Source organism: Chelonia mydas, chromosome 13 (genome assembly GCF_015237465.2).
Source record: "Chelonia mydas isolate rCheMyd1 chromosome 13, rCheMyd1.pri.v2, whole genome shotgun sequence".
Taxonomy (NCBI): Eukaryota; Metazoa; Chordata; order Testudines; family Cheloniidae; genus Chelonia; species Chelonia mydas.
This window is the reverse complement of record NC_051253.2, coordinates 29344751-29614762: the sequence shown is the minus strand read 5'-3', so window position 1 is coordinate 29614762 and position 270012 is coordinate 29344751. Positions and strand designations below refer to the sequence as shown.

Sequence of the window (270012 nt, the reverse complement as noted above, 5' to 3'; positions counted from 1 at the left end):
TTGCAAAAGGCGTATTTAACAGAAATGGCTCAATGCTCTGCGTGAATTTAACAATCCCACTTCTGTGCATTGTCTCCTGTGCTTCACCAGATGTGGCCTTCAGGAACACCCCACACACCCCGGCCGAGCGTCTCCGCCAGGTAAGAAACGCCCAAGACGCAGCAAAGAAGACATATTCCGGGAGGTCCTGCAGTGGTCTAATGCAGAAAAAAGGGAACGAAAGGAGTGCTGGGAAGCCGAATGGCAGGACAGAAAAGAGAATCAGGCATTTGTTAAGGATGCTACTGAGCGGATGATTAAAGTAATGGAGGAGCAAACGCAGGTGCTGAAGTCCTTAATAATGATGCAGACAGAGCATATTGGTGCTCGACCGCCACTGCTTGAAGGGTCAGTCATGTCCCCTTTACTCATGTGGTAAGTGCCCCTGAAGTCAGTGGGTTGTCTTGTTTTAGGTGTGGATTCCCCTTGTGTGCACTGAATGCAAGAACTGGAAACTTGTACATTTTTTGTGAAATTTGTTTTTTCCATTTCTCCACCAGCTCTGCCAGCGGGTGTCAATGGCAGTTTGCTCAGAGATCAAGGGGATCCAGCATTTATGGAGTATGTACACAGGTGCCAACTCCTCTGCTTTCCCCTGGGTGCTCGGCGCCCCCCCTGCCCCTGCCCCCGCCCCACCCCTTCCGTGAGGCCCTGCCCCTTCCCTGCCCCCTTCCCCGCCCCCATTCCAACCCCTTCCCCAAAGTCCCCGCCCCAACTCTGACCCCTCCCTGCCCCTATTCCAACTCCTTCCCCAAATCCCCGCCCCAGCCCTGCCTCTTCCCTGCCTCGTCCCCTGAGCGCACCACGTTCCTGCGCCTCCCGCCCCCCGGAGCGTGCTGACCCCGCGGCAGCTGGGGGAAGTGCTGGGAGGCAGGCAGAGAAGCGGGGACACGGTGCGCTCAGGGCGGGAGGAGGAGGTGGGGCAGGGGGTGAGGGGAGCTTGGCTGCCAGTGGGCGCAGAGCACCCACTAATTTTTCCCCCTGGGTGCTCCAGCCCTGAAGCACCCACGGAGTCGGTGCCTATGAGTACATAAACGCTTGGGTATTTATTGTTTGTTCAATGCCTCATTGTTACATTCATCACTCAGTGGGCTCTCTCTGTGGGCCACCGCTAATCCTTCCCCTCTCACTTCCTCTGTCTCCCTCCCACTGCTCTGTCTGTGTGAGTCTTCTCTAGTCTTCCCTCTGCATTTTCTTTGCTGTAGCAACTCCCAGTTCTCATCTCCCCAAATCCCTGCCCCTTCATCAGCCAGAAATGATCAGCAATGAAGCAGTTAATGATGACACTGAAGTGTCATCACTGGGCTTCAGAGCTGACACTCCAATCAACTAACAGAGGCGTGAACTCCCCCCCCCGCCCCGCCCCACTCCCAAGTCACTGTTCCAGGCTGGCTGCAGGCTGAGGCAGCCCCCCCTGCACACTGATCAGGTTTGAAGATGATACAAAGCTGGGGGGGTTGCCAACACTTTGGAGGATGGAACTAAGAGTCAGAGGGATCTTGATAAATTGGAGAACTGGGCTACTGACAACGAAATGGAATTCAACAAGGACAGATGTCAGGTGCTACACGTAGGGAAGACAAACCAAACGCACAAATACAGACTGTGGGGGTAACTGGCTTGGCAGCAGCACTGCTGAGAAGGAGCTGGGCGTTGTGGTGGATCACAGCCTCAACGTGAGTCAGCAATGTGCTGCTGTTGCAAAAAAATGCAATTTAATGTTGCAGTAAGAGAGGCATAGCATGCCAGTCATGGGAGGTGATAGTACCGCTTTACTGGTTAGGCCTCAGCTGGAGTCCTGGGTCCAGTTTTGCTCACCACTGTATAGAAAGGATGTAGCGAAACTGGAAAGGATCCAGAGGCGATCAAAGGGATGGAATGCAAGGCATGTGAACAAAGGCTGAAGGAACTGGGTCTGTTTAGTTTGGAAACGAGGAGATTAAGAGGGTACATGCTAGCGGTCTTCAGATACTTGAAAGGCTGCCATAAAACGGATGGAGAAAAGTTGTTCTCTCTTGCCACAGAGGGCGGGACAAGAGGCAACAGGCTCAAACCACAGCAGAGCCGATTTCGATTAAATCTCAGGGAAAATTTCCTACCTGGAAGAGCAGTGGAACAATGGAACAAACTGTCTAGGGAGGTTGTGGAAGCTCCTTCACTGGAGATTTTCAAAAAGGAGGCTGGAGAGCACAGGCACCGACTTTCATTTTTCCGGGTTGGTGCCGCACCCCGCACTTCGCCCTGAGACGCCACCCCCACTCTGCCCCTTCCCCCAAGGCCCCACCCTTGCTCCACCTCTTCCCACCCTGCTCCGCCCCTTCCCCGAGGCCCCGCCTTTATTCCACCTCTTCCCACCGTCGCTCCAACCCCTCTCCCTGCCTCCCTCCAGGCGCCGAACCGCTCATCAGCAGGGCCAGCTGCACAGCTGATTGGCAGGGCTGGCCCAACAGCTGTGGCTGGTGGGTGCTGAGCACCCACTATTTTTTTTCCATGGGTGCTCCAGCCCAGTAGCCCCCACGGAGTCAGTGCCTATGCCGCATACTCATCTGTCTCGGATGGTTTAGACACAATAAATCCTGCACCGTGGCAGGGTTAGACAAGGTGACCTTTACAGTCCCTTTTAACCCTACGGCTCTATGATTCTAGGGTTACACTCACTCCACTTTTGGAAAGATGTCTGCAGCCATGAGGGTCAGAAACTTTTATTTAAATCAATCAATAAATAGCAAGCTGAGATTGTGCACAACCAGGATATGTCACGTGGGCCACATGAATACATCTTGTGGGCTGGCTCTGGCCTGCGGGCTGTTTGCTTGACACCCCAGCTCTACAGCGATATTCAGTGGATCCCAGGGCAATTGGAAATCCATCAGCATCAGAAATAATGAGGCTGCTACAGAACTGGAAAGAGCATTAGGAAACAGCTTTGACTCAAACATGGCCCCACTCACAGAAATATTCTCAGTCACTTGGTTCAAGTCCAATCTGAGGGGCCCCAGAACAGCTGGGGTCCCTGATGGGCTTAAGGCCCCACATCGCTCCCCACACTGCTGAGGTAAAAGCTGAAAGCAAAGAAACAGGACCAGGCAGTCCCTGCAGTACACGTGCTCAGATAAGTGGGGAGAGATGCGAATTTATCATCATGTGCGCTGTGATATGAGGCCAAGCAGAGCCGGCTGGCTGCACTGCAGGCACACAAGCAGGCAGGCCTTTGGCTCCGAAATGGAGAAGGCTGCTTCTGAAGCAGGTGTTTGCAAACAAACCCACATTGATCTCTCAGCTTCCCACAGTGAGGCTGGCAAAAGAGAACAAGGGAGACATGGCGAGTATCCATCCCTGCGGACTTGACCCCTGGGGCTGTCTGCACTGGGAAAATGCATCATGTTAGGAAATAAATTCACTAATGTGTTTAATTAACACAGATTAGCACTCAGTGCAGACAAGGACTGATCATGTTTTAAAAGGTAGGTAAATGGGTCACTCCAGGGTCAGTCCCCACCAGCTACCATTTTTTTTTAAATACAATCTGCCCTGTCTACGTAAAATGCCAAGTCGTGTTCAACATGTTAACCCATCTTCTAACATTATCATTTCCCCAGGACAGACTGTAGGGGAAGTGAACTCCACTGGACTTAGGTTCCTGGGGGCCCAGACACAAATCTGTAAGACCTCCTTCAGGGACACTGCCTGGGAGTTCCCTGCCTTTTAGGTGGGTGCATCCAGGGGCCTGAGCAGGTGGCAGTGTCCCATGACCCAGATATCCCTCCTCACTCCCATATCAATCCCAAACAAATCAACATCAGCATCAAACACACCCTGTCTACTGAGGGCCGTTGCACCAGCCAGAGTAACCACGTGGATGGCGTCGCACCAGGCATCGTACAGTGAAGTTCCCAGATCTGGCTCAATCCTGCACATCCATGTATGTGGATCTGGTACGTCCCTACAGGTGGCACCAGGTAGGATGAGGACTGAGAGGTCTGCTATGGAGTGATAGTTTTGTGAAAACTGTTCGCCCCTGGGTGATAGGGCGTTTTTGTCTTTTATCATTTTCCTGCATGAGATCACTTGAGAGTGTTGTGATTATCTGGTTTCACCCGCACAGTTGTTGCTGGGGCATTTAGTGCACTGGATGCGGTATACCTCATGTTGTGGTAGGCATGTGTAGGACCATGGATCTTGAAAGGTGAATTGTGGGGGTATTGATCATCATACCAGTGGAGAATGTCATGTAGAGAGTACCTGCTTCAATAGTAGGGTGACCAGACAGCAAGTGTGAAAAATCGGGACAGGGTGGGGGGTAATAGGAGCCTATATAAAAAAAAGACCCAAAAATTGGGACTGTCCCTATATAATTGGAACATCTGGTCACCCTATTCAATAGGGACAAAAAAAAAAACCTCGATCACAAACCCCTAGTTGTCACCTACCACCCCACACTGGAACCCATACAGGCTATCAAATAATTACAACACATATTTGACAGGGACCACATCCAGAAAGAAATCTTTCCTGAACCCCCTCTTCTTGCCGTCAAACAACCCTCCAGCCTCTCCAAGCTTGTCAGAAGCAAGATACCCACAGAACAGGACACAACTCAAAGCAGCTATCATAGACCAGACCCTATCATAACATCAGATGCAAAACCTGCAGACATGTTTCCACTGCTACAATGATCAGCATCCCCACAACACATCTTTCAAGATCCATGGTCCTACACATGCCTATTACAACATATGGCGTACCTCATCCAGGGCACTAAATGCCCCAATAACAGCTATGTAGGTTAAACCAGATAATCACTACGCTCTGGAATGAACTCACAGCTCTGGTATGAACTCACACACAGGAGTAACAAAAGACAAAATCACCCATCAGTGAACACTTTTCACAAAATGATCACTCCATATCTGACCTCTCCGTCCTCATTCTCAAAGGACAACTGCACAACACCTTCAGAAGACAAGCCTGGGAGCTTAAATTCATAACTCTGCTAGACACTAATAATCATGGACTTAATAAAGACACTGTATTTATGGCGTATTACAACCATCTTTAACCCACTAACCTCCCTTTTTTGGGCTATGATTGTTGCAGGGGTGTTAACTGACCACTTCACTGAATCATTGAATCTCAGGGTTGGAAGGGACTTCAGGAGGTCATCTAGTCCAACCCCCTGCTCAAAGCAGGACCAATCCCCAATTTTTGCCCCAGATCCCTAAATGGCCCCCTCAAGGATTGAACTCACAACCCCCTGGGTTTAGCAGGCCAATGCTCAAACCACTGATCTCTCCCTCCCTCCTCTTGAATGGTCTCTCACAATATGTGTGAACTACTGATGCTAAACCATCTGTTCCACCTTATATTTAGCTGTGCTACCTTTCCCAGACCCGAAGAAGAAAGCTCTGTGTAATCTCGAAAGCTTGTCTCTCTTCCCAACAGAAGTTGCTCCAATAAAAGACATTACCTCACCCATCTTCTCTCTCTAGTACCTTAAACTGTCACTAGATGGTGGTGTAGCTAGTCATTTTATACCATTGCATTCTTACAGAATAGGAATGTCTCCAGCCAAAAGGTTACTCTCAAAAAGGGAAACAATACATACACAGAGATGCTATTTGTGTGTTAAATTACAGAGCAGTGTGATCAGTAATTGTACCCTTCACCTTTGACCATTTCCTCTGCCATCTACTCACTAACTGTCCACTTGGGACTTAATCTAACCAGACCCCCTAAGCAGCTTCCAACAGCTGCCTAAAAACAAAAAACCAGCCATCTAGGAAAATACTCCCCTGCCTCCAAATCACGCCTGCCCAAGTCAAGAGTCAGTCCTGGAGCAGGGTTTGCTCTTCTGTATAAACATGTCCTGATCTCTCATGCACCTACAGAGCTAGAAACAGGAGTTTTATCTCATTGGAATGGGAAGCTTCCCAAATTCCCAGCACTCCCTTCTAGCCCCGGAAGTGACAGAGATAACACACTGGAAAATCTCATGTGTAGAAAAGCTCTTTTAGGATCCTTTCTGAAGTTGTGCACGGCTCCCTGGCTGTTTACAGGCAGTGGGATGTGAGGAATAGTCCCAAGGCATTTTTCTTAAACTTTCTAAAACTTTCATAAACCATTTCTCTGTAACACAAGCGGAGCCCGCAGAGTACATAATGGTGGCCGTGTGCCCTATGGATCCATAGGACACCGTTTTATCTGCACTCAGGTGAGAAGAGATGGCTTAGAATGGTGGATCTGCCACCCAGCAGTAATGGGGGTATCCTAAAACCTCTATACCACAACCACCATATATATGTGCTCTCGGTACTGCAGTGATGAGATCCCAGTGTGAACATCTGGCTAGATAGACAGATGTGTTCTGGATTTTGCGTAACTGAAACAAACTTCAGTTAAGGCTTAAATCCAGGCCAACTCTTTCACCGGACACTGTTGTTCAATAACTGAAGCCCAGTGCATGAGCCGTGGCCAGAACATATAAATGTGCATCCTCTTTGTGATGTTTAACAGCCTTCAGGAGCCAGGATGGTCAGGAGGGAATGCACAATGGCATTTTTATGAACTGCATGAACAGCCAGCTCAGACTGAGACTTCTGGAGTGCATCGCGTTCACACTGACTGTGCTGAGGGACCTAACGGTGATCTGCAAGGGGCAAGAGGCATTGAGCCTCAGAATGAGTCTGTGCTCTTGTGGCTTCTTTCTAATGCCCAATGAAGAGACCGTTTTTTTATTTCTTTGTTTGTCAAAAAGGTTTTTATTTTTTTCGGCTCATTTTTCACATTTAAAATGTAGGTTTCAATAATTCAGTAATAATCCCTGGCATTTCTAGAGCATCTAGATCCAAATACATATGGAGTCTCCAGGTAGTATATTTTCTATACACAAAGAACAATCATTGTTAATCAGTCAAAAGATACTTTTATTTTAGATTCAGGAAAACAGCAAAAAGAATAAACAAGAATCCAGTCTGCAGGAGAGAACACAGTGTGTAAGTCTCCTCTGCAACAGGCTGCAGCCATTCTGAGAACAAAATGGCTGCTGTCAGTGCAAAGACAGAATTCTTAGATGTGTATAAAGAGTTTTAGGATACAGGAAATCAAAGTGTAACAGCTTCAAGCTACATACCCCACATGCAATTTCTCTATATGTGTGAAATGAATAATCATTTCTCCACCACTGAGTGAGGAGGGAATGCAGCCAATCAGAATGGAATTATTTGAATAGGAATTGAGCTAGGACTGCAGGGTTAACATCCCAACAAATTCTTGCACATACTGCCCTGGGATTTATCATGATCACAGGTGCTTAAAACTTCAATATTCTTTGTCTGCCTGCAACTCAAAAAATCAGTTTCTCAAACTAGTGAGCAAAGACACTTGTGTCAGCAGGCGGCCTTGAATGTGCAGCTTTCACTCAGAGGAGGATATTTATTGCTGATGATGTGTAATCCCTGAAAATTGGGGTTCCTGTGGGGAGCCCTGATGGACTCTTCTCCACAGCGATGGGTGCAGGGCTGCTAAGGTAGCCCAGCAACATGGAAATGAGCGTCACTGAAGTACTGTGTTGGCTGAAATACACAGCTGGATTTAAAAAATGCAAGCTTGCAACTGCTCTTGGCTAAAAGCCCCGAATTTGAAAATAATGTTTTGCATATAAATAAATGACAGTAAAAAGTGACCGGATTCCTAATTGTTCGTCATGACAGAGCTACAAAGAGGGGAGGATGGTTGGTAGGCAGGGAAATTATAGAGACAGTAGAAATCAAGCCTTGATCGGAAAGCACACAGACTGCTCAGGGCCGGAGGGCAGCCACAGCTGGTGACTCACGGTGGCAGACTCCAGCTGGTGCACAACACAGGCAGTACCCATCTTGCCAAAGGAAAAAGTGAGAACAGGGTCAGACAAGGGCTGCGCGTGAAGGGTAAAAACAGACTGAGGTTTGCAAAGCAGCCTAGGGGATTCAGACACCTTAAAATCAAAGGCAGATATATGTTTAAACCCCTCAAAGTGCTTTGAGAAGCTCCACCACAGTGTCATATTCGGAGGGATTCTGGTTGTTGGGTCTCTAGCTGGTTCATTCTACATCTAGACACTACGGTAATATAAATAATAACAACAGGACTCAGTGTTGGGCACTATGTAAATCATACCGTCTGTGGTGCAGACACAGGACAGCAACTCAAGAGTATCTGGGCTCATTTCCCACCTCTGCCATAGACTTCCTATGTGACCTTGGGCAAGGCAAGTGACCTCTGCTTTTGGGTTCCCAATTTAGGGCATACAAGGCCTGGTTTTCAGAGGTGTTATGTACCCACAACTCCAGCTGAAATCACTGGGATCTGCAGGTTCTCAGCACTTCTGAAATATCAGGCTCACGGTATGTCAAGTTGGGCATCAAAAACCAGAGGTTTTGAATTATGTGGCTTGTCCAAACTCCAACCTCAGGGGCGTGTCCTACTCCAGATCTTTCACAGAGTTCCCCAGAATCCTCAAGGGCGTGGGACAAATCCAGTGTTTTGATCTGTCAGATACCAACTATCTATCATCAGGTCTTCCACGTCATTGGCTGTGCGATCTGCCTGTTGCATGGACTGTTCGTGCAAATGCATCACCACTAGGGGAGTGTGCTGAGCAGCTTACACTGCTGCATGCAGAGAACATCTAATGCACGCTGCTAGCATTAATGATTTTATTTATTTTTAATTTGCAGGATGAACCCAGTGCACTGGTCTTCTGGGCTGCCATTTCCAGGGGCATCACCTCAGAACTGAGCTAGGACCAGGTGTATGTGTGTGTGTGGGAGGGGTGTGTGTGTGTTTGTTTTCCATAACCGATTTGTGATAAATTATTATTTATTATAACAGGATTAGGCACCCGGACAACTTAGCTCTTTCCTGCTACCTATGACTCCCAGGGTGAGAAATTGAGACTTTAACCTAAACGCAAAACTAAGCTATAGCTTTGAGCGATGGGAGAAGATAGATCTTAAGAGACTCTACCAACTTCTTGATAAAAAACACATGCTGTGATGAGTTACATGGGGATTAAAAATAAACTGAACAATCCTCTGCCAGCCTTTCCCCAGTATTTGCAGATCAGACATAACCTAACTCCCAGTTCTAAAAAGGAGCACACAAAAGCTCAGCTCTAAGACACGGCAATGACAGGAAACAGAAAGCTGATTTCAAATGTATCTCCAGTTTAGTATACAATAGGCCCTGCACACACACGTTCTTTCATGAAAAAATGGCCAAGTGATGCACAAAGTGAGAGAACACATGAGGACTGGCAGACAACACAGCTACAAGCCTTGACACTTCCATTTGTCTTGTACAAGAAAATGACATGGGACTCAGGGGGGCGGGGCCTCTTGCTCCAAAAGATCTATGTAGTACACTGCTCTATCCTGCAGAGGGGTGGCAGAGAGGCAGCTTGCTTTGTATTTGGTTTAGTGATATTAGCTTAACACTAGGGAAGAGATTCCGCAGATAACAGAATGCATGCCACTCGGTGCTCTGGTATTGCACAGCTGGGTTCACCCAGCACCCTTGGTGCAGCCAGAATGCTGGGAACAAACAACCAGCAAAAAATACCTCTCCCCACTTGTTTCAGAGTAGCAGCCATGTTAGTCTGTATCCGCAAAAAGAACAGGAGGACTTGTGGCACCTTAGAGACTAACAAATTTATTTGAGCATAGGCTTTCATGAGCTACAGCTCACTTCATCGGATGCATCGGATTCCACTTGGGGAATAGTGGAAAACCTGACTCACCTAATATAAAGTGGACAAGAGGGGCTGATGGCAAACACCCCCCTACCCCGCACCGCCAGACCCTTTCCCCACCCACCATGAGACCCCCACCACCACCTGCTCTGCAGCTGGCTTGCCACTCACCTCCTCACATAAGAACATAACATAAGAACATAAGAGTGGCCATACTGGGTCAGACCAAAGGTCCATCTAGCCCAGTATCCTGTCTTCCGACAGTGGCCAATGCCAGGTGCCCCAGAGGGAATGAACACAATAGGTAATCATCTAGTGATCCATCCCCTGTCACCCAATCCCAGCTTCTGGCAAACAGAGGCTAGGGACACCATTCCTGCCCATCCTGCTAATAGCTGTTGATGGACCTGTCCTCCGTGAATTTATCTAGTTCTTTTTTGAACCCTGTTAGAGTCACTCACCCTGCTGCTGCCTCCCCCCCCGCCCCATGACACCCTCTCCCCTTTTCACCTTAAAGCACTAATAACATTCCCCAAGGAAACTAAACAGGCAACAGGGGTAGCTGAATTGCCAGATAGATTCTCCTCTGCGTGGCAGGGAGTTCGGCATCCGCTGTACAGAGAGAGGCGAAAAGCCAGGCTACCTGCGCCAACCTGAAGCCTCATCTCTGCTTTTGCAAAAGTGCTTGTCATTGACAGCCTGCATTAAGGCAGTAGTTTAATCACCTTTCTTACACAGAATTCCCTGCCAGACTGGTTTACTGAAACTGGGTTTGAATAAAACGACTCGACCAACAAATAAAATCACTGGCTATGTCAGCTCCTCCTTGAGCCAGGTCAGCAGTTACTTCTTCTGGGTACAGAGACTAACTGAAGGGTCATCATTTGGAAACTGTTTTTAACCCCAATAACACATTTTCCTACAATAGAAAAGTCAGCAAAGGTTTCCTGGGCGTTGGCAAATGCCTGTTAAATGGCTTTGTTACCACTTTAATGGCTCTTTAACAGTTCCAGTGATCTCTGCTACTAGGTCTCTGGAAGGCTTTTTCATTGCGTGAAAAGTACAGGAGTCCTTGTGGCACCTTAGAGACTAGTCTCTAAGGTGCCACAAGGACTCCGGTTCTTTTTTGCGGATTCAGACTAACACAGCTGCTACTCTGAAACCTGTCATTGTGTGAAGTTACTCAGGGATCCCCTCCTTTTGCCTCCTCACTGCCCCCCCCCCCACACCCATCTGACACTGACTCCCCACTCGCTCGCATTCTCACACACACACCCCACACCCCGTGGGGGGCGGGGGTGAGGAGAGATGTGGCCAGCAGCTGCAGGGACCTCCAAGGGGAGAAGAGGGTGGAGTGGAGGAGAGGAGAGGAGAGGAGAGGAGAGGAGAGGAGGAAGACTCCAGGCAGCAGCAACAGGCCATGGGAGCCTCGGGGGAGGGTCAGAGCAGGGAGAGGAAGAGGCGAGGCGGGGAGGCACCATGGCCTAGGTGTGGTGTGGCAGGGATGGCTGTGCTAGGGGAGACAACGCCTCCCCTTGCTTTTATCCCCGCTGCCCATGTGCGGGATCCTTTTGGGGCCAGAAATGAGGGGTTCAGGGTATGGGAGAGGGCTCCGGGCTGGGGCAGAGGGTTGGGGTGTGGGAGGGAGGTGAGGACTCTGGCTGGGGGTGCAGGTTCTGGGGTGGGGCCAGGGATGAGGGCTTGGGGTACAATAGGGGGCTCAGGGCTGGGATAGGATGTTGCAGTGGTGGTGGTGGGTGTTTGGGTGCAGGAGGGGACTCCGGGCTGGGGTAGGGGGTTGGGGTGATGCGGGGGCAGGGTCCCATCAGCCCTTACTGTGGCTCCCAGGAAGTGGCCACTAGGTCTCTGCAGCCCTTAGGTGCATGGATGGCCAGGGGGGCTCTGGCGCACTGCCCTCGTGTCTACAGGCTCCACCCCATAGCTCCCATTGGTCGCGGTTCCTGGCCAATGGGAGCTGCGGGGCTGGCACTCAAGGCTGGGGCAGCGCACGGAGCCTCCCTGGCCGCCCATACGTCTAGGGGCTTCAGGGACCTGGCGGCTGCTTTCAGGAGCCGCATGGAGCTAGGATAGTCAGGGAGCCTGCCTTAGCCCTGGGCCCCAGCTGCACCACCGATCGGACTTTTAACAGTCAGAAACGGGACACCTGGCAACTCTAGCGCTAAACAGAGACTAATATCCTCAGAGCAATATCCCAATTAGACTTGGACTTTCTAGCAAACAGATGGAGACATCCTTGGACTGAATGTGACCAACCCACGCTGCAAACACAACCCCTAGGATGCGTCACCAGCAGGAGTGGACACTTTCTGTACCTCTCCTTGGTTGTGGTTGTTCAGCTATATCGAAGGCCAGTCAATAACCAAGGGAGTCTCTTCTCCCTCTGATACAGCCAGTGGAAGCATCTCACTATGCACTGACTGATACACAGCCCCACCCATCCCCTGCCACCACCCTCAGCACCTGCCAACCTGGGGATTGTTTCCACGGCACAGCGAATGCAGAGGGCCATCTGTGGCTGCTCAGCCTGTGCCTCCACCCCGAGGGCCTTGTGCTGTCACCACTGGGGGCGGGTGCAGGGGAGCATGACAATGGCTGAGCCACCCCAGGACATGTCTACTGGGGCTCCTTCACTGCAGTGAGAAAGCTCAGCATCCCAGACAAGCTGGGAAGCAGCTGCTCCGTTAGGAGAGGCCCCACGAGCAAACACGGAACCTGCAATCAAGGGCGGATTTTAAAAGGGAAAAGGAAAAGGATGTCACAGCCCTTCTGGACTGGCGCTTCAGCCCTTGCACACAGGCACCGTCACACCCTTGTTGGGAAAGCAGGCGGCTTCGTACCCCGACACTGATTAGGATCTCTGGCCTGGGTCCTCTGTGCAAGCAGTAGGCTCTGGGCCAGGGGAAGGATATTTGCACTGCCCTGCTTAATTATTGAGCACGGTCATCCTCTGGGAGAGGCCTGCTCTCTGGAGTGTTTCATGGAGCTAATATCTCAGGGGACTATGAGGCTGGACTCTGGAGCAACCTTTAATCATCACTGTTTGGAATGAGGGCTCTTAATTTACCCTCTGCTGAATACAAGCTGACCTGGTACAGGATTTCCCAACAGCCTGGAGGACAAAGATTGGCATGGCCCCCAAGAACTCAAAGGGGAGGGACAGGAGCCAAGGCAATTGGTCTCCTCTAGCTTTCCTCTCCCCTGTTCTCCCCTGCCCTCTCTGAATGAGAGCCCCCCTCCCTCACTGGATCCCTTCCACCAGACTTCAACACTCAGACCTGGTGCGATGTGATACCAGAAATCAAAATGTGTGACAAATGGCTGCCATGTGACACACTTCGACTTTGCTGCGTGTCACACCATAACTGGCAAATTAGAACAGATTTTAACTGTTAAACCTCATTTGAAGGCTATTCTCTCCCTGGGTGAATGAAATAAACCTATTTAGTAATAATAATTAAAAAACCTGGACAAATTCCGGTACATACAGCCATAATGTCACACCCCTCCCCCACTTGTTAGATTAGGAACTTGGATTCTGTTCCCAACTCTGCCTGAAGTGCCTTTTCCTAATCTCTCTAACTAATGGAGGTGGGGGGCTAATGCTGGATGGCCTTTTAGGGTGGGGTTTGAGGACTTAGTGAAGTGTACAGAAATATTAACATAAATGAAAAAAGAGGTGGCTGTCTGGGCATTCTCTGTGGGGGCTCCCGGGCTCTGGACTTTGCTCCCACGCTTGGTCTGAAATAGCCAGCATGGGGTGACCTTTGCAGGCACACAGTCTGAGGGGGAGGGGATGGAGAGGGCTGGAGGCATGCTCCCTGTAATGGTAAGGGGCAGAAATGAGTCTCTAGGTGCATGGCTGGCCAAGTTCCAGGTGAACTGATACTTTATTGCTGCTGAAGTCAGTGCCTTCTTGGTTACTACTGAAATAGAAATAAATCAATACATGGCAGGCAGGCGAGGTGAGGCTGGAACTCCTGGCTCCCAGCTCAGCCCAGGTGACAGGGGATTGGATGGTGCGCTCACCTGCCATGGAATATGCCCCGACCTGGCAATGCAGCAGAATGGGCTGATTCAGCTCCAGTGCAGACTGTTACCCTGGAGTATTTGTACAAAGTATGCCTCGTGAGGTATCATTAGAAAACTCATAATGTGCTCATCATCATTGTCCTGGTAAAATATGTGTGGCAACACTCTATGCAGAGTTATGGGATTCCACTGTGTGGAGTTACTAACACATGTTCCAAGTCTGGGGAGTGGCCAGACCAGTTCCTCAGAGACAAAGGGTAAGCTGGTGCCACAACCAGGTGTTAACAAGGTCAATAGGCCATCACCTGCTAAATGGCTATTCATTGGCAGGAAAAGGAGTGTGGGCAGAAATAATAATTTTATTAAGATAATGTTGAAATAAAAAGAAAACGGTACAGAGTTTAGGCATAGAAGTTTCTGGTTATCAGGGAATAAGTTACAGATTATCAAGGGGTGCGAAAATCGGTTTAGGAACAGGTGGCGTAAGGAATACATAATCTGCAATCTCCCCGATTGGGGGTAAAAGTTTAACCGATCAAAGTACAGATATTGAGATATGGGGGTATGTTGTCCATATAATGGCTATGTTCAGGTGTGGAGTATAATGAGTGGATACGATGATGGGGATGGATCTACCCTTATTTGGTGGGATTTAATGTTCAGTGAGTTTATGGTTCCAGTTCATATGGTCCAATGGAAAAAGTCTCTCAGTCCCTTTCCCATAGTGGATGCACGATGTCGTACCGGCTCACACCTCCTGGTACTATCGGTGGCCGGTGATGTGTTCGATATAGATGTCCCTGGACCATCGGATGGTGTCCGAGACCATGAGGCGCCGCATGAGCCATGCGTAGCGTCGACCGATCCCACAGGTCCGCACACATGCTTGTTGCAGGGGTCCCAAGCGCCCAGGGCTCCGACGATCAGGGCATCCATCTGCACCTCATAGCCCTTCGCTCTCAGGTTGTAGGCCAGGGGGCATATTTTTCCAGCTTTTGAGCTCGGGCTTCGCGGAAGGCCGGGGTCCTGTTCTCGAAGGAGACCGTGATGTTGATGAGGATGATCTTTTTCTGGGCCTTGTCGGTGAGTACCACGTCAGGTCGCAACTGGCTGTCAGTACCGGGGATGGCGCAGTTCACGGCGACCTCTCCCAGGCGCGGTGCGATGGCTTTCACTAGGCGTTTCTGGATGGCATTGTGGCGCAGCTGCCAGGCTCTGGAGTCAGGCTTGCAGCTGCACAGGACATGGGGCAGGGTCTCATTGGAGCAGCCGCACTTCCTGCAATGCTTGTCTCGGTTCCCGTGGTGGACAGCTCCGTTGAGCATGACGCAGTTGAGCTGGGCGCGGTGGATGAACCGCCAGTCGGCGAAACGGGTGCAGCCGCCCCCGGTGAGGAAGTGGTTGCTGGCGTCCCACTTGCTGGTCAGTTCGAAGGCTTTACCCTGGTCCGGTTTACGCTTCAGGGCTTCCATGTACAGAGAATGGATGGCTGCCTTCAGGGTCCTCTCCAGCATGCCCCTGGCGCTCGGGGTGATGATGGTGTTGTCCTCAGACCTGATCTGCGGCACCAGGACTCCCAGCTCCTGGCGCTCCTCGCACCACTCCCAGCGGCAGCCGATGCGCTTCCCCAGGCGACGAGTGGCATTGCGAGCGCGGGACCACAGTGAAGCGATGTCGCGCCCATCCCATCCGAATTCGCCATCCAGGGAACCGCTCAGGAAGCTGGCAGTGTCTTGGTTGGAGGGGGCTCTGCCGATCCACTTCTTTGTTGAGTCATGGAGGGCGTTTGCTGCGATGTTCCTTACCATGGCGTCGGGACACGTCAGCAGGCGGAAGGCGGGGGTGATCACCGCGATGTCACACAGGTCACCCATGCGGGGGACATTGGCACTGCCATGCCTGTTGGCGATATAGACCAGCTCGTTGCTGGCTCTCTGGGAAAGGAACAGCCACTTCTTCACGAGCTGCCGGACGATCTTGTCTGCCTTGTTGAGGGGTACCTTCGCCACGGCGGATCCCCTTAGGACGAACGAGATGCGGGGGATCAGGAAGGTGTTCAGGGCGTTTATCTTCTGCCATGGTGCTAGCAGGGAGGCGTCGATTTTGGCGGCATCCTGCAAGATCTCCTGGATGGTATCCTCAGGTGTCTGCCGGACACGGAAACCCATCAGCGTGCCGAGGTGCTGGTAGGCCTGCCCCTCTGCCAGGGGGATGACGGGCTCGCCCTGGATCTGGAACCCTGTCGTCTGCACCGAGTCCCTTTTGCTGCCGTCGATGTGGAAAGATGCGCACTTCTTTGCATTGAAGCGGAGCCCCATCCAATCGGCAGCTCGACTGGTGACATCTAGCATACGTTGGAGGTTCTCTGGGTTGTCCACGGTCAGGACCAGGTCATCCGCGTAAGCCAGGATGCTCACCCTCTCACCGTGGAGGTTGAAGCCATCTGCGCCATTGGAGATCGCTCGCAGCAACGGCTCCATGGCGAGGTTAAAGATGATGGGGCTGAGAGGACAGCCCTGCTTAACTCCGCTCCGGATCGGGATCTCGGCGGTCTCCCCTTCGACCGAGCGAATGGTGGTGCTGCATCCCTTGTACATCTCTTGGATCACACGGAGGAAGTTCTCTGGCAACCCAAACTCCTGGAGCGTGGAAAAGATGTGGTGGTGGGGCACGGACCCAAAGGTGTTAGCCACATCGAGCCATGCTACAGTGCACTGCCTCCACACCCTTTTGGCCATTTCGATGGTGGTTTGGAGGACAAAGTTGTGTTCATAGCAGCCCTTGCAGGAAATGAAGCCTTTCTGGGTGGAGCTGATGGCTCCCCCGCTCACCGACCACTCCGTGATCCTTGACGCCAGGCAACTGGCATAGAGCTTGTACATCGTGGAGCAGAGGGAGATGGGCCTCCAGTTGCTGGGGTCATCCTGCTCACCCTTCTTGTACACCAGTACCGTCATGGCCTTCTTCCAGGAGCTGGGAGTCCGGTAGAATCACTTGCACTGTTTGAAGAGCGTGGCAAGGACCAGGCAGCCGGGATCTCGCTTTTTCAGTAGGCTGTAGGGGATGCCGTCTTTCCCAGGAGCTGTGTTTTTTGTTTTTGAGAGTCTGGCCATCACTTCCTTGGGCGTAAAGTCAGTTTCCAGGACACCTGCGTCATCGACACGGGGCAGGGGGCGGAGGCACTCTGGGAGCAGCACGCCATCCTGAGCTGTGTGGTCGAATATGTCCTTGAAGTAGCTGTAGAGATGCTCAGATGGGATCGTGCAGTAGGACGAGGGCCCATAGAGGATCTCCCTCATGGCTTTGGAGCGGTTTGCCCAGTACAGCTTTTGGATCCTTGAAGCCGCTGCTGGATCGTAGTGGCGGCTGGCATCTCTACTTCTGGCTCCCCTGGTGGTGGTGTTGAGGTTTGGAGCAGGCGTTCTGTGGGCAGGCGGGGCGTTCTCCTGGTTGGAACTTCTCCTTCGAGTGGTTTCCGCAGACAGTTCTTGGGTGAGCCTGTCTACGAGGAGGTTGAAGTCGTCAAAGGAAGCTGTCGCTTGTAGCTCCTTGGTCCAGGCAGTCTGCCACGGAGTGGCAGCCCTCACCATCGGCTGCTGGCCCTCATGGTCCTCGACCTCGTCTGGTGCAGGCTCAAAGCCTGCATGGTCGGCCTGCCATCTATCTCGTGAGTCAGGATTCCCTTCGGTTGGGTGCTAGGGCGGGATCTCTGGCGGGATGCTGGTGTTGCTAGTGGTCGGAGAGACGTGGTCCGGCTCGGGGGTTGCTGGGACACCGCTGGTCCTTCTATGCGTGGCTGCTGCCTGGGCAGTTGCTGCTGGAGCGTGGGATCTGCCATAGGCAGTGTCCCATAGAATGGACTCGGGGGCCGTGCTGGACCATCTGGCGATGAGGGCCCGGTGCTTTCCTGTGGCTGCGGGGCTGGTTCCTCCAGTAACGTCTGGAGCTCGCGGGGCAGTCTGAGGCTTGGCACTGGCTCCCCCGGCTGCTGGAGTTTGCAGGGCGGTCTGAGGTGTGGCTCTGGCTCCTCCGGCGGTTGGGGTTCGCAGGGCGGTCTGAGGTGTGGCTCTGGCTCCTCCGGTGGTTGGAGTTCGCGGGGCGGTCTGAGGGGTGGCGCTGGCTCTTCTGGCGACAGGATCTCGAGCAGCTATGCGCGATGGAGTGCTGATCCTTCTGGGGACTGGGACGTGCTGGGCAGGGGGCAGGTAGTACTGAGTTGTCTCAGTATGGAGATTTGCTTGGCAACGTGAGAGGGTGAGATGGGCCTCCTGCTGTCAAGGACCTGGGTGGTGTTCCCCGCGGCAGCAGGTATCTTCTCGATCGCAGCACCCCGTTGTGCTGGTCTGGCGATGGGGGCAGGCTTCTTGATGGCAGCTTGCACAATTGCTTTTCTTTGTTGAGGCTCAGGAGCAGCGGGCCAGGGTGCAGCAGGAGGGCTGGGAGCCGGGGCAGGAGACTGTGTTGTTCCCTTGAGGTGTTTCCTGCAGGTGACTTGGTGCGTCTTGCATTGCTTCTGCGTCTTGAAGGGCAGGCTGCAGAGGGCTGAAGACTCTTGCTGTGGCATCTCTTCAGGTGTCTGGTGACACCACCGAGGAGGTGGAAGCTTCGGGGCGGAGAGCAGATGGGGCAGGTGAGCACGTCTGCAGCGAGGGGGTACTGCAGGTAGATGGTTTCCTCATTACCTTGCAGCGGGGGGGTTAGAAGCAGCATGGGGTTCTCGTCCACAGACTTCCTGGCACCAGTATCCAATGCTTCTCTAAGAGAGGACAGGACTATAAAAATAAGGGACAGACACTCCAATGGACCATACCTCCTCCTCCTCCCCCTCCCCTCTCTCTCTCTGTCCATTGATTCACTGCACCAGAAGGAACAAAGGAAGCAGCCATCACACAGAAGAAGGGGTCCTAAGAAGTCTGGCCGGTAAGGCTGTTAAGAGCTTGTGGGTGAGAACAACTTTGCTTTGAAATTAACATAGTTTGTTAAGTTAGGCACTAGTTGAGTTTTATCTTTATTGTTCTTGTAACCACTTCTGACTTTTATGCCTCATTACTTGTACTCACTTCAAATCTATCTTCTTATAGTTAATAAACTTGTTTTATTGTTGTATCTAATCCAGAGTATTTGAATTAAAATGTCTGGGAAACTCCATTTGGGGCAACAAGATTTGTGCATATCGTTTTTATTAATAAAATGTCGGACTTTATATGAGCTTCTATGGTCCAGGAGAGGGCTGAGCAGTATGAAACATATATTTCTGGGGAAAGTCTGGGGCCGGGAGTGTGCTGGAGTCACCCTGTAGTATAATCCAGGCTGGTGAAAGCTTGGGTGTGACCGGCAGGCTGCAAGGGCACACAGACATAGCTGGGAATGATTTACACGCTGGAGGCTGTTTGTGAGCAGTACAGGAGCAGAGGCAACAAAGCAAAGTGATGTAAAGAGCACCTCAGGTTAGAGTGCAGGTGTGATCCAGTGCCTCACTAGTCTAGATTGAACCCTATGTATGTCACACTGCTTTAGCTCAACAGAAGTCATGGGCTTGATGCAGGAATTTACTGTGTGACATGGGAGATCAAGCTGCAGGATTATAGTAGTCCCTTCCAATCCTAATAGCTAGGAATCTGTTAGTGAGCTGTGACTTGCCTTTGCAGAAGCCAGACTCTTTAGACTGGTTTCAGAGTAATAGCCATGTTAGTCTGTATTCGCAAAAAGAAAAGGAGGACTTGTGGCACCTTAGAGACTAACCAATTTATCTGAGCATGAGCTTTCGTGAGCTACAGCTCACTTCATCGGATGCATACTGTGGAAATTGCAGAAGACATTATTATATACACAGACACCGAACCTGGATTTCTGCAGGAAATGGCCCACCTTGATTATCATACACCTTGTGAAGAGAGTGGTCACTTTGGATGGGCTATTACCAGCAAGAGAGTGAGTTTGTCTGTGGGGGGGCGGAGGGTGAGAAAACCTGGATTTGTGCTGGAAATGGCCCATCCTGATGATCACTTTAGATAAGCTATTACCAGCAGGAGAGTGGGGTGGGAGGAGGTATTGTTTCATGGTGTCTGTGTATATAATAATGTCTTCTGCAATTTCCACAGTATGCATCCAATGAAGTGAGCTGTAGCTCACGAAAGCTCATGCTCAAATAAATTGGTTAGTCTCTAAGGTGCCACAAGTACTCCTTTTCTTTTTACTCTTTAGACTCTGTCATGTCATGGCCTTCTAGAGGTTTCTATTTTTAATTGGTCATCAGTTTACCAGGTACCGGAATAAGTCTCACAGGTCTGCAGTTCTACAGATCCCCACAGAGCCTTTTCTCAAAATAGACAGAACATTTGCTACCCTCCAGCCTATCCACTGGAGCGGGGCAACAGCAGATTTTCATGTAAGACTGATAGTTTTGTGAGCACCACAGCCACTTCATTCATAAGATGTTTGAATACATCCCACCTGAGCCGGGTGACTTGCTGTTCAGTTTATCCAGGACCCTGGAGCTAACACCTCTATCATTGTGGAGGACACAAGGGAACTTAAATCTAATTGGAAGGCAGAACCATGTCTCTCAACACCATCAATTCAGTACTGACTCAGAGGAAGAGTGGCACGTGCTCACTCACCGACACCACTTCTTGGACCATCATAGGCTGTGACAGGTATCTCTCATCCATGTTGTCACCCAGCCTAAAATTGTTTAGCAAGCAAGAGCTGATAGGGTGGCTGGAGGAGGAATGGCTGTAAGCCAGGCTGTGTTGGTGAAAACCACTCCCAAGAAAGCAGTAAATTCTGCCCTGTCACCCCCAAACGTTCTGCGTGCAGATGTTTAGTGAGTTATAGTGACAGCTGCTTTCATCCTATTCCATTTCCATGCCTGTGTAAATTTACCTCTCATGATTTTGGACACGGACAGAATACTTTCAATCCAACTTCCTTATTTAAAGCAAGAGGCATACTTGGTTTTGATCTGGAGTCTCCAGAAAGCTAAATCTACATGCCTCACTCATAGACAGAGCCTCAGATCTGGTTGCTCATTGATCTAAGTGCCATTTTCCCTTCTGTTGTAGAAGTGCAATCACTTGCAGGCTGGTTTGCTCTGCTGTCTGCCTCTCCCATAGGCAAGGCAGAGAGGTCTGTGCGCTCTGCAGCACATGTTGTACACTGGCCTTGTGCAGGCGAGCCTGCAGGGAGAGACCTGCTAGCATTACCTGCCGTGGGAGCACCCCTTTAGTGCAAGGGGAAGCTGTGGTTTTGGAGGGGTAAGATCCTACTCTCGGTACCCCTAGCATGTGGCAATTACCTAGTGCCCACAGTCCATGGTCAGTGCACTGGGCAAGGCACCCAGTGAGAGTCTGAAGTGGTGCAAAATGGAAAAACCATTCAAAGTCTCGCCCCAGTGCCAGAGCCACTGAGAAACCAGAGAGATCTCGGAGAACAGCAACTATAATGATGGGGGCTGGCAGGAGCAACTTACGCAGGTCTGCCTGCTCCAGGTGTAACACCCCCCACTCCTTCCCCCATCGCCTGTGGGGCCCATCATCACCTGTCCTGGCAGCACCAGTGGAAGACATCCCAGGGAAGAGGAAGCCAAGACAGCACATCCTCCTCCCCACCCCCATCCTCCTCATGCCCAGAACTGAGGGAGGGGAAGAGGACAGAGAACCGGGGGGAGGGGTGGGGCGGAAGGACCTAGGTCTGAGAGCCAGGGGGAGGGGGCAAAGGACTCAGGGCTCAGGGAGGAGGCGATACAGGGATTGAGGTAAGGATAGAGGCCTCTGCAGTGGGATGAGGATGGGAGGCTGGTGTCCCTGGACCAGGGCAATGGGGGAAGCCTGGCAGGTGAGAAGGCCCACAAGTGGTATGGGGCTGTGTGACACCTGGAGTAAGGGGCAAGGGCCTGTGGGGCAGGAGGAGTGAGAGACCAAAGCATGGCTGTGGGAAACAGGCAAGGTGACACTACTGACTGAACAAAGGCACCAGGGCCCGTGGGCCAGGGAGAACAGAGGCAGAGGGATGCAGAGAAGAGCAAGGGCTGGTGCTTGGGGCAGGGGAGAGGAGACAACATAGGGTGCTGGGACCTGGAGGTGAGGTCTGAAGAGGGGTGTGTGGGGAGCCAGATGAGACAGAAAGGAGCATGTGCTGTGGGTAGAATCATCCAGGGGACACAGGGATGCTATGGCAAACTTTCCTTGTCGCTTGCACATAGGGGTCATCAGTAAATCACCAACACCTGGCAATCAAAAATCATGAGTCAGGCCTCAACCATCATGAGCTGGGCTTGAAAATTGAGAAGGTTTGCTAAAAATAATAAATGTGGCGTTCATTTTGTTTTCCTTGTTTTCTGAGCTCTTGGTTCTGTCCTTGGGTCATGTTTTCAAGATTTGCTCGACAATCATGAAGTCTAGAAATTTACTGTTTGTTCTCAACGGAAGCTGAGAGACTTATGTGATCACAGGACTCCAGGAGCTGGGGCCTCAAGAAAAACACCAGAGACCATGAGACTTGTGAGAGTTGGCAACACAGAGTCATTGATGGCCAACACTCAGGGTGAAATGTCACACAGGCACAGCGACTGACCCCAGCGAGTAGCCGCAGCCAGGAAAGGGGGATGAGTGACTTAAAATGCTCCTCTTTCTCTAGCAGGCAAAGCTCTGAGGTTGCTTTGCCCAACAGAGCAGCTGCACAAAGGGAGTGGGATACGCAGGCCGCCTTTCCAAGCCAGGCAGCCGCGTGAGCAGCCTTGGACTCGGCATTTCCCAAGCGAATGCAGGGGCTGAGGAAGGAAGAAGCAAGACAGGGCTGAGGCCCTGGAGAGGGACAGAGGTGCCAGACGCTGAGCAGCAATGCCTGGGCTGGGGCTCTGCAAGGGGGTTTGCTGTGATGCATGGAAATCCTCCCCTGGCAGTCGTTACCAGCAGCTCAGGAGCTAAATAATCGGACTGGTGGTCTCCATTTCGGAAGTCTGTGATTGGGAAGCACTGGATTGGCTCAGAGGCTTGCTGCGGTTCGTCCCTGCACATGAGGGAGTACGCAGCCTTGTTGCTATGCACAGATGTTGCCAAGGGGAGAGAGGAATGGAGTGTAGCCGTGGTAACCTGCTATCCATCGGAAGATAGCCCAGTGGCCCTGGTGGTGTAAAACAGTTTAGGAACGGGGTAAGAGAAGTTCAGCTCAGGTATTTTAGGTTTACTCAGCTAGACACTCGTTAAGGCATTATTTCCAAGGCCACGGAATCCTACTGCTACATGGCACAGAACCTTTTGTCTCAGCAATCCGTGCTGCCACGGCTTCCTTCTTACGCATCTTTACGTCAAGGTATGTAGCAGGGCAATCTTACCTTCAGCCAGGGCATAACAGGTGCACCCAGCCTCGGATTCCCTTTTTTCCCACACGTGAAAGGGGCATGGTCTCTCAGGATCAATACAAAACCTGCCTCTGGGCATAATTTATTCATGTGCACCAGTGTAGTAGTTCCCCGAAGGCTTGTAGGAAAACTATTCTCCAGTTCCCACAGTCAACATCTAAAAGTACAGCAGTTTTCCACTTCCCTCTTATGGGACACCACCAGCAAGTCATCCACTCAAGAGTCAACAGCAACACTGTATTCTCATTTCCTTTGGCCCCTGGTCCAGGGCCCCATTGACTAGTCCTCCCGCTGCCCTTCACACGGCCCTTCGCCCCAAGCACTCCCCATGCTGCAGTGCTCCACTCCCCAGGCTGCCCAGCCAGCGAGTCGTACCCCTGCTCAGGAGAGCCACCCTCTCACCACAACCCTCTTGTTTCTAGCTCAGCTTCCCCTGACCAAGCTAGATCTTCTGCTTTTCCTAGGCCTGTCTGCTCCGTGGGGTCCCCAGCTCTGGTCAGGGCTCACCACCACATCTGTCCCAGCTCTCTTCCAAGCTCAGCTATCCCTGCTGGGTCTCCTGAAGCTTTCACCCAAGCAACTCCAGCCAGTTCTTCCTTCTAGCCCTTACCCACACCCTCACCCACACCTCCTGTACCCAAATCTCCCAGTCTCCTACTCTGTGGGGCCCACGTGCCCTCCCTTAAACCCATTGATGGGGGTTGTCTGACCAGTCACAGGGAAGCTGGCCTCTTCTCTCTTAAAGAGCCAGTGTCTCCCTGTGACGGTATCTTTCAAATTCTCAAGGAACAAGTCACTGTCATTGTCCCCCCAGCATCTGAGAACACTCACACACTTGTACTCAGCACTCGCCAAGCACGACTGACCTGCACAGCGCTGCGCTGCTGGTAACGAACTGACCCACCCATGGACGGGATATGCAGGTTCATTTCTTTCCCCTCCATCCAGCATTTGGATGGGAGCTGAAATCCATTGACCAGAGACTTTCAGATGATGGGATTTTCCCTGTGTTATCATCATCATTCCCAGCTGGGGCAGTGGAAACAGAGGGTTGAAGGGTCAGAGCTCACCCTCAGCAATCCCCTGGCTGCCTATCCTGTGTTCAAACCACTCAACACAACCCCACTTTATCTCCCACCACGGTCCCTACTCCCCTGCCCCGACTGCCGACTCCTAGTCTGGTTTTTACGCTCTGGCCGGAAGAGCAATTCCACAGCCAATGCAGGGAGAGTGTTTGTCGTTCCCCTCCTTCCCCTCCCCAGAAGGCTTACACCCCAAGGACAGGTCTGGCCTCCCAGGCGCCCGAGAGCCACTGGACGCTGTGGTGCTTCGAGGCCTCCTCTCCAGCCCAGCAGGCTGTGCAGAGCTGCCAGCATGCCGCAGCTCCAGCCATCCCGGCTGCTCTGATGCGCCGTTGGCCCAAATGCAGCGCCCATCATCTTTGCCTTTCCTTTCAAGAGCCTCCTGGTCCAAACTGGGAAGTGACTGGCAATCAACCCGCAGGGAGCAGCCTGGGCAGCGGGGAGTGTCTCTGCCCAGGAGCCTTGTGCATGGCAGCAAATGTGGCAGCAGCGAACGTGCTCACCTGAATGGAAATGGGAAGCACAAGAGCAGCCTGGTTGCTATGGCTACAGCGGCGCCATTCTAGACATGAGGCTCGCTGAACATCTCCGCAGAGAGCGTCCCCCCAGGGTGCCGCAACACGCCAGCCAGAGCCTCGCCCGCTTCCCAAGTGCGACAGCTCCCTCGGTTTTTCTCTGCGGGTCTTTATGTGGAAACTAGGACTTTGTTGTCGGCGTTCAGCTCCTGGGTCCCTCACCTGGCTGCAGAGCCAGGGCTGGGGGATGACAGAGCAGTCAGGCTTTAGATGGGGGCCTAAGCCAGGGGAGCAGGGCGAACTCTCCATAAATGAATGGGAGCATAGCGATTGCCATACGGAGCAAAGCAATGGCCCATCTAGCCTGGCGCCCTGCCTCCGGCAGTGGCCAGTGCCCCGTGCTTCAGAAGATGGCCACGTTCATCACAGAGTGACGGAAGCCAGCGTGGGGAACGACCTGTCAGGGTGTATTTTCAGACCCAAACTCTGCATGCCTTTGCTGTGATTTCAGACCTGCACCTGCTTTGCATGCACACCTCAGCATGTGCACACGAGCAGTCGTGCCTGGCTGGACAGATTCCTTTCTAGCCCTGTGCATGGAGCACCACTGCATTAGAGGATGATAAATAGGACTTATGCTGGGGCCTGGGAATGGGATATGGAGTTTTTCCCTCGTCAAATTCAGACTAAGTCAGGTGTCAGGTGTGACTGAAGATTGTTACACTCTAGCTGTCCAGGGAAATGAGCTGGCAGTCTCAGTCTATTTCCCAAAGGGGCAGGTATCCCTGTTGATACAGTCCTCTCCCAACCAGCCCCTCTTTGGCCTGCCCAGCCCCTGCCTGTGCTGTGCCTGCTCTGGGGAGGAGCACCGGATTTTCATTTTCCAGGGCTCTCTGCCTGGCGTGAAATGTGCTTAAAAATGTAAATACAGAATGTGGCAATCCTGAGCTGAAGCAGCAATGTGTCTCCACAATGCTCACCATGGCTGAGGGGGCTCTGCTCAGACCAGGGATAATCTTTTCTAATCAAAACCTGCCTCACGCCTTCTTGCAGGATCCCAGGGAAACCACTGGGGGATGTCTTCACTAGGAACAGAACAGATCAAGGATAATTAATGTCCACATGCCGAAGCACTAATCTGGTTTGTGTGTGAGGGTCTGGGGGTTTTAACCCACCACCATTTGAAATCCCACAGGTGCTAAATATCTGAGCAGCACAGGGGGGTGTCTGGTGCAAATCCCTTGGGTGGAAAAAGATTGTGAAATTCTATTAACAATGTCCTCAGGCCATGGCAATTCATCAGCACTTCCCTTCGTGAAGAATTGATTTTCTGAAAGTTCCTGTACATGATGGACTGGCTGCTAAAAAGCTGCCAGCAGCTTCCTGCAGCAACCAGGAGCAGCTCTTGGATTTGCCAACTGGTGACTAGAGTCTCGACTGGACTGAACCAGTTAGCAGGAGAGCAGCTGGGCTTGCCGAGTGTGTGCAGCCTGCAGCCGGCACCTGACTGAAACAGCAGCTCTAGGTGAGCTCAAGGGAAGGCTTCTTGCCTCTGCCAGGCGGGCTGGGGTCATGCCAATCTCATCTCTCTTTGTGTGCTGCCAACCTGAACGCTAACCCCTCCGCCTGAAAAGGGCCCTGCCACACTCAGTGACTAACAGGGTGAACTGCAGCCCAAAGGAAAAATGGGGGCCAGCCATCCGCACACTCATTTTCTTGCACTTGGCTACAAGGAACTTGAAATCCTATGAAAGGGGTTCCTATGGCCCAGGGAGGGGGACACCTCACTCTAGAGTGGAGCAGGCTAACGAGCTCTTGTGGGCTACCCAGCACTAACCAGGCACACCGGGAACGCTTGCTCTGCCTGCAGGGAGGAAGCTTAGAAAGGGAAAGCTTGTCACAGGGATGTGGCTGCCCCAGGCAGGGCTGCCATGCCTTGGTGACAGCTGGCTGCGGGGACAGAGCAGCAAAGAGGAGACAGTTGCAGACCCTGCCATCCCAGACACTGTATGGGCCTGGTATAAAGCAGGGTCCACCAAAAGGAGAGGGCCTAGTGGGAGGCCCTGACCACAGACACTAGACCCTGCAGATCTGGTGAACCCCAAAGGGTGACCACGCCTGCCTCAGAGACTGACCACCTTTGGTTCTTGGCTTTGATTTTCCCAGAGGTGGGAGCGGGTGTGTTGGGTCTGGAGCCCCCGTTGTGTGCCACAGGCAGGGCAGGGACTTTGTAAGCAGGGACTCGGGGGGGCGGGAGGAGGGGAGGAGGGGGAGAACTGTGGTGAGGACTCGGGGGAGGGGGTGAGGCTGCCTGCCACAGGCCCCCATTACCACAGCATCAGGATACCTCACAATCCCTGATGTCTTGGTCCTCACAACAGGGCAGGGCTGTCACCCCATGTACAGATGGGGAGCAGATGCCCAGAGAGGATGAGGGACTTGGCCACCATCACACAGGAAGCCTGTAGTAGACCAGGTTGCTGATTCTTTTAAATCCCAAGCTAACATTTTAGCCACTGGTCCATCTTCTAACCCCAGGCCAGCCAGGCCAGGCCACAGAGTCCAGCAGAGGGCAACAAAAATGATTAGGGGGCTGAGGCACGTGACTTATGAGGAAAAGCTGAGGGAACTGGGGATGTTTAGTCTGCAGAAGAGAAGAGTGAGGGGGGATTTGATAGCAGCTTTCAACTACCTGAAGGGGGGTTCCAAAGAAGACGGAACTAGGCTGTTCTCAGTGGTGGCAGATGACAGAACAAGGAGCAATGGTCTCAAGTTGCAGTGGGGGAGGTCTAGGTTGGATATTAGGAAAAACTATTTCACTAGGAGGGTGGTGAAGCACTGTGAAGCTCAGGGCTGTGTGAGCCAGTCACCGTGCAGTTGGGAGGGGTTCACATTTTGGTTTGATTTCTTTAAATTGGTAAAACCTCGCAAAACAGGTGCAGCAAAATGTTGATGTTTCCCCTGAAAATGGGCCTGTTTCTTAGTGAAAAACTACAAACTGTGACGTGTTGATCCTACCACCCTCTGTTCAAAAAGAATCCTAGGTCGCCGGGCACTCTGATTTCTAGGGCCTGGGCCCACGCACCATGCCCCTCATCCAGCAGCGCCCTGTCACTTGGCTCCTGCCAGGGTGCAGTGCTCTGAAAAACTTGTCTTATGAAAGGAGACTCAAGGAGCTTGGCTTGTTTAGCCTAACCAAAAGAAGGTTGAGGGGAGATATGATTGCTCTCTATAAATATATGAGAGGGATAAATACCGGAGAGGGAGAGGAATTATTTAAGCTCAGTACCAATGTGAACACAAGAACAAATGGATATAAACTGGTCATTAGGAAGTTTAGACTTGAAATTAGACGAAGGTTTCTAACCAACAGAGGAGTGAAGTTTTGGAATAGCCTTCCAAGGGAAGCAGTGGGGGCAAAAGATCTATCTGGCTTTAAGATTAAACTCGATAAGTTTATGGAGGAGATGGTATGATGGGGTAACATGATTTTGGTAATTAATTGATCTTTAAATATTCATGGTAAATAGGCCTAATGGCCTGTGATGGGATGTTAGATGGGGTGGGATCTGAGTTACCCAGGAAAGAATTTTCTGTAGTATCTGGCTGGTGAATCTTGCCCATATGCTCAGGGTTTAGCTGATCGCCATATTTGGGGTCAGGAAGGAATTTTCCTCCAGGGCAGATTGGAAGGGGCCCTGGAGGTTTTTCGCCTTCCGCTGTAGCATGGGGCACGGGTCACTTGCTGGAGGATTCTCTGCTCCGTGAAGTCTTTAAACCATGATTTGAGGACTTCAATAGCTCAGACATAGGTGAGAGGTTTTTCGCAGGAGTGGGTAGGTGAGATTCGGTGACCTGCGTTGTGCAGGAGGTCAGACTAGATGATCATAATGGTCCCTTCTGACCTTAGTATCTATGAATCTATGTCGCAGGTGAGAGTCGGCCCCGGCCAGCAGCTCCATACATGGGGGAGCAAAGCTTTGGGGCCGGCAGGTGGCTATGTGTGTGACACAGGGGAAAATAGCAGGTACTCCATCCCCAAGCACCTCCATCGCTGCCATTTCGCCAGCTGGAAGAACTGCAGGGCTGCTCTTTGCTGCAGGGACACGACTCTGCATGGTGGGGGAGTCCGATTGTTTATACCATACATACAATGCAGCGTGGCCCTGGGCCTGCAGCGACAACAGCGTTGTGCAGATCGTATCTTGGGATGCAGGTGCAGAGGGACCCCTGTGAACAGGCCTTCCCCTGCCCACAGAAAAGGGCCCAGCGTTTGCTCTTCTAGCTGTTTGTAGGTGCCCGGGGTGTAACCTGGGGCCAATGGTGGGCGACCTCAGCTGGTGCTGCTCAGCGGAGCTCCACTGATGGCAAGGAGGGACTGGCCACTCTGGCCAGGCTTTTATTTCTCTGCCACTTGGGTTAAGTGTCAGGCAGAACAACAGCAAATGTGGGGCTTCGTGGTGGCAAATGGACCCTCAGAGCTAAACGCAGAGATCTTTAGCCAGGCTGGTGACACTGCAGGGCCAGGCTTGGTGATGCTTCCGTGTGTGCACAAAGCCAGTGGCGTATCATCTGAGGGTTCGCACTGCTCTGGTCCTGCCCCTCCCGGGCCACGATCAGCAAACTGGAGCAGCCCCTGGAGCGCTGGCATACCATGGGCTAGCTCATCCCCGAGACTCTGGGCAGGAGGCAGGGCTGTTCCATGCGAGGACCAAGGTGGAACGTGGTGCCAGCCCAGGGGACACACCCCTGGCCCCCCGATCCCCAGAATAGTGAACACTCATCCAGCTAATTGGATTGAAAGCCCCATTTGGGAGCTGCTTTCACATGGGAGACAGGGCTTTCGTGACAACACACTTCTGGAAATGAACGTGACTGAATGGCCCTATGTCACCGAATCACCGGGTGATGCTCTGGAACTACTCCATATGAAGCCAGTCAGGACTCTGGGGGAGCGTGCCTCTTCTCTCTGAGCATACTGTCACCAGGGCAAGAAGCTTCAACCTTCCTGGGTCTGACCTCGGAGCATTCAGCATCCCCTACCTCACCGTGCGCTTCCAGCAGCAAGTCTGCCCGGGTGGGGCTCCTGGAGAAGCCAGAGGACCCTGCACCCCAACTCCGCAGTCAGCCGTGACTCTCAACCAGCATTATAAAACGGAAGTTTATTGGTCGACAGGAACAGAGCATAGAACAGAACTCGTTAGCACAGAAATCAGTGACTTTCTACCAAGTCAATCTTGGGGAGTACTGGGCCAGACGCCCTGGACTCCCCCCTTGCAGTCCCCCCAGGCAGACTGCCTAGCTTCCAGCAACCTGACCTCAGACACCCCCGATGCCCCTCATCCTTGTCTTTGTCATGTTTCCCAGGTAAAGAGTCACCTGCTTGTCACCTGGTTGCATCCCCCTCCTGGGTCTCAGCTTATGAAGGGCACCGGCCATAGCATACGTGCAGGCAGCTGGAGCAGCCTCACTTGCCCCAGAGAGTCTCAGCCACAGTCACACATCCTTAGTCCCACCAGCGAGGCATTGATGCAGCACACAGGGAAACTGAGGCACACACAGTATTCATGCAAAACAGTAAAACTCACGTAGGCTCACATACAACATAACAAGGGAAAATCCCCACTTCTTCACACCCTAATGTCAGGTTATAATGACACTGGCTAATCCCCGCTTTGACTCTTAGGGGATGATGGGGATGGAGCAGGTTTGTATAATTGCTGTCCCCATCACGGTAATAGGGAAATGCTAACGCTGTGAGCAGGAGATCACACTGAACTGAAGCTGAGTACAGTCATTCTCCCTTTGTCCAGTCTAAAGGCTCTGTCTTGGGACTGTGTTTAGTTCATTAACACGGGAACTGCTGCACATACAAGATAATGAGATTGATACACATCACACTGCTAGGAAAGCCACCCGGCTCAGAGGCAAACCATATGGGACCAACGCACACCGTCGGTAGCTGAGAGCGATTCCATGTAAGACGAAGCAGAAGAAGAGTTAGGTCACATGTCCGTGATCCACGGGGGCCGCATGACAGCTCTGATCTACAAGAGGTTGCTCATATAGTTCAAGTTTGTGCTTTGAGCTCTGCAGACCGCAGCACTGGCTGGCACAGAAAGCAGGGTGTGTCTGGGATTTGGATGTTGTGGGCCCCAGATACTCAGGACAAGCTTCCTCTCTGCGGGACGGCTCGGTTCTGTGATAGCTGATGCTAGGGATTGAACTGGAGATGGCTGATGCTAGAAGCATGCAGTGTCCCATCCCCCTCGCCTCCCTGAGGCAGGGCAGCAGCCCCAGGCTGAAGAACTGTAGCTCGGTGTGTGTCAAGTCACCAGCCCTGGCCCCTGCTCTGGCCAAGAAGCTTAAAAACATTAGAATGGTGATACTGGGTCAGACCATTGGTCCATCCAGCCCAGTGTCCTGGGGAAGGGTTTGGAATGGGGACAGGGGAGAGGTGGGGCAGGAGCGGGGCCTCATGGAAGGGGTGGAGTGGGGGCAGGGCCGGGGCAGTGGGGCTGGGGGGGTCAGTGGTGCGGCCACCTGGCCAATGTACTAGTCCTCATGTGGCCCTCATGGTCATTTGAGTTTGAGACCCTTGAAGCATACCATGGATTTATATAGTGGCATTATGATATTTTCTGTCTTATTATTTATCCCTTTCCTAATGGTTCCTGACATTCTGTTAGCATTTTTGACTTCTGCTGCACACTGAATGGATGATTTCAGAGAACTATCCACAATGACTCCAAGATCTTTCTTGAGTGGTAACAGCTAATTTAGACCCCATCATTTGTATGTATAGTTGTTATTATGTTTTCCAATGTGAATTACTTTGCATTTATCAACACTGAATTTCATCTGCCATGTTGCCCAGTCACTCAGATTAGTGAGATCTTTTTGTAACTCTTTGCAGTCTGCTTTGGACTTAACTATCTTGAAATATTTTGTATCATCTGCAAACTTACCATCTCACTGTTTACCCCTTTTTCCAGATCATTTATGAATATGCTGAACAGCACTGGTCCCAGTACAGTTCCTTGGGAGACCCTGCTATCTGCCTCTCTCCATTCTAAAACCCGACCATTTAGTCCACCCTTTGTTTCCTGTCTTTTAACCAGTTATTGATCCATGTGAGGACCTTCTCTCTTGTCGCATGACTGCTTACTTTGCTTAAGAGTCTTTGGTAAGGGACTTTGTCAAAAGTCCAAGTACACTATATCCACTGGATCACACTTGTCCACATGCTTGTTGACCCCCTCAGAGAATTCTAGTAGATCAATGAGGCATGATTTCTCTTCACAGCAGCCATATTGACTCTTCCCCAACAAATAGTGTTCATTTATGTCTGATAATTCTGTACTTTACTATAGTTTCAACCAATTTACCTGGTACTGAAGTTAGGCTTACTGGTCTGTAATTACCAAGATTGCTTTTGGTTTCTTTTTTCAAAATTGGTGTCATATTACCTATTCTCCCGTCATCTGGTATAGATGTTGATTTAAATGATAGGTTACATACCACAGTTAGTACAGAAGAGTACCCAAAAGTTACCTACTACAGGATAGGCCCAACAAAAAAAATAACAGAATGCCACTAGCCAACACCTTCAGCTCCCAACTATAACCTCTCCAACGCATCATCAAGGATCTACAACCTATCCTGAAGGACGACCCATCAATCTCACAGATCTTGGGAGATAGGCCAGTCCTTGCTTACAGACAGCCCCCCAACCTGAAGCAAATACTCACCAGCAACCACACACCACACAACAAAAACACTAACCCAGGAACCTACCCTTGCAACAAAGCCCGTTGCCAACTGTGTCCACATATCTATTCAGGGGACACCATCGTAGGGCCTAATCACATCAGCCACACTATCAGAGGCTCTTTCACCTGCACATCTACCAATGTGATATATGCCATCATGGGCCAGCAATGCCCCTCTGCCATGTACATTGGCCAAACCGGACAGTCTCTACGTAAAAGAATAAATGGACACAAATCAGACGTCAAGAATTATAACATTCAAAAACCAGTTGGAGAACACTTCAATCTCTCTGGTCACTCGATTACAGACCTAAAAGTCGCAATTCTTCAACAAAAAAACTTCAGAAACAGACTCCAACGAGAGACTGCTGAATTGGAATTAAATTACAAACTGGACACCATTACATTAGGCTTGAATAAAGACTGGGAGTGGATGTGTCATGACACAAAGTAAAACTATTTCCCCATGTTTATTCCTCCCCCCCCGCCCCCATTCCTCACACATTCTTGTCAACTGCTGGAAATGGCCCATCTTGATTATCACTACAAAAGGTTTTTTTTCTCTCCTGCTGGTAATAGCTCACCTTTCCTGATCACTCTTGTTACAGTGTGTATGGTAACACCCATTGTTTCATGTTCTCTGTGTATATAGAATCTCCCCACTGTATTTTCCACTGAGTGCATCCGATGAAGTGAGCTGTAGCTCACGAAAGCTTATGCTCAAATAAAATTGTTAGTATCTAAGGTGCCACAAGTACTCCTTTTATTTATACCACAGTTAGTAGTTTTGCAATTTTGCATTTGAGTTCCTTCAGAACACTTGAGTGAATACCATTTGGTCCTGGTGACTTCTTACTGCTTAATTTATCTATTTGTTCCAAAACCTCCTTTAGTGACAGCGCAAGCTGGGACAGTTCCTCAGATTTTTCACCTCAAAGAATGGCTCAGGTGTTGGAATTTTCTTCACATCCTCTGCACCCAAGACTGATGGGAAGAATTCATTTAGTTTCTCTGCAATGGCCTTGTCTTCCTTGAGTGTTCCTTTATCACCTCGATCATCCAGTAGCCACACAGATTGTTTGCTAGACTTCCTGCTTCTGATGTACTTAAAAAAAATTTTTTTTTGCTGTTAGTTTGAGTCTTTTGCTAGTTGCTCTTCAAATTCTTTTTTGGCCTGTCTAATTATACTCTTACACTTGACTTGCCAGAGTTTATGATGCTTTTTATTTTCCTCAGTAGAATTTGACTTCCACTTGTTAAAGGATGCCTTTTTGCTGCTAGCCACTTCATTTACTCTGTTTAGCCATGGTGGCATTTTTTTGGTCTTCTTACTATTCTTTTTAATTTGGGGCATACTTGTCATTTGAGCCTCTATTATGGTGTTTATAAAAAGTCTCCCTGCAGCTTGCAGGCATTTCACTCTTGTGATTGTTCCTTTTAATTTCTGTTTAGCTAGATTCCTCATGTGTGTGTAGTTCCCGTTTTGAAAGTTAAATATGACTGTGGTGGGCTTCCTTGGTATTCTCCCCACCACAACGATGCACCCCATGCTAGGGCTGTTGTGTGCTGGGCTGCACCCATGGCCTGGTCTCTCTAATTACACCAGGTGACCATGGCCCAAACCAAGGCTATCATTGGCAGCCCCGAGGTCATGAAAGAGCTGCTATGCCAATGGAACATTCCCTTGTGCTGAGTCTGACTATGCCAGCTGTAGGGCTGCTTTGGAGTTCCGGATGGCGCCGTGCCGCCCTCGCGCCGGTTTCTGTAGCGTTCACATTGCACCCTCGCGTCCTGATGAAGTCAGTGGTATCAAATCCTTCACAGGATTGGGCCCTGCACCACCGGGGACCTGCCTTGCACTGGTGTGTAAAGGAGTAACTCCATGGAAGTCAGTGATGGCACTAGTGTCAAACTGGTGCCAGTGGGGTGGAAACTGGGCCTTTGCTGTTCAGCTTTCTGTGGCCCTCCTAAATCAGAGAGGCTGGGAGTGTTGGGGGCATGCTGGCCAAGCCCCCCAGCCTCTTCTAATCCCCGGCAGTGGGAGGAATCCATCTCTCTCTACAGTCTGTCATCTTGCAACTTACCCAGCAGGGAGACTGGCTCGTGTAAATTTGCAGCCTCTGGCTCTGTGGCTTCACAGGGGCTGGCTGGATTTGCTGCTGGAGAAGGCTCTGCTCTTGTTGTTCTGCTGCTCACCCTGCAATCTGTGTTAGGAGCTTGTTATTTTCTGAATCCAAAGTGCATCTGACAGCCTTAGATGAGGAACAGACACCTGCTGCAGCCTTAGCTCTCTCCCACTGAGAACCTGCAACAGAGGGCCACCATGGCTCTGTAAAACAACAGCTGGACAGAACCTAGTGCTGAGCCAGTGTCCCATGCCCATGCCCTTCCCAGGTCTGGGTCAGGCTCTCCTCTGTCCCTGTGTGGCAAATTCAGAGCAACACCCCTGTTCATCACAATGGAGTGTTGACGCTGGTACCTAATGATGACTATTTAAAGCCCAACATGGTTAACTCTTTCACACCTGATCATTCTAGTAGCACTTTTCAGCTGTTTTGGGGCAGTACATGGGAGTCAACTGCAGACGTGTAAAAACTGAATCGGGTACCAAAAATCATGAGGCTGGCTTAAAAAAATCCTGTTTTGTTTTGGTTTTTTTAAATCACAGATGTTGGACTCTGTTTCTTTGCCTTCTGGTCTCTGAGCCTGCTTTATAGTATCTCTGCAGTGGCTGGGATCTTCTGTGAGTTCTCCTTCCCCCCGCACCTCCTCCCACAGTTGACAGCAGTAGGAGTCGGGACCATCTCCTCTTAGCACCTGTGGCTGAAGGTACAGCGTGCCCCCCACCAGGCTTGTCTCTGCCAAGCTGCAGCCAGGGTTGCTGGCAGGAGGCTGAGGGGGCAGCCCCAGGCCATTCTGTTACCAGGGGCTTTATAATAAGCAAGGTCCCAAGTCCAGTCTCTTCAGCCCTCCCCCTGCTGCTGGCACCACTGTCTCGTGTGCCCAAGGGGCTCTCCTCAGGCCTTGGTGTGGAGCCCTGGCAGGGCCCACCTCTCTGTATGCCAGCCTGGAAGTCAGCTGCCCTCCTGTGGTGAGATGGGGACAGGGTTCCCCCCACCCTCCCCTGTTGTTGGTTTGCTTTTGGATCCTCGCTCTGCCTGAGCAGCAGCTAATCTGGTTAGACGTAATCCTGTTTACTGGAGCTAGCCCCGGAGCCAGAGCCATGCTGGACTATCGAGGGCTGGGCAGTAGATTAGCTTTGATCCCCCTCCTTAATTGGGTCCACGTTGCATGTGAATATAAATAGTGCATTGGCTCCTCGCTGCCAGGCAGAGGGCTCACTGCAGAGCCCCCCGACCCCCATGCCCCATCTGGCTTGTCTCATCAAGCAGCAGGGCCAGAAGGCATCTTGTGGGACCCCCTTAAATGCTGGATCCCTCAGCTCGGCTCAGCTTTTCCTGGGGTAGCTACAGTGTCACAATGTTACAGCTTCAAACCAGCAAGAGCCCCCAGAGACGGGGTGAGGGGCAGGGACCCTGTAGGTTACCAGGTGGTTCAAGTGACTCCAGCTGCACCCACTGTAAAACATGCACCCAAAGGGATTCCAGCCCCTTCCCTGTCTCTGGGTAAAGTGGGCAGTGGCCTTTCAGTGAAGTTGCTGCACCCTTGAGAGCTGAGAACGTGCCTGCCAGCCGTGGAGGCCTTGCTCTGCATATGGGCCCAGACACCCCAACAGCTGGGCTGCTCTGCCCCACAGGAGGCCTAAGCCATCAAGGTTTGACGTCGCCACGCATTTGGGGGTGTTCAGATCTGTGGGTGGGCGTGGCCCGTTGCAGAGTATGGAGCTGCCTATCAAAGCTGGGGGACGTTGTGTCCAGGATTTCGATTCAAGTCTGTCTGGAAATTAACAGGAATTGGCCAAGCATGAACCCAGGCCCGGCCTGTCTGCTCTGCTCTGGTCCAAACCAGTGAGGATAATCCCCACATTCCCCAGCTGGGGCTCATCACTAACCCTGCAACTCAGCAGCTCTGGCTCAGCCCAGGAGCACTTAAGGAGGACTGCAGTGTCCACGTTTGATGGAGGAAGGAACGATTCAGTGAAGATTTCTGCTAAGGCTGCAGAGTACCAATAACACCACAAAGCAATTCTCTGGCAATTCCCATCCTCGCCAATGGGCACCAGCTTTGTCACCCCCACATTACACATGGGGAAACTGAGGCACCAGGAGGGGAAAGGACTTGTCCAAGATATCACAATGCCAGCAACAGCAGGTGCCTGAGCAGGGACACAAGCAGCCACCGTTCGGTCTAATGGGATGGAAAACCAGCCTACAAATTACCTGAACCTCCCTCCGGCCCTCAGACCAAATGGCACACATTTGTCTAAGGACCCTAATGCTCCCTGCTGCTGCGGGAAGCCCCTTGCTCCAGCCCTCCTCTGCCAGCCCCCAGATGGCTGCACTGGGCCACATGATACCATTTGGGCCAAAGAGTGCACACCAAGTGGGAGTGCCGCGGTTGGGGCCCAGCAGGGCATGTGGAGATGGCCTGCTGGTGGTGTGAGCGCACAGCCCCCCTCCACCCCCCGCATGAAGAAGGGGCTGCCACATGTGGGCACACACAACGCTGTGGCAGGCATACTGCTGTGCCCCGCGCCCCCAGAACCAGGTGCAATGAAAACACAGCCCTTGCTTACCAGTGAGGCAAGGACTCTGAGTACATGGTGTGTGCCCACATGGCAACCCCAGCTCCAGTAACACGGCACGGGACACAGAGATCCCTGGCTCCAGCCCGGGTACTGTGTCAGGTGCGCTGTGGCGAGAGCTGGAGGCAGGCTGACGGCGGCACAGCCCTTGAGCCCGGAGCCACGGCACACGGTGCGGAGCTGCTGGCTCCGTCACAGCTGCCTGGTTCGCTTCTGCCGAGCGCTGGTGGATGCAGTGTCCGGGGGAGGCTCAATGTAGTGAGGGGGCTGAGGGAGGCTTCGGGGAGGCAGGCGCCCCAATGGCATTCCCTGCAGTAGTGCCAGCAGCCCCACAATGTGCTGCACCCCTGTGCCAAAGGGCTTCCTGCTACAGTCAGGCCCTGTTGAGCCTCTGGTGGTTTCCATGGCAATGGCGGCCTGCCCAGGAGTAAGGAGGCGAGCAGGGATTCAGTGCCCCGGTTTGTGTCCCAGGCAATGGGATTCGGGCAGCCTGCTGCATCGCCCAGTGGAGGGGGGAGGCGATCAGATAACACTGGCCACCCCGCAAGTGATTAGAGGCAGCAGCGGAGAAAGGCAATTGTCTGGAGCCTGACGCTGTGGCCAGCTGGAAAGGCCTCCAGCATGACACACAATGGTGAGGGGAAGGGGCTGACAGGAACTGGCGGCACTGGAGAGCACAGCTGGGGGGCATGGGGAGTGAGACAGACTTCCCCATGCTGCTGGCACCTGGTCTGGTGCCCCAGTGCCAAGCACCCATTGCAGTCACCAGCCAGAGCCCCAAGGGATGCGGCTGGGTCAGAGACAGCCCAGAATCTACCAGGAGGAGAGGTTCGTAGGAAATGCATATTCCTAACGCACACAGAGACAGCCTTTGCAAACCCTGGGGTAGCTGGCATTGCAGCATGAGGCCGGGGCATGAGGCCCTGCCCGTGACAGTGTCCAAGTTGAGAGCAACGCCCCCAAAGGCAGTGTTTAAAGTGCTGCCAGAGGGATTTAGCTCAGGGTCAATAGTGGTACAGCGAAGAGGATTTGTGAGCTTGATCCCGACACCCTCCCTTTGAGTCTGGACAGGGAGGGAGGCAACGGCCCTAATTAATGGACACACCCAGGGGAAGCTGTTCAAGTGTCTCCTGATACTGCCGTGACCTTTGCCCCTCGCCTGTGATCTGAAAGCCATGGGCAGCCATTCCCTGATTATCTCCAACCCTCCCTCTGTTCCCACATTATGATCCCCATTCTACAGGCAGGCATAAGTGACTTGTCCAAGTCATTGACAAAGTCCAGCATAGAACCCAGGAGTCCTGGTGCCCGCACCCTGCTCTAATGACTAAATCACACAATCTCTTACTCGGACAGTGACATGAAGTGCAACAGGTCCCAAGAAGTTGCTTTTGTTTCACAAGGCCATTGGGTTGGTTCCACAAGGGTGTGTATGGTGTGTGTACACATTTTGGGGGAGGGGAGGGTCACAGTTCTCCCCAGACCAGCCATTGGTCCAGGCCCATTCACTCTCACCCCGGAATGTCCCTGGGACAAGGGGACGGAGGAAAGAGGATGACAGGGCACCAGCATTCTTGACCCTTTGGCAAAGGCTCTTCTGAGTGTCTGATGTGGGACAAAGATTCCCTTTGCAGCAGTGCCCCTTCCTGACACTCCACCTCTTTCCCCTGCCCCCTGGGACCCCTGACAGGCTCCCTTAATGACCCTGTGTGATGCCCTCTCTGGCCCTGAGCCTGCGGTTGGGAAGCACAGGCTCTTTATGGCAGTGCTGGGCCAGCGGTGATCTGGCCAGCCCTTGGGCAGCAGGGACAGCGGGATGGGTGTTCTGCAGCCGATTTGTCCATGGCAGAGCAGCTACTGAGCCTGGCCTCTCACTCTGCACTGGGAAGCTCAAGCGGCCACCCACAACCAGACGTGTCTAACTCAGGCTCTAGGCTGGCTGTTTTCCAGGCCTGCTGAAGGCCCAGGGGGCTGGTTAAGCTCATTGCTTTTCATTTTGAGCCTTCAGAAAGTCGGCTGCCCGCGGTTAATTCAGATTTATTGAATAATTCTCCTGGGACCAGCTAGTTCAAGGCCAGCCATGAAAATAGACAATCAATGAACCAGGCTGACATGGCCCCAGCGCTGCCTGCTGCAGAGGGCCCCTCTGTGTCTCGCATTTGCCGGGCTCTCCAGGCTGCCTTGCCACAGCAAATCACCTGCACTGTGGCGACCGTGGGGAGGAATATAAAGCTCCCTGCTGCTGTGGCGGAGGCAACCCCTTCCCAGGCCCACAATCCTGGTGCTGGCTGAGTGCTCCCAAGGGGAATGTTGAACCTGTCTCTCACTGTGGCACACTAGGGTTTTCCCCAGCTTAGGTGGATTCTTGGCAGCTCAGAAATGGTTCATGCAGGAACCTGGCTCTGTCCCTTTCTCTCTTCCAGCGGCCATGAATGCAGCCACCAGCCCCAGCCTGGGAGCAAGGTTTGCTGGCATGCCTCCCAGCAGGCATTTAAGTGAGACTCAGCAAGACGGTGATTGCCTTGCTCTTAAACAAGCGCTGCACCCCACTGACAGAGGGTGGAACGCACCCTGCAGGGTATTTGGGGGATGCCAGCTACTTGGTACTGAAAAACGGGCTCAGCTCTCGCAGCATGGCCTGACCCTTCCCCTCCACCGGCACTGGTCCAGTCACCTGCCATAGCTCCCTATGTCCCTATGACAGCCACACTGCAACCTATAGCAGCAGCATCCCTACCCTAAGCACACAGTACTGGGGAGTATTTCTACACAATTCCTAAACTCCCTCTGCAAGCCCAGCTCCCCCCCCCACGCCCTCCATCCTCCTTGCCTGGGAGAGCGTTCGCTAGGCTCGCTGAGAGGGGGCTGCAGCTTCCGGCAGAGTTTTTCTGCCTCACTTGCCCCTTTTCGTTGTGGCTATTGGAGCAATGACTGATTATTCAAGTTTGTTGGGCAGCCAATTAGTTGTGTTGGGAACTGATGCTGAACCCTGTGAATGTTAGGAACCACGAGGAAAGGAACAGATAATAAGACAGAAAATATCATAATGCCACTATATAAATCCATGGCCGCCTTGGAATGCTGCCTGCCGTTCCGGTCACCCCAGCTCAAAAAAGATACATTAGAATTGGAAAAAGTACCGAGAAGCGCAACAAAACTGACTAGGGGGATGGAACAGCTTCCATGTGAGGAGAGATTAAAAAGACTGGGACTGTTCAGCTGGGAAGAGGGACGACTAAGGGGGGATACGATAGAGGTCTATAAAATCGTGACGGGTGCGGAGACAGTGAACAGGGGAGTGTTATTTACCCCTTCACACAACACAAGAACCAGGGGTCACCTGGTGAAATGAATAGGCAGCACATTTAAAACAAACAAAAGGAAGTTCTTCTTTACACAACGAACAGTCAACCTGTGGAACTCCTTGCCAGGGGACGTTGTGAAGGCCAAAAGCATAACTGGGTTCAAAAAAGAATAGAGACAAGTTCATGGAGGACAGGTCTGTCAGTGGCTATTAGCCAGGATGGTCAGGGACCCACCCCATGCTCCCAGTGTCCCTAGACCTCTGAGCGTGAGAAGCTGGAACTGGATGACCAGGGATAGGTCACTCCATAATTGCCCTGTTCTGTTCATTGCCTCTGAAGCATCTGGCACCAGACTCTGTCAGAAGACAGGATACTGGGCTAGATGGACCACTGGTCTGACCCAGCATGGCCAGTCTTACATTCTTAAACTGTCAGAGCTGCTGGTGCCAGTCTCCACCATTTGGGAGGTCACACTCCTCGCCCTCTGCCCTGGGCATCTCCCCTGGCCGCCACGTGTCCAGATGAAGCGAAAGCTTGTGACCGGGTGGGTGACCTGGAGAGCCAGCAGAGCACTGGGTTCCACCTGGCTGCCAGATGACAAACACTCCCAGTTTGAGAGCCCGAAGGGGGGCATGACCTTATCTTACTTGGCGCTCCAGGCCACCCCAGAGGTTTATGGATTGAGCCATAACCAGGAACTTTGCTGCACGACACCTGTTGCAATGCTGTTACCTGTGGTCATTCTGGCGGGTGCAATGTCCTTCAACACCCCAGCGCTGACACTTCGGGGGTCTGTGGTGGATTTTTTAGGCTCCCCTCTCGGCTTTACAGGCCCGCTGTGCTGCTGCTGTCACAGCCTGCTCCCTACCAGCCTTCTGCATCGCAGCCTGCAACCGAGCGTGAGTGACTGTTAGACTGGGGATTGGAGCAGGGCAAACTCCCTAGTGGGTTAGAACAAACACAACTGACCGAGAGCTGGGTATGAGTGTGGTGGGAAGGGGAGGGGCTGGTACAGCTGAGGTCTTCATTTATCAGATTGGTACCATTCCCAAGGCAGGCTGGGCCGTGCCTGCCAAACAGAGAGAATCTCAGAGCCTGTAATTCTCACTAGCAAACGAGGGTGAATTTGTTTGCACTAAGGAAAAAGTCTCTTTAAGTTTTTAAGAAAGGATGATGCTAGCGGGCCCAATTCTTCTTCCTCTTACACCAGTGTGAACTGGGAGTAAGTTTGCTGAAGTAATTGGTGTGCCTGAGTGTAAAGTTAGGGTGAGAGGAGAATCAGGCTGGTTGCATTAATTTCCTGCATGATTTATAACCTTTATCCCTGGAGCTTTCATTTATTGTCCATCAGTTTGTCAGGCTCCGCTGCAAGAACAACCGTTGTCCCCAGGGTACTAAAGGGTGCTGCTGGCCCTTCTCTAAACTCCTGCAGGAAAGTCATAAGCACCAGGACTGGGCCCAGGTCCCTGCCATGATTCTCCACAGCATCTTGGAAAGGAGGCTTCCTCTCTGAACACTGATCCGGGCCCCACACAGGGAGGGAGAGTTACAGGGAAATGCTGGGTTGGCTCACAGAAATTTGATTCCTCTTTGTACCTTACGTATTTTCCCTCAGCACTGGCTGAGTCAGATAAGGGCCAGAGACGTAGGATGCCAGTGTGGTGCAATTAACTGCTGCTTGAGTGAGAAATAATTATCTTCATTAACGAAGGAGGGAGCCATGGGTCAGGGGCCTGCTTAGGGACATGTGCAGTCATGCAGGCATATTGAATCAAAGCTCCTTTAGTGGATTCTGTAAATCTCTGAGCTTGGGAATCCAGCACATAGTGGCCGGACACTCCTTTGTTCTCTCCTCCATCCTCCAAACTCTTCACTGGATTCCTACCTGCCTCTGAACCCAGCTCCATACTGCCTTGCTGCTTCTCAAAGCATTCTGCAGACTCTGCCCCACCCCTGACTGTGCCTCTCGGAACCCTGTCCATTCATCCCACCTCGTCCAACCCAGCCTGCCTCTCTGGCCTTGTGGGATTGACTCTCTGTGGTGCTCTAACTGTGCTTTGTAAGGGAAGGTCTTTGTTGCTGATAAGGTCACAGCGCATCACACACAGACCATGCCTAGGACGCTGGGCTTAGCTCCCTCCACTCAGCACACACTGAGTGCTCAGCAGCAGCCCTTGTGGGATGCAAGGCAGCCTCCAGCTACAGAGATACACAGAGAGCCATGCATTATACCAACAACTCCCTATGAGATGAAACTCACTGGTAAACTGAACACCATCCTCATGAGTGACCCCTGCTGCAGTGTGACAGTCTGTATCCCGAGTTCACTCTTTTTACAAGACTAGGATAAATTTTGTACAAAGTACGCCTTGTGAGGTATCATCTGAAAACTCATAATTTGTTGATCATTATTGTCCTGATAAAATACATGTGGCAACATCGTATGTAAAGTTATAAAATTCTACTGTATGACCTTGCTGAGACATCTTCCAAGTTTAGAAAAGCAGGCACAAACCAGTTCCCCAGAGACAAAAGGCAAACTGATGCCTCAGCCAGATGTCAAGAAAATCAAATGGACTGTCACCTGGTTAAGCAGCCATTTTTTGGCAGGAAAAAGGCTATGAGGTAGAAAAATCTACATTTTGGCAAAGAAACAGCTGGCTCCCCACAGACTTGCTGTCTCCTGAATCTTAGCTGGAGATGATTTTCAAAGAAAAAGAGAATTTATAAATAAGGGAAACAGATGACCCAAAATACTTCTCCCTTTCTCTCTGCCCATGGCATCAACAACACCTGAAGAACAAGGGAATTAACACTGAACTGGGGGAGGCATCCTAGCAAAAAGGAAACCAGCCAGTAAGACTGCTAAAGCATGTGGTGAGAGAAACCTTTGCTTTGAATTCATGTAGCTTGTTAAATTGGATATTAATTGCATTTTACCTTTTATTTTCTTGTAACCAATTCTGACTTTTATGCCTCATTAGTTGTAATCACTTAAAATCTACCTTTCTGTATTTAATAAACTTGTTTTATTGCAATGGTTGAAAAAGCTAATAGAATGTTATAAACTGTTAGGAAAGACATAAAAAATAAGACACAATATCATAATCATAGAATCATAGAATATCAAGGTTGGAAGGGACCTCAGGAGGTCATCTAGTCCATCCCCCTGCTCAAAGCAGGACCAATCCCTAACTAAATCATCCGAGCCAGGGCTTTGTCAAGCCTGACCTTAAAAACCTCAAAGGAAGGAGATTCCACCACCTCCCTAGGTAATGCATTCCAGTGCTTCATCACCCTCCTAGTGAAAAAGTTTTTCCTAATATCCAACCTAAACCTCCCCCACTGCAACTTGAGACCATTACTCCTTGTTCTGTCATCAGCTACCACTGAGAACAGTCTAGATCCATCCTCTTTGGAACCCCCTTTCAGGTAGTTGAAAGCAGCTATCAAATCCCACCTCATTCTTCTCTTCTGAAGACTAAACAATCCCAGTTCCCTTAGCCTCTCCTCATAAGTCATGTGTTCCAGTCCCCTAATCATTTTTGTTGCCCTCCACTGGATGCTTTCCAATTTTTCCACATCCTTCTTGTAGTGTGGGGCCCAAAACTGGACACTGTACTCCAGATGAGGCCTCACCAGTGTCGAATAGAGGGGAACGATCACGTCCCTCCATCTGCTGGCAATGCCCCTTCTTATACATCCCAAAATGCCATTGGCCTTCTTGGTAACAAGGGCACACTGTTGACTCATATCCAGCTTCTCGTCCACTGTAACCCCTAGGTCCTTTTCTGCAGAACTGCTGCCGAGCCATTCGGTCCCTAGTCTGTAGCGGTGCATGGGACTCTTCCATCCTAAGTGCCGGACTCTGCACTTGTCCTTGTTGAACCTCATCAGATTTCTTTTGGCCCAATCCTCTAATTTGTCTAGGTCCCTCTGTATCCTATCCCTACCCTCCAGCATATCTACCAGTCCTCCCAGTTTAGTGTCATCTGCAAACTTGCTGAGGGTGCAGTCCATGCCACCCTCCAGATCATTAATGAAGATATTGAACAAAACCGGCCCCAGGACTGACCCTTGAGGCACTCTGCTTGATACCAGCTGCCAACTAGACATGGAGCCATTGATCACTATCGGTTGAGCCCGATGACCTAGCCGGCTTTCTATCCACCTTATAGTCCATTCATCCAGCCCATACTTCTTTAACTTGCTGGCAAGAATACTGTGGGAGACCGTATCAAAAGCTTTGCTAAAGTCAAGGAATAACATGTCCACTGCTTTCCCCTCATCCACAGAGCCAATTATCTCATCATAGAAGGCAATTAGATGAGTCAGGCATGACTTGCCCTTGGTGAATCCATGGTGACTGTTCCTGATCACTTTCCTCTCCTCTAAGTGCTTCAGAATTGATTCCTTGAGGGCCTGCTCCATGATTTTTCCAGGGACTGAGGTGAGGCTGACTGGCCTGTAGTTCCCCAGATCCTTCTTCTTCCCGTTTTCAAAGATGGGCACTATATTAGCCTTTTTCCAGTTGTCCAGGACCTCCCCTGTTTGCCATGAGTTTTCAAAGATAATGGCCAATGTTTCTGCAATCACATCCACCAACTCCTTTAGCACTCTCGGATGCAGCACATCCGGCCCCATGGACTTGTGCTCGTCCAGCTTTTCTAAATAGTCCCAAACCACTTCTTTCTCCACAGAGGGCTGGTCACCTCCTCCCCTTGCTGTGCTGCCCAGTGCAGTAGTCTGGGAGCTGACCTTGTTCGTGAAGACAGAGGCAAAAAAAGCATTGAGTACATTAACTTTTTCCACATCTTCTGTCACTAGGTTGCCTCCCTCAATCAGCAAGGGGCCCACACTTTCCTTGACTTTCTTCTTGTTGCTAACATACCTGAGGAAACCCTTCTTGTTACTCTTAACATTTCTTGCGAGCTGCAACTCCCAGTGTGATCTGGCCTTCCTGATTTCACTCCTGCATGCCCGAGCAATATTTTTGTACTCTTCCCTGGTCATTTGTCCAATCCTCCACTTCTTATAAGTCTTCTTTTTTGTGTTTAAGATCAGCAAGCATTTCACTGTTAAGCCAAGCTGGTCGCCTGCCATATTTACTATTCTTTCTACACGTCGGGATGGTTTGTCCCTGTAACCTCAATAAGGATTCTTTAAAATACAGCCAGCTCTCCTGGACATCTTTCCCCCTCATGTTATTCTCCCAGGGGATCCTGCCCATCAGTTCCCTGCAGGAGTCAAAGTCTGCTTTTCTGAAGTCCAGGGTCCGTATTCTGCTGCTCTCCTTTTTTCCTTGTGTCAGGATCCTGAATTCGACCATCTCATGGTCACTGCCTCCCAGGTTCCCATCCACTTTTGCTTCCCCTTCTAATTCTTCCCAGTTTGTGAGCAGCAGGTCAAGAAGAACTCTGCTCCTAGTTGGTTCGTCCAGCACTTGCACCAGGAAATTGTCCCCTACACTTTCCAAAAACTTCCTGGATTGTCTGTGCACCACTGTATTGCTCTCCCAGCAGATATCAGGGTGATTGAAGTCTCCCATGAGAACCAGGGCCTGTGATCTAGTAACTTACGTTAGTTGCCGGAAAAAAGTCTCGTCCACCTCATCCCCCTTGTCCGGTGGTCTACAGCAGACTCCCATGACATCACCCTTGTTGCTCATACTTCTAAACTTAATCCAGAGTCACTCAGATTTTTCTGCAGTTTCATACCAGAGTTCTGAGCAGTCATACTGCTCTCTTACATACAATGCAACTCCCCCACCTTTTCTGCCCTGCCTGTCCTTCCTGAACAGTTTATATCCATCCATGACAGGACTGCAGTCATGTGAGTTATCCCACCAAGTCTCTGTTATTCCAATCACATCATAATTCCTTGACTGTGCCAGGACTTCCAGTTCTCCCTGCTTGTTTCCCAAGCTTCTTGCATTTGTGTATAGGCACGTAAGATAACTCGCTGATCGTTCCGCTTTCTCAGTATGAGGCAGGAGCCCTCCTCTCTCACGCTCTCCTGCTTGTACTTCCTTCTGGTATCCCACTTCCCCACTTACCTCAGGGCTTTGGTCTATAAAACCATGATTTTTCATTTATTTTTTTTTATTATTATTATTTTTTAGCAACAAATAAAAGCACTATAAAATACATGGTGCATCCACACCTTGACTACAGTATCCAGTTCTGGTCACCCCAGCTCAAAAAAGATATAGTGGAACTGGAAAAGGTTCAGAGAAGGGTAACAAAGATGACCAAGGGTATGGAACAGCTTCTATACAAGGAGAGACTAAAAAGATTAGGGCTGTTTGCTTAGAAAAGAGACAACTATGGGAGGATATGACAGAGGTCTATAAAATCATGAATGCTGTGGAAAAAGTGAATAGAAAAGTGCCATTTATCCTTAACAAAAAACAGGGGTCACCCTGTGATGGTGCACCCCATAAGGCTTCATGGAAATATGCTTATGAATGTATATATGACATAACTGGAATATGTTTTATGCTACATATGCCATGTAACATATCTCTGTAAAGGTTATGATCTACTGAATCTATTCATCCTATTTGTATGCATGTGTCATTTTTGTATTCAAAGTTATGAATATCGGCTGTGTACTTGCTTGATTTATAAGTAGCCTTAGTAAAGCATTTGGTCAGCTTCTTGAGAAAGGAATGTGCAAATTTAAGTGCCCAATCAAGAAGCACTTAATGAACAATGGATCTTGGAAAGCTCCAATCCACATAATAAGTCTTCCTGGAGACATTCAAGATAATATGTGGGCAATGGCTGCTGCCTGTGAAAACTAAGTCATGCATGGACATGTGACTTGCCCAGGTGACTCCAAAACTCCATTTTGTAGCTGGATCCAACACTGGAGGAGGGAGGGGTGTCCACCCACAAGAGAAAGTCTATTTAAAACCCTGGGAGATCCGTCCATTTTGTCTTCAGCTGGCTCAAGAGATAGCCTCTCCACCCCAAGGATACCTGAAAGAAACTGGAACAAAGGACAGTGACTACAGGGGTTGTGAGTGATTGCTGGACCCAGACTAGAAGTCTGTAAAAGGAATCTTACTAGAACACCTCTGAGGGTGAGGTTTTATCTGTATTCAGTTTTCTTACTGTATTAGACATAGAATTGCGGGTTCTATTTTATTTTGCTTGGTAATTCACTTTGTTCTGTCTGTTACTACTTGGAACCACTTAAATCCTACTTTCTGTATTTAATCAAATATCTTTTTACTTATTAATTAACTCAGAGTATGTATTAATACTTGCAGGGGGGGAAGCAGCTGTGCATACCTCTCTAACAGTATTATAGAGGGTGAACAATTTATGAGTTTACCCTGTATAAGCTTTATAGGTAAAATGGATTTATTTGGGGTTTGGACCCCATTGGGAGCTGGGCATCTGAGTGTTAAAGACAGGAACACTTCTTAAGCTGCTTCCAATTAAGTCTACAGCTGTTAGGGGATGTGGTTCAGACCTGGGTCTGGGTTTGCAGCAGGCTAGCGGGTCTGGCTCAAACCAGGCAGGGCACTGGAGTCCCAAGCTGCCAGGGAAGGAAAGCAGGGGCAGAAGTAGTCTTGGCACATCAGTTGGCAGTCCCCAGGGGGTTTCTGTGGTCCAACCCATCAAACACCCAATTAAATTAATAGGCAGCAGGTTTAATCCAAATGAGGAAACACTTTTTCACACAACACATAATTAACCTATGGAACTAATTGCCGTGGGATGTTGTGATGGCCAGAAGTATAACTGGGTTCAAAAAAGAATTAGATAAGCTCATGGAGGACAGGTCCATCAATGGCCAAGATGGTCAGGGATGCAACTTCATGCTCTGGAAAACCCTAAGTCTCTGACGGCCAAAAGCCAGGAGATATGCAGTGTAGTGGTAGCCTCGTTGGTCACAGGATATTAGAGAGACGAGGTAGGGGAGGTAATATCTTCTATTGGACCAGCTTCTGTTGGGGAGAGAGACAAGCTTTCATGTTTACACAGAGCCCTTCTTCATGTCTGGGAAAGATACTCGGAGATACAAGCTGGAACAGACAGTTTAGCATAAGTAGTTAGCACACAATCTAGGGACTATTCAAGGTGAAGTAGCCCGTTAACACCTCTACAGGCACAGGACAAAAAGGGGGGTAATGGGTTACAAATTGTTGTAATGAGCCATAAATCCAGTGCCTTTTTAGTGTCTAGCAGAGTTATGCATTTAAGCTCCCAGGCTCGTCTTTTGAAAGGGTTGTGCAGGTTTCCTTTGAGGATGAGGACTGAGAGGTCAGACACAGAGTGAAGCCTGGAGGGGAAGACAGGGGTGGATCACTCTGTTCTACATGCTCCCCTGAAGCGCTGGTACTGGCTACTGTCAGAGACAGGATACTGGGCTAGATGGACCACTGGTCTGACCCTGTATGGCCTTACACATTAGCTTGTGGGTATCTTGGATGTGAAAAGATGGGTTCAAACCTACACTAACCAGCAAATCTTGCAAATCAGTTCCAGTGACTTCAGGGCACTCTGCAGTCTGTCTGGATTTGGATTGCATGCTCCAGCGTCATCTAACTTCCCATAAAACATTCCTTGTTTCTTTTCTCAATGTTTCATCTCTAGTAAATAATTCCCCAACAACTCCAGGGCTGCATGACTGGGTTTTGTTCTTCAGATCAATTACAAACCTTCCTGGTGCTCCCACTGGGGTGCCATTCACATGCTGACAGTGCAGGGCTGGCCCACGACATTTTGGCACCTGCGGAGGGGAGCTCAAATGACGCCCCCATGTCCCCTCGTTTGGGCCAAAACTTTGAAAGGTCTCAGTTCTGCCTTCTTCCTGTTCTACTCCACTCATGGTACTGCTCTGCTACCTACCCCAATAAAGGAGAACTAACAACTTAAAATGACTTGTTCAAAAATTTTAAGTAATACTTAACTTTCAAATGCCTGAAGAGCAAATGTAACTTTTCTTGTCTGCATAGTAAACACTGGCATTTTTTTCCATTTGAATAATCACCGTGGTGCTTTCCGTGCCTTCTCGGTTGCAAAGATTTGAACTGCTTCCTGAAGGTCCACAGTCTGGGCCAGCTCATGCTCTATTGAGATGGTTGCAAGGCCGACCAGCCTCTCCTGTGTCATTGTGGAGCGTAGATGTGTTTTTATTAACTTCAGCTTGGAGAAGCTGTGTTCTCCACTGGCAACTGTTACAGGAAGTGTTAGAAGTATGCGAAGACCAACAAAAGCATTTGGAAAGAGGGTGGTCATCTTATTTGTGCACATACATTCCAGAACAGCCTTTGGAGTTGATCCTGCTGAAATGTATCTTGAAAGGGCTTTCATTTCATCACCTAAACCACTCGCATCAATATCGCTCATGTCATCATGGGTCAACACTGTCTCTAGTGCCCTGCATTGCTGGTGTAGGTCTTCTTCAGGTACAGTGAGGAGTTTTGGAATATCATACAACATCCCAAATATACTGCTGTGTTCTTTGAGCTGCATGAAATGTTCTTCAACTGACTGGATTGCACAATCTAGCACCTGGTTAAAGAATTCAACTTTGAATTGTTGTTTGTGGTCTCTTATGGGATTATCCCGTGCCTCGTAATCAAAATGTCTTCTTCTTCGGTGACTCTTGTATTCTTGAATTGGTGGGAAAATAGCTTCAGTGTGAAGTTCCTCTGCCAACTTCTGTGCACTCTTCAGAACATTTTGAAATCGCTCATCTGACCAGTAAGACTTTGCTTTGTCCAGTTGTTCCATTGCTCCAGATACGTCAAGGTCAACACCTTGGAGTCTCTTGCTTACAACATTTATTTCAAACAGCATGTCATGCCACAACACTAAACCACACAGAAATTTGAAGTTATGTATGTTTCTGGTGATTCCATTTCCCTCTGCTACTGTTCTCCCATGAACAGTTCCTGTCATAGCATTATCCTCCATAATGGCAACTATGGCATCATCTATCTTCCCAATTTGGTGTTTGATAGGCTTTATCGCCTCCATTTGACTTTCCCATCGTGTGGCACTCAGTGATTTCAGTGTCAGAGAGGATGTTCCCAGATGTTGCTTAAAAATTTGCCATCGATGAGTTGATGCAGAGAAAAATACATGTTGGCACCATTATCGTAGCCCTGACCCCTCATGTCAGCTATCGTAATTCCTGTATCTTCCAGCTTTTTAAGAAGCATTTTGTCATACCAGCTCTTGTAGTCATCAATGTCAATACATTCTAGAAAATGGTCTCTGACAGTCACCAATGCAGGGACGTTTTCACTAGGTTCTGTTGTTGTTACAAAACACACCATTGAAGTCATTTGTTCCGTATGGCTGATGTCAGGTTTGCAGAATAACTTCAGATCTGCCACAATCTTCTGTTTGACTTTTGTTGCCAGTGACTGTATGATCTCATTTTGAATGGTTTTTCCAAGGTAGTGGTATGTGTACATTTCTTGGGTGGTGACTGTTCTTAGATGCTCCTGGAGTACAGTATCAAACTCAACCATCAGCTCCACAATTTTAAGGAAGTTTCCATTGTTTGGCACATATAGCTGATCTGAAGTGCCACACAGTGCTAGGTTTTGGGTAGCAAGCATTCTCACAATGGCAATGAGCCTTTTCAGAACATTTTGCCAGTAAAGAAACTCTGATGCAATCTTCTCTTGATGCTGATCATCTATGGCGGCCTTTAACCTTAGTCTCATCTCAAGCTCTTTCCACCTATGGAATGCTCTCTGGTGATTTGCTGCCTTCTCATGGCATACCAGATTTCTAGCCAGATTTTTCCAGTCCTTTCTTCCTGTAGAACCCAATGTGGCTGGAACATTAGACTGGAAGAGTTTGCAACAAAAACAGTGTGCAGCATTCTAGGTTTTTGAGTACTTAAACCATGGTCTCTCCACTTTGTCACCTTTGGGGATTTCACACCAGTAATGTGTTGGATGGACACTTCTATTTTCATTGTCTTTGGAGAACATGAAGTTTTTCACTTCCTGTGGCCCATGCAGTACAAGGAAGTCCCTCAGGCTACTGCTCAAGTGGGTCCACAGTCCTGGATCATCTAGACTTAAGGAACTAAACTCAGCAGCAGCTGTTTCTTGCACCTCCACCACACTCTTCTCTGATCTACACTTTGCTTCAAGAATGTGCATGGTTACATCCATTTGAGATGGAGATACGGATGCTGCAGTAGCTGCCAGGTCACCTGCACTCTGACTAACTAGAAGATCAGGCATCTCCTTGCCACTCACATCCTCATTGGGGCCGGAAGGCTCACCGTGAACATTTGTGTCTATGTATCTCAGGAGAGCTCCTTCCTGCTTAGATAGAAAAGCTTCCTTTGCTTTCTTTCTTTTTCTGAATACTGTCCCAGAGGGGCATTCTCTTCTTTCATTCATGACTGCTGTTCTGTGCCAGCTATAGTGGCTCTCAACACTCAATTGAAGGGGACAAATAAGCAGGCTGGTAGCAGGGCCTGAGTGATGGAAGATATCAGCGTCTTAAGGGCCTAACTGGCTCCTACTCCTTCAGCTGACGGCCTGTTCTCCTCAAGTGGGTTCAGGGAAACAGCAGGACACAGGAAGCTCCCTGAGAAGCTGGTGTTAATCAGTCCAGACTCCTAGGGGTGCTAGAGAGGTACATAAGAGGCTCCTTCTCCTCTCTCTCCCTGCAGCTCCTGCTGCTTTCTGTTATTCCCTCTCACCTTTTCTCCTGCCTGCCTGCCTCCTGCCTGCCTGCCTGCTCTTGTGCCCTCCTTCCTCCAGCGCAACACTCCACCATCTCTGTGCATCTAGAGCAGAGAGAATACATACGCACCAGCAGCAGACACAACTTTCTACACTCTGGGTCCTAGTGGTGCCCCCCCACAGTCTGGCACCTGAGGCGGCCACCTCAGTTCGCCTCAAGGTAAGGCCAGCCCTGGGACAGCACGGCTTCGAGAAGGCACACGGTTTCTGGGCACACAGCACACATCCAAATCCAAAGGTTCCTCTTTATTTGTCTGTAGTTGAAAAAACGTCTGTAGTTCAAGTGCTTCCTTGGTGCGACTGCAAGAAATAAAGCTGTCCCCTGATCGCGTGGCTTCATCGTGGCTCCAGCAGCTTTCACGTTAGCCATGAATCCCTCTATGCCTCTTCTCAGCTGTCTATGATCTTTGGCTCTAGCAGAGGTTTCAGTGGGTTTCAGTCCCTAAGAAGATGATGCCAGCAATATCCCACCTCTTGGGATTTCTCTGCCATTCTTCCTTTTGACCTTCACACTGTTCAGATTGAGAGCAATAAAATGCCCTGTGTCTTTGCTTCGGAGTTTCTGGGCTGGAATTCAAGTGCTGTCCAGGAATGACAGGAACTGATCAGAGCATGGCGGCTACCAGCTTGTGCCTATCTCTTAAAGGGGGTCGGGGGTGGGGGTGAAGAGAGGCTCTTCATTATTGGCCGTTCGGAACACATCCCCAGCAGGCCTCCACTCTAAGTGATGCTTTTTGCTCAGTGCACTTAGCACACATTGGCTCTGTCTACAGCTGCAAGCAGGCCAGGGGACCCAGCTGCAACACCAGTGCCTCCTGATTCAGTCACCCCCTGGCAATAAGCTGTGGTGTAGATTGGCTCTAACCATTCCTCGTAAGTTGTTAAAACCCTGGGCAGTTTGGTGTTTCAACTTGCCCACACAGAGATGGTTAGGTTCCCTTTAAAGGACAATTTTAACCCATGTTTTAATCGGGTCAGGAGACAACCAAGTCCCTTGGCTCAATGACAACAGCAGTGTAGATGGGGCCATTGATTACTTAGCATCCTTTGCCTGCAGCTGCTGTGTGTTTCACGGGACTTCCTGAGTACAGTCAAATACGTCTTTTAATTTACAGTCTGGTAATGTAACATTTCACAAGGCATCCGCATACAAATGATGCAGATGCAGAGCAGGCTGATCTACGATCTATTTTCCCCAAACGTCAATTTGAATTTGTGGATGAATTTGGTTTGGTTGCATTTATGTTCCTTTCTCTTTCTGGGAATATGTGGTTGCCTGGCAGAGATTTTGCAGGAAGAGGGACACTGGTGAATATTTGCAGAAACCAAATGAGCATTCACCTTGGAAACCTGGTTCTGTGAGTTACACTGCCATGGCAGGGAATTGACACAGACGATGTCACCTCTGTCCAGTCAGGATTGGACAAGAGAGAGGAAACAAAATGTACAAATAGCCAATTTGCAGGAGTGGGGTGTCCCAAAACATCCATGCTAGGAACAGGGGTATTTAATATATTTCTTCAAGATCTGGAAGATGGGGTGAACAAGGAGTTGACAAAATATATGGATAGCACAAAATGATTTAGACTGCTCACATCTAGGGAGTACTCTGAGGAACTTCAGAACGACTTTACAATGCTAGGCAACTAGGCAATACAATGGCCAATGAAAGTCAATATGGATGAGTGCACAGTAGTGTCCATTGGAGGAAACAGTATGAACAGCTCATAGACAGTGATAGGCTCTAAACTAACAGCAACCATGCAGGGAAGGACCAAGCCATTATTGTGTACAGCTCAATGAAAATACCTGCTCAGTGGTCAGCAGTGGTCAAACACACAAACAAGACACAAAGCTGGCTGGAGAGATACTGGACATGGCTTACACCACTATATACACAACCTCAGCTTGAATACTGTGGTTCAGTTTTCACCCCCCATCACCAAAATTATTAGATGCATGGAAATAACTCCAGCCCAGGAGAGAAGGAGTAGGACTGGTTAGTGTAGGGAAGAGGTGAAAGAGAGGAGACAGGACAGAGGTATAAAATAAAGAATGCTAGAAACCTTCATGCTTTAGCACGTGAACCAGTTGCTCAGGCCTGATCCAAAGCCCACTGAAGTCAGGTTAGGAAGAAACCATAGTCCATAGTCATGTTTATTGCATGTCCCTCATGAGAGGTTTGTATCTGCCTTTGAAGCATCTGGTCCTGGTCACTGTTGGAGATGAGGATTCCAGCCTAACTGGATCTCTAGACCAGCAATTCCTGCCTTCCTATTCTATTCCTGTTCCTTTCCCAGACCTGCAGAAGAGCTCTGTGTCTCTCTCATCAACAGAAGTTAGTCCAATAAAAGATATTACCTCACCCACCTCGTCTTCCTATTCTTCTGTGAGAAAAAATAATATTCTTGAAACCAGGCACTATCAATGACTGAAATTCATCCTAGGAAGGAAAAGAGGATGCACACAGCACAGCAAATCTAATGTGGTGAGATGAGCCCACATCACCACTAAATGGTTCTTACACCTCCCTTTGATACTGCCCACTGTCAGAGACAGGACACTAGGGTACCATAGACCTTGGGTCTGATCCATGCTGGTAATTCCCACAGTCCTGTGTACAAAGAGATTAGACTCCAGAAAGCAAGTGTTGAGGAATTCAATGTAGTGAGTGTGGGTCTGTTAAAGGTGACACTCACGAGTTATGAATTAGGTTTGTTAATTCTTGTATAGAAAGTTCATGCGTGTTAATGACGAAATAAAATGGGTTTTAAAAAATCTGGCGAGTGAAGTCTGAAGGGAAGGCGTGCTAAGGTCCAGAGGTTGTTTTTCTGTCTAGGTTAGGATTGTCACCTGCTGCTATCAATTCATAAAGTCCTCACACACCCTGCTCTGGCCACACATTGGTGGAGCAATAGTAAAAGAAACCACAATGAAAGCACAACAGTTGGCAACTCCTGTGACAAGGGACAGTGCTAGGAACAAGAAATGGCTCAGTAAAGGGCTGCTCCAAGGCCAGAGGGTAAGGAATTCTGTCCTGGCAAGGGAGAAGGCAGAGGCACCAAAAAAAAGTGCCCAGTTCTGTTAAGAATTCCAGGACACGGTTAAGGCAGCAACAAAGCAGAATGTGGTAACAGGGGAGCCAGAAATGCTTCTATAAACAAATTGAGGGAAAGCAGGTCCATGAAACCAGGCTGCTCACAATTCATTTTAATCTGCTAGGGTATAAACACTGCCACATGGACTAAACATTGGCAGCAGGGCCTAGGCAAAGAGTGATGAGAAAGTAGTGAGTTGTGAGAAGGCATCTGGCCTCTGGTACCTGAGGGATCTCTATTAGGCCTGGTCTTGTTTAACAGCTTTGCTAACAGTCTGGAAGAGGGAGTAAGCAGTATGTTCATGGCATTCACAGCTGATCCTAAATTGGAATGAGAACACCAAGCAGGACAGTGCAATAGCAGTAAGGGGTCTGGAGAAATCAGAGACAGGGGCAGGAAATAATAGTCATCTCCAAGAAAAGCAGATCATCCATCTGAAGAAAAACTCAAAGCACAGATCACTAGTGAGAGGAGGAGACATGGGAATCGGTGCAGGGTCTCTGGGATGAGAGTGAATTTAAACTGGAACAGGTGCAGAGAAAGCTACTAGGATGATCAGAGGAATAGAGAGCCTCTCTTACCAGAGGAGACTAAAAGAGTGTGGCTCGTTTAGCCTAGCAAAAAGAAGGCTGAGAGAGGATCTGATTGCTCTCTATAAATACAAACTGCTCTCTATAAAGGTTGAACAGCTATTGAAGCTAAAGGACAGCATTGGCACAAGAACAAATAGGTATAAACTGGCCATGAATAAACATAGGCTGGAAAACAGAAGATGGTTTCTAAATAGCAGAAGAGTGAAGTTCTGGAACAGGTTCCCAATAGGAAGTGTGGGGGGCAAAAGAAACCTGGCTAGGCTTAGAATGGAGTTTGGAAATGGATTAATGGGATGATATGATGGCATTGCCTGTAATAGCAGGGGACTGGATTTGACGACCCAGGAGGTTCCTTCCAGTCCTATGGTCATATGGTTGCAAACTCAGGTTTCATTTGCTATCTGAGTCGGTAAAATGCTGGGGTGCACTGGCCCGTCTGGCCCAGAGAATCCATCCAGGCTGAAAACACCACATCCCTCGCTCTGGGGAGAGAAAAGGTCTTGGTGGTAACATCAGCTTTACAAAGGGGGAAAAATGACTTCATCCTTATGTGCTTAGTGCACCTCTGTAATGGAGGGTTTGTGACTAGTAATGAGGCTTCAGGGAGGTGGCCTCAAATTATCCATTGGTGTGTTAACAGCTTTGCCATAGGCCTGCAGTGGGCTCTGTGGCTCTCTGAAGGTATTATTGAAGGCTTTGAACTCATCCTCGAACGAGGGTCTCTTGGACTTGTCATGAAATGATGGTTTTTCTTGGGCTCAGCTTGATGCAAAGCTGTTTTATGAAGACCAGGAGGCACACTCATGTTGACCTAGTCACCCATGGCAGCTTCCTAGGTGGAGTCCTATCACCTGAGGCTGCAGGGGAGGCTTTCATGGCCTTCCCTCTCATTCTGCATATGACCAAGGATGGTCCAGAGTGATTGCTCTAGTCATGGGATTCTTAGCAGCAGCCTTTAGCACTAAAGAAAGCAGAGGAGTGTGGAGATGGCTTTTTTTTGTACTTGTGGGTGATAATAAAGTCTGGGGTACTGTAAAGTAGGGTTCCCCAAACATTATGTCCATGAGGAGGCCACACAGGTGACTTGCCATGTATCTAGGAACCAACTCTATTGTGCATAGACTTCTATTTAAAATTAAAGATGAATGCAGCTTGCTAGAGTATTTGGCTGGATTTGTATTTTCCTCCAGAGAGGAAAAGAAATAGCTTGGGTGCTGTGTTCTCTGGCATTACAAACCTGAAGCGAAACAGTGCTTAAAGGCTATGGTGCAAAGTGCTGTATAAATGCCACTAGCTAGACAGCATTGCCTTCACCCTGCAGTTAGACGGGCCACATATCGTGGCTTCCCTCGCTCCACATTGCTGAGCTCCAGCCACAGGAACCTTTGGAACAAGGCATTTTCCAAAGCAGACTCTGAGCGTTTTTCTGCACGCTGAAAGCATGGATTTGTGTATGTAAAGCTGTGTCTGTGCATGCACTCTGGACACTTAGAGGCCTACTAACTGCATGCATGCAAATGTAGTTTGCACATCCAAATCTGAGTTTCTGTACACACACTGCTTTGCAAGAGCAATTTTAGAGGCTGCGTTCAAAAACATGGCTGCAAGTACAGTGCGTGTATGAACCATGTGAGACAAAGTTTATGGTCCCATAGTACGCTTCCCTTTTTGGATTAATCTGAACATTTTAAATGACAATTTGGGATTTATGATGGGGTATAAGAGCAGGGCCTGAGGCTCTGAAATCATACCCCTCCCCCAGGCTTTCCCCTAGTTACCAACAAATTGCCTTTTTTCCTAAGGACAATTCTCCCACTGAGCCAAAGACCCACCAGGGCCCAGCCACCAGAGGGCTGTGTATGCATTTTGTTGGGTTCATATTAAGGTAAAGGGCTCAAAATGGATTTCCCCATCATCCCAGTGAACAGATTTCCATGATGATTAGCAGGATGGGGGGATGGGGGGGAGGGGGGCTCCAAGCATGGGGAAAGGCTTAAGTGAGGGCTCAGAGAGTTGTTCATGCAAATGCTTTGGAGGCTTTATAGGAGGGGCCTTTACTTCTTTGTGTCTTCTTTGCTGTATTTCTGCAGGCCCCTCACATGCTCCGAGTCCTACCATGTTTACAACATTTTGTAAATGTTTGCTATGTGGGTATAACTTGTATAGCAGCAGCTACAGCAAAGACAGTGTTTCTCTTAGAGAGACTGAAGAACAGACTTTAGTGGTGATATGGTCAGTATCGAAAAAAGAATTGCACCACAGCTGACAATAAGCATTTCACAAAGCACTTACATGGGGTGAGAGGTTAGGGCACCTACTGAAGATCTGGGGAAGCGTGAGCGCAAGCCCATCCTCCTGGTAAAGACCCCTCCCAAGCCTAAGGGGAGGAGGCACTGAACCCAGTTCTCAGCTGAAGTCAGGGGACAACTAATGACAAACAGGGGACAGGAGTGAAGGTCTTAGAGACAAAAGCAGAGAGCCAGAAGGGGACACCAAGCAGAGAACCCTGGACAGCGCCCACTGCTCCTCGAAGGCTTCCAGGGACCAGTGGACCAGCCCAGAGGAACTCTGCCTGGATACGTGATCTGAGGGAGGAGCGGAAATAGGCCCCACAGTCACAGAACACCTTCCTCTTCCTGGTATGATGGATGGCCACGTTGGCCAGTGCCAGGAGGAGGTTGATGAGGAGGTCTCGTGACATTGTGGGGCCACAGATGGGGTGAGCGTAGATCAGGAGGTGCGGGGGAAAGTTCTGAGGAGGAGCCGGAAAAGAGGAGGAGGAGAGGGTTCTGGAGGAGCCGGAAAAGGGGCTGCAGTCTGGTAAACTCCAGGTAGATGTGCACCAGGGTCCCCCTCACACCGCAGAAGAAGCAGGTGTTAGGGAGGGCGGTGAACTGTGCCAGGTACATGCCCCTGCTCTCGGCTCCATGAAGGAGCTGCAAGCTGATATCCTGGGCAGACTGTGGCACCAAGGTAGAATACAGACTGGCCCAGCCCATCGGGGGAGGTTGGGGCAGCTGAGCAGGAAGGATAGGGTGGTGGCGCCACAAGACAGATGGGGCTGGAAGATGCTTTTCCTTGGGGTGTCTGAAAGGTCCTAACCAATATGGTACCTTGCAGGGCGCAATAATTTTCTTCCTGGCTGCTGCTGAGGCCAGTAGAGGGAGGCTGCTCCCCAGCCCCCGAGCTACCGTCCTGCCAGCCAGCTCAGTGCCCGCACAGCGCGGCGCGCGGCTCTGACTGTGCCGGGGGGAAATTCCCCCTCGCAGCCCAGCCAGAGAAGGGGTCGCTGTTGCCTTGAGGATCCCACCGCCCCTCTGGCGCCCCTCTCCGCCTTTTGTTCCCAGACCGTGCGCGTCACCGTCTCGGCGGCTGCTGGGCGGAGACACCCAGACGGAGCAGCGCTGCTGCCGGCGCAGGAGGCATCCCCGTGGCGTGGCAGAGGGACGCGCTTAGGGCCACCGGGCGCTGATTAGAGCCCAGCACCCAGCCAGCTCCCGGGCGTAGCAGGGACCAGCGCGCCGATCCCGAGCTCCCGGCCAGCGGGGCGCGCCGCAGCCCCCGGGGCGAGCCGCCGAGCTCCCGGGCCGGCGCTGCGATCCCCGGCGCGCCCAGAGGGATGCGCGCCTTCGGCCCGAGCCTCCGGGGCCAGTGAGCAGCGCGCAGCCGGCATGGAAGCGGCCGAGGCGGAGCCGAGCCAGCCCCTCAGCCCGGCCCCAGCGCCGCCGCCCGAGAAGAAGAAGCTGCAGCGGGCGCCGTCCCCGGCCAGACCCAAGGATGTGCCCGGCTGGTCCCTGGCCAAGAGCCGGCGCGGCAGCCACCCCGGCTCGCCGGCCTCGCTCTGCGGGAAGCAGGGCGCGGGGCCCGGGCACTCGCGGCGGCCGGGCGGGGGCAAAGACGGGCGGCCCGAGAAGAAGGGGAAGCAGCCGCAGCCAGCTGGCGGCCGGGGCTCCGGGAAGGGGGCTCCGGGCCGGGCCGGGGCCAAGGCGAAGGGGCGGTGCCGGGGGCCAGCCGGGGAGGAGCCGCCGCCCCCCCTGAGCCTGACGGACAGCAGCTCGGAGGGCTCGGACTGCAGCGGCTCGGAGGAGGCCAAGCTGCTCTCGCTGGAGCTCAGCGGCAGCGACCCCGAGTCCCCGGGCAGCGCCCCGGCCCTGCCCGCCGGCCAGGGCATCTCGCCACCGCCCGACGAGCCCTCCGCCGCCTCCATGGCCAGCAGCCGCCTGCAGCTCAGCACCTCGCTGGCCTTCTCCGACCTCACCGAGGAGCTGCTGGACGCGGGGCAGGAGGGCCTGGCGCGGGAGCTGGAGGAGCTGCGCTCCGAGAACGACTATCTCAAGGTGCGGGGCTGGCGGGGCGCGGGGCGTGGCAGGGCACGGAGGGGACCTGGCGCAGGGGGGAGCGGGAGCGGGGCCGGGCGGGGGTTGTGGGTCACGGGCCGGGGCAGACGTCGGGGTCTGTTAGGGGGCGGGGGTGTCACTCGGGTCCCAGCTGTGTTGTGCCCCGGGCTCTCGCTGCTCCCGCCCCCATAGGCCAGCTGTGTGCCGGGGCGGGGCCGGGCCCTGGGCGGGGAGCGGCGGCGGAGCCGTTAGGTTTGTGTTTGGGTGATGTCAGGTTCATCGCTTGTCATCCGGGTTGTCAGCCGCGGCCCTGGCTCGGAGCAGCGGGCACGGCTCGGTGGCTGAGGAAGCCCGGCTCAGGGGCTGCCTGGAGCTCGGTGCTGTAGGAAAATCCATCAGGAGGCTGCCGGGTGCAGCTGCTGGAGGGAGCCGCAGGCTCTGTGCAGATCGCAGTGGGGTGCGCTGCACTTGGGTGCACCTGGCCTGGGGGACAGGCTGCGGGTCTGGTTCACTAGCCCCTTACTGTCCCCCTGCCTTACTGCTCACTGTGAGCATTGCCACTGGCGTTGCCCCATTTACGGAGGTGCAGTCGTCCCCCCCCCCCCCCCCCCCCCGCCCGGTTTAAAAGCTGTGGATTACTGGTTTAGACTCAGTTCATGCAAAGCCAAATAAAGTAGTCGGGTGTTTTGGTTTTTTTTGAAAGCACATTGGCAGGAAGTCAGGCTTTCACGCAGACAGGCCCCTTTCAGTATTCTGATACAGAACTGCTGCAGATATTCAAAGTTGTCATGGCAATGTAACAACATTTCCTAGACCTTAGAAACAAATAATGACATGTTAAAAACTCTGCTCAAAGCTCATTAGACCTGTGACTTGGGAGATTTCTCAGCTCCGGAAAAGGATCACCATCCTTAAGCAGGTTTCAGAGTAACAGCCATGTTAGTCTGTATTCGCAAAAAGAAAAGGAGTACTTGTGGCATCTTAGAGATTAACACATTTATTTGAGCATAAGCTTTCATGAGCTACAGCTCACTTCATCGGATGCATACTGTGGAAAGTATGCATCCTTAAGCAGACATGGCTCTGCCCCCTTGCCTGTGTGGTGGAGGTGTAACCCTTAACAACTGATGTAGAAACGGGGTTGGGGCTGGTCAGTATGGAATAAGGTCTGCCAGGTGTTGTGGCTCATACTGCCGCTCTGCCATGCTTGTCTGCTTGCAAGAGCAGAGCAAAGCAAGTGTGATGCTCTTGCAGTACTTGCATGCACCCATTGCCATCGGGAAGCACAATGACAGGTTCACCCAGCATGTGCTGACGCGGTTGGCCTCATTTTGGGGAACAGATTTTCCAAATCATTTACTTTTCCATTGGGTCTTTCTCATGTGTGCTGTCAGCATGGTGCCTGCATGCGCCTCTGGGCCATTTTCCAGGCCTGTGGCTTTGCTATCTAATTCATTAACACATGAAACAGGACGGAGGGCTTGGTGATTGGGAATGGAATAAAGGGGCTTTTACCTGTAGGGAGGTGGTCTGAATCCATGCTGGGACAATGAGCAAAGTTCTCTGTGATGCAGAGGTTGAATATTGCTGGAGACTACAGGAAAATCTGTAGCTGTGACTGTACTTTAAAGAAAAGTACAGGAAAATGGGGCTAGGTGGGCTGCAGGTACCTTCCGCCCCCCGAATGTGCCTAAGCGATGTGATGTTGGATGAGGTAGTCACCTCTGTAATCTGAAGAGCCATGTCACAGCAGGAGTGGGTTCAGAAAGGTGATTTTTATGCCTTTGCACCTGCTGTTGCTGAGGACTCAGGTTGGAAGACAGGGCAGTTCTCCGATGCGGAGGCCAGAAGATTGCAAGTGTGTTGGGATTTCAGCTCTGAGATGAGCACTGTGCAGAAGTAAAACCCTTGGGGATGCTTCCCAAGGCCTTTTGTCCGTTAGCAAAGCTCTTGTTCACAGCTGGAGTCCAAACTCCTGCCAGGATTAGTAGGAGGAGCTTTAGGGCTTTGATTTACTGTCAGTTGGAAAATACAGATGAGAATCCTCCAGTTTCCCAGGAATGTATTTGAAATCTATTCTGTATATCCAGCTTAAATAATTACACATCCCTGTGATCCCTTTCTGGTGACAATGTGCATATATAGCAGGGTTACACATCTTACTAGATGCGGGCAGAAGGATTCAATCCTACTGGTTATAAAATGAGAGACTGGGGTTCAACTGTGAGGCCCACGGCAATGCCAGAGTGACAATTGCAGCACCCTATCCCCTTTGCCACCCCTGCTGCTGGGAAGGAAGAGGGATTGGGTTTCTACTGGGGTGGATTTCTCCCTACTGGAGACTTCATTTTTCATATTCATACTCTGAGCAGCAGCATAGCTGGGCTCTATACCTTTCCAAACTGCAGTAGAGTGAGACTGATCTGGTTGTGCAGAGGCATTGCTGTCTGCAGACTCAGGAAGTCAGCACCATGTTGATTTCAGGTGGGTCACGTTTGGAAGGTTTGCTTTGCAACCATGGGGGCGAGACACTTTTTTTGTTTAAAATGGGAGAATTTTGAAGAAGTTGTTAAGTTAGGCACTCATCAAGCAGGACTTCTATGTTGGGACTGGTGGGTGGATTTTTTTTCAAGCCCTCATGTATAGTACGATTCCTGCATTTCTGTAGCTGAATATATAATTGGCTGTATAATAGTACAGCAATATTTCCTGACGTTGGGGAAGAGCTCCCAAGTGGATGAGTGATGCGCTGATACAGCGGTACATGTGGAGTGTGGCAGAGTGTCAGTAGTTCTGATCACACCTTTCTGACTTGTGTATTCAGTTATAAGCAGCTTATTTCAGGTTCCTTTCCTGAACCCTCAAGCTCGGCCTGTGGAGTAATACACTGTGCTCCTGCTGGTTCGAAACCACAGACAGACATGCCCTCCTGTGCACTGCAAAAGAAAGCAAGTTGCTGCATGAATTCTGCCCAGCTTTTCCCACAGGGGTATGGGAATAACAATATGGTAGAGCGTGACCTAGGGAGCCACTTGATAAAATTGGCTCCACATTGAAATCAGTGTTCATAGACGGCTAGGTTTTAAGGCCAGAAAGGATCATTATGATCATTGAGTGCGTCTGAGCTTCTGTATAAGACAGTCCAAAGAATCTCCCCCAGTGGTTCTTGCAGCTAGCCTACAATGTCTGGCTGAGCTAGAGCTTAGGGTTGGAGGTTCTCCTGACTCAAGTTCATCCTTCTTGGTTATTGATAAATCACTTATTTTCTAGACCTCATGAAAATACTGACGTCCAAATGTTTTGTCTTCGTCATGGTGTGAGTTTCCACCAAAAGCAGGTATTAAAGAAAGAGATTCCTGAGGAGGAGGCCCTCCCTTGCCCCATTTCTGACTGCCCAAGTAGAGCAGGACTATGCTAGCATTATGCACAGTATGTTTATGAGCATCAAAGTATAAACACTTCCAGCAAAGTGCTGCTTCATATAAGTTAGCGTTGCCTCTCTCTTTGGATATGATTATAAAAAAGTGCTTTTTAAATGGAAAACAAATAAACCAATTCCACCCTCACTCTTTCCTTTCTGCTGCACGTGCATCCTTGGGACACAGGGTTTTTCAAAGACTAAGAGGGCAAATTTTTGTGGGAGTCCCTTGCTAAAATATTGGCAGCACTGGAAGGGATCTCTGTGCTGCGCCAAAGTTGTAGGCTCTTGGGGTCTGGGATGTTGTCTAATCTTTAGTAAGATGAGCTAAAACCAGAATCATTTAGATTCCTGACCACCTCCAAATGTTCAGGGTTTGTATAAAGTGAGATCAAGAAGCAAAATGCCTCTAAGGTTTGGTTTTGCACAGACACCTCAGTTTTGCTCAGCTCTGTGCTTGTGACTGGATAGATAATAATTTGTATCTTGTATGGGGGAGGAGCAGAAACATGCACAAGGTCTTTAAAATGACCCTGTTTGAAGGCGCGTGCGTCCCGGCCTGTGCTGTATTATCCCAGAAGTGCAGTGCGATTTGTATAGTTGGACAGAAGCTAGTCACTGAAACCTCTAAACCCGACTGCTGATACCTCTTCCTCTCTCTGATCAGGAGTGTTGGAGGGAGAGGACTGCTCCCCTCTGGCTTCTACTGTAGATATGTGTGGGAGCTCTGTTGTGTGCACCTGCCCTGACCCTCCTCAGCCATCCGGATTCTACTGAAAGCATTTCCCCTAAGAGACAGCAGAATTCATGCTCAGATTGTGAGCTCTTCAACTGGAGGAGCTGTGCCTTTAAGAGCCTCACCAGCTGCCTTGTTGTCACCCAGCAGTGTGGTGAGCAGGACCCCTGAATCCCTGCTCAGCAAAACGGAAAATGTGAGATGTGATATGGCAGCAGCTGCGGAGAGATGTGAAGACAAAGAATGGGGACTGGAGATCTAGTTTGGAATGAGGGGAGGGCAAAGCCTTCAGACCAATCCCTGTTCAGACAGAAAAGGGTCATGCTACAAACATTAACAGATGGACTGAGACCTGCTACAGCCCAGGGCTCTAAAACTGACTCTGCTCATCCCAGAATTAGGCTTGTTAGCACCCCCTCCCCCCACCAATAACCTTCCCCAGTTGATCTGTATTGTCTTGCGACATGTGAACGGTTTGTGCTGGGCTCTGGTTGATGTTGTTTTGTTTTCTCACCTAATGGAAGAAGGGGGAAGCAGGATATGCCAACAAAATGTGTTGATGAGCTCCTGCCAATATGCCCCTCTCCTGCAGAGGTGCCCAGTCTTTGTTGGCAATATGACAAGACCCCCAAGGCTGCTGCTAGTTTTCGTTAATGGGATCAGGTTGCTACCGCTCCCATCTTAGAACATGGCCTTGTGGCCCCAGGAGGCTATAGGTCCCAGCATGTCTCTGCTCGCATCAAGGTGGAGGGTTGCATTCTGGGACCTGTCACCTCTGCGGGCCACTCGCTTGCCCTCCTGCAGAGGAGCGTGCCTGCGGCTCTGCTGTAGAACGCTGGGTGCATGTGGCCACCCAAGTCATCAGTGCTCTCTGTAGCCAGTGCTTTGTGGAATATCCTGCTAGTTGTGTGTGATCTGAATGCACAGTGAGAGGAAAGAGACTTTGCGGCCCCTTTTTACTTTTGAAATGTTGCATGTTTGAGTTAGCATTGATAGAAGCTCTCAGCTGTTAGTTTGGCTGTTAATTTATGGGGGCAGCATAAAGCTGTGAATTGTTTGTTTTTTTCCCTCCTTAACACATTTTAATCTCTGCTGAGCTGTGTGCTATCTGCTGGCAAGATGCAGTGGGGTGTTGCAGCACTTGAGAATCTCTTCCAGGTTGCCGTGTGCAGACGGCACAGTCCAGCCTTTCATTATTGCACATCAGTGTAAAACAGATGTGCTGTATCTGGTTATTTGCCTAGCACAATGGAGGAGGAGCCTGGGTTTACAGACTGTCTCTGGTTTCCAGAGCTAGATCAGAATAGCTACAGCTTTTCAAGAATACTTATTGTGTTTTCACAGCACAGGAATACATACCGCATCTGAACAACAATCCCAGCAGAGATGTGGCTAGGTTACATCATACCATTTCCCTCCCCCCGGCCCCAACCTGCCCCATCTTGTATTACAGGGCTGAAATAAATTATGCCAACCTGGCACCAGTCTATTGCTTTTATATTGCGAAAACCAATATGTTGCCATCGCTATTTGGGGGCAGAAAAGGGGAACACTCTGGAGGATCTGGCGAAGATTTTCGAGAGCAATTAGTGATTTTGAGGTCCCAACTTGAGCAGGTTTAAAGGGGCCTGATTTTCGGAGGTTGGGTGCTCAGCACTTTGAGACTCAGGACCCTTTGAGGCCCTTATCTCTTCTGAAAATCTTGGCCTAAGATCCCTGGGTGAAATCCTGCCCCATTGAAGTCAATGGCAAATTGTGCCTTGACTTCTCTGGAGCCAGGATTTGGCCCCAGACTTGTGAGGAGCCCAGAGCTGATCAGTCTGGGGAGGAGCCAGGGAGAGAATGAGAGCAGGGAGAGGAGAGGGCAGGGATAGGGGCTGATCTCCCTTATCATCGTTCTTCCAGGTATGTCTCAGAACTACCAGTATAAATAACAGCCATTCTCCTGCAGCACATTGCTGTGCCCCACCATGTGCTCTGTGGGCAGGTGGCTACAGGTCCTTCCTGGAGCAATGGCAGTTGGCTAGCAGCCTGGCTTGTGTTGGCGTTGAAAGCTTGTGCTCTCTGCGGTGTGCCAGGCTTTATTCGCCCACTCAGGCAGCCTCTGGGATTCTGGGGCACAATCTCTGGGTGGATGCTCTTGGCTCACCTGTCTGTGCAGCCCCCAGGTGACAGACAGCTTCACTCACTGCTGCTGGTTGACCGCCACTCAGACTGACTTGTTGGAATACATCAATCGTTGCACCCGTTGGGTGGGGCTGAGGATTCTGAGTTTTCGTTTGAGCCGGTGCTTTGTAGCCAATCTTATCCCAGCCTCTGGCTGGGGGAGGTGACCTGCTGTCCCCTTGTGCTGTGCAGCAACCCAGAGCTCAGGCCTGTCACAGCAGAGGCCAGCTGTGTCTTTTGGGGTCAGGGGCCCCAGGAGTTTGGGATACAGCATGGCATGGGGTCTGGAAGCCTCGGCAGCTTCCTTCTTACTAATTCCCAGTGGAAATCCCCATCTCATTTTCTCTGGTAAGTTATAGCATGATCCCCTCCTCTGGCACTAATTGAAAGCTGCTGCTTTTGTTCTTTAATCTCAGAGGAAATGTCGCCTTGTCATTCCTGGCTAGTAATCCCCATTTTACAAGGAGAGATCACAACCACACTGCACTGCCATCCTGCATCAGATCCGTGGGGCTTCTAGCCTATGACCCAGCTCTGACTGGGTCTGGTACCAGAAGCTTTGGGGGAAAGTGTGAATGGACATAGTGCACACTTAGCTAAACATATACACAAGCTTCTGTTCCTATTATTGTGGCCATCTCTTGTTTTCTGTTCCTTCTCCCCTCCCCATTGTGTGTTGTCCTTATTTAGACTGCAAGCTCCTTAGTGCAAGGACTGTCTTCTATTGTATATTGTCTAGCATCCAGTGAGGCTGGGCCTCAGTCCTGACTGGAGGCTCTGCATCCTACTGTAATCATTAGTAATAAATTATATCGTAACAGGCTCATGAGATAAGTTTTTCCCTAATTCCAGGCATGTAATAGTTAGCTTGTGCCTTGAAGCAGGAGGGTTGATATCCTTCACATATTTTCATCCTAACTAACATAACAGCAGGTGATATTCTTATTATCCATACAACTGTATGATGTCTTTTGACTCCTACTAAGCTCTCTGTCTCAATATTTTGTGCCAGCAAGTCTCACACATTAATTATGCATTGTATAAAAAAAATTCCTTTTACCAGTTTTAAATTTTCTCCATACTTGCAAATACCTAAGCATGTGTATCACCACTTGTGTGAGTAGTTCCATTAAATTCAATGGTCAAAATCCTGTTGACTTCCGCAGAGCCAGGATTTCATGCGGTGGGTCTACTCACAAAAGTAAAGTCATGCACATGCATAAAGGTTTGCAGGGTCTTTCTGTGCCTGTCATCAGTTTTGTTGCTGTTGTTTGGACCTTTGCCACTTGTGCTCCGTCCTGAAACAGAACTGGAATGCCATAGATACAGCAAGGCTGCAGCATTGCTTTTATATAGGGATACAGTGTGTCCAGTAACAAGAAAAGGAGGACTTGTGGCACCTTAGAGACTAACAAATTTATTTGAGTATAAGCTTTTGTGAAGTGAGCTGTAGCTCACGAAAGTTTATGCTCAAATAAATTTGTTAGTCTCTAAGGTGCCACAAGTACTCCTTTTCTTTTTGCGGATACAGACGAACATGGCTGCTACTCTGAAGTGTGTCCAGTGTGATTTCTAGCCCTTTCTCAGATACCTCGTTTGTTCATTGAGCTGCCCAAGGTGATGCCAAGGGACTTTTCCTGAGTGGTAACAATTAATGTGCAGCCCATCCCTGGATACGATCATGCAGCTCTCCCTGCTATCACCTTGCACCTTGAGTTTCATCTGCTGTTGTACTTTTAAGTTGTTAGGGCTTTCTGAATTTCCTCCCAATCTCTTCTCTACTCTTGACACAAAATTATTTTTGTCACCTGCAAATTTTGCCATCTCACCATTCAACTTTTTTTGCACATAATCAATACATCGATTAGAGAAAAGATTGTGGGGACCACTGTTAACCTCCTTCCAGTCTAAAAATGAACAGTTGGTTTCTGTTTTTTCTCTTAACCAATTTCTAATTCATGACCGAACTTTAGCTTCATCCCATGGCTACTCTGCGCTTGTCTACACTATAGCAGCACAGCTGCGCCTCTGTAGTGTTTCATTGTGGCCACGGCCTGTGCTGACAGGAGAGGTTCTCCCATCGGGGTAGGTAATCCACCTCCCCAAGAGGGGGTAGCTAGGTCGACCTCGCACTTTCTACACCTGGGGTTAGGCTGGCTTATCTACGTCGCTCAGGGGTGTGGATTTTTCACACCTCTGAACGATGTATCTGAATCGACCTAACTTTTCAGGCAAAGGTATCTGCTGGGTCAGCTGTGCTCTCTGGTAGGGTAGCCTGAATAAGAAGGGCTTGGGACTCCATGGCTGGGTCTCATCCAGGCAGCTCTTTAGAGCTCTCATGAGGAGATGGCCACGTTTTCTTGGTACAGTGGATGCCATCCTGGCAGTAAACATGAGTATTTTTTAAAGCACAGAGTTTCTGCCAGTTTCTGCTGAATTAAAAAACCCACAAAGATTTGAGCCTTTGATTTGGTGTGAACCTTCCAGAGGTGAAGCCGATGCTGCCTACCTGAGTCAGCAGAAAGCCTGACACGCTAGTTCTGAGAGGTGGGAACTGTGCAGCGGTCACCTGTTCGCTGGTACCGGGGCTGAGCTGGAGGGCGTGGCGGGGAGGGTGTTGAAGGGAAGTTAGGTGGAGTAAAATCAGTCCTTTTCCTAAATTCGCTGATTTTTCTGCACTTCGCCTCCAGAGGCCATTGTGTGCGTGGGGAGGAGGAGCTCCCCATGTCAGCAGCTGCATGGGATGCAGACAGCCTCTCTGGCTTGTCGCAGTGAGGCATACAATGAAGTCTAGCTGCTGTGATGCGATGGAAGTTGTTTTACATTGTTAACATTCAGTAAACCAGCATTACCCTGCTTCAGCCCCCGATTCACTCGCCGTCCATCTGGATTTTATATGCTCATAGTCTCAGTAGCCCCTGGAGTTACAGATCGGTGCTTACCCGTGGCTGGAAACTGGATGAGTTCGTAGCGCACAGAGTGAGAGCCAACCTGATGCACTAACAGTGCTCAGTGGCCCCTAAAATCAGGTCAGAATTGAAGTAGGTGGCGCGTGGGAAAGTCAGGCTGGAGATCCGAATGATTGTGGCTGAGGCTGTAATACGCCATGACTTACTGGGCTTATAAATGAACAGTAGGCACCACTGGGAATCTGAGAGCTTTCCTTTCTAGCCCTGGACTGCACAAGACTCTGGTCCTTAAATGGTCCCTCAGGCTAGCGTGGTTCTCTGTTGGCGCTGATCCAGGACTTTCTCTGTTAAGTCCAGGCTCTTGGATCAATGTAATTTTCTCTCCCGGGACGCCTCTCACGAATTCGATGTATCACCCTTTGCTCGGAGTCCCTGAGCCAGTCTGCGTGGCAGTGCTCGTTCATAGTGAAATCAGTTTCAGTTAATTTGGTGATAAAAGGTTCATGAGATGCTAGATTGAATGCTCCACTGAAATCCAGGTGGAATATGCCTGCTTTCCTCACGGCTCCCAAGCAGTTTGTCATTTTTATTTTTAAACCAATCAAATTTTCTGGGAAAGATCTGTCCTTTATAAGCTCGGGGTTGGCTGCACATGGCTGTATTATGCCCTGGAGGTGAAACCTTGCCTCCATTGGGTCTGTCTACGCTGCAATTAAAAACCCGCCTGTGCCAGCTGACTTGGGCTCGTGGGGCTCTGGCTAAGGGGCTGTTTAATTGCAGAGTAAATGTTTGGGGTCAGGCTGGAGCCTGGGTTGTAGGACCCTGCAAGGTGGGAGAGTCCTAGGGCTCAGGCTCCAGCCTGAGCCTGTTCTGCTACACTGCAGTTAAACAGCCCCTTAGTCCGAGTCAGCTGGCACGGCGTTTTAATTGCAGTGTAGACATACCCATTGAGGCCAGTGGCAAAACTCCCACTGACTTTGGTCATTCTAAAGATATTTAGTGGGTATCATTAATCTAGGATTTCATTCTAGATATTTAATGTTTTCTAGTATTTTGTCTTCGCACGTTTAAAAAAAAAAAAAAAAAGACAATACCAATAATTCCACCAAAACCTGGCGAGATGGTTTCCACTGGAAGGTTTTGATCACGGTAGTTCAAAAAGAAGTTGTGGGCTGGATGCAGGAATTGCTGGGCGAGGTTTCCATCTCCTGTGTTATGCAGGAGGTCAATCCCAATGGTCCCTTCTGGCCTTGGAAACTCTGACTCTGTGAGCAGGGGGAAGGAGGCTGCTCTGTACAGAAGTCATTCTCCAGACCGCTGGCACTGGTGATGCAGCAGTTTGCTCAGAGGAAAGGACTCTGTTATAGTTTCAAATGTGTGTTTTGTGCCCTTCTCATGTATGTGCAAAGCTCAGCTGTGTAGTCACAAATCCCCAGCCTGCATAAGGCGTGAGCGCTGTGGGCACACGTGTCAGGTTCACTTGTTCACTCACACTTCCAAAAGCTGGGCTGCCGAGGAAGCAGATGGCTTTATTTACCATTTTGTACCTTTTCTCATTCAAACCATTCCAGTGAGGATTTGGGGACACTGCAAGCCAAGTTGGCCCAGAGGTGGGCCACGCAATTTCCTGCTCTGAGCTGCTGCACTCTTCCCTTCAGTCAGGGCATGGCTACACTCGCAGATGTAGAGCGCTTTGAGTTAAACCAGCCTTCGGAGAGCGCAGTAGGGAAAGCGCAGCAGTCTGTCCACACTGACAGCTTCAAGCGCACTGGCATGGCCACATTTGCGGCACTTGCAGTAGCATTGGGAGCGGTGCATGCTGGGATAGCTGCCCATAATGCAAGTGGCTGCAACGTGCTTTTCAAATAGGGGTGGGGTGGGATGAAGTGTGACAGGGAGTGTGTTGTGTGTATGTGGGGGGAGAGAGAGTGGGTTTTTGGGGGGCTGAGAGCATGTCAGCGTGCTGTCTTGTAAGTTCAGACAGCAGCAGACCCGCCCCCGCCTCTCTCTCTCTCACCCAGCATTCCACACTAAGGGTTGCTTTGTCTCGGAGCAGATAAGCAGCTGACTGTCAGAAACGGAGCTTTCAACGGGCATTTCCGCATTCCTACCGCCGATTCCAAACAATGATAAGAGTGGCCACTTGACCTAAGGGGATTATGGGACGTTTCCGGAGGCTGATCAGAGCGCAGTAAAGCAACACCTCGTTCACACTGGCGCCATGGTGCTCCAGCGAGGGGCGCAGCAAAAGTTATTCCACTCACCAAGATGGATTACCAGCAGCCCTGTAGCCGCGGAGTCAGAGCACTCTGTGCCTTGCCAGTGTGGACAGGTAGTGAGCTAGTGCGCCCGGGGCTCCTTTATTGCATTGTAACTCGCAAGTGTAGCCAAGCCCTCAGAGAAGCAATCATGTTTGGGTGAATTTGGGGCACCTCTGTCTTAAAGGGGCAGTGCAGACTTAGGCAAGGCTCTAGCTTAGACCCGGCTGCTTCCCTGGTTGGTCTGCTGAGTTGTCCCTCCTCCAGCCCATCATGTTTGTTCTTGAGACCTGAGGACTCCCATCTCCTGCCTGCCCTCAAGAGTGGAGCAGCAGGACAGAGCGATGCTTGCACCACTCGCGATGATGCAGGTGGGCGAGAAAGAGACTCTTCTGCAGTATGCATCCGATGAAGTGAGCTGTAGCTCACGAAAGCTTATGCTCAAATAAATTGGTTAGTCTCTAAGGTGCCACAAGTACTCCTTTTCTTTTGCATCCAGGCCATCTGGAGAGCTAGTGGTTACATTTTAGGCCGGTGTTCTCTAATTTGACATGTCTGAGACTTGTTTCGTTTCTGAAGCTGATCATGTGTGTACATGGAGTTCTTGGGAGTAACAATTTCCTTCCCTTGGTTTTATGTTGGAGGAATTTTCATAGAGAAATACTTGCGTGCTGTACTTGGATGCTGGGAGGGGGTTGTGGGTTGGACTGCTGTACTCTGTACTGCATGGTTCCAGCCCCTGCCCTTTATTATACTCATAACAATAATAGCTATATAGGGCTTTCCAAAGGTGGGTAAGCATCCCTGTGATACAGCCTTTCATTACATGATTGCATACGGCTGCTCAATCTGCACCGCTCCCCAGGGCTGTTTGCTGAGTTTAATTGGATGCAGTCACAGCCCCAGCGACTCTTAACAATGCAGGTCTCTTGCTAAAAGGCAGCTTCATTTCTAAGGATCCTTTCTCCAAACACGTCTCCCACGAGGCCGCTCTGCCCCCTGGAACTTGCTGTTCCAGAGAGCTCGCTGTGTGTTCTTCCTTTCCAAACAGCTATGGCATATCTGCCCTGGTGCTCTGATCCAGAATAGTCCCTGGGAACAGTCAAAGCCCAGTGAGTGGGAGCCAGTCATATGGGGCGTGTTGGCACAAAGACTTTCTTTTCAGCGTTTAATGCCAGTGTGTGCTTGTAGAGGTATGTGTCCGGCCCCGATGGCCTGGCCCGGTGCTTCCTCCAATTGCTGCCTCCCACAAGTGGCAATGGGTAATTACCTGGCACGAAACGGCACCTGGAATCGTGAGCTGGGTTGGATTTCTCCCCTTTGGCATTTCAGGAGTTCACACTCATCTGTTTGTTTGTTCTCCCTGCACTCTGTGGAGTGGCTGGGTTAGCCTCGCTGGAAGGTAATCCTGGACTGCCTGGCTGACTGTCTCTATTTGCCAGCAACAGTGACTGGCCCCCACAGCCGCCCAGCCTCATGCTCTGTCTGAGTCTCAGCCTTCTGGGTGTTCCTGGGCCAGGCTTTTGGCAGGCTGGGTGCCCCAGGCGCCAGGCTTGTCGATGCGGGAGGAAGGTGGGTCCTGACTGAGCAGCTCACAAAGAAGGCTCTTGGGGAGTCTTCCTCTTGGCCAGATTCATGCCATGTTTCACTGGCAATGAGCATGAAATGGAGCAAATTGTGGCTGGCCTCATTTTTAATATGCACGTTGGACACCACAAGTCTCAGGAATGCCAGTAGCCTCTGTGCAGGGGGATGGAGCATGGCATGCTAGGACCTGTAGTCTGCAGAGCACACCTGTATCATCATGTCTGTACTTAACACCAGCAATGTGCTGCCCAGCACATAGACATCCCTTGCCCCAGGGCTCTCCCCATCAGGGCAGCCATGGGATGTGGAGCAGGACTCAGTGGGCTACGTTCATTCACCCAGTGCCCTGTTCTGTTGTTACTGTGGTGAAGTTCCCTGCATGAAGGAGGTGGTGTGGCCAGGGCCATGCGCTGAGAGGCAGGAGGTGGGCTCTGTTCCTGGCTGTGCTAGTCACCAAGGGTAAATCGTGTGCCTTGGTGACCCTGTCTTGCCCTTTGTATTGTCCTTACACCTTTGTAAAATGCCACCAGAGCAGGAGTTTCCACTCGCCCCCTTTGCCAAGGTGAAAATGGCTTCAGATGGTGGGAGGCAGGGGAGACTTGGGACCCAGGGCCTCTGTTCCCCATCTGTGAATGGGGTTCCGAGCCAGCTTTGGGATGCCTGGTGGAAGGGCTGTGTACATGCTATGGGCCTCTGGGGTGGCGGCTGAGGGGTTTGCATTGCGTCCCGTAGCACATTCAGCAACTGAAGTGAGGGGGAGAGTGCTGTGCGAGTGCTTCCTGACGGCAGATCGAGCTGGAGCCTTGGGTGCCCTGGGAGATGATGCCTCGTTTTATCATCTGAGTTGACATGCTGGCTGAGACAGGCCTGCTAAGCCATTGTTCGTGTCCCCTTTTCACGCTGGCTCAATCAAAAGGCTTTCTAATGGGTGCTGTCCCGTGACTGGCTTTCTGCGGCTGTTCACAGCAAGTGACTCATTGGGCTGGAAAAACAAGGGACTTTATATCCCTGCTCCCACCCCCAAAATCCACTCAGTAAAAGCCCGAGGGTTTCGGGGAAGGCAGCAAAGAGTGTGACCTCCAGAGGAACCGGCAGGGACCTGCTGTTTGCGGTGGAGTCCTGCAGCTGGGGCAGCCAGGAGTGCCAGCTGGTGCGAGCGCTCTGTAGAGTGGGCGATGGGTAACGACTGGAGGAAGCCCGAAGGAAGGAGTTCCCCTATCCTCTAGGGTTGTGTGCTGCCATCTGGATGGGAATTGTGGAACCCGTGGGGGGAGGGACGCTGCATTGCCACCTCTCTGCCCTCGGACCTGTCAGTCTGGGGAGGGACTTCGCCCCTCCCAGCTGGCCCAGGCTTTCCTGCCACATCCCGCATTGGAGCCCTTGCCTGCTTGGTTGTTCCCATGGCACCAGGCAGTGATGTCCCCAGTGCAGGGTTCTGAGCTTCCAGTGGGAGGAGGCAGGAGAAGCTGGGCTGGGGACCCAGGGCACTGCAGAATAGGGATGGGAAAAGCTGCTGTATTAGCCTTCTCTCTCCCTCCCTTTGCTCCCATGTGGGAATCCTGCTCGGAGCAAACCCGTGCTGGGGATGGCTGGTGTCTGTGCTCTATGCACAATAAGGCCTTTTCTCTCACCCGGCCGTGTGGGACTCACTAGCACTGTACACGTTGAAAGCACTTCTTACACATGTGGAAGGGAGGGAGCTGACTAAGGACTAGCCCAGTCCTGGGAAGGAAGGAGCTCAGGCAGAGCAGTGGCTGGGCTTGCCCCAGGCTATGCAGTCAGCCAGGTTCCTAAGGAATCTAAGCGTGTAATTGCGCACCCCTGCAGTGCCCTATGCTTGTGTCAAGTCAGCCATTTGCAGATGCAGTCACTCGCCTGGTGTGCAGCCCTGGACTCTGCATGCGTCAGGAGTTCCATGGATATCTGAGCCAGTGAACCAGGACCGCCTCTTGGGAGCTCCTGGCTCCCTGTCCTGAGCTCAGCCTGCTAGGTAGTACTGCCCCAGAGCTTTTCCTTAGCAAAGGAGGCCCCAGTGCTTGAGGGCTCCGAAGGAGATGCTCGATGCTGCCTTGCCAGGGGCAGAGTGGAGCTGCGGGGGCACCCCTGAGACATACGGGAGTCAGAAGCACTGTACTGGCCACTAGAGGATTAGCCGAGGTCTTTGCTTAGCAGAGATCCCTCCCTGGGACACGCACACAATCTGCTCTTTAACTTTTCACTTTGGCGTTAATGTTACTTGATGTGTTAGCTCCTTTGCCGTAGGGCGCCAGGCCTCCTCCTGCAAAGCTAGTGCCTCCTGGAGGGCGGCAGGGCCGTGAGTTCACCTGAGGTTGACTGGCTGGCCTGTCACCCTAGCAGGCCATGGCCTGATTTGTTTTCCAGCTTGGGGGAAGTGTGGGGGTTGCAGCTGGGGGAGAAGAGCTGGTAAATGTCCCGCTATCCCCCCCCAAGTGCGGGTGTGCGCCTCTGCATGGCAATGAAACCCCAGAAACTGAATGGGGCTGCAGGCCCAGACAGGTCCTGCTGTGCAGAGGGAAGGGAGAGCAGAGCATCCCCTTTGTGCTGGGGTGTGTCTCAAGGACAGTTATAGGCAGCAGGGCTGGGATAAGAGCCCTTCGCCGGCCCGGGTCAGAGGTTGGAGTGCAGTGCAGTCTCTCTGTGAATCGCTCCAGCGCGAGTGGCTCCTAGGGCAGCCTGCTGCATTGCCGAAAGATCTTTTCCTTGTCAACCTGCATTGCTCTTGTTTTAGCTGCTGCTTCTGTCTGTGCTTTGCCTGTCCACACCCCCTCCTTCCTCTTTATTTCACTGTAAATGTTTTTGGCCCCTTGCTGCGCCTCCCCCACTGTCGCCCTTGCTGGAGTCTCTCAGGTTTGATTTGTTTCTGCGGGATGTCAGGGTTACTCAGCTGCTGTCATTGCAGGGGGAGTTGGGTGTTCTGGAATTACCTCCAGCTCTCTGTCTGTGAGCAAGGGCCTGCTGTTTGTGCGGTGGCGTTGCGTATGTGGGGAGGAGTGTCGGTACCCAGAGAGTCCGTGCCGTGTTCTTTCACAGGCTCTCTACGTGGGCAGCGGTGCACCGCTGGTACAGTGGGGTGAGTTGGGTATGCAAAAGAAAAAGCAGGAGCCCTTTATTATTCACACGTTTCTCTTGGGTAGCCCGAAGGAGACCGTGGCTAATTCAGCATGTGCCTGAGGCAGGGAAGGTTTTATTAGCTCCATTTTAAAGAAAGGGAAACTGAGGCACTTGGCAGTTATGTGAATTGTCCAGGGTAACACAGTGAGGCAGCGGGAGAGCCCACAATAGAACCCAGGTGTCCTGGCTCACAGCAGCTAACCGTGCCCTCTGCTAACAGCTGGCGAGGGCCTGAGCACTGAACAGAAGCCTGTGGTTAGCAGGCTGCAGGCTGCCTTAGCGAGCCCTGTGTTCTCAGTGAGTCTGTTTGGGGCAGACTCCAGGGCCCAGGGACTGGGAGCACGTGTACCGGGAGGACATCTGAGATCTCCCAGGCTGATGGCACAGGGCTGTGCTGTCCTTGTCGCTAGCCCAGGCTGCCTGCCTGCCCCTTCCATAGCCCGGGCACAGCAACACATACGCTCAGCGCTGGAACTGGCAGGAGATGCCCCACAGCTTGCCGAACCCTAAGCAATTCGTGCCGCTGCTTTGGGGCTGACAGCCCCCTTGATAGACAGCGTGGGGACCAAGCCCCACCCCCACGTAGGAGGTGTTCTCTCCTGGGCTCTTCTCATGGCAGTGGCGTAGAAGGGCTTCTGTCCTCCGCCGGAGCACAGCTGAAGGAGTGGCCCATCCAGTACTGCTGGGGCCTAGGTGGGGATGTGCTTAGGGAATGAATCGCACAGAATTAGCCTCCTGGCCCCTCAGCTTGGGCTGGGTAGGCCTGGTGCCTGCTGCACTCCTGCGCTGTGTGCAGGTCAGCCGGGGATGGTAGGGAGAGGAGCAGGAGTTTGCACGTGGCCAGCCATTGTCTAGTGCATCGTGGACCGTGGCAGAGAACTGGCATGTCCTTTCGCCCTTGGCACCTAATGAGCTGTGCAAAGCGATGATGAGATTCTGAGCCCAGGGCGTGGATCCCTGGGTGGTGGGAGCACTTCAGGGCAGGGCACCCAGGCTGAGCCCCAGAGCGGGAGGCTGGAGCTATCCCTGGGGGGTGCGCTTGCTCCCAACATGTGAGATCGTCTCTTCTACTCCCTGTGGTGACAGCAGCCTCCTGGGGGCTTGGGCTGCGATCCTCGCCTACCCCTTCGGGAAGCACATGTGCCCTGACCTGCTGGCATGGGGCAGGCAGCCGCGTAGCCAGGTGGAGGGAACAGGGGGAGCGATCCAAAACAAAGGCACCACCCGCTGCAGCGCTGTTACTCACCCGGTGGCGCCCCGGCGGCCGGCCCTCACTCGCGCCGGGTGTCTCTGGCGGCACTGAGGGTCCCGCCGCCGGGTGAGTAAAAGCGCCGCAGCGGGTGGCGTCTTTGTTTTGGATCGCTCCCCCTGTTCCCTCCACAGGGGAAAATTTAAAAGGCGCCAAGACATTGACATGGCGCCACTTGTGCTCAGTGGGGGAGCGGCTGCTGCCCCGCTCCCCCGCAGCTACGCCACTGGGGGCAGGAGCCAGACTGGCTCTGTTGCGGGGCTGGGCAATTTAACGTCCCTTTGGGGAGGGATCTGTGTAAATGGGATAACACTGATTTTGCCAGCAGGGGAGGCTGAGCCCAGGGCCTCGGTAATGCTCCTGTGTGGATCTTTCCCTCCTGCATAGGAACCCTTGCCCTCTTTTATCTCCGCATTGCACATGGTATGTGGGACACGGTGGGTCATAATCACCCAGGTCTAATTAGCCGTGTCAGCGTAGGGAGGCAGCTCGGTGATGGGAGTCACAGCGGGAGGTGGTCAAGCGGCTGCCTGGACTCACGTAGCTGCGATTCTCTTCCATCCCTTGGCCTGTGTGGAGCTGCCCGTGCTAGGAGAGAACGGAGCCAGCGTGCTGGGGCAGGGCTGGGGCTGCGTGTTACACGAGTCCATGTGGCTGCTGCAAGGGATGAGCATGAAACGAAGCAAACGGGTCCTCATCTTTCATGTGGATGGGCGAGTGGTAAATGCACAGCAGTAGGTGGGAGGAGACCTGGGTTTTATTCTAGCTCTGACTCTGGCCTTAGACAAGTCATGGCATGACTCCGTACCCCGGTTTCCCCATCTCTAAAATGGGATAATATTGCTCTACCTCAAAGGGGGATCCTGAGGCTCAGTGGTGACCTGGGAGGAAGGTTTGTGTCTTCGTGGGGGGGTCCAGAAGGGCTGGGAGGTTTGCTGTTTTGTTTGTTGTGGGCTTGGTTTCTTTACCTCAGAAAGCTGAGGGAAAGGGGAGCTGCGGTTCTCTTTGGAGAACTCCTGTGAGTTGGGAGCTATCTCAGCCCTATTCGAAAGGGGCCACCAGGGAAATGAATCTTTAACAAGGAGAGATTCTTTCTCTCCTGTTTCCCAAGAGTTTGAGTCAAACACAAACAGAAAGAGCGTTCCCTGCCGTGTGATCAAACCCACTCCCCTGTCACTGGTGGGTTGAAGGTTTCCCTTGGTATGGCCCTGCCAGTTCTCTAGGCTCTGCTGGCGCAGAGGAGATGCAACCTGGATTTCAGATGCAAAAAACGAGCAGGAAACACAAAGCCGCCTTAAAACCTTGAATCCTCCAGCCCTGTATCCAGTCTAGGGAAAGCAAATGGGGGAGGGGCCTGCCTGCATTCCTCACCTTTGATTGCTTGCCAAGGGGTTTGGAAGAAAGAGTGTGGGTGGGCAGAGCTAGCAGAGGGCAAGTCCTATTCTCACTGGTGGTGGCCAGTGAAGACTGCGGGTGTGGCTTGCAATAGGCTCCGTGGTCTCTGCAAACCCCTCTAGGCTCCTAGGCAGCCTTGCAGAACTACCTGGGCTGCAGGTGTCACCCTTTCAGCAGCTCCCCTAACTTGTCTTTAAGCCATCCCGAGGGCCTGTACGGTTTGGCCCAAGTCCCCTGGGGGTCAGCAGCCACCACCCTAGTGGCTTCAGGGGAAGGGCTTTGCTCCCCTCCTGTGTCTGGCTGGCACAGAGCTCTCTCTCTGTGGCATTGTTATGATCCGATCCCAACAGCAAAGCCTTTGCCTCTTCCAGTGCCACACAGCTGGGTGCCCCAAGCCCATTAGCTTAGCTGGTTAAAGCCTGGTGCTGATGATAGAAAGGGTATGGGTTCGATTGCAGTATGGGGCCAAGGGGTCAAGAGGCAATGTGGGCTAGTGGGTTGCCTTTGCTGTTAAGAGCCAGGTGATCATGAGGTCTAATCCTGGCTCTTCCTCTGCATGTGGTAAATCACGTCATTATCATGTGCACCCCAGACAATGGGGTAGGTAAGCTCTGCCCGAGGCTGCTTTGCTCATGGGGGGGCTTGCTGTCAGCAATGGCTTGCTTGCTTATGAATCTGTAGACACATTCAGACTGGGAATAGGGCATACATTTTGAACAGTGGGGGTAATTCACCATTGAAACAATTTACTGAGGGTTCTGATGGGTTCTCCATCCATGGCCATTTTGCCATCAAGATGGGCAGTTTCTCTAACAGATCTGCCCTAGGAATGATTGTGGGGCTGGTCTCTGGCCTGTGTTGGATATCACAGTGGGCCCTTCTGGCCTGGGAAGCTGTGGATCTATGAATAAATTCATTCATGGGCCCGGAGAGGCAGGTGGGGCCATAGCTCCTTCTTCCTGGAGCTGCAGGCTGCCCCTGGGGACTGTGAGGACACTGTACCCGCCATGGGATCACAATGGCACCAGTGTTTGTGGTCTGGTGCTAGCTGGAGTTGTGGCAAACTCTGTTCCTGTTTCCAAGCTGCTCCTCACAACCATGCCGGCTAGACAGTGTTATGGCTTGGAAGGGAACACTGAGATTCAGCAACAAGGAGCAAATCCCAGAGCATGCTCTGGAGCTCCGGATTTGCAGAATGCACGATCCTGCCAACAGCGGCCAGAGCACTCTCTGTGCCTCACCACGAAGTGCTCACGTGTAGTATCTCTGGGGTGGTGACGCTCTGCGTGGGGCACTACTAGTTAATGCAGCCTGCGGGGGGAGCATAAGCACCCCAGAACTGCTTCATCTCATTGAGGGGCTGTGGCACCCCTCAAATCCTCTGTGGGCTTGGTACAAAGGAAGCGAGAGGTTCATGGAGAGGGAAAGTCTTGGTAGTTGTGGGGTGTGTTTGCAGGTAGGGAGTGAAACAGTCATTGCTGCTCCCCAGAGACCCCCAGGGAACCCTGGGCCTGGCGATTTCTGATGGTGGCTCTGGGCGCTGCCCCCCTCCTTGTGGCTGGTGAACCTGGTGCATGGCATGGACAGTCCTGGGGGGAAAGGAGCTTCTTTCTGTGGGACGTCTGCCCTGTAGGCTGAGGCCTGGTGTTCTCGGGGGGCAGCTCAGGGCAGCAAGTGAGAAGGACTGGGTGGGTGATCTGTGGTGGGGGCTTTTCCTGTCAAGAGTGGGCCCCCCTGATGCCCGTGTTCCCCTCTCTCTCAGGATGAGATTGAGGAGCTGCGTGCGGAGATGCTGGAGATGAGAGACGTCTACATGGAGGAGGATGTCTACCAGCTGCAAGAGCTCCGGCAGCAACTGGACCAGGCCAGCAAGACCTGTCGCATCCTGCAGTACCGGCTGCGCAAAGCAGAGCGCCGCAGCCTCCGCGTGGCACAGACTGGGCAGGTGGACGGCGAGCTCATCCACAGCCTGGAGCAGGATGTCAAGGTAAGGCGGGCCCAAGCCACATCTGCTCTGGCTTCTGCTCTCCGGGCACAGAAAGCTGTTAGTCGTGGGAGCTCAGAGGCTGCAGGGATGGGGACCTTGCCAGAGAGATCTCGGGGGTCCCGCTGCCCAGTGGGCTGGTGGTGTGTGCAGGACCCCGGGGCTGCACAGGACTGATGTGTGGTCCTGTCTGAATGGTTATTATTTCTTATTAACCACTTTTATTGTGGCAGTGCCTAAGGGCCGGCCGACGGGGGCCCCGTTGTGCCAGGGACTTTGTACTGCAGATGCACCCACAGGCTCCAGCCAGGCCCAGGCCCTGCTGCGCTAGGCGCTGCCCAGACACACAGGGAGAGACAGCCCCTGCTCCAGGCATTTCCAATCCCAGTTAATAGGGGCAAGACCCAACAAGTGGGTGAGACAAACCAGTGTGGGGAGGGTGGGTGACAGTACTAGGAGCCCAGGCCAGCCATGGATGGCCCAGGGCTGGAGGAGTGGCTCAGGTGCTGTAATCTCGGCCCCCCAGTCATCACCAGGCCCTGGGGTCAGAGCTCTGTTTCCTGCAGCCAGGAGCGTTCCCGGGAGTCTGGGAAGGGTTCTGGCTCCTCCCTGGCCCCTTTTGACTCGGGTGTGCGGACCCTGCGCCAGGCGGCGTGATCCCAGCACACGGCGTGGTGCCCCGGCGTGCTTGGAGTGAGCTGGATCCGCGCTAGCTCGTGTGCCTGCCCGCGCTACGTCACTCCTCCTGACCGCAGCATAGGCATAACCATAGTGACCATAACGGTGCAAGTGCGGCTGAATGCCCTGGGCTGCGTCAGCCACCAGGCACCATAGGCCCATGTGTGGGGTCTGGCTCTGGGGCGGGTGGTACCACATGCAGCCAGAGGTGTACACTAGGGCAGGCTGCCCCAGGCGAGGGCCCGCTGCTGCTCTTTGGGTGGCTGGGGGAGGGGACCCTGCTGCTGTGGCTCTGAAGGCAGCTGGGTGTGGAGGTCCCCCACCTTCTCCCCCCCACCCCCCACACTGCCGGGGTGACAGGAAGGCCCTGTGGCAGTTGCTGGTCTGTGGAAGCTGCTGTCCTGCTTTTCCTGGGGCTGTGCAGAGGAGTGGGCCCTTTGGAGCGGTGGGCTTCTCTCTGGCTCAAGCAATGTGAGGGGAGGGGCAGTGGATGGGCGGGGGGGGTTGGCTGTGCCCCCTCCGTGCTGGCTGGCTGTGAGGGGTTGAACTGGCCAGTCCCAGGGGCCGCTGGGGTCATCTCACATTGCAGGTAGTCTGTAAGGTCCTGCCCCTCCCCCTTATCAGAAGGGGACCAATACTGTGACCCCATAACCCTGCGTCCCCCTTCCCTCCTCTGCACGGTGGAGCCTTGGGTAGAGATTTCTGGGCTCCCCTCTCCCTTGGCAGCCTCTTTCTCTGTGGAAAGGAGGGGCACGGGAGGGCACAGCTGCAGCAGGAGCCACGCTTCCCTCTGTTGTTCCCCTCGAATGCCCCTTTGCTTGTGCCGCCCCAGCCTGATGTGTGGGTCCGGGGCTCCTGGCCTCCCGGGCAGGGATTTGCTCTCCCACCAGTGCTGCTTCGAATCCCAGAGGGGAACAGCTGAAGGGACCTGGAAGGGCGAGCTGTACCCAGGAGCTGGCTGAGGGTCTGGGCTAGCTAATGACTGTCCCAGGCAGCTGGGAAAGGGGGCTGCGTGTCTCCACTGCTTCCCGGGGATGGTGCGGGCTCGGCTCAGCAGCACCCACGGTGCCGGATGGACGGCTGTGTCATCTTGTGCTCTCTGTGGCATGGTCCCCGCCTCAGGACCTCTGCTAGAGCTTCCCTAGCTGAAGGGATAGGAGTTGGATGGGGCCATAGTGACATTGGGAATAGCACAAGCCGCAAGGGGGCAAGGGACAGAAGTGGGGAAGAGGTAAGGGAAAGGAGCTGGGGGGAGGGAGAAAGGACAACAGGATGGAGGGGGTGGAGAGAGGATGGGATGGAGAGGGAGGAGAGAGGGCTGGCTTGGTACAGCTGGGCAGGCCATGAAGCTGCAGCTTTTCCTGACCTTTGCTGAGTGTGTGGGAATTGTTCCAGCTGCAGAGCTGTAGCCTGCAGGTCTCCCAGGGGAGTGTCACTCCCAGATGCAGCTCGCCCCATTGTGGTGGGGCTGGCTATGCTCAGTGACCTGGAGCCTGGCTAGGACAGAGGCCTCAGCCTTCCTGACAAGAGGCTCCCCCTTTTCCTCAGCCCCAGGTGAAGCCCTTGTGGAGCCAAAGCTGGGGGATCCTGGCTCCCACCACATGTCTCAGCCACGCTGGCAGAGCTGAGCCCTTGTTGATTGTAGCTGGCGTCGCTGAAGACTCGTTTACAGAGCTGGGTAGACAGAAGTGATCTGAATTTTGTGGAGCTTTAATTCCTAGCACCCCTCAGCTGGTTGCTCTCCACTCCTCAGTAACTATCACTGCATCCAAGACCAACAGACAGGCACATTTACCAGGTGTTCCTGCTGAAGTGGTCAGCAGTGAAACAGAGAAGTGTTGACACTTCAGCTGCCATCCTTAGGGTTCACTGTTAACATCCATTGAACTGAATGGAGCAGTTCACAGCTCTTTAAGAGTTTCAGGACCACTGGGAAGGTGACCATGGATTAGCCAAACGCTGTTGGCCATTGGAAGGTGACCTTTACAACCATCACACGTAGAAACTTTTAAACCCTAAGGCCTGCTCTAAAGGTAAATATTACATTGGCCTGGCTATATCGCTCAGGGATGGGGGGAAATTCTGCACCCTGTGCTATGTAGCTAGGTCGCCCGGTGTAGAGGCAGCTAGGTCAACAGATGGATTCTTGCCGACCTAGCTACCTCCTCTCAGGGGGTGGGGGTGCATTAACTACAGCGATGGAAAAAGCCCTTTGATGTAGGCAACAGCAGTGCCATAGCGATGCAGCTGGAGGCGCTGGAGTGTAGCTGTACCCTTAGGTTCTACAGCAGGAGCATGGGGGTCTCTACAGCCACTGGGTTGCAGATAACGAGGGGAGCAGGCAGCTGCTGAGGTGCAGGAAGCGCCGGATTGTTAACAGTCTTTACTGACTCTCACCCGACAGTCTGCGCCCCTGTTCCCAGCTTCAGATCCCCTGCAAACCAAGTCGCCCAGAGAACCCAGGCCTCCAAATCAGCAACCCTGCGAAGAGTTGGAGCTGGAACCAGGCACCTCCCCCCAGCTTGGCCCTGAACCCTTCCTTTCTGCAGCATCTGCTGATCCCCAAAGGGCTGTATCACTCCCCTCTCTGGAGTCAGAGATGCTGTGGTCCCCCTGCTGTCTTTGTGCTGTTCAGTGCAGCTTGGCAGGGTTAGTGGGCAAGGCCCTGGCCTGCCTTTGCCAGCGTGTAGTCTTCAGTGCTGACGGTGACAGTAGGGATCCTGCTCCTAGCAGCTAGCTGGACACCGTCGCCCCTCCCTTTCTCTTCTCTGGGCCCTTTCCAATGCTGTTCGCTCCGCAGGCAGAGGGCCTGGCCTGGCCTTGCTCCCTCCCGGGGCCAATCAGTAGATGTAGGACTAAGGCAGGGGGGCCTGGGTTGTGTCTCTCCCAGTTGGCTCCTAGAGTTCACACTGCAGAGTCACTGAGGGGCAGAAGAGGAAAGTCGCTGCAGCAGCTGGGCAGGGCATGGCTTCCCCTCCCTGCCCTGCTGTGCACACGGAGGAGGAAGTCTCCATGCCCTGGCTCTGTAATCTCTCTTGCACAGCCAGAGCCCAGGCGGCACCTTCCCCTCCCCCAGCTGGCTCCCCCAAGAGCAGGCACCGCAGCTGCGCGGCTTAGATTAGCACTTGGCCATCCTGTGGCATGAAGCGCTTTTCCATCCTCGTGTTAGGAAGCTGAGCAAAGTCTGAGTTTGAGCCAAACAAGGGCCCTTATACAAAGGAGGGGTTGGGTTGCCAAGTGCCCCAGGCATCAGAAAGCGGCTGATCCTGGAAAAGAAACATGCCACAAGTGAGTGATGGCGGCTCCTCCCCAGCATCCTGCGCTAACTGGCCTGTAATTATGAGGCAAAGTCTGAGTGTGTATTTAAAAGCGAGTCTCTTGCTGCCCACACCTGCTGGGGACAGACCCTGCGAGAGCCGATAGAACAGAACTCTGCTCCCTGCAATCAATGTACCCAAATGTATGGGTTTATGTTCCTACTGTCCCCATGCTGTTCCTCTCCTGGGCCCCCTGCACTGCTCCTCTGGCGCACAGCAACCCTGGCTTCATGCTCCCAGCTCCCTTGAGCAGTGTTGCCAGACGGTGTTGCTGCAGCCAGTGGCAGTCGCCTTCCCACGTCCCCTGTGCAGTCGATTGGGTGCTGGGTTGAGTGCCCTGGAGAGCGCCCGAGCCCCTGTGGATCTGCATGACAGACCCTGGCCTCTGTCTTGAGACTAGGGTTAGGAAACGTGACCAATGCCACAGGGATTAGGGGAATTTGATCTCTTGTCCCACAATTCCCTGGACTCCTGGAAGTGCTTTCAAAATCTCCCAGAAGCCATGGCTTCCGGAAGCTGCCCCAGGGGACTGGGTGGCAGGCACCCACAGGCAGTGTGACTAGTGGTGCTGTCTAGTGTTACTGTGGGTGTTGTCAGACTGCAGCCCCGAGAGCAGCAGGGCTGAGGCCCGGTTCTGCAGCTGGCCAAGGCCTGGGTTTTCAGGCCTGTCAAATCAGCTTGCTGTATCTCAGGGCCGTGAGCGGGGGTCCTGTCTCCCCTAGGTTCTGCACACCCTAGCCGACACTGCCTGCTTGCTCTGCCTTGGAGATGAGTCCGGATGCTGACACTTGTGTTCTGAGGGTGGAAGGCTTGGCTTCGCTTTGGAGGTCGGGGTCCAAGAGTGGGGATCAGTGTCTCAGGCATTGGCTGCATCTTCTTGTTCCCTTGCCATGAGTCTCGCAGCAGGGAGGTGAATGGCGAGACAGGGTGCCTGGCTTCATGGGCTGGCTCTGTCCTGGGAGCAGGAGCTGGGAGCAATTGCTCCAATGTGTGTGTCAGTCTGTATTGTCCCTACACTCCCGCCCTCGACTCCCAGCAGCTGCCTCTTGGCCGTGTTCCCATGCACAGGAATTAAGCACTTTGCTCATCAAAGCTGCCTTCCCCATGGAGGCCCACAGCCATGCCTGCATTCCTTGGGCGCTGTCTGCCATGCAGCAGTGCCCTCACAGCTCGCTTGCCGGTTCCCAGAGACCAGTCTACGCTGGGGTGTTGCACAAATAACTGCGGAAGGTTAAACAAGGGGCATCTCCTTCTCCTGGCCCCTCAGCTGTGCACTGTGCAGTTGTGTGTCTTCACACCCCCCCCCCCCCCCCCCCGTCCAACCTGTCAGTCAGGGCTGCCTTGGGACATCCCGTACCTCCCCCAGCCTTTGCAGCTGTTGTGTTGCAGGTTCCCATGCTGGCCTGGCCTGGCATGGAGATGCCGCCCGCCCGTTTGCTCCCTCTCTGCACTGCAGCTGGAAGCCACCCCCATTTCTGACACAGCCACTGGCTGAGGGTGGTGCCCCGTGTGACGAAGTGGGACTGTTCTTAATGTTTCCTCTGAATACTGTAGGGATGCCTCAGTTTCCCGTATGCATTTCTTAAGTCTCTAGCTGGTGGGATAAGGGGGTGTAATTGTTGCAGAGCAAAGGGCCAGTGTACATAAATGGCCGGACACCCTGTCTCCTGGCAACTGATGGCCTGGGCCCTTCCTCCCTGCAAGTGATAGCTAAAGGGGTTGAAGAACAAAGGAATCAGGTGACCTCCTGTCCCGGGGAAAGGGACAAAGCCCAGAGGAGCAGGGGGCTGGAGAGTGAGTCAGTTGGGGCTGGCAGGGGACGTGGAGTGAAGTGCAGACATGGTTTTCTGGCTCACTGCCCCCCAAAATGGACCCACCTGAGGGGTCCTGTTCTCTGTACCTACAAGTTCTGTTTTAGACTGTGTTCCTGTCATCTAATAAACCTTCTGTGTTCCTGGCGGGCTAAGAGTCATGTCTGACTGTGAAGTTGGGGTGCAGAACCCTCTGGCTTCCCCAGGACCCCGCCTGGGCGGACTCGCTGTGGGAAGTGCACGGAGGGGCAGAGGATGCTGAATGCTCCGAGGTCAGACCCAGGAAGGTGGAAGCTGTGTGAGCTTTTTGCCCTGGAGACAGTCTGCTCACAGAGAGGAGGCTCCCCCAGAGTCCTGACTGGCTTCATAGGGAGCAGTTCCAGAGCATTGCCCGGGGACTCTGTGACACCCTGGGATCGAGGGAAAAGGCTTTACCAGCCTTTGGGGCAGTGCAGGCCTGACTCAGAGTGGAGGTGAGATGGAATCAGCTGGAGGAGGGCTCCTGGCTTGGGGAGCACTGGCCCAAGGAAGAGCCAGAAGCAAATCGAAATGGTGGTATAGGAATGCGCAGCGGTTCTCTGATGTCCCCCACTGCCATGGGTACCCTGGAGAAAAGGACTTGGATGTCCGGCACAGGAAGGATCCCCAGGTATAAATCCCCTTCTCTGGTGCTCTCAGCCACTCTACGCCCTCCAGCAGAGAGACAAGCGTGTGAAGCTCATGTGGGTTATTAGCATGTGTGTTGCCATCAGAGCCTTGTCTGTCTCTCTCTCCGATCTGCTGGAATCTGGGAGGCGCTCCCCACGTGGTGGGCATGGTTTCCCCCTCATCGGCTTAGTGCGATGGCAACGTGTGTCTGTGCCAGCTGCCCCCACCCGGGATTAAGTGTACTGATCTTTGGCAGATTGCACAGGGACTGCGGTGTTATCCTGGCCCAGAGCTAACCTCCTCCTAACTGCTGGGGAGGGCACATCCTGGTGCTACCCGGTCGCAGTGTCCCTTCCCAGGGCCCGGGTGGTACTCCAGGAGACAAAACCCATCACTGGGATTGGCAGGCGTGGGTTTGTGAGCGGTGGGTGATTAGGCTGTGACCCCATTCGGTGCTTCGTTTATAGAAAAAAGGTCATAGATACAAAAAGAAAAGGAGTACTTGTGGCACCTTAGAGACTAACCAATTTATTTGAGCATAAGCTTTCATGAGCTACAGCTCACTTCATCGGATGCGCGCGCGCACACACCCCCCGACCCCAACACGGCTGTTACTCTGAAACCTGTCATAGATACAGAGACCTAGCCCTGGGGGACTAGCAGGAACCCGGCAAAGGAGACTGAACCCATCTGGTGTGACAGATATAGTTGTGTTTAAAACCCATGATCAGTTGATTTAAATCCATTCAGCTGGCCTTCCTCCTCGCCTGGGGCTCGGATCTGCCTTTGCCTCGGGCCCTTCTGGCAGCCCAAGCACTCTGGCGAGGCAAACCCATTGCAGGAATGTGACCTGTTTGCAGAGATCTCTGTAGCTGTCAGTGTCTTTCTGAGTCACCCACTGACACTTTAGTGACTCTTCTTCCTCCAGGAGCTGTGGCCAGTACAGTTGCCCTCTGGCTATGTCAGCAGTTGCAGGCTCCCCCATGGCCATTTTTACTCTGGCTGTGACGCGCTCTTCCCCGTGTCTGAGCTCTCCACTTGGTTGGACCAGTGTTTCCACTGAACGATCCGTGCTGGCTCCTGCTCCATGCCACACGGGGGATCCAGCGGGCACCGGGGACGTCGGCTGCTACACTTCGGGCCCCTGTAATTTGCACTCCCTGCTGTGCACGAGTGACAGTAAATGTCTCTTGCTGGTGTCAGTTGTTCCCTCCTCCGTTCTCAGTGGAGCTGGGGTTTGAAGCGGTTCGAATAGCAATCCCGGACTAGCTCCTGTTTCCTGGGGCTGCGCCAGCACTGCCAGGCCACCAGTACAGCAGGGCGGCTAATGCGCTGCTGGAGACAGCACCCTGCAAAGACGGTTTGTCCTCTCGGGAGGCTGGGTCAGAGTCTGTGTCCATGCAGGAGGGAACGAAGGGTCTCAGTGAGAGCAGCAAACCCCCTAGCTCAGAGAGGGCTCAGCGGGCAGGCTTCCCACCTGCTTAGGGGAGGGCATAGCAGCCCAGCTCTGAGAACTGCTGCTTGCTGGCTAGTTACTACTGCTCATCACAGATTTTAGGCCCTATATAAACTGTGGCTACTGTTTGCATGTTGTTTTTAAAATCCCCAGTCTACATGGATGGAAAAGCTATTGCAAGCCACAAGGAAATGTTAGAGCCCTCTAGCCTGGGCTGCCCTTTGTGGCAGTGTCTGGGTCCTTGTGTGCTTGTAGAGCACCCCGCGTGATGGGCCCCAGTCCTGCCTGCCCCTCTGAGCACTGCTTTCATACGGGCATTAGAGACGCTGCACCCGCTCTTTCTTACGAGCCTCAGCCTGAACGTGGCCCTGCCCTGTTTGCAGGTGGCCAAGGACGTCTCTGTGCGGCTCCACAACGAGCTGGAGGTGGTGGAGAAGAAGAGGATCAAGCTGGAGGAGGAGAATGAAGACCTGCGCCAGAGGCTGATCGAGACAGAGCTGGCCAAGCAGGTGCTGCAGAACGAGATGGACAAACTGCGTGAGGTGAGAGGGCTGGGGTGCATGGGGGAGTGAGCATGTATGCACCCTGCTGTGTGGGGGTAGGGGGTATTTTATGTGTCCCTGGTGTACCAGGAAGCCAGCCCAGCTGTTAGTGGTTAGTGGCTACAGGCTCTCTGCCTCCAGAAGGCTTCCTGTCTCCTTGCACCTTGGGAATCCACTGGCCTCTCTGCTCTCCTCATTTAAATGAAAGCTGCTTTGCCATCAAAATATTTGTAACTTTTCCCCTGGTTTGCAAGCTCTGGGCAGTGCCTGTCTTCTCTCTGTGAGCCTCAATGGCCTAGGGCCTCAGCTAAGTTGCTTGTGAGATCTCCGTTCCATCCCTACTAGACACTAGCCCTGCTGGGATTTACTTCGCCATGGTTCAGGGAGGCCATAGCAGCAGGGGCTGACCCGTGTGCCTCCAGCTCTCTGATTCGACAGTAGCGGCTTTGACTGCCCATGTGGACGCTCTCCATAGACATGGACTAATAAATACTGTTCCGCCCTCCTGTGACGGTTGGTGAGTGGGGCCAGGGTGGGAGACCCAGGAGCTGCAGAAGATGTCCCTCAGGGGGTGCGTTTGTTTGCTGGTGGAAGGGACTGTGACACTTTCCCAACATATGAATGGGGTGCCCGAGAGGGAGGAAACCAGCCCCTCCTGAGCCTAGAAATGTCAGCCGGCTTTCCCTGGGGCACCCTTGGCTCTGGTCCAGCCTGAGGCGTGTGTGACTGAGCTGCAGAGGGAGGGTCCATGCATGCACCAGGCAACTAGTGCATGTGGGGGGTGACGGATAGCATGCATGTGCCATGGCAGGGAGCTGGCTCCTGGCAGCAGCCCAGGTCTGGGGTCACTCTGGGCATAGAGTCCCCCCTCCCTCCTCACTTCCAGAATGTCCAGTGCTGCCCTTGCCTCTCCCCCCATGTGTCTGCCTCACAGCAGCATGCACGCCCCAGTCAGCAGCAGCGCCATGCCCTGCCTCGTGGGGCTGGGAGGGCACTGCTGGTCCTGCAGCCTCCCAGAATAGCCTCTCTCCAGCATGCATCGTCTGGGTTGTATCCTGAGCCCCTGCCTTCAGCCAGGGAGCTGGGGCTGGCTGCAGGACCCCGAGGGCTGTCTAGGGGAGGCGGCTGCGGGGCAGGCCAGAGAGGAGCATTGAGAGCTGACTTGCTTCTCCCTCCTGCAGGGCCCGCTCTCCCTGTCATGCTCTGGGCTATGACAGTAACGCCAGTACACACAGTTCAGGGCAGGAGCAAGGGGAGTCACTGAATATATGTGTATGTGTGGGGGGTCCAGATCAGCAGGATGGAATTACCCTGACTGATGTTCAGCTCAGACAGCAGGATCGTCGGCCTGACTCAGTGCTGGGCACCTCTGCTGACCATGAGCGCTCGAGACTGTGCCTCTCGCAGCACAGCACCCCAGCACCATGCTGGGGCCTTGGTTCCATGCTCACCCCCAGTGCCATTCCCTGCACCGTTGGCCCAGGCCAGCCCCTCTGGGGAGCCAGCTAGCCACCCACCCTTGTGTTGTGCAGTAACCCTCCTGCCCTGCCTGGCTCCCTCCTGTGCAGATCCCTTTCCATGGTCCTTGTCCTTGCAGGCCAAGAGCGGACTTTGCTTACATGTCATGTGAGCAGCTCGGAACTAATCTCACACTTGCAAACCCTGTTAGCAAACCCTGTCCAGCTGCTCTGCGTACAGGGCTGGGGCTGATTCAGAGCAGCGGCTCTTCTTGAGCTGCCTACTGTCTGTCCTTGCTCTCCAATGCATGTTTGGCTCAGCGTTCCCTTGAGCATGGCTCCCCAGCCAGAGTGCTGCCCAACCATGAGCAGACGGTACTCATGGGCATGAGATTAGCTTGTGTGCAGCCGGAGAGCATGAACTAGCAAAGGAAAGCGGCTGGAGCAGAACTGCAGGGAATTCTATGGCCTGATACCCAGAGGCAGAGAAAGTCGCAATGTGAGCGTGCTGTGAGGAGACCGAGAGTTATTGATGTCTAGCTGTGGCCAGGGATTAAGGTTTGTGTGTCGCCTGCACTCAGGCTTTCGCTGAGAGGTGCCAGAACGTGCAGCTCCAGGGTGTCGTTGTGTCTAGTGCTCCTCGTTCAGGGGCGAGGGCGACCCCTGGAATCCCAGCCAGTTAGTGCCAATGCAGAATCGCCCCCACAGGAATGGCAGTGCCCTGTCCGGGCTTTCAGCGCTGCACAGAGGAGAGCTGCATCTGGAGAGTTCTCCCTCATTCGCATGGGCTCTCGGTTTGGTATTGCAGCTCCATGCCCTCTGTCTGGTCAGTTCCTCCTCCTCACTGGAAACGCCTTCCTGCCTCCTCTGCTAGGCAGCTTGGCTTCGTGTCACTGCGTTTCTTTGCCAGTCTCGGTGCAGCCCAGCTGGGTTTGTCCTCCTGCCTCAGCCTTTCATTTCTTATTCTGAGCAGCTGTGCATGGATGGGGCAGGTGGGAGGAAAGGCCAGCGCTATGCACTGGTGTTTGAAGTCCCTCTTGTTAATCTCCACAGGGTTCCTGACAGGCTACAGACAGGAAGATGCAGCTCCTTAGCTTTGCTAGGGAGGTGGATCTGCCTGGATCTGGGATCCTCAGGGCTGTCCCAAGGGCAGTTGTGATCTGATGGAGTAGTGGGCTTGAAGTCAGACATGGCTTGTGCTCTCTTCTCTGTAGCTGACTTGCTTTGTGGCCTTGGGCAAGTTGCTTCCCCCTCATTATCTCAGTTTCCCATCTGTGAAATGGAGCTGCTAATGCTGACCCTCCTGGGGAAGGGGCTTGAGAGAGGAAGCAGTACATAAGCACAGAATATTGTCATCTCAGAGGCAAATGTGCAGTTTCCTGGAGGTGTCAGCATGACTAGAAACTGTTTTTATACATCTGAAAGCTTGCAGATGTGCCAGAGACAAACCTATAGGGAGGGTGTGAGAGAGAGACACACACACCCCCGCACACCCCTTGCCCACTGCAGGTATCTTAGCTAAAGCCAGACTCTCCTGCCTCCTTTACAGAGGGCTGCGAGGGTCCTCTCTGGGCTGGGGAGAACCATCCCTTGTGCCAGCTCTCAGGACTCTGCACTTCAGAGGTGTGTGATGAGTGGGGGCCGAAATCTCTTCTCAGCGGGGAACTGTGTATTTTCAGTGGCTTAGACCTGAACTGCAGGTGGGGTCAGGTCAGGTCCTGACTCCAGCAGGCATCCTCTGGGATACTCATGCTTGGCTGCTAATTTATTTAGCCTGCTGTTCTTGGACTATGTCCAAACCGTGATGCTCCTCTGGGCTGAGGTGCTGTCTGAGGTGACTCGGCAAAGGAGCTGGGCTGGCACGCCCATGCAGTGGATACCCCGAGGCCAGCAAGGTCCCAGCTCCTCATTAGCAGCTTCAGTGATTCATTTGGTTTTCTAATTAGGGTTTCTGAACAAGTGAGTTAACAGCCCTCAGCCGCCTCTTCCTCCTGTGCTGAGGTGCATCTTGGCAGCGCAGCCCCCAAGCTGGTTAGTAGCAATACAGACAAGCCCCTCTCCACGGCTCAGCACAGGGACAGGCTTGCCCCTAAGGGGATTAGAGGCTGATTATTTCTCCAGCCGGAAGAGGCGTCTCCCATAATTGGATAAATGCTGGGAAGGCCAATTAATCACCCAGCGCATGCACCGCGACACCTGTGGCTCCGTGCATCTTCTCCCCTCCCAGGGCTGCATCTCCCGGAGCGCCTGAGTCCTTTGGCGGCAGGAGGGGGATGAGACAGGACCTGGTCCTGACGCCCAGCGGAGCCACATGGCGCAGCTCGGCACAGCAGGACTGACGTGTTAATCTGAACCCAGCATTGCCCAGCAATCACAGTCCTGCTGCCAGCCCGTAGTGCTGGAGGGGTGCCCGGCGGTATGGCCGCGCTGACACCATGACCCCAGCGCCAGAGACTGACGGGACTGTGGTGCTGATATCGCAGGCTCAGGGACGCCCTCTCCGGCCGTTACCCAGCCACTTTTCTGGCCTCGGGATGGGACAGCTGGGTCCAGCCCCGTTCCAGGGTCATGCTGGTGTCACAAGAGCATTTTGCTTCTGGGGGAGAGATGTAAGCGTGGAGTGGCCCTGCTCCTTTGGGAGGGTTTGCTGAATGCATGGGGGCTTCCCAGCAGCAGCAGCAGCCCTGACAACGGGCATGTCCTTGATAGGAGTGGCCTAGATCTCAGCACCTTGGCACAGCCAGCGGCTTGCACTGCTCAGCTGCAGTCTTCGGCTGCCGGGTCCCAGCACCAGCTTGTGAATATTTCTGGTGCAGCACATGTGTTGAGGGCAGCATCCACGGGGCCCTGCTCTACTGCAGGGGCCCTGCTCTACTGCAGAGTCCCTGCTCAGTAGTGTGGCTGGCAGGGCTGTTCACCAAACACTTGCTGGGACTGCGGGGTTGAGTAGGCAGCTGGGCGGCTCCGCCCGGGCGAGGGGAAATGCCGGCATCTCGGAGGAGCAGCAGACGTGGTGGCTCACAGTGGAGGGTTTCTCAAGACCCACTAAAGCAACACGAAATTTGTCTCCTTCGAGTCAGTGTGGCTTCTCTTCCCCCCGGGTCTCCACATCAGGAGCAGGCGGCAGTGGTTGGAAAACAAGAATCAAATTCAGCTTTGAAAAGAGCTGTGAAAATTGGTGGGAAGGAAGGAGGTAACGTGCAGAGAATGCAGGAGCACTCCAGGTGCATGGTGCATGCCTGGGACCTGGCTCTGCACCCTCCATGATGGGGAACTGCCGCTGCATGTGAGGCTCCCCGTGCAATCTGCTTGGCGAAGGGCTGATGATCATGCACTTCTGAGGCCGCTGTACGCTCTTCTCTTCACCACCACACTACGTGGGGGGCTCGCGGGGGCAGGGTTTGCCGTGGTTCTGCATCCTGTCTTCTGCCCTGCACATTAAACAATGGCAATGAGGGTCCTTGTCCCACAGGCTCCCCCTGCCCACCCGGGCGCTCGCTCCTCTTCCTGCTCGTGCTTTGCCACAACACATTGAAAACCCGCCATGGTGCCCATGGCTACGCGCCTTGCTGGTCATCGCCCCCCATGGCTGCACCTTCCTCCTTTCTGACTTGCCCCCTGCCCAGCTTGCCAAATGGCAGCTGCTAAACTTAGCTTGCTCGCCTGCCAGACCCACCCCCCAGCCGGTGAGGGAAGTGGGAGGGGCATGGCCACGAGAAAGAGATATTCGCCCCACCTCCCTCACTCCCCTACTCGGAGCTGGTGAGTCACAGGTGGGTTTTAGGCAGGGCGAAGCATTGGTGCTTCCAGGGCTAGGGTATTTTTGGAGCTGACCCTACCACCAGCAAGCACTGGTGTGCACGGAGCCTGGGCTGGGCCAGCCCCCAGGTCTGTGGGTGCACAGATGGAGAATCTTGGGTCTCACTCAGATAAGCACATGCGTGTTTTGCCGCTTACCTGAAATGTATCCCAACCTCTGGGGGCTCTGCCATATCCCACTGCTCTCTGATCCACCCAGTTGCTCCCTTCTCGAGCAGCCCCTGCCTCGCCCATGGCACTTTCCCCAGGTGGGGCCCCAGCAGCCTTCTCACCCGTCGGGCGCAGGCCCACTCTCCCCACACGCAGTGTCTCTGGGCAGGCAGCAGGTCCTCTTTGCTCTGTGTGTGTGGGGAGCAGCCCCTTCCCCCAGGCATCCCCCACTTCCTGCCTGCTTATCTGACTCCCCCCACAGCCACCTTCCCTAGCTGACCTTTCTCCCTTCCTCGAGCCACCCCCACCCAGGTCCCCTCTTCTCTCTCCATCCCAGCTCTGACTCCTCCAGGTGGCGGCGCCTGCTCCCCAGCTGACCTGCCAGGCTGTTCTTGGGTCCTGCCTAGGGAGTGAGCACTAGCCCAGCAGGTGTGTGTGTGTGTGTGGGGGGGGTGTGTGTGTTCTTAACTCTTCTTGGGCAGCACGGCCCAAAGCTGCAGCCCCGGGTGGGGAGGTCAGAACCCCAGGTGCTGCGTGCCTGGAAGCTGGGTTGTCCGAGCTGCTGGGGGTAGGAGATGAGTGCGGGGCATCTCTGGGAAGATTCGTCATTGAGTGCCCACCTCACCCTCTGTACCTGAGGCCTCCCGGCTACTGAGTGGAGAACCGGGGCTAGCCTGCAGGTTTGCTGCCCTGCTGGATTGGCCTGACCAGCCGGCCAGGCTGCTGTGCACGTGGCCAGAACGAAACCCGCTGTACAACGCCAGCTGGTGGAACACCTTACCCAGGTTTCAGTTCTGCTGCCCCATGTGGGGTAGCGAGGAAGAGGCCGGCCGGTGAGGAGCACTTGCTGTGGTGTTGGAGGGTCATCTGGGTCATTCGTCCCTTCCCTGAATTCACGGTCTGCTGCCCAAACACTCCCTGCTGGATGGTGCAGAAAGTCGTGTCAGGCAGCTTGGCTGGGAGGGTCCTGCCTGGAACTGGCTGCCCAGTCTGAGTCTCTCCTGTTTATCTGAGGTACTTACTCCCCCTCCCCACAGTATCTGAGCCCGTCACCATCTCCCATGCATTTATCTTCACACCCCCGGGAGGCAGGGCAGGCCTGTGACGACACCACCCCCTGCACAGATGGGAACTGAGGCCCCGGGAGGCTAAGGGGCATGCCTAAAGGCACACAGGAAGTCGAAGGCAGAGCAGGAAATTGAGCCTGGATGGCCTCAGTCCTAGGCTCAAGCCCTGCCCTGTCTCATCTACGGGGGGGGGGGGGGGGGAAGAGTGTGATGGCTCCAGGCTCAGTGGCATCATGCTGTGGACAATGTGGTGGTGGCTGGGGCAGTTGCATTTTTAGTAGAGGTATAGGAGGGACATCTGTAACAAACCCCCTACATTTTGTATCGGCAAGTGCTTGGGCCTGCCAGCTCCATGCTGCCCTGGGGAGGGAGGAGACCACGTGAGCCTGCAATTCGTTTGGTTTCCTGGGAGGCCTGCAGCTGGAGCAGGCTGTGGGACTGAAAGTGGGTGTTAAAATCTCATAAAGCTCTCAATCTGCTGTTCCCCAAAGCCCATCTTCATGTCTGCAGCATTCGGCTGCTCTACGCCTCTGTCCTTTCCATGCTGTGTAAGGGACCAGAGGCAGAAGCTGGATTCCAATGAGCTGTGGGCATTGGCCTTTCCTTAAAGTCGCTCTGTCCCCAGGACTGATAAATCTAGGATTCATGGGCCAATATGTGTGGTGTAAATGGGAGCTGACACATTGGTGTGCTGATGTGATTTGTGGGCTGCTCCCTGGCAGAGAAGCCCAAGAGCGTCTACATTTCCTCAACCTGTCACTTCCTGCAGTGGCTGGCAGTCTTACTCTGGGATTTCCAGGAGGCCGAGGTGACAGCTGTGGGGACTGGATGGGCCAGAGCCAGGCAGCTGGGAGGACAGGGGTTTTAGAGGCTTCCTGGGAGAACTCGACCTCTGAGCCCTGCAGGAGTGCTTCACCTTTTGCCTGGGGCAAGTAAAATAGAGCTGCAGCCTTGGGGACGGAGATCTAATCTGTTTTATAATGGCTGCAGAGCAATGACTAATGCTCTCTCCTCAAAGCCAAAAACACTCCTCCTTACCTCCACCCCCAGGAATCCTGCTGAGCCCACGTGAATTAGCAGGTAAAACAAATCCTGTTCCTGCAGCCATTGGAAAAGAATTCTAGCAGCAAAGCTGCTCCTCTCCTGGGCCAGTGGTAGCACCTGGGCACCACCTGCGTCTGCCCCTTTAGATGGGGAAAGAATAAAGAACTCTGGGACCCCACCTGAGAGATGGTCCCCGACCTGGGCACCTCACCTGAGCAGAGGAATCTGCCATGCTGCCCCAGGCAGGCAGGAGTCTGCTCAGAACTAACAAAACCCTTGCTCCAGGGAATGACTGGGCAGTGCTGCCTTGTCAGGCCTCACGCTCCTGAACAAGCTGATAGAGAAGCTAATAAATGAGCAGGGTCCAGTTCCTCCTGTTGGCCAAGTAGCTGGACCCTACTGCATCAGGCTCCAGCCCAGGGAATGAGCCAGAGACAACACCTGTTAGTCTGGTGGGCAGGTACAGGTGCCTCCATCCTCATGACATCGGGCCTCTGCTGCAGTGGATGCCTTTGATCAGTAGACAGTCCGATCCCACCTCTAAGTCCCTGCACAGATCAACAGAAACACCCTGAACTGGCTCAGGTCATCGCTCTCGCAGCAAACCCAGAGTGGTGTTATGGGCATCTGAGCAACAGACATGAGTGCTCTGAGCCGTCCCTTCCAGCTCCATCCTCTTCCTCATGTTGCCCTAACTCTGGGGAAGGCCTGTGGTGGTGCAGCCTGGATTGAAGTGCCTGCTCAGCCCCATCTCCCCGCTCACTCAGTGCCTGGCGGAGGTCAGCTAAGCTGCTGAACCCAGGGCAAGCCTGAGGGGATGCTGGTAGGAAGAGAAAGTGCTTTGGTGAGCTTGCTTCCTCTGACATCTGCCCTCAGACTGCTGTGGGTTCCTGGACTCTGTTTAAAGAATCACACTCTGGTGCTGGCATGCTAGCCATGGGAGCGCTGTAAGGACCTGGACAGACTCTGTCTTTGGCCAGTGATGTCAGGCTGGAGCTGGGGGAGCAATTAAGAAATAAAGATGCTGTTTCCATGCAAATCGTGATCAAGACTAAAGCTGGCAGCCAATCCAGGAAGTCTGGCCTGGAACTGGAATGACTGAAGCCGGGAGTGTAGGTGCATGACTGGCTGGCAGGAGCTGCTGGTCTAAGGTGCAACAGAGGAGCTGCCACTGGTTGTGAAGCCCCAGGAAATGCCCTGGGCCAAGGTCATTATTGCTACTCTGGGCCGATGCTGGAACCACACGGGCATTTGCGACATTCTTGGTGGGTGGTGCAGGTCACAGCTTTGCACAGACCACCATGAGCCGGTCAGATACTTGCAGCCCCTCCCGATGTGCTTAGTCACAGTATTGTGTCAAGTAGCCCTGCAAACCACCTCACAGGGTTTGTTCACTCTCTGGCCCCGCCCTGAAGCTGTCAGCGTCTCATTCCTTAGGGAGCCAGCCCCCTCACAGAGCAGCCTGTTGTGAGCACAGTTCCCCTTTGCGCCGATTCCTCCACCAGCTTCCAACCCACTTCCATCACCAGTACAAGGCCTCGGGCCTGATCACCAAAGTCATCAATAGGTCTGGTCCAGCTGTATCGGTCACACTGTCTGCACCCAGCATTTGTCTGGGCAGCTGTCTCTGGATCTGTGGTTTACAGAGCCCAGGGCAGCTCATGATAGAGTGACTTCCCTCCAGGGTGTTAGAACTGCAGGGAGACAGGCCGAAGCGGGTGGCTCCAGAAGGCCTGCAACAGGATTCCTGTACACGTGGAAGTTTTCCAAGTGTGATGATCAGAAGCCAGGGAGGTTTGTGCTGGTGTCCGCTTTACATACTGTGCTGCTGAGAGGTGCCAGGCCGAGCTGTCCTTTATCATCAAAAGAGGGGTAGTAGGAGCAGAAGCTTCCCTTGTGTGCTTCTGCTCCCTGTGCGGTAGAGGGTGCCCCTGGAAACCCTGGGGTGGCAGCATGGCCTAGTGGGTAGAACTGGGAGCTGCAAATCAGGGCTGCTGGCCTCCAGCCCCAGCTGTGCTGCTCTAGTCCATGGCAGACCCTCACTGTGACAGCACTTCCCTGCTTCACTGGAGATTGGTTCAGTACTTGGTGCTCTTCCATCCGCAGAAGCCGGAGGCTGGGAACGCAAGGTATTAAACGAGCTGCCAGCAGCCCCCTTCAGGGGAATCAGATTTCAGAGTAGCAGCCATGTTAGTCTGTATCCGCAAAAAGAACAGGAGGACTTGTGGCACCTTAGAGACTAACAAATTTATTAGAACATAAGCTTTCGTGGGCTACAGCCCACTTCATCGGATGCATAGAATGGAACATATAGTAAGAAGAAATATATATACATACAGATAAGTTGGAAGTTGCCTTACAAACTGAGAGGCTAATTAGTTAAGATGAGCTATTATCAGCAGGAGAAAAAAACGTTTGTAGTGATAATCAAGATGGCCCATTTAGACAGTTGACAAGAAGGTGTGAGGATACTTAACATGGGGAAATAGATTCAATATGTGTAATGACCCAGCCACTCCCAGTCTCTATTCAAACCCAAGTTAATGGGATCTAGTTTGCATATTAATTCAAGCTCAGCAGTTTCTCCTTGGAGTCTGTTTTTGAAGCTTTTCTGCTGCAAAATTGCCACCCTTAAAATCTGTTACTGAGTGGCCAAAGAGGTTGAAGTGTTCTCCTACCGGTTTTTGAAAGTTATGATTCCTGATGTCAGATTTATTCTTGTGCGTAGAGACTGTCCGGTTTGGCCAGTGTACATGGCAGGGGGCATTGCTGGCACATGATGGCATATATCGCATTGGTAGATGTGCTGCACCTTCCCTCCCCTTTAACTACGTCCTTGGCCAAAGTCCATTCAATCAAGCTGGGGACCATGTTGTGATGGGATTTCTCCTAGGCGGCAGCAGTGTGCCTCCATAATTAAGGTTAAGATTTTGTCATGGTTATTTTTAGTAAAAGTCACTGACAGGTCACGGGCAATAACCAAAATTCACGGAAGCTGTGACCTGTCTGTGACTTCTGCTGCTGCGGCTCCATGGTGTCCTCTGCTGCTGCGTGATACCCCCACTGCCCGCAGCAGCTGGAAGCTGCAGGGGAGGGGGGTCTCCCTCCACACACGGCGGCTGGGAGCTGCAGGGTGACCATATTTCCCAAAGAGAAAACAGGACACACCCAGCCACTCACCCAAGGAGCCGCCCTTCCCTTGCGCGAGGCTGTCGCCCATCACTGAAACCCTGAGGAGGCTGTTGCCTGTCGCTGGAACCCTCCCGGGGCCCTGCTAGCTGCCAGCTCGGATCCCTCAGCCCCTGGGGCTGAAGCAGAGAATGTCACGATGACCTTGGTGACATAAACATAGCCTTACCCATAATGCAGTTGGCAGGCATTGGTATTGTTTTTGCAAATGGTTAGATTGACCTAGGTGGCAAAAAGGTCAAAGTTCACATTTTGGGGTTTGTTTTCTGCGTTCAGCAGCCCATAACCGAAGCTGGCAGCAAACGGCAGGGTTCTAGCTCAGGGTGGGGCCCACGGGCGATAGAGCAGTCTCTTGGTGCAAGTGTCTGCATGATATTAAATAACCGAATTCACAAATGCATTGCAGTGTGCAAACGACTCTGCATAACCCTTCTCTCATCTCTTTCCAGAATTCGTTGAAGAAAAGGGGATCTCGTTCTGTGGGGAAGACTGAAAAGAAGCCGTCAGTCCAGGTACCCAGACTGTAGCCAGGCAGGCCCTCCTGGGGCCATGTTGACTATCCATGGCGTTGTAGAACTCAAAGAGCCATGCTCACCCTGTACGTCGCCAGTCCTGGCATAGCAGTAAAACAGTGCACATGGAAGAGTCATGTCTTAATTTGCGTGGCCCTGATGAGTCGAGTGGCCCCTGGGGAATGGTTAGGGTGAAGGGTTTCTAATAAAGGGTTTGGAACGTAGCTCCCGAGACCTGGAACCAGAAGTGCTAAGTGGGTTGGCCAGCCTGCTCAGCCATGGAACGATGCTGGTGCTGCAGAGAGCCACGTAGCTGACTTTCTCTGGGGGCTAGCTGGGGCTCTTCTCTGGAGAACATCCAATGGCTGAGGAGCAAATGGAGCATCTGCCCCAGCAGTGCTCCTACCTGGGACGCTAACGGTCGCTTTTCTAGGGAGTGCTACAGAGTTCATGCTCTCACCCCCACGTGGCTGGGTGGGGAGGCGGATGAGCATATGGCATACTGAGTGATGTGCTCTGTAAGGAATCTCAGCCAGGTCTCCTTGGCTGGAGGGAGGATACTTATCACACAGCTGGAGAGTCAAGCCTGAAGAAATGGGGTGGGGCTCAGAACAGTCCAGACTCCACTGGGGTAACGAGGATTCGTTAACCAGAAAACTACTCAGACCCAGTACATAGCTAAGTGCCCTTGCTTTAGACCTTGGCTCTGGGCCTAGCTGCATGGGATGGATGGGGATTGCATGACGGGGTTGCCTGCAACAGCAGGGGACTGGACCTGATGACCCATGAGGTCCCTTCCAGTTCCACGTCCTGTTCCCGTGTGCCTGGTGGAGAGAGCACCGTGCCTGGCTAGAACAGTGATCCCAGCACCACTTGGGCAGTTTTGACACTCTGAGATATTTAAAAATCCAAGCCAAAGCTCAGCCTGCAGAGAGGGTGCTGTGCCCTGGCTATCGGGTGATTGTGTGTGTCCCATTCACACCTGCCTCTGCATCACGGGCCATTGCACACGGTCATGCTCAGGTATCCATCTTGCTCAGACGGTTTAGTGGGTGCAGCTGAGGTGCCTCTGTCCAACAGTCTCGCCTTGTAAACTTCCCGAACATCATGCACTCTGTATCCCTGCCTTGTGCAGGACACTGGACACGCAGCAGATATGGGCTCTCTCCACTGGTGGAAGGATTTCGTCTCTCAGTGACTGGTGTATTCAGTGGCTTTGACTCTCTAATAACCTGACCGTGGTGCGGAGGTTCAGAGTTGGTGTTGTCACTGCAGAAATGAAAGTAGTTTATTGTTCTTAAAAGCCTCTCTCAAAGGCTGATGTCAGCATTTTAGAGGTAGGAAAGGACTGACCGGTAAAGTCTTCATCGTTCATTGCTCTGGTTTGTCTCCAGCGTCCAAATACTTGATGTTGAGTTCATGAGCTGCATTAGTTAATCCTGAATAACGGTGGAATATCTGAATTACATGTAACCCAAGACACTGGCAGCAATGCCAAGGGGGTTCATTAGAACGATACAATGATACAAAGGAAATAGAATCATAGAATATCAGGATTGGAAGGGACCTCATCTAGTCCAACCAACCCCCTGCTCAAAGTAGGACCAATCCCCAATTTCTGCCCCAGATCCCCTAAATGGCCCCCTTAAGGATTGAACTCACAACCCTGGGTTTAGCAGGCCAATGCTCAAACCACTGAGCTATCCCTCCCCCCAGATAACATGAGTCTGCTGCAGCAGAATGAGTGTTAGAGGACATTTCAATTCATTGGATTGCAGGGTTAAATTTATGGCCCTGCTTAAATCTGCAGTGAGGATAAAATTGGTCTTCCAGGATTTGCGCACACAGATGTCCTCAGTTGGTATAAATCAGCATAGCTACACTGACATCAGATGAGCTGATTTCCACCGGCTGAGGATCTGGTCTGCCATTGTATGTGGGGGCATACCGTGGAGGGCACGCACACAGATTCACACACACGTACAAAGAATTCACTGGAATAGCAGGTATATCTTCCCTGCAGACTTAGGGAAAGGTCCATGTCTCCTGAGAGTTTGTCTCACCCCCATACCTGCGCAGTGAGGATAAATCTGATAATCCACTGCCCACCATGACACACTTGGTGGTGGTTCTGAAATCATTGACCAGGAAGCAGTCTGTGTTTTCCCTTTGCAGGGTGTTTGTGTGTTAGCAGATCTCTCTGGTGGAGGGGACATGCTGAAGAATGGGGGTCTGTTTCTGCTGGTTTCTTTGTCCTTTCATTTGTGGCTTTTCTTCCGTCCTCCCATATTTCATCAGTGGAGGAGCTTGGTCAAGACAACTGGATGTTCCCCAGAGCACACGTCTGTACATGTGTTGAGCACTGTGGTTAATGGTCAGGTGCACCAGTTTGCACGTTTGAGCTGCACTTGGAAACGCTGTCCCCTCTGCCATCTTTGTCCCTCTTAGTGGGAGATGTTCAGGCCTTTGAGAACATCAAAAATATTCTTACAAGTCATTGTTGAGACTGAAATACAAAACCATCCCCACTCCCTCCTAATGAGATACCACAAGGGGCAGAGGGAACAAACACAACACAACTCCAAACCACAGGACATAAACCTCATGTTTCTCAGGCTGTCGTCTTCATGGAGCCAAGAAAGACACATGGCTGCTGCAAAGCTGGGTGAGCTCAGGAGATGGACCCCCAGATTCTTCCGAAATCCCTAGGGTGTGAGCAGTATGCTGGTGTGCAAGGGTGGGCAAAGGGATTAGGCTGTCCATGCTACTGCGCAAATGGGTCTGGGGGACTTGAGGCTCTGCCTCATGTGAGTTATGACCGTCCCTGTCTCAGTACTGTGGGTAAAACTGAAAAGTCCAGCAATTTCTCAGCAAGACTAGTCCCTTCCCGTGATGTGACTGATGTAGGCCGTGACGAGTGCAGCAGGAACACCTAGAGAGATGGCGTTCGTTTCCTCACTTGCTTGTTTCTGGGGGAGGGAGCGCTGTTCATGGGTAAGTCTCAGCACTGCTACTTGTGTGCTATGAGCTATCGCCAGTGACGGCTTTGATTCATGATTGATCGCTGATTTAGAGAGTTCCTGGGGCCACATCCTGCTCACATCTGCCTGGTGTAGTATGAAATGTGACTCTGTTCAAATTAAATGGGTGTTAGGTGGAAATCAGACAGACTGCTATAGGTGGGCTTCCGTCTGTCATCTGAGTGTTCAGAGAGCACCATTCACCGTCACTTCTAGGGGTCTGATGGTTCCAGGCCAGTGGTTTGGCAGTGCTGAGTGTGTTGATCTTCAACACTAAGACTTGAATTTTCTCAAGATCTGAACTCCCATTCAGGCACCTGAGCAAGGGGCAGATTTTAAAAGGGTACCACATCTTGGGTGCTGAGATCTTTTGAAAATCTGGCCAGGTGTGTCCCCATGGGAGCTGCTGGGAGATGTGGGTTTTGAAAGTCTTGCTTTTATTTAGGTGCCCAAATGGAAACCTCTCCTGGAAATCTGCCTCCAACTGAGGGTGCTCAACACTTGAAAATTTGGCCCTCATAGGGTATAGTAAGGGCTATATCCTGTCCTTCGCAGTACACCATTTTTCCACTGATCTGAAATCTGCTGGTGAGCTCCTGCGGAATGTTCTGAGTGAGGCGGAAGGATAACATGAGGCCATCATGCCCACTGCTCTGTCAAGCAGGGGTTTGCGCCCTAGCTTGGGAGCAGGCACCCACCTTTACACTCTGAACGAGGCTGCAGTAAAAAACTCTGTGGGATTTCATAAAGCAGCCTGGGAAGTTTGCAGAGTTAATAGCTACTGCTCATCTGAGGGTGATGCAGGCTCAGGCGTAGCTGTTGAATTTGAATTTTCAAACTGTATTAACCATCTGGAAAAAAGATCTTGACTGCTTCACAGGGCACTCGGTGGGAGGGATTCGTCACCAGTGTGCAGAGTTTTCCCAGGAACACGCTTTCTCCCAGCCCTGAAAACAGGAAATGAAATGCGTTCAATGAGATTTACAACCAACGGACCCTTTGCATGAGGTCATATTCGTGGAGCAAAAAATCCCTAACGCACTTGGGGAGTCCAGGAAAGAAATCTCCAAATTCCTAATGGCTTGGCTTTTGAAAGACTGATGGTAATGAACAGCAGAACTGAGATTTTCCCCTCGGCTGTCTCTCCGGACGTGGAACAGGTCCAGCTTTCCCTGTATTCCACATGCAATGGCTTCATCCCATCTTTCTGGCTTAGTATTTACTGCTGGGTTTTGAGATGGAAGTCGCAGAGTGGAAGTGCTCTCTAGCCCCTCAGGCATCTGATGTCCCCTCCCCACAAGATATGTACTTGGCACTTCTCAGGGAGCACGGTGCTCCTCTGTGTGTCTCCGTCTCTTGGCGTGAGCAGGGGAAGGGGCTCTCCCAAGCTGCTTTGGAAGGCTGACTTGACAGACACCTAGAATCTGTATCAGATCAGCGCTGGCCCTCTACGCCATTGTCAGCCGTGGAGCAGCTCTCGGAGCAGTGGAGTGAATTCCTGCAAAGGGAACGACAGGAAACCTTCCTGAGGGTGGGGAATAGTCACCCCAGGGAACTGGGGGCCTCCCCGCTGCCCCATGGACAAAGTACTAGAGAGCGGTGCTGAGAGGAGCAGCCCAGTTTTGGTCCTTGGGGGAAAGGGGGCGGATGGGACCTATCAGGGTTTCCCCATCTATGCTCATGCAACAAAATTGTGGCATAAAGGGCCAGCTACTTCAGCCGTTGTGTCAGGATGTGGGTGGGACCGTTTCAGTGGCCGTTGGGAGCTGTACAGCAAAAGGCCCAGCTCATTTTGAAAATGTACCTTTGACGTTTCTAGCCCTTAGACAAATGAGATCTGTGTTTGCTGCTGCTAACGTCCGCGGGGATGTATGCAGCACTGTCCGAGAGCACACAGAGCGTCTCTGTGCCCTGCGCGCTCAGTCCAAGCACAGCGAGCACACAGCAGGCTGGGTGGAGTGACGTGCCCAGGGGAGGGAGCGAATGGGAGGCTGTGCTGCTCTGTTTTGAAACAATTGACTCCTGTTGGCTGGGCAGCAGAAGGGAGCCCAGAGGGGGGATTTGTAGCAATCTGAACTAATTCAAAACACTGCCGCACTTGCACAGCAATGCCAGGCTTTCAGGAGGAAACCTGCTTGTGGTTTTTATTCTTCCACATGGAGTCTGACAGCTTGTTCCCCACGCTGCTGAAACAACATTTAGCTCTATTTTATTGGCCCGGTTAGAGTGAAGTGTGAACATCATTTCAGTGCCATGGAGCTTCAGGGGTGTGAATTCCTCCTTGTCAGTTCAGACCAGTTGGGGCCCATCTCCTGTGTGATTAGCTGCTTTCCAGCTCCCTGGGTACCCTTTTCCTGTGTTTGCCACAATTCCATGGAGCCGTATGTCCAGGTATCTGAGGTTTGGTAGGGCCTGTAGGAACTGTCACTCTGCAGACCTGAGGGACAGTTTTCTGACAATGACAGAATGTCAGCTATGGGCCAGTTCACTTAGTTTTTCTCCATGTCAGTGTCCCAAATTAATTCCCAACTTCAAGGGCCGAATTCTGCCCATAGGTTTGAGAGCGCAGCTCCACTTCGTGACATGAGCTCCTGGACTTCTCACGTGCCCAGTGTAACTGAGACAATGAAACCGTTGAGGTAGGCCCATTAATTCTCAATAAACTGCAGTCCATATGAAGCCAAGTCTTGTGCTCCTGGCCTCGTGCTTTGGCTCAGGTGTATGTTAATAAATTACAAATAGGCAGGTTGACTACTTGAACTTTGTAGAGCTGCAAACAATAGGTATTAAAACGCTCTGTCCTGGGAATTATTTGAGGGACATTCTCTGGCCTGTGTTGTACAGGGGGTCAGACTAGATGATCACAATGGTCCTGTGTGGTCTGTGACTCTCATTTTTAACCAGAAGCAGCCTGTTTTCTAATGCCTGTGCCATTTTGGCCCCTAGGAGGACAGCGCAGACCTAAAGTGTCAACTGCATTTTGCGAAAGAAGAGTCGGCTCTGATGTGCAAGAAACTAACAAAGTTAGCCAAGGAGAACGACAGCATGAAGGAGGAGCTGGTGAAATACCACTCCTTGTACGGGGACTTGGAGAGCTCTCTGTCCATAGAGGAGCTGGCGGATTCCCCTCATTCGCGAGAGGCAGAACTGAAGGCCCATCTGAAGCTCGTTGAGGAAGAAGCCAACATCCTGAGTCGGAGGATCGTGGAGCTCGAGGTTGAAAACCGCGGGCTGAGGGCAGAGATGGATGACATGAAGGGACAAGGCGACAGAGAACTGATGGGGCAGGATATCCGGTTTGCTTTCTCCTCCACCAGCTGTGGGGACTCTGGGGAGAGCCAGGTGGAGCTGAGGCGACACCTGCAGTTCGTGGAAGAGGAGGCAGAGCTACTGAGGAGGTCGCTGATGGAGCTGGAAGACCAAAACAAGCTCCTCATGAATGAGCTGAACAAGTACAAGTCTGACCATGACCTGGACATCACCCTGTCAGAGGACAGCTGCTCGGTGATCAGCGAGCCGTCCCAAGAGGAGCTGGCCACAGCCAAGGTGCAGATCAGCGAGCTCAGCGGCAAGGTGAAGAAGCTGCAGTACGAGAACCGCGTGCTGCTGTCTAACCTGCAGCGCTGTGACCTGGCCTCCTGCCAGACCACGAGGCCGATGTTGGAGACCGACGCTGAGGCTGGCGACTCTGCGGACTGCATCCCGACCCCTCTCTGGAGAGAGGTGCCCGTTGGAGGAGAGAATGATGCCAAGGACCGCCCTGAGAGAGGGCCTGGCAACGGCAATGGGAAGTCTCAGGATAACAGCCCCACCCGACTGTTCAAATCCAAGGACTTGGAGACTCTGCTTGGCATCCGGGACCAGGCCGCACTTGTCAGCAAAGCCATTGATGTCTTGATTTCGGACTCCAATGGCTTCACCCCCAGCCTGAAGGTGTGTCTGGACAATGACTGCATGGACCTGGTGCTGAGCGAGCCGGTGGATAACAACAGTGAAAGCACCAGTGACTCCAAGCTGATCAACATGATCTTCGTGAGGCTCCGCGTCCTGCAGCAGGAGCTGAGCTCCTTCATGAGGAAGGTGGATCACATTGGGGACTGCTGGAAAGAGCAGATGGACCCTTTCTCCTTCCTGCCCAGCTGCGGCGCCCAGGACTCTCCCAAAGGAGCACTGCGCAAAGAGCACAGCTCTGACTTCCAGGTAGGGTGTTTTCCATGGCATTGCCGTTCCCGTGCAGTGGTGGTTGCTTTATTTGCCGTGCTGTTTCTCCTGCTTTAACAAAACAAACCCCACCTATAATGTAACCTCCCTTGTGCCTCTCTAGAGTGAATGACAAACTAACAACTCACTGCATGGTAATGAACCCACAGACAAGATAGGACTCTGCTCTAACAGAGTGTGCATAGGGGGAAGGAGCCCTGGAGATGGGGCAGGCAGAGGAACACTGTTTTGGGTCATCATCACTTCAGAACTCTTGGGGCGTGGGCTGGCTGACACGGAGCCTGTCCCCAGCCACAGGTGAAGGGCTCTCAAGTACAGTCCTACCTCAGCATGCCCAGGGTCCATCCCAGGTGACTGCACTGTTCTGCAGACCCAGCAATAGCTGCCCGGTCTGATGCCAGATTCCTGTCATGGTGAAACATCCCCAAGTGAGCTCAGACCCTATCTAAGCGAGGCAGGAGGCTCATGTGAAATCGGCACAGTGCATGGGAGAGAGGGCAAGGGGTGCTGTCCTGGGTCTCCAGGATCCCGGTGGCACCCCACCTAACAGCCATTCTTTGGGAGAGAACTTCCCAGCCCCTTTGCTAAGTGCTGCAGAGAGAGCCCATGAGCAAGAGACTCCAGAGTGAAGATCTGAAAGGCAAATTTCAGTAAGACTCTGAGCATGTCCTCTTGTCCCTGGGGAGCAGCCCCTCCATGCTGCTGGAGCAACAGGATGCGGCTTGTCCCAAAGCACGCAGTCCCCTCGAGATGCATGGCGGCGCTCCCCTTAAGGAGCGTCTCCAGCAGCACCATCTCCTCACGGCATAGACCCTTGGCCACCACCATCCAAAATCTGTCCTGCTGGGAATGTGCCAAAAACCCTGGGTTCACGCTGTTCCCCAAACCAGCCAGCTCGCTCCCCCTCACCTCCCCCGCCCCCACCCCGAGCTCCACATCACCCAGACCAGCCCATGTGCAGCAGGAGGAGGGGGACCATAGTTGAGAATTTGCAGACTGCCAGGGGAGGGTAGAGGGCTCCGGGCTCTGAAGAGGGAGCAGATTTCCAGAGGTGGCCGGGTGGCAGTGCCCCTTTCCGAAGCACACTCTCATTTGTTCAGAGTTCTATTTTCCTGCATGCTGCTGGGTTTTAGTCCAACCCAGCCCAAGCCCCACCCCACCAGTCACTGCATGGCACCATAACTGGGGTTTGCATATTTTTCCCCTCTCTCTCTCTCCCCCACCCCAAACAATCCAGCCCACGTGTCTCCTCATCCTGTGTTTCCTTTTGTTTTCCACATTGTCTTATGCCACTGTGCTGAAGCTCCTCTTCCTCTTCATCCTTTTTGTTGTCTTGTAGTTCTTTGCTGTTTCTGAGACCCATTGTTTTGTCTGTTTTTCTTTTCTTCCTGCCCTTTTGGTTTGTTCTCATTAACTTGCCCATGCATGCAGCAGCCAGACTTTAGGGACGGCCCAGACTGGGACGCCGCGGGGAGCCGGCCCCCTGACCTGTACCGCAGCAACAACGCCATGGACGTGGACCCCAGTGTGAAACTCCCCAGGAATTACAAGCCCTACCGACCTGACGAGAACGACTCCTATGTCACCGAGGTAGGTGAGCAGAGGGGGCGGGAGCTCCCCGCCCTGCAGAAGATGAGCCTGGCCTAGGAGATGCTGAGTCAGCGGGGGGAGGGGGAAGGCCAGAAGATGTGAAAGGGGAGGCACTGATGTGGGGCAGGGGTGGCTTTGCTGGGGCCCTTGGGGATCTGCCATGGGAGAGCTCTCGGCACTTGTGTTCAGCAGGCCCTTGGCCCAGCTGGGTGAGAGGGAGCATGGGCCCACAGGGCTGCTGGATCACTCTGAAAGCTGCTTTCTGGAGCTTGCCCGATGTGGGTGGGGAGAGCTCCCCTCTCTCTGTGGTAAATGGGGTGACGGGGGAGAGCACTGCTGAGCTAGTGGGGCAATGGGGCAGACTCCTTCCAGAGAGCAGAGACTCCAGCTAGCAGGCTGTGTCCTTCCCCATGTGCCAGCACCACCTGGAGAGGAGCCGGTTGTCCTGGGAGGAGAGGAGGCTGTGGGATCCCGGGCTGCCATAAAGCCCTGCAGCCCCTCTCGTGTCTTGAAGCTCAGCCAGCTGGTGATATGGGCACTGCAGGCACGCTGCTCCCAGCAGGACCACTTCCCTAAGCAGACAGGCACAGTGCAGTCAGAGCCCAGTGCTCACGAGAGGGACAAGCAGCATCAACCTGAGTGTCCCTAAAATGCACCTGACTCATGCATGATGGGTCTGTGTCTGTTAGCTGCTGTGGAGGATGGGGCTTCCCCCTCTCGCTATCTCCCACCTCTTTGCCCAGATTGCCCTGGGTCTGTCTGACGCGGGGAGGGGTTCTGGTTGCTTCTCCACAGGCAGGAAAGTGCTGCCGGCCCCAAACGAGGAGTGCCTTGCCAAGAGAGCTCCCCGTGCTTTCTGCAAGCTGCCCACCCAGTGCTCCGTCTTCCTGACATGAAGCCTGGGGTAACTGGCTTTCCACAAGCTCTGGGAAACGTGTTCACATCCTGTCTCTGAGCCGCCTCCTCTGTGCCACGGGCTTTGTGCTCCTCTGGCACAGCAACTTCGGTGTTACCCTCTGCTGAGCCAGGCTGCGGGTTTGTTGCCAGGTTTAGCCCCCGACCCAGGGTGGTTTCATGCTTTTGTTTCCAACTCCCGAGGTATCCATGGACCTAGCTCTTCTGCAGAGCGTGTGGAATAGTCTGTGCGTGTCTCAAGAGCAGCCTTGTAGAGCACGTGGTACACTTCCGTAGCAGCTGCTCAGGTTGCAAGGCAGAGCTGTAACAAATTTGAAAGACCAGTTCCCTCCTCGTTTCAGCTCCATGTGTGGTTTGCAGCAGGGACATGTAACTAGGTGGAGGTTTAATTTGCCCCGAAGCTAACTCTGGGTTGGCTGGAAAGCCAGACAGTTTGGCCTTTGTGGCAGAAGATGGAGCCATGACTGACTGAGAAGCCCTGCCTCTCCCCTCCCCAGTCACTGCCCCAGAGCTCGGGTCAGGGCACTCACAGCATGGCCCTGCCTCAGGCACAGCCAGCAGGGCTCTGCTCCCTGGTCCTACCTCCTCTGCCCAAGGCGCCGCTGGCGTGATTGGCAGCTTGGTCCATCCCCGTCCCCTCTGACTGGCATTTCTGTGCTGCTGGGCCCAGTGCCCTCAGCTGCCCCCATTGTCCCTGTGCAGCAGGCATGAGCCCTGACACTTGTCTTGGGCTACTGGGTAGTAGGGTTTTCCCCAGCCTGGCCGAAGAGGGTTTCCCCACCCTCTTAGCACTCTTCCCCCCCGGCCCACACACACACCCCTGCCGAGGCTGGGAGCTGCTGCCCTGCTGAACCCACCTGCTCTTCGTTTCCTGCTCGGCCTGACTGTTCAGGAGGGACTGCTGTTCACAGCACCCTGCCTGCTGCTGCCTCAGCTCCCCTGCAGCCCCAGTGGTGGGCACCCTAGGGCAGGCATGGATCTGGCTCTGTGTGATGTTTCCGCCAGCTTAGTACTAGCTCTGTGGCCCTCCCCTCCCCTGGTAGGGGGCGTGCTGGAGCGGGAGGGGAATGGCTCCAGGTATTCTGTACCACTGCAGCAGTGACACAAGGCAGGGCCTGCACTGGAGGCCTCCCCAGCTCCTGGCTGCCCCTCAACAGGGGGGAGACAAACTGCCCCCCCGGGCCTGCACTGGCCAGTTTCTCCAGAGCAGGATCTGCGTTCTGAGCTGCCTTGGCATGAATCTCATTGCTGCCTTTCCACGAAGCGGCGTGTTCCTGGCAGGCTGGCTCTGCTGATGGGAATCTCTGTACAAACTGGTGCCGTGTGTCTGTGCCCTGGCCTCCGGGTGCACGGTCCTGCTCCGCAACCGGCTGGTGGCTGGAAACCTTGAGCTGTGCCACCTGGCACGCTGCTCCCCGCACAGTCCCACAAGCAGCTGCAGTTCCTGCGTAGGGCTGAGCTCCGTGAGCTGGAGGGCCCGTCAGACCCGGGGAGGGCAGAGCCTTGGGAAAGGTTGGAGCGGTTGGCCTGGGGCTGCGGATCCCGGGGGGCCCCAGCTCCCACACGAGTGGGTGCGGGACACCCAGCCAGCAGTGGGGCTGTTGGCTCCGTTGGTCTGAACTAATCAAGGTCCAAACATGGGAAAAGGGTCTTTAAAAAGTGGGGCTGGGACCCCAATGGCAGGGGACGGGCCCAATGGCTCACTAGAGGTCCTGTCCCTCCTTAGGGATCCTGTGAGCAGCCACCTACTGCCAGGCATGTCCAGTGACCCTTGGAGGGACGGGTCCACTGGGCGAGCAGAGCTGCTGGAAAGGAACTTTCCAAGAGGCCAGTTCACACCCCAGCCTCCAGCATGTCTCCTCCAAGCACTGCTTACGGGAGCGCTGTCCTTGTACCACCCCTCAGCTCCTGTGCCAGGCCCGGTGTCTCCGAGCTGCTCCCTTAGTGCGGTGTGGCTCTGCGGCTAAACCGAGAGGGCTTTGGTTAGGGGCCCCGGCCTTTCCAAACCACTGCTTGGCAGCAATGGCGTGAGCTCACCCCATCCCAGCAGCAGCATGATCAGGGCTGGGGCCTTTCTGCTCTCGTATGCCCAGGAGCAGTGGCTGCCGTGAGGCCCCAGTACAGCAAACAGCCACCTGCCCCAGGCTCCAAGTCCCTGTGTGCCTGTCTGCAGCTCCTCCCAGCTGCGCGCCGCAGGGTCTATGGGCCTACGGGCCTTGGCTGGCTAGTGAACCTGGCGGGGAAGGATGTGGCTTCCCCATTTTAAAGCTGGCTCGGCTGCGGCATAGAGAGGGGAAGTGATGAGCTCAAGGTCACGGCATGTGTCAGGAGCAGAGTCCAAGAGTGCAGCCTCTGAGCCCCCTCCTCTGTCCCTTGGCCGGGGTGGAGCCCAGGAGAACTGTATCCACCGTCCCCTCCAACGCACTCGCGCCAGCTCCTGGGCCTTGTTCTCCAGGGGAGAGGAACGAGGCCTGGGCATGGCGGAGTGCCAGGGGACTGACTCTGTCCGCTGCCCATGCAGATCAAGGAGCTGCAGCTGGTGCTGGCTGAAGCCAACGAGAGCCTGCGGGGCCTTCAGGAGCAGCTCACCCAAGAGAGGCAGCTGAGGAAGGAGGAGCTGGAGGACTTCTCCCAGAAGATCTGCCAGGTCAGTGAGAGGCACCGCAGGGAGCTGCTGCAGCGGCCAAGTGGGGTCTATGCCATGACTGCCTGCCCCTGCCTGGGGTGGGGGTAACTGGAGGCAGCCAAGAGCCAGGCTGGGCCTTGGGGATAGTCACAGACCTTGGAGGAGACAAGCCCAGAACCGCACCCCACTCCCACCACCTCCTGGGCAGGCACGAGGCAGCCACTGCCTGCCCCATCTGCTGGGGGAGAAGGGGAGTCTCCATGAGAGCTTGGGCTGTCAGCTCCTTCAGAGGAGTGTGCATCACCCAGGGCTCCCCGCGACTCGAACCCATCTCCCCCCAGCGCTGGCAGAGCTGTGCCACAGCCTCACCTTGAGACCTTCAGCATGCCTGGGGCCCGTGGGATCACCCCTTCCCCCAGCCCACCAGTGTGCCTGGGGCCCGTGAAATGACTCCTTCCGCCCCCCGACCAGCGCACCCGGAGTCCTCAGGATTGCCCTCTTCCCCCGCCCACAAGCATGCCCATGGGATCAGCCCCCACCCCTGCAGCATGCCCAGGGCCTGCGGGATTGCCCTCTCCCAGTGCCCACCAGTGCACCTGGGGCCCTTGGGATCCCCACAGCGTGCCCAGGGCCAGCAGGATCACTCCCTCCCTCCCGCCCCCAGCACACTCGCGGGATCATCCCCTCCCTCCCCTGCCCACTAGCGTTCCTGGGGCCTGCGTGATCCTCTCCCCTCCATCCACCAGCGTTCCTGGGACCCCCGGCCCACTAGCGTGCCCAGGGCTCGTGAGGGGCGCACACACGCCCCATAGCCTGTCATCAGGGCAATCATCCAACATGTCCGTATTTCTCCCCCCTCCCCGCTGTTGCTCCCCACAGCTCCCTGGCACAGCACCACTATCTCCAGAGCCAGGTGACCCTGCTCTGAGCGCCCCTGGGACAGGACTGGGCCCTCCCTCTTCCACCGCTGCTGTCCCGGTGCCCATGAGGCCAGGGAATGAGTGACAGCCCTAGGAGCTCTGCTCCAGTCTCAGCCCCTCCCCACCAGGGGCCTGATCCCCCAGTCCCGCCACCTGTGCAGATCCTGCAGCAGCACCCACTGGGGGCCCTCGCGCGGCCCAGGGGAGGGTCCTTCTCACAGTGGCTCTCCCCCAGCTGCGGGAAGACCAGCAGAAGGCTCTCCTGAGGCGGGAGTTTGAGCTGCAGAGCCTGAGCCTCCAGAGGCGGCTGGAGCAGAAGTTCTGGAGCCAGGAGAAGAACCTCCTGGTGCAGGAATCCCAGCAATTCAAGCAGAATTTCCTGCTTCTCTTCATGAAGCTCAAGTGGTTCCTCAAACGCTGGAGGCAGGGGAAGATCCTCCACAGTGAGGGCGATGGCTTCTTGGAGGTAGGGCATGCTGCCTGGCCTGCGTGCCATGGGGGTCCCTGCTGCAGCCAGGAGCTCCCATCCATAGTCTGCCGGGTACTGGGCTGCACTGTCCCAACTGGAGAGGAGACCTGCAGCAGAGTCTGGGCAGGCAGGTGGCATGGAGTGGAGCCTATTCCAGCCTTTGTGACCCTATGCATAGATATGCAGCCTGCAGAGCCTGTGGGTCGCAGCCCAGGAGGGAGCTCGGCATGCTGGGACCCGCAGTCTCTGGGCTATCAGCTGGGTAAAGTCAGCGTTGCCAACCCCCATCACTTCCAGCCTGGGGAGGGTCCCTGTAGGGACAGTGGGGGTCAGTCTGGCTTAGCCGTTCCTTCCTCTCTCACACTGGACTGCGGATGAGGTGCCACCTGGTGCCACCCGCACGCTCTGCAGCCCCCTAAGAGTCCTGCTCATTTAACACAGGTCACTGCAGGGACCAGCTGCTGGGCAGTAAAGTCTGCAGTGTCCTGAGGTGAAGGGCCCCGTGGCCCATTGCTGAGCCAGCTACTCCCTGCCCTGTGCTCTGTCCTGGGTGGTTTCCTGCGTCTGGGCTGACATCTCACCCCAGACTCAGCGGGTTCCGAAAGGCCCCAGGCTTAGGCTGTGCATGGGGACACCTGGGCAGTGCCGGCCAGGGTCGGCCTGCGCTGGATCCTGCCCCCTTTTCTGCAGCAGAAGGGAGGCTGGGCAGCTTGGCGCAGGGGGAGGCATGGGAGCAGCATGGAGACGTGGGAGCCACAGCAGGGCTAATGGCCCATCGCCTTGTGTGTCCATTGTTCTGTGGGCAGAGGTGGTGCCTGGCACAGGGTTTTTCTGGTGGGGGCATGCTGCTCTCAATGGTGCTGGCTGCTGGAAACCTGCTGGCTGTTACACAATGTCAGCTTGCACTCAGCTCCCCAGCAATGGTCACGTGCTAGGGAGGAGGTCACAGGGCAGGAAGCAGGAGAGTCCGGAGTCAGTGCAGGTCAGCCCTCAGACTCCAGTCCTGCATCCAAGCAGACAGGCCAGGGCCTGTTAGTCTGCGGGCTGCACCTCTGCATCATTACTGTTCCTGCGCACGTCCATGAGACGCCCATCTACATGCCAAGCCAGGGCAGCTGCTCCCTGCTCTAATGCCAGTTAAGTGCATAGCTGCCCCTCGGGGAAGCTTGCCCAACACCTGTCTGTGCCGAGCCCGAGTCTCTCGCTTCTCTGAGCACTAAACGTCTTCACAAACGAGAACAAACGACGTGCACAGAGTGTGCTGCCTCTGGCCGGCAGCAACTGTGTCTGAGGCTTGGTAACAACAGCCTCATTATGGCCCGGCCTTGTGCTGAGGCCAAAAGATGACTCTGTGCCCTGGCACGAGGCTGCAGTTTCTGGTGCCTGGTATGGAAGAGCCAGAAACATGAGCTGGGGAGGTGCTGAGACCAGATCACCCCCACCCCACAGCTCTGCTGAAGGCCCTCAGTCCACGCATGCAGCTCCTCCGTTATTCCAGTCCTGGGCCCCGCACACAGCTCTCCTGGTGGCCCTCCATCCCAGCTCGCAGTCACCCCCTATCCCTGGGCTCTGTTGGGTACAGGCAGCCATGGGTGCCAGCTTCTCACTGCCCCAGGGCCCCTTCCCCCCACTCCCCTGGGCCAGGAGCCCCTCGTCTGCCCGTGGCTGGAGGCTGAGGGGGACCATTGTATCTTGTTGTGCTTCCAGGTGAACAGCATGAAAGAGCTGTACCTGCTGATCGAGGAGGAGGAGCTCACCCCACAGCAGCAGGCCGATAACAAGACGTGTGCCGGAGACACCTGGACCCAGAACACGGTGAGCTGGGACCCTGGCACACCTGCTGCGATGAGCTTGGAGGGGGAGGGGGGGGGGGCAAGTGCTCTGTAGTCTCTGGGCTCAGCCCGGCTCCCCGGGCACAGGCTGGTGCCTGGCTCTAGCGAAGAGCGAGCGTAGAGACTGGGCGTGTTTGTGGGCAGGGTGCCTCACATCCCCCCTTCCTTTCCCACTCCGTTCTCGTTTCCCGGGAGCCAAGCACACCCAGGATCAGGAGGCTGTGCAGGGCCAGGCTGAGGCGGGAGGGTGCTGTTTCCCTGGGACCTCAGGCAGCCCGGGGCCCTGTGCGTGTCTGCTGCAGCAGCCCCTCAGTCCTGCCATCCCGGCCCCTCTCCTGGGCTGGCAGAAGGGACTGCGGGTCGGTGTGCTGCACCCCAAGCCCAGCACCAATGGCCTGGTCACAGTCAGACTCTGCTGCCCAGGCAGTGAGGCCAGAAGCCCTGATGTGTGCTGGGGGCCGGGGCCAGAGCTGCAGTGCAGGCTGCTCCTGCTATCTGTAAGCATTGGGGATTGATCGGAAAGTGTTAATGCCGCGCAGACGAGCCGAGGGAGCCCCTGAACCCGGTGACGTGGCTCCCGGTGCCTGCAGGAATGTGGGTGTTCCTCAGAGAGCAGGGGCTGCAGATCCTGTGCAGGGGTGGGCAGGTCTGTACTGGAAACATCACCCGCTGCTGGGGGCTGTGGGGAGACGTTCATAGGGGTGGAAGTGAGGCTGAGTGGGGGATGTCTCTGAGCCTGCCCCAGCTGAGGCCCATGGGCTCGGGTCCATGTTTACATTGGAGAGCAGCAGCCATCCAGATGTCTGTGTTTAGCCCTTGTAAGGCAGAAGCTGGGTGGGGAGGGAGCCTGCATGCAGCTTCTCGACTGGGCTCTGAGGGACACCGCAGTGCGGGGCACCTGTCACCAGCTCCCCGCACCACCAGGACGTCCCATAGCGGGCAAACAGGGCAGCTGGCTGTGGGGTAAGCTCTGGCTGGCCGGAGACTCTGTGCTGGGCCCCGGGGCTGGCTGGAGTCTCTACACTGGGGCATTACGCTTTCTGTGTCGTGTAGAGCAAGGGGCTGGGCCTAACCAGCAAACTGCAGGCCTAGCTTGCGGCAGAGCCGCTGTGTCCTGTGGGCTCCAGCTTCCTGCTGCTCTGTCTGCTGAGAACAAGGTGCGCTTGAAGCCTGGCTCCTTACTATGAAAGACACAGCGTCTGGGTGTAGCCGGCAGTACAAAGGAGCCTGAACTTCCCATCCCTGGGGCTGCACACCTGGCTGCCCGGGATCTCACAGCGGAAGTGCCAATGAAGAGACACCCTCCTCCCCGCCTTCAGCGTGTGTGAGGCTCTGCTGGGAGCTTCCGTGGAGTGTGCCAGCCTGCATGCCCCTTTGCCCCTGTTCTGCAGACATTCCTCCTCTTCTCTGATCCTCCAGGGACGAACAGGGGTGTTGGGAGAGGCCCTGAGGCTGGCCTCCCAGCCACCCGGCAGGCCTGGCCTTCCTGAGATGGCGGCTGGGTGAGCTCAGTGGGCAGGGCCAAGTTCTGCAGGAACAGGCCCCTGCTGCAGCTTCCTCGGGCCCTTCCGCTTGTGGGGTTGGGGGAATGGCCTCTCACCCTCCTCACAGGCCAGGGAGGGGGTAGCCTCTACATGCTGACCCCAGGGTGGCTAGCAGGGGTCCCTGCACCGTTTCCCAGCCTTCTGCCCCGGAACTGCTCCAGCAGGGGTGGGGCGGCAGGTGGAAGCCAATGGGCACTGAGAGCGGGTGGCGGTGGGACACTGAGCTGCTCCGGCAGGAGCGGGGAGCTGGACGGCGGGCGGAAGCCAATGGGCACTGAGAGCGGGTGGCGGTGGGACACTGAGCTGCTGCTGGGCTGAGTCACGTTCTCCAAACTGGTGCCAGGCGAAGGGGAGAGGACAGCTCCCTGGAGGCTGGCGGTGCTGCCGAGGGAGCCCCTAGGCATTCCCCAGGACTCCTCTGCAACCTGGCAGCTTCACAGGGCGGTGGGAGGGAGGGTTGGAGCCCAGTGAACGGGGCAGGGGCTGCAGCCGTTTCCTGCCCTGGCGTTTGCTGGTTCTCCAACCTGACTGCCTGGGCGCAGCAGAGATGGAGGAACACTGGCCTGCTGCACACGGCAAGGACTCTCCGAGCCCTCCAGCAGCTGGCCAAGGTCCTTCTCCCCTTTGTGTGAGGGGGACTAGGGTGGGGGGGATTTGTGCAGCTCTGTCTCCCAGTCCTGTGCTCTGCCCTCCCAACGCTGCAGCCTACTGGCCTGAAGGGGCTCGGGGTTACTTCCATGTCCCCTCTCCCATGGGGTCGTCATCCTCAGCAGGGGGTTTCTATGGCAGGTTTGAGGACCATGAAATGAATCCGGTGTGTATTGCAGGGTGCAGCTGGAGTGCTGGACTGGAGTGAACCTTCCTCCCCCAGGTCCCAAGGCTGGCGGGGTGGGGACTGGACAGCCAGCTGGCCCCATTGTTGCTGAACTGGCTGTAGGGCAAGGCACATTCTTGAAACTCAATCCACGGGAGGAGGCAGCCCAGCCTAGACCAGACCCCTGGGGCCAGCAGAGCTGCCTCTCCCTGTCCTCGCTGCTTGGCATAGACAGACACTGGGCCCGTGGAGCCCTGCGCCTGCGGCTCCGGGAGAGCGGACGGCAGCGCCTCCCCCCGGGCAGATGTCTGTGAACAGCTGCCTGCGTTCACGCCCTTCTCCCTTCCCCTGCCCGGCAGCCCAATGAGTACGTCAAGACCCTGGCAGACATGAAGGTGATCCTGAAGGAGCTGTGCACGGAGCTGCGCGAGGAGAGGCAGGGCATGAATGAGCTGCAGCAGCAATTTGCCAAGGCCAAGGCTGCCTGGGAGGTCGAGCGGACTGAGCTCAAGTGCCACATCGCCCAGGTAAGAGCTGCAGACATGCACTGAAGTCTTGGGGGGGGGGGGGCATTTTCCTCCTTTGGCTTCCCTTCCCCCGTCACCCCAAAATCCCTGCTTCAGGGTGACCCTCCTTCCAGGCCAGCAGGATGGCCCCAGCAGACCCCCTTGGCAGGGCTTTGAATGCAACGGCAGCATGTGCTCAGAGTCCAGCGGGGCAGAGCGCGCTTCCCAGTGCTTGTCTAATATCAGAGGGGCTGAGAGCGGCAGGAGATGTCTGCAGCCTGATAAGCTGGGCTGGGGCAGAGGATGAAAGCAGAGCATTGTGGGAATCTTAATTAGTAATCTCTGCTCCTGCTGAGGGAGTTTCTATAGCAACAGGGCTGACACTGAGAATCCAATTGTTGGAGTAAATGATGCCCATTATTTCCCTTGCAGGGATTGCTGGGCTGGGGACCCAGAGCAGGTGGGAGGAGTATCCTGGCTGGAGAGATCCCAAACAGAAGCAGTGGAGAGGCAGGCTGTGCATGCAGTGAGCTCTGAGGATGCTCAGCAGGGACCCTGGTTGAACAGGATAGCTGTCCAGCACCACTGTCATGAACTGGGATGTGGGCAGCCAAGCCTAGTGGTTGGAGCAGGACTCAGGCACCAGAGTCAGGAAGCCAGTAGGCAAGTAGGAAACGGACTGGGCAAGCCAAGAGCAATGCTGGGAATAAGCCAGGCTCAGGGCTGGAGCAAGGCTAGCAGCAGGGCAGGCACCAGAGAGAGCGCAGCTGCGGGCGTGCGTGATGAGCAGCCAGAGATCATTCAGTCGTTGCTGATGGTCATAGGAGCAGGCCTGGTGACCTCCTCAGCCGGTCAGGTGGAATGGTCAATCAGGTGGCCTTGCTGTGCTAATAGGCTGCCCTGACACTGAGCAGGTGCAGCTACAAGTCCTCGCTTCTGACAGTTCCTCATTGTAGGAGACAGTAAGAGGTGGTACCCTCCAAACTCCGCCCATAATCCATACTCCACCCACATGTCATGCCAAAATGAGATGCCGCTTGCAGCGGATTGGTCGGCAGTTTTCAGATATTCCTTGGGTGCTGATTGGCAGTGAAAAAGTTAACAGCATTGCCATCTTTAGGCTGTAGGTTAACACACATGGCGCTGCATGGACCAACTCCCACCTCTCTGAGCTCTTTTGTCAGGCTCTCTTCAGACTCAGGCAGACACCACCACATCTGTGACACTAGGGTCACCTTTTCAACCAGGAGGCTCTGTATTTATCTCAGTGACTCCATCTCGCGTATGTCAGTTCACAAGTAGAAGGAAACAGCCTGACCTGGAGAATCAGTCTGGGATCAGAGAGTCAAGCTGGGCTTTTCCCTATGCCTAGGAAACCACTAATAAAGGCTCTGTAGCAGGCATTAGCACAGGTGTCGCTGAGTGGGAGCAAGTGAGCAGACTCCAGCCCCTTCTCTGTCAGCTGTGCTGGCTGGGCAGGGCTGCCAGGAGCACAGAGTGATTTTAGTGCTTAAGGACAATGGCTCGGATTCTGATCCACACACTGCAGCGTGAAGGGCTGTTGCTGAGCAGATCTGCACTTTAAGGCAAGCAAATTCCAGTGACATTCCTGGCCCATCTAACAGTGAGGGTCCATTCTGCTAGCCTTGCAAAGCCAATTCATCTGGCAATCAGCATGTTTTCCTGACACCTGGAAATACTTGCCCCGTACATGTCTACTCTGTGGGCTTTCCCAGGATCAGGGCACGTGCAGTCCCTTGGCCATGCATTATTGATGTCTCTGGCCTACAAATAGTCATCTCCAAGCTGTCGCATGCTCAGAGTCATGCCAGGCTTGCGTGCAGCTCAAAGCAGGCGGTGTTGAGATCAGCAGAACCCAAACTAGTGGAAATGAAGCCTGGATTTATGGCCTTACTGGCTCCGATGACCGGAGGCAATAAATGCTGGGTGACCACAATGCCCAGGCTTCAGGAGAACGTGTTACTTGACAGATGAATTTGGAGAACCTTTTCATGGCCAGGATCTGCAGGAGGAGCGGCAGAGCTGCAACTGCACCTGAGCTTGGGAGCTGGAGCCAGTGTGTTGACAAGACCTTCCGCTGGGGGTGCTGTGTGAGTCCCATGGGTCACATAGGGTTGCCAGGTGTCTGGTTCTCGACCGGAATGCCTGGTTGAAAAGGAACCCTGGTGGCACTGCAGACCAGGCCGTTAAAAGTCCAGTCAGTGGCGCAGCAGGGCTAAGGCAGGCTCCCTGCCTGCCGTGGCTCCGTGCAGCTCCCAAAAGCAGCGGCATGTGTCCTCTCTGACTCCTATGCGTTGGGCAGCCAGGGGGCTCTGCACGCTGCCCCCGCCCCAAGTGACCACTCTGCAGCTCCCATTGGCCAGGAATCACGGCCAATGGGAGCTGCGGGGGCGGCGCTTGCTGATGGAGTAGCGTGCAGAGTCGTCTGGCCGTATTGCTGCATAGGAGCCAGAGGGGGGACATGCTGCTGCTTCTGGGAGCTGCTTGTGGTAAGCGCTGCCCGGAGCCTGCACCCCTGACCCCCTCCCATGCCCAAACCCCCTGCCCCAGCCCATATCTCCCTCCTGCCCTCCAAACCCCTCGGTCCCAGCCTGGACCACCCTCTTGCACCCCAAATCCCTCATCCCTGGGCCCCCTCCCACACTCTGGACCCCGCAGCTTGGAGCCCCCTTCTGCACCCCAAATCCCTCATCTCCGGTTCCACACCAGAGCTCACCCTTCCCCCCCCCGCCCCAGCCTGGTGAAAATGAGCGAGTGAGTGAGGGTGGGGTGAGTGAGTGACAGAGGGAGGGGGGATGGAGTGAGCGGGGGCGGGGTCTTGGAGGAGGGGTGGTGCAAGGGTGTTTGGTTTTGTGTGAGTAGAAAGTTGGCAACTCTAGGGTCAAACCAGGCATCCTTTGGGATGTCAGTAGTCAGGGAGCAAAGCTTGTTTCTAATGGTGGTTAACCCTGTTGGGAAAGGGGCGCTCTCTGTTTGGGGGGCAGGGGTGGGGGGGTCATAGGAGCAGTCAGTGGAATTGTCAGGGACCCTCTCCAGCTGAGCAGGCTGTGTGTGCAGGCCATTTGCAGGCAGTAAATCACGGGCCGGGGGCAGGAGAACAGTTAGGCCATTAGGCAAACAAGCTGGTGTCTTTGGCCACTCTCTGACACCAGGGCACCTTTTCTGTCCTGTCGTCTAACTCTTACTGCTTTGGAAATGTACTGAGGCTTCCTGTTGGTTTCATCCCCATCGCGCTGAGCTGTCTGGGGCTGAGGCCCGTGTCAATGTGATGCTAGCTTAATGTGATTGTCAGGGCCTGCTCAGAGATGCACTGGCCCCTAATGAAGTCACGAATAATAAACCATTTGCCAGCCCCGTGCTCCAGAGGTGTCATTCTTAGGCTTTCCTCCAGACTCCAGTATCCCCTAGTGTCATTGGACTGGCCTGGCTTTAAGCATCCGTGCAGCATCCAGACCCATTTATCACCAAGCTCAGAATAATCATTTCCCACTCTGCTGTCTGAGCTGTTGTCCGCCAGAGGACTTGAGCCCTGCCCTGGCTCCCTGCTAGCTGGACCCTGCCGTGTGGTGTAGTGGTATGGCCTCGTCCATCTCACTGGGGTCTGTGTCTAACCTGCCCTTGGATGCCCTGAGCTCTGTTCTCTTCTCTGATTCCTTTCCCTGGGTCTTCATCTCCCTTTTTGCAAGGCAGATGCATGAGAAACTAACTGAGAACCCAGTTTGGTTTACACCCCAAAATGGCCAGCTGTTGTTCGGTGCTACCTCCCAAGGCACTGGACACGGCTCGAGGGGTTAGTCCCCGCGCGGTGCCCCTGCCCCTACTGCTGATCCGATGTTTCTGGCAGCAGCAGCATCTCTTGCTGATGCTCTCTCTGAGCAGCTGTCAGTGGCTTCAACCTGCCTCTCAAGCCATCACACGCTTAAGCCCCTTGTGAGCTGTCTGAGCTGCTGAGCCCAGGATGAGACACACACAGATTCATCCCTGCTCGCGAGCTGGCCTCAGGGCTTGGGAGGTCCTGGGTATTGTATCCCATGCCTCTTGCCTCCAGGGCACAGGCATGGGCTGTCTTGGGGCTCTAGGATTTCCCATAGCCCGCCCTAGCCCTGCCTCCTCCCAGCGTGGCCCCTTGCCTTCAGAGTGCGGCTCGTCTGTGTCCAGGCTCCGGCCAGCCAGGAGTCTCCCTGCTGCGTGGGAAGGGGGCAGCCACCTGCTCTCCGCCTGAGTGCTCCTTGCTGCTGTCCCTCTCCCAGGTGTGGGGTGTTAGCCTGTCTGCTGAGCGCTGCTCTCACTGCCTGGCCTCAGTACTGTATTGTGCAGGCACCCCGTGATCCCAGTCCCACTCAGGTTGTGCCCCGAAGCCCCTGTACTGGGTTCTGGGCCCATTCCTCATGCAGCACTGGGAGGGGCTAAACCCGGGTTTCTTCTGCCCGTTCCTGGTGTGTGCCCAGAGAGGGACTCAGACGCTGCCACAGGGAGTGTGGTATGACTAGATAATGGGTCAGAGGCAAGCTGAAGATCTCCTGGCACTTTTCCCAAAGAACTGGGGCTAACTAACCCGGGGATGGAGTCCCCCAGCCTGGGACGCTGAGGGTCCTACCCGGGGAGTGTTTGTCCCTGTGCAATCAGTGCCCAGCTGGGATCTGGCTCGTTGCTTTGAGTACAAGAGGCGCCATCTCCCAGCATCCTCCATGGGGTCCCAGCCAGCGATCGGCTGTAAAGATCTGTAATGCCCCCTGCTCGCGCCCATGCCTCTGAGCTGGGTTCTCCCTCCCAGCCAGCCCTCCAAGAGCCACCCAGCCACAGGCTGCTAGCACCTGAGCTTGCATGTTCAGCTTTGTGCTTCCCTTCTGCATGACCATGGCTGCAGCTGCCCTGCTGGTCCTTTAAGAAAGAGACTGTCCCCTTGTGGGCACAGCAGCTCCAGGAGGACATGCCGGGTGAGGGTCTGGGAAGCTGACTCAGCAATAGCCCCCTGGCCCAGCCCAGTGTTAGCAAGGGCTGGTGGTTGGCAGGCTGTAATACTCACCTGGAGGCGGGTGTGCCTGCGGTCTGATCTCCTCTCCCCTGGATTCCCCGCAGCTGGAGTCGAAGGTTGGGAAAGGGGTCCCGGAGCGAGCCCCGTCAGACTGGAAAGTGGCTCTGAAGAGGGAGCGAGAGGAACACCAGCACCTCCTGGCCGAGTCCTACAGCGCAGTCATGGACCTCACCAAGCAGCTCCAGATCAGTGAGAAGAACTGGAACCAGGAGAAGGTGGAGCTGCTGGGCAGGTTCAAGGATGAGCAGCAGCAGGCAGAGCAGCAAGTGAAAGAGCTGCAGAACAAAATCAACCAGGTAGGGGCGTACGCACGCACGTGCCGCTCACTGGAGTGTGCGTGCCCACGCGCCTGAGCTCACACTCACAGAGACGCTCCTGGGAGCATTGTTCCTGCATGTGTACATGCACACGCATGTGAGCTGGTGCTTAGAGATGCTCCGGGGAGCATACCCTCATGTGTGTACATGTACGTGTCGCTGGGCTCACACTCACAAAAGTGCTTGCTGCTCATGGGGTTTTGTGCGACCATGCGACTGCATGGATGCACCCAAGCTCTCACGCCAGTGCTCTCTGCTCCCATGGACGCACATGCTCACGTGAGCGTACGTGTGTACAGCCGCTGCCATGCACGCTCCCACGCAAGTGGTCCCAGCCTGCTTTTGCACATGCTCACATGACACTTGTGTAGTGCACACTCTTGGGAACACGCTAACAGGAATACATGTTCATACATCCCCCAAACTGCTCTCAGAAGCCCCCTCCCCTGCGGGCAGTGGCTCACGCTTTGTGGTGACTGGGTGAACGCAGGCCTTGCTAGCTAGTTTGTCTGATCCCCAGGGTGGAACTCATCCCCTCTGCCTTTGGCTCGCTGTCCCCCATTGTGGGCCTGCCCCAGTCCTTAGGACTCCCACTCCCCATGCAGCAGTCCTGTAAGCTCCCCAGCCCACTGTGTTCCAGCAGCTCCAGCCAGGCTCCTGCAGCCCCCCCGAGTCGAGTGTGGCCCTGGGCCTGCCCTGAGCCTGTGGAGTCCAGTACGTCCACTGGCCGAGAGCGCTTTGGGCCATGGGAAAGCCAGCACGCTGCTGAGCCCCAGTTCAGCCGTCGCTGCCTGCAGGAATGGCCCTTTGGGCAGCTCCTGCCTTCAGGCCAGCAGCTGCTCTTACAAGGCCTCTCCCCCACTCCCATGTCAAGTGACTGGCTCCTTTTCTGTCCGATTCCCAGCTGCAGAAGGGAGCCGACCGGTGGGCTGTGGAGAAGCAGGGCAGCAACTGGAAAGAGGTGAGCAGGAGAGCAGCTGTGCCTGCCTGTTGGGGGGAGGGGGCATTGCCAGCAGCTTCCCAGGGAGTGAGCTGGGCATGAGACTGGATCCGTGGGAAGGTGGAGCAGCTGCTTCTGAGAGCAGAAGCCCAGCCCCCTTCCCTTGGATTGGGGTGGAGCACTGCATGCTGGGACTCATCACTTGTGTTACAGTCATGCCCAGCACACAGCCATGGCGGGGCCCCTCTGTGCCAGACACCAACACACCAGTCCCTGCCCCAGAGCACTCAGTCTGAGCAGTCTGCTCCCTTGGATCGTGAATGGGACCTCACTGGGTGTGTATGTAACCCTTGGCACCCTGAGATCTCAGAGGGGGGGTCATTGTTATCAGGCGGGTTAATGTGGCACCAAGATTACGGGCAGGTTCAAACATAGGGCCCTACAGTTAGACCCCTGAATACATGGCTTTTGATCCAGGCTTGGTGAGCACTGGCAGCTCTGCCTGGCGCCATGGGGGCTGTAGGTCTCTTTCCTAAGGTCCTAAAGACAGATTTAGGTTCCTAACTTTAGGCACTGAAAAGTTCTGACTTAATGAGGCCGTTGTAGAGCCGGGAATGGAACCCAGGAGTCCTGGCTGCCAGATGAGCTGTACTGTCACTTGGATACGGATGAGGTGTAGCTCCTGCACTCCTGGGAAGTTGCCAGTGCAGCTCCTTGGTTTGGAGTCCCCTGGCCTGACGTACCGTTCCCAAGTCCAGATCGCGTGCCAGCTAACGTCAGCGCTTCCTCCTGTGTCGTTCCAGACGCTCAACGAAAAGATCACCGACAAAGAGACCGTTTCTGAAACAGACCCCAAGGGAGCCAGTTTAAAAAGGTGAGACACATACACCCACTTGGTACAGGGCAGCCTGGCACTGCTCACTCCTCCTGGGGCTTGGGGGGTGAGTGCAGGGGCCTCAGCCTAGGGCTGTGACTGGTTAGTGAATGTGGGCTGATGGGCTCACAGCCCTCCTTACAGGTGTCACGCTGCCGGGACCCCCCAGCTCATCTCCTCAGTATCTGATGGCCTTCACATCTAGCTCAAAAAGAAAAGGAGTACTTGTGGCACCTTAGAGACTAACCCCTTTTCTTTTTGAGGATACAGACTAACACAGCTGCTACTCTGACATCTATCTCAGTGGGCTTGTGCTGGGGACCTGCTTCCCCCAACAGACTCTTTGGGGGGAGGCTGCTGCTCCAACCCCTAGAATGGTGCCCTGCAATGTTCCCTCCAATTTTTTCCATCCATGTGCAGAATAAATTTTGTTATGTGCACCAATATCGAGGTAATGTGTGGATGTGCGCCACTAGTAGAAACAAAAAACCTAGATTTTTTTTTTTTAAGTTACCGTAGGGATAATTACTCCAGCCAGGACAGGTTAGAACTCACTACTCAAAGAATTAAATTTAAGCATAAGAGAGGAATAAAATTATGAAATGCACAGACCAGTCAAAAAACTAAAATAACAGCACTTTGAAAGAATAAAAGTACAGAGAATATATGTGCATTGCAGGAAGTACCGAGAAGTAACAACAATAGCAACACAAGTCTGTGCTGGGAGGCGAGTGTGTGAGAGAGAGAGAGAGAGAGAGACTGTGCTTGTGAAAGATCGGTCCCTACCAAATTCACGGCTATGAAAAATGCATCACGGACCGTGAAATTTGGTCTCCCACCACGAAATCTAGTCTTTTATGTGCTTTTACCCTATACTGTACAGATTTCATGGGGGAGACCAGTGTTTCTTAAATTGGGGGTCCTGACCCAAAAGGGAGTTGCAAGGGGGTCACAAGGTTATTATAGGGGGGTCGTGCTATTGCCACCCTTACTTCTGCTCTGACTTCGGAGCTGGGTGGCCTGAGAGCGGCAGCTGGTGGCCTAGTTCTGAAGGCAGCGCCACGGCCATCAGCAGCAGTGCAGAAGTAAGGGTAGCAGTTCCACAATCCCCCCTACAATAACCTTGCAAAAAAAAAACCCTCCCTCCCATGCACAAACACACACAACTCCTCTTTGGGTCAGGACCCCTACCATTACAACATCATGAAATTTCAGATTTAAATAGCTGAAATAATGAAATTTACGATTTTTAAAATCCTATGACCGTGAAATTGACCAAAAGGGACTGTGAATTTGGTAGGGCCCTAGTCAGAGACAGAGAGTGAGTGTGTGAGAGAGAGTGTGAGAGAGAGTGTGTGTGTGCCAGCTGCTGGGGAAGTGTATGAGAGACCATGCATTGTCTTGTTAAGCAGAGAGGCACTCACCAGAACTCAGACCACAGCAGCTCTGTTCTGCTCCTGAGCCCTGTCTCCCTACCCCCGCCCTGCGGAGATGGGGTACTTGAGCAGAGGGGAGGGGGACACCCTGAAATCAGCACATACCCCCGTCTACCGCCCCACCCTGCTCTGCACAGCAAGCAGGAGGGTCCCGGGAGCCGCTGGCCAGGGGCTCCAAGGCAGAGGGCAGGAGCAAGGCAGCCGCAGAGCAGCGGGGGGAGGGGCACCTGCACACACGTCGCCAGATGTGCGTGGCACTTGCTTGACTCTTGGGCAGCAGCGCAGCTTAGAGGGCACATTGGTGCCCTGGGGTAGAGAGGTAAACTTGGCTTCTCCTCCACAAGGAACATGAGCATAAAGCACCCGGTATTGAGCAGGGTCTGGGAGATGCCCCAGAATCCTTTGCTGCTAGGGAACTCCAGGGTGTTACCTAGTTACTGGGCGAGGGATTTGGGTGGGGGGTGCCCTGTTTACATAGGGACCTGGCTGCAGGGTGGGAGGAATCATTGCTGTTTTTGCCGTGCAGGGGAGAGGTGCACGTTCTGCTCCCTGGGCGTTCCCAGAGCCTGCAGAGGTGTGTGAGTGGGGCAGGACTGCCAGGGGAGGCGGGGGCTGGGGGAGGTTCGAGTGCGCCTGGGACAGATGCTTGGGTTTGAACCCAAAGGTGAATGCATAGGGTGGGTTTGCGGCCAGCCCTTGCAAACAGACTTGTAGGGTTTGGCTTATGACCCCCTGAACCCTGCTCTGCCCTGTTTCCAGCCTGCGTTCAGCCAGCACTGCCCCAAACATGCCATTGCTCCATGCTCCCAGCTCGGAGCATATTCTCCCAGGGACCTGCCTGTGGCAGGTTCACCTGAACCGGGGGAACCTCTCCCAGAGCAAGCTCCTGAATCTGTACAACCAAACGATACTCAAGGCAGGATGGCCAGGCAGGCTGTGCCCGGCGTAACCTGACCCAGAACAGTCTTTTCGCTGACTGAGGCTGAACAGTGCTGGGAGTGAGGGGCCAGGCCAGGCTTTCAGGTTACGACCGATCCCAACTTCACCCAGAACTGCAGGCTTGGAAGAGGCAGACAGCCCTTTGCATCTTGACTGCTGAGCCCTGATTGGCTTCTGCCTACTTCTGGCTCTTCTAGCCACTGGAGGACCAAATCTTATTGGTCCCACTAGCAGCCGATCCTGGGTGGCCTCTCTGGGCAGCTCCTGAAGGTCTAAACTTGATGCTCATTTTCCCCCCAAAAGACACCTGCTTTGGGTGGGGTGTGCCAAGGTGGTGGGGCCTGCAGCAAGGGGCACCCAACACCTGGTAGTGCCCCCCTCCCCCCACTGCATGCACTGCTGTGCTGGCTTGTAGCCATAAATCCTGCCTGGGGACAGGAAGCTTGGGTTGGTGTATAACCCTTCCTTGCAGCTTGTTAGCCCACCCAGCATTTCACCACACTGTGCAAAGGCCCAGCAGAGTGAGCAGCAATAAATACCGGGTGTGCTCCTCGAGATCACAGCTGTGTAATCCCGCCCACCTAGATAGAGCCTGTTAGCCATGCAGGAAACATGCCCAGAGCAGCCGCATTCAGAGGGGACTCACTGGAATGATTCCTTGGCATGACCCCAGCTGCAGGTCGTTTGCGTTCTCATCTTCCTCGGCTCGTCCAGGCTGTAGGCTCCTTACAGCATTTGTAATTCCTGGCACCTCGTCAGCTCTCATCTGTCAGGCTCTCTCTGCTGCTTCTGGGTTTTCCCCGCTCTCCAGCGTCTTCGCTGTTGGGGCTGCGCCAGTGACAGCGTGTGTCTGCCTTAGACGCTCCTCTGGGTTTGCTCTCTCATTTGGTGAGTTACAAAGCCTTGGCTGGCAGAGCCTGGTGAATAGCCCTGAGAGCAACCACCTCCCATCTAGCTTGCAGAAGATGGTTGTGTCTCACAATTCAGGGCAACTGCACCTGGATCCTCCTTCACAGTCCAGCAAGGCCACCCCCTCTAGGCTCCCTGCTCCCTAGCCGGGGCTTCTCTTGCCTGGAGACCCACACGTTTCTCTCCCTTCTGAGCAGGGTATTTCAGGCTGAATGGCCCTCTGCCTGTGTGGTGTTATCCCCTAAGCAGGCCTGTGTATGGTGACCAGACAGCAAGTGTGAAAAATCGGACAGGGGTTGGGGGATAATAGGAGCCTATATAAGAAAAAGACCTAAAAATCGGGACTGTCCCTATAAAACTGGGACATCTGGTCATCCTAGGCCTGCGGCACTTCTCTCCTCTGAGCCAGTGCAGTGTGTGATTGCCCCTGGTATTTGTTACCACCCAGCCCTTTGTAAACCAGCACATTTCATTCGTAGGGTAGAAGCATTACAGAGAAAACAGCTTACCAACAATGAAAGAACATACATGCAGACAGGCCTACCAGAGGTCACCCAGCTGCCAAACGGCTCTGTCAGGAGCATTTCCGCCGTCCCAGATATTTTCTTGTGGGTTCAAGGTCCTCACCCCCTTTGCTCGAACCTGAGCATGCTGAGACCCAGAGCAGGTCAGCAGCCGGGCAGTGGGGCTCTGCTCAAAGTGCAGCTTCAGAAGCCTTGGATTGAGGTGGGGCCTTTGCCTTCCCCTTGCCTCCAAGTGTTTCCTGGGAAATCCACTTCACATGTATTGTCCCCAAAAGGCCTTTGAAGTTCCTGGTATCTCCCTGAGATTGCATTAATCCTGCCTGCCTCGCCTATACAGCCCTTCGATAGAACACAAACATTTGCATTTTCAGTACAACGGGGAGGTACTAAACTTGATTCAGTAAGGTGGTTCTTCGAGTAGATGGAGCCATCTCTTGCAGCTAGGTGTGTGAGTGCCCAGCCCACTGGAGCCAGAGATTTTGCCTAGCAGTATCCATAAAGGGACGGTGTCGCGCCTTGTGGCTGTGGCCCCTCCCCTGGCTATATGAGGCAGCACCACCCCGACCCCCCCTCAGTTCCTTCTCCCCGCCTGTGGCTGGAGTCAGAGCTCTGTGTGGTTGTAGCCTCACAACCTCGCAAATAGTCTGTCTAGTTTCTTATTGTATATGGTCAGTGTTCGTTAGTAGTCTGTTTCCCTGGTGATGCCCTTCATTCAGGAGGGTTTATCTTAATTCCATAAAGTTTGTCAAGGAGATTGCAGGATATTGTATGCAGTGTAGTTGCAGCTATATTGGTCTCAAGGTATTGGAGAGACAAGGTGGGTGTAAAATGATAAAAGACAAAACCACCCTGTCACCTGTGGGTGAACACTTCTCCCAGATATCAGAGGGGTTAGTCTGTATCCACAAAAACAACGAGGAGTCCGGTGGCACCTTAAAGACTAAGAGATTTATTTGGGCATAAGTTTTTGTGGGTGAAAAAACCCACTTCTTCAGAACTCCCTTCTCTTCATGTGCCAATATATACTTATGCCTGCATCTGTAATTTTCACTCCATGCATCTGAAGAAGTGGACTTCTTCCAAAGCGATCACTGGGTCTGACCTCTTGGTCCTCATCCTCAAAGGAAACCTGCACAGCACCTTCAGAAGATAAGCCTGGGAGCTTAAATGCATAACTCTGCTAGCCACCAAAAATCATGGTCTGAACCAGCAGTTCTCAAACTTTTTGTATTGGTGACTCCTTTCGAATATGAAGCCTCTGAGTGCAACCCCCCTTAGAAATTAAAAACACATTTTTAATATTTAACACCATGTTTAACATCGGTTTTGGGACCAATCTTATTTAATCTTTTTATTACTGACCTGGGCACAAAAAGTGGGAGTGTGCTAATAAAGTTTGCAGATGATACAAAGCTGGGAGGTATTGCTAATTTAGAGAAGGATAGGGATACCCTACAGGAGGATCTGGATGACCTTGTTAACTGGAGTAATAGGAATAGGATGAAATTTAATAGTGAGAAGTGTAAGGTCATGCATTTAGGGATTAATAACAAGAATTTTAGTTATAAGCTAGGGACGCATCAACTAGAAGTAACGGAGGAGGAAAAGGACCTTGGAGTATTGGTTGATCATAGGATGACTATGAGCTGCCAATGTGATATGGCTGTGAAAAAAGCTAATGTCGTCTTGGGATGCATCAGGAGAGGTATTTCCAGTAGGGATAAGGAGGTCTTAGTACCGTTATATAAGGCACTGGTGAGACCTCACCTGGAGTACTGTGTGCAGTTCTGGTCTCCCATGTTTAAGAAGGATGAATTCAAACTGGAACAGGTACAGAGAAGGGCTACTAGGATGATCCGAGGAATGGAAAACTTCTCTTATGAAAGGAGACTCAGGGAGCTTGGCTTGTTTAGCCTAACTAAAAGAAGGTTGAGGGGAGATATGATTGCTCTCTGTAAATATATCAGAGGGATAAATACCAGAGAGGGAGAGGAATTATTTAAACTCAGTACCAATGTGGACACAGGAACAAATGGATATAAACTGGCCACTAGGAAATTTAGATTAGAAATTAGACGAAGGTTTCTAACCATCAGAGGAGTGAAGTTTTGGAATAGCCTTCCGAGGGAAGTAGTGGGGGCAAAAGATCTATCTTGCTTTAAGATTAAACTCGATAAGTTTATGGAGGAGATGGTATGATGGGATAACATGGCTTTGGTAATTAAATATTCATGGTAAATAGGCCCAATGGCCTGTGATGGGTTTTAGATGGGGTAAGATCCAAGTTACCCGGGAAAGAATTTTCTGTAGTATCTGGCTGATGAATCTTGCCCATATGCTCAGGGTTTAGCTGATCGCCATATTTGGGGTCGGGAAGGAATTTTCCTCCAGGGCAGATTGGAAGGCCCTGGAGGTTTTTCGCCTTCCTCTGTAGCATGGGGCACGGATCACTTGCTGGAGGATTCTCTGCTCCTTGAGGTCTTTAAACTACAATTTGAGGACTTCAATAGCACAGATATAGGTGTGAGGTTTTTTTGCAGGAGTGATGGGTGAGATTCTGTGGACTGCGTTGTGCAGAGGGTCAGACTAGATGATCGTAATGGTCCCTTCTGACCTAAATATCTATGAATCTATGTTAAATAATAAATTTAAACCCTATTGCTTAAAATGAATTTACCTTTTCTGACTGCTTTTAAATTAAGACTAAAACACATTTTTATCGAATTAAATATAAGTGGAAAATTTATTTTTAAGTAGAATTTTATTTTAATACTTGACAGCAATTAATGACCTGAAGCAACATGGCCGGGCTCCGCCTGGCGACCCCAGTACAGGGGTCGAGGCTCACAGCGTCCTGGATGCCCCAGCTCAGTGCTCACAGCCCCTTTTCTGGTTGGGGTCAGGACTCGCAACCCCGCGTGGCTGTCGGACTCAGGGATCGCAGCCCCGCACCTGCCCGGAGCTCACAGCTCTGCTCCTGGCCAGGGTTGGGGTCTGGGTTCGCAGCCACATGGGGGGTCAGAGTCAGGGCTCGCCGCCCCACGCCTAGCCGGAGCTCACAGCCCTGCTCCTGGCCAGGGTTGGGGTAGGGGCTTGGGGCTCACAGCCCGGCACTGGGGTTGGGGCTCGCTGCTTACAAACCTGTTGGGGTCGGGGCTCACAGCCCGGCGCAGGTGTTGGGGTCAGGACTTACAGCCGCGTGCTCAGGTCAGGGCTCGTAGCCCCGCAGCTCCACACAGGGGTCAGGGCTCACAGCCCGACGCAGGGGTCAGGGTCGGGGCTGCCCAGATCAGGGCTCGCAGCCCCGCAGCTCCACACAGGGGTCGGGGCTCGTAGCCATGCGTCGTGATCAGGGCTCACAGCCTGGGTCGGGGCTCGTAACTTGCAGCCGCGCGCTGGGGTCTGGGCTTGCGACCCCCCACATAACCAGATTGCGACCCCCTGAGGGGTCGCGACCCTCCCGTTTGAGAACCAGTGGTCTGAAAAGAGACATTGGATTTATGGTTCATTACAACAAACTGTAACCCAGTAGCCCCCCTTTTTATCCTGTGCCTGCGGGGTTGTTAACAGCCACTTCACCTTGAATGGTTGCTTAGATTACATGCTAACTACTTACGCTAAACAATCTGTTCCACCTTGTATTTTGCTATGAGGCTGGGAGTTCCTTTCCCAGACTGGAAGAAGGGCTCTTTGGGCTTGAAAGCTCTTCTGTCTCCCCAACAGAAGCTGGTCCAGTAAAAGCTATTCCTTCCCCCACCACCTCTCTCTGATTGCAGCATAATGTCAGATCAGTCCCAGTGTGAACTCCCCAGAGAGAGGCAGCACTGAGCGTAGTGGTAAACTAGGCTGCTCAGCAGGGTCACTTCCTAGAAGGAGCGAGAGGGGTTGGAGTGGGAGGGCCAGGAAGAATGCTGGAAGTGCCTATCACTGTTTGGGTCTCCCCAGCTTGGACAGGCAAGCGTGGGTGGGACAGTTCATTTGGGGTGCTATAGAAAGCCCAGGGGCCCCGATGACCCTGCAGAGAAACGCGCTGGTAGCTGAGTGTGGCCAAGGTCTGGATCAGCCCAGTGGGTCAGTTCAGGTTGAGAACCCCACCGTGCTGCTCTGGCGCTTCCCAGCACAAACACGCTGCTGGTGCTCCGAGCAGAGTCCAGAGGGAATCCCAGTCTGGTGTCCCCTAAGGGGCAGCGCCCCTCCTCAGGCTGGCACAGCGCTAGCACCGCCCAGAGGCCCAGTCCGGACCAGGGCCCCCTTGTGCTCAGCGCTGGGTGGACCCAGAGGCATACAGAGCTCACCCCTTTGGTGTGTGATGCCCTCACTGAGCGCAGGTTCAGGGCCCCAGGGAAGTGAGTGTCTTCACCCAGCCCTGTGAGCTGGAACGTGCACCCAGACCCCTTCCGGGAAGCAGCTCTGCACAGCAGAGCCCAAGGGCTGAGCCTGGGGGGGTCCCTGCTTCCCTCTCCTTTTCAGACGAAAGGCAGATGTGAGTTTGTGTTGCCACCCAGCTCCTAACGTCAGAAACCATCATAGGCACCAAGTTTCTATTCTCCCGGGGGGGGTGCTCCCCCCAGCTTTGCCCAGGCCCTGCTCCCACTCCACCCCTGCTCCGCCCCACCCTGTCTCTTCCTGCCCCCTCCCCCAAGTGCCCTCCCTTGCTCCTCCCGCCCCACCGCCTCCTGACCTGCAAAACAGCTGATCCAGGGCACCAGCTGATCCAGGGCAGGTGCTAGCCACTGGGCAGGAGGGGGAGGGGCTGATCCGCAGGGCCCGCCAGTGGGCAGGGGGCGCTGGGGGGAGGGAGAGGTTCTAGCAGAGGGGCTGCCGGTGGGTGCTCAGCACCCACCATTTTTTTTCCCATGGATGCTCCAGCCCTAGAGCACCCACATAGTCGGCGCCTATGGAAGCTGTTATTCCAACAAACCCCAGGGCGGTAGCCCGCCATGTATGTCAGAGAGGTGGAGCCAGGGCTAGCAGAAGCAAAGCCACCGGGAGCACTGGGACAGAGCTCTGGGGAGAACAGGAGGGGCCTAGCTGTTCACCCTAGCCCAGAACCGGTCCAAGCTCTTGTCTCCTTGAGCAGCTGAGAGAGGCTTGCTGGGCTGGGCTTGTTCTTTTTCTGCTGGCTAGCGAGCGTTGTTGGACAGCTGGAGAGGGGAGGCAGCAGGGGTTTGTCGTGCGTGTGTCGCTGTGGATCCCACTGCAGGGCTCGTGCGCCCATAGGCGCCGACTTCTGCTCGCGCTGGTGGGTGCTAGACCCGCCTCTGCCCCGGCCCTGCCCCGAATCCACCCCTTCCCGCCTCTGCCCCGTCTCCATTCCAACCCCTTCCCCAAAGTCCCCACCCCAATTCCGCTCCCTCCCTGCCCCTATTCTGACTCCTCCAAATCCCTGCCCCGACTCCACCTCTTCCCCGCCTCCTCCTCTGAGCGTGCCGCGTTCCCACTTCTCCCCCTTTCCTCCCACAGCTTGTTACACCGCCAAACAGCTGTTTGGAGGCAGCAAGCGCTGGAAGGTAGACGGAGGAGCGGGGATGAGGCATGCTCAGGGGAGGAGGCGGAGGAGGAGGTGAGGAGGGCGGGGAGGGGAGCTTGGCTGCTGGTGGGTGCTGAGCACCCACTAATTTTTCCCCGTGGGTGCTCCAGCCCTGGAGCACCCACGGAGTCATCACCTATGCGTGCGCCTCATGCACGAGGCCAGAGTTTGCTTGACGAGCAGAGTCTCTCAGGACTGCGCTCGTGCCTACACATGCTCCCATAAAGGGTAGGGCAGCCATGACCCTCCCTCAGGTCCCTCTCACCACCTGCAGCACAAAGATGGAACCTGGCAGGTGTCAGACCTGCTAGTTCTTAGCTTTGGCTGAACCATCTCAAAAATCTTCTACAAACTGCGAGAGCTCTTCCGATTCTTCCACGTATGACTGCCATAATCTACATCGACCCGTCTGGACTGAGTATTGGCTATCAGACCCCACAGAACATCCCCGGACGCAGCTACTTAACGTGCTGTCAGACCTCGCTGGACATCCCCCCCTGGACACAGCTACGTAATGTAGTGTCAGACCTGCTGGACATCCCTCCGGGACGCAGCTACCTAACGTGGTGGACTTGAAACCTCAAAGTGTCAAGCCCTGGCCAGCCTGCGAAGGACTCCCCACTGAAAGCTGGGCACAGCAGGTATCTAGGAGAGTCACACATACCGAGCCAGGGTTTGGAGTACCTGTTGTTCTGGGCTAGGACTCCCAAGTTGTGAGACGTGGCTGAAGGCCCATCTTCTGGAGCAATCTGTGGAGTCTCATCAAAGCCTGAGGATCGTGCCCAGAGCCCTGCTAGTAGACCGTGTTATCCAGTGCCCCGTCTAGCAGACTCACAGTGCCAAATGCCAGCATGGAGAAGATAATGCTGAGAAGGGACCCTGCTCTGGCCCCCCCCACTGAAACTCCCCGCAGCGCCAAATCAGGCACTATTTCCTGTTCTCAAGCCACACCAAGAGGAAGCTCCAAGCACAGAGGCAGACTCCAGGTGGAGCTCAGTGTCCTCCCATAAGGACAGACCACGTAGAGCCCTTGGGGATAAAACAACCATGCCCCGCGCAGCCCGAGGGTTGCTGATAACGAGCAGCCTGTGTTAGAGGCAGACTCTGGTGGTGCCTCAGCGTCAATGCCTATCATGAAGGATGCATCCCGGGGAGAACCAGGACCTTCATCAGTGCCGACGAACCTGCCTGCACCAGTTCAGTCCCCGGTAGCAAAAGTGCCATAAACACCAGTGCCGCCTCCAGAGGGGATCGGCTGATCCTCACCATCATCAGAGCATTGTCACCCCATCTTCCAGCCGAGGGCCCTCTCTTCTGCCATCTGTGTCAACCTCTGGTCCAGCCCGGGTTGTCTTCTCTGTGAATGAGAGACTTGTCAGCCTGGCCAGGGCCTTGTGGCAGATACCTGCTGCAGTAACACTCTGTGTGAAGTCTCTGGCAGGGTTCAAGTGTGTCCCAGGCTTCCCCAGTCATGTCAGTGGTACACGAACAGTCTCAGTTGAGTAAGAGTATCCCTAAGGACAAGGACCCCAAAGGCTCAACCTCTTTGGGAGCACATCGTACTCTGCCTCAGCTGAATGTAGCTAATTGCCGGGCCGTACTGGGTCACCCCCTTCCTCTCAAAGGTCCTGCCTAGCAACAGGGAGCAGCTCAGGGAGGTCATTAGGAACAGCCAGTTGGTGGCCAAGATGGCCTTACATCGGTGATGGACACCTCTGACACTGCAGCTCGGTCTATGGCCACCGCTGTGACAGCGCACTGAGTGTTGTGGCCCCAGGCATTGGTACCCTGAGAGAGGAACAGGCCATGACTGAGCCTTGTCCCTCGATGGCAAGGAGCCGACAGATGGCGCTTTACACCCATTAAGACTCCAAGGCCGTCTTGTGCTCCCTGAGGTTTATGCCCCAACCCCATACCATCCTCAGCCTCCGTCAAGACAGTGGAGCCATCCTGCCATCCAAGGCAACCCAAGTACCACGCCAGTACATCAGAGGGCACCAGCCTTCCTCCTCAGCAAAGCACCCCTCCCCTCCAGCAGGCATCTGGATGTCTGTCTCACACCTAACCCCAGCGCAATCCTCAGGCCGGGAAAGATGGGCAGGGTCACGCCTACCTCATCAGCAGGACCCGATCCAGTCAGTGCACCTGGAGCACGCCTAACTCCATACCCAGTGGCCAGAGGACAAGGACCCCTTTATAATGTTTAGCCAGTGGTTAGGGCACTCAGTCAAGAGATGGGAAACACCATCCCAATCCCTTCCCCCCCCCATCAGGCAGAGGGAGGAATTGAACCGGGGTCTCCCACATGCCAGGTGAATGCCTCAACTGCCGGGCTAAGGTTATGAGGGAAGAGCCCTTTCACTTTCACAGAGTTAGGTGCGAATGGCGCCTGGCCCCAGGATCACAAGCAGCCATAGGCGCCAAATTCTGTGAAGGGGGCGGGCTTAGGACACACCCTCTCATCGTCAGCATCTCCCATGGGTTAGCTTAGGCGGGTCGCTGCTCAGTGTGCTGGCTTCTGTGGTGCCTGGCTCCCCCGTGCCTTGCGTAGGGAGCCTCGGCCCCTAGCTCAGGCTCTGTGGATTGATTGCAGTGATTTTCTGGGTGCCGAAAAATGAGGCGTTGCAATGCTCAAGTCCCTTTGCGGATCCTTGCGCAAGCCCTCATGGCCAGACTGCCTTATGCATTTTTCCATATGGACCTGATGGGGCTCAGCCCGCATCATCCCCAAGGCAGCCTCGGAATTCCACTACCCGTCAATTGACTTGTCAGTGTCCTTCCCAAATCCCACTCGACCCTGAGGGAAGAGAAGCCATATTCCTTGGCCCTGTCAAGAGCTTTTCTCTGCTATCTTAACAGGACCACACCCATCAGGCACCAGGCCTTTCTGGACTCATCCCCAGCCCATCGAAAGGCCATGCCATCTTGCCACAGAGAATCTCTAAGTAGATCCCACTGTGTATTTCCATCTACTGGCGGATGGCTGGTGAGCCTCCCCCTCCATACGTCACCACACACTCCACCAAGGCACAGGCTCTGTCTTCCACCTGCTCCAGGAATGTGTCTTCTCTGACATCGGCAAGGCTGGAACATGGAGCAACCCACTGACTTTCCAGAAACATTACATCCTTGACATGGCAGCCAGGGCAGATCATGAGTTGGGAAGAGCCATTCTTTGACAGGGTCATTGGCCTAGTGGATGGGATGAGGGAGGGGGAAAGCAGTAGATCTGATGTATCTTGACCTTAGTAAGACTTCTGACACAATCCCACGTGGTGTTCTCATAAGCAAACTAGGAAAGTGTGGTCTAAAGGAAATTACTGTAAGGCGGGTGCACAACTGGTTGAAAAACAGTACTCAGAGTCGTTTTCCAGGGTTCGCTGTCCAACTAGGAGAGCTTACCTAGTGGGGATCCGACGGTGTCTGTCCTGTTCTGGTACTGGTCAAATTTTTCATTAAAGAGTTGGCTAATGGAGTGAGAGCATGCTTATAAAATTTGCAGATGACACCAGGCTGGGAGGGGTTGCAAAGACTTTGGAGTACAGGATTAGACTTCACAATGACCATGATAAATTGGACAATTGGTCTGAAATCAAAAAGATGAAATTCAGTAAAGACAAGCGCAAAATACTTCACATAGGAAGGAAAAATCAGATGTACAAATACAAAATGAGGAATGCTGAGCCAGTCAGTAATACTTCAGAAAGAGATCTGGGGTTATACTGGATCATAAATTGAATATTGGACAACATGATGCAATTGCGAAAAAGGCTAATATAATTCTGAGGTGTATTAACAGGAGGTGTAAGACATCGGAGGTGTCTGCTCAGCACTGGTGAGGCCTCAGCTGCAGTACTGTGTCCAGTTTTGGGAAACACACTTTAAGAATGATGTGGACAAATTGGAGAGAGTCTAGAGGAGAGCAAACAAACAAAAGGTTTAGAAAAACCTGCCTTATGTGGAAGGGTTAAAAGAACTGGCCATATTTAGTCTTGAGAAACGAGTAAGACAGTCTTCAGATATGTTCAGGGCTGTTATAGAGAGGTCTGATTGTTCTCCATGTCCACAGGAAGTAGGACAAAAGTAATCAGCACTGTAAGGGTAGCTAAGCGCTGGAACAGGCTTCCAAGGGAGGCTGCAGAATGCCCACTTTGAGGGTCTGTAAGAACAGGTTGGACAAACACCTGCCAGGGATGGTCTGGGTTTTACTTGGTCCTGCCTCAGTGCGGGGGGTTGGATTAGATGACCCCCTCGAGGTCCCTGCCAGCCCTACCTTGCTGCGAGTCTCTGATTCAGTCCCTGTTTGAGTGATACAGCTGAAACTCCTCACCCCCACGGTCCAGTCATCTACCGCGGGATCCACTGACGTGCACTTGAAGAAGGAAGAACAGTTACTTACCCTGCAGTAACTGCGGTTCTTGGAGATGTCGTTGTCAGCATGGATCCCTGATCCACCCTCGCTTTTCAGAGTCCTCAGGAACATGGGCTTTGAATTGCGAGGGTACTGCAGGGGGCTCTCAGCGGTGTGTGCTTTGGGCCCTTGTACTGGAGCATGAGCAGGAGGGGGGAACAAGCGCAGGCCCAACAGACACTGCTATTCCAAACTTTTTGGTCTCGTGGATGGGGCACATGTGTACGTACAGTGGTATCCACAGCTCTCAAAGAGCCGCCATTACGTGAGTTCTTTACCTGCGTTTCCCGTGCGTTTTGACCACTCCCCTCTTCTCTCCACTTAGGACAAAGTCCATTTCCTCGATGTCCGAGTTTGAAAGCTTGCTCGACTGTTCTCCCTACCTTCCAGGCAAGACCAGCCCTGTGATCCCTGACCATGCACGAGGCAAGGGGTCCCCAGCCACACAGCTGCTGTCTAATGGCATAACAGACCCTGCCGGAGTCCACCCCAAAAACTGTACATATGTGACTACAGAGCAACCTGCCCCTGAGAGCCTGGCAAAAGACAAACTGGGCATTTCCTCATGGGACTATTCCCGGGCAAACAACCTCTCTGGGCAGGATCCGGCCCAGAAGCAAATGCAGAGGAGCTACACGGCACCAGACAAGACCGGGATCCGCATCTATTACAGCCCTCCGGTGGTGCGAAGACTGGAGGCACCGCTAATCCACAACAAGGAGGGGAAGATCATGACTGAGCCGGGCTTCCTGTTCACAATGGCCAAGCCGACAGAGCTGGAGGAATCCGACAGCTCAGAGAACACGTACAGCCGGTGGCTATGCAACTTCTCGAAGCAGCACCGCGAGCTGCTGGACAGCCGCAGTGCCGACAAGGCTGGGCCCCCCGGCCCCCGGTTCCCATCCTCCCTGCACGATTTTGAGATTTCCGGCAACATGAGCGACGACATGAAAGAGATCACCAACTGCGTGCGGCAGGCCATCCGCTCCAGCTCGCTGGAGAGGAAGGTGAAGAGCGCCTCCAGTCAGACCACGGGGCTGACGAGCGTCGGGACCCAGACCATTCAGATGGTGAGCGTCGGTCTGCAGACAGACATGTCCCGGGGAAACCTCCACAGCAAGAGCTGGTCCCCACGCAGCTCCTCCCTGATGTCTGTGCGTAGCAAACAGATTTCTTCGTCTCTGGACAAAGTCCACTCCAGAATCGAACGGCCTTGTTGTTCTCCCAAGTATGGCTCCCCAAAGCTCCAGAGACGGTCTTCCTCCAAGCTCGACAATTCGAAGGACAGAAGCTTGTGGAACCTTCATCAGAGTAAGCAAAATGGGTCGGCCTGGGCTAGGTCAACCACAACCAGAGACAGCCCGGTCCTCAGTAACATCAACGATGGCCTGTCCAGCTTGTTCAATGTTGTGGAGCATTCCGGGAGTACAGAGTCCATCTGGAAACCAGGCTGTCCAGAGAGCAAAGCTAAGCCAGAAGCCCCGAAATACGGCATCGTGCAAGAGTTCTTCAGGAACGTGTGCGGGAGGGCCCAGAGCCCCACTTCTGCCCCAGAGAAGAAAGAATCACCGGGAGATGATGGCACCAAAAAGCAGGATCACTCCCAGCCGGTCACCTGCCATCCATCTGAAAACGTCTCCCGGAGCTTAAACAAGAAACTCCTGAAGCAAAGCAGCAGCGAGGAGCCCAAGGCGTCTTCCCCCAGCCAGGGGAGCAAAGACGGGGCCCCAAGGGACCTGGACATCACATCTATGATAGCCAATGAGGTAAGAACATAAGAACGGCCAGACTGGGTCAGACCAATTGTCCATCTAGCCCAGTATCCTGTCTCTGCCAGTTGGCCAGTGCCAGATGCTTCCGAGGGAATGAACAGAACAGGGCAATTTATTAAGTGATCCATCCCCTGTCATTCAGGCCCAGCTTCTGGCAATCAGAGGTTTAGGGACATCCAGAGCATGGAGTTGCATTCATGCCCATCCTGGCTAATAGCCATTGATGGACGTAGCTTCCATGAACTTGTCTCATTCTTTTTTGAGACCAGTTACACTTTTGGCCTTCCCAACATCCCCTGGCAGCTTTGTTTTTACCCTAGCGAATAAGACTGACTTCAGGGCAGAGCTGGCTGACAAAGCAAACGTCTGTTTAGCTTCTGCGCCCAGCAGAGGAGGGAGCTTCCTCCCCAGCCTGAAGTGTAGTGCAGCCCCTCTCCACCCCGGGGGCCGGAGGGGTGAGAGGAGAAGACCTGTTCCTGCAGCAGTTGGTGGGTTGGCTGTAGCACTGTCTGCATCTGACAGCCAGACACACTCAGGCAGTAGCAGCCCAGGCTTGTGCTGCAGCCTGGAGGGGCCCCGCTGGCTCAGCCCTTGGCTTCTCCCGTGCGGAGACTGCTCCCCACAGGGGGGCTGGGTCCACGCTGTCACTCATGGGGCTGGGTCAAGACACTCATGGCCCAGGGGACCTCAGCCTGCACTCGCGTCAGGGCTTCACGCACTAAAGAGCTGGCTCTTGGGGCAGGCGCTCTGCCTCTGGGCTCACCAGTGCTAGCCCTAGGGGGCTCTGGTCCCAGCTGGGTGTTGCTGCAGTCCCCTCTGCTAGCACTGCACCTAGCCCGAGGAGATCTGCCCTCGAGTGGGTACCAGACTGGTCCCAGCTGCAGCTCCCCTGAGCCCTCCACACCTCTAATCCCCCCTCCCCTTTCTCTTTGCAGGACACAGCATGCGACTGCAGCTCCCAGTCCCTCACCTCCTGCTTCGCCCGGCCTTCCCGCTCAGCTGTCCGGCACTCCCCTTCCAAGTGCAAGCTGCATCCCTCTGACCCCAGCCGGGCGGAGGAGAAGGCAGGGCCTCTGAGTGAGTGAGTGAGGGCAGCGGGGACTGGGCTAAGCCGTGTCTGCTTTCTGCGGCCCTGACGAAAGAGCACACTTCCCGTCTGCGCCAGCTCCGCCGCAGCCCGCGGGACCCGCCAGCCCCGAGAGAGCTGTGCTGGGGTCCCAGCGGGCCCCTCGCTCTCGCAGAGACTCAGGCGCATGCACATCTGTCTCCTAACTGTTCCCCAGCTGATGGGGGCGCTTAAGAAGCAGATGCTGCAGGAGAGTCGGGAACGGAGGCTTCCCGCGTTATGCCTGGATCCGGTTCCAGGGATGGAGGGGAAGTTACTCTGGGCGGGTGTCTCCTGACCCCCAGGAAGTAGCCTGCCAGCCTCACCGCTCCTGCAAGGGAAGGATGATTCCAGGAGAGAGGAGGGCGTCCCCAGAGCCTGGGGTGGGGAGCTCTGGGCCATTTCCATAGCCCTTCAGGCTCCTCAGAGACCTGCACTTCAGGGAGACGGACAGCCGGCGGGGGGTGGGGGGGAATGAAGAGATGGGCCCTGCCTGCCCTGGGATGTGGGAACTGGGAACCGCCACCCTGCAGCAGCCTCTGGAGAGCCGGCAAAGCCAAGGCCCTGAGCCTGGGACTCCCTCGGGCCATGCTGCTGACAAGCGCCCTGGAGAGGAATCAGCAGCAGGAGCGCAGAGAGCAGCTGGGTCAGCTCTGAGAGGAAATGCCCCGGGCATACTGTCACTGCACTTCGCAGACAGGGCTGTGGGCCGGGGGTGAGCCCTGGGGGGCATGCGCCCTGGGGGGGTGGGGGCGTGTTGTATAAAGCTGATTATTGTGTGTGAGGCTCTTCACTATGTTGTCTCCCTTGCCATGTTGTCTTCGAGTGGCACTGGCACGCCCCTTCGCTGACACGGCCGTCCCTCCCCCGCGCCCTGGGGCTTTGTGCAAACCCAGCCCAGAGTGGATTGCCCTGCTGTTGCATCAGCCGCTGCAGTGCCTGCCTCCTGTGCTGGAAGGATGCCGAGGGGAGGATCACGGGGGCAGGCACAGGGCTCGTTCAGGCCCTTCTCCTCACCCAAACAATGTTTAATTCCCCACCCCAGCGCCAGCCTGGCCAGTGCAGGAGGCTGCAGCAAGCTGCCCTCTCTGGAATGCTCCCCGAGCTAGAGCACTGGCCGAGTGGCTGCAGCAGCTCCCTTTGTCTCTGGCTCGCCTAGCGGGATCCTGGAGTCAGAAGCCGTACAGCCACCTGGCCTCTGAAGGCCTGGTCTCAGGAAGCACAGCCCAAGGCAGATGGGAACAGGAGCAAACGCAATGCGGGGGGACTATAGACTGCAGTAGAAAGGGGACCTAGCAGCCTCGCAGAGCATAGGGCAGGGGGAAGTACAGCGGTGTTCTCCCTTTTCCAGGGGGCTGTGCGGGAAGAGTGTGTGTGTGAGAGAGAGAGAGTGTGTTTGTGTGTTATCCCTTCCCCTCCCCTCTGGAGCAATGGGCCGAGAGCACTGAAACCCTGGGGACAAGATAAGCCAGGCACACCTTGGGGGCCCTTCCCCTGCCCCTCGCAGCTGGGTCTGAGCGAGGTTCTAGTTACAGTGAGTCTGACAGTGGCTCAAGCCAAGGTGGCAGCATTTCCCTAGGTTGTGTCCCACCCAGCATCTGGCAGGTGTGGTTGGACGCTGAGGGTCGTCTGGATGTCCTGGGTCTCACTATTTAAGGTATTTGTGCATGGTTTATAATGCAATTCGCAGAGGTCTCCGCAGGGTCATTTGTTTGTGTGTTTGGCCTGGTAGCCTGGAGCTTGCTGTGGTTGTGTCTGAGTGTGGCAGGTGTGGGAGATCCAGTGGGGCAGCGTCGGTTGGAGGGGTGTGTGTGTGTGTGTGTGTGTGTGTGTGTGTGTGTGTGTCCCGGAGGAGGCAGAGGGCAGCGGGGCCACGGCTGGAATTCAATCTGATGTTCCCCGACCATTACTGGGAGCTTGGCTCTGACTCAGTGGCCAAACAGCTCTAGGACCCCCGCAACTCACGCTGGCCCCTCAAAGATCCCTGCGCTCACTTCTTCCTGGCCCTTTCTGCTCCCTTCCTCTGTGAAGGTGCTGCGTTCCGGCTCGTGTCTTCTGTAGGGATGGGGTTTTCTCTGCACACGCACTGCTGCCTCCAAGCCCAAGCATTTGTGCCTTAGCACTGGTTAGACACCACAGTAACAAGAGTGGTACAAGTACATGGGCCAGATTCATCCCTGGTGTAGAGAATCAGGGCTGCCTTTGTCCCAGTAAAAAGAAAAGGAGGACTTGTGGCACCTTAGAGACTAACACATTTATTTGAGCATAAGCTTTCGTGAGCTACAGCTCACTTCATCGGATGCATTCCGTGGAAAATACAATGGGGAGATTTATATACATAGAGAACATGAAACAATGGGTGTTACCATACACACTGTAAGGAGAGTGATCACTTAAGGTGAGCTATTACCAGCAGGAAGGGGGGGAACCTTTTGTAGTGATAATCAAGGTGGGCCATTTCCAGCAGTTGACAAGAATGTCTGAGGAACAGTGGGGAGTGGAGGGGGGAAATAAACATGGGGAAATAGTTTTACTTTGTGTAATGACCCATCCACTCCCAGTCTCTGTTCAAGCCTAAGTTAATTGTATCCAGTTTTCAAATTAATTCCAATTCTGCAGTCTCTCGTTGGAGTCTGTTTTTGAAGTTTTTTGTTGTCTATGACGTCAAGAATTATAACATTCGAAAACCAGTCGGAGAACACTTCAATCTCTTTGGTCACTCGATTACAGACCTAAAAGTTGCAATTCTTCAACAAAAAAACTTCAGAAACAGACTCCTTCAGACGCAGTGTTTATTGCACCCTTCTATGTCTTCTTGCAGCCGTCCCCCTGCTCTCTGCTGCCAGGCACCTGTCAGGGGTGAGGGTGATTAACTGCTGGAGCAGTCACCAGGGCTGGGGGGCGGATTAGCCATCTCTGGCCCTTTGTAAACCAAGGGGATTTTTTTTTCAAGATCTCTAGTTCTAACAGGAATGAATGCAGGGAAGAGCTCTGGCCTGTGGTAGGCAGGAGGCCAGACTAGATGGTCACAACAGTCCCCTCAGGCCTTAGAATCAATTAAACATCCCAGCACCTCTGGAGAAACGCTTCAAGCCGTTTGCTCTGTCTGTGCAGGAGGCTGCAGCACTGCCATTGAGTGAGCGAGGCAAAGCGATTGAAGGTCTGTAACCCACCTTCTCATGCTGCATTTAATACTGCAATTAAATCCATTTCCAGGCCTCTAAGCGCTGGTCTACACGACAGTCAGTTCACAGCTAACTCTGTAAGCAGCTACACTAGAATGTAGCTGCCACCAATGTAACGCGCCCGCCCTGCTGACAATGACTCCGTCTCCGTGGGAGGGAGAGCACTTAGGTCGATGTAGTTAGGCCAGTGTAGACACTTTTGCTGCCTTTCAGAAGCCTTCCCACAATGCCCTACGCTGACAGTTAAATGGGTGCAAGCACTGCTGGTGAGGACACGCACTGGCGACCCAAGGAGCACAGTGTGGACGTGCAAAGGCAGTTTAATTACTGCAGAGGCTGTACGTCGCCGCAGCTTTGACTGTCTGCACTGCACTGATGGAGCTGTGCCGCTGTAGCACTTCTGGTGAAGACGCTCTAAGCTGACAGGAGCGAGCTCTCCCGTTGGCTTAATAACGCCTGCCTCCGCGAGCCGCGGTAGCTGTGTCGGCGGGAGTAGCTCTCCTGCCAACACAGCGCTGTCCACACCAGCGCCTAGGTCAGTGTAACTTACATCACTCGGGTGTGGATTATTCACACTGCCGAGCGACATTTATACCAAAGTAATCTGTAGTGTAGACAGCCTACGGTCAACTTAATTTTGTAGTGTAGCCTTGCCCTATCTCGTGTCCCTTTTGTTGCTGCAGAGTGTCCAGGGTGCCTTCGGGCAGGGAATGCTCAATGAGCCAGGGAGGGCTGTCCCGCGGGGGCTCTGGGACAGGTGACCTGCCACAGCAACGCTCCGGGTCAGCTTGATCCAGGTGCTTGGAAACCACGTCCCAAATTCAGGGGGTGGGTGAGGGTGTTTACAGCCGGCATAAACTGCCTGGCCCCTTCTTCCCAGGGCTGTTAATTATGCTCCAGCAAGCCCCACGCTGTGCTCCGCTCAGCTCTCCTAGGAGTTAGGCTGAGTTTGAATCCCGCCCGGGGGCTCCTCTGATATTCGGACTGGGCTGTACAGCCCACCTCAGAGCAAGCCAGCAGCGTGGAGCGGGCTGGCCCTGACCCCCAACGCAGCCCTGGCACGGTGGGGGGAGGGAGTTTAGTTAATGGCTGAGAGAGCATGCCATTCTCCTGCCTTTCAGCACTTGCTGGTTGTGACTGGCAATGGCAACCGCTGCGGGAGGGGGGAACCTTTTTCCTGGCTGCATTTCCAGCCCTCCCCAAGCCCAGCTGTGCTGGAAGTGGTGTGAGAAAAGCTGACCTCATCAGACATGGAGTCCAGCTGCTCCTCTCTGTGCTGGTCCCCGGGCCTTGGCAGGGTCCCCCCACCCCTCGCTGTCCTTCAGCATCAGCCTCCACTGCAGCCCTGTGCTCACTGTAAACTCCCTTTTTGGCCCATTTTATCATCCTGGCTCCTGGTTCATTTTGATTGATTTCCCTCCCCAGGGTCTCTGAGAATATTGCAAAGGGAGAGAGAGAGTGTGTGTGTGTGTTTGTGTGCGCAGAGTTTTAATTCAGCCTGCAACTGGGAAATAATTTCTTCAACCCACCGCCCTGCCAACTACTTGTACCAGGGAGCCGTGTGTGACCGCATTTTGCTTCAATGTTTAAAAACACAACACAGGCCCCAGAGATACCCCTAGCCCTGTTGTATCCCTGAGCAGATGTGTGGTGTCCGGGGAGCCCTGGCCCTGTCGCTAACAGCACCTGCTGAATCCATTACTCGGTTTCACAGTCTCAGCTGGGACAGACCCAGCTCCTGGGGGGGGGCGCTGTTTTAGTTAATTGCTCATGACAAGTGTCTTGCAAACATCCCTTCCTTTTGGTTTGACCTGATCTGATGGGCTGCAGGCCCAGGCGGAGCACAAGGCAGGGTCAGTCTAAATCAGCATGAACTTTTGAGCTGAAGGAATTTTTAAAAATAATGAAATTAGCTAAATTGGGAGGGTAGTAGATGAGTTAAAAATACCAATTGGACTATGGGCTTGCCCTGCCCAGGACCAGAACTGCTGTTTGGCTGGGAATGGAGTCTCATTTGGGGGAGGGGAGGAAGTGCAAACAAGCCACCGGTTAATAAAGAGCCAGTGTTTATCAGCTGGGAGCCCTGGAAGGCATCAGCACTTTATTGTGAAGCCCTGGCGCTCAGTGCCAGCAGATTTCTGCAGTTAAAAATAAATGCCCGTTGCATTAGGTGCTAATGAAGTCCCATTACCGGCCTGCTGCTCTTTGCACTGCTCTGGGAGAGAGTACAGACATCTGCCCCCAAAGAGGATTAGGAGAGTTAGTGTGGAGAGCACCTGGGCTTGCAGAACAACAGTGGGTAGGTGTGTGAGGTGCCAGCCAAACCCGTGGGGAGGGTTCCAGCCAGACAACACATCCACTCCAGTGTGTAACAGCCATGCAGCCAGGGATGGATCCAGCCGAGGGATGAGGAGAAACTCGTGTATTTATCCCGTGAAGAGAGGGGCCTTGCAAATGAAGCTGTGAGGCTGTGCTCTGCGCTCAGGCAGGGTGTATGCTAGAACCATAGCCACGTCTTGTTCTCTGTCAGCAGCCGAGGGCTACGCTCTGTGCACCTCTGTTACGCGAGGGGAGCGCAGTGGCCCAGCTGGTTCTGCACAAGTCGCCTTACTCTCCCTGATGACTATGGGTGGGTCTTAGGTTGCGTCCTTCCACTGGCAGAGCCAGAGAAGGTCTGGGCATGTTCTCACCTGAGAGGAGCAGACAGCTTATTGTCCAACCTACCAGCAGACAAGGAGCTTTGGGAGCCTGGGGGTTAGTGCAGCTCTTGTTAGTTTTTGCATGCGTTTGGCAGGCGTGGGGGTCTGTCCCGGGCGGGGGCTGGGGGAGTGTTGTTAATGTGGTCGTTAACATCCACTGTAAATACTTTGGGGTGGGTTTCGCATTTTCATTGGTAACTAGGGCTTTTTTAAAGAATCTAGTTTTTGGAATGTGGTTTCTCATTTTTACAAATGCCTTTTTAATTATTTGTGATACTCGTCATGTCTGTCCTGTCCTGTAAATAGCAGCGCTGGGCATTTCTGCCATGGGTGGAGGTGATAAGCCATGTGTGGCCCTGTGGCTGGGAGGGACGGCACTGGGCATGTGCCCGGGGCCTTGTCTTGGCCACCTGATGGCCCACCCCAACAAGTGTGCAAAGAAGCCAGGCTTTGCTTCGGCAAAGTCAGTTGAAGGATGCGGGGAGGTAGCAGAGAGAGCAACCCTGAGCCATGGTGTGTGTAATACGCAGCCTTTTAACTTGACACTGTCATCTCCCTGCTTGGAATTTGAAAGAGCAGAATCTCCGCATGAGCTGAGCCTCGATTGGCTGCAGCCCGGGGTGCCGGCCATTCTGAAAATAGCATACTTGAAATTAAAGATGAGCCAGTTTGGCTGCTTAAACTCCCACCCGCTCGTTTGGTTCAGTCAGCCATGTCCTGTTTCCCAGCATCTCCTGTGGGGAAGGGTGTGTGTACAGGGAGGCGCTGATTTCATGTCATTTCCATGCATCTCACTGGGTTAGGGTTTCTCCCTGCAGGGGGTGGGAGAGAAGAGCTGCCCTTTGGGGGACTGTTCCCCCTGCAGCCCTGCCACACGCTGGGTAAGCTATTCCCGAGCAGAGCTCTCTGTCCATGTCACCCGCACCATCACAGCCTTTCCCTGCTCTTCCTTGCTGCAGCATTGGGCTTTGAAAAGCCAGCTAAGCTCTTCCCAAAAGCCCTGTCCTGCTGCAAAGCTCACGGATAGGGCAGGGCGGGAGGCTGTTACCGACTGTTTTCTCAGCCCCTGTTGCTGTTTCCCTAGCAGCCTCAGGTGTCCGGGTCTGGGTTCCATGTGCTCGCCCCTTCCTTTTGCATGGCCCCCCGCTCACATGAAGGGCTTCCCCACTCACTCTGTCCTCTGTCTGTACAATTGTGTGTTGTGAGGTAGAAAATAAAGGGCCTGCGAGCTCTGAAATGAAACCCCCAGAGCTACCTTCTGTGTGCATGTGTGCAGGGTGCTTGGCTGACCCCTGGGTCGGGGGCGCAGCCCCCAGAGTAGCTCCCTGACACCCTCTCGATCCAAGGGAAAGGCAGAATCCTGCTCTTGGCTCCATCCTGCCCTGAGCCGCTCCTGGGGGCTAGGTCAGGGGTGCTTCCGTTGCTGAGCTGACAGACTCTTCCCAGGAGACCGAGAGAGGAGCTCGGGGAGGGTCTTTGGCCTCCAGCTGGTGCACTCCGCCTTCAGGAACCTCTCGTGCCCTTTAGGTCAGTGCTACTGAAAGTGGTGGTCCGCAGACCGGTGCCGGTCTGCGCACACACTGGGGAAAAAATCGCCGGTGCCCCACAGCGGATCGCTTGAGAAGCACTGCTCTGGGTGACCTTGAAGCCCTGCTTCAGCTGTTGGAAGTTGGGCGTCACCGGCCAGCAGAAGAGAGCGGGCTGGGGTACAGCCCCCTGCTGGTTGATTTGGGAGCAGCAACAGCTGCCTGGCCAGGCCTCGGGAGGAACGCACCTTCTCCCCAGGACGAGGCTCCCGTGGTGGAGCAGGAGGCCCCGCTTCACACTGAGCGAGGGAGCTGAGGGGCACCTGGGCTCCCATTCTTCCACAGCTGATCCCAGAAAGAACTGGACCAAGGGAGCCAGGGCCGGTGATAAAATCTATTCAGCCTTTTCCTTCTGTGCAAGCACCAGGCTGCCCTCTGCTGCTGCCTGGCCCCGCAGTGGGGCTGGACTCGGTGCAGCCCCTCCGCTGTGCATGGCACCTGCACCAAGCTGCCCTGCTGGTCCTGAGGCAGGAGCAGACGGCCTGCCCAGGGTGCTGCAGGGGCTGGCACAGCAGGTGCTGACTTATGGGGCAGAAGGATAAAGCCTCAGCTCCCCTTGTCCCTGAACTGGAGCAGCCATAGGGTGGCCAGTTTGGGGACGTATTCCTGGAGGTTTCATCACATGCCACAATTTTAAAAGATTAATCTTTAATTCTGCAAGACTCCAGGACAATCCTGGAGGGTTGGAAACCTTCAGCAGCCATGACCGCAAATCCCCAGGGCTGTGGGCTGCAAACTGCCTCTGGCCACAGGAGCAGCTGCTCACACCGCGCTGTGCCGTGGTGCAAGGCCTCCCTCTGCTAGGGAAGCCACGCTGATCCTCCACTCCTGTTAGTCTCCCCTGCTGCGGGGCTGCCCAACTGCTGCCCTGGAAATCGAGCTGCTTGCAGCTGAGATCACGGAGCCAGCCCCTCACCAGCATGGCTGCCACATGGATTGCTGAACAGCCAGAAGCTGCACACCATCGCTGGGCGGCGTGCAGGGCTCTCTGACAGCTCTGCGTCCAACACCTGCCCTAGCAGCCTCCACAGCTCTGGCTCTCACTACCCCTGCCCCTCCATCTGCCCCCAGTAACCCTGCCCAGCTGGGGCGGTCGGCCTCAGGCCTGCAGCGCTCCTGGCCTGGCCGCACCCCACACAAGAGCTAGGTGTGAGAGGCTCGGGAAGGCCCTGATGCCCAGCTGTCCCCTCCCATCTGCTTCCAGCAGCCGCTTCCCGCAACGTGTGCCTGAGCCAGCCTCAGCCTGGGTTACAGATGCTGAGCCAGCCCCAGTCCAGGGATTCACCCGGCTACACACACGGCGTCAAACAGGCACACAATTACACTCGCACGGTTGCTGAGTGCTCCTGGCTGGAGCAGCCCTTCAGCCCTGGCCTGCATCCTCTCCAGCTGCTGCTCCTTGGCCAGTCCCACGTCATGGAGCATCCCTACATCTAAGGCAGGAGTGGGCAAACCATGGGCCGCCTGGCCAACATTTTAATACGGCCCTCGAGATTCCGTGGGGTCGGGGGCGTGCCCCACTCCACACGTGCTGTGGCTTCCTGCAGCTCCCGGAAACAGCGGCTCGTCCCCTCTCCAGCTCTTGTGAGTAGGGGCAGCCGGGGTCTCCAAACGCTGACCCTGTCCGCAGGCACTGCCCCCACAGTTCCCATTGGCTGGGAACCACAGCCAGTGGGAGCTGCAGGGGTGGCATCTGCAGACGGGGCAGCATGCAGAGTCGCCTGGCCATGCCACCGCATAGGAGCTGGAAGGGGGACATGCTGCTGCTCCTGGGAGCCTCTTGAGGTAAGCGCTGCCCAGAGCCTGCACCCCTGGCCTCCTCCCACGCCCCAACCCCCTCCCCAGCACTGATCCCCCTCCTGCCCTCTGAACCCCTCAGCCCCAGCCCTGATCCCCCTCCTGCACCCTGCTGGAGTCCTCACACACACATACACGCCCCAGCCCGGAGCCCCCTACCACAGCCTGAACTCATTTCTGGCCCCACTCCAGAGCCTGTACCCCCAGCCAGAGCCCTCACCCTGTCCTGCACCCCATCCCCTATTTTGTGAGCATTCATGGCCCGCCATACAATTTCCATACCCAGATGTGGCCCTCAGGCCAAAAAGTTTGCCAGCCCCTGATCTAGGGTCTGGGCTGCAGGGACCACTTCCCCCAAGCAAAGCCTCAGGTAGAGTGTTCCCATGGCCGCAGGGTGGGGGGCAGGCAGTATGCACCCACCAGGGCTACTGTTGTAGCAAGGCAGGTGTTTGTGCTTGGCACCCTTCCCACCCTCCACCCCCAGAACAGCTCACCCCCAGGGGTGGGAGGGATGTTACAGGGGTGACACAGAGGGGCCTAGCCCTGAGGGCACAACAGCAACCCATATACATACAGGTACCCCCATCACAGAGCCCAGTGCAAGTGTGGGCCCCGCCCAACCTGCACACTCCCCACATGTGCATACTGCCCCACACGCTCGCCAGAGACCCCACAGCACCTGGGCCTCAATTGGGTTTTGTTACTGGCTAGCTCCCACTGAACTCCATTGAAATCCGCAAATGCTGGGAGCCTAAATACCTGCCAGGGTTTGGCCCAGTGCTCCCAGAATGCACCTGAACCTGCCAAGTGCCGGGAAGGCACCGCACACCCCAGCCCTGCACAGCCAGTGGGCTCTGTGCCTACGGGACCACCCAGCTCAGCCTCGTCCAGGGTCCACGGGGAAACCAGACCTGGCAGTGCGGAGATTTACCACCATGCCCGCTGTGAGCCTGGGACACAGCCCACCACGCTGCTTCCTCAGCCCTTCCTCTGGTCCTCCAGTGACTTCCCCACCTCCCCCATTGCTCCCCAGACCCCGCCCTCAGCCTTCCACGCTTCCCCATTCCTTCCTGGCCCTCCCCTCGGGCTTCCCCCACCCTTCAATTCACCCTCCACCCCTCATATACCTTCTCCTTCCCAGTGCTCCCACTCCAGCTCAGCCATGTGGCTCTTTCTATGGGACTCCCCCAGGCCACCATGTGCCCCCAACGCTTCCTCAGACCACTCATTCCTTTCCATTGCCCCCAGCTTCCACCACTGGGCCCCCATCTTTCCCCATCTACCTCCATTTCTGCCCCAGCCCGTCCCAAGACCTTCTTCTGACGCCCCCGCTGATCCCCGTCATACCTGTTCACCTCTGTCCACCTGACTTCAGCCTCCATCGCTCCCCTGGGTGCCCCCTGATGATTCCCTCATCTTCCATTACCCCCCCTTGTTCTTCCCCATCTCTCACCATCTCACCCTACAGCCCCCGCCTGCTACCCCATCTCTCACCATCACACCCTACAGCCCCCTCCTGCTACCTCATCTCCCACCATCACTCCCTACAGCCCCCTCCTGCTAGCTCATCTCCCACCATCACTCCCTGCAGCCCCTCCTGCTACCTCATCTCCCACCATCACTCCCTACAGCCCCCGCCTGCTACCCCATCTCCCACCATCGCTCCCCACAGCCCCCTCCTACTACCCCATCTCCCACCACCACTCCCTATAGCCCCTCCTGCTACCCCATCTCCCACCACCACTCCCTATAGCCCCTCCTGCTACCCCATCTCCCACCATCGCTCCCCACAGCCCACTCCTGCTACCCCATCTCTCACCATCACTCCCTATAGCCCCCTCCTGCTACGCCATCACCCATCATACCCACAGCCCCACTCCTGCTATCCCATCTCCCACCATCACACCCAACAGCCCCCTCCTGCTACCCCACTTCACACCATCATACCCTATGGCCCCCCTCCTGCTACCCCATCTCCCACCATCTCACCCTACAGCCCCCTCCTGCTACCCCATCTCCCACCATCACACCCTACAGTCCGTCCTGCTACCCCATCTCCCACCATCGCTCCCTACAGCCCCCTCCTGCTACCCCATCTCCCACCATCGCCCCCTACAGCCCCTTCCTGCTACCCCATCTCCCACCATCACTCCCTATAGCCCCCTCCTGCTATCTCATCTCCCACCATTACTCCCTACAGCCCCCTCCTGCTACCCCATCTCCCACCATCGCTCCCTACAGCCCCTTCCTGCTACCCCATCTCCCACCATCACTCCCTACAGCCCCCGCCTGCTACCCCATCTCCCACCATCGCTCCCTACAGCCCCTTCCTGCTACCCCATCTCCTACCATCACTCCCTACAGCCCCCGCCTGCTACCCCATCTCCCACCATCACTCGCTACTGCCCCCTCCTGCTACCCCATCTCCTACCATCACTCCCTACAGCCCCCGCCTGCTACCCCATCTCCCACCATCACTCGCTACTGCCCCCTCCTGCTACCCCATCTCCCACCATCTCACCCTACAGCCCCGTCCTGCTACCCCATCTCCCACCATCTCACCCTACAGCCCACTCCTGCTATCCCATCTCCCACCATCTCACCCTACAGCCCCCTCCTGCTACCCCATCTCCCACCATCACTCCCTACAGCCCCCTCCTGCTATTCCATCTCCCACCGTCTCACCCTACAGCCCCACTCCTGCTACCTCACTTCACACCATCACTCCCTACAACCCCCACCTGCTACCCCATCTCCCACCATCACATCCTACAGCTCCCTCCTGCTACCCTATCTCTCACCATCACTCCCTATAGCCCCCTCCTGCTACGCCATCACCCATCATACCCACAGCCCCACTCCTGCTATCCCATCTCCCATCATCACACCCAACAGCCCCCTCCTGCTACCCCACTTCACTCCATCATACCCTATGGCCCCCCTCCTGCTACCCCATCTCCCACCATTACTCCCTACAGCCCCCTCCTGCTACCCCATCTCCCACCATCTCACCCTACAGCCACCTCCTGCTACCTCATCTCCCACCATCACTCCCTACAGCCCCTCCTGCTATCTCATCTCCCACCATTACTCCTTACAGCCCCCTCCTGCTACCCCATCTCCCACCATCGCTCCCTACAGCCCCTTCCTGCTACCCCACTTCCCAACATCACACCCTACAGCCCCCCTCCTGCTACCCCATCTCCTACCATCACTCCCTATAGCCCCCTCCTGCTACCCCATCACCCATCATACCCACAGCCCCCGCCTGCTACCTCATCTCCCACCATCACTCCCTACGGCCCCCTCCTGCTATCTCATCTCCCACCATCACACCCAACAGCCCCCTTCTGCTACCCCACTTCACACCATCATACCCTATGTCCCCCCTCCTGCTACCCCATCTCCCACCATTACTCCCTACAGCCCCCTCCTGCTACCCCATCTCCCACCATCACTCCTTACAGCCCCCTCCTGCTACCCCATCTCCCATGACTCCCTACAGCCCCCTCCTGCTACCCCATCTCCCACCATCACTCCCTACGGCCCCCTCCTGCTACTCCACCTCCTACCATCAGTCCCTACTTCCTCCCTCCTGCTACCCCATCTCCCACCATCACTCCCTGAGCCCCCTCCTGCTACCCCACTTCCCAACATCACACCCTACAGCCCCCCTCCTGCTACCCCATCTCCTACCATCACTCCCTATAGCCCCCTCCTGCTACCCCATCACCCATCATACCCACAGCCCCCGCCTGCTACCTCATCTCCCACCATCACTCCCTGCACCCCCTCCTGCTACTCCACCTCCGACCATCACACCCACAGCCCCCTCCTGCTACCCCATCTCCCACCATCACTCGCTACTGCCCCCGTCTGCTACCCCATCTCCCACCATCACACCCTACATCCTCCCTCCTGCTACCCCATCTCCCACCATCACACCCCACTGCCCCCTCCTGCTACCCCATCTCCCACCTCTTGTTCCCCTGTCTCACACCAGTTCACCCTCGATCCCCACTCATGTTTCATCTTCCAAAGTCTCCCACTGAACTCCTTTGTGCTGCCCCATCTCCCACCATCACCCCCAGTCCCTCCCCAGGCTTCCCCATCTTTAATGGCTCCCCCCTCAATTGCCCTGTGCCTCCCCACCTGCTCACATGGCATTACCTCGACCCCTTCACCTTGTGCTACCCTGTCTTACTCCATCACACACCCTCAAGACCTCAGTTTTCTAATTTACCATCATCTCTCTCTGACTCCCCTTCATGTGTCCTCATTTGCAGCCAACTCTTCCTCTCACTTCCTCACTGTGCTTAGTCATTCTCTCTTAATAGTTCAGAAATGACCACCGCCATGTTCCCTCATCTCCCACCATGCTCCCCTTACATTCCTCCCATGTTCTCTCATCTCCCTCCATCGCTCCCCTTTCACTCCCCCTGTTCCCTCATCTCCTATCATCGCTCCCCTTTCACTCCCCCTTTCCCTAATCTCCCACCATCGCTCCCCTTTCACTCCTCCCATGTTCTCTCATCTCCCACCATCGCTCCCCTTTCACGCCTCCTTGTGTTCCCTCATTTCCCTCCATCGCTCCCCTTTCACTCCCCCGTTCCCTCATCTCCCACATTGCTCCCATTTCACTCCCTCTATGTTCCCTCATCTCTCACCATCGCTCCCCTTTCACTCCTCCTCATGTTCCCTCATCTCCCACCATTGCTCCCCTTTAACTCCCCCTCATGTTCCCTCATTTGCCAGTATCTGTCCCCCAAACTGTCCCTTGTGCTTCCTCATTTTCTGCCACCTCTCCCACTTGACTGTGTCTCATGCTGCTTCATCTCCCTCTATCACTACCCGAGTCCCCACCTTCATGCCTGTCATCTCCCTCTGTAACTCTCCCCTGCCAACCCCCTGTATTTCTGTTTCCCTCTATTGCTCCCCACAGCCTCCTTTCCTGTGTTCCCCACATCTCTCCAAATCATGTCTCAACCCACCCCTGCCACCCGGTCTCTCTGCATTGCTCCTCTAAGTCCCCTTTGTATTTCCTCTGCTCCTTTAGGCCATATCCTGAACCCATTTTCCTGCATCACTCCCCCTAACACTCAGGCTTCCCCATTTCCCTGCAATATTCCCATGGAAGCCCTCGAGCGTCCCCTTCCCCCTACAAGTCACCTACTAAATCCTCCATCATGTTTCCCCATCTCCAGTCTTTGCTCCTCTAACCCCCACCTCTCACATTTTCCCCTCTCTAACTAACTCTCGATCCCCACTCATGCTTCATCTTCCACCATACCCCTAATTCCTGCTTCATGCTTCCCCGTCTCCCACCCTCCCTCAGCCCTGACTCCCTCCTCCTGCTTCTCCGTCTCCCACCCTCGCCCCCATTCCCTTCTCGTGCTTCCCCATCTCCCACCATTGCTCCCATTCCCTCCTTCTGCTTCCCCATCTACCACCCTCACCCCCATTCCCTCCTCTTGCTTCCCCATCTCCCACCATTGCCTCCAATTCCTCCTCAGGCTTCCCCATCTTTCTCCATTGCTCCTCCTCAAGTCCCATTGGCATTCTCCATGTCCCCATGTGGCCTCACCTTGACCCCCCACCTCCTGCTTCCCCATCTCACTCCATCACTCACACTCAACCACCCCATGTTTCTTCATCTCCTACCATCTCTCCCACTGACTTGCCCCCGTGCTTCTCATGCGGTGCCATCTCTCTTGCCTGACTCCCACCATCATTCCCCCTTGATTCCCCTTCATACATCATCATCTACAATCATTACGCTCCACTGACCCCCTCATGCTTCCTCACCTCCCAACCCCGTGTTTCCTCATTTCCTGCTTTCTTTCCATTCTGACCTCCCCATGCTTCCTTATTTCACACCCTCTTCTCTCCCTATCTACCACCCCCATGCATCCCCCTTTCATGGCATCATTCCCACTTGACTCCCCCTCATGCTTCCTCATGACCCCATCTCTCCATCCTGCCCTCTCCGTGTTTCCTCATGTCCTGCTATTACTGCCCCTTGATTCTACTTCGTGCTTCTTCACCCCTCCAATCATTCTGCTTTTACTCACACCCCTGTGCCTCTTCATATATGGCCATTGCTCTCCACTGACAATCCCCAGTGTGCCCGCATTTCCCATCTTCCCTCTCCACTAAGCCCCTCCCCATGTTTCATTATCTTCTATCATCTTTGGCACCCCCTCATGCTTCCTTATCTGCCACCAGCTCTGCCCACACTGTCCTTTTCCCCTCTTTCCCTGCCATCTCTCCCTCATGGTGTCTCTCATGCTTCATTTCCTGCCATCTCTCCCACCTGACCCCAGCTGGCTTCCTCATTTCGCACTGTCTCTCCACTCCGACTGCCCCATGTTTATCATCTCCTGCCATCTTTCCCATGATACCCCCTCATGCTGCTTCATCCATCACCATCTCTTCACCCCTTTATTCATTCCCCTGTGCGTCTTCATCTCCCACCTCTCCCCAGGCTGCCACCTCCCCCCCAACATCCCCCCATGCTTCTTCAGCTGCCCCAATTCTCCCCTTTATTCATTCCCCTGTGCTTCCTTGCCTCCCAGCTGTCCCCATGCTTCCTCATCTGCTGCCATCTCTCCTGTCTTACTCCCCCTCATGCTTCCTCATCTCCCAGCATCACTCTCCACTGACCACCCCAGTGCTTCCTCATCTCCCAAATTGATCCTCACAAGACAACACCTCCATGCTTCCTCAGGTCCCACCATTGCTACCCCTTGGCTTGTCCACCAGGTTTCCTTATAACCCGCTGTCATTCCCCACTGAGTTCCCCACTTCAGGTGTCTCTGACTCCCTCCGTCATTGTCCCCTCGACCTTCCTCATCTCCCACCTACCCCCATGTTTCCTCCTGGCCATCTGTCCACCTGATTCTCCCCTTGTGCTTTCTCTTCTTCCACCACCACCACTTCCCAACAGCATCCCTCATGGTTCCGCCATCACTGCCTCATGCTTACCCAGCTCACTCAATCACCTTTGTACTTCCCCATTTCTCTCCATCACACCTTCTCATGCCGCCTCCATATTTCCTTGTCTCACTCCTCCAGGACCCCCACCCCACTCCTGCATCTGTCTCACTTCACGACCCTCCTCCTCACCCACCACTTGGTGCTTCCCCGACTAACTCCATCAGTCTTGTGACCTGCTCTTGTGCATCCTCCTCTCTCCACCTGATCCCCTTGTTTCCTCCTCTCCAACCATCTCTCTACTTGCCTCTGCCCTTCTGTTAACCCTTCTTCCATTTCCCCTCAGAGGCCAGAGCCCAAGTTCTAGGCCAGAGCTTGCATCCAGTGCAGGCTGAATAACCCCTGAGGTGCTGCAGTAGTGAGAGGAAGGGCTCTGTAGTGCGTGCTGGAAGCCCTTTGCTCCTGCCTGGGGAGTGAGCATGCTGCCTCTCCCTGCGGTAGTCTCAGCAGCATCTCCCTGTAATCTCCCCCTCAGCCTCTTCTTCTTCCCACTCTGGCCTTGGCTATTCCATTATAAATTACCCTTCCAGCACAGTAATTGTCAGGATCTCTCTCCTTCCCCTTGCTTGAAGATTGGTACCACATTCCTTTTCCTCCAAGCTTCCCAAACATCCCTTTTCTCCATGATGCTCCAGATTGGGCTGGGTAAATTCTCTGACTTCCCCATGGAGCTTCCCACTCTGGTGCTCCCCTGATGCCTTAGTGTTTCTCCTACGCCTCTGAGTCCGCCATGCCTCCCCATGCTCTGACACCCAAAAGCACAAGCCCCAGCCCCTTCCACAGTTCCTGGAGCTCAGACTGAGAGATGGATGTGAGCTGCACCCCTCACAGGGAGCAGTCTTGAGGGCAGGGGTTTCTCACCCTCATTTAGCCTCAGGTACATGTTGCATTTCCAGTGTCCCTCCGGGCCAGTGAGAAATTTTGTTCCATGAAAACAACCCTCAGCCAAAGCAACACAGCACAGCAAGCAAGACACATCCTGCCAAGGGGACATGACTTTAAATGCAGCAGGCGGCTCTTCCAAAGCAGTACGCGAGCTCAGCATCCGCCCCCTCCAACCTTGCTTGTTGGGGCCCCCTCGGCCTTCTGCTCACGGCAATTTGTCTGCATGAAAATCTCACCTGGAGAAATATCTCCAACTGTGGGGACACTTCTTGCTGGTTAAAATGAGGGCAGTCCCTAGCAGGTAGCAGCTCCTACCTGGGTACAGGGAGGGATAAAGGGCAGGCGGGTGGGATCTCTTGCACTCCAGTTGTGCTCAGCTTCTTAGGGACAACTGCCAGCTGGCACACATTGGAGCAGCCCCCAGAGTGCTCTAACCTGCAGCCAGAGCCAGGAGAGGGTCAGAGAGCTGTAACCAGCTTCCTGGCAGCTGCCCCACTCTGCTGCACTCAGCCGAGAAACTGCCCCAAACTATGTAGCTTCTACTAAGAACTTCATTTTCATTCAGATCGAACCCCTGGAACATGGGTGTTCACACCAGTTTCAGTGTTCTTTCTGAGCTGCATCATAGTCAGAACTGGGAACACAATGGGGACGAGACATTCCCTACCCATCGCATTACAGTGGGCTTTGCCATGCCTCATACTAGGCCATAGGCCACATGCCTACTGCTCCTTATTGTAGGAGAAGGATATGCTTCCTGTTCTTCCTAGGAAACCCACACTGAGCAAATGCCGACTGAGGCCATCCCAGGAAGCCAGGCCTGTGCCAAGCACATCTTCATGCACACAAAGCTTGGCTCATCACCTGCAGACAGGCACACCTGGAGGGAGGCAAAACCCCTTTCCTAGGGGAAACTGCCTCTTGCCCTGGGGCTGCTTCATCCCTCGTACCCGGGGGCTGTTAGATGTTTCCTATGTGGGGACAGAAGGGTTGTTTGACAGCAAATTTTTGAGGACAACTACAGCGCTTGGTCCACTGAGAAGAGAAACCCCATTTGTAACCATTACGAGATTCCTAGGGAGCTGCCCCTTCTCCCTGCTCAGCGAGCCTGTGGCAGCCGCAGCTGTCTGGTCCCTTTCCCCTGCCATGGGGATGTGTCCAAAGAGATGATCCCTTTGTAAATATTTACTTGGGGGCTGCCGGGCTGTGGCCAGGGGCTTTTCTTGCCATTTGTAAAGCATTCCAGTTGAAATGTTCTCCTTCTGGTTAGTTTCTATGGGGGTTTCTCTACCTGTGTTGTTAGAAAATGAGCTGATTCTAGGCGTCACACAGTCTCCCTGAGCTGGATTTCTTATTCCAAATGTTCAAACTGTTGTATATGGAACTGGGACTTTTTACACTGAATTATTGTAGAAAAGAAAAATCTAAAATAAATCTGTTAAAAGAGCCATTAAAATCTCTTTAAAATCTCTGTCTTCTCATTGTCTTCTTAACATTGTGTCAGAGCAAAGCAGCACCTCTAACAAATGCGCTGTTCCTGAGAGCAATGCTGCCTGGCCTGCAGCCTGCTGGCTGCCATAAAAGCCCCTTGGGGCACCGTAGTATCTGCAGGGTTTAATTTTTCATTTTTTCCAAGACCCCCTGGGTGTGAAATAAACTTTTCAAATACGACCTGCCTGCCTGAGTCTGCTGAGAGCCTGAAAAAATACCTCTGTGAGGTGTGAACAACCCCATTCATCTCACTGGTGTCTTAATTAGGATGTCTAACAATGACCCATAAATGTCAGTATTGTTAGCTATTTCACTATGGATCAGTTCAGCAGAAATATCCAGCAAATGTGGTGGATCGCAAAGAAGGCAGAGGTGAAACTGATCCTCTTGATTTTTAAATCAATCTCATGATGTTGGCGGGCCTGCCTCAGGCTACCTGACTGTCTGGGGACAGCAATGCTGCAGAACGCTGGGAGGCAGTGTGCGGGGAAGCTTGCCCAGGTGCTGTCCTTGCCAGGCCTGTTCTGGGGATGGAGAGAGGCCTTCAAGCTCCAGGGCTCCCAGTCTAGCACTAACTTTCACTCCAAGATCCTGGCCAAAGAGCTAGGGTCCAGTGGGAAGGGAGTGCCTGGCCTGGTGCTAGGCAGGGTCTGTGGGCTGGGGCAAAGGACACTCAATGTCCTCCCAGCAGCTGTCTGGGCAGCAGAATAGCTGGGGGGCGGGTTAAATGGGGGACAGCCAGCTGCAACATGGGTAGCCAATCCTTTGGTCGGGGCAGCCAAAGGCAGGCGGACGTGATGCTGGCCACATTGCTCCCTTGTGTACCACTGGCTGTGAAACTGACCTGCCGTAACCAGCTCAGCCCAATGCGTCATTGGCTGGGGAGAACTTTGCAGCTCAGATGAGCAGGTGGGTGGAGATTCTCCACCAGGGCTGGCTGGGACGAGACGCAGTCCTGCTCTGAGCACAGGCAGCACATGCCCAGCTAGGGCCATCCCAGCCACAGCCTGGGGGTTCTGCCAAGCACTGTCCCATATTAGTTTGTCCCCAGGTCTTTGCTGATGAAACTCAAATCAGCATTTGTGCCCACACATTCTCCCCTGAGGCCTTTCATCTTCCTGGCACCGTCTCTGTGGAATCATCAAACGGCTATTGGCCTTGTCCCCTAACACTGCAAGGTCAAATGAGCTGATTAATAAATCACCACAGAGGGTTTGACGCGTACAGGTTCACAGAGCCCCGGATCTCTGCTATTAGCATCTTTGATCTAAATGGCTCAGGACGGCGGCTGTCACCTCTTCCAGCTACCAGGAGCCCAATATATCTCCCGTGGCTAGTCTGGAGGGAAGGAAGTGGCGGGAGGCAAGTGGGTTGGTGGAATGGGTTTGCCTGAGTTGGAGACAAGCTAGGACCCCCTGGCTCTGCCCTCCTGCTTGATGGAGCTTTGGGAGCATTGATGCACCCATAGGGGAAGAACGAGAACTGTGTGACGCTTGGCAGCCAGTCCTGCCCTCAGCCCCCTGTGGACACACTGGGGCATCCCCTGAACCTTTCTCAGATCTGTTTGCTCTACCCCAGTATGTCAGCTTCCGTACCCGATGGAGACGCAGCCCCAGGGTCTGCCAGACCCACAAGTGATGACATTGCCCCATAGTGAAACAAATCCAGTGAAACGCAATCTCTTAGTCTGTGCTCAGAACTCAAATACAACCTGGGCCATAGGCCCCACCCAGTCCCCAAATCCCAAGCTGTGGGCCCCAATCCCACTGGGATGGAGTGCACCAGATACTTTGTGACCCTGATCTGAAGGCCCTTCAGCCCTACTACACCCCGCAGCAGGAAGGAGCAGTGGAGGTGGGTCCTCCAGGCCTTCCTTGACAGGCTTCTTGGAAGCAACCAATTGGAGCCCAGCAGGCTCAGATAAAAGGAGCTGCAGGGGCTGAGAGGCTTAGTCCCTGGCTGGGAGTGGAGGGGTGAAGAAGGGGCTTGGTTCTGGCTGTGTTTACTGGCTCTGGGAGTGAGAGGGCCTGAGATTGTAACCGGAAGAAGCAGCAGCAGCAGAGGATTGCAGGGAGCAGCACGTAGCTGCTGTTCATAGGGTCCCTGGGCTGCAGCCCAGAGAAGTGGCAGGCTGGGCTCCCCCACCGTCCAAGTGGCCTAACCCTGAGAAGGGGACCTGGCATGTTCAGAAGCCCAAGCAAATGGTGGGATTTAAAGGGCCCAGAGACAGGGCTGAGGATCCTGTGAGGTCAGGCAGTTGGTTGAACCCTTTGCTATCTGGAAGGGGTTCATCCATTTTTGACTGTGTGACTTGGCCAGAGAGTTGAGTCCCTGGAGGCTTGCCTAGTGAGGTCAGCAACCTACTGGGGCACTAGGAGTGGGGTGAAAAGATCACAGCACTGCACCCAGCCAATAGGAGGCACTCACGATAGGTGAGTGTCCCCCTCACGCCCACCCAGCCACCAAATCCTGTGCCATCTCCAAAACAGAGGCTCTAACCACAGTCCCATCCCAAAATGTGAGATCTAAGCACAGCCCAGAACAGGAACCCTAATGCTGTCCCACCCCAAATGAAGGCACTAACCAATCTCTTCTTTAAACCATTGTTTGTAAGTCCATCCCAGACCAAACATGGCCTCTGATCCCAGCCCAGCCCATTAGCATATTGTAGGCTCTTACCCCGTTCCATCCCAAACGTGGCCTATCCTACCTTCCCACCCACATGTGTGCTTGGGCTGTGTCCCATCTCAATGCAACAGGTCTAATGCCTGTCCCATTGCAGAGCGTGGGCTGTAGTCCTAGCACATCCCAAACTGGGGACACTCACCCTATCCTGTCTTAAAATAAGGCTCTAACTTCATTCCATTCCAAAACCTGGGTTGTAAGTCCGTCCGTCCCATCCCAAACCATGGCCTCTGCCTCATCCCATCCCACAATGACGGCTCTAATGCCGTCCCACCCCAAACTGGGGGCTCTAACCCAGTCCAGTCCCGAACAATGGGCTCTTACCCCATCACATCTCAAAAAGCGGCCTGTAAACCACTCCTGATCCCCCAACCCTAGATTCTCATCCTGTCCAGTCAGAAAATGTGGGCTCTAACCATAGACAACTTGTGCTTCCCCATGCTGGGAGGGGCGGGAGGACATGTGACCGCCGGATGTCTCCCCTGCCCAGTGACCCCCCCCCCGCCCTGTGCCCCGCCCAGGGCCACTGCGCTCTCTCCATCCCATGTTACCCATGGGGGCTGAGGGGAAGCTCTGTCCTTCTCTCCCTGTGCCTCCCCCCAGCACCTTCAGCCACTCTCCCTGGCAGCTCCATGGAGGGCAGGATGGAGCCGCTTCTGCCTGAGAGAGCCTGGCTGGGAGGCAGCGGTGGCCTGCGCCCTGCCTGGGCTCAGCTGCTGGGGACAGGGGCCGAGTGAGCCAGAGCCCACCTCTCGCCTCTACCGGTGGGCTGCCTCCCAGCCAGGCTCTTTCAGGCAGAAGCGGGTCCCACTCCCCATGCAGCTGCCAGGGAGAGCTGCGAATGTGCTGGGGGGCGGGAGGGGGGAGAGGCACAGGGAGAGAAGGACAGAGCCCCTCTCCCTCCTTGCCCCCGGCAAGCCAATCTGGGGGGCACTTGACCCTCCATCCCCTCCCTCATCCCCCAAAAGCTGGCCCAAACCATGGGCTCTAATCCTATCCCATAACTAAAATCTGCCCCTGCCCTCTGGGTGGCTGTGGTACAAACCACCTGGCATTGGGATACATGTGGCAGGATGCAAAGGCATCCCTGTCTGCATCGTGTCTTCGTTATGAAATTCTGGCTAACGTGAGTCTAAAAGCAACCAATCTTGAGCATCACCAGGAATCCTGAAGGCCTAAACCACTGGCTAGTTTCAAGCACAAATTAACTGAATTTTCATCCAGCTTTTCCAGTTGTCCATGGAGTTGAACAGGCTGCGGAAGACCTGACTTCCTTACGTAAAACCAAACGGAGAGCGCTTCCCTAAACAGCAACGGGTCAAAAGGGGCAGAGGGCACAAAGCCTCTTCGTGTCGCTGCAGCCTGAAGCCAGGGAATAAAGCTTGTTCTCCTGCACCGTCATGCGCCCTGCTACCAGCAATACCACTGGGACTCCAGGCGTCCCCTCCCTGAGCAGCTGCGCAGAACCACACCCCCCTCATCCGCTGGGCCTAAACAAACCCTCCCAATTGCCCTGTTTGGTGCGCTCGCACGTTCCCTGGGCATGCCAAAGCTAATGCCCGCCGTCCCCTCGCCCCCGGCGCCACCCCCCCCGGGGCCCCTGGACCTCTGTCCCCTCACACACTAGACTTCCTCTGCAATTCTTCTCTCTCCCCTATGCTGGAAGCGACTAGCTAACCTGTCCTGAGCCGGTAAGCATCAATTGGTGCCAGATTGCCGCTGACCGGGTGAGCCCTATGGGGGTTAAATGACGGATATTGTGCAGAACCCTGGAGTCCCACCCCTCACCCCAAGGAAGTGCATCTCATGGGAGTGAGGAGGAAGAGCCCAGGGATTTCCCCACACTGCAGGCCTCTCTGAGGCCTCAACTCCACAGCGCCTTTGGGCTGAGCATGACTGGTCAGAGCCACATGGTCACCCCTGGCGCTGCCTGTGAGACACCGGCTTGTCTTCAGGCTCCCGGACATCCTCCCTACTTAACTGCCATCGCTGAAGGGGGAACAGCTGCCTGGCAGCCCCCACTCGGCCCTGCTGCTGCAGGGAAGGCACAGCACCTGGGAGCGATTCACTGCCCGGTACTGAACATCATAGCGGGTTTGGTTCCTGTCTCGGGGAAGGGCTTGGTCTGGCCCGTTTCCCCTGCACAGGTCACCCAGCCCTGCCTGGAAGAAGACAGACACCCGTCCCCAGCGTGCCCCTGAGTCAGACCCCAGCCAGGCGCCGCCAGGCGGGCGGTGTCAGGAAGAGGTGGCCACCGCCTGGCGACTGCAGGAATGGCCGAGGCTGGGCCGGGCCCTGTGGGGGGTAGGAGTGGGCAGCCCCCCACATCAATGGGCTTGTTCAGGCAGCTGAGCGACCGGCTTGCGGCAGCCTTTCCAGAGCCCTAACTCCACAGGGGCCAGCCAGCCTCTCTTAGCCGCTCCCGTTTCCATAGGAGCCACAGGCTCTGTTTCCATGGCGATGGCAGAGCGCCTTGGCCTTCGGAGCAGTGTGGACCTGCCACAGGTAAAGGGACCAAGGCAGTAAACAAGCAGCAGGAGGAAAATGAAATCAGGGCAGAGATGAGCAGAGACGCGTATCTGCAGCTTAAGCCAAGAGAGAGACTGAGAGGAAATGTCGGCTCAAACCAAAGTGCTAGAAATCTGGGCTGGGTTACAGCCCCTCCATGCTCTGCCCAAAGCCACACCCTTCCTCCGGCTGGCACGTGTGTCTATGGGTCAGTACTGGCTACATCACTGCCAGTCACAGGGGCCGGGGGCCTGCAGGGATAGCATGCCCTTTAACAGGGATTTCTGAAATTCCAGGTGCAGAGTCCTCTGTGGGAAACCAGCGTGTCGCCGCGAAATTCCCAAGGAGACCGCTTCACACGTGCCCCCTCTGGAACAGCAGAAATCAGATGTAAGCAGAGCCAGGATGAGCTCTACCCTGACATCTGGTGGTGAGTTGTGGCGGGTTGTAGAAAAGAACTTCAGGGGCTGATCTCATTTGCATAGGCACAGTCACCCCGCCTAGATGGTCACTTTGGCTGCTGTGGGATCCCCAGTTTCTCTGTTATTGAGGCAGGAAGAATAAAGTATTATTATCCTGATTATGTGAATCAATGACGGTGGAACTGTACTTGGCTTTTTGTGATGATGGAGGGACTCGCCATCAACTTAGTAGCACTCGCTAGGCAAGGGAGATGGGTTCCAAAACTCCATGAATGGAGAGAGGCTGGGGGCAGGTATGTGCACTTTGTGGTATGGGCCCTAAATGCTAACTGCACTGTCTCCTCCCTCCCTGTGTAATAGCAGAGCTAATTTTGATTTGATTAAGAATCTGGTTGCAGATTGCAGAGCTGAATTCACTTTGGGCCAATGGTGCACCAGCACTGGGATTCCTCTTCTATGAGCGGAAATTACTGAGTACTGTGTTAGGTAGTAGGGAGCCTGAAGATATATTGGTGAGCGGTTAGCAGGATGGCTACTGGAGAGGAGCGGCTGGTGGAGTGGCTCGCAGGACAGCTACTGGGGAGGAGCAGTTGCTGGAAAGGAGTGGCTGGTGGTGAAGGCTGCAGCAGAAACCCATGGAGAGGCGGGGCAGTTGGCTGTCAGAGCACGTAAGGTGCCCCTTTACTTCCCCCCCCCCCTCCTATTTCCACACAGGCGGGGCGGGGGGGTGGTTAAAACTCTGCAGATGAACTTTTGAACTCTGGACTCACCAAGGACAGAAACACAGACTTTTGGGTTGCTGGACTTTGGGGTTGTTGGACTTTTGGAACTTTCGGTGACTTTTGGGTTGCTGGACTCAAGAACCAAAGGGAAAGGACACGGCCCAATTTGCTTGGGGTGGGTTTTTGCTCATGGTTTGTGTTATGAAGCCTGTTGGTGGTGTTTCCCCAACTAATGCCACATTGGTTTTTTTTTGTTATTAAGAGGCTTTTGCTACACTCAGACTCAGTGCTTGCGAGAGGGGAAGTATTGCCTCTCAGAGGTGCCTGGGGGGTGGTGGGGGTGGTATATATTTGTGCCAGGTCACTGGGTGGGGACTCGAGCCGGTTTTGCATTGTGTTATTGGAACAGAACCCCTAGATACTGAACCCAGCCCTTGTTGCTGCCAACTCTGACGGGCAGAAGGGTTACAATTAATCCCCCTCCCAATAGCTGCTTCCCTCTGGAGATCTTACAGTGATGGACGGACGGACGGACATGAGCCCCACAGCCCACTTGGCAGGTGGGCAGGAAGCCTCCTCATCTCGGTGTTACTGGTGGAGAAAACTGAGGCGCAAAGAAGTTAAGGTTTACAGTTTCAGCAGTACTCGGGCAAGTCTGCAGGTGCCTGGCTTGCACACAGGCTACACCTGAGTCTCACGTGCAGGTCAGGGGTTTGCACACCTGCACGCTTGACTTGCACACCCACAGGCGATGCTCTATGTGCAGCAGCCAAGCCTGTGCAAAGGCTGGTGTGTGTTTTGAAGATTTGGACCTTGCCTAAGCTCACAAAGTGAGTTAGCGTGAGAGTCGAGAAGAGAACCAAGAAGTCTTGACTACCAGTCTGCTGCTCTAACTATTGACCACACCTCTGATCATAGCTCATAGAATATCAGGATTGGAAGGGACCTCAGGAGGTCATCTAGTCCAACCCCCTGCTCAAAGCAGGACCAATCCCCAATTTCTGCCCCACATCCCCTAAATGGCCCCCTTAAGGATTGAACGCACAACCCCCTGGGTTTAGCAGGCCAATGCTCAAACCACTGAGCTATCCCTCCCCCCTCCTCTGAGGCACCAATCTGCCTATGGTAAGCTGATCAGTAATAACACACTGCCTCCCAGTGTCCAGTTGTATGTAATCGACCTTCAAGGTGAGATGGGTCTGTTGATCAGGCAGCAATTAGATGGGGGACTTGGATTTGGTTGATAAGCAGATAAATATGCCATTTATACCATCAGCTCTCTGTCACCCAGGGATGATTCAACATATTTGGAAGAGTACAGCAGCTGCTGCTTCATTCAGTAGCTGAACTCCGGAATCTCCTCACAGAAGGAACCAGACTGCAGTGAAACGCAGGCCTTGAGCTGGGCCAGTGGCCCGTCTCTGATTGCACACAGCTGCAATAGGGCCTAGCCCTTCCATTCCTCCATTTAGCTAAGCCATCCTCTTAGCTGTGGCTCAGCTAAGCCAATCCTCTGTTTGGTACAGGTTTCCACACGCCCCTGTCTGTAGTGCTACGGTCCATATCGCTGGGATCCAGCACTCCTGACAACACCCTTCTCTGCAACATGTCCAGCTTTCTCTGATTGAGCCGCCTGCCCAACCCACTCCATCAAAGGAACGCAGGAGAAATGCCACCTTCCAACCAGCCAGTCACAGCCCAGCTTGCAGCCCTGCAGGGCCTGAGCAAGCCAGGAAAAGACAAACCAAGAACCCCACTTGGCTAGTTGGGTGCCGTTGGCAACTCTTGCAAGTTTATTGTGAAACTCATGGTGTTTCTCTTAAAGCCCCGGCTCCTTGTCAGGTGATCGCTTGCTACTCGCAGCATTCAGTGTAAAAAAGAGGAAGTTTCTAGCCCTCATGAAAATGTGACCTCTAAAAGGCTGAGAATCCAGCAAGCAAATAAAAAGACCTCAAATGTATTCTCTTTAAGCCAGTCTCATGACTTTTGAATGCTTGGGTTAGCAACGCTACGGGGCTGTTCCGTGTGGAAGTTTAGGGGAGTGAGAACTCCTGGCTCTTAGGGGATGTCTCCACTGCTGTTCACTCAGGCTCATTCTCAGCTGTTGCCCCTCGCCTGCTTCCTGGCCACACACAAAGCCCATGTACAGTGTTTGGTGGTGTGTTACACCTCAGCTAGCTGGCCTGGCTGGGGATACAGGCTAGACCATGGGTGCTGCTTTCACTCGGGCGGGAAACCAATCCACTGTGCCATGAGGACACAGGCTAAATCACTCAAGTGCTGGTAGTCTTCCAACGCCTTCCCACGAGTCTCCCCAGGTGCCCAGGAGTTCTCCCACAATTCACTGGGAAATACTCCCAGAGCGGCTCAGCTTTCAGCAACGCAAAGAACCATGGGAGCTGCTGCCCCCAGAAGCCCTAGTGAGAGAGACAGGTGACTGCAGCACCAGCGAGGACATGGTAATTTCGGTAGGGCAAGCTCAGTGTTGCAGCTCCGACCTGGTCTGCACTACCTGGGCTACCTGTGCAGGGAAGTCACAGCCTCAGCGGCAGTGAGCACCCCAGTGCTCCCGTGCTATTGCAGGGCTCTGGAACTGAAAGTGCTGCTCAGCAGGACACAGAGTAACCTGCTGCTTTGTTTCAGACACAACCACCTTCACTGACCCTCTGTCTGTCTAGGTCCATCCATGGCCTGTGTGACACAAGCACCTGAGACCCGTTCAGGGATTTGTCCCTCACAGCACCCTGGGAAGTATCGTCACCACTTTACAGACCGCTAACCCAGGTGCAGGGTGGACAATGACTTGCTCACCCTACAAAGGAAGTCTGCAGTCGAGTCAGTTGAATGTGGGTCTCCAGAGTCCAGTGCAGTGTCCTAACCACCAGAGCACCTTGTCCCCTTCACCCTCAGCCTGTCTGGCTCTCCCTCCCTACACACGCCTCATCTCCACACCAAGCCTGCTCAGGAACTGTACTGCCATAGCTGAGATACTGTTGCTGCTAACGGTAAATAGTCAGTCGAGTCGCTGTCTAGGCGGGTGCTTCACATGGGGTAGAAGCTGAGTTTTACTGTGACCATTTATCATCGGGGATTATCTGGCAGGTTGCTTCCCCTGTCTCTTTAGTTTCTTTCTGACTCATTTTTCCCAGGCTGCTTAATGGGAGATTTCTTGTCATTTCTGATATTTGGAGAAGTGTCTTTCCTGTGGTTTGAACAATGGAGCTGAAAATGCCTTACAGTGCAGGATCTCCTCTGACACATGGTTTGCACAGTGGTTCTTGCTCTCAGTCTAGCTTGTGCTCACTGACTGTGTAGTTGGGAGGGTTTGCCTGGGTTTTGAATCGATCACTACGGTGAGGGTTCTACTGGGGAACATTTCTGCTCAGGGCTATTTAGCAAACCAGCTTGGGTTGGGGGGTGACGTTCCCCTGGTGTTATCTGGACTGGTGATCTGCTAGGTCACTCAAATCCTCAACTCTGGGAGCCAGCCTTACCCTGCTCCATTGTAAGAGCCCCCACTCCCGGGCTGTTCATGCACAGCCTCTAGCATGTAAGCTGCTCCCAGCTACGTGAGGGAGCACTTTTGGACAGCTGCTGCTTGGATTGTGCAACAGAATGACACTAGCCAATATCTCCGGTCCCAGACACAACCCTAGGAAACTCCATCTTGCAGTGTCCAGTTATGCCTGCTGGACGCTGCAAGCTTATATGAGTTTGTCAATTTAACAAAGAAATGGATATGTACCAGGCTTGTTATCCCAAGGGGAGCCTCTGACATACTTCAAACCAAATGCACTGCTTCAGGTAGAATAAACAAACAAATTTATTAACTACAAAGATAGATTTTAAGTGATTATAAGTCAAAGCACAACAAGTCAGATTTGGTCAAATGCAATAAAAGCAAAATGTATTGTAAGCTCATCTTAACACTTTCAGTGCCCTTACAAACTTAGATGCTTCTCACCACAGGCTGGCTGGTTGCTCTTCAGCCAGGCTCTCTCCTTCAGTTGCTTGGTGGAGGTGTCTGTAGATAGAGGTGGAATAGAGAGGAAGAGCATGGCAAACATCTCTCCCTTTTATCATGTTCTGTCTTCCCTCTTAGCTTTGCTTCCCCCCCTTCAGGGTCAGGTGAGCATTACCTCATCATAGTCCCAAACTGACCAAGGGAAGTGGGGTGACTCACTCGAGAGTCCAACAGATCCTTTGTTGCTGCCTAGGCCAGCGTCCTTTGTTCCTGTGAGGCTGGGCTGGGTTTGTCCCATACATGCCCTGATGAGGTGTGAACTGCCCTTTTGTTCCTGGAGAATTTTGCCTGGGCTTGTTTTAAGCCACAAGGATACATTTTCAGCCTCATAACTATATACATGAAATTACAACCTATAACAATACTATAACAACAATGCTCAGTGCATCATGAGCCTTCCGAAGACACGCGGCATGACAAACTTTGCATTGGACACCACACAATCATATTATAAGGATGAACATGGGGGTGCAGGGTATTCTCCTGAGGTACAGAGCGTCACAGGCGGGCGGGGGTTGCTCTGTTTTTCCCAATGTGCTGGCAGCTGACTTCTCATGGTTTGGTCTAGTGCCTTGAATAGAGCTCGGTGACCCCTTCGTACTGAAGATTATATGCAACACATTTGCCGCTTTCTCATTTGGGAACTGTCCCTCAACAGACCAGGAACTCCTCCAATGGGTGCATTAGCCTCTGGAAGGGGACACTGCTGGTGCTGGTTTATTTCTCAGGGAGGGATCTTTTGATTTGGGTTTCATGAGCTGAGCAGTTACCAGTCAGGGTTTGTGCTTCTTTTGTGGGGACAGATCCTGCCCCCCAGTGCACAACCTGTGTCAGTGAAATGTACAAACGCTGCAGGAGCAGATCAGCAAGGCCCAGGGAGCATGAAGAACTTATGAACTCACTATGCTGTATTAAAAGATAGCTGCTCCTCTTCCCCTGCCTGGGGAATGGGTTTCTCAGGTGGGACTTGCTCCTACAGCTCCCCTTCCACTGTAGTGATGATCCAGTGCTCCCAGAAATACCTGAATACACTCTGCTGAGATGACAATTAATTTAGTGTAAGAATTTGCAGCTATAAGTTAGGGGGCAGCTTGTCAACTTACCCCTGAATATATATGGTATTTACGGTTTCTCCCCCTGTCTAAGTGTGGGTGAAGAAAATCCCCCCCAAAATGGGGAGGAGGGGGCAGCAAGGAGCTGTGAGGGTTGGATAGGTGGTTGGAGTCTCTAAATAGTCCCTGAAGGATTTTTCAGACTGCACCTTTCCAGAGAAAGTATACATACGGGTGTGGAAACATCCAGCTAGCCAGCAGTACTCCCAGGCAGCGCTCACCCTTCAGCATGGCCAGGCACCATACACCCAGCTTACCCCTGCACCTGGGCTTTGCCTGCTAGAGAAATAGACTTTGCTTTTTTTACCCCTTTAAGACAGTTAAATAAAGGAACTTTCTGGGAATGCAACATTAAGGCTGCTCAGTTAAACACGCCTCAGTCAGGAAAGGTGTGGGTAAGGCTGATTGCACACAGCATGGCCAAGCCCAAGGGCTCAAACATTAAGCGTCAGGCCCCCCAAAACCATGAAATTGGATAAAAAAAAATCACAAGATCTTAAAAAATAATAAAGTTTGAATCTTTGTCGCCTGGTTTTTGAGCCATACGGGGTGTCATTTTCTCCACAGCCACAAAGGTAGAAACATACTTTATTTTTAATGAACGCCAAAAGTTTTATGTAACCACCTGACTCCAGGAGCTGTAAAGAAAAATACTAAATATTGTGAACCTCATCATAAGCCAGCAAGAGTTGGCAGTACTGTCCGGTTGTGTACAAGGGGGCAGAGTTAAGGTTTCACATTCACACTTTGTTTTCCCCCTTTCAAGTGTGCATCCTTAATGCTGCATTCACAGCAGGTTTCACATTTATATATTGCATATGGGGGGGCTGGAACAATTTGTATAGTGGGGGTGCTGAGAGCCATTGAACCAAACTGTAAACCCTGGATATGATGGAAACCACTGCAAGCCTCGGGGTGCAGCAGCACCCCCCGCACCCCAAGTTCCAGCCCCTGTGATTGTGGATATAAAATGGGGCCAGATTTCAAAGACTCAGCACCTACAAGCATGGCCAGATTTTCAGATGAGCTCAGCTCCCACCTCGCCCTTCGATGTGCTGAGCTCTCCACACGTGGGTGCGGTGCTCTTTTGAAAATTCTGGCTTCGGGGCAGAAGGCCCAGGCCATCGGTCTGTCCGTTCTGGAGAGCATCACACAAGCTGGGCCATTTGTAAAAATAAATCACTATGACTATAATTTAGGGAAAGACAAATGGGAAGCAGCCCTGGGTGAGCTCCTGAGCGGGGTGCCCTGGAGCTTGCTGTGCTGAGTGCCTGCACGTGTGGCAGGGCACAGATCCTGGCAATAGAGCTGGCTGTGATGGGGGCTGGCTAAAGCCTTGGGGACGGTGATGGAAGGGTCTGCACAGCACATGCAATCAGTGTGAGGGGCAGGTATGTTCCTGCAATGTCAGAAGTTCACCAGCAGAGGGCAAGAGACTCCACTTTTTCTGCTAAAGTGCAGCGGTAGCTGCCCATCCAGGGTCCATGGCACTGAATGCTCCAGGTGTGCACAGGGGATCTTACTTGGAGATTGCCTACACCGAATGCTTGCGAGGAGCCAAAAGCTACTGTGACAGACTGGGGTGCTTCTCAGTCCTCAGAGTCCAAGGCTGCAACATGATAGTTTATGCCAGGTTCAGTCTGATCCACGCTGCAAGGCTGAAACATCCTTTACTTTCTGTGCTGCCATGTTATTCCCCATCCCGATACCTTTACCTAGTGTAGAAGGGACCTAATGTTGCTCACTCTCTTACTTTCCTGCTCCCTTTGTAATCCATGTAATTCTCCAGCCAGGTCGATGTGCTCTGCCCTCTTTGGGTAGCCAAGGCCCACTGGCCAAACGATCTATCTGCCGTCTCAGTCTTCCAATCCACTGCCCAGTCTGTGCCACTTTCCCAGTGGCTGGCAGGGGAATCCAGGCCCGCCCACTACTCCACGTTCCTGCCCAGGGGACCTTATGCCCAGCAACCACAGTCTGCTCAAGCTCCGACCCTGTTGGTGTTTCCCTGGACTCTTTCCTACCTCTTTCCTATCTTCTGGGTTTACTATGGGAGCTTCCTCTGGGCCTCAGGACTACTACCCATGTTCGGGTACTTGCCAGTCTGTAGTCCAAGACAGGACCCCGGGGCTTACTGTCCCCGTAGAACTCCTCTGTGTACCTAGTCAATTCCCCTCCTCATTCTAGGGAGTAACTGCAGCCCCCCTCCTGCTCACGTCCTGGTTTTATAAGCCTTGCTTGGGTTCTCCCCCAGCTGGGCATCATCATCCATTGGGCTTACCAGGCCTTGGCTCCCCTCCAGGTGCAGCCTAAAGGTTAATTGGCCTATTTTACCTGTTCAGGCCTTGGCTGGGGTGGGCACCCCTTCACACCCCCAGACACCCAAGTCATGCTCCAGTCACGCAGCGCAGGCTGGCAGACAACTTGTGTGTACAGATACTTGCACGATGCTCTCCATGAGAATAACTTTGAGCTGTAGCTCACGAAAGCTCATGCTCAAATAAATTGGTTAGTCTCTAAGGTGCCACAAGTACTCCTTTTCTTTTTGCGAATACAGACTAACACGGCTGTTACTCTGAAACTTGTTTTCTGTTACCACTCCCTGTTAATTAACCCAATCCCACGGGAACTGTATTGACCCTGCCTCACTGGAGAGGAAAATCTATTTTTGAATAACAAGACCCTGCAGAAGGTGAAATCGAATCCTTTCCACAGACAGGTTATTGGTTTAGGCCCAGAAATGGGTAGCCACTCACTGAAAGCCTGTTGGTTTTTCTGTTTTACGTATTTGGTTTGATCAGTTTTGCCTTCAGACGGGAGACCCCATGCCAGTGCTTCACTTTTCACCCAGCTCTTCCTGCACTGTGTAAGCTTTCACTTTTAAAAAACGGAGCTTCTAGGCCATACATTTGTGAAGGAAAGTTTCCAAACAAATCTGAACTGATGTGCTGCTTTCGTCCTGCACCTGCAGACAGACACGCTAGAGCTGAGGGGAGTGATCAGCCCCCATTCAGCTCAGTGGCGGGTTGACTCCAGGTGCTCATGATTAAGGCTACGAGTATGTCGCGGAGGTCACGGAAGTCACGGATTCCATAACTTTCCACGACCTCAGTGATCTTGGGGCCCTGCAGCAGCCCAGCCACTGCTAGCAGCAGGGGGGTCCTCCCACAGCAGCCCAGCCACTTGAGCAGTGGGGGACACCCAGCAGCCACAGGCAGTGGCACCCCCACCCCAGCTCCCAGCCCTTCAGAGCAAGGGGGATTCCCCCCTCCCCCAGTTCTGCAGGGAAGCAGGGGATCCCCCCCCAGTTCCTAGCCCCTCAGTCAGGGGTCCCTTCCAGCTCCCAGCCACTGGGCAGGGGGCCACATGTAGTGGGGCAGGGTGCTGGACCCTCCTCCCTCCCCATTTTGTCAGCTATGTTTTTAGTAAAAGTCAGGGACAGGTCACGGCTTCGGTGAATTTTTGTTCATTGCCGGTGACCTGTCCACGACTTTTACTAAAAATCTCCATCTGAATAGGAACAGCTATCAGAACAGCTAGTGACAAACAATCAGTTCTGGGAAGTGAGTGTATTTTTATAAGGTTAATTGTCCCAATCCAGGGAAAAGATTGTTCTTTGTCTGGCTCATGTTTAATATGTTCTATCAAACTGGTAATTTGCTTCCCAGATTATAGGTATATCTGTGACTCCTTTACTAGTGCATCTGGATGTTAAATAATTATGAACATATTGCTTTTCCTGTGCAGAGGGATAAATTGCCAGTCCCTGATATTTATTACCATTTTTGTTGACTCATGAACCAGAGCCAAGTTCATTGGTCTTCCTACTGACAGTGGCAAAGCCCAGGATGGGACAATGTGGCTGTAAGGTCACCCCCAAGTTCTGAAGTGTCTGAGTTCCTTTATCACACTTCTGCTGTTAGCTCTCTCACTTTTGTACATTTTATTATTTCTTATGAGTCTGGAAACTCTGTGTGAAATTAGGCTAGCAAAGGTGAAACATGGCTGGGTTGGGTCAAGAGCTGAGATGAGCTGTTTAAACGGGAAGGAAAGGACAGCAGAGTCATATATGATGTATCTCAGAGCGGCATTGGTGTAGAGCAGTTATGTTTTCAAAAAAAGGAGTGAAATACCAGACAGCAGGAATGAAAAGGCCTTTAATTCTGTGAGGTGCTAACATTTCCTCTGAAGCTTCCAGGTTTGGCCCCCGGCTGGAGCCAGGACTCCCCGGCTGGCTGGAGCAGTGCACTGAGGTGGTGAGGAGAATCCTCTTTCTAGATGGCTGGCTGGTGTGTCTTGAATGGTATTGAGCCGCACATTGGGACAAGAAGTTGTCAGCAGACAATTGCTGGGATCATCTGGGTGTATCCTACCTAATCAGTGCCCTGCAATTGCAGGGGCCTCAGGCATTGGCAGCCCTCAGTCTCTCTTGTTCTCTGCCTGTGGTACAGAGTCTCCTGAGGACTTACCTGCTTTAGTGCAACTAAAGTCTTTGGGCTCTATGTGGGGTAACTGGGTGAAAATTAATGTCCTTAAAATTAACCGCTCCAAAAGGAAATGTATGTGGTCTGATACCTTGCCAAAAGCCCAAATAACAATCAAGGGAGAACAAACAGAAGAAGTTGAGCAAAATGTCTATTTGGGCCAAGAAATTAACGTGCGCCACTATCAGGAAGGTGAACTCTCACGAAGAAAGCAAGCAGGTTGGTGCGCATTCAGTTCTATCAAGGATGTCCTCCAAGGAAAAATCAACAAGGCAACATGCGCTAGTCTCTGCAACTCAGCAGTACTGCCAGCAATGTTGTATGGCAGTGAAACACAGGCGCTGATGAAGACAGAGGAGCAGCAACTGTCTGTCACGGAGAGGGCGATGGAAAGAAGAATTCTGGGAATTTCAATCTGCCATTGAGTCCCCAATGAAGTGATCAGACAGCAGAGTGAAGTGCAGGATGTCATTGTTGAAAGCAGTAGAGTAAAATGCGATGGGCCAGGCACATAGCGAGGCTCACTGACAATTGATGGACAGCAACTGTCGCCGAGTGGTACCCACGGGAACTGAAACAACCACTCGTCCGAGTTCCAAAGAGATGGGAAGATTTTATCGTGAAAAGACATGGCCGCACATGGAGAAGGAAGGCCAGGATACGAGAAGAATGGAAGACATATTGTGATTGGCGCAATTTATATGAGGGCTAAAGGACCGATCCATCAAGGTGATATGTAGGAAGTCAGGATACATGAATTAATGGTCCCTTCTGACCTTAAACTTTGTCAAGCTCTGACCCTCCTGTTTCAAAAGCACAGGTCCCTGCCACTCAACCTAGGCAACACTTCTTTATCTGTAATAGTATAGGGCCTATGACTCACAGGGTATATCTGCACTGCAGTGTTAACTGAGCCAGGGTCTGAGTGGCCACACTACAAAGATCAGACTTGAGTATCCATTTGATGGCATCCACAGGTGCTGCACTCACTCTGAGAGTTGCTAGGACTGCTGGGAGCATATCCCATGGGTCTTTGTGCTGCGGTAAGCTGAGCTGCTCTGATTCTTTCTAGGAAATTGTGGGATAACTTGTCTGCCCATCTAGGGGGATGGTGGAGGGAACTGTGGAAAGGCATCTGAGGATTATCAGCACTCCAGTCTGCATCCTCCCTGTAAAGTGGGTGGGTTACTGGCCTGAGTGTGAGCAGCACTCGTGTTTTAGCCTGTAGCTCTAGACGAGCCAGGCAGCCTGTGTGTGAAGCACCACCACTCTTGGGGCAGAAGGTTTGTGTCTGGACAAGAGCTGGGTTAAGGGCAACGCCTGAGTTAACTGTGGAGGGAAGACAAGGGTGCAGCTGAACAATGCTGATTCCATCCAGTAGAGGGAACCGTTGTGCACTTGGGTGCATGCATGCACACACACACACTAGCCAGTTTATACAGCATTGTGCTCGTTTTATAGGTGTCTCCATCTGACCAGCAGCATTACTCTTTGCCATCTCCCATGCTGGACCAGGACGTTTTGTAGTAAGTGAACATACAATATGCAGAATTGCTTCTCTCCGACTCGGTCTTTCCTTTGGCACCCACATTTATTTCTGCTCTCTGGGATCGTCTGTCTCTGAGTCTTTATCTACCAGGCTTGTGAGCTTAATGACGTTGCAGAATTCTTCTCTACAGCAGCTGTGGCTGTGAAACACGGTAGCCAGGTGAGCTGAATGAGCTACACTGAAGCTATTCACCTGGCTCATTTGGGATCTATCATTGTCACTGAAGAGAACACAGAGACCAGTGAGTGTGGAGACCAAAGAGGACTCTCGCTCTGCCATGCCTCTCTGAGGTAGGGGTGCTGCTGCCAGCCTGAGACCCACAGGAAGAAGAATGAGCTGAAGCGATGGAGTTGGGGGTGAGGGAATGACAAAGAGGCACAGCTGGGCCCACAGCTCAGTCAATTGCTCCTGCCTAGTTTGTTTTCCTTGCGTCTCTTTTCTTTTTCTGCCTGTTTTTGCCCCTTAATGAATTGTCACAATGGTATATAGGAGGGTCAAATACACGGCAGAGGGGAAGGCTACTTGGGCCTTGTCTACATGGGAATAACTACTCTGGTATAATTTAGCTATTCTGGAATGACTCCTTTGTGGACACACTGTTCTAGAATAAAAGTGATACTCAACAAAGGAGTAATTATTCCAGAATCCTGGGGACTTTATGACAGAACAAAGGGTCCACACAGGGAACTATTCTGGAATATCTATTGCAGACGAGTTATTCCAGAACAGCTATGTTGATCAATTTCCCCATATAGACAAGCCCTTGCTTCTTGTCAGTAGAATTGACTTAACTCCAACATAAGCCACGTGCAGAATAAACCAGAAGCCACACACTACATTCTGAGCTGGTTCTCAGATAAAATACAGCATGTCCCCATGAGTGGTGAGAGCTGCTCTCTTGCTGACAGTCCCACTGAAAGTCCTCATCTCACACACTTTCTGATATAGCAGGCGTCAGAGGGGGAAACCTGCCAGGGGGTACATTGGCAATGCAAGTGCTTTCTAACTTAACTAACCTTGACAGTGTCCTTTTAGCTGTACTGTCCAAGCGGTAAATTGATACCATCTCTCAGAGACTCAGACCATTTTTCCCATAGCTTCCTGGCAAGGAGTTGTCAGAAGCATTTGCTGTTGTCATTCGGAGTTTCTTCCAGTTCCCTTGTTCTTTTGTTCTTCATCTCTATTCTGTTCTATTTCCTGCTTCTCTTGTAGCCTCCAGTTCAGGGGAAAAAATCTTGTTCTGAGATGTATTAATAAAGCCATGCAGATGCCTCTGGTATATCAGCTCAATCCCTATGAGCGTTTGCTTTGCTTTGGAAAGGCCACGTCCACAGTCCAAAATGTTCCCACCTGAACGTGATTGCGACCATAAAAAAGGGCAAGGGGCTGAGCTGAAGGCCTGCCCCCCTGTAATCTCACCATACCCAGTGTCCAGGCCTGGCCCAGTCCAGGAGCTGCTGCTGGAAGAGTTTGCAGGTGGGAAAGTCTCTCTTACGGAAACACACACAGCATAATCCTACCAAAAATGCAAACCCGTATGCACTGGGCCTCCCATCCAACTCAGTGTTTGCAGGATTGAGGCCTCACTTGCTGTCTTTTTCTGGTGCTGTTGGCCTCCTCTGTCACTTTCTGAGATGCTCTGCTGATGCCCTGTAAACTCAGGCCTGGTCTATACTTAAAGCTTATACTGGCTTATCTATGTCAATGAGGGATGTGAAAAACCACATCCCCTAGCAACGCCGCTGTGCTGACACCACCCCACCATGGACATGGCTAATCTGACAGAAGAGATCTTCTGCCGGCATGTGTACAAGGGCGCGCCTTCGTCCCACACAGACCGCTCGGAGACTCTGCTTGTGAACTCCATGTGTGGTTCACTTACAGCATTCCCCCATCGCCTTTACAGTGTTGGGCAGCACGCTGTCTATGATCTATAGGATTCCTCAGGCCCTTAGACCACAGAGAGGAGAGGGAGGAAGTCTCTCTTGGCCTCCACGTGCTCAAGCTCTCTCCCCCTTTCCACTTCCTTCCCGTGTCTTCTATTCCCTGAGCTAATGGGCTAATTAGGGTTCTAACTCGCCCCAGCCCATTCTAATCTGCCAGCGAGGCACAGCTCAGCCCCTCAAGGTTTGCTCGGGGTGATTTCATTGGGGATGCCGTGATCAGAGCACAGGTACCGCTGCTGTTGCCCAGCACTCTCGCAGCACAGCGAGTGTCGTTCGGGGAGGTGTGCTCCCAGACCAGTGGAAATCCCTGTCTGGCAGCGCACGCTGTGTCTACCCGAGGGGGCGGTCCCAGCATGGTTTCCATCATGACATAGCCCCAGACTTGTCAGAGAAATGCCTTCAGTTAAACAATAACAGCACAGGGGCGAGCTCACCCAGCCACCCGCTGCTCCCCAGGAATGATTCAGCGCTGCCTCCTCCCTCACCCCATTCATCGCAGTGCACTAAGAACTACATAATTGACCTCCCCACCCATCGCCATGTGGGAAATTCAAAGCTTTCCTGGAACCGCTGAACACTCAGCCCAGGTCCACATGCAGTTATTACACCAATTTAACTATGCTGGTTACGGAGGTAATTTCCTACCCACATAGTTATACTGCTACAACCCTTAGTGTAGACGCTGTTATACCAGGATACAGTTACTTTAGTGCTTGTCTAGAAGTAAAAGGCTACAGCAGCACAGCTGCAATGCTTCAGTGTAGACACTATAAGCTGACGGGGGGCAGGGGGGTTGTTCGCACCCCTGAGCAATGTAGCTGGGTTGATCTAATTTTCTAGTGCAGACCAGCCCTTGTACATATATAGCGTAGTCCCCCACCCATATGGAAATAAGCTATACAGGTACAACGGCTGGTCTGCACTGAAAAGTTACATTGGCATAGCTAGGTTGGTCAGAGGTGTGAGAAATTCAAACCCTGAGTGATGCCGTTGAGCCAGCCTAAGTCCTGGTGTAAACAGCACTGGTTCAGTGAAAGAATTCTTCCCTCAACCTAGCTATCACCTCTCGGGAAGGTACATTAACTACAGCAACCAGAGAACCCCTCCAGTCACTGTGTAAGTGTCTACACCAGAGGTGGGCAAACTATGGCCCGCAGTACACATCTGGCCCATGGGACCGTCCTGCCCGGCCCTTGAGCTCCTGGCCAGGGAGGCTAGCCCCTGGCCCCTCCTCTGCTGTTCTCCTTCCCCTGCAGCCATGGCTTGCGCCCGCCCACCTCCCAGCCTTTCCAATAAGCCAGTCCTGCTGCTTTGAGCAGATGGTAAGGGGGCGCGGAGTGGGGGGAAGGGGGTTAGATAAGGGGCAGTGGGTCCCCGGGGGCAGTCAGGGGATGGGGAGCAGGGGGCGGTTGGATGGGGCAGAGGTTTGGGGGCGGTCAGGGGACAGGGAGCAGGGGGCAGTTTGATAGGCGTGGGAGTCCTGGGGGGCCTGTCAGGGGACAGGGAGCGGTTGGATGGGGCAGAGGTTCTGGGGGGACGGTCAGGGTATGGGGATAGGGGAGGGTTGGATAGGCATGGGAGTCCCAGGGGGCGGGGGTGTGGATAGTGGTCGGGGCAGTCAGGGGACGGGGGGGTTGGATAGGGGGTGGGGTCCCAGGGGGGCGGTTAGGGGCAGGGAGTCCCGGGAGGGGGTGGTCAGGGAACAAGGAGCGGGGGGGTTGGATGGGTCGGGGGTTCTGAGGGGGGCAGTCAGGGGGCGGGAAGTGGGAGGGGGCGGATAGGGGCAGGGGCCAGCCTATTTGGGGAGACACAGCCTTCCCTACCTGGCCCTCCATACAGTTTTGCAATCCCGATGTGGCCCTTGGGCCAAAAAGTTTGCCCACCCCATGTCTACACTGAAGCGCTGCAACGGTGCTGCTGTAGCATTTGAAGTCTAGACACAGCCTAAGCATCTTGATACCAAAAGAAGTGCATCCACACTGGGGGGTGGGGTCCAGCCACACCTACCCCAGTATAATTAAAGTGAAACAACTTGCCAGGGCAGCTTCTTTCTGTTTTTTCTTCACAAAACCCAAGGAAATTAAAAGCCAAATAACCCCTACATTCATGTAACATTAAGGTAACGTATTTGCATAAACCCACAACATTGCACACACACAACATTAAGTTTACATATACATCTACACAGAAAGAGCAGGGAAACAAAAGTTAAGATTCTCATAACAACATTAACTCACCCAATCTGTATTATTTTTAGTTACAAGTGAGGTTATTAGCTGTGTACACAGCATGGGCAGCGTGGGTAACTTAAGGTCACTATGCAAACTTTTACCTGTACAATCCCTGTTTTTCTGAGGTTAAACTTTTAACCGTAATGTTGTATTACCACATCCTTTCCCCATTTCATTATTACTTTAGAGAGGAGTCAGAAGTTAAGGTGTTTTCCCAAGGCCATCCAGTGAGTCAGCAGCTCTCTGCCTTTTCTGGCTCCTAGCCCCAGGCTCTAGCCTCTAGACTTGCAGTTCTCACACTGTGGCATGCAGGCGGCAGTCCCGTGGTATGTGAGCTGGCTTACTAAAGTATGGTATCCGAATAGGAATCTATTACACCTACGCTGAGTAAAGGTGCCAAGGTAGGGTGCCAAGTACTAAGTTTCAGACGTGGTGTGCTAGGTCTCGAAGTCTGAGTGAGAACCACTCCCCTAGCCAACGCTGCCTCTCTACCTTTATTCTGTGACTGAGCTATTAATGGGCTCGGTTTATTGTTTTCCTCCCTAGCACTAGCCTACTTACACTGAACATCTGGCTCCACGGAGAAGTCTTATTTGCTGCCACTGATGGCAGTTGTGTGGCTGCCTGGGGCTTAGTTGCAGGGTGAAGTCTCAGGGTTCGCCAGGGATGCTGGCTGTGCCGACATAGCTGGCCCTGTTCAGAGATGTCTCATGGGAGCTGAAGCAACAGCTTTGGACATAGGCAGGTTCAGTCGGCGTCCCTGCACACAGGGCTGGATAGACATGCAGGAACACTGAAGGACAATAACGCAATTACTCTGACTGCAATACAGAAAGTGACTGACAAGTGCGGCAACTCCAAGGGGGCTAACATTCTCTCCAGACCGGCCAGGCCATACTGGGCAATTCTTGGTTCCAGACAGCTGACTGCCACTGTCTCTGACAAATTATCCTGTCCTGCTTACCATGCGGAACAGTTGCTAGATAGAAATCATACTGTCATGGGTCTTGGCGGAGAATTTCAGTTTGACAGATGTGCCACTCCAAAGTAAAAGGCAAAACAGAGAGCGAACAGAGGGATATATATCCTGACAGCTCTTCAGACTAGCTCTTCTTTCTGTGCTTCCCAACATCTCAGGTGCAAGCAGAAGAAGGATTTTCTGGAATTAGATTCACTATCGAGACAGTTGCAGCTTTAAGGCGCAGTAAATATTCAATGCAGGCACAGCAAATGCCACCCAGTGAAATAACAGGATATGTACTGCCCTGAAATTGACCAGCCAGGACAAGGCAAACTTTTCACAGTGGTGACAGTGAGCAGAAACAGTGTCCAGCAGTAGGTGGGAGGGCAAACCTGAGCAGGGGCTGGAGGGACGCATATGGGTGCAGAGCTTGATGTTTAAGGAGTGAGGGACAAAGCAATGGCACTTGTTGGGGATCTAACTAATCCTTCCCCATGCAAATGCAAAATCCAGCAGAACTAAGTTGCTAAAATGAGGTGCTGACATCTCCTTGTATACAGCATTATTCTGTATGAGGTGACCTGCAGAGGACTTTTAAACATGGAAATTGTGCCCTTTTTTGCTTCTTTATAAAGTGCAAAGAAGAGCTGGCAGGTTTAAAAACAAAGTGGGAGTGGCTCCAGTGGGACCGCACCAGTTGAAAGAGCAGTAGTGCAGATGTTCACACTAGCTGTTTGATGTCAGGTTCTGCCCTACATCCACACTCAGCACTCTGATGGCTGTTGCAGTTGTACTACCCTCCGGTACCTATCCAAAGCTCTTGGCACTGCTCCCTGAAGCAGTGGTTGTGGGATTTTGAAAAGGCCTTCTAAGAGACCCAGGGGATTGTAAAAGAAGGAGATAAGATCCCATAACTCCCCAGGAATTGCAGACACTGGCAGAAAGTATTCACTGTACAGGTTGGATGGCCAGATCTCACTCTTTGTTCAGAGACAGTGTTTTGAATCACAAAGTGTCTCCAGGGGCCCAGGGACAGGGTGGGGTGTTCTGGCAAAACACCTGGAGTGCCAGAGACCAAGACCAGCAGTGCACAGAATTAATGTTGCAGCTCAGTGGGAGAGGCCCCATCAGCCTGCGCCCTAGCATGAGCAGCTGTGAGAGTCCCTTGGAGAACTTTACTGGATGAAATGCCACTTTTGGGTCAGGACCACAACCAGCCTGGTTCTTCTCAAGATCTGACTGCAGAGCTTCTGAATGAGGAAGGAGAGTTTTCTCTACTTCTATGAGGATCCAACCATGCAGTATCAGGACAGGAGTTCTACTCCCCATGGAAAAGAGAATGGTGATTTCTCTGTAGAAGCTGTGGAGCCCAGGGTCTCTTCTGATCAGTTTGGGGCTGGGAAGCCCATGATAGGTGCTGTTGTGGTGGAGGTATGCGTGGCAATACATAGAGTGTTGCAGGGACATGTGTCAAGGCTATAAATGAGGGATTTCAACAGTTTTCTGTCCAAACAGTAGTTAACATGCCAAAATTCTCACTGGTATACAAGGCTAAAGCATTTTAAACACCCTGGGAGGGATTTCAAAAGTGTCCAGCATTGGCCTAACTCTGTTCCCATTGAAATCAATGGCAAAATACCCATTGACTTGAATGGGACCATAGATAGGCTGAAGCTGAACCCACATAAGACAAAGGTGATGCTGGTGGGCAGAGGAAAGAGTTTGCAGCCACGGTGCAGCCTCCTTTGGTTGAAGATGCTGGTGCACAGCCATACTTGGTCAATTCAGGATTGCTACTAGATTCCCCACTGATGTTAAGCTCTCACGTAGCAGTGTCCATGAGTAATGCTTTCTACCAACCCTGTTCAGCTAGGAGTCTGTCACATCCTCGCAGATGATGATCTGGTTTACTTTTTACCTCCAGTCTGGACCATAGCAATACAGAACACTGTACCGTGTCTCCTCATCAACATGGACCACGTCACATATCCCACCAGTCCTCTGCTCTCTACAATGGCTTCCCCTGGAATATCAAGTCAAGTTCAAGGTCTCAGTCCATATCTTGCAGGGGCTCCATGCCTGGGCCCAAGAGATCTAAAAGATCACATAAAGCTCCAGGATGTGGGCAGTGGTTGACAATGTTGCTCCTCAGGCCCAATGAAACTTTGTACCACAAAGATGAAGGAGCCAGATTTTCAAACTTTCTGCTATATGCCTAGCTAATGTGATCAGAGCAGCCCTGTTCATAACATTATTGTTTATTATACAGTAGAGGCCCAAAATGAGAATGGGGGACTATTGTGCCAGCTACTGTGCAAATGACAAACTAAATAGTCAAGACTGACAAGCTGTGGGAGGGTAAACAAAGGCAGAGAGAGGTGAAGTGATTTGCCCTAGGTCAGTGTCAAAGCTGAGAACAGAACCAATGTCTTCTGACACCAAGTGCAGTGCCTGGACCACATTGCCTTTCACATAACAAACATTTGAAAAAACAATGTTGGCTCTCTCAAATACTGTGCAGTTAAAGGAAATTCTATTTATAGTATGAACTGTTTAAAAGACAAAACCAAGGCAGCAGATGAAACATGAAATGAAAGGGGCCTATTCAGAACCTATATTATTCAAGCCTATCCTAGTGGATGGGTTCATGGCACTGGGAAGCTTTTATAGAGAAAGATAAAACTTAACAACCCATGGGCAGGAAACCATAGCCAGCCTCCCTGCTCCTTGTGGCTCCTGGGAGATGATACTTCCACAACCCCAGCCTTCTCCTCTCTCTGGAAGGTGTGGTGCAAGCCTCTCATGCGCTTGTGAATTTGATTCTGATCTCACACTCTGTGCACTAGTGTAAAGACATTGATTTCAGTGGCTATACATTGCTAGAGTGAGCCCAGAATCCAGTCAAGGGTATTCCAGGACCATCTGTGAGCCTGGTTACAAACCATGTCCCCAGGCCCACTGATGGGGGAAGGGGGCAAAGAGGGCAATTGTCCAGGGACCCAGGCGATTTAAAAGGGCCCAGAGGCCCCCAGACGCCCAGGTGGGCTGCAGGGCGCCTAGGTGTGCAAAACTGCTCTGGGCCCTGCGCTTTGGAGGGATTCGTCACTTCTGCCCCGGCCCAACCCCCCAGGGACAGCCCTGGCACCCGAAATTTCTGTCAGCGGGCCTGCGTCTCTCACCCTGCATCACACAAGAGCCATGAAGACCACATGGCTTACTCCTACCTTGTTAAAAGGCTCTCTGGATATTTAAGGTGGCATCCCAGCCTTTTGTATGCTCAAAGGTGTTTCAATCATCTTAATCATTATGGGAAAAATATTAAAAGTGTCAGGAAAATTCATCTCAAATGCCAATGAAGTCCCAGCTGGCTACAGTGCAGGCAAGAGTGATGTCACAAATTGCATTTGGAGGATCAGTCATTACACTTGAACTACTACATAGCAAAGAATACTCTTGGGAGCATTCTGCGCCAAAACATTAAAAATTCTGTGCCAAAAAATTTAAAATTCTGCAAAATTCTGAAAATTCAATTTCTTTTTTTATTTATTTGTTACAGACATACCGGTCAGCAGATATGTCTGTAACAATACAGACACACACAAAAATTCTCCCCAGGAGTAGAGAGTTAAAGAAGCCCCTATGATAACCCAGTTCCTGTTTCTCTGCCCCCATTTCTGTGGGGGAAAGAAAATTGTGCATGCACATTAATTTCTGCAAAATTATGCATTGAGCAGTGGCGCAGAATTCCCCCAGGAGTAAAAGAACCCGGTTCAGGTAATTGTCATGGAGAAACCAAAAGAATTTCCCTTCTATTATTATTTTTATGTTTCAGGTGTATTACCTTGTTCTATGTTCACAATGCAATATAGGACACTTATATAATAGATTGAATGAAAGATTGACCACATTCATTTCCAGGTTTCCTTTAAGTCAGTCTTCAAATATGCTACACTCATTGCAGAGCACTGATAACACAAGAGCACCTACATTTCACATTTTGAACTCATGAAAGGGCATCAGCCTAATGATTTCTAAATAATTAAGGACAACTCTATTACTCCTATGCAGTAGCTTGGTTGGGGTGAGACCTCCAATTTTAGAAATTAAAGTCACCAGCTTTGTTTATGGGATTTTAGCCAAGAGGATTGTTGAAGGAAGGTGGTGTCAAGCCCACCCAGAGCCGGTAAGGGCGCTATTAACTAGGAGTATAATAATGCAATGAAAATTTTTTACCCAAGTAAAAAAGAAAAGGAGTACTTGTGGCACCTTAGAGACTAACAAATTTATTTTTAGGCTCTAAGGTTCCACAAGGACTCCTTTTCTTTTTGCGAATACAGACTAACACGGCTGCTACTCTGAAACCTGTCACTTTACCCAAGTAGTTCTCTCTCCCTAGACAGGCCTCGGGATGCCGTGGAGGGAGCTGGGATCTAGAACACCTCCCCTCCCAGGCCATCTCCACAACTGACTTCCTGAGCCCCTGGCCATGTCACTTCAGTTCCCTGAGCCTCTGCTCCCTGCCCCTGCCATGGGGATCCTGAAGTTGGTCTGACTGGCAGAGCTTTGGGGCTCAGTTGTTACTGTCTGAGAGCGCTATGAGGACTGTGCAGCCAGCCCCCTGATCGATGTGGGGTGTCAATAGAGGAAGTGATGGCAGTGGGGTCCCGCTGGAGGTCACTGTCCTCAGCAGAGGTGGGGGGGAGAGCACACGCACAGCTCCCCCTCCTGCTTTGCTCTGCTGTAAGCCCTGCTCCCCCACAGTGATGAGCTAAGTGCTCAAGGGCAATGTGGGGGGGTGAGTCCCGCTCAGGCACTGTTCCGGGGGGAGAAGCACAGATAACCCTGCGCAGTGACGGGGGCGCTGGGGGTACAGTAGACAGTAACACTGGGGGGACTGGGGGTTACCCTGCGTGGTGACATGGGGGGCGGGGGTACGCCGGCCAGGGACACAGGGGGGTGGGGTACCCTGGGCCGGGACACTGGGGGGCGGGTACCTGGGGCAGGGACATTGCGGGGCGGGGTACTCTGTGCAGCGCCCTGAAGGGACGAGTCCCGCGGCGGCACTGCCCCGGGGGGAGAAAACTGCGGGGGGGCGGCAAAGCGCTCCGGGGCGGAGGCTTCCCGGCCCGGCTCCCCTGGCGCGTTGGGCCAGGGGGGCGGCTCCGGGGGCGGGCCCTGCCGGCCAAGCCCGCCCGCCCGCCTCACACCCCGGGCGGCTCGGCGCGGTGCGCTCCTCGCTCAGTGCCCTGCCCGCTGCCCGGCAGGAGGATGGCGCTGCCGGCCGAGCGCGACAGGCTGTTCCGGGCGCCGCCGAGCCTGGTGCTGGAGGCCCACGTGCCCAGCCTGGCCGCCTACCGGGAGCGCTACCGCCGCTCGGTGGAGGAGCCGCAGGGTGAGTGCCGGGGCGGGGCCAGGCCTGCCTGGGCATGGAGCCCCGGCCCCGCTGTGCCCGGCCGCTCCCCGGGCTGGGGCGGGACCCCGCTGCCCTGCCGGGAGCCCCGGAGCCCGGCCCGTGGGGCCCGAGGCGGGGCAGGAGCCGGAGCCGCGGTTCCGGCTCCCCGCCCCCGGCCGCTGCCCGCCCCGGGCCTGTAGGCGCGGCGCAAAGCCCTGCGTGCGGCGGGGGTCCGCACCGAGACGGGGGCGGGTCGTTCCGCCGGACCCTGCCGCCCGGCGTGGGGCTGCCCCGGGTGCCCGTCGGGCTGTGCTGCCTGAACCAGAGCAGAGCCTCTGGCAGGCTTAACCAGCGCTTCCTCTGGAGCCAAAGCGGTGCGGGCTCCTGCCGTGTTTTCACTTTAGTGACTGACAGAGGTGCTGGGGCGCGGCCCTGGCACAAACTAAGGCCTGGACTGAATGTGCTATTTATGCACCGTTGCCCCTCAGAGCAGGGCTTCCTGTGTCGGGGCCTTCCGCCCCGTGTTTACCTAGGGGAACCCTGCTGAAAAGCCAGGCTGTGGTTTCTAAAACTGAAACCCGTTCTCTGTTCGTTACCTCAGATCCTCCTCCTCTGAGCTTCATACAGCTGGGCACTGCCAGCGTGGGGAGGAAGGGAACGGTACCGCCTCTGTAAGGCTCTTCAGCCACAGGTCTGGGCTTCGCGCAGGCGGCCGAGCTGCCTCTGTTAAAGGAGAAGGATCTGAGGTGCAGAGGCTCTTACTTCCCCGGCAGCAGGCACGTTGCTAGCAGTGCTGCTGGAAAAGGAACTTGGGTCTGCGGATGCAGTCCCATGCCTAAGCCACTGCCCTGTGGTGCTTATGCAGTGTGAGGAAGCAAAGCTGCTTGAGAGTGATCTTTCTGTGACGGGTTGGAAAGGAGAATATGCCAGAGTGCTGGTGACCTCTGCCACAGTCTACCCCCTGCCTTGCCTTTCTACCTCTCCCTAAAACGAGCCTTATCTTTGTGGGTGGGAAAAATATAATGATCGTAGTATTTCTGCAGTGCCCACTGTGCGCTAGATCTTTTTCAAACAGGAAGGCACAGTTCCTAGTCTAAGGAGTTCACCAGCTGGGCAGATTTATGGTGTGTGAGCAACTAATATCCATTTGTGTCCACAAATATATTTAAATGCCTAAGTCACCCAGGAGAGACAATGGCACCCCAGAGGGTCTCTCTCCTGGAGGGTTGGGAATGAGGAAAGGGTTGACATAAGCTCAGGAAGGATTTTCTGAATGTTAGACACAGTGTGGAGGAAAGCATGGACATTTGTGTTAGATGCTGACAAACATGCAGTGAGGTGGAAGGTCCGGGGAGGACAGGGAATGAGTCATGGGTGGCTGTGTAGAGGGGGCAGAGTTATACAGGGCTCTGAATGTGGTAACAAGCTTGAATTTGATATAGTGAAGGAGGAGGAGAGCCACTGGAGGGATTGAAAGATGGGGGCAGGGGATTATTATGGTGGACACTGAGCATGGGGGGAATTGTCTTAGTAGCAGTATTTTGTATGGTTTGGCAGTGGGGAGGGACAAATACTGGTTTTGAGGAGGTCCTTTAGGAGGCATTTGCTAGCAGAAGTAGGCTGGCTGTTATTCACCTCCCACTGTCTCTGCATGCCATCTCTCCTATGCTCTGCTAGGCCACACCTCACAGATATCTCTCCGTTGTCCTCAGAGGTAAAGCACTTGGTACATTTCCCAGGGCTGTCACTCTGTTTTGATACTCCCTTGTAATCAAATGCAAATTACTCTGTGCTTGCACAGTACAAGTAGGTGTAGAGTTTTTCATCAGAACTGTGCATGTTGTGTCAAACATTGCTCTTGGGTAAATGCCGGTGCTTCTAAACCTGTCAGTGAGTGTGGTGCCTTTGCTGTCCATATCTGCGATCATATTAACCAGTCCATATTATGGACGTACAGTTAGTTTTCTAAAACCACAGGAAATGGTGATGTTCCCAGGAATTACTCTACATGACTCGAAGCATTTGAAGCTCGGAGTGGGCTAGTAAAAAAATCTGCTTCTTGAAAAAGGGGTGGGGTTTCGTTCTGGAAAGAGTGGGCATGCTACACAATCTGCATGGTGTGAGGACACAGCTGGAGACAGATCTCTTGAACATTAGAAGAAATTGCAAAGTTGAAATGTAACATTATCTCCAAATTTTGGAAGAAGGTAAAATGCTTTCATGTAGTTGAAGAATAGGTGGTGGCAGCTGCACCACCATGTCTTGTAATCTCAGTAGAACCAGTTTTGCATAAGAGTGAGTATTAGAGGGGGACTTGATGAGGGTGATAAAGGCTGCTTTTAAAAGAAGCCTTAGCTCGTGCAAACTTTCATTGCATGAAGTGTAGCAGGTTTGCAGCCTCCACTGAATTTAACCCTATTTCTGTTTCCTAGGAAGGACCACTGAATTTTTTCTTCAGATGTTAAATGTGTCTTTATCCATTTTTGTCACTTAAGGTTTGACTGTGTTACTTTTGCAGAATTCTGGGATGACATTGCTAAGGAATTTTACTGGAGGAGCCAACACTCTGGACCCTTTCTGAAGTACAACTTCGATGTGACAAAAGGGAAAATCTTTATTGAATGGATGAAAGGGGCTACAACCAACATCTGCTACAACCTGTTGGATAGAAATGTCAATGAAAAGAAACTTGGGGACAAAATTGCTTTTTACTGGTAATGTTCTGCTTTTATTATAATATAGAAGTGTCTGCATGTAATCCTGGAGAAGTGATTCTCAACCTGTGGTCTGTGGACCTCTGGGGGTCTGCAGACTGTCTAAGGGGTCCGCGAAAGGTGACTATGAAAATAAAGTTTCAGATCCCAGAAAAGGCATTCCATTTTTCTGATCAATCAGAAATATGTGAATGCCCCCACTTACAGGTCAAAACCCGGAAGTGTTGTCGTTACTGTAGAAGCCCACAGTTTAGCGCCCTTTCTCACGTTGCATCAAATGCCGTGCCAAGCACGTGCAACAGTTATAGTTTCATTCTGTTCAGTCAGTTTTCAGTCCAAGACATCTATGGTAGGGGTCCGCAGACCACAGGTTGAATTTCCAAAGGGGTCTGCACCTCCATTCAAAATTTTTTAGGCATCTGCAAATGAAAAAAGGTTGAAAACCATGGTCCTAGAGTAAAGCATATAACTGATACTGACCTCTGTTAAGGTACATGTTAAAACATAATGATCTGAGAGGTAAATGATGGGGAGACTCTGCTCTTTCCATAGTTATGATTAGAGTTAGCTTCCCATTAGAAGCTGGCTGTGAAACCTTCTTTAACTTCTTCAAAGCTCCAGGGTATCTACATGCAAAAACATGAAGTGGCGAGATACCCTACAACACGTTTTAACTTTCTTTGCTGGCTTGTCAGAATTCCAAAATGGCTTGGCCTAGAATTCAGCATGTATTCTAGGAAGCTTGCAGTCAGCGGATGCAGATTTTCTAAATAATGTAAAAGCTATGCTGAGAAGATGGTGCATTGCTAGAGTCCTTGTGGTCTAGATGAGTAAGTGCTGGGGTGGTAGGCAGGACCTCCCACGTCTTAGTCCCACCTCAGTCACTGGCTGATAGCACCTACATACCCTTATGAAGCAGGTAAATATCACTTTACAGATGAGGAAACTGAGGGTCAGATATAAACTTCTGCAAAGTCACAAAGCAAATCAGTGTCAGAACAAGGGTGAAACCCACCTACTAGCTCCAGTCTTGTGCTGTTTGGGCAAGGCTGCAGGCTCAAGGTGAAAAAATCTGAATTTCGTGTGGAAAGCAAAGTAATGCATGGATATGTCAGTGCTGTTGAGTCCATGTGCCTTTCATACATTCTTGTCGAAGCATTGCGTGTTTTGCTTTTAGCCCCAGGCAAAACACTTCATTGAGGAAAAGTCTGAAAGTTTAGGCTGGTAACAGTTCTGAAAACACTTTCTGTAGAGTTATTTACACCTGGAATTCCCATCCTGAACCAAAAGAGCAATTGCTAGAAAACCTGGAGATTTGGTGCTAAGGTGCCATGTTGAAGAATACTCACTATCAGTGACTCCCAAAATGTAATAGTAGTTAGGCTACTTTACTCATCTTGAAGGGGTCTCATGCTGCTGTATCACTTGAACCAGACTGCATCTGTTTACACTGTATGTTCCCATGACTCCTGGTTTCTTTAGGGTCACATGCAGTCCACTGAAAAATGTGTACTTGGTTATAATATACAAAAGTGGGCATGGTCATTCCACACTGCCTTTCAAAGGGACACATGCTTCCAAGTACAAAGATATCAGACATTCAGCTCCCCCACCAACAGATATGAACCTTTTAAGCATAGAATCCTCAACTGTGGGGCTTATGTGGTAAGAACCAATGGTAGTATGGAAGGAAGCTGTACAGTGTAGCGCTGTAGTCAGAATGGTACAACCCTCTAGACTGGATGCATTTATATGAGTATATTGGACGACGTCCACACTAGGGGTTCTTTGCCAGTGCAAGTATACTGATCCTAGTGTGGACATAGCTTATACTGGCCAAAGCTGTGCTTTTAATGGTATAGCTTATTTCATACAGACCCTGAGCAAAACAAGCTATACTGGTAAAAACACAGTTCTGTTGGTATAATTATGTCCTCACTAGGGGCTTCTGCTGGCATAGCTATGTCAATTGGGAAATCACACCTCTTCATACCGACTGATGCGGCAATCCTGGCAGAAGTCTGTAGTGTAGACATGGCCCCAGTAAAAAAGTACTTTAATACTGTCATAACTATTCCTGTATGGGGAGGAGACTAGTATAAGTCACCTTTATACCAATATAACTGTATCCACACAAAAGCTTTAACCAATGTAACTTCAGTAAAAAAAAAAATCCCACCCCCTAAGAAATAGTTATACTGGTAAATTTTTATTAGTATAGACAGGCCTACATGTTGGTGAAAAATATTTATTCACATACATACTGAATAAATTCTGCAGCTTTTCTTAATTTAAGATGACTCTTTAAATTCCTTATGAAAACTATTGTAAACTCATTCAGGTGAAAAGAAAAGGAGTATTTGCGGCACCTTAGAGACTAACCAATTTATTTGAGCAGGTAAAAGTACATCTTACAGACTGTATGGCAGGTTGGCGAGCGGGCCAGGATTTCTATATGCATGTGCATGCTTTGTTCATTCAGGCTGGGCATTCCAAGTTCATATAAACCTGCACGTAGAAGGTTCTGACAGGCCGTCAGCAGCCTACGATTTCAGCCTTCAGTAAGGGTAGAAAAAGTTGTTTTCCTGATGTTCTTTGGATTTGATTTGACAGGCTTTGTAAGAATGTCTGACACACTCGGAGAAATCCACAGTGGATGTCAAAGATGTAAATATTGGTTCTGGACATCTTGTAGCACTGTTGTGGTGGTGATAAAATAAATTTTAGTAGCACACAAGGGTCATAAATTAATATATTGTGGGAGAAATCTTCGGCTCGCCTATGAACATTCTAAAGCCGGCATGATTTCCTTGTTCTGAAGCTGGTGTTAGAATGTCTGTAGCTATACGATGTGCATGCCGCGGTTACTCCTGGGGGGATTCTGCACCAAAAAATAAAAAATTCTGCACACAATCTTTTAAAATTCTGCATATTTTATTTGTCAAAATAACACAATATAATCACGCCGGTTTCAATTATTTTGGTAAATTATTTCAAAATACCTGTCAGCAAGTATGTCTGTAACAATACAGATAACAAAATAGATTCAATAAATGATTTTTGACAAATAGATTCCTCACTAAGTATATTAATACAGAACTCTCATTAATCATTCTTTTAAACTACAGTGCAGAAATGTATTTCCTGCACCCCTTAGAAGGAGTATAAAGTCTTGGGGGAGTCAGTGGTAAATGAGGTGCTGAGGGAGAGGGAAGCTGGGAAGGAGCCTGGGGGTGTACTTGGAGGGTTGTTGGGTGTGGGTGGGAGAAGTATGGAACAGGGTTTTTTGAGGAGGGGGTTTTTAGGGAATTGGGGAACTTCCCCCGTGCAGATGCTAGCTGACCCCTAGCCTCTCCCATTTAGTCGGGCATATCTGCCCCTGTTCCCATATGTCCCACCGCCACCCCCTCCACTCCCATCCCAATGTGGCCCTGCAACCCCACTCCCATTCAGCCCCCGCCCCAGAATTCCCCTCCACTAGCCATTCTGAACCCCAGTCTATGTGACCCCTGAGCAGCTCCATCTGTCTGTCTGTCTTCCCGCCCCCATGCGCCCACCCCCCATATCCTGTGCCTCCTCACCTGGCCCTGCGGGCAGGGTGCTGTGAGGAATGCAAGCTCTCCTTCCTCTCCATGGCTGGCTGCCACGGTCGGTGAGCCAGCTGACCTCCGTTCTGGTGCCACAGCAGCACCTGGTGGGCGAAAGGTGTAACTGTAGTGCCTCACTGGCAGCATGTATTTTGTGAGGAGAAAAAAAAATCTATAGGGAAACGTGAATTCTGTGCATGCGCAGTGGTGCAGAATTCCCCCAAGAGTAAGTAGTATAAGGAACATAAGGCACATGTGGCTATGGACTTGAGGAAAATATGGCACAGTAGCTATGGAGTGGACCTTTAGGAAGTCTGTAACCAGGGGTTGTGAGTGTCAGAGGGTGAGCATTGTACATTGGGAACATGCACACAACTTAAAGTACTTATAGCGCCCCCAGAATTAATTATAACTATTCCCTCCACCCCCACATTAGTGAAAAGTACTCAGCCATCTCTGCAATACAAATGTTGGAATTTAGATCCAAGTATTTTTGTGCTATGACATGCCAAAAAGACATTGAGAAACTCTTCTGAAAGTCAAGACAGCTCTTCTAGGGCAGGAGTTCCCAAAATGTGGTCCACGGCCCAAAGGTGGGCTGCAACACAGTCCCGCATGGTCCGCCATGGGCAGAGTTGGGCGGTATGGTGGGGCATTGCCCCCCAAACTATATACGTTGGTGGAGTGGTCGCCGGTGATGGTCCCTGCCAAGGGCCAGAGGAGCCCAGCACCCCTGGAAGGCGAAATGGAGGCGGAGGGTCAATAGAAGGGGCCGGCCCCGAGAAGTGGTGGCTCCCATGGCAGCTGAAGGAGGCAGGAGGGTTCGTGGCCAGCCCCGCTCCCTAGCTGCCACATCCAGCAATGTGTGGCTCTCAGCCCCACGGTCCCACCAGGGATCGAGGATTGGTGGTGGATGATTAGGACCATCAAGGTAACAGGCGGGCCCGACCTGGGTGCCTGTCTCCGCTTAGCACTGGCGGCCCCCAAGCCCTTCCCTCGTTCCCAGGCAGGGGGGTGCCTGTCAGGCACGCCGGGTGGGTAACTGAGGTAGGGCTGCCAGGTGACCAGCTCAAGGCACTCAACAGGCTGCTGAGGTGGAGTGTGTTGGCGGGGACTGGCTGTGGCACCTGCCTGCACCCTTCACCCTCTCACTGGCCCCAGTCCCTGCTGAGGCAAGGGGCCATGCATGCCCCAGGGTGCCCCTCTCCCTGACGGATGGATGTTAATAGTGGGCCGCGGTGCCTATTGCAGCTGCACAGGTGGGCCTCAGGGGAAAAAGTTTGAGAACCCCGTTCTAGGGAATCCCTAGATCGGGAAATACCTTGACTAATTTCCCTCAAACTTGCCATCAATCTCCCCTCTTTGGAGGGCTCTTGTCAGGCTAATTTGGAGGCAGGTGGTTAAATTTTGGCAAAGTTAGGTAGGAGAGAATTCAAGATTATGATGGAATATAGGTCACCAATTATGGGAGAATGACTAGCTCCAGAACGTGGTGCAGATAAATGTGCTATGTGGTTTTTGTCCTTTCCGGAGAGGAGCAGTTGGCAATGATGGTGTGTAATGTAGGGTCTGGTAATAAACACCTGGGAAGGGAATGCCAAAAGTTAGATCTTGGGCCTGATTTCCCTCCCACACCTGACTGAGAGTGACATTGTGCTTTGGATGCAGTGGCATTACTCCCAGTTTACACCAGCGTGAGAGAGGAGAATCATGCCCCGTTTCGTTAGTCAGAGGTTGCTGGTGGGGTGATAGAGCTCTGTTAATTGTCACCAGACCTCCTAGAGGGATCGTATGCAATTGACTAATGTTGAAATTTGTAATAGAAGACTATTGTAAAGTGGCCAGAGCTGCTGGGGGTGGGAATTGAAAGCCAGAGCAGAGTTGCAGGCTGGGCGGTATGTCAGGGTCGTAACCGCTGGCAGCAGTGTAACTGTTGCCCATGTGGGGTTGCTTTTTCATCACAAAGGTCAGCAGTTATCTCTCTGATCTCTTGCCTCTGCGTGCATGGTGCGTATCACTTTTATTTCCTTTAATAGGACTCTCTTTGTCGATAACAGAACTCCAGCAGGAATAGAGGCAGCAGCCATCTTGAGTAAATGCAAGATGTTTTCAGTTTCTTCTCCTTGCAGATCGTTCCTGGGCATCTCCTGCTGCCTGGGAACATTTGAAAATACTTTTATTTCCTGTCCCCTGCCACTTGTGATTCCTCTTTCTGTGATTGGTGTTGCTGCAACAGCCTAAAAAGCAACAGAAAACCAGGAAATGTGCCCCAGATAACTCATTTGTCTGAAATAAAAGATCTTTGTCCTAAATGCAGCATTGCAGTTAGTTACCTGGTGCTGAGGCTTCTTTGGGATCACAGGGTTATGTCATAGCCTCAGTAGTTTGAGGTGTTAAAAATAAATAAATAAACCGGGCAGAAGGGTTAAAAGGCAAAACTTTGTTACCTAATACCCAAGGTAGAAATGTGCCATTCCAGGGATTGCCCACGTCTATTCCACTCTCGGGGGGTGCATACCCAGTGCACTATCTTGAGTACACTGGTGCACACGTGCCTGGAGTGGATTAAATAATGCAACACATCTTGAAGAATAACAGTTACAGAGTAGGTAAGTAACTGGGTTTATTTTTTTAAACCTTGATCTGTGTGTAGGAGAACCTGTAGCATGTAACTTGGCCTCTTGGAGAGAGACAGCCTGTCCATTGTACAGTTGCAGTGACAGCCATTTGGGATTTAGGGGCCTGGGGATGTATTCAGGGAGAAGTGGGATTGAAGCACTAGGGTTTGCTGCACATGAGGACCAAGGGGCACTGGCAGAGCAGTGAGGAGTGCCTAGGATTGGGGTAGCATTGGCATGCTGCTAGTCAGGTGGGACAGTGGCACAGCTCTGAGCGTTCTATGGCGCCTGCTGGCTCTGATCATTTTAAGAACGTCTTGGTCACTTGCTTTCTTGAGCACTAAATATGAATCATCATTTTTAAAAGGGGGAAGCAGAGACAGTAACAAATTCTGGCAGTTTTACTGCAGCTCTGTTAAAAAAAGAAAAAGAGGATATTACAATTAATGGGCTTGCCCAGTCTGAATCTGGGGTAAACATAAAATGCTGTGTTAAGAAGGAGCAAATATTAGGATGAATTGTAGAGGGGAAAGTATCTGGTAGAGTTGCTACTGCTTTAGCTGATAACCAGAGTGTTTGGGCATTTATTCCAAAATTCTTCAAATAAATCTCTCTGAAAGGAAGAAAGCTAAGTGGGTTTAGAAATGCAGTGCTGGAAAAACCAGACAGTGTTGCCTGACTGCTGCTAAGTGTTGTTAATAGGGACCAGGAGACTGGAGAGATTAGTTATTTAATACAGCCTGCCAATGTGGGACAGTAGATGACCTGGATGTGGACCTATACATGATGGGAGGATTTGGGGTTTTCTGCACATTATAAAGTTCTCCAGAATCTACGCTTGAATTTAAACCAAGCATTTTGCCCAGCTGAGGGCCACATTGGCAAATGTTCAAGAGCATAGATTGGAACGTATTGCTGCTATCAACTTTCAGAGCTGGCAGAGTGGCCCCTGGAAACTACAAGCACATTGCATGCTGGTGACCATCTCCATCTGAGCAGCCTCATGCACAGCTTTGGATGGAGCTCTGCGTGCAGTCTCCATAGCTACCCCTCCATACTCAAGTGATGGCAGCTGTAGGTTGTGTTTTCACCATGCCTTATTCTTTGAAGTTTCTGACCTGTAAGGCTTCCAAATGCCTTCATACCATAAATGGCTGAGGAGCTTTTGCCTTTGCTTCTGGGCAACCTGAGACATCAGCACACACCTCACCCGTCAGTGCCATTTGTGTATTACCTTTGAACCCCAATTATGGTAGCAGTCTCTCTGGCGCTAGCCCAAGGCAAGCATTGGGCCAGTGTTGCTGTAACATTGAGGGTGGATTTTCAGAAGCACTCTGCATTGGCCCAGCTCTGCTTTCACTACAGGCTGTTGTAATGCTCCCATTGTCTTCAGTGGGGCAGAGTTAGGCCATTGCTGGGCCCCTTTGAAAATCCCACTCTCAGTCTCACTTTGGGCAGGTGATGACTGCAGGCTCCTCGACACTCACCCTTCAGTTTAATAACTCTCTGATTGATTTATCTTGTGCCCAACTGCTTGGCCTCTCTAAACATGGCTGTCTTGGTGCAGGCTGGGAGGATGGGAGAGGGCCCAGCTGACCTGATGCTCTTCAAGAGAAATAATGCCACTTGGGAATTGGAGAGGGTAACGTTTGTTTCGTTATAGTTCTGTTGAAATAAATGGCGTCTCTTTCAGCCCACGTGTTTCACTGCCTATGACGTTCTAATGAGCTCAGCTGCTTTGGCCGGCTGGCCAGTACCGAACCGTTGTGTTTAGCGCTGCTGTTTCATGTACCATGCTGTTGGTAGCCCCCTACAGTCCAGCCCTGTCAATCATTTCTGTGCTCTCCATCCTGCCAGAAACAACCAGCTAAAGCACGTACCCAGAGTGGCTGGAATAAAGCTGTAAACAGTAAAATATAGCAGATATAGTTGAATAACCCAGACATTTGCTGCCCTTAAAAATGAGGGTAAAAGTGTGTTGTAGCCTAGTTGTGCAATTTGAGAATTCCAGACTCCAGGGGATTGCTCTGAAACTCAATGCAGCAGCAGTGCCGGCTTTTTCAGTGCACGAGTGACATTCCTTGACTCTTGCAAGAATACTGCCCTGCTTCACAGAACTGTGGAGGGTGAACCCATTAGTGAGTGTGAGCTGCTGGATGCTTCATTGATGGGAGCCCCAGAAGCACCAAGACAGAGCTGGATATTAAAACATGAAGCAGAGAGAAGCCTTTATGTGGTGGATCAAACTTACCCATCATCTGGGTGGGGATGGTTTCTGCCAGTGACTCTTAATGACTGGCTGTCTTTTGAAGAGGTACAAAACAGGAAATAAGAAAAACCCTTCAAAATTTTCAATCTATTGAGGGATCCTGGAAGAAAACCTGAAAAAATGACTAAATAGGCTCTGTCCAAGCAAACGCCCAGACAGAGAAAACAGGGCGTGAGAGAGAGTCTACTGAGAATGGGCGCAATCCTGGGGAGTCTCACAATATGTCTCCAGCCCCAAGTCTACTAGTGTGGGGTATTGAGATGGACATATTCATTGCCCAATAGGCTTCCATAGCTCATCTGTCAAAAGGACAATTCCCGGGTGTTCTTACTGCAAAATGCTTCTGCACCATACTGAGGTGGAAGCCCTCAGTGCAGGAAACTTCCCAGAACTCAGAACTTTCTTGCCAGCCACACTTTGCAGGTGCCCTAGTACATATTGCTAGCAAAGGAAGCCCACAAACTGCCTGACCCTAGGAGCAACCACAAATGTTTGTGGAGTGTCCTCGCGAGCATATAAACACTGACTTGAGTTAAAATCTAGTGTTGACAAACTCATGGGTGTGACTTGCCCAGTGAGCCTGTCCTTAAAATAAGGGAGTAGTGGAAAATTTGTAGTGCGTAACTGAAGTCAGAAGCTGGACTGAGAGAGCTTTAGCCATGTTGGGACACTGCATTTCAGCTGATTTCGCCCTTTGTCATTCAGCGGTGATGTGTGTCTCGTTCTGCAGAGAGGACTGATTTCGTGTCATACCTGCATCACAGCTGGGGCTGGTCTGAGGCGCTCGCTCTGGGTGCTTCAGCTCCTGGATACTGAGTAAAGCTAAATTAATCTCAGTTTGGAAATGCTGAACTTTTTGTTCTTCTGTTTAGCAAAGGCCATTGAGAGCCTGGTGAGCTTCTCTGAGTGTTGTCTCCTAGCTGGTTAGCTGAAAGGCTCTCAGCACTAGCAGTGGCAAGGTTGCACAAGGAGCTCTTCCCCAGGTTTGGCTCTGAGGCCCCACTGGTTAGTGTGCATGTGCGTGTGTAAAATACAGCTGAATGGCTTCCCAGCTCTGTTTGGATGTGGCAAAGGTGGGGAACCTTCTCATTCGGTTTGGATATTTATTTAAAAAGCACAAAGGACCAGAGAAGAGATTGAAGGGAACTTGGTGTTTGTTCTCTTAGTGAAGTTATCCATGTAGATCCTCCATATTCAGCTGTTAGGTATTAGGGTGTGGGAGCTTATTTGATTGTAATTTAAAGCTAGTGTGTTTAAATGAGATTAGCTTTTGATAGGTGTGGCTGCAGCTGAGATGCGGCTAGGCAGAGTCTCTTGGCAGCAGGGCCATGCATGGTAAAGTGTTTCCCGATCCTGTTGGCTGGGTCTAAGGGGAATGGTGACTAGGCCCAGAAAATACAGTTGCCAATGTCTGAAACTTGTTTCCAGGGCAGTTTTCCAAATCAGGTTGGGGTCTAGTGTCCATCAAACTCCCCCCCACCCTAGAGAGAGATGTAGAACTAGGCTTTCTTAAAAATACACATTTCTTAATGATCAGAGCTTCAGAATTTCGGCTGTTATTGAAGAAATGGCCCTGTGACTCACCCTCAAAATGGCCTGTGTCGTAAACTGTCTGCCCCAGCCATCTCAGCGGAAATGCAGTAGTCACAGTGGAGACATTGGTGACAATGCAGAAACACATCAGAGCAGTAAAATCCCGTTGTCAGTTTAGCACAGTCTGTATCGGCCCAGTGATAGGAGTGATTCGTTACGATTCTCAGATAACAGACTACTTCCTAAAACCTATAAATCTGTGCTTGAAGCATTGGCTCGCTTGCCCCGTCACACCAGACATTGTTATCCAGACAGGTAACCTACAGGTTCTTTGGTCATTTGGAACTGTTTTTTCGCTTCTGAAAGCTGAGCAAGAAGCAAAGCTTGAAGTCTGCATGGCAGGTGTAGGCTGCTAGGGCGTAGAGAGGTGCCAGGAAGTTCTTCTGTTGTGTTCACAGCATTGATGGATGAGCTTGGTGAACTTGCACATTGGCTAGCTCAGTGCTTGTTGCAGGGACTTGTGTGTGTGTCAGATTGAAATGTTCCTGGCTGCGATACTGAGGAATACGTGAAGAGAATAGACTGGCATCAGGACAGCGAGCTTCTTGCTTTAACAGAAGGCTAAAGCTAGTAGAGGCGTGGGGTGGGCTGAGATGTGACCCAAGGTATCTCAGTGTAGAAGCTAACTCCTGACCAGAACGCCTGTGCAAAAAACTAACTCCAACCTTCCTTGTTCACACGTCCTGTGTGTAAGGCATTGGAGACCTACAGAGCTTATCACCTGCCAAGAGTTGAGGCTGGGACTTTTTCTTCTGCAAACAGTTGGTGTCTCAAACATCTAGAATGGTGCAAGGAATCCTTATGATGCTTTGAAACGTTAGTGGGGCCACCAACTGCAGCCAGTGAAATCCAGAGCCTGGCACTTGGCAGGTGAAGGGAGGAGAATTCCTTAAACTTACAAAACCCGGAGAGACAATGTACAGTCTAAACCAGTGAGTCTCAAGAACTGGGCAAAAATGCTTTTAGTTTTCCCCTTTTCAAAGTCTTAGCCTGATTGTTGAACAATAGCTGAAACTTTAACCCAGGCAAGAACAGAATCCACGGATCCAGAGCTGGTGTGGCATTAGGGCTAAAACAGACCTGAGCTGCCACAGCAGGGAAGCCCAGTGCAAGAGGGCTTCTGTGCAGAACAAATCAAGGTTCCACTCCCTGCCATAGGGTGCAACCTCGCTGTGGGGCTGGGCTGATAGCAAGACGCAGTTGGGAGCCTACATAGGGATGTTTCCTTCCACTGCTCCCCAGTACCATGTTTGTTTTCCCTGCTCTGTGGTCGGAAGTGGCTTGGGATGGTGCTGACCTCAGATGATGGGTGTCCCGGGCCATATAGGAGGAGGACCGAAGGGAAAAGACAGTGACTGCTCAGTCTCTTTTTCTGGTGCATGTTGCCTTTAACTAAGGGCTTGTATACACACGGAGCTATTCAGGAACAGCCATTCCTGAATAACTCCATGCGTGGATGTGCTTATTCTGGAATAAGTGGTTTGTTCCTGTGTAACTTAACCATACTTGCAAAGTGCATGAAACTAGAGTTACACAGGAACAAAACACTTCTTCCAGAATAAGCATGTCCATGCATAGAGCTATTCAGAAGTAGCTGGCCTTGAACAGCTCCATGAAGAGACAAACCCCAAAGGCTCACAGTGGAAGAACAGAGCTGTGTCCGCACCTAACAATTCCCTTTTAGCAAAAGACCCCTAAGATAATGTTCACCCATGTTCACTTGCAGTACTGTTCATGTGGAAACTCCCACGCACAAGGCGTAACTACCTGAGTTAGGGATGGAGCTTCCAGTTTGGATTATTCCAGAGGTGATTCCTGAGTCCTTTTTCATCGCATTGTTGTCATTGGCAGAGATTCAGTTCCAGGCTGCAAAGGAGCAGTAGTTTGAGCTGCTGTGGCAGTTCCTATTTGCTCAGTATGATTACCACCTGCAATTTTTCTTAGGCATCTTGTTTGGCATTCGTTCTCGTTCTCTCTCTGCCAGTTGGGTGTGTACAATTTATGACTCTTGCAAGATTTCTTTCCGGAAATTGCAATGCATTAGCAATGATACATCTCTGGAGACAGTAACTGAGTAAGAAGCCAGATTACTTAACACAATACAGTCAGAAAAATAGATTACCAATACGGTGATTAAATTTGGTGGTCCAGTTTAATTAATGGCAGGTTAGATGAGGAAAAACACTTCTCTGTTAGGAGAGACCTTTAAATAATTGTCAGAATGTGACATTTCAGACATTTATGTGGAAATAAAAGTAGCTTTTATGTTTTGCTGAATGGGTACCCATGTCCAGAAACTGTAGTTGGAGGTATAAAGAATCTGTAGGGATGAGCTTTAGATGTGAGACATGGAGGGGCTTTCTGTCTTATGGTTATGAAGACCAGAGAAAGTGGCACATTCTTGTTCGACTTGGGATCAGTGACTGACTCTTGTAATGGGGACAGTGTCTAATGGTGTCTTTGTAGCCAGTTAGTGACTTTCTCATCTGATCTGGTTGCAGCACACACAGTTGAGTTGTACTCACATGGCAGCTTTTCTGCCTCACAACTATGGCTGTGCATGTTTGTATGGCCAGCACTTTCCATGCTGCTTAACCATGTTTGTATCAATGGAGTGTATTCTGGAAGAACCTGAGTAGCTATTCCATACTGCCATTCCCCCTGGTTGAGAACCACTGCAATAGACTACTGGTTTTCTTGCTTTCACTAGAGTGAAAACAGTAGGGCTTTCTCTAAGTCATAAGAACAGCCATACTGAGTCAGACCAGTGGTCCATCTAGCCTAGTGTCCTGTCTTCTGGCACTGGCTGCTGCCAGATGCTTCTGGCAATTGGAGGTTTAGGGACACCCGGAGCATGGGATTGCATCCCTTACCATTGTGACTAATTGCCATTGGTGGACCTATCCCCCACGAACATATCTAATTCTTTTTAACCCATTTATCTTTTGGCCTTCAAAACATCCCATGGCTATGAATTTCACAGTATGTTGTGTGAAGTACTGCTGCCTTTTGTTTGTTTTTAAATCAGTTGCCTATTAATTTCATTGGGTGACTCTCATTCTTTTTTTATGTGAAGGGGTAAATAACACTTCCATATTCACTTGCTCCACACCATTTATGATTTTATAGATCTGTGTCACGTGTCCCCGTAGTTGTTTCTTTTCTAAGCCAAACAGTCCCAGTCTTTTTAATCCCTCCTTGTATGGAAGCTGTTCCATCCCCCTCATCATTTTCGTTTCCCTTCTCTGTGGATCTTTTGCAATTCGAATACATCTTTTTGAAAATGGGGTGACCAGAATGGCCACAGTATTCACGGTGTGGGCGTGTCCTGGATTTGTATAGCAGCGTTATGTTTTTCTGTTTATCATCTAACCCCGTGGTTCCCAGACTTGTTCCGCCGCTTGTGCAGGGAAAGCCCCTGGCGGGCCGAGCCAGCAGGTAAACAAACCGGCCCGGCCTGCCAGAGGCTTTCCCTGGACAAGCGGCGGAACAAGTCTGGGAACCACTGATCTATCCCTATCCTAATGGTTTCTAACATTGTTCGCTTTTTCGACTGCTGCTGCACGTTGAGTGGATATTTTCAGAGAACTGTCCACAATGACTCCAGGATGTCTTCTTTGAGTGGTAACAGCTAATTTAGACCCCATCATTTTGTTTGTATAATTGGGAATATGTTTTCCAATGTCCATTACTTTACACTTAACAACATTGAATTTCATCTTACATTTTGTTGCCCAGTCACTCAGTTTTGTGAGATCCCTTTGTAGCTCTTCGCAGTCAGCTTTGGACTTAACCATCTTAAATAATTTTGTATCTGCAAATTTTGCCACCTCACTGTTCTCCCTTTTTTCTTAATCTAGATCATTTATTAATAAGAAGTGGGTTTTTTACCCACGAAAGCTTATGCCCAAATAAATCTGTTAGTCTTTAATGTGCCACCGGACTCCTTGTTGTTTTTGTGGATACAGACTAACACGGCTGCCCCCTGATGCTTGACGTTTATTAATATGTTGAACAGGACAGGTCCTGGTACGGATTGTTGGGGGACCCTGCTATTTATCTCTCTCCATTGTGAAAACTAACCATTTATTCCTACTCTTTGTTTCCTGTCTTTTAACCAGTTACTGATCCATGAAAGGACCTTCCCTCTTATCCCATGACTGCTTTACTTTGCTTAAGAGCCTTTGGTGAGGGACCTTGTCAAAGACTTTCTGAAAGTCCAAGTACACTATATCCGCTGGATTCCCCTCGTCCACATGTTTATTGACTCCCTCAAAGAATTTTAATAGATTGGTGAGGCGTTATTTCCTTTTTTACAAAAGCTGTGTTGACTCTTCTCCAACATACCATGTTTGTCTCTGTGTGTGATGATTTGGTTCTTTACTATAGTTTCAACCAGACTGCCTGGTACTGAAATTAGGGTTACCAGCCTGTAATTGCTCGGATCGCCTCTGGAGCCTTTTGTAATAAATCCACGTTACATTAGCTACTCTCTTCTATCCTCCAGGTACAGAGACTGATTGAAACAATAGGTTACATACCAGTTAGTCATTCCTTCACTCCCTCTTGGGTGAATACCATATGGTCCAGGTGACTTATTACTGTTTAATTTATTAGCTTATTCCAAAACCTCCTCTACTGATACCTGGATCTTGGACAGTTCCTCAGATTTGTCACTTTAAAAAATGCCAGACACTTCCCTTTCCAATGAGCAGTAATTGTGAAAGGGGGGCTGAGTGTGAATGATTTAGCTTGCTGATGGTTCTCTTACTTGTTGATGTTTTGTATTTGCGAGGGCATTTTGGTGCATGAGTGGGTTTGGAGTGCAATCAACCTGGCAACCACTTCTGGAGACCCTGGTAATTGTAAAGACCAAGGGTCTGAAAAACTGGGACGTGCGTAATCAGCCAGATCCTGTTCTGCAACACTTCCCTAGCACATTTTCCTGTATGAGGCACTGAAGTGAACTTAAATGCAGATGCATAGAGGTATAGCGTCCTTGAAGTTGCTGAGGTAAATATCTGTACTTGGTGTTACATCCACATCTGTCTTACGCAGGAGGACAGGTACTACTTAACTCATCTGTGCAAACAGGGTGTAAATTTAACCATGAGAGTAGTTAACCAATGGAACAATTTACCAAGGGTTGTGGTGGATTCTGCATCATTGGCAAATTTTAAATTAAGATCAGGGTGGATAAAAATCAATGATTTATTTAAAAAAAAATTAAAAATCAGATTTTTTTAAATTTAAATTGGATTTTTTCGATGAAATGCTTTTTGAGGAAAAAACCTATCTAAAGATCGTTTTAATTAAGATACGTTATAGCTCAAAGATATCTCATCATGGAATAGGGATTATAAATTCTAATTCTATGGTATGAGACAATATATTCATGTAACGTTTAAGAAAAGTTTTGTAAATGAGTTCCAGTAATTCATGGATTAGGGACCCAATCTTATGGGGTTCCAGGGGCTTCTGTATAGATTATTTAGGTTAATCTTTCTATCTACCCAATGGGACTCAGTGCTCAGTCTAGAAGATACCATCAGAGATGCTTAGTTTTGCAGTTCTCAAACTGTGGATTTGTGTCTCCAGAGATAACATGCTTGTTAACAGCAAAAATGTTTTAAATAACTAAATAAATAATATATAGAGGTGAGAAATAACAGACCTCAACCCTATTGTCCCTCTGCAAATTTGTGTACACAGAGTCAATCCCCTACCTCTCTCTAAAAGTGCAAAGTTTCAAAAAGTTCAATGAATAGAAGATTGTTGGGGGCGGAATAGATCTGGTCAAGGAGAAGGAGTCTGGAGATAAATGTGAGAAGGGAGGGACAGGCAGTAGAAACAAAAGTGAAACTGTTTGAGCAGCATATTCCAAAAGTCTTGAGGTCTTTCTGAGTGTATTCTTCACTGGTTTGAGATCTACCATACCATTCTCTCACTAGTAGGGAAAACCTCTAATGGCAGCAGGCTGTAAAAGAGACCCAGTTTGGGAATAAGAACCATTCAAGAAATGTATGTTTGCTGATGATGTTTTAAACAAAGTCATACCAGTGAACTGGTGGAAGTCACTTAAGCACTTGGATTTAGAGACTGTTGAAGTGATAATCTCACTTTTAACAGGAGTAGCTTCTTCGGCCAGTGTAGAAAGAATATTTTCTTCCTTTGGACTAATTCATTCCAAATTGAGAAATCGTTTGGGACCTGAAAAAGCAGGAAAGCTTGTTTTTCTTTTCCAGATTATGAACAAACAGGAAAATGAAGGTGAAGACGACTGAGTTAGCTGCAAAAGCCAATATTTTAAGTTTCTCATGTTGACCTGGCTGACATAGGCGATTTAATTTTTTTTTTAAATATTTCATTTAACTATTTTAGTTAAAACCAATTTTAACAAAAACAAACCTGATTTTAAAAAACTTGAATGTTTAACTAAATTCAAAAATTCATATTCTTGTTTTGTTAAAATATTATATGTTTGCTGTTGAAGAAAAAAAACAACAGAATATATAACGTTGTTGTTGTTGTTTTAGTTAAATAAAACAATTTAAATGTCTGTCTGGTGATGTTCTCCTCCTAATACAGCATGGCAAGAAAATCCTCCAAACATTAATGATTAACCTGTTGAATTGGAGATAGTTCACCTCCCAATGACTTCATAAATATCTGCTTCAATTACCTTTGGTAAATGAAATAAGCAAACAATCATTCCTTTTCTGATATAGCTGTAAAACTAGTCTGAAAAGTTTTCAAAATAGATCACTTTAAAAATGTATAGTGTGTACCTTCTAAAAATGAAACCTACATCTATCTCTGAGTTGTAAAGAATATGTATTAAGGTTATAACAACCAACAAGAATGTACTTTTATGTAGAAATCCATGATTAAATAGAGTATTCCTGACTAGTGGTTTAAATCATGATTTAAATCAAATCTACCCTGATTAAGATTGGATGTTTTTCTGAAAGATCTGCTCTAGGAATTATTTTGGGGCATCTCTCCGGCCTGTGTTATACTGTGCAGACTAGATGATCACAGTGGTCCCTTCTGGCTTTGGAATCTGAGTCTATGAAAAAACACATTACTCGTCTAAAGGTACATGGTGGGCATGTTTTCTTGCTTTAGTAAACCCTCCCAGACTTAAAATTTCTGTGCTGTTATAATTGGCCCATCGAGGAAATATTTTAGTGGCTTTGGTTTTTGGTAGACAGATATTCTCAAAACCCCTACTATAACTGGTAGCAGTTAGGCTTCTTATTCGTAAAGCGTGTCACGATAGCAACTGAGTGAGGCAGCCAACAGTGGAAATATTCTGGAATTTACAAAACAAGTTGGTTTATACCTTTGCAACTCGACCAAACCCAAGTGCTTTGTTTGGTAAGGAGTTGGCTTTGCTTAAGGAGTTAAACCTTTGCTTGTTCCATCTGTGTAGTAAGTTTTGCTTGGGAGCTAACTCTGGTTTGGGAGAGTATGTGTGTCAGAGAGATTTGAAATGAGGTGAAATAGCTGAGCCACTTCTTACAGCCAGGTCCCAGGGAACATGGGGCCAGATTGTGAGATCCTCATGTTTAGTACCTATCTCCAGAAATAGTCTCACTGAATTCAGTGGGACCATTTGTAGAGAAACATGCTACTAATTATGGGTAAGGGTATCAGTGTACTCATAATGAATGGGAAGGCTGTCTATGAGTGCTTAAACCCAGATAGGTTCTTGAAACTGAAGAGGTCATTACTAAAAGAAGCATCTCCTGGGATACTGTAGCTTGTCTGCGAGCTACTTTGGTTCCATTGGTAGCCATTTCAGTGCTGCTGTTTCTGCAGTAAGACAGAGCTGCAGATGCAAACAGTGCAACCCGTTTTCCATTTTGGAAGAGAATGTGGAGGAACTCGGACAACACCTGATGTTGCTGAGAGAAATCACTTGCAGACCAACTGCATATAGAGCTTGAAGAGAGGCATGGTCAGGGGAGCTGTGGTAGGTTTAGACCACAAGTGGGATGGATATACAGGTGAGTGGAAGAATGTGGTAGCAAAGAAGAGAGGAGAAGCAACTCATAGTAACAGAGCCATTTGGTTTTGACAACAGTGTTAGAATAAAAGAAAAGGAGGACTTGTGGCACTTTAGAGACTAAGAAATTTATTTGAGCATAAGCTTTTGTGTGCTACAGCTCACTTCATCGGATGCATTCCTTTCGTGAGCTACAGCTCACTTAATCGGATGCTCATGAAAGCTTATGCTCAAAAAAATTTGTTAGTCTCTAAGGTGCAACAAGTCCACCTTTTCTTTTCTTATCCGTTCTTTTTGCGGATATAGACTAACACGGCTGCTACTCTGAAACCTGTCAGTGTTAGAATAGTCTATCCTAGATTCCTTGTGGGACAAGACTGAGGGTAAACAATAGCCTGACAAACCAGAGAAAGGTGACCAGTGAAAACAGTAAGAGTCAAACTTCCTTGATACCTCAAGTGTGGAACGTGCTCCAGGCCAAGTGTGACTGATAAATAGGGCAGGGCAGTATGTTCCCCCCAGTGCCACGAGAAGACAGGCCAAGCCAGCTGTGTATGAAGAAGGGTGCTGAATTTCTGCGTATTGTGATTTCCATTCCCATTGATTTCAGTAGGTGTGAGGGTGCTCAGCACAACTGTAGGATCATGCCCTTAAGGGAGCTTCCTGCTAGCTGGGATGGGGAGCTTCTTTTCCACTCCAAAACCTGACATGTCACTCCAGTTTGAATAATACAAGTAACCATCAACCAAGAGCATTTACATGTCCCTGTGGACAAAAGTACAGAACTTGGAATTGAGAAATAACCCAGTGGAGAGGGAAGGAGTGATCCTGTGTGACCTAATGGGCACTCGTGATACATGGGGCGAGAGGGGCTCCCCCAAAGGGAATACTGGGCTCAATACAGTTGATATAGGAGGAAGATACAGAGGAAAATGTCAGTTTGTCAAATCAGCTAATTTAATAACAGAGGGTAATGAAGAAGTACTTTCTCCTTTGGGTAAGGACAGCAGAAGTGGAAAGATAAAGTTTAAAAACTCCCAGAAAGAAAGAGGGTGAATGAGATTCCTGGCCCACCCACCAACGAGCTCAATCCCCAAGGTACAGACCCCCTGAGCAGAGCTGATGGAAAGCCAGGGATGCAGAATTCCTGTGGAAACTGCAGAAACAATCAATCTGTAGAAGTCTGTGTTCTGACTAGGAATAGGCACATATCTGTGGGTGACCTAGTTCTGTTTTTTTGGGCTTACAGTACTGTAGCAGCCAGAGTGTCCATTGATGGCTATACTGGTGTACCCAGTCACTGGGGAGGGCTGGACTGGGCTCAGCTTCCGAGTGTGTTGGTGGTGCAGCTAGTAGCTCAGGGAAAGCAGACATTACAACTAAATTGCTTAGGCTAACTCCTACCTCTGATGCCATCTTTCTTAGAGCACCAAGTGAGGAGAACCCTGGCCAGAGGGCAAGCCAAATATGTCTAACTTGTTTGAGAACTGGAAACCCTTATGAAGGAATTCCTGCTCTCTGCATGATTCTCCTTTCAGAGGTGGTAGTTTGTATACCTGTTGTTTCTGTATACAACTCACTGTTGCTTCCACCGGTAACTTTGCTGGTTAGCTGTAGTGAATAACACTGTGGTAGATTAAATTGTTCATGGAAGATTCTTTTAAAAGTTGGGTGAACGTTCAAAAGAAGAAAATATCAAGTACAGTTTGAGCTTACAGAATGAACCAGTCTGCACCTTGAAGGCACATGCAGATGTGGGTAACTTTTTCTCTTGCTACCATGGTATTTTTCTATGGCAAGATAAATAGACATGAATCTCTTGTCTTCTGTCAGCATGGATTTGTGCCAGGCTTTAAGTAATTAAACTCAGTTTCTATGACTGGCTGAAAGCTTGTCTAAATTACTATTTGTCCTCATTATTAAATTAACCTTGGAGAGAAAACAGATACAGATCTCTGAGATGAAATTATTCTGGGCAGACAAGACAGCCACAAGTAAGATACTTACTAAGATAGGAATGGCGTATGTACCACTATAGCTACGGCAATGTAATCTACTTAAATACTTGCTAATGTCATAGATATGCCTGCAAAATGAGCAGTGCATTTTAGTGCAATGGGTTTCTGTTGTGTATTGGAGGAAAAGAAAATATCTTCAGTAAATCCTCAGTGACACAGAGTAATGGCTACATCAGGATTTTTTGTTTCGCTTCCCCCCAAATGCTTCCCTTCCCGTGTTTTGGATGTCTTGGTGGGAGAATTTGTAGTTGCTGGTGGCAGTTATGTCACTAGCACTTACCTAGCACCAGCAGAATGAAAATAATTCCATACTATAATACACATCAATTTCTTGCTGGTGCAGCCCAAAACCCCAGTTATGCAAAATATAAAGCTGTTCTAACGACCCTCATCCTTTGCTGGGCACGGACAAATGAAGCATGGGTGAGACGGACCTGGGGAAGTAGAGAGGTGAGTATGGGGAGAGGCTGGCGCTTGGAAAGAGTGAAAATATCCAACAAAAGAAGGCTTTTGGAAAATACATTAACATTTCAATCTTGTACAAGTCATCTGTGTTTGTATACAAAGACTTTAATCCAGGAGCAGATAGTCAACACAGTCACTGATGGACAGGGCTTGAAAAATGCACATTACCCGCTCTTAGTCCTAGGAATAAGCTTGCTACTCTGGGCAAAAAATTGCTTGAGCCACTGTGTTCCTGAAGCTTAAACTGTTCTCACTGCATCTGTGTGTAGTGTATTGTCAGTTCTGTGTAGGGGATGGTTTCCTGACTATAACTTACTACCAGGGCTGGTCAAATAGCAGAAAATAAAATTTCATAGACTAATTTCACCAATACTATACTACTCTACTTACTGAATAGTATTTGACTGATTATGGACCTGGTGAAATGCCACAAAATGTTAGTCAAATCCATCCAGTAGTATATCTGAATCCTGCTCCACTAACCTGCATTACTACATCCCTTGGAGTTGTCAGACCTTCTCTTCTCTTCTTTCCACTCCCCAGGTTTTTGCCTTTCACAGAACACGATACATCTCTTCCTGAGTTGTCTTCATCTTCTGCTTTTTTCCTTTCTCCTACCTTGTGTTGCATATTTTTCCCTTTGTTTTCCCCTAAATCTTTCTGACTACTTTTTTTCTGTTCTAACGCCAGACCTTTCCAGCCTCCCCCATTCAGGCACCCCACTGATCTTGGAAACTTTACCAGACATGCAGTAGCCAGAGGACTAAACCTATTAGCCACAGAGGTATGGTCACCTCACCATTCGGGGACAGTGCATCAGTGAGACGGCATCTCCTGACCCCTCTGCCTGTTGAGAAAGGGGAGCGTGCTGGGATTCCTCAAAGGGTGCTGTCCCTGGACCCTGCTGTGGGGACTCCTTCTCTTATGTTATTTTGTCAGTGTTTGATAAACATCAAGTTCTCTTCCTCTGTCCTTCCCAACGCACTGCCCCCCTTCTTTCCTCCAACCTCCTGGTTTCTGTGTGGGTGCTAAATCTTTGCTACCTCACACCTCCCCCAGACTCCTGGTGGCTGCAAGGAGGGAGGAAGGGGGCTCTCCCCCCTCACATTTTGGGCTTCCCTTCTGAGTTCCCTTCCCCTGAGAAGAGTTCCCACACCTGCCTCTGCAATTAGGAATGGTTGTAGGCTGCTGAAGAATGAAAGTGACCTGATGCATGTCAACTTCAGCGCTGTCCACCTGGATCTGAAAAGCACCATTGTTAAACTAACAAGACTGGCTAGTTTTTGTTCATGCAGCTTGGGAAGCTCTGGGCAGCAGCAGGGGCACTGGAGCAGTCTGTCTGCAGACTGAACATTGCATTGGTTTAACCTTCGTTCATGTTTGAAGGGTTATCTTTGTAACCATAAAGGCCAGAAACTTTTGTACAGAATCTAAGCTTTTATTTTAAAGGGTTGGCACTTGCCTGGGGAAGCTTCCTACGTGTTCTGGGCAAGAGGTTTTTTAATCCTGCAGGTAAATGGCTCCAAAGTATGAAGAGGACAGAAATAAAATCCTCTTTAGGAGATTCTCAACACCTGTCATTTGTTTACATAATAGACCTTGAAGTCTTGATTAACTTCTAACAGGATGTACCTGCTGTTTGAAGCCATTGAGATGGGCCACCGTACAGAAAAAGTAACACTAACGCCGGAGAAACCATCATTCGTGTAGTACACAGTACTAAAGAGATAACCTTGAGTTACTCAGTCTTCTGGAACATGTTTTAAGCTGTACCTGGTACTTATTGCACAGATTCCCAGGATTTGAGGAAAAATTACAGACACTCTGGTAAATCAATCCTTTTAATTTCACTCCCCTATAGAAGAACTGCCTTTTCTGTGCTATATTCGTTCCAACCAGTGCTGATTTGGGACAATCATGTGCTCAAAGTCATCAGTTAAAATGTCTCGCACAGATAACTAGCTCAAGAATTTCTTCCTGATTTTTTTTCTTTTGGTGTATCTTCTGCCCATTGGACTTTCTGTGCTACACATCCCTTTTTCCTTTTCCAAGGAATGTGTCACTTGTCCAGTAGTGCTTTTTGTGAGCTGGAAAAAACAAAAACCTTAATCACAGTTTTATAACTGCCTAGCATTGCTGCAGCAAGTTTCTCAGGTTCACTAACCTCTAGTCTAATGGGATTGCTAATCTGTCAGCCTTCCGGAGAGACACTGTCTACCCCTACCTGCTGCAAGGCAAGGAAAGCGCATGGATGATGCACAGATCAGTTGCTATTCAAGGTTTAATGTGAGGCTCGTGCCTAGTTAAGGACACTCTTGCAGATACATTCCCTGCAAATTAGTTTGTCACCTGCTGAATCTAACAAGATCATATGGATAAGAAGTTAAAACTGTTATTGCTAACAAATATTGGCAGAGATGTTAAACCTCATGAAGCCACTCTGAGAGAGCCGCATCAGACTTATCTGGGGGACAGATTATCCCACATCTGCTATGGCAGGGTATTTACACCTTCCTCTAAAGCAGTCATATCAGACCTCAGTGGTTCAGGAGCCAAATTAGCCATTAACATTACCCAAAAGAGACACAGCAGTGTCAATTCATTGCTTCATTTACTGTCATGCTCTGTGTTCGGTCACAGTGTGTTTTAATATCCTGTGCTGCCAAGAGCCACATTAAAAAAGCCACTGACAACTCAAGAGCCTGAGACTGAGTATCACTGCTCTAAAGCATCTGGTGCTGGCCACTGTCAGAGACAGGGCACTGAGCTGTAGCCCTCGGGTCTGATCCAGTCTGTCTGTTCCCATGTTTCTGTGTCAATAATTTAGAATGAACTCTGTGGGTTAGAACTTGACCCCCTGGCTTCCAGATGGAGAAAAGTACTGTCAGGGTTCCCTCCCCACTCTGAACTCTGGGGTACAGATGTGGGGACCTGCATGAAAGACCCCCTAAGCTTATTTCTACCAGCTTAGGTTAAAAACTTCCCCAAGGCACAAATCCTTCCTTGTCCTTGGATGAGTACTGCTGCTACCACCAAGTGAGTTAGACAAAGATTCAGGAAAAGGACCACTTGGAGTTCCTGTTTCCCCAAAATATTCCCCCAAGCCCCTTCACCCCCTTTTCTGGGGAGGCTTGAGAATAATCTACCAACCAGATAGGTAAACAAGGTGAGCACAGACCAGACCCTTGGGTTTTTCGGACACTAAAAACCAATCAGATTCTTAAAAAACAGAACTTTATTATAAAGGAAAAAAAAGTAAAAGAACACCTCTATAAAATCAGGATGGAAGGTAATTTTACAGGGTAATAAGATTTAAAACAGAGGATTCCCCTCTAGGCAAAACTTCAAAGTTACAAAAAACATGGCTAAACTTCCCTCTTAGTACAGGGAAAATTCACAAGCTAAAACAAAAGATAAACACATTCTCTTGCTACACTTACAATTTGTAATCTTAGAGGCTTATTTCAGGTTTGGTTTTAGGAGAGGTGTTTTTTTCCTGCCTGATCCCTCCCTTTGTCCCGAGAGAGCAACAATGAAGCACACAACAAAAAAACCTCCCTCCACAGACTGCAGATTCCCTCCACAGATTTGAAAGGATCATCTTCTCTTATTGGTCCTTTTGGTCAGGTGCCAACCAGGTTATTTGAGCTTCTTAACCCCTCACAGGTAAAGGAGGGATTTTATGCTACCCTTTAGCTGTATGGTTATGACAAGTGCAAACACGTATGTGCAAGGTTTGGACCGACAGATTGTGCTGGAGAATGTCGGGATCTGTGCTCTCAAACCAGCAAGAGAGCTGCTGGGGTTAAAGTCATGTACAATAGGAACACTGTGCGACTGCTGTCTATAACCACACTTACATGCTGGCTTGGCAGAATGTGGCTTTCAGGTTTTATAATTGTGCTGGATAATATCCAGGTTTATTTTTAAGCATTTTTTAAGATTTTTATCTATTTTAAATTTTCACTGTGGGGTCAGACAATTATTCAAGGACCATACACATTGGGGTTCAAAAGGTTAAAGCTTTATAAACTGTTAAAACACAAATGGTCAGCGTTCCATGTCAAATATACAAAGTGTGGCAAATTGCCGGCACTACTATGACGGGTCTCATGCTTTCTCTTCTTGGGTGGGGGTTCAGGGCACCATTTCTCGTCCCTGAACTGGGGTATTAACTGCCCCACTAGTGTCCTAGAGGAGGGGAGTGGAGAGGGAGGGACCCGGGCCCACCCTCTACTCTGGGTCCCAGCCCAGGGGCCCTAGGAATAGCAGTAAAATGCTTGAACTAGCGGTTCCTTCCCCTGGGCTACTTCCCTCTCCTGCCCTTCAGCTTGTGGGGCTTCCTGCCCTCTCTCTCTCTGCACAAACCAGGTGTCCCTTTACCTAGGGTCTTGGTCTTCTTAGCCCACCGCAGCACTTCTCCAAACTCTCCTCTGCTTCCCTCCAAACTGCTCTCTGCTCCAACACCAATCCACTCTGCTTCAACTCCTCCTCTTGTCTGTTTGAAGCAGGGGGGTTTTATCATGTGACTGGCTTCAGGTGTTTTAATTAATTTATAGCAAACTTTCTTTCCTCTACAGGGAATAAGGGTCCCTTCTAACACTCTCCTGCTGTCCTCTGGCCATGCTATATCACATATCCCCCCCTCCCCTGCCTTGCTCAACTCCATGGGGTTGGGCTACTTGGGAGGAGTGGCAGTGCTGTCATGATAGGCCATCAGCATTGCCGTGTTGGCTTCCGGCCCTATGCTGTACCCGGAAATGGAAGGGCTGCAGGGATAGGAACCACCTAGTCACTCTTGCGTTCTTTTCCTTGTTTCTGTGCATCCACTGGAGTGGGGCCTGGCCTGTCATGAGGGTAAACCACCACCCCAGTAGGTAGTAGCGGAGAGACTCCATAGCCCATTTTACCGCTAAACATTCCTTTTCAACGACGGCGTACTTTTGTTCCCTGGGGAGGAGTTTCCGGCTGAGGTACAAGATCAGGTGTTCCTCCTCCCCTACCATCTGCAAAAGGACGGCTCGTAGCCCTACCTCCAAGGCATCTGTTTGTAGGATGAATTCCTTCTCGAAGTCTGGGGCTATGAGTAGTGGATGGCAGCAAAGGGCTGTCCTTAAATCTGCAAATACTCCTTCTGCTGCATCAGTCCACTTTACTATCTCGAGGCCCCGGGCCTTTATCAAATCCATCTATGGCCCTGCTCTTGTGGCGAAATGAGGGATGAATCTCCGATAGTATCCTACTATCCCTAGAAATGCTCTGACCAGCTTTTTGTGGACTGGTTGAGGCCAACCTTGTATTGCCTCCACGTTATTCCATTGGGGTTTCACCAAACCTCTCCCTACTACATACCCGAGGTATCTGGCCTCAGCTAGTCCTATCATGCACTTGAGAGGGTTGGCAGTGAGGCCGGCCTTCCATAGGGCTTCTAGCACCACTTCTACTTTTCCTAGGTGTGTTTCCCAGTCAGGGCTATGGATGACTATGTCGTCTAGATAGGCAGCGTCATACTTAGCATGGGGTCGCAGCAATTTGTCCATAAGTCGTTGGAATGTTGCAGGGGCCCCATGGAGTCCGAAAGGGAGGACAGTGTATTGGAACAGGCCATCAGGTGTAGAGAAGGCAGTCTTTTCCTTGGCATTCTTGGCCAGGGGAATTTGCCAATATCCTTTGGTCAGGTCCAGGGTGGTTAGGTATCGGGCCTTGCCTAACTGATCAACTAGCTCATCAATGCGTGGTATCGGATAGGCATCGAATTGGGATACTTCATTCAACTTCCGGAAGTCGTTGCAAAACCTTAGGGTGCCGTCAGGCTTGGGGACTAGGACGATAGGGCTGGACCACTGGCTGTGGGATTCTTCAATAACCCCGAGTTCCAGCATCTTCTTCACTTCTGTCCTAATTTCTTCCCTTTTGGCTTCCGGTACGGTCTTATTGTCACGCTTACTCCGGGCCTGGTGACAATATGATGTTGGACCAGTGTCATATGGCCCGGCTGTGTACAGAACGTGTCCTGGTTCCATTGGATCGTATCAGTGACCTCTGTTCATTGTTCTGGAGTTAACTCAGGAGATATCTTCACCTGCACCTGTGGGTCGTCTGTCTGGGGTGGAGCTCCCCGAATGACCAGGCACGTCTCTCGGTCACGCCAGGGCTTCAGTAAGTTGATGTGGTAGATTTGCTCTGGCCTTTGGCGGTCTGGTTGTCTGACCTTATAGTCCACCTCCCTAATGGCTTCCACTATCTCATATGGTCCATGCCAGCTGGCTAGGAGTTTGCTTTCTGCTGTTGGCACTAGCACCATCACCCGTTTCCCCGGCTGAAATCTCCGTACTTTTGCCCAATGGTTGTAATATGTCCGCTGGGCCTCTTGTGCTTTTTCCAAATGTTCTCATACTATAGGGGTTACTAGAGTTATTCGCTCTCTCATCTGTGTCACATGCTCAATGATATTCTTTCCTGGGTTGGGTTGTTCTTACCAGTCTTCCTTGGCAATATCTAATATTCCGCGTGCGTGGCGTCTGTATAGTAGTTCAAAGGGAGAGAAACCAGTGGACGCCTGGGGGACCTCCCGTATAGTAAACATTAGATACGGTAGAAGGGTATCCCAGTCTTTTCCGTCCTGAGCTACCACCTTCCGGATCATACTTTTAAGGGTATGGTTAAACCGCTCAACCAGTCCATCTGTTTGTGGGTGGTAGACTGAGTTCCATATGGCCTGGATGCGGAGTAGGGTACATAAGTCTTTCATTAATTTTGACGTGAAAGGGGTTCCTTGGTCTGTCAGGATCTCCTTAGGGATGCCCACTCTGGGAAAAACCTGGAGTAGTTCTTTTGCTATTGCCTTGGATGTGCGGTTTCTTAAAGGAATGGCTTCTGGATACCGCGTGGCATAGTCAAGGATGACTAGTACATTTCGGTGGCCCCATGCCGATCTTTCCAGTGGGCCCACTGTGTCCATGGCTATCCTCTCAAAAGGGGCTTTAATAATAGGCAAAGGTACTAATGGGGCCCGCAAATGAGGTCGGGGCTATGCAACTGGCATTCAGGGCAGGAGGCACAATAGCACTAGACCTCTGCACGTATTCCTGGCCAATAAAACCTTCTTAGTACTTTATCCAGTGTCTTGTGTACTCCTAGATGTCCCCCAAATAGATGACTGTGAGCTAACTCTAGTACTGCCGTTGTGTGTTTCCGTGGGACTAAGAGTTGCTCTACTTCTTCCCCTTGTATTTGTGCTGTCCTGTACAACGGATTGCGTTTGAGCACATAATATGGCTTTGGTCTTTCCTTCCACGGCTACGCCATTTACTTCCACTACCTCCTCCCTTACATTTGCATACAGCGGACCATTGGCTTGGTCCTGCCCGAAATTCTCACGTGCGGTACCAATCTGACCTAATTCCAGGGGGCCTGTTTCTACTCCGCCCCCTGGGTTGCCCCTACTTGGGCTGGGAACCGCCTCTGAATCCTCACTGGTCTGAATTATCTCCTGGCCTGCTGAACGGGTTCACCTACCAACAAGGGAGCTTTTCTGGTTCTCTGTTAGAATCCTGGTCTCCAATCTTTTATCTGCCTTCCTTTCGTGCCTAGACTTTTGGGGTTTTCCGGATGAGAATAACAACTCTGGAGCAAATTCGGCAAACATTGGGGTGAGGCTATCTGTAGGTGCCTCCGTCTAAACCCGGGGGTTGCTATCCTCCCCTGGCTCTATTGGGGGGAGTAAGCTCTCAAACCTGGGGAAGTCCCTACAAATTAAGACAGGGTAGGGGAACCGGGGACCACCTCTGCAGTCACCCTGGTAGTATTCCCCTGGATCTCAATCCGCACTGGGATTGTGGGGTAGAAATTTACGGTGCCATGAACGCACGTTACCCCTGTGTTTTTGGCCCAGGTTAGTTGGTCTTGCCCCACCAACTTCCCAGAGACCAGAGTGACAGCACTCCTGGAATCTATTAATGCTATGGTCTCAATACCATTCATTTTTACTGATCTTGTATACCCATGTGAGGTCATTGTGACCCCTAGCAGGCCGATTAGGCCACATTGCTCTCAGTGATCCCCCAGATTACATCGCATAGGCTCTTCCTTGCTGGGGCATTGGGCTGCTATATGCCCCAATTCCCCACACTCGTAACACCGCCCCCTTATTCCGGTTGCCGCCCTCTGCCTGGGGCTATTTGGCCAGCCCCCCCAGTCCTCTCTTCCCAAACCCCCAGGTCCCTTCTTGGCCTCAGGCCATTCCTCGGTGTCTTTCCTCCCAGTTATGATTCTCCTGGAGTTCTCGACAATCAGGGGCCTTGGGTTTGGGACTGGCTTCCTGGTTTGCCGTGTCTCACTCCCTGGGGTCTGGAACAGTTTGCAGGCTGCCAGCTGTCTTTCCACGAGGGAGACCAACTCATCATAGGTGGAGGGGTCATTCTGGCCAACCCAAGCCTGGAGGTAGCCCCCTCATATACCAGTCCAGTACCAGGAGCTCCATCATCTTCTCAGAGCTGAGGGCCTCAGGGCGCAGCCATTTCCGGGTCAGATGGATCAGGTCAAACAATTGCAATCAGGGTGTCTTGTCCTCTGTATACTGCCACTCATGGAACCTCTGGGCTCGCAACACCATCGTTACTCCTGATCTGGCCAGGATCTCTGCCTTCAGCTGGGGGTAATCTGCTGCAGTCTCCGCGGCCATATCTTAGTAGACCTTCTGAGCCTCCCCACACAGGAGCAGGGCGAGGATACCAGACCACTGATCTCGGGACCAGGCCTCCTGCAGGGCTGCTCTTTCAAAAGCCAGGAGGTATGCCTCCACATCATCTTCCCGTGTCATTTCTGTAGGCAGTGGCTGGCCCGTATAGTCCGGGTCCCATCGCAGTTACGGTTCAGCTCCATAAGGGCCTTCATCTGGTTCACCAGCTCTTGCAGCAGGGCTCGGTCCTGGGCAGCCTGACTCATCAACAGACGATTAGTCTCCTGCTTCATCCGAGTCACCTCCTGTTGGGTGGTTGCTTGTACCCGGGTAGCCTCCTGCTGGGCTGCAGTGGCTTGTATTAGGGCCTTGACCACGTCATCCATCTTAGGGACGGGAGGGTTTTGGCTAACCCTGGTTTAAGTCCCCAGCGCGTAGATCCCACTTCTGACACTATGTGTGGCAAATTGCCGGCACTACTATGATGGGTCTCACGCTTTCTCTTCTTGGGTGGGGGTTCAGGGCACCGTTTCTTGCCCCTGAACTGGAGTATTAACTGCCCCACTAGTGGGCTAGAGGAGGGGAGTGGAGAGGAAGGGACCTGGGCTCGCCCTCTACTCCGGGTCCCAACCCAGGGGCCCTAGGGATAGCAGTAAACCACTAGAACTAGCAGTTCCTTCCCCTGGGCTACTTCCCTCTCCTGCCCTTCAGCTTGTGGGGCTTCCTGCCCTCCCTCTGCACAAACCAGGTGTCCCTTTACCTAGGGTCTTGGTCTTCTTAGCCCACCGCAGCACTTCTCCAAACTCTCCTTTGCTTCCCTCCAAACTGCTCTCTGCTCCAACACCAATCCACTCTGCTTCAACTCCTCCTCTTGTCTGTTTGAAGCAGGGGGGTTTTATCATGTGACTGGCTTCAGGTGCTTTAATTAATTTATAGCAAACTTTCTTCCCTCTACAGGGAATAAGGGTCCCTTCTAACACTCTCCTGCTGTCCTCTGGCCATGCTATATCACAAAAGTAAATATCCTTAAGTCAATTAAACATACTGTTACTATTCCTTTGCTTGTACATTCATAACAAGCCTAATTCAAAAGTCATAATCACTGGATTTTGACTAATCCAAGGAGCATTTTTCTTATATTACAAGTGTCTTGTAAGGTATCAAATGAAAGCTGGTAACACACTGGTAATTAATATCGTTGTGAAAGCATGTATATTAATGCTGTATGAAGAATTATGAATACTTGGTGATAAACTTTAAAATTTGTAACCAAACAGAGGGAGAAACAGGTTTTCTTCCAGATAGGAGGGAAGGTAGTTATCTCCCCACCTTTAAAGTAATTTAAGCATTGTGAAATCAACACATGGGAGACAGCGGAGCTGGTAATGGCTGTGAGTGTCCAGTGATGAGTTGCACAGTGCAGAGAAGCGCTCTTCCAAAGGGTTTGGGGACTATGGTGTATCCAGAGTAGCAGCTGTATTAGTCTGTATCCGCAAAAAGAAAAGGAGTACTTGTGGCACCTTAGAGACTAACCAATTTATTTTTTAGGGTGTATCCAGTGTCTTCTGTGAGGCTAGGAGAGCTGGCAGAATTCTAAGGCGTTTGGCTGCCTGGCTGACAAACTGGGGTTACAGGTAGCACTGCAAATCTGCGTATATCCACGGACCATGTTTGTGAATCGGATGCAGGTACAAATTTTGTATCCATGCAGGGCTCTAGTTACAGGGAGCTTTCATCAGATTAACACTAACAAATCTGTTTTGCTAAGGCGGAGAGGTAACAAGGTCACCTATAGTTCTGGACGGCCCTGAGAAAGCGTCACAATTGTAGACCTGCCCTGAAGACATGCTTTTGGGAATGAAATACATTGTTTAAAAAAGGCTTAGCATTAAGGTGTTTTCTCTAAACAGCGCTTACTGGGTATCAACCAATAGGCACAACATACGTTCTCTAGGCCGGGTGTAGTTACTGGTTAGACTAGCAGCGTTGTGTGACCCAAAGTTATGGATGGGGGAGACAGAAACTTCCTCTGGCCTATATTTATATAGCAGTCAATGATGAATAACTGTTTATGACTACCCAACAGTTTGCAAGTGTTTGTATTTGATATAAACGTTCTTCACCTGAAACTCTGTTTTTTGCTTGGTGACATACAAAGGTGTAACCGGAAGGATTTCTGTAAGGGGCGCTAATGGGGCCTTAGAGAAGGTAGGATTAACTGAGCCTCCCTACTATCCAGTGTGAAACTAAGGCCATGCAAAACACTTGTCTGCTCTGCTTCACTAATGTGCAAATGCTGGCTGCTAGCCACAGTGGTGTGTGTTGAGTGAATGTGTAATTAGTAATTGAGCCCCATCCACTGGGGAAAGAATTTCTGTGGTGACTTCATCAGTGGTGTCCAGGCAGTGTCTACAGTCCAGTGAAATCTGGTACTTGTGGAGAATTTTATTGCATAGCTCCCCAAACAAGATGAAATAATTCAGCCAATCTAGATATTCACTAGACAAATCTACGCATTCTGGAGCAGCGTCCAACTCCGGCTGGGTGAATTCTGGGCTGTAGGAGCAACACGGAGTGCAGAGCAGTGTTTGGACTGGAGAGAACAAGTGTAATTTGCTTAAAAGCTCCTGGCAGTTTCTCAAGTTCTGAAAGGCTGTAAAGGCTCAGAATTTCCTGCCTTGCTTTAATTAGACTGAATGGCCAAAAGGCATCATATTAATGCAAAGCTGAATCTGAAACAGGAGGGTGAGAGCTGCCCGCTTGGTTTTTCTGTGCATGGACAGGTTCTGTTTGCTGCTTATGACTGTAGATTGCATTTTAACATTAGTAAAGTGTTACTCGTAAAGGCAGTGCCAAGGATCTTTGCAGGTGATAGAAATCCTTTCAGGCTTAAAGGTACATGACCAAGACATTTAAAAAAAAAAATCCTTACCTAGGTTAATCCCGTGGGGTTCTGCATGGGTTTGGGCATGAATCTCTGCAGATCCGATTACAGAGTTGGGGCTGAAATTTTAAAAATCAAATGTGCATTTTCATTTAATAATATTCACAGATAATTCATCCAGCACGGTGGTTACAGCCAGCGGCAGTGACATCAGAAGTCCAGTTAGAATTGCACTTAGGTTTTAGATGCATTGTGAGGTTTGTGCTGTGAAGCTCTGTTCCTCTCCTTCAGACATTTAGCTTGCTTGGCAGAATGGAATGGGCACTGGGAGTGGGAGGCAGTGGGGGCCTAGTGGATAACCCACCAGACTCGGACTCTGGAGATCCAGATCCAGTCTCAGCTCTGCTACTGTCCTTCTGGGCAAATCACTTCACCTCTGCCTCAGTTTCCCCATCGTTAAACTGGGCCTAATGATATGGACCTCCTTTGTAAAGCACTTTGAGATCTACTGATGAACTGCACTGTGTAAGAGTAGTGTGTTCATATTGGTGTCTCTTATCCTCTGTTTGTGCTAAATTCATATAAACTTGGAAATACCCTTTTCCTGCCCTGTGTTCAGGGTGAGCTGGACCTTTGCCCTTTCTGTCTCTGCAGGCACTTTTCCTTTCCTTCTGTGAGTGCAGTCCTGTGCTTCACCCCACTTCTGGACTGGATTGACCAGGCGACGGCCCCCCCGGTTACCAGCTGTATCACCACAGCTGCTAATAGGAGTCTCTTTGGGAGCTTGTGATGGGTCTGAAATCTCAGTGACTTGGGACAGCTTCAGACATGTCTGAGCTAAACGTAGCCTTTCATTGCCAAGGGAAGTAGGCCCCACCTGACCCAGGCCTCCCACAACATTGGGGCTGGGCAAGATGGTCTAACTGTACAGCTTCAGCCTGGCCCCTGGTCTGTGTGTCTCTCAGCTCATAGGCAGTCTTCTGTCCTATTCAAAGTCTGCGCTGCAACGCTTGAACCTGGTCAACCTGCAGTTCACAGGTGGGGCCAGCCAGAGCCTTGGTCAGGAATGTGGTGGGGCTACTGTTAAAGGAGCTGACACCTATATTGGGGTTAACTGTGTGCCTTCCTGCAACCCTCCGGAGCCCACCGGGACCGAGTTAACCCTTAATGTTCCATAGAGCCACCACCCACTCAGAATCGAACAAATGGAGGTTCATACAACACTCCAAATAATAGAGCTCCCACATTCTTCACACTTCTTACCCACAGGTAAAGGGGCCTTGTCTGTATTACTGTGCAGCCCATGTTGGTGGGCCAGGAATAGCTCCTGGCTAGGAACCCCAGCACTTTGGGCTGGACTTCTCCTTAGGTTGCTGCCTCTGAACCTCACTCGTGGCATTCCCCTTCTCTGTTTTTTCCACCTCTGGCTAGTAAATTTAGTCCTCTTGGGAGTTTTGGTTAAATCGTCCACAGCCTCTTCCAACAAGACTACGATGGGCTATGTTATGGGCCTAAACAGTCAGTCATGTTCTCCTAATCTCGTCACGGAGGTTGAGCGTCTGTCTGAGCAGCACTGAGCTAGCGGGGCCAGCAGGCAAAGGGTTAAGATACTAAACAGAGCTCCAGGTGTTTGCACATAATCTAAATGATATGATCTGTTCAAATGCCAGCCCAGCCGGTATCACTCCCTGCCCACATCACCAACCAATTAGCCATCCCAACCGCCAAACAGAGGAAAATAAAGTACCCCACCAGCCCCACGTTCCAGGGGATTGATGGGCCTTGCAGCTCTTCCAGATGCTATACAAGGAGTGTTCTGGACCAGAGGGGACAGTCATATCCAAAGCTGAGGGTCCCTTGCAAAAAACATCCTGCTGCCAGAGCCAGTCCCCTCCCAACCCAGGGGGCTGAACGCTTGGGTGCCTCAGCAGATCATTTCTCAATGCTGTGCTGGCTGTGCCAAGGCCGCCGCCGCCTACACAGACAATTCTTGTGCAACCACTTCGTTTTGGAAGTAGTCTCCTAGGCCTGATCTGCGCGGTGAGACTGCACCGATGGAAGTAAACTGGCTTCTGAGGCCTGGTGTGCGCACAAACCTGCCCTGTTTAACTAACACCATGTTTTAGATTGACTTTTAGTTAAACAGCTGCAAGTCTGTGTGTAGAGCGTGCCTGACTCTACTTGGTGAAATCCATGCGACTCCCTTGTGTGGAAAGTTTCCGCTGGTTTGAGCGCCCACACAAGGGGATTGCCTGGACTTGAAGGGGGTTCAGAGCCAGTGCAGGTAAACCAGTGTCTTTCTGTGTGTAGCCCAGGCTGAGCCTGGCTGCGGTGCATTCTGCTGCTCTGCTTGCACTAACGTTCCGACAGGAAAAGCGTTGCCAAATTAGTCAAAACTTCTAGGAACTACTTCCGTGCCAAACCTCCCTACAAATTGTGATGTTCAAATCAACTTCCGCTCCCCCCAAACAGAAACCTCTGTGTTCGTTATCACAAGGAAAGAAGATGTCAGGCTGACTGCTGGGAGTGGGCAGAAACAGGCCTTTTGGCAAGACTCTGAATGAAAAGTACTCCCTTCATTTATCACTGTAGAAAGCCAGAGCACCTCAGGAGTCTGCTTAAATAACTGGTGTGTATATTGGGTTGGGGAGAGGCAGGAGATGTGGAACCTCAGCATTAGTAGATGAGGAAGGGGGAGAATCTCCCCATTAGGAGAGGGCTCGTATTAGATCTTGTCCCTAACTAATTTGAGACCTGTCCTTGAGTGTAGCAGACAGTAATCCGCTACAGTAAGTTCCATTCCTCTGTGCAGTCTATGAGAGAGCTTCTGCATCAAACGGAGAGGCTGTCTCCCATGACGTGTATTAAACATCCAGTTCAATCTGATCTGTTTCTGGTTACTCTTTGTATGGCCTCTAGGGCTTCCATCCAGGCTTAATGTTTTGTGCTAATCCCCATTTTCTATGGGACCATTTTTTAGGACTCACTCCACCCACAGAAAAGTCTGTCTTTTCTGCATCAATACTGAACAATAGGCCAGTGTTTCTCTGTTGTGCTTGCCAGGGAAAATAACCTTCTCCCTTTATCTATTGGTTGTTCATTTCATCATAATCTTAAGTGATCCCTATTAATGCATTTTGCAGAGGATTTTAGCTGAATGTTTCAGCCCATCTTCTTAGGTTATGATTAGGAATGTGGGCCCATTAGAGACACAAGTCCTTCCCAGACTCTGGCATTACTGTTACATTGGCTGCTCCTGCATCTCTCGTCCATCTTGGCTGGGGAAATCATGTCTCAAGCAGCTTCATTTGGTATTTCAAGTAATTAAATTGTAGCTCTGTATAGGGGGTTGATAAAAGCCTTTCTGATCCCCCTGGGTTGGATACTATCCCTCAGAGCATTATAGGCTGGTTAGGGGTGTATCACAAGGGCTACAACCTGGTCTCCAGCAGATTAGCGGTTGATTCCAGCTTCTCCCCTCTGCTTGTGCCTGTGTTCAGGGGAAGGGCTACTGGGAGAGCGGAGGGATGACCACCTGAACACCCCCAGGTCCGGGCACTGGCTTGGTCCCTAGGCTACGGAGCGTTTTCCAGGTACCACATTTTGACTTGATTATAAAATTTCTGTGGTGCCAACCAAACCTTCGTGAAGGTTTCCGTGTCTGCGCCCCTGAGTCATGCCTCAGCCAGGAGCTGGCTCTCTGGCTTCCCATGTGAGCTTTCTGTTGTGCAGTTGTGTACCTCAGGCCTCTTTCAGCATTTCCTGTCCAAAGGCTGCGTACTTCCCTCTTGCATTTGTAACTGGATTGCGTTTTCCTTCTCTCGTGCCTTCGGGAGCTCTTCTAGCCAGCTAAAGGGACGCTGTCAGTACAGTCAGAAAAGGTTCCCCCCCCCCCGCCCCCATAGGAGAGTTTGTCTCAGATTTCCCAGCTACTTCATGCTGAGCATTTGACAGCATTAGGTATATGATCAGAGTGACGGTTTCCCTGCAGAATTGGTCACTTTCTTGTGCTGTCCCCCAGTGCAAGGGAGTGAAAAACGTGCTACAAATCGTATCTTCCTGTATTGTAAAACCCCACGGTTGGCAGAGGGGCTAGATTTCAATTTAGCGGCAGTGTGTAAACCTCATGGCTTTGAGGCTAACTTGTCATTTTCCACCCTAGCTTTGTTTACCAGCTGGCCAGAATAACAGCCTTCGTGACTGCCCAGAGCATTCAGGCAAGATTTATTTTCAGCTGTTGGCCCATTGGATTTGTAACTCCATCCACACAAACTGTGTGTATATCCAACCTTGTTACTCCTCATCCTTCCCCCACCCAGCCTGAGCAACCCCTCTCTCCTTACACCTGCTTATCAGTGACATCTCCCTCAGACCTGATCCCTGCTGATAAAAGCCATGGCTGCTTGTGGAGTATAAACAGTGGGCTGGGGCTGTCTTTAACCATTGCTCAAGCAGGTTACACAAACAGTAGCTTACAAGGTAATCTAAGGGCTTGTCTACACTGACACTTTACAGCACTGCAACCTTCTCGCTCAGGGGTGTGAAAAAACACCACCACCCCCGAGCGCTGCAAGTTTCAGCTCTGTAAAGTGCCAGTGTAGACCGTGCACCAGCGCTGGGAGGTGGGTGGTATGCCACGACTACCGCTTTAACGATGCCAGTGAAGACGTGCCCTAAGGTGCACTGAGATGTTGACCTTTATTCCTGTGACTTATTTTGGGGCAGGTTCCTGGCTTCCCCTCTCCTGGTGTGAGCTGCCGATGCTAGGTGAGGCAGTAGTCCCCATGCTCTTCTTCGCACACGACCTTTCCTCACATCCCGGGGACCCCTCCAGACGCCTCACCAGCGCGTTTGTCACCCCGCCAGTTGGTGCAGACGAAGCCAGCACTCCATGGCTGAAGAATGCTGCAGTGGAGGTGGCTGTGGAGAAGGGGCTCTGTGCTTGCCCTGTGCTGAAGGGAGAATGGGTGTCGAATGCTAACTGCTTTGCTGGCCTTCGTTGCCCTTTGCCGTATTCAAGAGCTCTGTTAAACCAATCAGACCTGGGGCTCTGGGGCTGGGATGCTGCGTGAGTCAAATAACAGAGGTCCTTGGCTCCTCCAGCTCCAGGACTCTGCAGCAGATTAAAAAACCTCAGCTAATCAAACCAGCCCCTGCCCCATAATGAGATCTCCCAGGCTTCTACGGATCATCTTTTTATAATAGATCCTTCTTTGATCCCTCACTAAGGGATGGCTTTTCCCCACCTCTCCCTGGGATGGCAGCCATTCCTGTGTGCCTCTTGCTCCCTGCTGGCCACAACTCATCCCCCAGAGTGGTCCCATACTGCTTTACTGATACCTCAGCCTTTAACTCCTCCTCTACTTCACTCCTCTTGTGGCATGCTTCCGGGAGTGGCTGCTGTGCTACAGCTGCTCAGAACCTGGCGGCTGGCTTGCTGAATTGGGTTAGCTGCAGGGAGCACATTGCAGGCATGCTCTGGAGAGCTCGCCGGCTCCCTCCTCGCCTCAAACATAGTGTGCTGAGAAGGAGGTAAGAGCCCTCTGGAGTTTGGCACCCACTTCTTTGTCTCCCTTCTAATGCACCAATATGTTATTTGACACCTGCTGATGTGCTCTGGCTAATGGTTCCTGGGGGTGGGTATCTGGGGGCTGCTAGATGGGGATCTTCACTAGAAGGCCCTTGACTCTCAAAATCATTTTCCTTTTTGGAAACCTGAGTTCAGAGCGTAGTTCAAAGCCGATGTGCTCCCTGAGGCAGCTGCCTGAGCGTCTCCCAGGGCAGTCTTTTGTGTGTGTGTTCCAGTGTGTGTTCCAGGGACATGAGTATCTTTAGTTTGGTCAGTCACTAACTTTGTAGCGTAGAGTCAATCAATCATTGAAACTGAATTCTGCAGGGGCTCTGTAGGCAGACTGTGTGTGTGAGAGAGAGAGAGAGAGAGCGCGAGTGAGCACTGCCCTCTTGGCCAACACACCCAGACTGTACCAGGGACCTCCAGAGCTAAAAGCATGACCTGACCTGTTACAGCTTGAGCTAAAGAACTGTGCCTCTGTAGCTAGGGGCTGTAATGGTTCGTATCCTCTGTGGATCAGGCACAGAGGGGCCCTGTAACACACACCATTGGGTTACATATGCACATGCAGCACGGGAATTCCTAAACCATGGGATCGGAAGCCCTGTGTTACGTAGCTATGACTCTCAAGGGCTTGAAAGTGTTAAATCTTCATGCTGTGATCCATGTGATGTCATAAAATTATGAAGTAACAGTTAAATGCCAGGATTCAAACTGTGCTGTGGATTGGAAAAGTGTCCGGTCCAAATGGCATTTCATAGCTGTATTTAATTTAGTAAAGTATTTCAAGGAGCTTTTGTTTCTCCTTTGTAACAATTTTGAAAATTGGTTCTTGACTTATAGTTTTAAAGAAAACGCTGTTTGTATTTGTGCAACCTTTTGTGTAGAGATGGACCCATACCAAACCAACAGCCCTAACGTTATGGGGAAGGTATTCTTGACGTTTAAATTTTGCACCTCAAACCCATCACAAGGCCTGAGGCTCTCATTCTTGAGGCAAGTGAAACCCTATTAAACACTGAGCAGATGAAGCTAATTTTTATCAAAGGATTAAAAAAAAAACAACCCCAAAAGAAGCAGAAGTACATGCTGAGGCTTTGATCCTGCCCAGTCTTTATTCTTCACCCCCCAGTGTTTCACCTGTTGTACCATGCGCTCATTAAGAAAATAAATAACTTTAAAATTACAAGGCCGAGTGCTGTGTCTTGGGAAGTCAGAGTGATCCACACATTAGGAAAATGCTTCTCGGTGCTCAGGAAAATGCTTCTCGGTGCTCAGTGGCCACTAGCTGCTCTGCTCCTGGGGGACTGGGTGAATCTTCTGTGGGATTAAGAGTGACAATTTGACATACAGGCCCCACAGCAAAGGGAACTTGTACATTCCATGCAGTCGCTATGTGTGGGGGATGTGTTCTAGTGGGACTCTAATACGTACAGCGAGGCAAGGTATTTGGAGGCAAAAGTGAGGGTAATTCACCCTGGAAAGCATCTCTTTTTTTTTTTTTTTAAATGAGATTACAGGCTGATAAAGGTACTAGTGTTGAAGTAAAATACTTAGACTTCTACAAGGCATTTGACTTGGTACCATGTGACATTTTGGTTAAGAAAATTATAAAGAATTAACCTGGCACACATAACGTGGATTAAAAGCTGATGAAGTGATTGGTCTCAAAATATAATTGTAAATTGGGAATCATCACTGAATGGGTGTGTTTCTAGTGGGCTGCCGCAGGAATCGGTTTTGGCCCTCTGCTATTTAACATGTTTATGAGTGATCTGGAAGTAAACGTAAAATTATCACCGATAAAGTTTGCAGGTGAAACACAGATTGGGGGAGTGGTAAACTTGTCACTGATAGAGCAATTTGGATCATTTGATAAGCTGGGCTCAGGCAGACAGTATGTGTTTTAATATGGCTAAATGTGTACACCTAGGAACAAAGAATGTAAATCATACTTAGACAATGGGGGGCTCTATTCTGTTAAGCAGCAACTCAAAATGATTTGGGGGTTGTGATGGATGATAGCTGAACGCTGCTGTGACCAAAAGGGCTAATGCAATCCTTCGCTGCTTAAACAGGGGAATCTCAAGCAGGAGCAGAGAAGTTATTTTACCTCTATTTGGCACTTGTGTGACTGCTGCTGTAATCCTGTGTTCCATTCTAGTGTCCACATTTCAAGAAGGTGTTGTTAAATTGGAGAGGGTTTAGAGAAGAGCCACAAGAATGAGTAAAGGATTAGAAAGTATATCTTATAAGGATAGATTCAGAGCTCAGTCTGTTTAGCTTAACGAAGAGAAGGTTAACAAGTGACTTGATCACAGTCTGCAAGTACCTACATGGGGAACAAATATTTAATACTGGGCTTGTCAAGGTTCCTTCCCCACTCTGAACTCTAGGGTACAGGTGTGGGGACCTGCATGAAAACCTCCTAAACTTACTTTTACCAGCTTAGGTTAAAACTTCCCCAAGGTACAAACTATTTTACCTTTTGCCCTTGGACTTTCGCTGTGTGACGAAGTGGGACTGTTCTTAATGGTTCCTCTGAATAGTGTGGGGGTGCCTCAGTTTCCCCTATGCAGTTCTTAAGTATCTAGGTGGTGGGATAAGGGTGTATGATCATTGCAGAGCCCTAGAGGGCAGGTGTGTGCAGGGGTCTGGACACAGAGAATGGCCAACACCCTTTTTCCTGGCAACTGATGGCCTGGCCCTTCCCCCCTGCGAGGTGAGAGCTAAAGGGTTGGAGAACAAAGGAATCAGGTGACCTCCTGGCCCGGGAAAGGGACAACGCCCAGAGGAGGAGAGGCTGGAGAGAGTTTCAGTTGGGGCTGGCTGGGACATGGAGTGAAGTGCAGACGTGGTTGTCTGGCTCACTGGCCCCAAAATGGACCCAGCTGAGGGGTCCGGTTCTCTGCACCTACAAGCTCTGTGTTAGACCATGTTCCTGTCGTCTGATAAACCTCTGTTTTACTGGCTGGCTGAGAGTCACGTCTGACTGCGAAGTTGGGGTGCAGGACCCTCTGGCTTCCCCAGGAGACCCGCCTGAGCGGACTCGCTGTGGGAAGCGCACGGAGGGGCAGAGGATGCTGAATGCTCCGAGGTCAGACCCAGGAAGGTGGAATTTGTGTGAGCTTTGTGTCCTGAAGACAGGCTGCTCACAGAAAGGAGACTTCCCCAGAGTCCTGACTGGCTTCATGGGGAGCAGTTCCAGAGCATCACCCAGGGACTCCATGACACGCTGCCACCACCAAACATCTAACCAGTTTTATTTTATTAGGAAAGAGCCTGTTTGGAAACGTCTTTCCCCCCAAAATCCTCACCAAAACCTTGCACCCCCCTTCCTGGGGAAGGTTTGATAAAAATCCTCACCAATTTGCATAGGTGACCACAGACCCAAACCCTTGGATCTTAAGAACAATGAAAAAGCATTGAGTTTCTTAAAAGAAGAATTTTAATAGAAGAAAAAGTAAAAAGAATCACCTCTGTAAAATCAGGATGGTAAATACCTTACAGGGTAATTAGATTCAAAACATAGAGAATCCCTCTAGGCAAAACCTTAAGTTACAAAAAGACACAAAGACAGGAATATCCATTCCATTCAGCACAGCTTATTTTCTCAGCCATTTAAACAAACAGAATCTAACGCATATCTAACTAGATTATTTACTAAGTTCTAAGACTCCATTCCTGTTCTGTCCCCGGCAAAAGCATCAGACAGACAGACCCAGACTCTTTGTTTCTCCCCCACTCCAGCTTTGAAAGTCTCTTGTCTCCTCATTGGTCATTGTGGTCAGGTGTCAGCGAGGTTATCCTAGCTTCTTAACGCTTTACAGGTGAAAGTGTTTTTCCTCTGGCCAGGAGGGATTTTAAAGGTGTTTACCCTTCCCTTTATATTTATGACAGGGCTCTTCAGTCTAGCAGAGAAAGGTCTAACCCGACCCAGTGTCTGGAAGTTGAAGCTAGACAAATTCAGACTGGAAATAGGCTGTAAAATTTTAACAGTCAGGGTAATTAACTCTTGGAACAAGGGTTGCTGTGGATTCTCCATGGTGGGAAATTTTTAAATGAAGATGGGCTGTTTTTCTAACAGATCTGCTCTAGGAATGATTGTTGGGAAGGTCTCTGGTTTGTGTTGTACAGGAGAGGTCAGGTTAGGTGATCCTAATGGTCCCTCCTGGCCTTGGCATCTCTGGATCTGTGTCCCAGTTCCGGCTCTGTAGCTGCCTGCCAGGATTGCAGTCTCCACACTGCTCTGACCCTCTGCAGAGTGCAGCGTGGGAAGTGTAATCTGTTCTCATTGGCTGCTGCATCATGGTGTAGTGATCGGCTCATCTTACCCCAGCAGACACCACCCTCGCCTGAAACAAATGGGCTTCTTTGGAGTTTGTTGCCAGGGAGGGAGTGTGTAGGGGGCTGCTGATGTAATAATGTGTTAATGGCACAGGAATTAAATGCAACCAAGTAACACTTGAGGCAGGAAGCCAAGCCATCCTGGAACAACCCCAGTGAGCACTGAAGTTCAGTAACTATTGAGGGAGGATCCTAGGGCTTTACTCGCTTGCTGAGCCTCCCAGCCCCTTGTGGGGTGACTGTTGTACATACTCCCTGATAGGCAGCATGTGGCACACTTTACCCCAGACAGCTTGGGGCAGGGGAGCAGACACGCTGCTCGCTGTGTCCTTGGCTAAAGCAAACCTGCCCTGCTGGCCAGGACAGAATTCTGCTGGCATTGGACCATGCTGTGCTATATGTCAGAGCACCCAGCTGCACCTGTGGTCTGGACACGCTCCCTCCTCATGCAACTTGCCCCCCTGTGGGATTCATCTGCTGCGTGTTTCTATTAATGCTCTTCTGAGGGCTGTCTCTAGGTCATGCCCTGTTGCTTGAGTGTAAGTGGAAGGAGCAACTCCCCTTCTCTGTTCTCATTGAGAGAGTCACATTCAGTAGAGGGCTGGATTCAGCTTAGTCACTGAGAAACTCCCTGGCAGAATCAAGAATGGAATTCTGGAGCCAAGTTCTTACCTGGTCTAAGCCAGTGCAATCCTTCAAGTCAGCTGAGTTGCCCCAGCTCTGAAGAGTTCCTCGAGTCTCTCTTGACCCTGAAATCCTGTCTACACAAGGGTCACACTCAAATTGCCTAGTTCAAATTACCTGTGTTGGCAATGTTGACAGCGCTATGCAAGTGGGCTGCCATCTGCTGCCACGGTTAAACCTCCTGTCACCTAAGCTTGCTCAAAGTGGGTCTGACTACACAAGGGTTCCCAGCGTTGCTCGTAGCGGCAGAGCTGAACTGGTCTTAGCAATGGTGGGAAGTGTCTGAAAATTGCCTCTAGTGTTGACAGGGCCCAAGCCTCCTGTGCTAATGATTAGCTCACTTCCCACCCTTCATTTTACTCTCTCCTTCTTGCCGGAGGCCATGCTGGCACCTATGATCAAGACGGAAATCCATTTTCAGTTGCCATTGATCGAAAGATCTGTTGCCTGTCACACACCTGTGTGCAGATGGGTGTAGTGCTTGGGCAGCATGTATGCATATGTGCACACTTCTGTAGGCACAGCTCTCCTTTCATGTCTAGATATGGGTGTCCAGGGAGCAGGTTGAGCTAGGGCTCAGCTGCTACCTTTGTAGGCTGTAGATTTTCAGATGCTTTAAACTGCTGGGTCTGTGCTCCCAAGTTAGAATATTCTTTGCTGCACCACGACCGTGCAAGCATTGTTGTTTGGGCAGTGTCTGTCAGGGGAGAGTTCCAGGGAGGGCTCTGCTTCCCTGAGCAGGGGGCAGCATGCAGGTGTGGTTCTGCCTTCTCCCCAGAGGCAGCACTTGTTGTGCTCTCCGGAGCCATGTAGGGTCCATCCTGGATGCAGGTGAGAAGGAGCCAGAGACTCACGATTCTGGAAAGATAACTGAAGCTTGTGTGCTGGCAGGATCTGGTAGAGAACTGCTCAGTGCTGTCTCATTGGAAGGGGCCAAGGTTGGGTATTCCTTTCCATTGGCGCTAACTCCGGTCAGTGGGGTGGGAAGTTTGCTGGCTGGTATTGTTTGCAACCCCCATGTTAACCCTTTGACTAACCATGAGCCGCGCCCCGTGCACTTCACTGGGGTGGCTGCAGCATGTTATCAAATTAAAAACAAATCCCTTGGTGTCTTGCTGCCCTGCCCAGTATGGCAGCAAGCACTTCCCTGGGATGCGGCATTTTGCACTTCTCCTCTCTCTGAGTGACAGCTCTCGCCACGTCACCCATCACCACGTCTGGTGCCAATCATGACACATTCTGAGCCTCTGAATGTGTGCCTTGTCTGTGGCAGGGAGCATTCACGTTAGTCAGTGCAGACCCAGTGGGGGCTACAGACAGGGCACTGCAGTGTAGGCGAGCCTTTTAAAAGTCTTTGGGTGCTTCTCCGCATTACCCCAGCAGGCAGGGAACTGGGAAAGAGGGGAGCCTTCCCTGTCCTACTCCGCTCTTTCATTTTGCAGCTGTCCTGGCTGTGGCCGAGTCACCAGTGGTGACACTGGCCTGGATTTCCAGGAGTCCACGTGTGCATGCCCCACTGGGGTGAGCATGTGCAAGATGCAGCGGCAGATCTGGGCTTTGTTCTCCAACGCGTGTGCTCATGATGGGATGCACCGCATGAGTTTCTATGTGGCAGGGGTGCCTTTGGCTCTTGCCATCTGTACTGTTTGTGACCCTCCCCACCCTTGGAGACTAGAAATTCCGTGCTGCTGAGTGAATTCTGATTGCTTCCATTCATGCTGCCCTGTCCCGGAGCTGGGTTTCAGCTTGGCTGTGACTCTGGATTAAATCCTACTGCTATTGCGAGTTAGGCTTGAGGTGAGAAGGGTGGGCTTTGGCCCTTTCTGCTCAGAAGGGCAGCTCATTAGAGACTATAGGCTGTGCTGAGAGGTGCACTGAAGATACACAGCTACTGCTTATCCTTGTAACCCTCTCCGAATGAATCTTGATTTCTGTTTTTGCAGGGAAGGGAATGAACCCGGGGATTCCATGAAGATCTCATACAGCGAGTTGTTGCACAAGGTCTGCCAATTTGCCAATGTTCTCCGGGAACAAGGTACCTGACTTAGCTCACTTTTATGCTGCTCTGATGTGGGAGGTGGTATTGCCTAGGGGCGAGGGCACCAGACTGGGACCTGGGAGACCTGGGTTCCCAGCTTTGCCACGGGCCTGTATTCTGTGCATCCGTTTCCACATCTGTAAAATGGGGCTAACGATACTGACCTCTGTAAAGTGCTTTGAGAGCTACTGATAAGCACTATACAAGAGCTAGAGATGCTTGTTATTAAATCCATTACTGTGTTTAGTTAGGTTATAACCGACACCTTGCTAGGAATTTACTAGAGGTTTTGATGATAGCACTGGAAGCTGGTTACATTGGTATCTCTTTAAAGGAGCATTGCATAGAATGGCACCCTGTTGCAGTAACCATTCCAGGTGCCTTACCAAGAACTTAAGTGATTACAAAAGCAAAGTGTCTGCACACACACTTGTGCATTTGCATGTACATGGCTTGGAAATCGCTGGCATTCGTACTGTTGCCATTTCAATGTAAAACTTTGAAAGCACTTTTGGTTCTTTGGCTTTATACATCGTGATGACAATGCCAGTCAGGTTTCAGAGTAACAGCCGTGTTAGTCTGTATTCGCAAAAAGAAAAGGAGGACTTGTGGCACCTTAGAGACTAACCAATTTATTTGAGCATGAGCTTTCGTGAGCTACAGCTCACTTCATCGGATGCATACTGTGGAAATTGCAGAAGACATTATATACACAGACACCATGAAACAATACCTCCTCCCACCCCACTCTCCTGCTGTTAATAGCTTATCTAAAGTGATCATCAAGTTGGGCCGTTTCCAGCACAAATCCAGGTTTTCTCACCCTCCGCCCCCCCACAGACAAACTCACTCTCTTGCTGGTAATAGCCCATCCAAAGTGACCACTGTCTTCACAATGTGTATGATAATCAAGGTGGGCCATTTCCTGCAGAAATCCAGGTTCTCTCACCCCCTCACCCCCCTCCAAAAACCACAAACACAAACTCACTCTTCTGCTGGTAATAGCTCATCCAAAGTGACCACTCTCCCTACAATGTGCATGATAATCAAGGTGGGCCATTTCCAGCACAAATCCAGGTTTTCTCACTCCCCTCTCCCCCACACACACACACAAACTCACTCTCCTGCTGGCCATCACAGGGCCTAATAACATCAGCCACACTGTCAGAGGCTCGTTCACCTGCACATCCACCAATGTGATATATGCGATCATGTGCCAGCAATGCCCCTCTGCCATGTACATTGGTCCAACTGGACAGTCTCTACGTAAAAGAATAAATGGACACAAATCAGATGTCAAGAATTATAACATTCATAAACCAGTCGGAGAACACTTCAGTCTCTCTGGTCACACAATCAGAGACATGAAGGTCGCTATCTTACAACAAAAAAACTTCAAATCCAGAGTCCAGCGAGAAACTGCTGAATTGGAATTCATTTGCAAATTGGATACTATTAATTTAGGCTTAAATAGAGACTGGGAGTGGCTAAGTCATTATGCAAGGTAGCCTATTTCCCCTTGTTTTTTCCTCCCCCCCCCAGACGTTCTGGTTAAACTTGGATTTATGCTGGAAGTGGCCCACCTTGATTGTCATGCACAGTGTGGGGAGAGTGGTCAGTTTGGATGAGCTATTGCCAGCAGAAGAGTGAGTTTGTGTGGGGGGGGGAGGGGTGAGAAAACCTGGATTTGTGCTGGAAATGGCCCACCTTGATTATCATGCACATTGTAGGGAGAGTGGTCACTTTGAATGAGCTATTACCAGCAGGAGAGTGAGTTTGTGTGTGTGGTTTTTGGAGGGGGGTGAGGGGGTGAGAGAACCTGGATTTCTGCAGGAAATGGCACACCTTGATTATCATACACATTGTGAAGACAGTGGTCACTTTGGATGGGCTATTACCAGCAAGAGAGTGAGTTTGTCTGTGGGGGGGCGGAGGGTGAGAAAACCTGGATTTGTGCTGGAAATGGCCCAACTTGATGATCACTTTAGATAAGCTATTACCAGCAGAAGAGTGGGGTGGGAGGAGGTATTGTTTCATGGTGTCTGTGTATATAATGTCTTCTGCAATTTCCACAGTATGCATCCGATGAAGTGAGCTGTAGCTCACGAAAGCTCATGCTCAAATAAATTGGTTAGTCTCTAAGGTGCCACAATGCCAGTCAGTCATTACTCTTCAAGCTAATGTCACTGGAAATCTTCAGTGGGGGCCTTGCATCCATATTAAACACATTAATACATGCAGGGTTAAACATTCAACCCAGTGGCTCCTGTCAGCTGAGCTTTAAACTGAGAGCTTCTTTGCATGTGGCAGTGACGTTGATTAACATTCTGCTAGCTTGTGGTTTTGTATCCTATTTCCCATCTCCTGTAGTGGTTGATTCCTATGCTTTCTCTAGGAGCAGCAGGGCTCAGATCTCTGCTAGCCTCATGCCACTGAACTCTTAGCTGTCCCATCCCTGCCGGCATGGGAAATATCTTCTGTTTCTTTTTCACAGGCATAAAGAAAGGAGACAGAGTTTCTATCTACATGCCAATGATTATTGAGCTGGTTGTTGCCATGCTTGCCTGTGCCAGGATTGGAGCGCTTCACTCCATTGTGGTAGGAGCAACTGCTGGGAATTATGCTAAATTCAGAGCCAGTGCTTGGGATGTAGATAGTTTTCCTGTGGCGGAGTGACAGAGGGCTGCGAAGAGTTGTTAAGCTGGGCAGTGATTACGAGATGGATGGCGGCTAAAATTAAGGTGCCATTTCCTATCCCACTTGCCCTCACTAAAAGACTTGAGTTTAAAAGTGGAGCAGCTTTTTGCTTTGCTCTGCGAGCTGTATTGTGGTAGGAGTCTGGAGGGGGCCATCACCTTGCCCTTCTCCAAAGGGAGCCTCAGGTATCTGACTGGCCCATTGGAGCCCAGTGTGCCTCCTGGCCCTCTGGCAGTATCCATTAGTGCTTGTAGGCTCTCTGTTGCCTTTTTGAATCCTGTAATTCCCAGCATTTCAGCATCCTTTGCTGCTGAGTTGAATGTGTTCTTTTGTCAGTTTGCAGGTTTCTCAGCAGACTCCCTTTGCGAACGGATTCTCGATTCCAGTTGTTCTCTCCTCATTACGGCAGGTAAAATACTCCCCTCCGCCTTGCAGGTCCATAACCACAGCATTAGCTGTGGAAATACGTTATTTTTAAAACTAGATTAACTATTAATGCAGGGAAAATATATTCCTGCACATGGGAAATTCTGTTCAGTTGGGGTGGGGGAAGGAGTTGTTTCTGAATAGAACTGCCAGTTCCGGGGTACGTTCTGCTGGCAAATATCCTTTAGTAACGGTTTCCCCTTTCCTGATAAACAGCAGAGAGTTAAAAGCAGCCTATGCACTTTGCTCAGTGGCTTGTGTTGCTGCCAACTCTTCATAGCAAGTGTATTTTCAAAAACTAACTTTGCGTCACCTTTTCTCTTTGAAATAAATTGGATGCTCCTTGATGCAGTTTCCCAGATGCGTCATTTATGTGGTGCCCTCCCACCCCTCCAGTAAACAGTAGCATTTAGAATAAGTTCAGTAATGTGTTGCTACACATCTTAATTTGTAAAGCAAGATGTCAGTCTGTCATAAATATAAAGGGAAGGGTAACAACCTTCCTGTATACAGTACTATAAAATCCCTCCTGGCCAGAGGCACAATATCCTTTTACCTGTAAAGGGTTAAGAAGCTCAGATTACCTGGCTGGCACCTGACCAGAAGGACCAATAAGGGGACAAGATACTTTCAAATCTAGGGGTCGGGGGGAAAGGCTTTTGTCTGTCTGTGCTGTGTGCTTGCCAGACAGAGATCAAGAAAGCAAGCAATACAACTCCATTAGAATTAGTAAGTAATAGCAAGGAAATGCGTTAGTTTACTTTTGTTTTGGCTTGTGATTTTCTCTGTGCTGAGAGGAAGGTGTATTCCTGGTTTTCTTTTTGTAACTTTAAAGTTTTGCCCAGAAGGAAATCCTCTTTGTTTTAAATCTGATTGCCCTGTGAGATTAGCTTCCCTTCTAATTTTACAAAGGTGCTTCTTCTACCTTTTTTCTTTCTAATAAAGTTCTGTTTCTTTTAAGAGCCTGACTGATTTCTCTATTGTCCTAAGACCCAGGGGTTTGGGTCTGTGATCGCTTTGTAACCAGTTGGTTAGGATATTGTTCTCAAGCCTCCCTAGGAAAAGGAGTGTAAGGGCTTGGGGCGATATTTTGGGGAAATAGGAACTCCAAGTGGTCCTTTCCCTGATTCTTTGTTAAATCACTGGGTGGTGGCAGCGTACCCTCCAAGGGCAAAGAGTTTGTGTCTTGGGGAAGTTTTACCCTAAGCTGGTAGAAATAAGCTTAGGGGGTCTTTCATGCGGGTCCCCACATCTGTACCCTATAGTTCAGAGTGGGGAGGGAACTGGAGTGCAGTGAGATTTGCACATTCGTCCCCTGCCTCTTGCCCAACCATGTTCTCTGTAGCACTGGTTATATTATTAATCGACCAGAGAAATGGGAAAGGCCTATTAGATCGTGCAGTCTGCATTCTGACAATGTAGGATTGTTCCCTACAGAACATTTCCAGGTGTTTTGGTCAGCCTAAATGTGAACCTCTCCCAAGGAGGGGATTTCACCGCTTCCCTTGGAGGAGTCTTCTATAGTTCAATTGATGTTGTCAGGCATCCTTTCCTGACACCTGCACCAATATTCTCTTCCCCATTTTGTTTAGTCTCTTCCAGTCATCCTCCCGGAACCATTCATTCCCCTCTTTAATACCAATGACCTTCAAGTATTTGTAGGCTGTCTTGGCTAGTGAGCCAGTTTAATGATTCACTTACTGTTTTGTAGATGCCTTTTATAGAGGTGATAAGCTGATTAACCTGAAGCAGATCGCAGACGAGGCCCTGCAGAAATGTAAAGACAAGTAAGTTCCTGTTCTCCTGGGATGAGGGGATCTTGGTCAGCGGAGACATATGGGTATAGGCCTAAGCCTATATAGGTAGGCTTTGGTATAGGCCTAAGCCTACTAATACTCATTTGGAGAGTGATTAATCCACAGGGTCTGGAAATAAAGTGACCAGCACTTGGAGAGCCCTAATGTGTGCCCAGATACCACAGAATATCAGGGTTGGAAGGGACCTCAGGAGGTCATCTAGTCCAACCCCCTGCTCAAAGCAGGACCAATCCCCAATTTTTTCCCAGATCCCTAAATGGCCCCCTCAAGGATTGAACTCACAACCCTGGGTTTAGCAGGCCAATGCTCAAACCACTGAGCTATCCCTCCCCCCCATACTTATACGACACTGAAAAGACACCTCTTTACCTTCAGCTGCTGTTCTAAATGTTCATATTGTACCTTGTGGACCTTACGGGTGTGCAGGCCATTTGGTCTCGTGTGTAACATGTGCTCAGTAGCCATAGATGGAAGCTGATCTCGCCTGGTGCCCTCTGACTGTTTTCTTTTTTGTTTGTTTGTCTGGCAAAAAGCAAAACAAAAACAACAAAAACCCAGACAATTGACTGAAGTTTTTCCTTTCCAGTTGCCTGGGAAAGCTCCTTCCCTGAGCTGCTAGGAAATACAGTCCAGGGATCTGGCAATGACCCGGGGAAGGGAGATGAGTGGTGGTGGGAGACGTGATGGAGGTGCAGGTCTCTCACCAGCAGTGGAGTCATGGTGAATGCTGAGCTGTTTGCTGTAGTAGCCTTGCGGTTGGGTTAGGTTTCAGTTAGATGTTGAGGCTGGAAGCTCAGATGCTCAGTTAGAGGGAGAGACACGAGGTGAATCCAATATGACTCCGTGCCCTCCCTGCTCTGTCCATTAGCTCCTTGAGACAGCAGCTGTGGGAGCAAGCCGGCCTGGGTAACAACACATGCCGTTACTGGTGGAATGATTGTTTTCAGCAGGAACTAATTGCATACAATCAGCATGTTGGCCTCAGAGAGCTGTGCAGCTCCCATGTGCTCAGCCAGTGCAGTGAGAGCCTCGTTCTCTCTACAGCGGCCTGTATAACGGGTCTCTGGCTGTACGGGAGCAGGCTAATGACTCCCCCTTTCCCTTCGCAGAGACTCCCCTCTGAGAAACTGCATTGTGGTCAAGCACTTGGGAAGGGAGGAAGTGGTGTCAGATGGGATATGCAGCAAGTCGCCACCTCTGAAGAGGCTGTGCCAGGATATACAGGTGGGTTCCCGTGGGAAGCTAGGAAGAGGGATTCCCTCATTGCTCTGGGTGTGAGCCCAACAAATCGATCAGTACAACCACCAGTGCGATACGTCTCTGGGCTTTTATGTGTTCAGACTCTTCCCTGCTGCATGTTCCCTCCTCTTGGGATTTATGGTGCAATGTGATCTCTCAAGAACCACCACCCACCTACTAAAATGATTGAATGCCTCTTGGCACCCTGCTGTTTCCTTTAACCCCCCCTGGCAGCTCCCCAAAAGGAATGGCTGGGGTACCCATGTTGGTGCAAGTTTCCACGAGCTGAGCAGCCCAGGAGCTAGAAGGAGATGTGTTCCTCTCTGGCAGAGGAATTTTCCTTCTGAATGAAAATAGCCATCTCCCCTCCCAGGCACAATGAGAAGTCTTCCCAGAAAGTGCCTGTAACCCTGACAGCTGAGTCCGATTCCCAGCCTCGCCTCTATCTCCCTGCCAACAGCATGGAGAGAGGGGGCTGTATCAGCTGAGCAGTGGCTTGAGCTGTGGGTAAATGGGAGCTTTCACTGAGTGGCCTGGGGGCAAACCAAATGCACAGTATTGTAGTAGCTGACTAGAAAGGTCACACAGCTGCAGTTGCTGGGCACGTGACATTTGCTTCTTCAGGCAAGGCACAGGGTCTTGTTTTATCAGTAAATGTCCAGCTATCTCAGAGGCAACCAGAATGCAAGGCAGGGCTTTCTCCCATCTGAGAGAAACCAGCTGCCTATAAAATTATTTTAGGGACCCTAGGGCAAGTGTCCTCTCCCCTTGCAGAGGGAGCTGAAAGCAGTGCAGCTTGGCAGGGTGGGGAGAGTGGAATTCTCTATGTGATTAGCAACTTCATTGCATTCTAGAAGATAGCTTGTCTCTCTAGGGGAAGGATCGGGCATGGGAAGTGTAGGTACCACCTTTGGGCAGGTCCCTGGGCATCGCCCTGCACAGCCCAACACTTATGCCCTATGGGATTTCAGTCTATTTTTAGCATGTTTCCTGAGTGCAGTCTTGTCTGTTCCCTCTGTGGTGGGAGAGCTCTGTGAAGTGTGGCCTTGCTGGGCCTGAGAGCTTGCTGCGATTCTCCAGCACAGCTGAAGGTGGGCTAAGGAGCTTGGGGCCAGATGCCTGGAGAACACTTCAGGCAGGGGTGGAAGCCAGTGAAGGGCAGGAGACTGAAAAAGGAGGGAGATGCTCTGACCATGGTGTCCAAGTATTTGAGGGGGCGTGCAGTCATGCTGTGTAGATGCACACTTCAAGAGACATGCTGCCCATCTCTGCCTCCTCTCGCTGGAAGGAGACCACAGCCCACTTGTGGAGGTGGAATCCCTCCTTGCCAGTTCCCCAAGATTGCAAAAGCTCCTGTTAGTGCCTTGAGGCTGTTCCTTCTGCCCTGTTTGCTAGGTGCTTTCACAGGTCAGTGCCTGTACTGTCCGTCACATCTATGGTAGAGAATCCAGCGGTCCCAAGTGTGACCCGACTGGGTAGGAGACTGAGTGTCGGGAGAGCTGCTATCCTGACATGTCGTCATGGTAACTGACCATTGTAGAAATAGTGGGAATACATTGCAGGTTTGAGGCTTGCTCGCTCAAGTGTGGAAAGCAATCTCTCGTGCTCCAGGGGGAGGGCTTAGTGAATGCTCCTTGGGGATGTTTTCAAGGTAATGGTCCATATGCACCTTTCAAAAAATGTGTGCACAGCAAATGAGGTATTTGCATGCATGGATGTGCAGGCTCCAGGTTGGATAGGCATGCTGGTGATCTGTGATGGTAGCACTGTTTTGTAGGGGGCAGCATGTCCCCCTCTTGTTCCTGACAATCTGGCCCTATATGTTGGTCTTCACTGCGACTCTGGCCTGTTAGCCATGCTGGGTAGTTCTAAATACAGGAAAAATAGTGGGCACACTTCATTTTAAATGAATAGATTAACTGCAGCCTAGGGTTCTGCTTCTGTTCATCTGATCTATAGGCTGTAGTCTGTCCTTTCTCTCGCCGTGGTGGCACCTGCCTTCACACTGGGTACATATTGTCTGGGCCCTGCTTGTCAGGGTGTGCCTGTAACCTAGGGCTGAGTAACTATTTGTCAATCCTAAAAGGGTGATGGACGCTGTGGGGTGCTGTTCATTACTCAACACCTCCTCCCGGTAAATCCATTTAAGCGCTCTCTGAAATGCTGATATTTAGTCCTGGGTCCATACCTGTCCCCTTCCACCTGCACTTGCTGCTCCTGCACTGAACACACTATGTGAGGGTTAAATAGCTGTGTAACTGGTCTGTGCTTTTACTCCCAACGGGCTGGGTGCACACTCGGAGGTGGTGGCCTGCACAGTGCTTAGCGGAAGAGGCGAATCTCTAGGGAGTGAAACTGAAGTGGAAACGAAGGGCAGGCATTCATTCAGAGAGTGCCTCCTGGCTGAGTGTCCGTCACCCTGAACATAGGAATGTGTTGCCTGCTGACGCTAGCCTGGAAAACTCCCTGCGTGCACAGAAGTGGACAAAGGCCCAATGTGGATCCTCCACTTCTCAACTCACACACCCTCTTTGTGGATTTTTAACAGGAAAAAGAGACTGAGAGCTCAAAGAGATTCCATCCCAAGGTATTTACATCTAGCAGCAGCTTCCTCCTCTCAGCTCCTGTGCCCTTTGCTTCCCGCTGAGTGCTCCACGTCTCTAACAGCTCTCTCTCTCTGTCTGCACAGCCACGTGTATCTTCCTAATCGGTTTACCAGCAGTTGCATGTTAGTGGTAGACTCACTGACCCCCTTGGCCGTAGTTACCCCGGGTCTGCAGACCACTCCCCTGGGATGGGGTGGGGATGCTAACCTTGTTGTGTTAACGTTTTAGAAATCTTCTGTAGTTGCATGAATGTGCAGAGGCGTAAATGGAGAAACAAATATCAGAGACTCTCGTAATGTGGGTCAGGGTTTGTTTGATGGTAATATCCCTGCCTGTTTCTTTCCCCTTCATAAATGGCTAGTGCAGAAGCCCTAGTTATATTTTGATGGTGTGGAGTGGTGTGGAGAGAGCAGCACAATACACAACATGTTCACGGCAGATATACGCACCTTGTGTCCAGCATTTGGATGACATTTAATCTGTTTACCTTTAAAAACAGTTCTTAAAATTAGCCTCCTTTAGTGAAGTTGGCACTAATTGAAGTTAACTTTCCAATTGCTGTTCTGTGGAAGGAGAGCTCTGCTACTAATCCTCACTAAACCCCTTACTGATGTTCCTTTTCAAATGTCATGTTTTTTCTAACCGCACAGACATGGACACGGGTAAGTGAAAGGGGTTTTCGTGCAGCAGGGAGCCTGCAGCTTTAATGCCTGACTTCCGTGAAAAAGGAGCTCACGTGTAGGGCTCCGTCTTGATGAAGGGGGCTCTTCAGAAAGCGTTCTGCATCGTAAAGGAGGTGGCTAGGCAGTGCAGCTGTCCATGGCACAGTGTGGTGCGCGAGACCATGTTAAGCAGTAGGCTCGTCTGAACAAGCAGGAGCTCACCCAGCCCTCGCACCAGCTCCTTGGAATACAGTCTCTTATCAGTTTATAATAGTGTGTACACATTGGTGATAAGGTGTTTGCCTTGTGTTACCACCCATATTAACATAGCAGGGGAATGGGCCTATCTTGCTGTTCACCACTTCTCTCATGTACTGGCTGGCCCCTATCAGCATGCTGACATGGGTAAATGGAGGCTGGGCAGGAAGGGGCACAGGGTGGCTCCAGGAAAAACTGCAGCAGGATATCCTGTTCCTGCTGGCAAGGTGCTGCTACTCTGGGCGTGGACACTGCACACCTACTGTTTCCATTAACAGAGGGTTTGCCCAGATCTTAGGCTGGGATGCTTGAGGGAGCCTGAGGGAATTAGGTGCTCAGGTCAATGGGAGTTTGGTGCTGACCTCCCTTAGGCCCTTATGAAAATCCAACCTTTTTGTTTTGAAGATCATCGCTGTCGCCCTGTGTTCTCTGGTATCTCACTAATTCCTGTCATAGCCTTGGGAATGAGCAGACGGCCTGTCCCAAGCGGAGGGACAGAAGCCAAGAGAATTATATTAGCTAATTTCTAGAGCACATACGAGCAGAGGCTGCTCTCAACTTAGTCCGAAGAACAAACAGGAGTTGGCTCAACTATAATTACTACTTGACCCACAAGTAATAGTGAGCACAATATAATTGAATGCAACATCCTCACGGGAAGAACTCTACCGAAAACTAGCATGGTGACATCAACTATAGAGAAGGGGTATCGAAAAATAGAGGAAGTGGCTAAAAAAGGGTCTGAAGTTAAAAAGGAGGAAATGTTCAGAAATCTCTCTACTCTACTTTGCAGGATGGTTAAGTAAACCGCCATAACGGAGTCACGCAGGACTTGTGTCGCCCTGTGGGAGCAGACTGGCCAAGATAGCACAGTGTGGTTAACTGGCAAGATAAAGTCAAGATTTGCCAATAGAAAGGAGTATGAGCCATGTGATGTAAGAGGGAAGCTAGGAGGGCTACGAGGGCTCTGGAGGAACGGATAGCCAAAGGGATATACACACAAACAAGAAGGAATTCTCTAGGTATATTGCAGAAGGAGGAAGCTTGGGGCAAGCTGGTGGGTCTGCTGAACTACTAGGGAGTAAAAGCAGCAATTCGGAGAAGCTAAATGACTATTTGCACGGATATCGTTATCTGAGTGTCACTGCGGAGGGTGCTGGGGAGAGAGCTACTCCAGACATACTCCTTAGGTTAACAGACAGGAGCCACTGTCAGACTGAGGGGTCAGAGGTGTTGAAGTACATTAGTTACTAAATTGCAAGAAGTCACCAGGCCTGGATGATACATCCAGGAGTTCTGAAGGAACTCACAATGTGGCTTACCCACTAGCAGTAATACCAGTCACTTATTAAAATCAGCTCATCTTCTCGAGAGTAGCCAACGTACCTTGCTTTCAGAAAGGCACTGTGGGTGACTCAGGAAATCAGGCACGTGAACATTGCTTCAGCATTAAGTAAATCGGTCTAAGCAATCACTAAAGTTAGTTATAACAATGCCTAGATTAACATAATAGTGACAAACAAATTCATGCATCTAATCTACTAGAACATAAGAACAGCCAGACTGGGTCAGACCAATGGTCCATCTAGCCCAGTATCCTGTCTTCTGCCAGTGGCTGGGGCCAGGTGTTTCAGAGGGAACGAAGAGAACAGGGCAATCATCAAGTGATCCATTCTTTGTCGTCCAGTCCCAGCTTCTGGCAGTTAGATGCTTAGGGTTACCTAGAGCATGAGGTTGCATCCCTGACCATCTTGGCCAATATCCTCCATGAACTTATCTAGTTCTTTTTTTACCACAATTGTAATTTTGGCCTTCACAACATCCCCTGGCAACTAGTTCCACAGGTTGACTGTGTCTTGTGTGAAGAAATACTTCCTTTAGTTTGTTGGTTTTGTTTTTAAACCTGATGCCTATTAATTTAATCAGGTGACCCCTGGTTCTTGTGTTATGTGAAGGGGGTAAATAAAATTTCTTTATTCACTTTCTCCATCTGATTTGTGATTCGACAGACTTCTATCATATGCCTCCTTTGTTGTCTCAGTCCCCAGAACAGAACTCTGAACATGTCAGCAAAATGGTAGGTAAAGGAGAACCCACTGATACTTATTTGGGCTTTCAAAATGCCTTTGATAAATCTTCCACGAGAGGGCTATTAAGGAAACCAAATAGTCATGGGCTGAGAGGCAAAGTACTGTCATGGATCAGAAACTGGCTGACACAGGAAACAGAGTAGGAATAAATGTGGCGTTTTCAATATTGATAGAAGTTAATAGTGGGTTGCCATGAAGTTCCGTTCTACAAGGGAAAGTAAAATGGCAAAACTTTCAGATTGTAGTCTTCACTAATGTAAATAACTGTGTGTGAAGAACTTCCAAGGGACCTCTGATAACAAAGCCAGGAGTGTGGGCAGAGTACGTGATAGCATATTAATGCCACTGAGGATGAGTACAAGATACTGTGGGTTAAAATAATTTGAGTTTCTCCAACACATTGATGGATTCCAAGCTAACTAATCATTCAAGGGAAAGACAGAAGCATTTCTGTGTACAGCTCAGTGAAATTATCTGCTCAAAGGGGAGCGAAATCATAGGTCTTGGAAGGAACATTGTATCTCATTTAAATTGATCTGCCCTCACCCAGAATGCTATTTTTGCTTCTGATCAGCCTGTCTCAAAAAGGATATAGCAGAAGGGATGTGGGGGAGAGGGATGCAGAGATGGGCGAGGAAAACTTAGTAATATACTGCCATATAAAGAGACTGTGAAAGATTAGGACTGTTTAGAGAGGAATGTGTAAGAAGGGATGTGATAGAGACAACATAGAGAAGGGAGATTGGGCAACAGGATCTCCCATTCTCATAATAGAGGAACAAGGAATCATTCAAGGAATTTTATAGGCAACAAGTTTAGCACTGGAAAAAAAGGAATAGTCTTACTTCGTTCATAATTATGTGTGGAACTCTCTGCCACAGGCTACCATGGAAGACACAGACATAGCTGAATCCCAACAAAGGATTATGCAGTATAGTTGTAGCTGTGTCAGTTCCAGGACATTAGAGACACAAGGTGGATAAGGGAATATCTGGTATTGGTCCAATAAAAGATACTACCTTGCCCTCCTGGTCTCTCTAACAAAGGATTCCTATACGGTGGGTAATGAGGGTCTCCTCAGTTACATTAGACAAGACCAAACCATAATGGATATAATCCCTCATGCTTCAGGCAAGTTAGACCTTAACTCCATTGTAGGAATTGCTACAAAACCCTATGTTCCTACAATGCTGAATCCACTTCCTCCTCCCACCAGACAGCAACCCAGCCTTCTTCTCTGCTGTCCTTTGAAGAAGTTCTATCCCTGCCTCTGGGGAATTGCTGCTGCTGGGAACAGCTGAGAGTAGCCTGCTAGGGCAGGAAGTACTCCGAGCAGAGCCGGGGAGTTTGGGCTGTACCTGACTGGAGAGAAAACGCTTGTGTTTAGTTTTGAACTTTGTTAGTAAATCAAACCCTAAGGAGGGCTGTTGTGATTGGACCGGAGAACCCTGCGTGGAGTTTATTTGGGGATCGAAGAAAGGAAACTTGTGCAGGGCTGCACTGAGGGCACTAGGGGGCAATCTCACTGCTACAGTTTAGCTTTCATCCCAAGGCAGAATGGGAAACCCTTTGCAGGATGGGCCAAGGGTTTCCCTCCCTCCCAGCTGTAGTCAGGAGACCAGAGCCGAGTGTGCAAGGTGAAATGGCTGCTGAGGGAGAGCCCGGTGCAGCTCGGAGGCCCCATGTCCCAGCAGAGGGAGATAAGTTGTGCATGTGGCAGCTATCCCTGGAATACTGCTTTCATTTGTGAGCAGCATGTTCCCAGACCTGTACTGACAAACTAGAGGGGGCTCAGAGCCCAGCCACAGACGCAATGGAGGAGCTGGAGGGATTGACTCCTCAGGAATGGTGGAAAGATAAACTGTGTATAGCTAAACTAAGTGATGGTGGTGAGTGGAACATAAGTTTCCATAAGGGCTGCAAGACCCATCACTTGGGACATCTTAAAACTAGACTGAACAAAGTGCCAAAGAGTATTGTATTGAGAACAGCCTGGCGGGGCTCTTGGGAGGTGGGCAAGTCTTTGCCGGGCCAGATTCTATGGCTTGATGGGCAGTGGAAGCACAAAGGGGTGTTGTGCTTGGCTTTCTAGCTGGCTATTAACCCTGCCCCTTCTCCTGTGTACTGGCCAGCACCCCGCCCTGTCCGAGCTCCATGCAGGGCAGTGCAATGCTGCCTCTCCAGTAAGGTAGGAGAGCTAGGTATTTGGATACTAACTGCACTGCCAAGTTCTTTTGGGGGTTGGGGGTGAGTCTGGAGTTTCAGGTTGTTTGCAGACTGCACCTGTTACGCTCGGGTCGCGTTGTAAAGGTTTTCTTGGTAGTCCTGCAGGTGGGAAACATCCCTGGTTTTAATGGAGGCTGTGGTTCTGAAGCCTGGTTTTGCAGCAGGGGTGTGTTCAGAGGCATGGAACATGCAGCGCTGTGTTCCGAGCTGATTAGCCTTCTGCTACAGTGTCCTCCGCTTGCCCACTCTAGCAGCCTTTGGAGATCATCCCCTCTGTCTTTCACTTTTCTTCAGACTCCATGGAATTCCCATGTCGACCTTTGGTGGCATGAGCTTATGAAGAATGCCAGCAAGGAGTGTGAGCCTGAGTGGTGTGATGCTGAAGATGAGCTGTTCATTCTTTACACCAGTGGATCAACTGGGAAACCCAAGGTATTTTTCACAATAGCTAACTCATATTGCTTCCCTGGCCAGAAATGATGTCTGTAACAGTAACTAGTCCATAGGTCTCAGAGATACCAGTAATAGGGGCGTGTCTCTAATATCCTGGGGCAAGATAGAGATGAACCATGCTCATACTTCAGTTATGGAGCACGCTATGAAGTACTTAGTTTACGGTTCTGTTTTTTCTGCTGCACTTTGCAAGAGCTCTGACTGGAGAGGTGGTAGCTTTGGGATGGGGCTGTGCTTTTCCAGGTCAGGCACTGAAGACCTGTTCCTGGTACTTGCCAGTCTGGTGCTGGTCAGCTTGGGAGGGCTGGGGGTGGCTTTGCTTTTGAAGCATCCCCTGCTGATCATGTGTTCTTGTTGCAGGGCGTCGTGCATACGGTGGGTGGATATATGATTTTTACTGCTGCTACCTTTAAGTATGTGTTTGATCATCATCCTGAGGACATTTACTGGTGCACGGCTGACATCGGCTGGATAACTGGCCACTCCTACCTCACTTACGGACCTCTGGCAAATGGGGCAACCAGTGTATTGGTAAGTTCTGTGTGGGCTGGGAGCCTCTCCTGGAAGGTAGAGACCAGCCTGCTGCTGAACAGCCTCCCTTGGTATCTGTCTGTTTCTGTAATGAGCACAAGCCCCTGCCCTCGTGACCCGCTCTTCTCTCTACCTCATTTGAAAAGCGCCCTGGGAGTCAGCGCGCACGCTGTGCGGTAACCAGTGCCTTGGAGGCCGCAATAGCAGAGTGCTGCCCTGTGAGGAGGGCAAGGCACCCAGCAGGCAGGCCTCACAGAGTGACGCTGGAGGGCTAAGCAGAGGAGGCCAGTGCCAGTTGCTCTTGCTGCTTTGTGATAAGGCAGGAAGGGCTTGGTTTGTGAGATTCTTGAGTAATAAAACAAGTGTTTTTTGTTTGCCCTTAGAAACTAGGACCTTGTCTGCCCTGGGGGATGCTGCGGGGATGGGAGAGCGAATGAATCAGGGTGTTGGGACAGTGTGAAAGCAGAGCTGCTGTTGTGAGGGGTTTTGTCTTGCTGCTGTGATGCTTTGCCAGCACATTTATCTCCAGTGCCTGAAGGATGCTTGGGAGAGAGGCTGGCAGCACCCCAACTCCCCCAGCAAAACCAGGGCAGGGATTTGTCACTCCCCAGACTCCTCGGGGGGAAAAGGAGGAGGAAGAACTTTTTTTCTTCCTTTCTGGTGAGATCCCGAGCAGTGTGGCAGGGTCTGCAGGCTGTGTGTTACGCCCTTCGGGCCCAGTGTTATTCTGGAACATGGAAGTGTGCTGCGGCCCTTGTTCCCATAGCCTGCATTAGCTGCATTCAGTGGCATGGCGGGGCTGGCTGGCTTTCACTGTCACGTCAGCCTGAGCCCCCAGCACATCAGCCTGTCTGGGGGCGAGCTGCAGGACCCACATCCAGGAGGCACTGTGTTGTGGCTGTCGTGAAAAGGGGCCACGTCAGCAGTCCTGACTGGAGCCAGTCTGCACATGGCCTTCTCCCCAACTTGCCTGGGAGATGTGTCCCTACCTGGCGCTGGTAAGCCATGGAGCCCAGAGGCAGCAGGGGGTGGAGCAGAGGGTGCTGTGCCTGCTGGGAGGGAAGCCCTGCCAGCCCTCGTGGGTGTGCAGGGGGAGCTCTCTCTGGAGTGGGGAAAGGTGGGGCGGGGATTGGGACTGGGAGGAGCAGGGGAGGCATGGAGAGCGTTTTCTCTGCTCCTCCAGTCTCCCTTAATCCCCACCTAAGGCCGTACGCCAGCGGTCTCTGGGCCCTCGCCTCTGCAGAGCTGCTGAACCATGGGAGCTGTCGGAGCACTGGCTGGTGGGGGGTAGCTTAGATCCCTGCCTCTGACCTGCTCTTGTTGCTTCATGCCCCCAAGCGCGGTTGTGCTCAGCACCGCACGGAGCATGGAAGAGACCTGGTCCCTGCCTCACCCGGTGGCACAGAGGCTCTGCTCTGTTCTTGCAGCCATCGGCCTAAAGCCTGGTCTGCCTGGAGCGAGGTGGGCTCCCAGCATCCCCTGGCCCCCGCTGTGCTCAGTCTCGCTGCCTGGGCTCCAAGGCAGGGTGCCAGGTTCTCCCCTGGGCCCGTCACAAGTAGGGCTGGGCAGTGGCTGTGCTGACCGTGCTGTCTCGCGCTCAGTTTGAAGGTCTGCCCATCTATCCAGACGTCAGCCGCATGTGGAGCATCATTGACAAGTACCAGGTGACCAAGTTTTACACTGCGCCCACAGCCATCCGACTGCTCATGAAGTACGGCAATGAGCCCGTCAAAAAGTAAGCACAGCTCCGCAGCGGGGGAGGGACCCCGATAGCTCTGCGGGCACAAGGCAGTAGGACCCGGGAGTACAGGACTGGCTTGGAACTAGTTGCCTGAGAGCGCCCGCCTGTCCCTGAGCAGATGGGCTGTGGATCCCCAACAGCAGCTGTCTGGAGCATTTTCTTTAGACGAAGGTTTCTAACCATCGGAGGAGTGACGTTCTGGAACAGCCTGCCAAGGGGAGCAGTGGGGGCAAACACCTAACTTGCTTCAAGACTGAGCTTGATAAGTATACAGAGGGGATGGTCTGATGAGACTGCCTGTGCTGGCATGTAGCCAAACTGCAACTGCGAGCAGCAAATGGGATGGGACACTAGATGGGGAGGACTCTGAGTTACTACAGAGAATTCTTTGCCAGGTGTCTGGCGCCTGGGTCTGGCCCAAGTGCTCAGGGTCTATCTGATCACCATATTTGGGGTTCGGAAGGAATTTCCCCCCAGGTCAGATTGGCAGAGACCCTGGTGGTTTTTCACCTTCCTCTGCAGCATGAGGCCTGGGTCACTTGTAGGTTTAAACTAGTGTAAATGGGGGATTCTCTGTAACTTAAAGTCTTTAAACCATGATCTGGCGACTGGAGTAACTCAGCCAGAGGTTAGGGGTCTGTTACAGGGGTGGGTGGGTGAGGTTCTGTGGCCTGCAATGTGCAGGAGGTCGGACTAGATCATGTCTGGCTGTAAAGTCTGAGTCAGTGAGTCTATGCTGTGTCTGGCCTGCACAAATGGGGGAACTTTCCTGTTACGGTGCTTGTAAGTGGGCACCAGGAATCTGCAGGTTGCGTTTCTGAGCCCTGGGCAGTGGGTTATGGCGAGCTGGCTTTATCCCATGTCACTCCTCAGCGCTGCCCCTAGGTTGGTCTTAGGCAGAGTCTGAAACACCCACCTCTTGTTATGATGTCAGAGTTCTGGGCTATTGCCGGGCTATGTGGCAGGACAACTCCCATCAGCCCTGGATTGGGACTGCAGGGGAGTGTGCTGGGCACAGAGAGCTCCTGCATTGCCAGCCTGCTGTTTCCAGACACTGTGGAGGGACTGAGAAGGGTGATGGGAACAGAAGTTGCCCTGAGCTCACAGAATTTACTGTGACTCTGGTCCTTGCTGTCTGAGCTGCCCTGACTGTGTAGGTCAGATCAAGGGGCTGGCTCTGCTGCTGCTTCGTGTACTTCCCCTCTCCGCACACGCTGGGTCCTAGAGGAGCTTCTTGAAAACCCAAACTGGATGATCCGTGAGATCCCATGTGCCGAAGTGGGCTGTCTGGGTTGGGCAAGCTCACAGACAGGGCTACGAGCCAGTCTCCCCGTGGCCTGGTCCAGGCTGAGAGCATGTGCGCATGTGTGAAACCCACCACTTCTCACTTCAGGTACAGCAGGAAATCCTTGAAAGTGCTGGGGACGGTTGGGGAGCCCATCAATCCCGAAGCCTGGCTGTGGTACTATCAGGTGGTTGGAGAAGAGAGGTGTCCCATCATGGATACCTTCTGGCAGACAGAGACTGTGAGTTCCTCCCTGCCAGCTCTCCTCAGACCCTCCTACCCCTCTTGGGAGAGAGCAGGGAGCCCTGGGAGTTCTGAAACCTCTAAGGGTGCCAGGCGCTGCCCCGCTTCGGTCCCTGTGAGGTGCCAGGCTGCTCTGCAGGCTTGCTGCAGGGTAGTGTCCGCGCAGTGGGGTCTAACCTTCCCGGGAGCTCAGGGAGCGGGGGCACTGCCACACGTGCTCCCATGGAGGCTAGGGGTGAGTGGGGAGCTTGTTCCTGTTACCTCCCCTGCCGGGTGCATCTCTGATTACAGAGCAGTATGGGGCCTGCCTCTCAGACGGGCACTGCTAGGGGCTGGCTGGGGTAGGAGACCAGGCTCTCTGGCCTCCTATTGCTATAGTGTCCAGCTGGCCGCTGTCACTGCTCTCCAGGCTTCCCACCTGCCTCTCCTCAGCCCATACGCCACTGTGCCCCCACACTCCTCCCTCTGTTTCTTGTCTCCTGCCAAGCTGCCCCAATGCATTACTCCCTGCCACACATCCTGCCTCTGCACCAGTCCTGCCTCCTGCCGATGCCAGAGCTGCTGCCCAGCATCTGAGCACATTCCAAGGCGGGGCAGTGCATAGGCGCCAACTTCTCATGGCGCCGGTGGGTGCTCGCCCACCCTGACTCCACCCATGCCCCGCCCCCATTCCAACCCCTCCCCAAAGTCCCCGCCCCAACTCTGCCCCATCCCTGCCCCTACGGGACCCCTTCCCTAAATCCCTGCCCCAGCCCCGCCTCCTCCCCTGAGCGCACCACATTCCCACTCCTTCCCCTCCCTGCCACAGCTTGTTACGCTGGGAGCTAGGGGGAGAAGCGGGGAAGGCGCGCTCAGGGGAGGAGGCGGAAGCGAGCTGGGGTGGGGGGGCATAGTGGGGAGCTGCTGGTGGGTGCAGAGCACCCACCAGTTTTTTCCCCATGGGTGCTCCAGCCCCAGAGCATCCACAGAGTCAGTGCCTATGAGGCAGTGTCCGAGTGTGAGGGGCCAGGCAGTGTGAATGGCTGATCTCCATTGCTTCCTCCCACAGGGTGGCCATGTGCTGACGCCGCTCCCCGCTGCCACGCCCATGAAGCCGGGCTCCGCAGTGAGTAGAAACTATTCGAGTGCCCTGTGGCTGGCGTGCTCCATTCTGTGCAATCCTGCTGCTGGGATTTTTCCAGGGCAGTGACTATGGGGTGGGGCCTGGGCTCAGTGACACCTGTAAAGTCCCATTTGCGCCGACAGGGTCCTCTGTTTGCATAACTACCTGGTTTGCTACGTTGCCCAGCACAGGCGTGATACTGAACTCCCTAGATAATCGGTGCGGGGAACGCCCCCTCCCCAAAGCCTGGGCAGCATGAGCACTGTCTGGAAGGGGTTGTGCCAGGCCTGAGCGGGGGTGAATTCCCTGGGGATGTCTGGCCATAATGGAGCCTAGCGAGAGACGTACCGCTCCGTCAGCATGGTTACTGGCAGACACTTGGACTGAATCCCTCCCGAAAGCCAGGCTCACTCTGCCCTTCCTTTGTCTGTCTGAAGGGATTTTAATCGTATGTTCAACTTTCTCTTTCCACAAACATCCCCTGCAGACGTTTCCATTCTTTGGTGTTGTCCCTGCTATCCTGGATGAATCCGGGGAGGAGCTGGAGGGAGAAGCAGAAGGCTACCTGGTAAAGAACAGCTGATCCTGGACTCGGACCAAGCCCTGTCACAGTTACACCAGGGCTGCGGGAAAGCTGAGGCTCACCAAGTGACTGGCTGGTTCCAACTGGGGAGCAGGAGTCACATGCGTGTTGGTTCCAAGCCAGAGGCCTGAACTGGTGTGAGGTTATCCCCTCACAAGCATGTCTAGTTACACCTTTCACATCTATGCTGCAAGATGCTCTTGTGCCATTAGAAATGACGCTGGACTCTAACCGCCAGTGTAGGAGCCCTGTAGATTGTTATCAGAGCTGTTGTATAATTGAAGCAAATGTGGGGGGAGGGGGTTAAAGGCTATTTAGTGAGATCCTCCCCTCTTTAGGAAGTTTGTGGTAGAATGCGTCATCAGGAGCAAGGGGACATGGGGCTTTCCCAGCCGTCAGCTCTCTGCAGCATGAGCCGATGCTTGGGGTGAAGTCAGTGATTGCAACTGTTTGGGCATCTGGGATGTTGATAGGGCAGTGTCCTACCTCTCTAATATTAGCTGCTCCGTGGGAGATCTTATGTCTGCCATAATGGGGGAGCAGCTCTTCCCTGTATGATTAAATCTTTTACTGAGGGTCATGGTGGATTCTCCATCACTGACCGTTTTAGCTCAAGGTAGGATGTTTTTCTAATCAATTTGGCTTGGGAATTATTGGGGGGAGTTCTCTGGCCCGTGTTCTAGAACAGGGGTTCTCAACCTTTCTCTTTCTGAGCCCCCCCAACATGCCACGGCCCACGTGTGCCACAACAACTGGTTTTCTGCATATAAAAGCCAGGGGTAGCAAGCAGGGCAATTGCGTGAGGCCCCACGCCACAGGGGACCCTGTGAAGCTAAATTGCTCAGGCTTTGGCTTGAGCTCCATGCAGCAGGCCCCGGGCTTGAACTCCATGCGGCGGGGCTTTGGCTTTCTACCCTGGGCTGCAGCAAGTCTAATGCCAGCCCTGCTTGGTGGAATCCCTGAAACCTGCTTGCAGCCCCCAAAGGGGCCCCTCGTTGAGAATCACTGTTCTAGAAGTCAGACAAGACGATCACAATGGTCCCTTCTGGCCTTGGAATCTACGGTTTCGCTGCAAGGGGCAAAACACTCTTCATTTCCTGTAATTAACGGCTATAAAATGGTGGGGATGTGAAGGTAGAAGCGTCATATTGCCCTTTGTGTGCTGGGCACTGAGAGACTTTGGTTAATACGCTGTAGCGTCCTGCTCTCGGCAGCTGTGATCGGAGATGGGATACAGGGTAGTATGGGGCTGAGCTAGTGAATAGGCTCAGGAGTAATGCAGGAGACAGACATGGCTATCTGCTCGCTGGACTCCTCTGTCTTTCTCTGGCTGTGTAAGTAAAAGCCCATTAGAGACCGTGACCTACAACTTAGGCCAAGAACTCATGCTGCTGTAAGGCTGTGTACCCCAGGGCTCCCTGACTCTAATGCCACATCTCTATATCCTCTCCCACAGGTATTTAAGCAGCCCTGGCCTGGAATAATGCGCACAGTGTACAGGAACCACCAGCGATTTGAGACCACCTACTTCAAGAAGTTCCCAGGGTACTACGTGACAGGAGATGGTAAGACTTCAAGCAGCAGCCTTGTCCCAGGGAGTGGCAGCTTGTGTGGCCTCCTCAGTGTCTCCGCTTTCCGAGCGGGAGGGTTGGTGGGCCGTTCCGCTCGCTGGGGATTAGCAGCACCTGGCATGGGAGAGCCCCTGGGTCCGGGATCTCGCTGCGTTCCATTCTATTCCCGGACTCCTTTGTCAGATGCATTGAGTTCTGGCACTGTGTTCTCATACTGGTGACTGGTTCTTTGTAGGCTGCAAGAGAGATAAGGACGGCTATTACTGGATCACGGGGCGCATCGATGATATGCTCAACGTCTCTGGTGAGAACAAACCCTTTGGCTGTGGTGGAGAGAGAGGAGGCACGGGTTTTAAAAGTGCAGGTTAAAAATTCCAGCCCACGTTTGCAAAGCAGCGGGAGAGGGAATCTCCCCCCACTCCCAGCCATGGGCAGCAAGTTCTGCTTTGCCCAGCATGAGGCACTCCCACACCAGCGGCTGTTTGCACAGCCTCTGGCCGCAGCTGGATAGTCTCAGCTGAAGCTACTGGGAAGGGGAGCGCACAACCAGTAAACTGTCTGTAGCCAGCCATGCTTGGGGCTTACTCAAGTACTAGCTCTTGCAGCCTGGCCTATTGTCCCTCTGTGCTGTCACCAGCCTGTGAGTGGAGCCACTTCCTGGGCCCCATGTTTGCAAACCAGCTGAGTCTGTGTAGAGACTAGTCACAGTTTCGAGCTCTTGGACCCTATGGTGCACTCTTGTCTGAGGACCTGGGACACCTTCACCCAACCACCCAGATCCGGAATCTGGTGGATGAAACATCCCGAGCTCCCCTGTTGCTTACACGTGCTCCCCTAGAGTTCCGTATAGGTTGGGAGCCTGCTGGGCTTTTAGTTTAACTCTTTCAGGGACAATGCGGCATAAAAGCAAGGAACCCAGGCTTAGCAAAGAAATTTCTTACCCCCAGTGACTCTTATTACTCTTAATAGCTCAAGAGCCAAAAATAACGAAAGTCCTGAAACGCCCCCTCCCCAGTCTGATCTCGCACTCGAGGTAAGGTTTGTCAGAGTTTCCAGCTGTCCTGTCCTGTCCACCCTCTCTCTCCTACCAGGCCTTCACACATGTGGCAGTGGTTGGCTTCCCGCTCAGAGCAGCGCCTCTGCTCTTAGAGTTCCTGTCCCTTTTGCAGGTGTTCCACTGGGACGCTCCAGCTCCCTCCCCCAGACATACTCGCCCCACCCTGCAGGTCCCTGTGCAGAAGATCCATTGCTCTACGGGGAGGGGCTGGTAATTGAGACAGTTGGAGTCAGTGCCCTCAATTGCCATCTTCTCAGTGATATTTCTTCCAGGAGTGTAAAGGTTTGGACTCACCCCTGCAGCACCTCCTTCTGGTCATTGGGAATTAGCCCTTTTCCAGCCTGGAGCGCCCTCTGCAGGCCGGTGATCCGCACAACTCTGGCCCCCGTGTCCCTCACAGACCCCGGTGCCCCTTTCTCTGGAATTCTGCCCCCTGGCTGTACCCCCACACCCTGCCTCTGGGTCTCCCCTTCCTGGGGAACCCCTAACCCACTATCCCCACCTTGCCTTAGTCTGGGCTACTGCCAGTCATCACCAAGCCTCCACTCCCTGGGGCAGACTGCCGTGTAAAGGCCACTCATCATAGGCAAGGGGGTTCGGACCTGCTGCCTTCCTCTGCCTCTCAGTACCTCTATGGGCTTTGGACCAGGCCCTACAGCCTGGGGAGTTGCCAGCCTGGAGCGCCCCCTGCTCAGCCTGCTCCTTCCCCAGCACTGCACCACCCTCAGTACCCTGTCGGGCAGGCAGCCAGGCCCTGCTCTCTCCCAGCCTGGAGACAGACTCCTTGGGCCGCTGGCTCACAGCCTTTTTATACAGGCCAGCTGGGGCCTGATTGAGGCATGGCCCAGCTGCGGCTGTTTCCCCAGTCAGCCATCCCCAGCCACAGCCCTCTCCAGGGCTGCTTTTAACCCCTTCTATTTTAGGAGCAGGGTAGCCACCCCGCTACAGGGAGGCATCACACGCCTTTCCGAAGCAGGGTGCTGGCTGCAATACAGGACAATAATAAGCAGGGTCAGACGTGTATTCAGCCCATGATACAAACCAGAGTCGTAACTTGAGAGACATCCCACTGTCATGCTTGCTGGGTGTCTGGAGGCATCACTTACAGGAGCACTTCCACTGAACCCAGAGGGACTGGCCTTGTGGCAGGGCCTTGCCCGCCTGCCTGCCTTTGGAGGAGTGTGAGTACTGCACTAGCAGGGAATGCTCTAGGATCTCGGTGAGGTGAATTACCATGGTTACCTCTCCCTGCTAGTGGATTAAAGGCACCATGTAAATAACATTGTTAATCTGCCTTGTAGACATTTGGGGAAGGGGGAAGCTCCTGGTGAAATTAGCCCCTGTTCCCAGAGCCAGGGCAGGCTGTCCCCAGCTGTTCTCTGGTGCTTTATCTTGTCTCCAGGTATGGAGCGTCCATACCACCAGGGAGACGATTCTGCGGGGCTGGAGATCATGCAGTCTGGAAGCTTTGTCTGAGGTTCAGTCAATGTCTCTAATTCCTTCCATCCCATTGCTCCTCGTTCAGTGTATCAGGCTGAATAACCCCTCCCTTGCTGGCATGCCGAGCCCTCGGATCCTGGTTGTTGGTTATCATCTCTCTCTCTCTCTTACACACTCCTCTATCGTTTGGTTGAGCTAGAGATATTCTTCTAAACCTTTCTGAAACACAATTCCCCCCACCCTAGCTCCCTCAGTTTTTTCCCTCATCTGTTGTAAGGCAGTTCCCGGTGCTGGTTATCATACTCCGGATAAGGTCTGAGCAGACCAAGGTGGGTTACTGCTCCATGATACAGTGGGTTGTTACATAGAATCATAGAGTCCATGGCCAGAAGGGCCTATTGTGATCATCCAGTCTGGTCTCCTTTATAACACAGGCCAGAGACCTGCCCCACAATAATGCCTAGAGCAGAGCTTTTAGAAAAACAGCCCATCTTGATTTGGTAATTGCCAGTGATGGAGAGTCCACCAGGGCCCTTGGTAAGTTGTTCCATTGGTTAATTCCCCTCCCTGTTAAACACTGACGCCTGAATGTATCTAGCTTCAGCTCCCAGTCATTGGATCCTGTTAGACCTTCCTCTGCTAGACTGAAGAGCCAGTTATTAACTATTGGTTCCCCATGTAAGTACTTTGAGACTGTGATCAATTTACCCTTTAACCTTCTCTTTGTTAAGCTAAATCGATTGAGCTCTTTCAGTCTATCACTGTAAAGCAGGTTTTCTAACCCTTAACTCGTTCTCATGGCTCCTCTCTGAACCATCTCCAATTTATCATCATCTTTCTTGAATGGTGGGCATTGGAACTGGACACAGGATTCCAGCAGCAGTTTGCACCGGTGCCAAATACAGGAGGCAAAATAACCTCTCTACTGCTACTCGTGTTTCCCCTGTTTGTGCATCCCAGGATTGTATTAGCCCTTTTGGCCACAGCATCACACTGGAAGCTCATGTTCACCTGATTATCCACCACAACCCCCAAATCTTTTTCAGAGTCATTGCTTCCCAAGTTAGATCCCCCATCCTCTAAGTGTGGCCTACATTTTTTGTACTTAGATGTATGCATTTACATGTCGCCGTATTTAAACTCACATTGTTTGCTTGCACACAGCTTACCAAGCAATCCAGATCACTCTGAATCAGTGACCTGTCCGCTTCATTATTAACCCCTCCTCCAGTTTTTGTGTCATCTGTGAACTTTTTCAGTGACGATTTTCTGTTTTCTTCCAGGTCATTGATAGAAATGTTAAATAGTGTAGAATAGTTAGAATGTTAAATAGTGTAGAGAACAAATCTCGGCAGGACCCCACTAGAAACCCACCCCTTCGTCATGATTACCTGCTTACAATGACATTTTCAGACCTATCGGTTAGCCAGCTTTTAATCCATTTAATGTGTGCCAGGTTTATTTTGTATCTTTATAGTTTTTCAATCAAAATGTCGTGTGGTACCAAGTCAGATGCCTTACAGATGTCTAAGTCTGTTACATCAACACTATTACTTTTACCACACAACTTGTAATCTCATTTTAACAAAAGATGTCAGGTAACTTTGTTAGGCTCTATCGGTTAGCTTCTGTGTATGCACCCCACCATCACCTCAGCCATTTTGCTGCCCTGTCGCACTGCAAGGTGCTTCCAATTCACTTTGCGCTATGGATCCGAGCCCGTTTTTGGCAGTAGTGCTGTCTGCAGCTGGTGTCTTGCAGCTGGCTTTCCATGCAGCATCCTGCCCGCACTTCTCATCTCACCAGGTCCCTGGTTCTTTTTCTGCTTTTGCTTTAATGTAATCTGGGAGTGTCATTAACATGCTGTGCACCCCTGAATTCTGTACTGCCCACTAGGTGCCTCCCCCAGCTTGCTGCTGGTTATTACTCTTTGTTTAGGGCCCTTCAGAATTGCTCCTCTCCAAAGTAGCTTGACTGAAGTTTGCTAGTAAGATTTCAGTGCAGTGCATCAAATGCTCTATTAAAGTGACCATTGACTTTCGGACTCCGCTTCCTGCTCCCTGGCTGCCTCCTGTAACTGACAGAGGTGGCCTGTTGGTTACCTGCTCCATATGCCTTTGGCTGGGGTATGGTAGGAATGCAGATTCTCCTGTACCATGGGCGTAGTGTGACACAGCGACAGTTCTGTGACAGCCTATCGCTAATGGGTAGCAGTGCTCGGTGTGTGATTCAATTCCAGTGGGATAGCTAGGTGTTATCAGCACCCAGTGGTTGGTGGCAGCTCGCCCAGCCATGGAAGGGCCTGCTCAGAGACACGTGTTCTGGACAGAATGTAGCTTCCTGGGCTTCTCCCTTTGTTCACGCAAAGCTCCTGCCGATTGTCATGTATCCGGGGGTGGGGCACATGGCACAAGGAAGGGAATGTTGCCGTCTCCCCAGAGCGAGGTGGGGGCTGCCCTAAGGCTCCGAGCAGAATCTCCCAAGAGTCCGTTGTAGTGCATGCAGACAGACCACCCAACTGGAGCTTAGGGGCCCTGTTTGCTCTCAGGGCCCTTCTGCAGCGAGCCCTCCTGGAGCAAGGGAGACAGCCGCTGCTGGACTCAGCCAAGCGCTGCCTCTTTCTTTGCAGGCCACCTGCTGAGCACCGCGGAGGTGGAGTCTGCCCTGGTTGAGCACTCCTCCGTTTCTGAGGCTGCGGTGGTGAGTCACCCCCACCCAGTGAAAGGCGAGTGCCTCTACTGCTTTGTGACCTTGAGGGACGGCCACAAATTCACCCCGGCCCTGATGGACGAGCTGAGAAAACAAGGTAACGGCGGCCGAGCTGTCGGCGTCTTTGGTGTAGGGTGTGTTGTGGCAGGTGGCCCCTGCCGCCAGAGAACAGGGGAGGGCTCTGCTGGACACGGCGAAGGCTCTGCAGGGGCTGACGTGCCCGCTGGGGTGTGAAGCAGCGTGGCCTCTCCAAAGGAAGGTGCCTCTCGCCTAGAGAACACCAGTGCCCTGCCAGGGCTATGGCCAGCTCCCATCCGAGCCCCTTGTGCTCCTGCAGCCTGGGGAACAAAGCAACAGCTGGCGGAGGCTAAAATTAGATCTCCCAACATTGTGGCTGCTCATGTGACGCCCCCTGCCTCCTGTGAACTGGCAGGGGCGTGAGGCTCCTGCTCTCCAGGGCAGCCTCTGCCTCTCCAGCCCCGGGCATGGGGGCCGTTGTGCTGGCACGTGCCCAGACTCCTCGTTCCCCAGCTCCGCTCGCTGTGTGTGTGTTGGAGGCAGGGATGGGTGCTGCTGGGAGGGAATGGGGCTGCAGGCGTGGTGCCTGCAGCTGTGATCTATGCTGGTGTGTGGACCGTATGGGTTGCTGTGCTTGCTGCTGCCTTTTAACTGAAACCAAAAGGTTTTGGTCAATGTCTGTGGACTTGGTTTTCCTAGAAGGGGAGGGAATGTCAGTCCAGGTCTCACGTCCCCCTCAAGGTGTCCCTTCCAAAGTCCATCCATGCTGCTAGCGGACGGGCGTGAAGACAGTGATAGTGACAGTGATGGGCGTGCAGAGGCCCCATGGGAGCCTCTTTGCATTCCTCTCCTGGCTCGTCATTTGCTGCTGTAAACCCGCATACATGGCACCAAGCGGGATGGAAGAGCTGGTGTAAGCTGGTGGGGAATCCAGTGCGCCATTCCAGAGCAGTTAAAATGGGTGTGGTGTGATGGGTGTCCAGCTAAACTGACACACGCTCCATTGACATCCGAGATGACTGTGGTCCGTGAACAAGGCAGTAAACAAAATGCATCCCGGTTGCCTGTTGCTCCAGGGTATCCCTGAGGGGGGTCCGTCATTGCTGTGTGGAAATGGGCCCAAACCCGGGGGAAAGCTGTCTTCATTTCAAGTCCTTAAGTGCACCCTAGAAGCAATGGAGAAAGACTAGAAATGGTCAAACATCTCTCCTGCAGCTGGAGAATGAGTTTTGTGGAGAGCCACATGCACTCTCCTCCCCTCCAGGCCTGGGCCTCCAGGTGCCGAATCCTGAGCGGTGCCATTGCGCTGCCTGGCCCCATTCTGCAAACACCCGTACCTTTGCCAACAGCGGAGATATTGGCGTCATTGCAGTGCAGCCCTGGTGGGCTTGGTTGTCCCACTTGCTGCTCACTTGGGTATCAGCTCTTGCTGAAAGCACTCTGGGAAATCTTAATAATTATACTGAAAATCTGTTTTGTAGTCAGAGAAAAAATTGGACCGATAGCAACCCCTGATTACATCCAGCATGCACCTGGTCTGCCCAAGACCCGCTCAGGTAAGGAGTCCAGGTTCACTCTTGTCAGATACACCATTTGGGAACAAGCAGCACAGCTCCTGGTGTCTGCAAGCTGGGCAGCCCCGGAGGAAGGGAGTCACCGGAGTGCTCCCAGGGCGATCAGCAGTCCAGGATAATTACAGTAGGTTTTGGTGGGGTCCAGTTGTCCTGAGAATGGTCTTGGATTGCCCAGGTCTCTGCATGGCTAGACTTGAAGAAATCTGTGTCCCAATATGGCTTATTCATGGGGAGCTTCCTGAAAACCGACTCTGAGTCTTGGTTTGGCTCTCTGGACATACAGTCGAATCACCACAGCTCTTTGTTCGACAGGTAAAATTATGAGGCGCGTGTTAAGGAAGATTGCAAAGAACGACCGAGAGCTGGGAGATACCTCAACGGTGGCAGATCCAGCTGTTATAAACCACCTGTTCAGCAACAGGTGTGCCACTGTGCTGTAGCGGACCAGCATGCCGTCCTTCAGACTAGAGACGCCGAAGCACTGAGTCCTAGTAGAGCAGGGGCCGTCCGGAGAAGTATTGTATTCACTGGGGGAGAGAAGCCATTACCTGTCAAATTGAATGTGAAACGCCATCAATGAGGAGAAGATGGGCTCTCGAGCTAGTCCTCTCGCTGTGTTGTATCTAGCTGTCTGTGCCTCTGGAGAGAATGTACATGATGTTGTCGATTGATACTGCGTATCTGAAATTCCAGCCTCGGTCACTCACTGCAGAATGATTTACATCATTTTCTTTTCCCTCATTTTATTTGTGTTTTTTAAATTGACTTTGTGTGGCCTGGCATCCTGCCCAGAGAGGGGATTGACAGTTTGATGGCAAATGGTGTTTTGCTCCCAAACAGTAGTTATGTGCCTTAGGCTCCAACAGAGTCCCTGCAACAATCTCTCTAAGTTAATGCAGAACGATTGGAATTGCTCTCAATAAACGAGAGCGTAGTGGGATTCGTCTGCCACTATCCACATTGCAAATAAGCTGCTTCTTCTGTATCCGTCTGTTGGAGGCTGAGGGGAGTTTTAGAAAAAGGATCTGCAACTCTGTAGCTGTGCAAGCTATTTTTAATTTTCTTTCCACCAAATCTGTTTAGGTAGAGCTGTGTGTTAGCTGAGATCTCCAGGGCTCGGCAAGGGAGTTGTGTGTGGCTGGGGGCTTTGGGGATTAGTGACGTTTTATATAACTTTTTTGGTACCAATATTTTGTTATGTTAACTGCTTGGCACCAGGAGTTGGATCGTCCCAGCACTGGGTACTCCATGAGCAGTGGATATACTAGGGAACCACAGTCAGGAAAGGGTGAGTTCAGTGCCGGGACGTGCCATACTGGCCGTGCTCCATAGTGTACTATTGCTATCCAATTGCTCATGCCAGCAGATCACGCTGGTGCCGTTAATCTCAGTAGGGATAGCTCATCCAGTTGCCTTTTGTGGGGGGAGTGGGTGCTACACATATCAAAGGAAAGGTGATTGAGAACTATGCAGAGGTGTCTTCCCCGTTGCCAGACAAACAGGATACGTATCCAGAGGTGCCCTGTCTCACAGTACGTAGAAAGGGGCAGGCAGGGCCTTACTATTCCAACAAGGTGCTTCCTCATCCAAAAAACGGAGTGAAAGGTGTTTAAAACAAGTCTACGCTTTAAATCGGACATGCTGCCTCATGGTGGGAAAACCCTTGCACGGACTCAGGACCGACTGCCTGAACATACCTGACAATGAAGGCTACGGATGGTGACAGGGTTTCTGCTACGGGTCAGTTTCCAAGCTGCTTAACTCCAGCCTTGCCTTGGGTCTGCTCTGGGGAGACACTGCCTTTGTGATGTGTTTGTGTTAGAAATGGCTTCCAGGCTCATTTGATAATTTACACATTAACATACGGAGAAAGTAGGTTTCCAAATTTGCAACCCTGGCTGTTTTGTGGCTACCCAAAATGCTGGCGTTGTCCATACAACTATTTGGCACTTGAATTGGCCAAAACAAACTCAAAGCTCTGTTCCAAAAGCCAAGTCCTAATGGATAACATTAGGGTCACCCTGATTTGTCTCATTGCTAAATGTCGCTCACTTCTGCTGTTCTTATGCTACATGTACGTCTCTGTGATCTGTAACCTCCATGTATACGTCTGACCTGTGTACTCAGCAGCAATGGGGCTGTGCCATTGGCCTACTAGCTTCAAAACCATATTGTCCTCTTTTATCTTGGTCTGTGTAATTTCGGTTGGAAAAACAGCTAGATTCCTATTCTAGTTGGAATAAAAATCAAAGAAATAAAAATGAAACACATACTCTGGAGCGCTCACTATTTGTGGGTGACGGTCTGGGGATGGTTGGTAAATGGAGATCTTAGTTGCAGTGACCTCGTGGACTTGGGTTGGCACTTACCGCTTCAGATCTGCACCATCACTCACCTGATGCAGAAGGCACCTGGCATTTGGGGGCAGGAGTTTAAATTCTGCTGTCACACTGAGACCTGCGCCTGGTAAATCTGAGTGTGCAGTAGATTCAGATCCATGTCCTCCTGTTTCTGTGTGATCAGTATATACTGGCAAGACGTTTGCAGGCAAGCAGTGACTGGACTTCTTGTCATTGTCCATAAACCATGTTTAGCTGAAAGTGAAAGTGATGGAGATCAAAGCCCAACATGGGGCCTTGCTGCAGCACATGAGATCACTGATGGGAGAGCTACAGATTTCACATACACGGGGCGGGGGCGGGGAGCCCTCCAGCTCCCTGCATGGCAGCCTGGAAACCTTTGTCCTCCATTCACGTCTCACTGGATTTCACAGCCCTTCAGCCCTCCACTCGCTCTGGAGATGCTGTTTTGCTCAGGATTGCAGTGAATCGCCAAGCACTTAACTAGGGGTCTCCTACAAGAATGGCTTCTCCTTGCTGGATGTGCTCCTCTTGCAGAGGGCTGCCTGTTGGGGCAGTGTGAGCATCAACCCAGCTGTCCTGAGAAGTTATGACAGGTCCCACAGCCAGACAATCATGACGCTCTCATATGAACTCACACGGGGAAATGGTTAAAGACAAAACCACCCTGTCACCTGTGGGTGAACAATTCTCCCAGAGCGATCACTCTGGGTCTGACCTCTCAGCCTTCATCCTTAAAGGAAACCTGCACCACACATTCAAAAGATGAGCCTGGGAGCTTAAATGCACAACTCTGGTAGACACTAAAAATCATGGACTGAACATACACTGGATTTATGGTTCATTACAACAAACTGTAACTCAGTAACAACTGCCCCCTGGCTCCCCCTGCAGCTGCCTTCACTGCCCCCGTGAGTGGAGGGATGTTAATAGGCCAGTTCACCTTGCATGGTCCCTTGAGATGTGTGTTAACGCCTTATGCTAAACAATCTGTTCCACCTTGTATTTAGCTGTGACACTGAGTATGTTTCCCAGACCTTCTGAAGAGCTCTGTGGAGCTTGAAAGTTTGTCTCTCTCACCAACAGAAGTTGGTCCAATAAAAAATATTAATTAACCTCGACCTAATCACATGCTCTCCCCTAGTATTGGACCCAGTGCAACATCTTTGACCTTTATAGGGTCATACACCAATGCCAGAAGGACCATTGTGATCATCTACTCTGATCTCCTGTATAATAGGCCACAGAACTGCCCTCAAATAATTCCTAGAGCAGATCTTTTAGAAAAACATCATATCTTGATTTTAAAAATTGTCAGTGATGGAGAATCCACCAACACCTTTGGTCAGTTGTTCCACTGGTTAATTACTCTCACTGTCCAAAATGTACGCCTTATTTCGTGTCTGAATGTGTCTAGCTTCAACTTCCAGCCACTGGATCGTGTTAGATCTTTCTCTGCTAGACTGAAGAGCCCATTATCAAATATTTGTTCCCCATGTAGGTACTTTTATATTGTAATCAAGTTACCCCCTAACCTTCTCTTTGTTGGACTCAGAGTCTATTTGTTTATCACTCTGAGGCAGGTTTTCTAATCCTTTAATCATTCTTGTGGCTCCTCTCTGAACCCTCATCAGTCTATCAAAATTATTCTTGAATGGTGGGCATCGGAATTGGATGCTATTCCAGCAGCAGTCACACCGGGGCCAAATACAGAAGTTAAATAACCTCTCTGCTCCTACTTGAGATTCCCCTGTTTGTACATCCCTGGATCACATAAGCTCTTTTGGCCACAGCATCACACTGGGAGCTCATGTTCAACTGATTGTCCTCCATGACCCCTGCAAGTCTTTTTCAGAGTCATTGCTTCCCAAGGTAGAGTCCCTGACCCTATAAGTTTGGCCTGCATCCTTGGTTCCTAGATGTATACATTTATATTTAGCTTTATTAAAACCTATATTGTTTGCACCCAGTTTACCAAAGGATCCAGATTGCTCTAAATCAGTGGCTTGTCCGCTTCATTATTTACCATTTTCCCCAATTTTTGCATCATCTTCAAACTT

At 51.9% G+C, this 270012-nt stretch overlaps 3 protein-coding genes across 13 annotated transcripts; all 3 read left to right on the top strand.

Annotated features, from left to right (window-relative positions):
• Positions 1–59374: 59374 nt before the first annotated feature.
• SOGA1 (suppressor of glucose, autophagy associated 1) lies at positions 59375–150241 on the top strand. 8 transcript variants are annotated; one of them, XM_043526623.1, is made up of 16 exons: positions 59376–60321; positions 80934–81158; positions 89449–89607; positions 100783–100845; positions 106812–108065; positions 109521–109676; positions 113113–113238; positions 114373–114603; positions 116314–116451; positions 119156–119323; positions 124403–124654; positions 125580–125636; positions 126419–126489; positions 128452–128499; positions 140564–142004; positions 142946–150241. In XM_043526623.1, exons 1-16 carry the CDS (start codon positions 59656–59658, stop codon positions 143093–143095), a joined length of 5205 nt encoding a protein of 1734 aa, XP_043382558.1. In that variant the 5' UTR covers positions 59376–59655; the 3' UTR covers positions 143096–150241. The 8 variants fall into 8 exon arrangements, with proteins under 8 accessions (XP_043382562.1, XP_043382558.1, XP_043382557.1 ...); XM_043526622.1 differs by having other exon boundaries at positions 109518–109676; XM_037915565.2 differs by having other exon boundaries at positions 59377–60321; positions 109518–109676; positions 116314–116421.
• A 5073-nt stretch (positions 150242–155314) lies between these two features.
• On the top strand, positions 155315–156829 carry LOC122462632 (extensin-like). The gene is made up of 2 exons (XM_043526628.1): positions 155315–156444; positions 156485–156829. The coding sequence occupies exons 1-2, from the start codon at positions 155315–155317 to the stop codon at positions 156498–156500; spliced, it is 1146 nt and encodes a 381-aa protein (XP_043382563.1). The 3' UTR covers positions 156501–156829.
• A 32713-nt stretch (positions 156830–189542) lies between these two features.
• On the top strand, positions 189543–267858 carry ACSS2 (acyl-CoA synthetase short chain family member 2). 4 transcript variants are annotated; one of them, XM_037915431.2, is made up of 19 exons: positions 189562–189784; positions 192303–192498; positions 237170–237261; positions 239759–239862; positions 240298–240370; positions 242099–242174; positions 243314–243428; positions 245992–246030; positions 251580–251717; positions 252099–252269; positions 253871–254004; positions 255404–255536; positions 256587–256643; positions 257128–257208; positions 258680–258788; positions 259030–259098; positions 263921–264097; positions 265500–265574; positions 265905–267858. In XM_037915431.2, the coding sequence occupies exons 1-19, from the start codon at positions 189661–189663 to the stop codon at positions 266030–266032; spliced, it is 2091 nt and encodes a 696-aa protein (XP_037771359.1). In that variant the 5' UTR covers positions 189562–189660; the 3' UTR covers positions 266033–267858. The 4 variants fall into 4 exon arrangements, with proteins under 4 accessions (XP_037771360.1, XP_037771359.1, XP_043382706.1 ...); XM_037915434.2 differs by lacking the exon at positions 189562–189784 and adding an exon at positions 223288–223427 and having other exon boundaries at positions 192383–192498; XM_037915432.2 differs by lacking the exon at positions 245992–246030 and having other exon boundaries at positions 189543–189784.
• The last annotated feature ends 2154 nt before the right edge of the window (positions 267859–270012 follow it).

Coding starts and splice junctions, on each gene's coding strand:
- ACSS2 (XM_037915431.2), top strand. CDS start 189,661: ATGGCGCTGCCGGCCGAGCGCGACAGGCTGTTCCGGGCGCCGCCGAGC. Junction 240,371..242,098: donor TTCTCTCCTCATTACGGCAG/GTAAAATACTCC, acceptor ACTGTTTTGTAG/ATGCCTTTTATAGAGGTGAT. Junction 252,270..253,870: donor ATGGGGCAACCAGTGTATTG/GTAAGTTCTGTG, acceptor TCTCGCGCTCAG/TTTGAAGGTCTGCCCATCTA.
- SOGA1 (XM_043526622.1), top strand. CDS start 59,656: ATGGAAGCGGCCGAGGCGGAGCCGAGCCAGCCCCTCAGCCCGGCCCCA. Junction 89,608..100,782: donor AGATGGACAAACTGCGTGAG/GTGAGAGGGCTG, acceptor ATCTCTTTCCAG/AATTCGTTGAAGAAAAGGGG. Junction 114,604..116,313: donor AGGGCGATGGCTTCTTGGAG/GTAGGGCATGCT, acceptor TTGTGCTTCCAG/GTGAACAGCATGAAAGAGCT.
- LOC122462632 (XM_043526628.1), top strand. CDS start 155,315: ATGGCCCCCCTCCTGCTACCCCATCTCCCACCATTACTCCCTACAGCC.